Below are 256361 nucleotides of genomic sequence, written 5' to 3' on the forward strand. Positions count from 1 at the left end.
CAATGAAAACATACTGGACATTTCAGAACTCAATATTGTAATTATAAAGAAAATGATACATTTAGTACTTAGCGTTCACACTGGCATTTAAGGTTAGGATGGCAGCGTTCACACTTGTTCAAATGAACTGTACTAATAGAGCAATTGCACCAGAATTCGTTTTAATCGAACCAAACCTGCCAAGTGTGAACACACCCTAGTGGAAATGGACATAAAAGAATAAATTAGGACCTTTTTTTTACACAACACACTTTTAATAATAATAATTAAAAGTGATAATACAAAAATTTAAGATATATCCCCTTTAAGATACCTCACTATTATACATGGCCACATTTGACTTATCTTGTAGTATTATATATATATGTTTATTATAAACATTATTGTGAAGTATCTATGAGTCCTTCTTGATAAATAACATTATCTGTGTGTGAGAAGAAGTTTAACTTTCATTTAAACCCTGTCTTGTCCTGTTCTTCTCTGCACAGTCTATTACATAAAGAACGATTTGCCTGTCAGATGTATGTGCCATTTTGATAGACCTCAATACTGGGCATGGTGCCCATCTACCATCTGTGGCAGGCAAAGATAAGAGGGCAGGGAGGGGAAGGGCATTGGATTGTGGGAAGGTGACAGTGCCACTGGAAAGAATGTCATGGCTGAGTTTTTCATGACTATTTCTCCCAGCAGACTAGAGTGGCATTCATTCAGCAGCACAAGTCAATGACCCTCCGACACCAGTGGATTACTGCGCACTGGATGAAAATACATTTCCCTTTTTTATCACCATCATCGTCTTCCACTATCTCTTTTCTGCTCTGATGTATCGGTGATCTTTTCTTCAAATGCTTTGTCATTTCATTGCTTCTGTTCTATCTTGCTCTCCCTCATTTTGTTGGTTCTCCTATTTAGAATGTATTAATGGAAAACATGAAATATATAAATAAATAGCATGCAAATAATATGCAGTTGTACAGATGCAAATTAGATACAAAAAGCCCAATTATCATTAACAGCAACTTGGTAGTTAAATAAAGTGCACACACTCACACGCACACACACAAATGTTTAACTTGTTTTAAAGGATGTGTCTCACATGCCTGAAATATACAAATCATAGAGAAGTTGGACACATTTTAATACTTAAAAAGTCTAATTTAATGTAAAAAAAAAGACATTTATGAATTTAATAATAATATTGCATAATAAAACAAATGATGCTAGTGGTTTTCTCAGATTAACTACATTTTTGAGTTTCACAATGGTGCATTTGCATGCTTATGCTGGATGTCTCAACTCAGAGAAAAACATGAGATTATGTCCATATCATGGCAACGTGAATACTTCACACGAAAAACCACATGAAGTGAACCACACATCAGTGCTCTCGTGAATGCGTATACTGCTACTGACCAGAAGCGATGGTTTATGGTTAAGAAGTACTTAAATATTGATATTTTTTCTAGCCAAAGTGATCATATTGCTTAAGAAGACATTAATTATAAGTCATAAGGATGTCGTTTATGCTGACTGTATGTGATTTTTGGAGCTTCAAAAGTCTGATCACCATCCACTTGTATTTTAAGGATCTACAGAGCTAAGATAGTTGTATATTTTTCTTCAAATGTGTTCTGCAGAAGAAAGAAAGTTATGCACCCCTGGGATGGCATGAGGGTGAGTAAATGATGAAAGAATTTGTATTTTTGGGTGAACAATCCATTTAAAAAAAAGTGTCACTCATTTGTCTTCAAATTGTACAATATATTTCTTTAAGCATAATTTAAACTTGTGAAATATTTTGCATGAAAACTGTCTTTGAGCTATGGCTGGATCTAAAGGGGGACTGGGGGATGAAAGATTTTCCTTGTTCCCCCCTTTAGAAACTCCTCCAATGATATTGCAATAATGTTAATTCATTTTTACTTGTGACTTAAGTGTACAAATACATTTGGGGCCACTGTATATTAAAACATTTGTGAGCTAAACCATGCTTTAAAAAAAAATTCTCCAATGCTATATTTCTAATATATGGTACACTGTTAAAAAACATATGCAAAAATGGTTCCTTAAGGGGTACAACAGTTTGTCACTGTGACAGTACTCTCAAAGGTTTATTTACACCTTTAGGTACTGATATGCACCCTTTGGGGACAAATAAGACACTTAGGCAATGCAAGGCACGTTTTAAAAAATAAAATTCTGACAAAAAAAAGCTTTGCTTTACATATGTGTGTAATTTATCTGTACATCTTCTTTTGGGTTGTTTCAGAGGTAATAGTCCTCTTCTTCTATGTCTCCATTTCCCTCCTCGAAGCCCAAGGCCTCGATGTCATGTGTGATGTCATCAATTCTGCGGTTGAAGTCCTGGGAGCCAGAGGGTACTGACCAGCCATCATAGCCGCGCACTGCTGTGGCAGATGTGTTGCTCATGCTCCGCTTGATCCGCCCAAAACTGTCTGTCAAAATCCCGCCCTCTCGGATTCCAATGTCCTCCAAAAATGCCTCGAAGACTCCTACATCCTTATCTGGAATAAAGGGTCTCATGCCTGGTTACATAGGAGAGCAAATACGTGAGAATTCACCATGGTTTTTTTACACAATGCATTTATTAGGTTGGAATTGTAATTAAGGGTTAGTTCACCCCTAAATTATTATTCTGTCATTATTTACTTGCTCCTATGACATTCCAAACATGTATACATTTCTTTCTTCAGTGGAACAGTAATGAAGATGCAAGGCACATTTTGACTGTTATAGTAAGGAAAAAATATGGAATAAAATAATTGTATGGTGACTGAGGCTAATATTCTGCCTAACATCTCCTTTTTTGTTCCTTGGAAAAAGAAAGTCATGTCAGTTTGGAAAGACATGAGGGTGAGTAAATGACAGCAGAACTTTCATGAACTGTCCATTTAAGTCACACAAAGGTAATGTTAACAGAATTAACAAATGCTTTTTCTTTTTTATTATGAATTAATTACTACATTAAATACATTTCAATCCTTTATTAGAATAATTCAATAGATCATTTACCACATAATGCGATTGCCTGCTTAATTTAACAAAACAAGATATACAAATGCAAACAAGCCAGAGCAAATCACACATGCAATCCCCTTTACTATTAATATGGCTTCCAATCTGTTAATGAGATCTCATGAACAGACAAACATGTTGAACTGCTTTTTCCTGTGAGAACACGGCAGCATGTAAATGATGCAGTGACCCTATTCTGCACTGCCACTCTACTCTTTAAATGGACACAAACAACACTGAATTTTGATTGCACTCAAAATCTTGTCCAGCATTGAGCTGACTCAGTCTTTTGCATGTGTGTCAGGTTAGATGATTGAACAGCCAGCAGAGGTATAAGTAGCTCTGTGAGAGTGTTATGTAATTGTCTGTGTTATGCACAATTCCTGCGTATTAAGTGCATAGTCATCCCTGTGAATCTCATGTCAGAAGAGTTACATTGACAGTGTGTAACTAATAAACTGGGCCAAATTTGTTTCACACTAGACAATACATTCTACTATTTTAAGGTAATGTGTGTAATATTTTTTTGGATTTTGAAATATGTTCTCCTATCCCAGCTTAATATGCAATGACAGCTGTAAGTAAGCTATTTCCCTGAAGATTTCCCTGAAAAGTGAAAACACAGTGATTCTGTGGCTCTATTAAAACATTGATCTGTTTGTTAAAGCATCCTGTCTTGCTTGTTCAGGGAAACCTTTTTGAAAGCAAATTTATTCTTGCAATTCTGTTTTGGCACAGAAATAACACTTTATCTGTAATGACTAATTTTCTAAATATGTATTTGTGACAAATAAGTAAAGCTTATTTATAGTCTAGAATCATAGTTACATGGTTATTTAAAGGTTTGAATAATGGACATAGTTCCCCGTCTGTTGCTCACTTCAACGTTGTGTCGAAGAAGCGACACTAGGGGTCTCTCTTGAAAGCCTTGTGCATTTCTGAACTTGAGAAAAGGCCAATGAGAAATTGGCAGACAGAATTTGCATGTCCCGCCCCCGGACATACTGGTATAAAGGGAGGGAAATACGTCTGTTCGTTCAGAAATTTTCTTCGGAGCTGACCGGTTGTGTGAGCAGCGAGCTGCGATTCACAAGACTGTTCATCTTATCTCTCAGAGCGTATGCTGTTGGATCTACGGCGCATATCAGAGGCTTTCTCCTTCTCTGCACGGCAGTTTTTTTGTTAATTTTTGTTTAATTCTCTAAAGGAGCAATACACAGCTGCGTTGAACGTCCTTTTTAGGATGCGTCTTTATAAAGATGCCCTTCCGTCCCTGTGAAGTTCCTGGATGCAATCGAGTGCTCTCCACTTCTGACGGTCACAGGTGCTGCCTCGTGTGTCTGGGCCGTGATCACACCGAGGCAGCATTTGTGGATGGTTCGTGTTCTCACTGCGAGAACCTTACCATGGCAACGTTGAGGTTGTGGCTTTCCTTCCTAAAAAGGAAGCCCATGGGATTGAGGACGACCCGGCTGGCAATGGAGGCGATTTGGGGATGGCAGCCGGCTTGGTTTTGCCGGGTACATCCCCACGAACCACCCGCCCCCCGACACGCTCGTTGACTTCCGTCCGGTGCTTCCTTCCAGGGCCTGTAGGATGACGTCGTTACTGACCTCCAGCGCCACCGGACAGGCCGCTTCTGCCTTGCATGCCATGGCCCTCCTGCAAGTCCACCAGGCCATGGCACTTAAAGATCTGCACTTGGGTAGTCCTGACCCCGACGTGTTGCAGGAACTGCGCTCAGCGATCGACCTCGCCCTCAGGGCCACGAAGGTCACAGCGCGGGCAGACGATGGCCACCCTCGTGGTTCAAGAACGACATCTGTGGCTGAACCTGGTCGAGATGCGGGACGTGGACAAAGCACGCTTCCTCGACATACCTGTCTCCTAGTTCGGTCTCTTCGGCGACACCGTTGAGGACTTTGCCCAGCAGTTCTCAGCAGTGAAGAAGCAGACGGAGGCCATCTCTCATATCATGCCCCGCCGTGCCACCAGCACGGGCTGTGCTCTGTCTGCCCGCCGAGGGCATCCTCCTGCGGCTTCCAGAAAATGTGCAGCCCGTCTCACGAACACCCTCCAGGACCCAGAAGGCTCCCAAGCGTTCCTGAGACGGATGACCCAGAGATTGAGATGTTTGCTCCAGAGCTGGTAAGCAGACCACTCCGTCCCCCAGTGGAGGGCTGGGAGAAGAATCCTCAGTTCAGTATGTTTTCTTTGCCGCACACCCTTCGGGTTGCGGTAATCACATTCTCAATAAAGGAGCAATTTCCTCTTTCTCTGGGTCACCTGGCCCGCAAATGCCGTTCTCACGACACCCCGATGCCACACCTCAACAGTCCCGGCACATCGGATGTGGACCTCCCACCTCCAAACCCACGACTGTTTCCCCCCGGCCGGCCGGTTCTGATGAGTCTAGAGGACCCCTACCTGGTGTGCGGAGCAAAGTAAGTGCTTCGAGTCTTCCCTCAGCACCAGAGCTTTGGGACACGCTTTTGCCCCTGACACGGTATTACCTGCTCCACCCCGCTGCGAAGCCCCGCTGGGTACATCAAAAACAATTGTCCCCTTAGTGCCCCTTAGCACGGAGCTTGGATGCGTGGCTTTCACTTCCCAATCTGTCACGCTGGCTGGCCAGGACCATCTGACTCGGTTATGCAATTCAGTTTACCAGGCCTCCGCCCCCCCTTCGGTGGCATTCGCTTTACCGTGGTGCACAACGAAGACGCCAAGTCCGCCTCTCTTACTCAAAGACGCGATAGAGCCGTGAAGGGTTTCTACAGCACTTACTTCATCATACCCAAGAAAGGCGGCGGCTTACGACCGATCTTGGACTTGCGAGTTTTCAACAGGGCCTTGCACAAACTCCCGTTCAAAATGCTCACACAAAGACACATCTTAACTTGCATCCGGCATCTAGATTGGTTCACAGCAGTGGACCTGAAGGACGCGTACTTCCATGTCTCAATCTTGCCTTGACATCGACTCTTTCTACGGTTCGCGTTCGACGGCCAGGCGTATCAGTACAAGGTCCTTCCCTTCAGCATGTCCCTTTTCCCTCGCGTCTTTACAAAGGTCGCAGAGGCAGCCCTTGCCCCGTTTCGGGAAGCAGGCGTTCGCGTACTCTACTACCTCGATGACTGGCTCATCCTGGTCCACTCCCGAGAGTTACTGTGCGTCCACAGGAACCAGGTGCTCAGGCACCTCAGAAGCTCCTGGGGTATATGGCGTCCTCCGTGGCGGTCGTGCCACTGGAGTTGATGCATATGAGACCACTTCAGCACTGGCTGCAGACTCGAGTCCCGAGACGAGCATGATGACTCAAGTCGCTGCGTGCCACTCACATCCGCGCCCAGACCTCTGGAACCTCCACGTCTGGCCCCTGGACGGGATGCGGAAGATCTAACTGGCCTGCCACCTTCTACCGTAGACACGATCAACCAAGCCAGAGCTCCCTCTACCAGGCAACTTTACACCGTGAAGTGGCACTTGTTCGCGAATTGGTGTTCTTCCCGGTCTGAAGACCCACAGAGGTGTGCAGTTGGGTCAGTGCTTTCATTTCTGCAGGAGAGGTTGGAGGGGAGGCTGTCCCCTCCACCTTGAAGGTGTATATTTGTGCTATTGTGGCCCACTACGACGCAGTAGATAGCAAGTCTTTGGGTAAGCATGACTTGGTTATCAGGTTCCTTAGAGGCGCCCGGAGGTTGAGCCCTTCTCGGCCAAGCCTGTTCCCCTCCTGTGATCTCTCAGTGGTCCTCTCGGGCCTTCAGAGACCCACCTTCAAGCCGCTAGAATCAGTTGAACTCAAGGCCCTCTCCCTGAAGATGGCCCTCCTTATCGCGCTCGCCTCCATCAAGAGGGTCGGGGACCTGCAAGCGTTCTCTGTCAGCGACACCTGCCTGGAGTTCGGTCCGGCAGACACTCATGTCATCCTAAGGTCGGGCTACGTGCCGAAGGTCTGGTACGTGCTTTGCGTATCTATTTGGACTGCACACAGAGCTTTTGACGTTCTGAGCAGCTCTTTGTCTGCTTTGGCGGACAGTGGAAAGGGAGCGCTGTCTCCAAACAGAGGCTTTCCCACTGTGTGGTTGATGCCATAGCATTGGCCTCTCACGCACAGGCTGTGCCCGCCCCCTTGCGGGTTCGAGCACACTCGACGAGAAGTGTGGCATCCTTGTGGGCACTGGCCAAAGGTACCTCCTTAGCAGACATATGCAGAGCAGCGGGGTGGGAAACACCCAATGCCTTTACGAGATTTTACAATCTCAGTATTGAGTCGGTTTCATTCCGTGTTTTCTCAGGTCCGAGCCAGTAGAACTCGGTAACGTGGTAACAACTGACCGGGTGTACCGCTTGCACCAAGCGCCCTTTCCCTCCGCTGAGGTAATATCGTGCGATCTTATCCCAGGAGATTCCACTAACTCGGCTCCCTGGATGACTCCTCTCTAGCCCTCTGGTCCGTGAATTCAGCGGAGGAATTCCCCGACCAAAACCAATGCGAGTACTCAAATTACTCTGTACTGGAATAGGTGATCCACAGGTTGGGCTCCCATGTGGACTTGTCCCCCTGTGTGTATTTTCCGCGGTATGGTCCCCATGCGAGCGGATCCGCATCTCCCTTGGGCAGTCCTCACTGCCCTCCGTTTGCCATGTTTTTAGCAACTCCTCCCTCCCAATGAGGTAGGATCTACCACCATGCCATTCTCCACATACGACTTAGAATCCCATGTGATGTATTCCACCACACTTTACATCCCCCAGCCAGGGCAGGTGTGGTCTCCGCAGGGTCTTTCCCCCCTGAAAGAATAGGAATTGGGAAAAAAGTGTGATAGCGAGAAACATAGAGAGAGAAAAGGCACGGCTGGCACGGCTTGCTCCCATGCTTGGCACGTCGCCTTGTTCCCCCCATATCGGGGCGCAGAGAACCAGAAGGCTATGACGATCTTATGGGGGTTGGGGAAGGGTACGTGCAGTCTGACAAGGCCTGTCGATTTCCCGCACCTGTGTCAGCAGCGCACGTACACAGTTCAGCGCATGGCGTGATTAAAATTGGACCCCTAGTGTCGCTTCTTCGACACAACGTCAAAGTGAGCTACAGAAGGGGAACATCTAGGTTACTGTTGTAACCTCTGTTCCCTGATGGAGGGAACGAGACGTTGTGTCCTCCCAACCACGTCGCTGAACCGAGCCACTGTTATGGCCGAACATCATTGCCGGCTCCTCAGGCAAAATCCTGAATGAACATTTGAATGAAATTTATACCTGTATGTCTGGGGGCGGGACATGCAAATTCTGTCTGCCAATTTCTCATTGGCCTTTTCTCAAGTTCAGAGATGCGCGAGGCTCTCAAGAAAGACCCCTAGTGTCGCTTCTTCGACACAACGTCTCGTTCCCTCCATCAGGGAACGGAGGTTACAACAGTAACCTAGATGTAATTTATAGTCTAGAATTGAGTTTCAATTTCTGTGGTGACTGGTGTTAGTAGTGAGATTTGTACTTGCTCTGTCATGCTATGAAAGTGTGATGTTGGAAGAGCTGTTACATCACAATTTCACACCATGACTTACTCTAGAGCAAACCAGGTGCTCATGAATATTAATTAGGCTGCTTGTTACTCTAATCCCACTAATGAGCTAATGATAGACACCAATTACACAAACCCTGAATACATTGCCAGGTCTGATAAATCATGACAATGAAACTGTACCTTTTTGGCATAATTTGCTGTAGAAAGCAAAAGTAACAGAGAGAGAGAGAGAGAGAGAGAGAGAGAGAGAGAGAGAGAGAGAGAGAGAGAGAGAGAGAGAGAGGGGCTATATGGTGACTCAATATCACACCTGTTCTTTATTGTTAAGAATATGATACAGTATTTCAAAAAGAAAACTTTACATTATTGATTTGTTTTTTTAATAAGAAAATATTATATTCATCAGACAAAGAGGTGTGATTTAAAACCTATTTTAGAACCTAAGTTGTATTAATATAGTTTGTGTTGAATGTAAAATAAAATAGCAAAGAAAAAAGTATTCAGAGTAGTGTGTTCTCACCGAGCAACAGGAACTTGCGTGATTCTCCATATAGCTCAAGCAGGTCAGTACAGAATTGCTCTATTAGAGCACCTAGTCTGTATTCTCTCAGGAACAGAGCAAACTGTTGAATTTCCTGAGGTGTCAGCTTGCTCCTCAACTAACCAATGAGAACAGGGCAATAAAACACACAACAGAATTAAAAGACTATAAAAGACTCTGTGGATTAGGATACATCATGGCTAAAGGCACACCTTAAGGAAAATTTGTTTTTTTCTGGTCACAACATGATTTAAGATATATGAAAAACATAATTTATGTGAAAATAATAATAATAATAATAACAGGTTGTTTTTCTGAAACAAAAGGGTCCCAGTGGGGTTTTAGTGACATTGTTAATTTCAAACACATTTGGCATTTTATTACAAGTGTTCTATGAACAAACTAATCTCTATAATGATGAGTTAATGTGAGCATTTTTCATAACAAATCTATTCACCCCACTTAAGAAAAACGATGTGATTGATAGGATCCTTTAGCCCCTGCAACAGGGGGGCTTCTTTTTTTACCCCAAATGCTGTCCATGGACAGTTACTGAAAAAAATAAACAAAACTAAAAAATTATCAATAAGTATTTTGTAAAAAAAATAAATAAATAAAATAAAAAGGGTAAATTTCAGGGATTTTCATTAGCTACATACATTTGCACAAACGTACATAAAAAAAAATCAATCAATCAAATTGCTGCAAAATCAACCTATAGATATTACACGCAAAGATATGATGAAACAGGAAAATGTTTCCAGTGTATAGTGACAATTTAAGTGCTATTTAGTGTTTTGGGAGAATATAAAATCACAGGAGCCTTTTACCCCAGGGGCCCTTTTGCCCTGTTGTACCCTGCTATTCCTTTACTTACTGGACAGTTCACCTTGAACAAAACTGAAAATAACAAATAATTTTTTTTGTCTTGAAATAAATGTGATAATGTCAGGAAATTTTAGTAGCTACATACATTTGCAACATTTAAAACATTAGATCAATTTGTCTCTAAATCAACCTATAGACACCACACACAATGAACTCATGGATCAGGAAAATTTTGCAGTGCATACTGACAAACAGGAGCTTAGGAAAATGCTGTGGTGGTTTTGGATGTGATTTAGTGTTTTGGGAAAAATAGCAACTCAAATGTGCCTTTTACCCCAGGGAGCCTTGCACCCCGTTGTAGCGTATTGCAGTGAAGGGTTTTTTTTGTGTTCACACAAAAATGAAAATGCTACAATTTATTCGTCTTCATGTTGTTTCAAATCTGTATGACTTCCTTCCCTACATGGAACACAAAATGAGACGTTAGACAGAATATTCATGCTGCTCTTTTCTATACAGTGAAAGTAAATGGGTGCTGGCGAGCTTCAAACGTTACAAAAAACTTAAAAGCAATGACTCTCAAATCTGATTCTTGTCCATGTAATGTATATATAAATATAGCATTCAAACTATAAAAAATGCTTGACGCAAGTCATGCCAAATGGTTTATGATGTGCCAAGTTTGAATATGTGTGTAGGGCAAGATTAACAGTGAACATGAACTTACATATCTGTCTGTTCCTCACACAAAGCTATTGTATAGATTCAAAGTTGTATGTATTACTTTTATGTGGTATTTTATTTTATTTTTTTCATGTTAGGAGCTTGACAGTGTCTATCCCCATTATCTCTAATTGTATGGAAAAGATCAGCTTTACCATTCTACCAAACATTTCTGATTATGTTCCACATAGGGGGGAAACTTATACTGGTTTGGAACAAAGGCCAGGAAGTGACAGAATTATAATTTTTAGACAAACTATCTCTTAACGTACACAATTCCATGAAAAATTAAGTAGGACAATGTGTATAAATGTCTTACTATGATCATATATTCCTGCAAACTGGCATTACAGGGTTCAGAGTCGCTGTGTGTGGAGACCAGGCTTCGATGAGAGTCATGACAGGAGAGAGACGAGTCCTCACTATAGTTCTCACTGTAGTATGGATCAAATGCTTCCTGAGAGCCATCACTGCAAAGAGAGAACATGCATAAACTTGTCATTCATTGAGTCACACACAGTATATACAAAACCTACACAGATGGCTTAAAGCAGCAGTAAGCAACTGATTTTTAATACCGCAACAAACAAACAAATTCCCTACTATCTGACAGATAGCAGAACAGATGTTCTGATACGAAAAACAGAAATAAATGTCAGTCCTATACTATTTAAACATCAAAAAATTAAAAATAAAATAATAATAATATGACCACAGCCTAAATTCGCCAATCAGAAAACTTGAAGGCAGCTCTCTGCCAATGGAGTGAGTTTTGAGCAGTACTACCAGTTGGCCGATCATCCTGAAAGATAATAGACTTAAGAAACTTTAAAAAAATCTGTTTGGTGCTGCTTGTTGTCCAAAATAATTTATAATAGCTGTAATGTGACTGAGATCGGATTTACAAAACAATATCGACAACCTACAACAAACCAAATAAGAATAAAATTATGTTTCATGAACACAGATTTCATGAATCATAGCTTTTATGAAACCACAAACATAGACACTCACTATGAACTGCAGCAGCTGAAGTCTGTATCATAGCCATATGTCATATCAGTGAGGCAGCTGTCACCTTGGACATGTATTGATGGCAAGAGAGAGAAACAGACATGTTATGCTGTACTGTGCAAACGTCTTAGGTCCATTATATTTTTCATAAAAATATAATATAATTTTATATATTCTGCTTTTAGTGTATCAGTAGGAAAAATCAATTCTTTGATTTCAACATTCCTTTTGCAAATAGAATAGAATAGAAGAACAAGGATAGAGCACAAATCTCAGCATTATCGAGTCAGTCTGAGATTACATGAAGAGACAGAAGCTGTTAAAACAGACTAAATAGATAGAAGAACTGTGGAACGTCTCCACGAAGCTTGGAACATCCCATCTGCCAACAACCAAGAAAAAACATGTTGAGGTGTACCTAGGAGAATTGGTGCCATTTTGAAGGCAAAGGTTGTCTTCCAAATGCACTAAATATTGATTTAGCTTTTTTTTATGTTTACTGGACTTTGTATGACACAAACTGATAAATGAAAACTATTTATTGCATTAAGTTTGAAGACATCCTCACTGTGCAACACAAGTGCCTAAACCTATTGCACAGTACTGCATATTTGTGCTTTTCAAAAGGCAACTGAAACATCAGAGTAAAACATGCTTTTGATGAATGCAGCATAGTTATGCGTTGAAAGTATATACAACCTAAAATATATATATATATATATATATATACTGTCACTGCATGCATAGTACAACACTGATAGTTGATGAACACAATATGAAATCTATGTTTTATTACAATGGTTCTCAACTGGTTTTGCTTCAGGGTTAAAATGTAACATTGGAGACCAAAATACCATGAAGTTAGATTGGAAATACAGACTTTGACAGCAACAGCAATATATGTTGTACTCAATGTCTCCTTTTCTTTTTAAAGTTGATAAGCCAATACCTATCATAACCATGGAGGATTATACTGTCAGTTGCATTTAATTATTTTCATGCTGCCTTATTTTTTATGCTATCTGCAACTCTTGGTTTGAAACCACTGGTTTGGAGTGTTTTAAGGACATACAGCTCTGTAGAAGTTAGTAAGTGGTAACTGGCTTGTAAAGGTCAACGGGGATGTCACTCACTCCTCTGCAGCCAATAGCGGTCAGGCATGGTGTAGTGATATCCTGCCCTGTCGACACACTCGATGGTCTGATGTCCATAGATGATCTGAAACATCTGACAGATGAGGGCGCAGTACTCTTCTGCAGCGTCCTGCATGAGTGTGTGTGGTTTTGATTAGCATTTGAATAATAAAAAAAATGAATAGGGACCAAGCCACATGCTTTAACCTTTCTCTCGCTCTCTTTAACACACATACACATACACGGACACAGACACACACACACACACACACACGCATGCACACAAAAACGCACACACACACGCACGCGCACACACACACACACACACGTTGGTGCGTCTCTCCACAGACATAATTAATTTTATACTGTATGAACTATAGATTCTATCCCCTAAACCTACCCCTAACAAAAAAACGTTCTGCATTATTACATTTTATGGTTTTCACTTAAAAGTAATTACAAGGGTGTAAAAGAACACCCTTGTAATTACCAGTTTGTAACTTAACAAAAATGTCCTCGTAAAAAACTAAAACCTGTGTTGACCCAATTACAATCCCAAATATATTACACACACAGACACACACACACACACACACACACACACACACACACACACACACACACACACACACACACACACACACGTACAGATCCCTGACACAGCATGGTATTACATAAGCCTGAGCATTAGATCACAAGAGAGTCTACTCTGAGCACTGTTTACATCACTGCTGACACAACTCATCTTGTCAGCAGCTGGTAGTGGAGCTAAAGCTCTCTATGAACCTTTAATATCATTCTTTACACTCTTTCTTAAATCTATGCAATAATTATAATACATTTCTCCAAATGGCACATTAAGATTTAGAACTTTCATTTTTTCTCCATCCATCCATCCATCCATCCATCCATCCATCCATCCATCCATCCATCCATCCATCCATTAATCCATCCACCCATCCATCCACATTAATCTCTGATTAACATATTCTCTCTCACCCTGTTCTCAACAGCCAGTATAATCAGGTTACAGTAGGCATCAGGGCATGGCATGGGCTCCAGAGGGTTATGGTCCCTCCTCTCCCAGTTTCCATAGGACTTCCCCCTCTCCCAGCTCCCTGTGCAACCATGTCTGCGCTCCCAGCTCCCACCTGGTGTGTGTTTCCTCTCCCAGCTCCCACCCGGTTTAGCTCCAGGCACATGCCTTTTCTCCCAGCTACCGCCTACCACCCCTCCACCTCCCCGACGCTCCCAGCTGCCCCCTACAAGCCGGCGGTCCCAGCTCCCACTCATTGGTCGCTTCTCCCAGCTTCCTCCGCACGGCTTCCGGGTCTGCCTACGCTCCCAACTCCCACCTACACGTTTCCGCTCAAGGCTGCCACCATTGCTACTACCTCCTCCGCCACCAGTCCCAACTCCTCCTCCCCCCACACTGCCTTGTTTGGGCTCCTGGCGAGAGGAGAGCTTCCAGTCCACGCCGCAGATGGTGTGGCGTCGCTCCATGGTGCCCCCTGCAGGTCTCGGGTCAGTGTTGCTTAAAGTTTGTCTTCGGCTTTCCAAACCAGTCGGTCTATTCTCCAGACTGTCCCCAGCTAACACAGTGTCCACATTCAGACCTGAAAATCACATGAAACAGACACATTTAAATCATTTGGAAATACAGCATGCACACTAAATAATCTGTCAGTGTTCAAACAGAAGCTTTTAGAAGAAGCACTTCCTGGTCTTCCAGCAGACATACACACAGACAACCAATGACAACAGTGCTGTTATTTATGACCCCTGATGATCTCCTACTGCTAGGATCATAATATTAATACTGTATATTATTAATATTATCAAATGAATTCATATTATTGCTGATTATATTGCAAATAATCTGAATTTAGTGATAACCAGGTGGGCTATGACTAAACAAAGGAGTCTCGTACAGTCAGATCGAGCTTAACCATAAAAATATATACTTGTGATATATATATATATATATTACAAGTATATAATTGTTATAAGGGTTTTTAATAATGATCACATTGTAGGTAAGTACCACACACCAGTTTTGAGCACTAGAAGATGCAGTGCATCGTCTCGCAGATAGGAGGCAGCAGCGATTTCATGTGTGGGGATTCTCAGCAGCAATTTCTCATTGTCTCTCCAGGTGAGCAGCAGACAGCGAGCAGACAGACTAAGAATGCAGTCCTGCTCCACGCTGGTCTTCAGAGGCAAAACCCTCAGCTTCTACAGACAGACAGAGAGAGAGAGAGAGAGAGAGAGAGAGAGAGAGAGAGAGAGAGAGAGCGAGCGACAAACAGATAGTATGCATCATTGCCTGAATAATGTGTGTCTTTTAAGCCATCTTCTGAATCTAAAAATAGCATTGCAACATCTCTGTTTAGACAGATTCAGCTAGTCTTAAAGAATATGGTGCCCGTTCTCACTCTAGCTGTGTCCAGAAGCTGCAACAGCTCGTCTCTACTTGATGGATTCAGGGAACATGACACCCATGTCAGGTGTCCCAAGAACTGTTAGAGACATTCACAAAAGACACACTTTCAAATATACAGAATCTGCTGATCTTGAATCAGTTTCTCCTTTCCAATCATTAATCACAAATTCTACTGCAAGCCACGGTCATGTTATAAAAGGATTTTTCTGAGTGAATGTAATCATATTGGTATGTTTGTGTAGTCAAACTAACTTTGACCTCCTTCTCCACATAGTCATAAATCAGTCTTTCAGGATGGATGAGGTAGTCAGGCGGGTAGAGGGGGACAGTGTGAAGGGGTCTGCGGTACACACTGCCTTTGTCTGCCTGTCGCCGACAGGATTTAGGGAACACCAGACGCTTTATCGGTGAAACAAAACCCTGAGAGAAGAGTTAGCATAGGAGAAACATGTTGCATAAAATTGTTCTGAGGATTTTGGCTAAATGTTTGGTGTGCTAATTACATTTTATGGTTAACATAGATCAAGGTGGACTTGTGAAGTATCATGTTTGCCAAAGTTGGCCCTACAAATCATTTTCCATCTGTAAACATTTTTGGATGATTATAGATGGCTTAAAAACAATGTGTCACATGTTTAAGCTATGTTGCCATTTCTGGGTGTTTATTCACAACCCAACCTTAGTAACTGCTGGGCAAAACCCATTATCTACAGTATTTGCTGAGGTTTCTATAGGAGTTTCTAAAGATATGTAAAAATTACCCATAATAACACACTTTATTAAATTGTGCTTTAATAAAGACATCTCTGGGAACAGTCTGGGGTAATGTGTCTTTTGAATTTGTCTTTTCAGGTCTTTCTTGAATTCTTGTTCAGACTAAAGATAATTTTCAATATTTTTTTTTTGTGAATGACTGTGAAAGTACTTGCTTGACCAAAGACTTCTGAAAGTCTGAATTAATATACTCTTATGATGAAACGCACACTCATAAAACAGCCTGCAACTTAAACTGTCACATCATCAGACAGCGAGACAGCTGTTAGAAATTGCAGACGAATTACAGACAGCATGTCCCACTGACAACCTAATGAATGGTGTGTGTGTGTGTGTGTGTGTGTCTGTGCGTGCATGTGTGTGTGTGTGTGTGTGTGAGAGAGAGAGAGAGAGAGAGAGAGAGAGAGGAATAGGTAGAGCTGATGGGAATGTGTGTAAAGCTGTGAATAAATCACACATTCAGGCATGTCAGTGACTGAGTGTGTGTGCTCATTACAAATTTGAGCTAATGGGGGATGTCAGTCATGCTGACTGCTTTCAATGTGTTAGTCAAACTGCATTAAATTGAAGAGAAGACATATCCAAAATTGTTAATCAACCATCATTAAAACTAAACAATAACTCCATTAACACATTCAAATGCAATGCTTAAAAAAGTTTGAAGTTAATACTATGCTAAAACTGGCCCCATATACTTACTTTCCAAATGATATCTGACTCAATGTGATAAACCAAACTGTTTTGTGAGTATTACGTTGTATGTTTAATCACAGGAGCCAAAAGTCGGAGACCACTGGTGAAAATACTCCCCTTTTGTTTTAATGACAGCATGTACTTGAACTTGACAGTATCACCTTGAGCGCCACAGGTTTATGCAATACATCATGGTTCTTGTTATCCCAGAATTATTTGAGAATTTTCCAAAGAGCATGTGCTTGTGTGCTTCAATGGAAGCAAGTATATCTGACCTTTTGTATTAAATTGATCAAAATCATATATATATATATATATATATATATATATATATATATATATATATATATATATATATATATATATATATATATATATATATAAATATATTTCCAGGTTGAAATAAAAATCTGTGTGGTCTCAAACTTTTTGACCCCACTGTAAGTAATGAACAAGATATACTGTAATTATTTTCCTTACAGATATTGTATTTGTTCTGATGTGATCAGTGCTGATTTGCCTTGCCCTTAAACAAATTGAGAGTTCTGGCAAAATTGCTGCAAATTCCCACTCGTTATTTTCACATGCAATTGAGCTATGCGGCAAACTCTTCATTGTCGCCAAAGGCTTACAGCAGAACTGGTTCACCACTACCGGTGATGAGCTGCAAATTTCTGGCAAACATTAGCGGTAAATCTCAAGCTCACTTGCATGTGACAATAATGAGTGACAAATTTGCGGCAAGTTTGCAATACATTTGCGGCAAGTATGTCAGAACTTTGTAACTTTTCACCTTCAGCAAATAACACAGCTGAAATAAAATGCGTGAGCATGAGTAAATGAATAGTACAAGTTATCACTGGCACAGTGATTTTGAAATCATGTGGTGTTGTATAAGCACACACAAGCATATTCATGAACAGAAGAGGTCACATGATCAGGAACACAGAGAATACAGGACATACTCTACAACAAACAAAAAAATTATGTTACCAAAACTTTTGATTTCGCTAATATATTCCAAAATGTTTGTCCAACTAGTTTCAATATGTATGTCTATGATGGCAAATAATAAGAACGTACCTTCTTTGCTCTCTTGGGCTCATAATCCATACTGACCTGCCCGATGGCTAGCTGTGTGCAAATGTTTGTGTTTGTTTGTGTCTCTGTGTAGGATTGGCCCTGATTCTCCTCTCAGCCTCCTGGAGCCAGGCTGGACTGTGCAGGAAATTCACTTCCTGCTGGACAGGAAACTCCACCAGAGAGTCAGATCTAAATTCCCCAGCACCTCCACTCTTAAAGTACTGATAACACACGCATAAACACACATACACACACACAGTAAGCAAGATACAGTTAGGTCACAACCAAGCATGCGCAAACATTCATTCTTAACATGTCAAGACATCAAAATTCACATTCACAAAGTCATAATTCGTTTAATTGCTCTATTAGATTAAATGGAGAGTAATTTTTCACTCAATGGCATAGTTCACACAAAAATGACAAATTTCACATTATTTTCTCACCCTCATGATATCGTAGAAGTGTATGACTTTCTTTCTTCACCAGAACACATTTGAAGAGTAATAGAAAAATATCTCAACTCAGTAGGCCCTTAAAATGCAAGTGAATGGATATTTCTCTTTTGAAGATCCAAAAATCACAGACCGTCAGCATAAACATCATCGATACGACTCCAGCGGTTAAAGTAATGTCTTCTAAAGCAACATGATTGCTTTTGGTGTGAAAAAGATCAATATTTTTTAACTCTAAATCATGCTTCCGGTGAGCAGCAGTACTTACGTGTGACGTGATAACATTTGATACAAGTGAAGAGCCGGAAGAGCAGCGCTGTTTACAAGTGAGGAGGAGGAACTCTGTACAGTAGCTTAGTTGGTTTTTGTTTAGATCTGTATTTATCTGTTTCTTTACTCACAATGGTGAATTTTTGTGCTTATCCTGGATGTCTCACCCGAGTGGAGAACATGAGATTACCTCGGTATCCATGGAAACGCGAATACCTCACACGAGAGACCGCTTGGACTCCACCCTCTCCTGAAGCGTAGCGGAAGCATGATTTAGAGTTAAAAAGTACTTAAATTGATCTTTTTGCACCTAAAGCTAACGTGGCATTTTAGAAGGCATTAATTTAACTGCTGGTGTCATATCATTAACGCTTGTGTTAACTGTCTGTGATTTTTTTTATAGCTTCAAAAGAGAAATCGCCATTAACTTGTATTTTAAGGACCTACTGATCTAAGATATTTTTCTATTTTTCTTTAAATGTGTTCTGGTGAAGAAAAAAGTCATACACATTGGATATCATGAGTGGGAGTAATATTAGAGAATTCATTTTTACATTTTCATATTGAAAATGTATTCTAATGATGGTCTCATTTGCATCTGTTTTTGTTTCTCTTAAGGAATTTTAAGAGAAGCATCTGAGACAGATAAATTGAAACTTAAAGTGAAACATTATTGCGAACTCAATTAAATCTTCTAATTTAGGAAAGATCATCCTCTGGGGAATATCATTTTCCTCTGGGACTAATGTGTATTCATCAGAAAGTGCAGTGTCTGAAAACTTAAGCTAGTCAGGGTATAGCCAGTCAGGGTAACTTAGCAGGTTGAGTTACACTTTACCCACAGTCTATCGTTTGACATATCATACCTCTTCTGCACAATATATTAAATCACCTTGCACATAACTGTATATCTGTATATAACATATTTGAACAACATTATTGCCCTACTGTAGGTTCCTCTAAATATGTATCTGTTATATCTCATTTTTTATTATTTCACTGTTTATGTATTTATGTTTTATTTATGTTTATATGCATATTTCAATGTTTGTATGCACTGTATATGTATATTTTTTGTATTCTCTTTGCAGTGAAGCTTCTGTTAATTCTGTTCGCCAATCAAGTTGCAGTAACTCAAAGCTTCCACAGGGAGTCAATGTGAGACAGGACATTTGGTTGAATAGGGAGTGGCACAATCATGAGAGGCTACACCGAAAGCTAATCACCTGCAGAGAAACCCTTGTTGTATTCTTTAAATCCTCTCGTAGAGGAGTGTCATACTGTTGGTTCATAGCTGAATATGTTAAGAGTTGCCTATTTGCAGTGCTGGGTAGATTACTTCATAATTGCAATCCAGTAATGATTACAAATGACATGACTAAAATCGCAATCAGTAGCAATCTCTTTTTACGTAATCTAATCGGATTATTTTTTTTTTATTATTAATTTTGGATTACCTCTCACCTAACTCTTGTTTATTTGATGTAACATGAGGATCATTATTAAAATATGATGACAAACACGATCCTTGTCTTTTCAGTCATAAAAGAATTTCAAAAAGCCAAGAAACCCTTTTAAAATGCATCTTTCTATAACATAACCTTTTATTAAATAATATGAAACAGGTTGACTATTTATTGTTTTACAATTTTTGTAATTTTATTTTAGAAAATATCTTTATCCATTGTTGTATCAGACCACTCATCCGGGTTATGTGAGCCATCTCTCCTGCTTCACGGATCACTGTGCATAGTTAGAATAGTTATTAGATCCTGTGGCACAATTGAGTCTTTGAAAACTCATCATTGTAACAATAATAATAATGTAGCACCCCCATTTTCACCTAGACTAACGTTCAAAAGTTATGGGTCACATGCCTGAAATTTTTCTCATGATCTTAAAAACATTTTGATCCAAAGGCATATACTTAAATATTTGAAATGAGTTTTGTAGACAAATACATAATAGTGCCAACATTTAAATGTATTTATGTACAAAACAAAAAAAATGTTTTTTTTTTTTTTTTAAATGGATGACTTGGACCGAATAATTAAGAAAAGAAGCCACTAAGTGCTCAGCATATAGATGGGAACTCCTTCAGTACTGTTTAAAAAGCATCCCAGGGTGATACCTCAAGAAGTTGGTAGCGAAAATGCCAAGAGTACATTTCTGCTAAATGTAGGCAGTGCTGCCACTTTGAAGATGCTAAAATAGTCTATAACATAGTTTTGATTTATTTAGGACATAATTCCATAGTTGTGATGACTTTACTAACTAAAATGTGAAAAATATAAAAGAAAGAATGAGTAAGTGACTTTAAACCTTTGAACGGTAATGTACAGTCATCAAAATTGGTATATATATATAGTTCTCATAAAGCCTAACAACTTTCATACTCACAGTCATTAGCTCCACCAAACAGGAAGTCGGCCATTTTGGGTTTTCTGAAAATTGGTAGATGCTAAATGGTGAACAGATTTTTGATATTTTGAATGGTGTCGACATGGCGAAGCAATACATTTATGGCAAAAAATGGGAAATAGAAATTGCCTTATAACTTCTGTGTGCGATTGGTGAATTTGATGAAAATTCAGCTGTATGTTTGGTAATGTGGGCTGATCACATGGATGAAGCTATTATGGTTTACGATCATAGTGCTGCCAACTGGCAGCAGGAAGTATGGCACTTTTAACAAACTTTGAAATAGTCATCTTATGTTTACATGAATTGCTTCAAAATTCTTTAGAATATCAAGACACTGCTGATGTAAACTTGTCAAGGTATATTAGTGGTGGTGGCATAGTGGTCTAAAGCACTAAACTGTTAAGCAGAAGGTTGTCAGTTTGATCCGCACAGTCACCACCATTGTGTCCTTGAGCAAGGCACTTAACTCCAGGTTGCTCCGGGAGGATTGTCCCTGTAAGTCGCTTTGGATAAAATCATCTACCAAATGCATAAATGTAAATGTAAATAAAATGTCAATATTAGATATCTTAAATAGTGTTACCATGGCAACACATAATTTGTTATTATTCCTTTCTTCCTATATTTGGGTGTTTTTGAGACACTTGGCATGCTTAAAATGTCATGAAAGTTTGCACACACATCAGAGTCTTTAACCATTAGGGCTGGGCAACATTAATGCATGGGTGTGTAGGGGGCTGTGTAGCACCCCCTTTACAGTCGGAGTGTAAGACAGCCTCTGTAGCACCCCATTTTCACCTACAGTCGCCAAATTGGTACATTTATAATTCTCATCAAACCGGACAACTTTCATAATTATAGTTATTAGCTCCACCCAATAAGAAATCAGCCCTTTTGGATTTTTTGAATATTGTAGTCTCTGAACTTTTAAATACTCCCACCTGTCACCACATTTAGACAACATTATGCCAAGACATTGAAGATGCTAAATTGTGAACAGAATTTTGATATATCAAACTGTGTTGCTGGCGAGGCGAGGCATTAAATTAATGGTGAAAAATGGGAAAAAGGTAGTGTCTCATATAGTCTGTGTGCAATGTGTGATTTAATTCAAAATTGAGGAGTATGTTTATTATTGGGGGCTAATCACATGGATGTGGCTATTTTGGGTCACAGTTATAGTGCCACCAACTGGCAGCAGGAAGTGTGGCTCTTAAAACAGGCTTTAAATAAGTCCTCTTATATTAACCCAAATTGCTACAAAATTGTTGAGAATAATGTCAAATGCCAAATGCATGTGTCCACCTTGCATTGTTTTCCAAAAACCATTGGGTGGAAATGGACAACGTGCTTGGGCCCATAATCGCTGCTTGCTGCTATATTTTAATTTAAAATCTATTGACTCAAAATTGAGTCTTTTAATACTCAGTTAAAGACTCATCATTACTCTATTGCCTTTGACTGTATTTATATTTTGGTTTGGTTATTAAATGTGGCTGTATTTTAATTCTATTGTAAATTACTTTGGTCAACATTTTTTGTTTTAAATGTGCAACAGAAATAAATGGGATTGATTGATTTCTACAAGTAGGCTAATAAAATAATTTCAACTCAATCAATGTTTATGTGCATACATTTGTTTATTTGTTTAGAAGGCTCTGGGTTACTGACCAGAAGGTTGGGGGTTCAAGCCCCATCACCGCCAATATGCCACTGTTGGGCACTTGAGCAAGGCCAACAGTATAGAGTGAATACATTTCACTCTATATATGCAAAATAAAGCAATCATCTATCTATTTTACGAGTATTTTAATTTAATTTTAATTTAATCTATTTACAAATTGTCCTTTTATCTGATCATCTAATCCAGATTACATGTAATCCACCACTGCCCGGCACTGCAAATTTGTTTGATTGTGTTAAGCGCAACAGTGTAGTTTTCAGCATGGCCAATGACATTTACAAGAAGAATGTAATTAAAACTTTATCATGTGATCATGAAAGCTGAAAAGGTATGTAGAAATGTGCAGTTTGCCAAAAAAAAAAAGTGTAGCTTCACAGTTAAATTGTACATCAGCCCCAAGGAAAACCTGAATGTAATACTGGAAAAGTGCCCAAACAAACCCTGGAGATACATGGCAGATAACTCTGGACCATATAGGAGAGTCTGATAAGAAAGCATACTGGATTGCTTCTACATGTAACCGAGTTTAAAGAGTTTTCTCCTGTTGAGCATACTGTTGACAAGGAGAAACCCTGTTGTGTGTGTTCTCTATGTGTGTGTGTGTGTGTATGCTCATTACAGAGGATGCTGTTGACCCCACTGAGGACATGAGTGGAGGTGGAGAGGAGACGAGCTAATGGTGGGTCGGCTTGCAGGAGAAGGGCCACGTTTGAAAGCTCTCTGACAACACACACATACACACATTGACACCCCAGTTACCACAGCAACATGTCAAAGGATAGGACATTCATCTCAAAGTGGATGTCCCTCTATCACTCTTTCTGTAACCAGATTTTTTATGTTTGTCGTCAAACAGGTATTTAATGGTCTCGTAGGCGGTTTTTGAATACCGCAAATATAATGCCCACTTAATGATGGATATCACTGAAAAAGATGTCTTGAGAAATGACACCTGTCTCTGTGACATCACCAGGAAGGGTTTAAGAATATAGAGTGTGGTTGAAATTAGCAAAAGTTAGTAAAACGACTGAAATTGCTGACAGTTTTCTGCATTCATGTCATATGAGATCCTTTGTAGTTTAGTTAAAAAATACAACACGAGTTATCATGTGAACAGGTGTGCATCTGTGAACGAGCTTCTCTCATAGAATTTATGAAAAGATTTTCACAAAAAAATAACTTGCATTTCAGGTTGATTATAACCAAAAACCTATTGTATGCTTTTAAAAGATTTGGAATATGACACACAAGCCACATGGAGTTTTATAACACTTTTGGGTGCATTTTTAATCTTTAAAAGTAATCACTATCAGCTGCAGTTGCATTGGAAGGATAGACCTGGATATTCCTTCCATTTTTTCCTTTTTTGTTCAGCCTAGAGAGAAAATCATATGAGTTTGGAACAACATGATGGTGCATAACTTATGTCAGAATATGCATTTTGGGTGAACTGTTTCAGAAATTCACTGCCAAAAAAAATACAAAATACACAATGGTCAAAGACGCCCATCTATATTCATGTAGCCCAATAGAATAGATGGATGTAAGATGAATCAATAGAATAGATGGACGTTGAATCGTGTGTGTGAAACAATAGCATTTATGGACATACGACGAATCATGTGTGAGGCCCCCCCCTTGGGAGCCTGTAGGTCAGTTGTTTTGCATGTTAATCTTGAAATATGGTAGAGTTGAAGATAGGTGCCAGTGGGAGTGTGGAGGCTGACTTCAGTGGTGCAGTGGTCCAGTGATCAGGCATCGGCCAGAGGTGGCAAGGTGACGAGACTGCTGGACGAGAGAGAGAGAGCACCTGATTTCCACTGACTCCATGGGGCTACTGTTTGATGAGACACATTTCCAATGTCTACAAGAGAAAATAGAAGTATTATAGAGACATTCTGCAACATATCCAGTGGTTTCAACATTACGGACTGATTAAGAGATTTTTTACCCACAAGTGAACTGACACCATTTTTTACTGAGTTGAACTTGGATAATTTAAACATTTAAAAATGTCTCAGTCTGATGTTGATAGTCTAGTAATACAAAGCACTAGTGGTGAACATGGTGCAGGTAGTAGTATGCATTATGCACAGGGACAGATTCAAGAACTCATCAGAAAGCATTACAAGACCATGGCAGCTATCGCCAATTTGAGTAAAGAGCCAACCAGGTCTTATGTTTATGTGCCAAGGAAACGTCACATTCAACAATTTAGTGGTGATTTCAGCAAAGATGGGAGACGTGTTGATAAGTTTATTGAAGATGTAGAGAGGGTGTTACATGCTAGAAATCAGACCACCGAGGATCAGTTAGACCTCGTACTCTCCCTCTTAAGGGATGCAGCCTTAGGAGAGGTCAGATTACTGCTGGGGAATGAACCAAAGCAAACATTTGACCAATTTGTGTACCTGATAGAAGCTTTTCGAGAAAAGTGCAGAATATCTCAGTTATTAAAAACATTCTATAGCCGTAAACAAATGGAAGGCGAGGATATTTGTACTCACTCTCATGCTTTGTCCCAAATTCTGAGTTCTATTCTGGAGCAGTCATCAAATGCAAAATCAAATGTGGATTTGGCAATCCGAGATCAATTCATTAAGGGGATTAGGGATGCATGCCTTAGAAGGGAGATTTGTAAGCTTGTGAGGGACAAGCCTCAGTCATTGAAGTGTGAGATGAAGCCTCTAGAAGATCCTAAATCTCATGCTACAATATTAGTCAGCAACAGCAGTGTTGTATCTGAGACAGTAGAAGCTCAGTGCGCTGCTGTTGGTATAGACTAATTGTGTAAAACCTTGCTACTAATGAAGAAGTTTTAAAAATGGTAGTAGAACAAGGAAAAGCCATAGGAGAGCTAACACAAGCTGTTGAGAATCTCACTTTTTAGTGCACTAAGTCAGAACCTATGGATCATTGAAAACCCAAGATTCAGTCAAGGTTTACAGATGATGGCCAGCCAATATGTTTCCAGTGTTATGATATAGGACGCTGTAAAAGGTTCCAGGAATAAGGAAGGGAGTGGGAAGTGGGTGGCAGTCCAGGTAAGTCAAGTTTTAATGGATTTTCAGCTTCACAATAGTATATGCACTTCAGCTTGACAACAGTATGTGCACTTCAGCTTCACAACTTAATAGGCTTCAGCTTCACACTTCGGGTTTCTTTGTTCCCAATTCTTTCTGACTCTCCGACGTTTTTGGCAGACTTTTCAAGCCCATCTCCGTCGTCACTGTAATGAGACACATGTGTTTAGTGTTAACAATCACCAGGTGATGGTCCGCTTCCTCTCTCCCCAGTGAAAGACACATGACCATGTCCCGCTCCATAGACACATAGCTTAGAGGTGTTTGAAGAAAAAAAGTGTGTTACAGAGAATAATACATCATCAGTGCAGCAGGAAAAATTGCACCCTTGCTTGCTGTGAGCCAGGTGGTGCAAGGGATGTCCATAGGCTCAGCCAATATCGCTATTTGTCGTGACAGACTACTCCAGTGTGCTGTGGGAAAATGTCCTGTTGCTAATCTAAAGATTATGGGAGTAATGGCCTCTCGTTTACTTTATATAGGATGCCATGTCAGTACTATTTCTGAGAATTTATTCAGAGATCACCTGTCTTGGGAGGATGAAGATACGCTCTCCACAGCATTTTGGCATTTTGGCTAAATATTACAGCTCACAATGGTTTAGACATAACTTAGGTTATCTTGAGTTGGAGGTTGAAACCATGTGTATTACCCTACCAGAATGTGGTTTTCTAGTAGTCAGAGACTCACAAAACTCTTCTGCTCTACTAGCCCTCATTGGCATGAACATCATTACATCACAAGATGTAGACAACTGGTTCATGCAGAGTTTGATTCTACCCTAGGAGGAGAGTTGCAGTCTGAATGGAGGGAGGTATTTCAGATGATGCAGAGTGCCAGCAATCTAAAGAAGCAAAGTGTAGTACAAGTATCTGGAAAAGACATGGTACACATACCTGCTTCTTCAGTTACAATGGTAATGGTCAAGGGAGTAAAGAGTATGTTCAATTATGGTTCATGGGACTTCCTGTTAGAACCCACGAACACACCCTTACCTAGCAGTCACATTCTTGTTGCCTCTCAGGTTGTGAATCAGGTTGTGAATCTCTCCCCAGAAGATATCTGATTACAGGCCAGAACCAGACTTGGTACTCTGTCTCATATTGAGAGTGTGAAGTCCAATGAGACGTGTGAGGTGAGATTCCAGATAATTTTTGCTGATATTAAAGAGATCAGTGTAAAAACAAAAGACAGTCAGTTATTGGAGGACAGCTCCAAAGAGTTTCTCAACAAGCTACACATTGGTGATACTCCTGAACAGCAGGCAGAGCTGAGCGATTTTTTGATGAAGAACTCTGATGTTTTTGCTCTTGAGTATGAAGACCTGGGTTTACAGACAAAGTGCAACATGAGATTCACATGGTGGATGAAGTACCGGTGGCCCAGCATTATAGGCATATCCCACCTACACAGTATAGGGAAATCTGAGAACATAAAAAAGATAGTACTAATGCTTATGCTTCACCTGTCTTGCTAGTAAACATTTTTTTTTTTGGCAGACTCAGGCTTTGTGTCGATTACAGACAACTGAACTCAAAGATAAAGAGACACGTTTTCTCTGCCTGCCTACAGATCCATCCATGAGCGGGTTAAGCATAAGACTGCATTTAAGACTCCATTTGGGATATTTGTGTATTCTCTGATGCCCTTTGGTGTTTGCAATGGGCCTTCGATGTTTCAACATCTAATGCAGGCTTCCATGGGTGATCTAATTTATAAGCTCATGTTAGTGTACCTTGATGACATACTAGTGTACTCACCCACATTCCCTGAGCCCTTGCAGTGACCTGAAGTAGTCTAAATATCGAGGCATAGGCACTGATCCAGGCAAAGCTGAAGTGGTCAAGCAATGGAAAATTCCCAGTACATTTAAGTAATTAGGCTAATTCTTAGTGTATTAAAGGCTTCTTCAATAGGGACTTTTATTTTGAAACCGGAGTCATAGTAATATTCAGGTAGTGAGCAGCATAGTTAATTGAGCTGCTGCTATCTGCAGTGTCTGTGTGATCTGTGCGAACTGTCAGCTGAAAAGATGTTCAATCCTGATAGTTCGTAGTGATTTCTGCAGATGTAACATCAAGATGTTAGTCACCTCTTTGATTATATTTGTGTTAACAGTGATCTGAACAGCTTTATATGCATCCATGTCATACGTGCATGCCCGGGCATGTCCTATAGCGATCGTTCTGTGTTATTCAGATTGGTAATATTATTTAACGTGTGATTATTCTTTCTTTATTATTAATGATGTCTTGATGATGGCATGGTGATCGCTTAAGCTGTTAGATCACCAAACGTGTGATTAGCGTCATGTTTGTTTGAACACTTCTCATGTGAACCACGATGTTATCCATATATGGGCACTGAATGTTATTAATGACCAATAATCACTTATGGCTTGTTTTTTTTTCTGTTAAATCTCATTTCAGTTTATTTAACTATGTTTAGTAGAGAAATGTCACTGATGTGAATTAGGAATACTTCGGTTTCATTATGTAACAGTGAATGCTTATTATTGTTTCTATATATTTCATTTATGCATTACCTTTATTGTACTTATTATTTCAGACTATGTACATCATTGAATATCATCTGTGGTCCATCCCTCTACCTCCAATACACAGTGTAAAGTTTATCACCTGTCTTCTTACTATTTGTGCTCCTTATTACCAGCACCCAGAGTGGTTTACTCATCCATTATCTAATCAGAATCTAAAATGTCTAAAATAACACTTGAAAGTTGCTAAACCTGTTGAGGCAACGATGCTTCTGGGTTGGCATGTATAATGTTGTGGAGCAATGAATCAAAAAGTGTCAAAGGCGCATCTTAACCAAGATGCCACAATCAAGGATACATCCTCCTATGAAGCCTTTTCTGGCTTCAAAGCCCCTTGAAGTATTGAGAGTAGATTTTACTGTGCTTGAACCTGCCTCTGAAAACGTCAGTCACAATTAACACCTTGTTGAGGCCATCAAAGTTCACACAGGGATAAGAGGGCTGATACCACTGCCAAGATCCTTCTGAAAGAGTGGTTTATGAAATATGGTGTGCTTGAATGATTGGATACTGATCAGGGCTGAAATTTTGAATTGAGGTCATTGTTGAGCTATGTAAGATGTATGGTTTAAAGGAAACCCACACCACACACTATCAGCCTCAGGGTAACACTCAGTGTGAGCACTTTAACAGAATGCTCCATTATCTATTATGTACACTTCACCCTGAAAATAAAAGGTGTTAAGCAGAACAATTTTCTGAGTTGTATTATGCTTATAATGTAACACCACATGCAACCACTGGATGCACACCACATTACTTGCTGTTTGGAGTCAAACTGCATCTTCCAGTAGATGCACTGCTTGGTAAAAAGCAAACTATTGACAGAAAACATGATTGGTTAGTGATTCACCAAGGCAGATTGAAAGAAGCTCACGAAAAAGCCAGGAAATATGCTGCTGAGAGATCTTCCCCTTTGAATGAAAATATATATTGCCCTGTGATTGATGTGGGTCAACAGGTAAACTTGTTACAGACCTTTGTGTAGGAACAAAATATAGGATTCATGGTGTCCAACTGTATACAGGGTAATAGATGTACAGGACACCACACATACAATTGAGTCTCTTGAGGGTGGTCCTATAAAGGGAGTCCATAGAGTTGACTTGTGCCCTTGTGTTAACTGTTCCTGAGCCAGAGGTTACTGAAACCCATTCTCCAGCAACACCACAACCGAGGGAAAAAGAGACAGAGAAATTGAACCATGAAAACCCTGTGTCAACCATTGAAGCCCTTTTAGGTGAGCCTGTACTGATTTCAGCGAACACTGAACAACAAGGTGCCGTACCAGAGAGAGTTGAGTCAAGCAATGACACAGCTCCTAGAGTGTCTGGTCCAGAGAGGGTTGAGCCTGACACTGGCACGGCTACTAGAGTGTCTGAAACAGAGATGAAAAAGCACCAAGAAGAACACTCAGTCCAGAAGTCTTCTCACAGGTGTTAGCAAGCCTGGGTACTGTGTTTTTTAGAGAAGTTGTTAAAAAAGTGAAAAACATGTATTATGTTATTGGGGACAATGAATTTTAGCTGGGGAGAATGTAGCCAAGTGGAGAAATGTAATGTAATTTAACTGGTCATAAATTGAACATGGCCACTTTAAGAGTTTTGCGACACCCACTGTGTTACACACATGTGCTGGTTAGAACGTGAGAGCAGACTTAGTGCAAGAGAGCTCCCGGTTTTGTTCAACGGTTGATAATTCTTTGGGTAAATATCAAATTGTACACAAAATGCTCATAAATTGCACTGAATATATGTTCAGAAGAGATGTATGATAAAATTGAGTGTTTGTTATGGATAATTATTGAAGGATGCATATGGATTGCATGTGTGAAGTTTGACCAATTTTTTGCATATATGCAAGGAACTGGGTATGTCAATTTCTTATTTAATGACTTATAGCCAAGAGTGTTTTCCAAATAAGTTCAATACATGTTATATGTGAAAACATGTGTAATGAGAACACGTGCAACGTGAATTCAATTTTTTGAAACAGCAGTACATGTCCTTAAGGCCTGGTTAAAAATAAATAAAATACGAAGAGTGATTTAAGCATGTTAAAGCACAAGATGTTTTGAGTGGTTTTAGCAAGTGCTTGAGTGCATAGGTTACTGTGAATTATATAAACATGTGATGTGTGCTAAAGCATGTGGGTAGGCTAATGCCCTGTTTGTATTATGCCTCTACCATATTTCATTGTACCTAATTTAATTTCTGTATTCGTTTATTTTTTATAATGTATTTTATTTATTTCATTACCGTGATCCATTTTTATATTTAATTTTATTTATTTTTTAGATAATACAGCCCCATCGACCGCTGTTTTTTTTCTTTCTTTATAAACAGCCATCAGAATAAAACCCCAAAATATATTTTTGTATCATGTGGTGCTACATTTAGAAGAATATCTCAGCTCTGTAGTTCCTCGCATGTGAATGGTGGCCATTCTTCCTATAGCACCATCTAGTGCTCTGCACATACGTCAAGCATGAGGAAGTGTAAGTGCCAAGGGACTGCAATGGCAAGATGAACAGTGTAAAAGTAGTTACATTTTAGTCTGTTCTCACCCAAAACCAACTGGATCACAGTCATTGACAATGATTAAACCTCTGGAGTCATATGTATTACTTTTATGCTGACTTTATTTTCTTTTTGGAGCTTCAAATTTCTGGCCACCATTCACTTGTATTGTATGGCCCTACAGGGCTGAAATATTCTTCTAAAAATCTTTGTTTGTGGTCTGGAGAAGAAACAAAGTCATACACATCTGGGATGGCATGAGGGCATGAGAGAAATTAAATTTTTGGGTGAACTATCCCTTTAGGTAAATTCTACATTAAACCATGTAAAAATGAATGCTCTAGCTTAAAAGTAAATATTATTATGATTGTTTGTTAACTTTACAATGTGTCATCATGTATAAATCCTAAAGTAGAAAACCTTGTCATATATATTTGATAATTTGAGTAAATGTCACTGGTAATTTAAATATTTGCTAAATACATACTAAATGGTGTTCTCAGCATGCTTTTCAAGCACCGGGCATGAAAAATGAATGAACTTGAATGGTTTCACTGTTGCAATCGATATACACCATTTTTATTGTTAATTTTGCTGTGACGTTTGGTTACTTTGCTTGGTTTAATGCAGTGTGAAACTATCAGTTCATCATAAAAAAAATCTGTTGATTATCACCGTTATTGTGTTTTGTGCACCAAGTGTTTAGGTCTATTTGTGCAATATAGTATTCTGTTACTATTGCCACAGTAATGTAAGAGTCTTCCATACAAAACACATGGCTGAATATGTTTGTAATTAAAGTTTAAATTATTTAGGCCCCTTTATATCATGTTTGTGAGTAAATGTTACTATATATACTAACATGTTTAAGTAAAATGTACTAACTCACAAAATAAGATTTTACTTAATTTTATGTGCAAAAACTTGTGAAATAAAATTTAAATCATACTAGTCATTTTATTCAGTGAATGCATAGCATAGCCAAACATGTCAAGTCTTAAGTACTGTATGCAGACCAGCAATTTAATAATATCCCCGATGGAATGCAAGAATGCATCCTTTGTGAACACCCCCTCGGAGTGCAGCGTTATTACAGCTGTAGGGCATCAATTGATACTCCATCAGAGTCTTCGCACTGGACAGCAGGATTCCTGTCACTGACAATTACCCACCACATTTCTGGGTATTTGTGTATTTCATTGCTTGCTTTTTAACCAGGCACTGGATTTTCAAAGCAGCAAGACTTCAAAAGACCTCACAGAGAGAAAGAAAGAGAGAGAGAGAGAGAGAGAGAGAGAGAGAGAAGGGGGGTGGGGGGGGGGACTCAGGCAGTGTGTTGTGATAGTTTTGTAAGTGGTATGATTTCTTTACAATTGCTGTAACTCAAAAAAGCACTAGAAAAGAGCAGAGGATTAGCAGTACAAATAAAAAGTGGTCTTAAGATTTTATGAGATGACAAAAACAAAATCTCTCTCTTTTCACTAATTCAAGCACACTCACAAACGCATCTGTTGTCATACACAACAGCGTTTCTCAAGTACATCTTTACACGGCTTAAAAAGAATGCTCACAATTGACAAACCACAAAGCCCCAAAAACTTTAGAATCCAAACTTCTCATAACCACAGCAATCATCTCCTTCCAAATAACAAAATAATGAGCGAAATGAACACATACAGATGTAAAAGGTTTTGAGGCTTGCGAATGGAGCAACCCAAGACTCACTGTACTCTAAATGCAGAGACATCAGTTCGCCATTCACTCTGTCAATCATTTCAGTCTTCTCTGTGTCAAAAATCTCAGTTTCGAGTTAAATAATTGCTTGGTCATTTCCCTTGTACACATTGCCAAGTTCTAAAAAAATTACTGTTTTCATTAAACACAGCACACACACAAATTCAATTGTTTTACTTTCCGAGGCTGGATTGATTTTTTTTGTTTTTTTTTACAACAACTATTTGTTTTCTAACTACATTTTGATCACAGCTTTTTGTCTTATTATATGACTTTTTTCTTCCATTTATCTTTACAGACAAACAATGCAGCATGATCCAAGACCAGTCAAACTTACAGACAACCCATAAACATTCATACTGATATACTGGCACCATTCTATTGTATACATATAACAAAAGATAATATCTATATATGAATGTTTAATTAGAAATATCAAAGACATGGCCACAGAGTCATAAAAATAAATCTAATAAATAAATATGTCAATAATTACAGAAAAACTCTTTTGAGGAAAGGATGATTAATTGAACTCTCTAACCTCACCATTCACAGAAGCAAATAATACACAATTTGTACTTTTTTCAGGTCACTGAACATTGAACTTGGAGACTTAGACCAATACATCAGCCAGGCTGGTCATGAGGAATACTGATTGGTTAGTTCATCTATATTTTACATTTTTCCACTTCCTCTTGTTGCTCATCACTGTCATTAGAATTCCCTATTTATGTTCAGAGCATAGGTAGACTGGTATGTCTCTTTCCTAGTGTCACTTCCCATACAGGTCAATTCATTTGACATTTAAACACCACATTCATATTATTCCTGCCTGCTTAAGCTGCACTCTCAGACCAGAAAAGCATTCCCAGGCAACAGATGTATGCTGATGCCAAACGTGCAGAGGTCCCACTGTGTAGCACCATGCTGACCAACAAGGATCAGAATGTCACCTTTTGACATCTTCTCTGCATAGAGATGCCACTTGGATGGTGGAGCCCCCTGGTGGTGGGAGGTATGAGCAACACTACACCGTAGTCTCGTACTCTGTCACTTCTTTGGGGTTGCTGAAGCTTTGGTACTGGATGCGAGGAGTCACAGGAGACGTATTTTCCAGCACCAGGATGGTCTTCCTCAGCCTACGGTCAATAAAGTGAGCATCCCAGGCTGGGTACGTTTTTCTTGGCAGGTCGATACGGATAACGGGTCCCTCAGTCCTTGGGGGACGAGGGGAGGAAGCTGGGGGCACTCTAGGAGGCCTCACTTGAAATACAGGAAGGCAGCTGTCTCTATCCCCCGCCCCAATCTCCCGATCCCCACCTGTAGTCCTCTGGAGGGTTCTGGGTGGACTAGTGACCACATCCGGTTGGGGCAGGGGTGTACCCAAATCCCCAGTGCCACCTAACCCGATTACCCCCATTCCCTCCTCTACACAGCTCCACTGATTGCCCAGAATAGGACCATCTGGGTGGAGCAGACAATAATACACAAACATAAAGAATGTTCCCAATGCGTAGCTACACACCACCACGCACACGATAATCAGGGCATAGAAGTCAGAGGTATGTGGTCCTCTGTGGATGTACCATGCGGCAGTGAGTGCAACATTCTCAACTAAGGTCACGCAGTAGTAGACACCCAGTCGAAAGCGGGCACGGCCTTCCTTGACGTTGAACCAGCAAAAGATGTAGATAATGCCCACCACCATATTGTAGATAATCTCCTCCCACTTTGACATGCAGAAGTCAGTCTCACCCTGGATGATCCAGAAGGTCATGGCGCACCAATGGGCCACGATGAAGATCCCAAAGTAGAGCTGGAAGACTGAAGCAAAGAGGGCAAAGGCGATGGTTCGAGCACCGATGGTGAAGAGGTGCCAGAGCATCTGGACAATCACAGCCTTGTAGGACATGGGGAGCTTATCATCACGAGAGTCGCGTAGAACTTTCTGGTAGGAGGCAATCATCCAGGCAAGAGAAACCAATGATGCAGATGCAGAGAGACCTACAAAGACAAAGGAAAAAGAACATATGGAGCTTAAGAAATGTAATGTAAGAAACAAACTCTACAAAAGTAAGCAAACCCATATGTGATATTGTACATGTACATATTTAGAAAGTACCTTGTGTTACTGTGTCGTAACAAACCTCAGTAGTCAAGGGGAGACATAGTAACCTTCAAATATCTGTGGCATTAAACCGGATGTGTTATCAGAAAGGCACCTTGCAATAAATGCATTACATGTCTCTCTGTAATGCTCAATTCTGACTGGTCCATCGCAGCATCTAGCGAACTAATATTTCTGAGAGAAGACTGCACGTCCTTGGATAAAGTGATTTTTCAGACATCCAGGTATTGCAAGTCATCTCTTCCTACTTCTCTGCAATCTTTACAAGTTCCATGTCCATTTTTATTTATTTGATTTGGCAAGAAGCCTTGTAATAAGTGGGATAGTAAAAAGTCACATGGTCATTTTTACAAAACAAACACCAACAGCACTCTAACGAAAACCGAGGTGGAATTCGAGGCTATTTACACCAATTTCCAATAGCAATAGATGCTATTGGCACCTGTCACGTACCGGCTTAGACACAATGATGATAGAGAGATGCATCATATAATACAGGTAAGTTGATTAATGAATCGGCAGGAACACAGTATTTAAGCCGGTAAGATGATCAATGGAGAAGTTCTTGAAATGCAGGATGGTCTGATAGTAACTGTGTGTTTGTCTTACAGATTTCCAGAGCACACACACACAAACACAAGGGAGAAGATGAGGAGACAAAGGAAGACTGGATGATGGCGTGGATGGCTCGATGACTGGATGATGACAGGGATGACTGGATGATGACTTGGAATGACTGGATTGAGGTAACAACACTAAAGCATGCAGTGGATAGGTATCAAGGTAAGAAGTTGGTAGCATCAGACGAGGCCAGACAATGACTGAGGGTGTGTGCTCTTCTTGTTCTTATAGAGGGTTGATGAGTGTCAGATGTGAATGATTAGTATTCCAGTGAATAAGGCTGAATGAATGAGGGAGAGCCTGGCGTGATCATGACATTAACCCCCCCTCCACAGGACACTCAAGAGGACCGTATACACTGGTGCCGTGGTCGGCCCTGTTCGCGTGGAGCAGGACAATCAGGATGATTCAGGTGGAAGGCTTGAGTGAGGGCCGGATCCAGGCCTACGTCTCGAGGTACCCAGGAGGGGGGTTCTTTTGTTGGACCAGGCTCTGTGGAGGATGCAGACAAAGGTGGGTGGAAGGCTTTGAGGAGTGATACATGAAATGTTGGGAGAATTCTGTAGTGTGGGGGTAATTGTAGCTTATATGTCACCGGGTTGACCGGTTCCAGGATGGTGCAGGGACCAATGTATCTGGGACTTCATTTCTTGCAGGGCAGGTGCAACCTGATGTCCTTGGTGGAGAACCACACCTTCTGTCCAGGCTGGAAGATGGGAGTCGAGGATCTCCGGACATCGGTGTGACTCTTATGACGGCGCACTGCTCACTGCAGATGATGATAGGCAGCGTACCAGATGCTCTCACTCTCACGGAACCAATGGTTGACTTCTGGAACTTCAGAGGGTTCCCCATCCCAGGGGAACAGTGGTGGCTGGTAGCCAAGTACGCACTGTAATGGTGCTAACCCAGTCTCAGGTTGGCAGAGTGAGTTCTGGGCATACACGGCCCATGCCAGGAACCGGTACCAGGAGTTCTGGTGACTATGGAAGAAGGTTTGAAGGAAACATCTTACTTCCTGGATTTTCCACTCCATTTGCCCGTGTGTCTGGGGGTGATATCCTGACGAGAGGCTGATGGTCACACCCAAGGGCGAGAAGAAGGCTTTCCATACTCTGGAGATGAATTGCAGTCTTCTATCAGAAACAATATCCTCAGGAAGACCGAAATACCTGAAAGCATGGTTGAAGAGAAATTCTGTGGTTTCTATGCCTGTGGGCGGACCTTTCAGAGGGATCAGGCGGCAGGCTTTGGAAAACCAATCTACAATGACAAGGATACAGGTAAACTCATTAGATGCAGGTAAATTTGTCATAAAAACCACTTCTAGGTGTGACCACAGTCATCTTGGGACAGGCAACAGGAGGAGATTTCTAGCCGGAAGGTGACGAGGCGCATTCTTCACAACCCTGGACGAAGCTTCTGATGTCCATGGCCATTCTGGGCCACCAGAACCATTCCTGGACAAGCGAGAGGGTACGATTGATCCCAGGATCCCAGCTGGCTCAGTGGCGGCAGCCTCGGCGATCCTATCATCCAGGGTCCACTGGATGGGGCTGACCACCAGACTGTGTGGCAGAATGGATTCAGAATGGTCAGAACTTTCCTCAGGAGCATAGAGTCTTGAAAGAGCATCAGCTTTGCAGTTCTTTTGCCAGATAGGTGATAGAGAAGTTAAACCGGTTGAAGAAGAGGGCCCATCAAGCTGGCTGGGGATTCAGTCTCTTAGCATCTCTCAGATATTCCAGAATCTGATGATCAGTTAAGACCAGGAAGGATGAAGGGCCCCCTCCAACCAGTGCCGCCATCAGATGGCTAGGAGTTCTCTGTTGCCAATGTCATAATTTTGCTCCGCCGGGTTGTGTTTTTTTGAGAAGTATGTACAAGGATGGAGACGGGCTGGATTCCCCTGCTTCTGAGAGAGAACGGCACCCAAGCCCGAGGTGGAGGCATCAACCTCTACAATGAAGGGTCTATCTGGGTCAGGATGACAGAGCAGTAGAGCAGATGTGAAGGCTATCTTTAGCTGGTTGAAGGCGTGGGTGGCCTCAGGTGACCAGGCTAGGGATTTGGGCTTGTTCGTGAGGAGGGAGGTCAGAGGAGCTGTGAATTGGCTGTAATTTAGTATGAATCGTCGATAGAAGTTAGCAAACCCAAGGAAGCGCTGAAGTTCTTTGATGGTGGGTTCTGGCCTGGCTTTGATAACTTCCACATTCCCCTCATCTATCTTGATGCTCTCTGCACTGATGATGCAACCAAGGTACTGGGTGGAGCTCTGGTGGAATGGACATTTCTCAGCCTTATGGTAAAGATGGTATTCCAACAGCTTGGCGAGCACTAGTTGAATATTGTGGCAATATTCTGCCTTGTTCATATATGGAGTATACCAGGATGTCATTCATTTAGACCAGGACAAAGCAATGGAGGTACTCCCAGCACACCTCGTTCATGAATCTCTGGAACACGGAGGGGGCGTTGACCAAGCTGTGGTCATGGTGGCCAGAAGGGGTCACAAAGGCGGTCTTCAACTCGACCGCACTCCGGATCCGGATCAGATTGTTGGTGCTGTGCAGGTACAGATTGCTGAAAAATGTAGCTCCAAGCAACTGTTCCAGTGCAGCACGGATAAGGGGAAGAGACCGGAACTTGACTGTGATTTAATTTAGAGATCTGTAGTTGATGCAGGGCCGCAAACCTCTATCCTTCATGGCTACAAAGAAGAAGCTGGAAGCAGCATGGGATGAGGAATGTCTGATGAAGCCCTGCTTGAGAGCCTCAGACATGTACTCCTCCATGGCGAGATAAGGAGAGATAATGTATAGTTAATGTATAGATAATGTATAGTATAGTGGTGTCATTAGGGGGTTGATCGAAAACTTCACGAAAGTGAGCGATCAATGAATCCAGCTACTGCATGATGGGAATAGCTTGATTCCATCAGGAGTCTGCCAATTGTTGAGCTTTGCCAGTAAGTAATGACAAGATGAAGGCTATTTTGGAACCGCTGCAGCTGCATTTCCAGGGCGAGCAAACACTGTAGCAGAAAGACATTGCAGTCCACCGCCGTGCCAGAGAAGGGTGCTGGATTGATCATGGGACTGGTGGTGAACACCAGTGACAAAGTGGTTCCAGGAAGTGTGACGGTTGTGCTCGGTGACTGTGAAGAAACAGAAGAGGTGAGAGTTTGGAGTAGAATATCAACAAGCTATAGCGTCTGGAGGAATCAATGAAGGATAATCATTAACTCAGCAGATTCATGAATATAAAGAACTCCCTGTAAGACCACCGAAATAGCACCAGCTAGCCTGTGATAGTACAATGAACTATTGACAGAGAGACACTCCAGCTATTGACAGAGGATCCTCGTGGTGCTTTCTAAAAACCCCCGCACATGTGACACCCTGTGCTTCACCACGTGAGAAAAGGGCACGTGAAAAGTTGGCAACAGAGAATGTGTGTGTCTTTCAGTTAAAACCTAGAAATGTTTATTCTTAAGAAAATACGTTTAATATGTTGTGTATTTCTGATGTTAGATCAAAACTAGTTGAAACTTGTTTTGTTGTAGAGTTTAAACTCTGAGGCCAGTATATTTAATAGCCTGAGAGCGTATATCCACTTTTTAGTGTACTAAATACACATTTCTTGGTATCAAATTAAACCTTACGACTTGTCCTAGCTGAATATAAAAATAAGATTACCTTAGAATTGTATTCTGCTATGTTTTACCATCTTTTGAGTTATTCAAGCCAAAGCCGGACCCGGTCATGCAAATGAGCCTTGACGGGACAAAGGGACATCTCATGCCCAAAATAAGGGAGAATTTTACGACCTCCAAAGGAATGTGCAGAGATTGCTGACTCTCACTTAATTCTTACTGAGTAGAAGAAATGAATCCTTTTAATCCTATATATTCTATATATATATCCATGTGATAAATGTATTGACATGTATCTAATGTTCCATCTCATGATTTCCCTTTTCTGTTGTTTGGTTTATGTTTTCTTGAAAACTCTAATGGGTTAATGTTTCAGACTTTGCATACTATGGTTAACTGAAATCATATGTGTGGCACATTTGGTCTCTATAACTTGGTATTTTGAAGATCGAAATGACTGTGTACATGATATGTCGATAACAACAACATATTAGTATTACAAGAATATCTCCTAGTTTCTTCATTGGCTACCACCCCTCCAGGGTGCACACCCTTAGAACAAAGAGCAATAAACCAAATTCCCGCCTGGAACTTCCACCCTTCTTATTGGTCGAGCCAATGAGAGGTGGGACACGTTTTCTAAGGTTATAAATTGCATCCACTCTTACTCTTCGTGCTCTTACTCTTATCTCTCTTTTGCTGCCCCCACTTCATCTCACCTATTCCCCTGGGATGCTCCCGGATCTCTTCAAGCTTTCTTACATCTCTTTTTACTTCCCTACTTCACTTCTTCTGGATCTCGTCAAGCCATATTACCCTCTCTCTCGTCTTCCCCCGATCTTCTGCAACCCTCCGGAACACTCGTCAACTATTCAACAGTCACCCTCTAAGATGCCTCGAGTTTCAAGCAAGCAAACCACGCTCTGGAAACACCGAACCGAAATCCTCCGTCTCAAGAACACCACGAGGACACGATACCCACGCAGCCTTGCTCAGCCATGCAAAAGGTCCTTTTGTGCAAGTATTATTCCATTGAAATTCAAATGCATCACAGTGTGTAATTTCCTTGCTGGCTTCAAAGGGTTAATTGTTGTAATAAGTTTGCCATACCTCTAATAATTCTTTACTTTCCCTTACTGTGTTTATTTTGCTTATTTTATGTTTATTTTATGTTACATGTATGTCTGTCAAGGGTAGTGATATATCATAGTGCCTTATATTAAAATCAATTATACGCTGGATTGTCTGTGTTTGTTGGTCATAAAGCAAAGCCGCTACGACCTGATATTATCAAAGTAAGTTAATGTGCTTTTGATGAATAAGCTTATAACTAAGAATAACCCTTCTGGAGAATTGATCAGGAGTATCGAATAAAGTGGTTCAGTGGATCGAACTGACTGGTTCATGGTAGCCTACGGGTCAATTCCATTAAGGTGTTATTAAAATTAATATAGCCTGTCTGCATATGATGTATATCGATAATTAATTATAATTCGTTGTGTTTAATTATCTATATATATTTGAAGCAGACTCTTGGACTATATAAGCCCTTTTTGGGGCGTTTTATATGTATTGGTATCTGGGTCACACCGTATGATTAATCATTGATTACGATCATTGGAATTAATTGTACATTCCCCTGACCTGCATACCCTACAAAGCTATTGAAAATCATTAGGATTAGTTCCTTCCAGATTCGTCATCATGGTCTGTCCTTCTGTCACGTACCGGCTTAGACACAATGGTGATAGAGAGATGGATCATATAATACAGGTACGTTTATTAATGAATCGACTGGAACACAGTATTTAAATAGGTAGGATGATTAATGGTGAGGTTCTTGAAATACAGAATGGTCTGATAGTAACTGTGGGCTTGTCTTACAGAATTCCAGAGCACACACACAAACACAAGGGAGAAGATGAGGAGATAAAGTCTTTAGCATCAGACGAGGCCAGACAGTGATTGAGAGTGTGTGTGCTCTTCTTATAGTGCTGGTGATGAGGGTTGATGAGTGTCAGATGTGAATGATTAGTATTCCGGTGAGTGTGAAGGCTGAGTGAGTGAGGGAGAGCCTGGCATGATCGTGATAGCACCAGGGTAGTATTTGCACCCCTAATTAAATACTAACATAACGTATAGTGGCATCACTGCGGTCTATTTATTGTGTTTCTTTAGAGTCCCACAGACACCCTACACCAATCCCTACCTCTAAACCTAACTGTTACCTTCCCTTACAAATATTAACCATGGTTTTACTACACTGCGTGCAGAATTATTACGCATTTAATGTTTCTCATTGCCAATTTTACTGTTAAACAGATACAATACTGTCAGTGATTCCTAAAACCTTATTTTGTACCAAAACTGAACATTTAACAAAAAAAAAAGTGAAAGTTGGGTTTCTCAGGGGAGTTACAGCAAGGGTGTCAAGTGCAGCTTGCATCCATGCAATAGAAAGGTAGCTAAGGCATTGCATTTAAATGGAGGACTTAAATAAAACTGCTTTGATGAATTGTATTGGTAGATGTCATAATTTTGCTTCTCCAAAAAACATGGTTAATGAAATATTATTATAGTAAAACCATAGTTAATTTTACCAAGATCAAACCTTTCACTCCACATCCAATCAAATCTCTGCAGGGAAATCAACCTTTATATTAATTTTCCTTTATTATTATTAAATTAAATTATTATTAAGTAGTATTAAAAGAAATATTAATAGCAGAGACAGGAAACAGGATAGAAATAAAGCGAGACGAAAGGTGGATTCGAACCTGTATCGTCCGCATGACAAAAATCACATCCACACTGTCAGTACACCCCACGCCATTAAATGTGCATTAAATTAAATACTAGGGGTGCAGTTTGTCTTCAATTTTCAGTTTCCACCATACTACTGGATTATAAATAGCTGTGCTGTGATGCAGGTGTAAATAGTAGTGTATATGGTCTAAATACTCTAGGTAATAAGTGGGTTAATTTAAAGTCAATCACTCATTCAAGTCATGTTGCCACAGGGTCTTCTATAGTCAGTTTTGTGTTTTAGCTCAACTACAGTCATGGCAGAGTGACAGTTTGAAGATAATCTTGCTTAGTATGTTAGTGAAGGTTGGTTAAACAGTTGATATGTACAGTCAGCCGGTTATAATTGCACAATAAACCCTGTAGGGAAGTGGCCTTGCATCACCCTGAAGGGGTATATTGTGCGATAATAACTGGCTGACTGTACATTATCCTGGTTATTACATGGCTACAAACATAAAATATTGATTTACATTGAAATTGTATAATTATGTGAGAAGAAATAAATCGTTGAACAGCTGAAATCCACCTGACTCCTGACTCCTCAATGTTCAGCCTATTACAAGACTACCTGCCGAATAAATAATTAAATGCACATGAAAAATAAATTTTAGGTTGAAATAAGTTTTTTAGGTTACACATAGCGATCGGGGAAGCAGGAGTGATGGCTCACAGAACCCGGATTAGCAGTCTGATACATCTTAATCCCCGGATATGCGGTTGTTACAGAGCAATATCTGACCACTGGATGGCACCATATTTGTTAGCTTTAGAGTGTGTGTTTCTCAACCACATAACATTTTTCAAAGCTATCTGAAAGAATATTCTCACTAAAACCCACACAAAATTCTATTTATGATAAACAAACAACTGCATTGGTTACTGGGTTGTTGACATGAAATACTTTTGGGAAGTTGACATGTCCTGCGGTGTGACATGCTAAAATTCTTTAACAGCATTTTGCTAATTCTAATTCTTCTCAAATGTTTTATGCATGGCTTTTATGACCATACTTGAGAGATTTGGAATATGTGTACTTTTGAAGGTCTTTCAACACATTTGTCACACTGTAGGACCATTTCAAACTAACTAATGAAGGCAAAAAGGAGATTAAAATGTTAAAAACTTCAGAAAAATGGTGACCAGTCACAATGCCTAAAATCTACACTTTTCCTTATACATTCATGTACATTTTAACCTAAAAGGTTTCATGGACATGTTATACGTAAAATGCCCTATTATGAAGTTTGATCTCATGACATTTTAAAATGGTCTGAGTCAAGAGTTTTCAAATATATCAGTCTGCAGCCCTATAAATAGCCTGAAAAGAACAAGTGCTAAATTTAAAACCTAATCAAAATCATTATGAATAACTACCTTTTCCACATTCTCAGCCATCGGCCTTCAATATTTAATTAGATTGGATGTGATTCATTGCTAATTAAGCATGATTGAATAATTAACCTAAGAAAAATGTATAATTCAGGCAATAAATGATGTCTCTTGCCTCTCTTGATGCATAATATAGAAATGTGTGAATATTCCTTGCTTCATGACACATTTTGAGAGAATTAATTCTGACTAGACAAAGATGCATAGCTATGTTAATTGCAGACATCACTGTGGCCCTTATGAAACATGAACTGACAGACCAGTTCCAAAAATCACAAAAGAAACAGAGTAATCCATACAACTCCAGTGATTAAATCCAAATCTTCAGAAAGTATTTAATAGGTGTCGGTGAGAAACAGAAATGTTTTTATTTTTGTTTTGTTTAATTTAAGTCTTAACTTTCATTTTAAATATCAGACACAAAAGTGAAACTAATCAGGCACTGCATGTGTCTTTTAGATGTAAAATTGAAAGTGGAGATTTAGGGTAAAAAAGGACTTTGTTTTGATCTGTTTCTCACTAACATTTATTATATTGGTTCTGAAGACATTGATTTAACCACTGGAGTCTTATGGAGTACTTCTATGTTTCTTATATGTGATTTTTGGAGGTACAAAAGCTAATCACCATTCACTTGCCTTGTTTGAACCTACAGAGCTAAGATATTCTTCCAAAAATATTTGTTTGTGTTCTGTTGAAGAAAGTCATACACATCTGGAATGGCATGAGGGTGAGTAAATGATGAGAGCATTTAAATATTTAGGTGAAATATCCCTTTAATGACCTCTAGGGTAACACATTTCCCTAGATGGAAATCAGAGCCCTAGAGTGTTAGGTTGAGCGCACGGTGAAAAGGAGGTGTGCGTGAGTGAATGTGTATATTGTAGGGTATTATATATATCATTTAGAGATGTGGACGGGGTCAGTTAAAATGGGTATTTTAGGAGGGAATTTAGGGTCTTGAAATATGTGAGCTATGAACTAAATTAAACAGTCCTTATTAGGTAATGAAATGTATAACGTAATTAGTCGTGTTCGACAACCATTATAAATTTGATAAATAACAAATAACTAGATTATTTGTCTTAATAGATTCTCCACCATTGAAATTGTAATACAACGTCTAGTTGTATCAGCTCACAAATTCTACTGTCAGAAATAAGCTTTAAAAGGTGAATTATGATTAAGAGGCATTCCAAACTGAAAGGCGTGATTTTTTTCTCATTTCAAATCATGTTGGTGGAATTCTTCTGTATATATAATCTTACAATATGTTCTTGTGTGATTGAGATATATGGTGTTTATTTGAGGAGGCTTCCACAAATAGCTGATGCAATCGTGAGGATCAGCTCTTTAAGTCATCCCACCCCATGTTTGTTTATCTTTGATTAGGACTCTCCATAGACATAATCATTTTTTATACAGTACGAACTATAGATTCTATCCCCTAACCCTACCCCTAAACCTAACCCTAACAAAAAACTTTCTGGATTATTACATTTTTAATAAAACTTTGTTTAGTATGTTTTTTTAAGCGATTTAAATTATGGGGACACTAGACATGTCCTCATAAACCACATTTACATCATAATACTCTTGTAATTACCAGTTTCAAACCTAAAAAAAGTCCTTGTATACCACTTAAACCTGACCACACACACACACACACACTTTTTTAAAACACTTCAGGCCCCACAGGCAGGCTTATAGGAGGTCAGCTGAAGATATTTGAAACACCACATGAAAAGGTTGCAGTCCACCGCTTTTGGTCAGATCTGGATTTGTGAAATTTTCAATGATGAAGGTCGATCCTAGCATAAATAATTCAAAACATACTCAAATTTTTTACTTCAAGCCCACACAGTACAAATCATTTTCTGGATTTTCCTTTGCTCAGACTTGACCCTTGCTGGCTATTGAGTGTTTACTTTTACTTTGAGTCTCATTTAGACATTCTGCATTGTGCTTACTGTCTGTTTCTCAGACTCATTCACATTCTCTCTCTCTCTCTCTCTCTCTCTCTGTCTCTCTCTCTCCTGTCATCCCAAGGAACTCTGGTACAGATCCAGATTAAGTGTCTCAGGGGCCTTTCACACTGATCATGTTTTTGCATTCATCTGCACTGTTTTTCATCCACATTTTTTAGATGTAAAAAGAATATCAGCTTTTAAAAAAGCTGCATTCTGCTCTATACGTTGTGCAACATTTAGGAGTTTTTGTGCAAGTACATGTTGAAACCACTGAAACGTTTCACTACATGTGACAAACAACAGTCCATAGACTGTGACAAATGGATAGTCAAAATATTTTAACTCATAGGACTAGACCGTATGTGACCGCCCGACCAGATGTGATGTATTTATTCAAAACTATGAGCGCAAAGTGAGAAATATCAAAGGTTTTTGTTCTAAATTTGAATCTAAACACTAGCTACTCCAGTAGACTGGGCGGATATAAATAATGAAGCCAGAAATTACAATTTACTTCGCAAATACAACACAAAAGGCATTTATGAGCGATTAAATGCACTTGTGTAATTTATCTCTGCCATCAGAGACGAGCTTGCATTATTTTCATCTCGTGCATCCATGGCAGATGAACACAAGTTGCTCTGTGCATGCAAATCCCAGTGGGACAAAACCATGAATAAAACAAAGGGACAAAACATGAAAATAAAACCGAAGCTGGCATCTCCTCGTCCTGAGTCATTACTTACATTGATGTTGCAAACGTACTGTAGTTTGGACTCAAAAGTACTCTGTGAAAAGAGACCAGCAGGGGTAGAGATGTGTAATTGAACTCGGTTTGGACCAAGCAATTGAATCAAGTATGAAAACAGCCTCATTTGCACTCAATTGCATTTTACTTTCTCTGTCTTTCTCTCTATCACAATGACTTTTTCTCTCTCTCTCCTCATTTGGTGCAGATATAGATTAAGTGAGGTCTTAATTAGCAGAGATCGAAAGCTTTAGTCACTGTTTTCCTGCTCTTCTCCTAGCCTGCCCATGTAATGTGCACTTTCTCTACCGGCCTCTGAGTCTCTCGTGGAGCAATGCGCTTGCAATCTTAATTAAATAACACATCAGACACAGTGCAAGCCAACTACCACAAAGACTACTCAGATTAGAATGCTGTTTAAAGAGAATGGGGTAAGACAAGTTAAAACGAGAGAGAGAGAGAGAAATAGATAGATAGAGATTTTAGTTCCAGCTAATGCACCTGCATAAACATCTAAATGGTGTGGTGGGGGATAATAGACAGTAGGTGTTTGCACAATGTGTTTGCATTAAGTGCAGTGCTATGTGACACTTCATACTAGCAAAGTCAGTGGGCATGGCCATGAAGTTTTGATATTTTCACACAAGCATGTGCTAAATCTTTATTCCATTCCCTCTCAAGCAACGTCGATATACTGTAAATGAAGACAGCCTCTACATAAGAAATTGGTAGAGTAAATGGACTGTATGTAATGCATTAGAAGAATTTTAATATGAACTATTTGTAATAAACACGCAATAAAAACATGCTTGCTGTGAACTCTCTCCCATTTTGTCTGTCATCGTTCCACAGGATAATTTTGTATCCTCCTGCCTCCAGACCACAATATATGTGTTCTCTATCAGCCTGTATCACCTGCAGTCTTCTTGATGGTGTAATGGATTGCTTTATGCTTTTCTGCTCTCCCATTGTTCGTTGTTTTGTAATGTAAATTTGTTATATGTTTTTCTGTTTAATGTTTGATGTTTAATTCCTCAAGCTTTGTTTTATGTTTAATTTCTCAAGCTTTGGAAAGGTGCTATACAAAATGAACATATTATATAATAAACTTATTATAATAAAATTATTATTATTATTGATCTACTGACACACAAATCATGATTTTCAATTTGTTTGATATCTCTGATTTTATCTGCTAGTGAAAGCCACAGACTGCAAATGCAGGAACTGATTTTGGACTTTGTGGCGAGAATAGACATGCTTCCCAGATGTCTAAGCTCATTGATTTATTTCTCAGGAAAATAGCAGATTGTGCTTTGTGCTACTTCATTAACATTCAGTACACCCACAGTTTGCACACATACACCAACAGATACACAAACACTCCCACTCATGCCCACTTGAGTGTTGAACTGGCAAAATTGCTCTTAGAATTAGCGCTGTCACTAAAATTTGATTAAACATTAACAAAAAATGTTGATAAATGGCTGCACAAAAGTTACTTTTAATAGAATACTAATGGTTAAAGTAGCAACTATAGCACCTTACAAATGTGAGTTGAATGATTTACCATCACCCCACGCTCTGTGAATATTATTTGGATAATAAGTGTTGGACTGAAGTTGACTAACATGCTAAATCTATCAGCAACAAATCACATGTGTTTTAATGGCATGATTGACCAATCAGAGTCAAGTATTCCAAATAGCAGTGTAATAAGTAAGGGATTATGTACAGTCATCCGGTTGCTATTTCAAAATATACCCTGACTGGGTGATTAAGATCCCAACGCAAAGCGGATGGGTCTTATATCACCCTAAAGGAGTTTAAGAACTTGGTAGATTTAAATTAGTGGCATGAACCACCACATCCTCACACGGTTCTACACCAGCACTGTAGAGAGCATCCTGACTGGCTGCATCACGGCCTGGTACAGCAATAGCACCGCCCACAACCGCAAAGCCCTGCAAAGGGTGGTGTGAACTGCCAGACACATCATCGGAGGTGAGCTTCCCTCCCTTCGGGACATATATACCAGGCGGTGTGTGAAAAAAGCTTGGAGGATCATCAGAGACTCCAGCCACCCGAGCCATGGGCTGCTCTCAATGCTACCATCAGGCAGGCTGTATCACAGCATCAGGACCCGCACCAGCCGACTACATGACAGCTTCTTCCCCCAAGCAATCAGAATTCTGAATACGTGATCTCTCACGATCAATATATCAGCACTGCACTTGATTAATCTTATATCTCACACTGGACTGTCATAATTAGTCTCCTCAATACAACTACTGTATATATATTTTTTTATATACTCTTTATTTTTTATTGTACGTGTATTCTATATTGTGTGTATTGTTTACTGTACATTGTATATTATTATTATTGTATTGTAAATTGGTGTATGTCTCCTCACTGTCATGACTGCTATGTTGCTCGGAACTGCACCTACTGTTGCACTTGTGTATATGGTAATGTGACAATAAAGTGATTTGATTTGATATTATACGATAACAACTGACCGACTGTATATAATCCCACTTATTACATGCTACTAACAAATATATAAATAAATGGACATAATATATTGATTTACGTTGAAATTATGTAATTATGTGACAAGAAAGATATAGCTGAACAGTTGAAATCCACTTCTGGAGTTCTGTTGGTGTTTATTTAGAGCAAATTATCATCTGACTAATCTTTATGCAGCCTATAACAAGAATACTTGCCAAATAAACAAACAAATGGATATAAAACATTAATTTGCTTTGAAATGTTATAATTATTTGAGAGGAAATAAATCGCAGCTGAAATCGCAGAGTTCTGTCTGTGTTTATTATGTAATTAATAAACATCTGACCTACCATTGTGTATCTTATTACAAGACTTCTTGCCAAATAAATAAATAAAAACACATTAAACATTCATTTGAGTTATCGCACAGTGATCCGTGATACAGGAAAGATGGCTCGGGGTTTTGATACGTAGATGTGCGGTTGTTTCTGAGAAATATCAGACTGCTAGATTATACCATTGACCAATCAGAATCTAATATTTCAGAGAGCCATGTAATAAGAGACAGTAATGCCATGTACCCTTCAGAGTACTCACTTCAAGTGCCCTGCCTTCCATAGTGAGTAAGGCATATTGATGCTCACTTTCAAAAGGAATTCGCTGACATTATATAAAGGTCAAAAAAGTTTGGAGTTGAACTGACATTCTGAGACTTGAGATCAGAAAGAGATGCAGGGAGAAAAAGCTAGAGCCTTTCTGTGCTGTGGTTGTTAACCCAAACCCATAACCCAGAATTAATTGGAAGATCTCTGTCTGTTTCGACTGAGTCTTACCCTGTGTCCCCTTTGAGCACTCCAGTACTGCTTCTCCCTATAAGCATATTATGTAGGTGCATATTCAATCATAATCAATCATTCAATCATAATCTAGTTATTGTGGTTTTACTACAAGTACTAACATACTTTAGTGCAACTGTTGTTACTGTAGTAAAATAATACATTTTTATAAGAAGTGGACTAAGTTATTGTGAGGGAACACAAAATATTTGCGAGGGAAAACATTAAATATTGTGTGGGAATATAAAGCTATTTCAGAAAGAAAAAATTCTCTCCTTGTCCTCTAAGAGGCTACAGTGTATTTTTTCACACTGCTTTCACTCTCTCTCTCTCTCTCTGAAGTAGTTATAATGTAGCAAGCTACTATTTACATGTAGCTTGTTCTAGTTACTTTCTCTAAAGTGTTGCTTTCAGTTGTTGTTAGCTTAGCCAGCTAAATTTGTTTGACTAGCTTGGCCAACACATACCTATTGCTGTCTATTGTTCTCTCTCTCTTTCACCAACCTGATCTCATGAAAAGTCGTATTTTTACGAGGTGGATAAATCATATGATCTCATTAGTTTTTGTTCATTTGAATACAAATTGATCATGGGCAAATGCCTGCTTGTGCAATGCGGAAGTAAGCGAAGGTGTTGAGCACATGCTTATTAATGTTATGCCCAACCCAAACCCCTCATCTAAACCTTACTATAGAGTAGAATGTAAGCATGATAGGAAGCATAAAGAGTATGATGTATGTGACAGTAGTGGAACATTTTTGTGGGAGTTTTAGAAGGAAACGATGGAGAGTGATGTGATTGGCTGTTGTAATAGTCTGAATGTTGTATGAATTTGTACGAAATCCTTAAGATTTCGCCATGGAAATGTGTTTCTGTCACCCATCCTTGTAGCAGAGGTCCCAGAGTAGTGTCATTTGACATTGCATAGAGTAGAGTGTGTTAATTCATAACAAGCAAACCTCTTCTGATGAGCGACTAAATGAATCTTTCATGGTGAACAGGACACAACCACTGCCACCTCTCACTCGCTTTTTTTTAACGATACTCAATAAAAATGCTCTACTAAAAGCATCTCATTTACCAACCTGTGAAACATCACAGACACTGTGTGTGTGTGTGTGTGTGTGTGTGTGTGTGTGTGTGTGTGTGTGTGTGTGTGTTTGTGCATGCGTGTGTGTGTGTTGTAGCCACGGCCCATGCAATTTATTGTCTAGGCCTTCAGTGCGATTAAGAAAACACAGTTTCACAATGAATTATACACCGTATGCCACTCATACATTACGTGGCATTGCCTCCCATTCAAGGTGTGAAAACTTTTTCCTGTAATAAATCCTTTAGAGGATTCAATCTGCTTCCTATCACTCCACCACTCATACTTTCTATCTATTACTCATCACTCTTTTTATTCTTTCTTTCTTTCTTTCTTTCTTCTTTCTTTCTTTCACTCTATCACTTTAACACCGTAGCAACTGCATAAAACCTAGCAACCAAAACCCATTGACTGCCATTCTAAAGGTCTTAGATGGATATCTCCTGATCCGAATGTCCTACAGACATGAGAGTTGGCTTGTTTTAATTTGGCGAGCAATCATGATACTTCGCAAACCCTAGCAAACATTTAGAGCACCCTAGCAACCAAACCCCTTTGACTTCCATTCAAAAAGGCTGAATGTGATATCTTCAGATCAGAATGTCCTACAGACATGAGAGTTGGCTTGTTTACCAATTGACCAAATTGAAAAATGTACCAATAATACCAACTGACATTTTAAAAACGCATCCAAGAACGAAAGCCAGAACCAAGGAGGTCTAATACCAAGAAAAAGGTCTAATAATATTTTTGCTTGCAAAAAATGTTGTTTTGTCAGGGTACAAGGTTATTTTTCAAAACTTCCGACACTGAATGATCAAGCAGCCTAATTTACACTTATAAAACTCCTGATGTTGCTATAACAATGCAATAAGCACTTACCAATTTACTTGAAGTGAATATCAGTCCTCCTTTCCTGTTTAATTAATCAATCGCACGATCATGCAGAACATCTTAGGTTTTTAAATCCATAAGAATCTCTTTCTCAACGGCAATACCAGCAGTGACAGTAGACTCGTCAGCAAGATCCCGCGCTCTTCACTTTATAATTACATACATCACTTACATCAGCATGACTGCATCACTCAAGGCCTGCTAGAAGGCCTGGACTGGGACATATCCTAAAGATCACTCCCACAAGAACAAATAAATCAATCTGATTGGCTGATGAATCTGACTTTAGATGCCTAATCACTGCAGTGTTGAGGGATTCTGTGGGAATTTTGAAGGCCTGACAGGGTGGAGCTCAGACTCACAAGCTGCTTTGGCTAACAAGCTCGGCTTCGGGCATGCGATGTGTGAAACAGTTGTCACACTTTGCTTGTAAGCATCGAGGAATAAATTCTGATTGGATAAATTGTTTCGGTTTTTGCTATTAGTTTGTAGATTAATTAGGAGTTGAAAGCGATTGAAAATACATAGGCAAAAAGGTCAATGAGAATGAAAGGATGAAAAAAATATTTATTTATTAGGCATGTTTGGCAGCAGAGAAGGCTTTGCTGGCCCTGAGTAATCACCACTGGTGTGCTGTCTTACCCTGCAGAGGCAATATGTGGTTGCTGTGGATCATGATGCTGAGCTGCAGCACAAGTTGGGGTGCACTCTTCAGAAATGCCTCCAGCAGCCGCAGCATGTTGATGTCAGCGCTCTCGAACATCAGACGCCAGTAGAAATGACGCTGACCCAGTTTGCCATGCACTCCCAGGTACAAGGTGTGGATATACCTGAAAACACACAGAGGGAGATGGTCATTTCAGATTAATTGAATTTTAAAGCAATAGTTCTCCCATAAACATCTGGGATAGCATGAGGGTGAGTAAATGATGACAGAATGAACATTTTTAGGTGAACTGTTATTGTAAGGGGTAATGTTACATTTACATTTTGCATTACTTCTCATTTCTTAAATTATGCATCCTCGTTATTGTTCATCCTCGTTCCTCACTCCTCCATCCTCAAGACCATGACCCGGAAATTGATCAAAGTCCACCATCATTGAGGACGTATCAATTCTCTAAATGCACCATGAGGCGGTGTGGATCGAGGACAGAGAAAGCTTACTGTGGACGCTTGAATGGGAAAGCACATGAGCTTCCTATAAGGAAGACTTTTTGGTTAGTCTTGGCTACTGCACCTGACATGCATAAATAAATTGTTTTTACAAGCATTTGCTGAGCTGACTGTCACAGTTTCCATCACAATATGACACCAGAAGAGTGGCACTGAGGACTTTTCACCTGTCAGCAGCTTTTAACAGGAGAAGAACAGGACACAACCTGATATCACACAAACACACGTGTGTGCTCACCCTATCAATGCGTTGAACACAAGCTCAATATTTGTTTTATTCTAGCTTAAAAATGTCAAATTCAATCGGATCAACTGAAGCATTCTCAAATTCAGCTGAATCTCCAATTTATTTGATTCAAACAGATCTTGGAATCATATTTGAAAAATAAATAAATAAATAAAATAAAAAAATTAAAAAAAGGACATCTCTTTTTTTACCATTTTTGAACATGTGCCATAACAGCTTAAAATAACAATATTTACAGTACCATATTTTTCCACTTTTATCCCACCCAACCCTTCAGTCAAAACACCCTCAAAAGCGAACAACTTATAAGAGATAAAATACAGCATGTGTAACATGGTTCCTATTGCCTTAATACACCACCAGCACATTGCATAATCTCTTATTCTAACCAGTCTGCTTGGGGTCCAATAGCATCTGTTAAGAATCTTGAAGTTAATTAATATAAATTAGACCTCATGGGCAGTGGAGTGCCAGTTTGACACTACCTGATTCCACAACTCTTCCTTGATCACCCTTATCTCTTTCCCATGTCACTTTCAGTCCATTTAGTTTAGATACATAAGTGTCCCTAATGTAAGCATAGAAAACTGATGCCCCCAATTTTCTATGGCTGACAGGGCTGTTGATTTAATGCGTTAATTTAGTGCGATTAATTTGATAAAATATAACGCGTTAAAAAAATTAACACAATTAATCGCCCCAGACTATAATAAGGAAGATTCCTTCCTGAGAAACGCAAGCTTGTAGTACCACCTGTTTACTCCAGAGGGCAGTAAGTGAAATTTCAGCTGTATGAGCAACACACAGTTTATACAGTGAAGAAATCAACCCCACAATCAACCCCACAGAACAACACAAACATGCGTTACATTCTTGTATTCAAAACACTTGATGGACGCAAATTCAAACTAAGGGATCTCAAGATGTGTTCTAAGTATTAAACTATATTTAACTTGACACAGTGACATAAAAATTTTATGTTTATGATGCAACGCACCCAAAACGCTACACAAGCATGTCTGATGCAGGTGTAAATTGACGGGTCCTTAAACAAGACCTCATAATAAATCTCCAACTGATTGACAAATTCACTTGTGAAATGGATATTTGTGAACTGTATGTCAATGATTTGCTTATGTTCAATAATATGGTAGTAAACAATACATTGTATTCTAAAGCTGCTTATTGATTGTCTTATCAAAGATTAACTCTTCTGCCACAAGAATGTAATGCATTTTATCTGAATATTTTTTTATTATATACAGGTGAAACTCGAAAAATTAGAATATCGTGCAAAAGTTCATTAATTTCAGTAATTCAACTTAAAAGGTGAAACTAATATATTATATAGACTCATTACAAGCAAAGTAAGATATTTCAAGCCTTTATTTGATATAATTTTGATGATTATGGCTTACAGCTTATGAAAACCCCAAATTCAGAATCTCAGAAAATTAGAATATTGTGAAAAGGTTCAGTATTGTAGGCTCAAAGTGTCACACTCTAATCAGCTAAACACCTGCAAAGGGTTCCTGAGCCTTTAAATATTCTCTCAGTCTGGTTCAGTTGAATTCACAATCATGGGGAAGACTGCTGACCTGACAGTTGTGCAGAAAACCATCATTGACACCCTCCACAAGGAGGGAAAGCCTCAAAAGGTAATTGCAAAAGAAGTTGGATGTTCTCAAAGTGCTGTATCAAAGCACATTAATAGAAAGTTAAGTGGAAGGAAAAGTGTGGAAGAAAAAGGTGCACAAGCTGCAGGGATGACCGTAGCCTGGAGAGGATTGTCAGGAAAAGGCCATTCAAATGTGTGGGGAGCTTCACAAGGAGTGGACTGAGGCTGGAGTTACTGCATCAAGAGCCACCACACACAGACGGGTCCTGGACATGGGCTTCAAATGTCAAATGTCTTACCTGGGCTAAAGAAAAAAAGAACTGGTCTGTTGCTCAGTGGTCCAAAGTCCTCTTTTCTGATGAGAGCAAATTTTGCATCTCATTTGGAAACCAAGGTCCCAGAGTCTGGAGGAAGAATGGAGAGGCACACAATCCAAGATGCTTGAACTCCAGTGTGAAGTTTCCACAGTCTGTGTTGGTTTGGGGAGCCATGTCATCGGCTGGTGTTGGTCCACTGTGCTTTATTAAGTCCAGAGTCAACGCAGCCGTCTACCGGGACATTTTAGAGCACTTCATGCTTCCTTCAGCAGACAAGCTTTATGGAGATGCTGACTTCATTTTCCAGCAGGACTTGGCACCTGCCCACACTGCCAAAAGTACCAAAACCTGGTTCAATGACCATGGTATTACTGTGCTTGATTGGCCTGCAAACTCGCCTGACCTGAACCCCATAGAGAATCTATGGGGCATTGCCAAGAGAAAGATGAGACGAACAATGCAGAAGGCTGAAGGCCTATTGAAGCATCTTGGTCTTCCATAACACCTCAGCAGTGCCACAGGCTGATAGCATCCATGCCACGCCGCATTGAGGCAGTAATTAATGCAAAAGGGGCCCAAACCAAGTACTGAGTACATATGCATGATTATACTTTTCAGAGGGCCGACATTTCTGTATTTAAAATCCTTTTTTTTATTGATTTCATGTAATATTCTAATTTTCTGACATTCTGAATTTGGGGTTTTCATAAGCTGTAAGCCATAATCATAAAAATTATATCAAATAAAGGCTTGAAATATCTTACTTTGCTTGTAATGAGTCTATATAATATATTAGTTTCACCTTTTAAGTTGAATTACTGAAATTAATGAACTTTTGCACGATATTCTAATTTTTCGAGTTTCACCTGTATATATCAATCGTGATTAATTGGGACACCATGTAATTCATTTGATTACAATTTTTAATCGATTGACAGCCCTATATATATATATATATATATATATCTGTTGGTGGGTCAGGACCAGCCTTAAGGATTAAAAGGAGACAGTGTCTGATTTGTAGATATTTCCAGACAAGTTAAAAGTTTGTCTTAAGTGACTAAATTAAACCATATGTTCTCCTACATAGAGGTCATCAAGGAACCAGGGCTGTATTCACAAAGATTTTTATCTTACCACTCAGAGTTCTCCGTAGATTTCCTAGCTAAGAGTTTTTGCTTAAAAGCTATTCACAAAACTGCTTAGAGCAAGTTTTACTAAGGAAATCTTAAAGTAAGGGTAAGGCCGAGTTGACCTCGTTGCTATGGATGACATCACATTCTATGAGCGCACTCTTTAAAATTGCCTAAAGTGATTGGTATACAGGAAAGTGCTATTTGTCAGCAAATTCCTCATATACAGATAGCAGGATATTTATAACAAATAACAAATATAATATTAATAGATAGATAGATGTTCCTCAGTCAAAACATTAATCTCCGGTGTAGTTAGGTTGTTTTGATTTGTGGGAGAGGTAACTACATCTAACTAACTTTGAAATAATTTTTTTTCAATTATTTTTCAAGGTTAATGTCAATATTATAATGTTTATAATATTCTAATGTTATATTATTAAAATACATCGACTCAGTTGCCTATATCGGAAAGGGGGCAACCAGCTCTTTTTCAATGTTTACCCAAGCAGGGGCTTCATTAGGTGGCATGCTACTTTTAGTCAACTGTAAAAGCAAAAAAGACTAATAGTACCAATCAGTTCTAGGGAGGGAGAGCCAGCCAGAGTCTTTAGCTGAATATGACTTTGTATGATTAAAAAGGGGGTTCTTTCCCTGCCAGATAAAAGATTCCACATATTTACTGTATTCTTTCAAAAATGACAATGGCATGGTAAGGGACGGCATATATGAAAAATTATTAATCTTAGGTGCATTTATCATTTTAACTAGGTTGATTATGTTATAAATAATCATTTGGAAGTTGATAAGCATTATATTTCAATACAAAAAAAAAGTGTAATACCCAAATAGATCATGCCTGATGAAACCCACCTAATTTGCCATTGGGCCTCCATTGTCACAGGACATTTCAAAGATAAGGGTATCACTTCAGATTTGGTCCAATTTTATAACCTGAAATCTGAGAGAAGTAGTCAATTAGAGAGAACATTGTGGGCATTGTTGATTTTGGATTGCTTGAAATAACTAATATATTATCAGCATGCAAATGTAATTTATGCTCTTGTCCATCAGCTATAATACCTTTAATATTTGGATTATTATAGAGTTTTTAGACAATGGCAAAGATAAGAGGGGAGAGGAGGCTGTTTTGTGCCACTATGGAGCCCAAATTGTGACATTACACCATTACATACTACTGATGCCATTGGTTCGGTATTAAGGTGTAAATGTCTTCTCAAATTATCTGTGGTAGACCATCCCCTAACAAAACCAACTTGATCTGGATGTATAATGTATAAAATATAAAGGTTGTGTCGATTTAGTGACACTAGGGGTCACTCTTGAGAGCCCAAGTCACCTCTGATCTTTGATAAAAGGCCAATGGGAATTGGTGAGTGGCATTTGCATGTCCCTCCCCCGAACATATGGGTATAAAAGGAGGGGACGTGCATACCGCTCATTAGATTTTCTCTTCTGAGTCGAACGGTCGATGGTTCAAGATGAGTCAAGCAATTGCCATACCTCTCCTTTACTGGATCCTTATGGTGCACTGCTGTCGAGGATAGTGAGGGTAGAGAGATCGGGACCAGGCAGAGAAAGGTGTCTCCCATGAACTCTTCAGCTCCTAGTGCACTTACGGGAAGAAAGGCACTGGTGTTGGGCATGGCTGTGAGTGGCGCCTCGAGCCCAGATACCAATCATCCAGCCATGAGGTTTCAAGGGAGAATGGAGGGTTCCACTCTAGCCTGATGCTTGCGGCGGCCTGGGAAATCATGTCCGTCATTTCAGCGTCCGCCGGTGACCACACCCATGGGGGGAAGCCCAGCACAGGTTTCCGCGTCAGACAGGACGAGCCCGTCCTCCGATGCTGCGCTCGAGAGCTCATCGCTTTCTACCCGGAAGTGCACTAGGAGCTGAAGAGTTCGTGGGAGGCACCTTTCTCTGCCTGGTCCCGATCTCTCTACCCTCACTATCCTAGGGGACATGCATACCGCTCTTGAACCCTTGGAACGACCTCACATTTCTTTGGGCAGGGGTTCCCCTAGAATAGGTCTCCAGATGCGACGTGGTCACAAACGATGCCTCCAAGACATGATGGGGCACTACATGCAATGGGCCTGCGGCTATGTTGGCACATCAACTGCCTCGAGGTGTTGAAAATACTGCTCATCCTAAGGAGGTTCTGGCCATTGATCCAGGGCAAGCACGTTTTGGTTCGAACAGACAACACAGCGGTGGCATATATCAACTGCCAAGGCAGATTGCGCTCCACTCGTATGTCACAACTCGCCCACCATCTCCTCCACTGAAGTCAGCAGCACCTCAAATCGCTGCAAGGTACTCACATCCTGGGTGACCTCAACACCATGGCGGACATGCTGTCACAACAGGTCACCCGCAAAGGAGAGTGGAGACTCCACCCTCAGGTGGTTCAGCTAATTTGGAGTCGATACAGGCAGGCACAGGTGGACCTGTTCACCTCTCCGGAATCCTCCCAAGGCCCGGTCTGGTACAACCTGACCAAGGCTCCCCTCGGCATAGACGCCTTGGCAGACAGCTGGCCACCTGGACTATGCAAGTATGCGTTCCCCCCAGTGAGCCTACTCGCATAGACCCTGTGCAAGGTCAGGGAGGATGAGGAGCAGGTCACCCTAGTGGCACCCTACTGGCCCACACAGTCTCTGTTTTCGGACCTCATGTTTCTCGCGTCAGCCCCTCCTTGGCAAAAAGAAGAACCTTCTATCTCAGGGAAGGGGCACCATCTGGCACCAGTGATCAGACCTCTGGAACCTCCATGTCTGGCCCCTGAATGGGACATGGAAGACCTCAGTAGCCTACCACCTGCCGTGGTAGACACCATCACTCAGACTAGGGCCCCCTCTACGAGGCGCCTCTATGCCTTGAAGTGCTGTCTGTTCGCTAAGTAGTGTTCTTCCCGACACGAAGACCCCCAGAGATGTGCAGTTGGCTCAGTGCTTTCCTTTCTGCAGGAGAGGTTGGAGGGATGGCTGTCCCCCTCCACCTTGTGGGTGTATGTAGCTGCATAGCTGCACACCACGACGCAGTGGATGACCTGATTTTCAGGTTCCTGAGAGGCGCTAGGAGGTTGAATTTCTCCAGACCACATCTCGTTCCCTCATGGGACCTCTCCGTAGTCCTGCAAGGCCTGCGTGGGGCTCCCTTCGAGCCTTTAGAGTCAGTAGAGCTTAAGGCACTCTCCTTGAAGACTGCCCAAGGTTCCCATGACCCTTTCAGGGACCAAGTGGTGAACCTGCAAGTGCTGTCCCAGGAGGAGGCAGACCCAGCCTTGGCATTGCTCTATTTGGATCACATGCAGAGTTTAGGATCTCTGAGCAGCTCTTTGTCTGCTTTGGTGGACAGCGAAAAGGAAGCGCTGTCTCCAAACAGAGGATTGCCCACTGAATCATGGATGCCATAGCTGTTGCCTACCAGGCTCAGCATGTGCCACCCCTGCAGGGCTATAAGTCCATTCCACCAGGAGTGTGCCTCCTGGGCTCTGACCAGTGGTGCCTCTCTAGCTGACATTTGCAGAGCGGCGGGCTGGGCTACACCCAACACCTTTGCGAGATTCTACAATCTCCGGGTTGAGCCGGTCTCGTCCCTTGTTTTAGCAGGAATGAACGCTCCACATGTGCTGGCTTCCTGTAGGCAACCCCTTGCAATGTATATATTCCGCAACGTATAAATGGCCGGGACCTTATTCTCCGCTCCTCAGCATAAAACCCTTTATACCCGTTTGACCAGGGGAGGGGCATGAAAATACCATTCGCCAATTCCCATTGGGCTTTTATCAAAGATCAGAAGTGTCTTGGGCTCTCAAGAGTAACCCCTAGTGTCACTACATAGATAAAATGTCTCGTTCCCTCCACCAGGGAACAGAGGTTACGGAAGTAACAGGACAGTAGCAGCCTCTCTAATCTTTTTGCCAGTACCTTAGCAAGTACTTTCCTATCCACATTACCAAGTGAAATAGGTGTAGAGATGCCATAGTGCTTAGGGTATTTCCCTTTTTTATGAATCAGGGTGATTATGCTAAATCTACTACTGTTGGGATGTCGGCATTCTGAAAACCCTTACAAAAATCAAGAGTTCATGGCAAATTTGACAGAAAACTTCTTATAGAAAACATCATATCCCCAGGGGCACAGCATGTTCTGAGATGTTTGATGACATACTTAATCTCTTCTAGAGTGATATCACCTTCCACTGAATCTCCGTCTTGTATGGTTAAGCATGGGATCTGTATAGAAGAGAAGAATTATTCAAATTGTTCTACCTTTACCTCCCATTACGATGTATATTAAACCTGGTCAAATTCTTTTAAAACCGTATTAATTACTCTTCCGTCTGCGATCAATTCATTTTCATCATTCAAAAATCTCCTTGTGTGCTGTGTCTTGTGCCAGTTTGTTGTGGAAGTTTTTTCTGTAATGATGTCAAATTGCTGATCTTCCTGTTAGTGTCTCTAGTCTGATTAATCTGTCAGTTCCTGCTCTGAGGCCTGACCTACCTGGTTGCCTGACTGTTGGCCTCAATCACCTGACAAGACCTCCTCCCCACTCTAGTATCCTGCCAGTCAGCTCCTGTCTCCACAAGCTCACTGGAATATTTTTACCTTTCAGAAACTTGTGTTTTTTGCCTATTAAATAAATTATTTTCATTGACCTCTGCTATTGAATACTCACTCTTTTCCCCAACCCTGACAGAACAGACTGGTCAGTATAAGGACTCAGAGTATGGGCATCTTCCTCTTTCCATCTCCCAACCCCCAGAGCTCCATAAGAAAGCACATCGTTCAGCTTGATCAGCTTCACTCCCTCTGTTAAGGAAAGGCAGACATAAGGGAGCTGGGAGATGGGAAGGCTAGGGATTATTACCGTCTGGGAATTTGTGGGCTGTGTGTACACAGTGGGGAGTGGGTAACGGCCCTCTACAGGTAGCACATTCATGCTGACTGTTTCACTCTCCCTCCCTTAACTAGCCAAATCCCTAGTCCTCTGATGACCCATAAGTTGAGAAAGAGGAGGAAGAATGTCCCTGCTTCATTCTGCACTGCAGCTCCCCTAGAGCCCTCAGCTTCGTTTAGCCCTTGTAGAAGAAGGAAGAGGGGTAGGAGGGTTCTTGCCTCGTCCAATTGTGGCTGTTCCCAGCTGCCAGTGATCCCTACCATGGAGTCTGTTCCCCTGCCACCAGCGCTTCCTACCATGGAGGCTGTTCCCCTGCCTCCAGCACTCCCTACCATGGAGACCGTTCCCATGCAGCCAGTGCTCCCTGCCAATGAGGACATTCTCCTGCTGCCCCCGGTGGCAGCCGCCAACCCTGTCCTCTCCCCAGCAGCCAACACCAGCCATGTCCTGTGGCTTCCTGAACTCACCCCTGCTCCGAGACAGCCTGATCTCATCCCCTTTCTGGACTCGGACCTCGCCCCCTTCCTGGAGACATCTCCCTGGTCAACAGACCTGGCCCCTTTTCTGGAGCTGCCTCCCCTGCCGCCGGACCTCATCTCAGCTTTGGAGCCTCCCTCATGATTTCCCCCACCCACCCAAGCACACTCTAAAAAACACAATAAACACACTGCATTGATGCCCATATACTGTATTTAAATATGGGTGCAAGTAGTATCTGAAACTATTTGCAATAGGGTGTAAAGCATATTCAATTATTAGCATATACCAGCATTTTTTTTAAATATATTTGTATAGTCTAAGCTGAATCTAACGGTTGATACCAGTTGAGTAAAACAGGATAACATAGTAATGTATGCATGAAAAAATTACAAATTAAATAAATATATAAATAGAAAACATTACATAAACAACCCATACCTAGTCCTTCCCAATATAAGAAAGTAGCAAACCTTTACTGTATTGCTCCAGATAGACTGACTTTTTCTTATCCAACACTTTATTATAATATGGAGGCTCCTGATCCTTGAACACTTATCAGTGAATGTTAAGAACCATTTTGATCAGGACTGAACAAGTCTTCAGAGGAAGTGTACCCTGCCCAAACCATCGAACAGCTGGTATTTAAACATGTTAAAAGATTCATGTAACATTTACCTTGTCTCGTTTTGCCCCTTACCTCTTCTTTGCCCATTTTCTCCCTTTTGGTCTTCCGTAAGTTTTACTTTCGTCCCTTATTTAACTCCACAGTCCCCTTGTTAGCGTTCATGTTCTCTGTTATTAGTTTCACCTGCACCCGCCCCCTCTGGCTCTCGCGCTCGCTCACAATCATCAGAGTATTAGTTTCACCCGCACTCGTTCTAATCACTAGATTATTAGTCTCACCTGCACTGTTCATTTTCCCCTATATATACGCTGCCCTTTCGCTTCACTCTTGTTGGTTATTGTTTAGTTTACCCCTTCGCTTTGCCAGCTCTAGTGTTCCCCTAGCTTCCCCTGTCTTTTCCTCTCGCTTGTTTCGTTTTATGATATTCTGATTCCCTGGCTTCGACCTTACGCTTCCCATTATTACGCTCCTTTGGATTTGCCCCTTTGTTATATTCTGATCTCCCGGCTTCGACCACACGCTCCCCAGAACTACTCTTCTCTGGATTTGCCCCTTTGTACAGTTGCCTGCTTTTGGAATAAAGCCTGTATTACCCCGACATTGTGACTGTCTCATCTTGTGTGTGCATTACAGAATAACCAACCCTATACAGAACAGTCACAATGGATCCCCCGGTGGATTTTCGCAGCTCACTAGAGCGGATTTTCACGGCACGTTCTGCACGAGGATCTATGGTTGGGAGACTTGACCAAGCGCTCACGGCCCAGGGGCAGCAGGTACGTACTATTTCCGATTCATTTCACCCAGTTCTACCTGTGTCTGTCCCTGAGCCCGTTGATGCTCTCAACGCATCCGCGAGCGCCGTAAGCTTTCCACCCCCGGAGAGGTTTGATGGCTCTTCGGACGCTTGCCAAGGGTTTTTTATGCAGGGCAGCGGTTGTAGAACTATAAACCTTGCCCGTAACATTACGGACCCAGCGGCCCAACTCTTGGTTTTGCGTCAGGGGAGTCAACCCTTGGAGGCTTATGTGGTAGACTTTTGTGCCCTGGCTAACCAGGTGAATTTTGATGAGGTGGCTCTGAAAGACATTTTTCAATGTGGACTGAATGAGCCAACCTCGTCGTTCATGCCTGGTGGTCGCTGCTCCCTCGACCTGGCTCAATTTATTGACCTCGCCCTACTGTTCGCTGGTTCCTCATTTACTGTGGGGGAGGCAGACACTGAACCAGAGTTCCACGCCACGGCCCCAGTCTCGAAGCCTGCCACGGCCCCAGTCTCGAAGCCTGGCACGGCCGCAGTCTCGAAGCCTGCCACGGCCCCAGTCTCGAAGCCTGCCACGGCCCCAGTCTCGAAGCAGGCCACGGCCAGCGAGCCGACGCCCATGCCTACCAAGGCCAGTGAGCCAGCGCCCACGCCTGCCACGGTCAGCGAGCCAGCGCCTGTAACCTCGACCGTCCCCATGGCCACGCTCCCTGTTGGCCGAAGGAGACAGAGAAGGAAGTGGGCACCTTCTCCCCAGTCTCATCTTGTGCTCAAGACCACAGAGGTTCCCTCAGAGTCTTCCACAGCTCTGCCAAGCTCTGTTCCACCCTCAGGGTCTTCCACGGCTCTGCCGGCCTCTGCTCCGCCCTCAGAGTCTTCCACGGCTCTGCCGGACTCTGCTCCACCCTCAGAGTCCTCCACGGCTCTGCCGGCCTCTGCTCCGCCCTCAGAGTCTTCCACGGCTCTGCCGGCCCCTGTTTCGCCCTCAGAGTCTTCCACGGCTCTGTTGGGCTCTGCTCCGCACTCAGAGTCTTCCACGGCTCTGCCAGCCTCTGCTCGGCCCTCAGAGTCTTCCATGGCTTTGCCAGCCTCTGCTCGCCCCTCAGAGTTCTCCAGGGCTCCGCCTCTCGGGCCTCCCAGGGCCCCGCCTCTCGAGCCTCCCAGGGCCCCTCCTCTCGAGCCTCCCAGGGCTCTGCCTCTCAAGTCTCTCAAGCCTCCCAGGGCTCTACCCCTCGAGCCTCCCAGGGCCCCACCTCTCGAGCCTCCCAGGGCTCCTCCTCTCGAGCCTCCCAGGGCTCTGCCTCTCAAGTCTCTCGAGCCTCCCAGGGCCCCGCCTCTCAAGCCTCTCGAGCCTCCCAGGGCTCCGCCTCTCGAGCCTCCTAGGGCTCCTCCTCCTCTCGAGCCTCCCAGGGCTCCGCCTCTCAAGCCTCTCGAGCCTCTCAGGGCTCCGTCTCTCGAGTCTTTCAGGGCTCCTCCCCCTCTCAAGCCTCTCAGGGCTTAGTCTCTCGAGCCTCCTAGGGCTCCTCCTCCTCTCGAGCCTCCCAGGGCTCCGCCTCTCAAGCCTCTCAGGGCTCCGTCTCTCGAGTCTTTCAGGACTCCTCCCCCTCTCAAGCCTCTCAGGGCTTCGTCTCTCGAGTCTTTCAGGGCTCCTCCTCCTCTCAAGCCTCTCAGGGCTTCGTCTCTCGAGTCTTCCAGGGCTCCTCCTCCTCTCGAGCCTCTCAGGGCTCCGTCTCTCGAGTCTTCCAGGGCTCCTCCTCCTCTCGAGCCTCTCAGGGCTCAGTCTCTCGAGTCTTCCAGGGCTCCTCCTCCTCCCGAGCCTCTCAGGGCTCCGTCTCTCGAGTCTCTCATGGCTCTGCCCCTCAAGCCTCTCGAGCCTTCCAGGGCTCCGCCTCTAGAGCCTCTCGAGTCTTCCACAGCCTTTTTCCTCGAGCCTCCTACGGCTCCGCCTCCCAAGCCTCCTACGGCTCCCCCTCCAGAGCCTCCTACGGCTCCACCTCCCGAGCCTCCCACGGCTCTGCTCCCAGAGACTCCAGAGCTTTCTAGGGCTCCGCCTCTCGAGCCTCCTACGGCTCCGCCTCCCGAGCCTCCTACGGCTCCCCCTCCAGAGCCTCCTACGGCTCTGCTCCCAGAGACTCCAGAGCTTTCTAGGGCTCCACCTCTCGAGCCTCCTACGGCTCTGCTCCCCGTGACTCCAGAGCCTTCTAGAGCTCCGGCTCCCGAGCCTCCTACGGCTCTACCCCCCGAGACTACAGAGCCTGCCTGGTCTTCGCCTCAGAAACCTCCCACGGCACCACCTCCCTTGGCTGTGCCTCCAGAGCCTTCCAGGTCTTCGCCCCTAAAGCCTCCTTCGGCTCCACCTCCAGAGCCTTCCAGGCCTCCGCCTCTAGAGCCTCCCACGGCGCCACCGTCATTGGCTCCACCTCCTGAGCCTTCCAGGCCCCCGCCTCTAGAGCCTCCTACGGTGCCGCCTCCTTCAGCTTAGCCGCCAGAGCCTTCCAGGTCTCCGCCTCTAGAGCCTCCTGCAGCACCACCTCCCTCTGCCCTGTCTCTTGGGCCCCCTATGGCACCGCCTCCTGAGCCCCCCGAGCCTTCCTCGGCACCGCCTCCTCAGTCTCTCTGTGCCCCGCCTGCCGAGTCTCCCACGGCTCTGCCTTCCAGGACTCCATCTCCCAAGTCCTCCACGGCCCCGCCTTTCACAACTCCGCCCCCGGAAACCCTTCCTCACTTGGTTCTGCCAGCTCCCCCAGTAACCGTTCCTCTTCCCGGACTTCCTGACCCTCTTCCTGTCCTGTGGCCTTTTCCCTGGCCTCCTGACCCTCTTCCTGTCCTGTGGCCTCTTCCCTGGCCTCCTGACCCTGTCCGGTTGCTTCCTGACCCTGTCCCGGCCCTGTTGCCTCATCCCTGGCCTCCTGACCCTATTCCTGTCCCGTGGCCACCTCCCAGGTATCCTAGTCTAGTCCCTGTCCTGTGGTCACCTTCCAGGCCCCCGGACCCAGTCCCTGTCCTACAGTCGCCTTCCAGGCCCCCTGACCCAGTCTCTGCCCTATGGCTGCCCCCCAGATCTCCCGGCCACCCACCTTTCTGCTATGTTCCCCCAGACCTTGCCTTCATTTCCCTTTGTGCCCTCTTGGACTTCCTGCCTACCCTCTGTGCCCCTTGGACTGCCCTCATTTTGTTTTTGGGTTTTTGTGGGTTTTCTGTTCTGGGGTTTTGTTCGTTGGGATCGTCTGGTATCCGATCCCTTGAGGGGGGGCTACGTAACATTTACCTTGTCTCGTTTTGCCCCTTACCTCTTCTTTGCCCATTTTGGTCTTCCGTAAGTTTTACTTTCGTCCCTTATTTAACTCCACAGTCCCCTTGTTAGCGTTCATGTTCTCTGTTATTAGTTTCACCTGCACCCACCCCCTCTGGCTCTCGCGCTCACTCACAATCATCAGAGTATTAGTTTCACCCGCACTCGTTCTAATCACTAGATTATTAGTCTCACCTGCACTGTTCGTTTTCCCCTATATATATACGCTGCCCTTTCGCTTCACTCTTGTTGGTTATTGTTTAGTTTACCCCTTCGCTTTGCCAGCTCTAGTGTTCCCCTAGCTTCCCCTGTCTTTTCCTCTCGCTTGTTTCGTTTTATGATATTCTGATTCCCCGGCTTCGACCTTACGCTTCCCTTTATTACGCTCCTTTGGATTTGCCCCTTTGTTATATTCTGATCTCCTGGCTTCGACCACACGCTCCTCAGAACTACTCTTCTCTGGATTTGCCCCTTTGTACTGTTGCCTGCTTTTGGAATAAAGCCTGTTTTACCCCGACATTGTGACTGTCTCGTCTTGTGTGTGCGTTACAATTCAAATGATTTTAGACATGTTATACTCTAATCTAAGAGCGGTTATACTCTAATCTAAAATGATGATGATGACTCCCAAGTATTGATATTGCTGTCCTCTTCACAGAAAAGTTTTGAGCAGGCACCTGTTTCTCATAAAAGTAATTTGCTTCACCTGGTATCTCAAAAACTAGGTTTTCTCCTTTAAACTTGACCTTGAGGTGTGCCAGGTACAGCAGACGAAACTGTACACCTTCCTGATACAGAGTTTATTTCACCGTGTTGAAAATCTCACATTATTTGGTGAGGGCTCATCGTAGATTACGCTTCAATGACAAAAATTGCCTGTGCAGCTATTACCGCCAAATTAAACCAGGTGACAAAGTAATTTTTGTTTAAAAGAGATGTTTGCGTACATTTAGCTATTGATCATATCAGTAGTATTTCTCGAATAAAGATAAAATGATGGAGAAGAGCATAATCCTGGCATATCTCCATATCTCTAGGCATTTTGTTTTTACAGCTATTGTTTTTGCTGACGTCAGTAGACTCTGAAAAGTGTTGACCGTGTCATGCAGAGTATCCACGGATACTTGCAATGGTTTGACAAAGTTACAATCAGGGTGGTCATGTCTTCCTTGAGAATTTCTCTCAGCTTTGCTAACTCAGAGATAAGCTGTGTCATATAGAGAATCGTACTTATATCCTAGCCACGGTAGGTTTTTTAGTCTGAGCCAAAGAAAATTTCAATTTAGTGATACTCATTGTTGACTAGTCATGCTAAAACATATTACGGATTCTCTTCCCCTTGCCCAAGTGTTCAATCTATCTTTTTAAAAGGAATTTACTACATATAACAATATAAATATGTGACTAACCGGGACACAGTGCGCTCTGCTGCCTTCCCTTACATTGCCACACCGGAAGTAAAAAACAAACATTCCAAAACCATACACCTAAACATAAACATGTCATAAAATTACATGTGAGATGAAACGCCATTCTTACCCTAAACCCTACATCTAAACATAACTCATATTGTCAAAGCAAATGTGAGGTGAAAACGCAATTGCTGAAGCAACCACTTCATTTCATGGTACTTCTATGACACTTTTGGCTTGCCTGTCGAGGGTCTTGCTTTGTCGTACCCCACATATAAGACTCTATCATTTGAGCTACCACACAACCTAATCACACTTGAATTAGCTTGTAAATGAAGTTCGTTATGAAATGCAAACAATAAAGCAGTATTGCTTTTCAAATCATGCACTATAGTTAAGTGTTTTGATGTCATAAGATAGCATTGTGTGAGGAACAGGGTGATGTTTTTTTAACTGTTAATCAGCCATTTTACTCGTGATGTGTAAATGTAAATAATAGTCTATGTTTCTGTTGGAACTCTAATGTTTATTTCCCTAAGAAGTGCCAGGATACGTGCAATGAGGCACGTAAAAATAATTTAGCAAAAATGTTGTTATAATAACATGATTTGAGGAATGAAGGCTATACAATGCTTGGAATTGCCAAAAAACAGAAGATTTCATACAAAGGTGTACACTACAGTCTTCAAAGACAAAGGACAACTGTCTCTAACAAGGACAGAAAGAGATGTGGAAGGCCAGATGTACAACTAAACAAGAGGATAAGTACATCAGAGTCTCTAGTTTGAGAAATAGACGCCTCACAGATCCTCAGCTGACAGCTTCATTGATTTCTACCCGCTCAAAAACAGTTTCATGTACAACAGTAAAGAGAAGACTCAGTGGTGCAGGCCTTATGGGAAGAATTGCAAAGAATAAGCCACTTTCGAAACAAAAAAACAAAAAGAATAGGTTAGAGTGGGCAAAGAAACACAGATATTGGACAACAGATAATTGGAAAAGAGTGTTATGGATCTTAACCCCATTGAGCTTTTGTGGGATCAGCTAGACTGTAAGATGCCTGAGAAGTGCCCGGCAAGACAACCACATCTATGGCAAGTACTACTGGAATCGTGGGGTGAAATGTCACCTGAGTATCTGGACATACTGACAGTTTGACAAAGTTCTGAATTTTAATTTTTAATTTTTTTATTTTAATAGTAATTTTTCACATTATTAATGTCCTGACTATACATTGTGATCAGCTGAATGCCACATTGGTGAATAAAAGTACCAATTTCTTTTCCATAAGAGCAAAATCTGTACATTATTCCAAACCTTTTCTGCCAGTGTGTGTATATATATATATATATATATATATATATATATATATATATATATATATATATATATATATATATATATATATATACCCCTGCTAGTTTTTGAAGCTCTTATTTCTTATTTTGCCTTTTACTGCAGTCGATGGTACCTTTTTCTTGTGATATCAAATCATTTCAATTTATATTTCTAATTAGGAAAACAATTTCACTATACACAGAAAAGAACATTAGTACACAAACAACCATTAATTTATGTAGGCTATATATGGCAATACAATATAATGTTTTAACGTGAACATTACTACACTTATATTAGCTACAATGCTTAATAAACAGTTTATTGCGTATTATGAATTGGTTAATTAGCTAGAGTAATAATAAAGTATTACAATTTTCAGTATGTAATTTAAATACATATTTATCATCAAGTTATCATACCATGGTTCTTAGCAGTGTACTCTACACCATGCCAGCAAGAAAGTTACCGTGATATACATTTTGTGAGACATAAAGTGGAGTCTTAAAAAGTAGTCTTTTTTTTTTTTTATTAAAAAAACTATTCTTACAGATTTTATATCCATCCATCCATCCATCGTCAACCGCTTATCCTGTGTACAGGGTCGCGGGGGGCTGGAGCCTATCCCAGCTAACATTGGGCGAAAGGCAGGGGACACCCTGGACAGGTCGCCAGTCCATTGCAGGGCCAGATTTTATATATGTATATAAATGTAAATGAATCTTAGAGACCGGTTGCATGTGTTTTTTTATTTTATTTCATAAATTCACATTATGCCCACCTCTTCAGACACTACTACACCAATACCAAGGAGCCTACCCCCAGGACAGGGAAAAAGCTAGTGGCGATGGCGCGAGCAGCGTATCACGATGGTAAATTAGGGATGACGTGTATATATATATATATATATATATGATCCGAAAATAAAATTAACAAAGCTATTGGATGAAATAAATTAATGATGTGGCCGATTTGCAGCTGTGAGTCTTCCTGGTAGAATTATCGCATATGCTTCCATTTCTATGAGACCAGGTTTAATTAAATTTAAGAATTATCAAATTAAATAGACCCTGCGATGGACTGGCGACCTGTCCAGGGTGTCCCCCGCCTTTCGCCCAATGTTAGCTGGGATAGGCTCCAGCCCCCCGCGACCCTGTACACAGGATAAGCGGTTGACGATGGATGGATGGAAATTAAATAGAAAAATCTCAAATTTAATTAATTCAGTTGAATAGTTCTAAAATTCAACTGAAGAATCTCAAATTGAATTAAATAAAGTCAATTGACTTATACATTCTCAAATTCAATTGACTTTTCTCTGTTTCTTTCTCTCACATTTTCTCCTGTCTTGGCTCTAAGCAGCTTCAGGCCAGCTTCATTATCTAAAGACTGCAGAAGAGTATTTTATCCAAAGCTTTACACTTTCACCCTAAAATGGGAGGGATACTCTGATAGGCGGTCAGGGGTGAAGATTGTATTTCATGCTCCTCTCTGATAGGCTAAAGGTTTTAAAAGAACTGAGCATGCATGGCAGTGTGGGAGATTGGGAGATGATCCATTGCCAAATGCTTCATGTGAAACAAATGTGAATGTGGATTTTTGTATGTGTAAGAGAGAGAAAGAGAGGGATAAACAGAGAAAGCCAAAAAAACAAACACATCAGTAACAATGAGCAACAAGGTAAGTGTTTCTGTGTGTTGTGTGTGGTACCAAGACCCACACTCTCAGACAGGGATTTAGCCAGTTTGTGCTCTGTAAGACATCCATTATCAAAAGGACAAATTAATGTAGAGGTCTCCAATGCTCTTGAGTGGTTTGCAGTGATGAAACCTGAGAAACATGAAAGAACAACCACATTGTTGCACACTGAAAAGCCAAGAGCATAGATTGATACAGCCAAGCCTCATGAAGGACTTTTATTAAATTTTGTATTGATTCTGGTATATCAACCCTAATTACTATATACACAGGACCTGAAGGAAAGCTCAGAATTGCGTCTAAGGAACTACAGTAAAGAGAGAGAGACAGTGAGAGTGTCTGAAAAGTGAACTGGGAGTTTTTATGTATGTGGCTAATTTATCTTCTGCAGTAAAAACCCCTGTCCCCATTAAGACCGTCAAGGAGAATTCTTGTCTCACACACTTACAGTCAAGAAACAATTTAACACAATCAGCATTTCATCATTAAACTGCACTATTATTGTCACAAATGAGCAGAAGTGCCAAAAAACTGTGTAGAAAACATTTACTACATAAAACTACAATCAATTGTCAAAGGCAATTTTTGTTTCATTTTATTTACATTTTTATAGATATTACCTAATTGTTGTGCATGTAAACATACTTGATTTACAGTCTACATTATACTCAAGAAAAAAAACCACATATCAGCTGAATTATTGGTCTAAAGTGATATGTTTTAGTTTTTGGGGGACATTTTCCATTTTATATATATATATGTATATATATATATATATATATATATGTGTATATATATATATATATATATATATATATATATATATATATATATATATATCAGTGATTTGGACCATGGTATAATTGTTGGTGCCAGATGAGCTGAGAATAGGTTTGGCTATTATATATATATATATATTGAAAATGTTCCCTTCATTTTCTTTGAACTGTACAAAATATTTGTGATTTCATTCATTTCCAATAAAAGCTTTTACTGTAATGCCATTTGAGATTGGCATTAACTCAAGATGCCAATTTCAGCAGGGCATACGGTGCCACTCAATTTTAGCCCTGCTGGAAATTCCAGCTAAAACCAGCTTAAAGGGATAGTTCACCAAAACATTTAAATTCTCTCATCATTTACTCACCCTCATGCCATCTCAGATGTGTAGGACTTTCTTTATTCTGTTGAACACAAATTAAGATTTTAGAAGTATATCTTAGCTCTGCAGGCCCGTACAATGCAAGTGAATAGTGACCAAAGCTTTGAAGCTCCAAAAATCACACAAAGTCAGTATAAAAGTAATCCATAAGACTCCAGTGGTTCCTGAATCCATGTCTTTAGAGGCGATATGAGAGGTGTGGCTGAGAAATAGATGCTGTTTTACTATAAATCGCCACATTCTTCTTCTTTTGTTTTTGTTGATTCACATTCTTCATGTATATCGCCACCCTCTGGACAGGACTGGTCAAAATGGAGATTTATAGTAAAAAAGGACATCAATACTGACCTGTTTCTTCCCCACATTTATCATATCGCATCAGAAGACACGGATTTAACCACAATAGTCATATCAATTACTTTTATTTTGCCTATATGTGCTTTCTGGAGTTTCAAAGTTCTGGACACCAATCACTTGCATTGTGTGGACATACAGATCTGAGATATTCTTCTAAAGATCAGCATGGACTGGTAGCTGTCTAAACTGCTGTGCATTATTGCCTGCCACACCTCCGCTAATGCCTTCATCCAACTATGGGTTCATCAGTTGTAGCTGCAAAATAAAGAAAGTCATACATCTGGGATGGCATGATGGTGAGTAAATGATGAGAGAATTTTCATTTTTGGATGAACTATATCCCTTTATGTTGGTAGCTGGTTTTACATTTTCATGCCTTTGTTTTGTTGGACAAGAAAAGCTAAGTTCATACCATGTGGCTCACATTTTGTTTTCTTCCAACTTTTTGTACAATTTAACAATTTGAACATACAGGTGAAACTCGAAAAATTAGAATATCGTGCAAAAGTTCATTAATTTCAGTAATTCAACTTAAAAGGTGAAACTAATATATTATATAGACTCATTACAAGCAAAGTAAGATATTTCAAGCCTTTATTTGATATAATTTTTATGATTATGGCTTACAGCTTATGAAAACCCCAAATTCAGAATCTCAGAAAATTAGAATATTACATGAAATCAATAAAAAAAAGGATTTTAAATACAGAAATGTCGGCCCTCTGAAAAGTATAATCATGCATATGTACTCAGTACTTGGTTTGGGCCCCTTTTGCATTAATTACTGCCTCAATGCGGCGTGGCATGGATGCTATCAGCCTGTGGCACTGCTGAGGTGTTATGGAAGACCAAGATGCTTCAATAGCGGCCTTCAGCTCTTCTGCATTGTTTGGTCTCATGTCTCTCATCTTTCTCTTGGCAATGCCCCATAGATTCTCTATGGGGTTCAGGTCAAGCGAGTTTGCTGGCCAATCAAGCACAGTAATACCATGGTCATTGAACCAGGTTTTGGTACTTTTGGCAGTGTGGGCAGGTGCCAAGTCCTGCTGGAAAATGAAGTCAGCATCTCCATAAAGCTTGTCTGCTGAAGGAAGCATGAAGTGCTCTAAAATGTCCCGGTAGGCGGCTGCGTTGACTCTGGACTTAATAAAGCACAGTGGACCAACACCAGCCGATGACATGGCTCCCCAAACCAACACAGACTGTGGAAACTTCACACTGGACTTCAAGCATCTTGGATTGTGTGCCTCTCCATTCTTCCTCCAGACTCTGGGACCTTGGTTTCCAAATGAGATGCAAAATTTGCTCTCATCAGAAAAGAGGACTTTGGACCACTGAGCAACAGACCAGTTCTTTTTTTCTTTAGCCCAGGTAAGACGTTTGACATTTGAAGCCCATGTCCAGGACCCGTCTGTGTGTGGTGGCTCTTGATGCAGTAACTCCAGCCTCAGTCCACTCCTTGTGAAGCTCCCCCACACGTTTGAATGGCCTTTTCCTGACAATCCTCTCCAGGCTACGGTCATCCCTGCAGCTTGTGCACCTTTTTCTTCCACACTTTTCCCTTTCTATTAATGTGCTTTGATACAGCACTTTGAGAACATCCAACTTCTTTTGCAATTACCTTTTGAGGCTTTCCCTCCTTGTGGAGGGTGTCAATGATGGTTTTCTGCACAACTGTCAGGTCAGCAGTCTTCCCCATGATTGTGAATTCAACTGAACCAGACTGAGAGACCATTTAAAGGCTCAGGAACCCTTTGCAGGTGTTTTGGATTAATTAGCTGATTAAAGTGTGACACTTTGAGCCTACAATACTGAACCTTTTCACAATATTCTAATTTTCTGAGATTCTGAATTTGGGGTTTTCATAAGCTGTAAGCCATAATCATCAAAATTATATCAAATAAAGGCTTGAAATATCTTACTTTGCTTGTAATGAGTCTATATAATATATTAGTTTCACCTTTTAAGTTGAATTACTGAAATTAATTAACTTTTGCACGATATTCGAATTTTTCGAGTTTCACCTGTATAGCCACACTGAGAGCACCGTGCTTAATCTTTGGGTTTTAACCAAATAGGGCATTAAGTGTGAAGATACCAAAAGGAAAGTTTGTTCTGAATGAGAATATAAAAGGATATTATTCTTCTGGAGTTATAGGCACTTTAACTTTAGAAAAACAAACCAATGTTTTTTTTAAATTATTTATTTATTACATTTTTGGGAATTACTTGCATTTAATGCAACAAGGGATCTGAAGTCAACTTATTATAGTAATATACCTATTTATATCCTATTGAATATAAAATAATGATGCTGCCACCTTATAAGGTTTTTTTGCTTAAATACTTTGCTCTACAAACATAGAGAGAGAAAAGGCACAGCTGGCCATCTGGCTCCCATACAAGTCATGCCGCCTGTTCCCGTACGGGTACTGGGAACCTAAGAGTGGTATATGACCCCTTTTATTGGGGAGGGTTACGTGCAGCCGACCCAGCTGCTTCTAGCACGCTGCAGCTTACTTGCACCTGGCTCGGTAGTCACGTAACACGGGTAGAGCATGGCGTTTTGAAGTGGGACCCCTTGTGCCACTATAATCGAAACAATGTCAAATGAGTGACAGAAGGGGAACGTCTCAGGTTACGACTGTAACCCTAGTTCCCTGAGAAGGGAACGAGACGATGCGTCGATGATGCTTTGGGAACGCCTTTGCGTGAACACCCCTGAAGCACGTATGTCAACTAGTCCAATGGAATGAATGAACGCCACGGGCGGGTGACGTCATGACCAGGAAAGGATATAAGCACATCTGTTGCGTTACTCGCATTAGCTTTTAGAGCCGAAGCAAAGTCGATCGCAGGGATGCAGGAAGTATGGCAGGGCGACGCATCGTCTCGTTCCCTTCTCAGGGAACTAGGGTTACAGTCATAACCGGAGACGTTCCCTTACGAGGGAACTCACGATGCGTCGATGACGCTTTGGGAACGATAATACCCAATACGCCATAATTACAAAATGCCAGATGATAAAAACTGTCGGCAAATCAGTAAAAAGCACCTGGGATCCTGGGGCAACTTCCAGGTCCAGGCTATAAAACCCCACAAAAGTTAGCGCGAGGACCAACCTGCGCATCAGAAACCTCCTGAAGGGAAACTCCTGATCACGAGGGCTTTAGAGGCCGCCATACTCGAGTAGAGTGAGCTCTGACCACCGAAGGGCACGGCTGGCCAGAGGACTCATATGCAAGAGAAATAGCCTCAGCTATCCACTTACTGATTAGATCTTCTCCACGGGGCAGCCCTGTGGACATAAGTGTCCAGTGCTCGCACTGGACACAAGAGATTCAGTTTTTCCTGGTCCGAAGATGTAAACGGAGGAGGACAGAATGCCTGCAGTACAATAGGCCTTGGAATATTGGTTGGCACCCTAGTTCGAACCACAGGCCTCAGCCTCAAGGTGCCACGAAGGAAACGAATAATCAGGGGGTCTCAACCCAAAGATGTCCTACCCACAGGGGCGTGGAAGGCCGCAATGGCCGCCACGTAAACCTTTAAGGTAGAAGGACATGAACCTGATGTAAAACGATACTGGAGAAACTCAAGTACTGTGTTGACTGAACAGTTAACTGGATCTCGCTGATGCTGGTGACACCAAGACGTGAAAAACTTTCCACTTAAGTGTATATAATTTCCTCGTGGCTGGAACTCTGGAGCTAAGAATGGTCTCACCGACCTCAGTCGAGAGACCACGCTCTAAAAGTTGGGCCCCCTCAGAGGCCAAACCCATAGGTTCCAAATCTCCGGTCGGGGGTGAAATATTGTGCCCCCTGCCTGAGACAGAAGGTCTCTCCTGACGGGTACCTCGAAAATAGGGCCGTCGAGGAGATGAATTAGGTCCGCAAACCAAATTCGACTCGGCCAGCGTGGAGCTACTAATAATAGACTTACTCCGTCCTGGCGGACTCTCTCCAGAACTCCTGGGAGCAGAGCAACAGGGGGAAATGCGTACAGACGTAGCCTCGGCCACGTCTGTACCATAGCGTCCAACCACAAGGGGGCTGGTTGCGTGAGGGAGAACCAAAGTGGACAGTGCGTCATAAGCTGAGACGCAAACAGATCCACTTCTGCTTGGCCGTAAAATTCCCAAATGAGCTCCACCGCCTAGGGGTGGAGTCTCCATTCCCCTATCAGCACCTGCCTCGACAGGGTGTCTGCTCCTATTTTCTGGTACCCTGGGATATACACTGCCCTCAGAGAGAGTATTTTACCCGGGGACCACAAGAGGATCTGGTGCGCCAGTTTTCAGAGTGGACGCCTTCCATTACCGCTCCCCAGCCGGTGAGAGAAGCGTCTGTCGAGATAGCAACTCGATGGCAAAGAGCTCCCAGCACCGGACCCTGGGACAGGAACCAATGTTTCCTCCATATAATCAAGGCCGCGTGATCTTGAACATACGAAGTGGGTTCCCCCTCAGGGAGAACCCTCTGGTCCTGAGCCACCACTGCAAAGGTCTCATGTACAGCAGGCCAAAGGGGATCACATTGGACGCTGCTGCCGTGAGGCCTAACAGTCTCTCGAACTGTTTCACAGTGCGTGACTGGCCTAGCTTCAACTCTTTTGTGGCTGTGATGATAGCAGCTACACGAACGGGCGATAGTGTGGCCCGCATCGTGACTGAATCCCATACCACACCAAGGAAAGTGGTTCTCTGTAATGGAGAAAGCACACTCTTCTTGGCATTGAGTCTCAACCCCAATTTCTTCGTATGAGCGAGAACGACATCTTGATGCCGAACCGCTGACTGCTCTGATTCCGCCAGAATCAGCCAGTCGTCGATGTAGTTCAGAATGCGTACGCCCTGCAGCCTGAGCGGGGCCAGAGCTGCATCTACGCGCCGTGAGCGTCGCGGGGTGACAGAGCTAGACCGTACTAAGGGTACCAGTCTCTCGAGACTGGCCTCTGGTGTTAAAGGAACGGCCACTTCGGCGACCTGAAGCATATTGGCAGGAAACAACCAAACTGACTGTTTTTGAACCCCCCTTAGAGGGCTCACGTCCGACGCAACGTCGAGTCGACATTGCGCCGAACTTTCGCTGGATACCACTGCGCCCCGAAGCACCAAGGGTGGCGGGGTTGGCAGACTGGTCCCATGAGGACCCCGAAGTGGAGCGGGCACCGTATTCTGAGGTGTACACCGCTCCACCCTGTTAAAGGAACAGCCACTTCGGCGACCTGAAGCATATTGGCAGGAAACAACCAAACTGACTGTTTTTGAACCCCCCTCAGAGGGCTCACATCTGACGCAACGTCGAGTCGACATTGTGCCGAACTCTCGCTGGATACCACTGCGCCCCGAAGCACCAAGGGTGGCGGGGTTGGCAGACTGGTCCCATGAGGACCCCGAAGTGGAGCGGGCACCGTATTCTGAGGTGTACACCGCTCCGCCCTGTTAAAGGAACAGCCACTTCGGCGACCTCAAGCATATTGGCAGGAAACAACCAAACTGACTGTTCTTGAACCCCCTCAGAGGGCTCACATCCGACACAACGTTGAGTCGACATTGCGCTGAACTTTTGCTGGATACCACTGCGCCCCGAAGCACCAAGGGTGGCGGGGTTGGCAGACTGGTCCCATGAGGACCCCGAAGTGGACACCGCTCCACCTCAGTTGGGGCTGTCCTCGATGGTCTGACGTGCATAGCATCAGGACCTTTTTTTTCTGAGCCGAAGCCTTCTTAGCCGTAAGTACAGTCCTCAGATCCGGCTTAGACTTAGCCGACTTCGGCTGAGAGTGTTGGCTCGGTCCCCAAGATTTCGGGGGAGCACGAGATGCTAACACTTATTTTCTGTTGCACACGGTCGCGAGGAGCTTGGCTGGGGATGCTCACGCCCAGCATCCCCAGGGGGATGGACTCGGCGAGGAAGGAATTTTTTAAAAGCCTCAGATTGTTTTCTGTTTTCTAGAAATCTTTCAACAACCGTATTCACCGAGTCACCGAAGAGACCAGAGGGAGACACAGGGGCATCTAAAAGAAAAGCCCGCTCTTTATCTTTAATCTCTGCAAGATTTAACCAAAGATGTCTCTCAGTAGCTACGAGGGCTGCCATAGACCGCCCAATAGCACGGGCAGTCTCCTTTGTAGCTCTGAGAGAAAGATCTGTAGCCCGACGAAGTTCTCGAATTTTGTCGGGACTAACTCCCTCACTCCTATCGATATCCCCCAGCAGATCTGCTTGATAGGCTTGGAGCACTGCCATTGTGTGCAGACAGGCTCCAGCTTGACCTGCTGCCGTATAAGCCTTACCCACTAAATTGGATGTTTTTTAGTGGTTTATTTGGCAACACGGGATCCTTCAGGGACGATGCTGACCCAGGAGACAGATAGCTCGCGAGCGTCTGTTCCACTGGGGGCATTGACCCATAACCAAAATCTTTCAGCCCCTTAATATTTGAATATGTGTGAACAAGGGGACTAAAAAGATGTGACGAATATGGTTTATTCCATGATCTACATAGCTCACTATGTAGATCAGGAAAAAATGGAAGGGCCCGTGATTGAGATGAAAGATTAGATGCTTCTAGAAAACGCTTGTCTAATTTTCTTTTAGGACGAGTATCTCTTTTTTCTGCTGGCCAGTCAATATTTAATTTACCAACAGCACGAGTTATCACCTCAATAAGCTCCTCATATGCTGGGGAGAGGGATGGCGAATCCTCTCCCCTTATTGTGTTAGTGTTTGTGTCACTCTCATGAATGCTCATTAACTCTACCTCCTCAGAGCTAGAGCACCGAAGCATCGGGCTCTCTTCCCGGGCGGAAGAAGCCGCAGTGCGGGCTTCCGACACCGGCAAGAGAGCAATGGATCCCTCGGGTAAAGGAGGAGATAAGGCAGAGCCCGTCTCCAACCCCGCAGAGAGATCCATTTGCGAACCCCAAGAGAGCCTTCTCCGAGCTGCATCGGCAGCCGCGGGTCCAGAACCCTGAGGCTCGCGAGCCTGTCCATCATCCTCAAATGCGGACAGACGGGAGCGGAGCATGCGGAGCGGCAGATGCTCACAATGGTGACAGTCAGCCCCCTCGAAAGCTGACATCGCATGCTCCACTCCCAAACAAACTACACAAAGCTCATGTGTATCTCCACCCGTGATATAACGAGGGCAAGGAGAAGCACAGGCTTTAAATAGTTGTTTCGCCATAATATTGGTCAATATAAAGAGAGACAGACAACAATAAATAAGATAGACAGTTTTGACACAGAGCGCTTTGCTGAGGCACAAAAGCTAACGTGAGTAACGCAACGGATGTGCTTATATCCTTTCCTGGTCATGACGTCACCCGCCCGTGGCGTTCATTCATTCCATTGGACTAGTTGACATACGTGCTTCAGGGGTGTTCACGCAAAGGCGTTCCCAAAGCGTCATCGACGCATCGCGAGTTCCCTCGTAAGGGAACGTCATGGTTACTGTTGTAACTTCCATTCCCCGTTGGAAGGAACGAGACGTTGTGTTCCCTTTGTAACGTCATCCCTACCACTGTAATGCGCCGTAACCTTATTCGACACAACATCGAGTGAGTGAGTGACAGAAGGGGAACAAAAGTTTGAGCCGGGGACACTGGTTGAATTGAGTGTTGAATAACCTGACACCAGCATTTGTGCATTCATGAGGAAATGGATGAAGCTCCAAATGATTGAAGGTTTGAAAAATGTAATGCAATTCCACTCGTCTCAATATGAGCCACATGCTAATTCTAAGCCAGGAATGAAGTTCGACTCCATTTGCATAGCAAAGTGACAAGCGGCGTAACTAACATTTCCTGTCTATCAGCCGGTCCCCACCTTAGTCCTCCACCATCCCAGCAGTCCCTGAGGTGAAGCTGCTGTAATTAGCATGATTAATGCTCATATTGAGTGTGAATGACTGTGAGGCTATCCCAACTAAAACACAAACACACACATATGCACACTAATACCCAGAGTTAGCCATAACAAGGTAGAACCTTTCTCTATATGACTGATGGAGCGTCTCTGAAAACAAGTCTACAGGATAGAGGAGAACTCATTAAGTCAGCCAAATACAGATAATTACTCTAAACGAGGCTTAAAGTGCACAAAATATGCAAGGAGGGAAGCTGAAGCTGGTGCGCTGGCTTCTGAATGAAGAGACTTGTGCAGTCTCATTGGCATTCAGACACCCGTCCACACATACAGGTGAAACTCGAAAAATTAGAATATCGTGCAAAAGTTCATTAATTTCAGTAATTCAACTTAAAAGGTGAAACTAAAATATTATATAGACTTATTACAAGCAAAGTAAGATATTTCAAGCCTTTATCTGATATAATTTTTATGATTATGGCTTACAGCTTATGAAAACCCCAAATTCAGAATCTCATAAAATTAGAATATTGTGAAAAGGTTCAGTATTGTAGGCTCAAAGTGTCACACTCTAATCAGCTAAACACCTGCAAAGGGTTCCTGAGCCTTGTCTGGTTCAGTTGAATTCACAATCATGGGGAAGACTGCTGACCTGACAGTTGTGCAGAAAGCGTCTCGGGTTATGACTATAACCCTTGTTCCCTGAGAGGAGCGAGACACTCGTCGTTAAGCGACTCTTTGAGAAGCAGCTCCTTGGCGTGCGCCTCTGAAGTATGAATGAAACTATTCCAATCTTGATTGGTGTTGCGTCATGGCGTAACATGTGGCGGCATAACGGATGCATAAAAGTGGCGCCGGCACACATACACATTAGCCTAGCGATGAAGCAAGCCGCTCTCAGGCCTTGAGAGCGTGGCAGGGCGGCGCAGTGTCTCGTTCCCTTCTCAGGGAACAAGGGTTATAGTCATAACCGAGGCGTTCCCTTCGAGGGAACTTCGCACTGCGTCGTTAAGCGACTCTTTGAGAGCGAATGCCCACTAGGCCACGCGCGAAAAAGGCCTGCCCTAGGGTGAAACTGAACTCAGGCACTCAGCTGGGGCGAGAGCACGCGTCGCCAGGCGTACTAGGGAGGTGCAGACTGTAAAAACCTGATGAAAGTGTGCGGGGTAGCCCAACCGGCTGCCTCACAGATCTCCTGGAGGGTACTCCCGATAAGAGAGCCCTAGAGGGCGCCATGCCTCTAGTTGAATGAGCCCTCACGGCCAAAGGTGAAGGCAAATTAGCACCTTGTAGGCCGAGATAATAGCCTGAACAATCCAATTACTAATGGTTTGTTTTGAGGCAGGAGCCCCTTCTTAGGTGACCCAAAACACACTAACAGTTGGTCCGACCTCCTCCAAGAAGAGGACCTCTCGAGAATAGCAGCTCAAAGCTCTGACAGGGCAGAGCAAATGGAGCCTCTCTTCTTCTGCCGACACATAAGGTGGAGGATGAAAAGCCTGCAGGACCGTGGGCCGTGCCGTGTTAGGCGGCACCTTAGGCCCATAGCCAGGTCTCGGGTGTAAAATGGCTTTAACTCCGCCAGGGGCAAACTCCAAGCAAGCTGGCGTCACTGCCAGGGCTTGAAGATCACCCACCCTCTTTAGAGGTAATAGCTAAGAGAAAAGCCATCTTGAGCGTCAGGTCCTTGGTGAAGCCGACTGGAAGGGGTTGAAGGGGCCAGGGATAACCCGCCGAGAACCACCGCCAGGTCCCAGGCAGGAACCCTGGACCTGGTTGTCGAGTCTCATCCTCCATGTACCCACGGAGAAAGCGAATGACCAGCTGGTGCCTCCCAGAGGCCCATCACTCAGTGGTGCATGGAGCACGCGAAATGGCAGCCACGTACACCTTGAGTGTGGAAGGGAGAGACCACAGAAAGCGATCTTGAAGAAACTCCAGAACTGAAGCCACCGGGCAGTTAACTGGATCTACTTCATGTTCTCTACACCAAGTGGAGAACACATTCCACTTGAGGCCATATAATCTCCTAGTAGGCCGGGCCCTAGAGCTAAGTATGGTTTCAACCACCCCCACTGATAGACCAGCATTTAGGTACTGAACCCCCTCAGGGGCCAGACCCACAGTTTCCACAGCTCTGGGCGAGGGTGGAAGACTGTGCCCCCGCCTGAGACAACAGATCCCTCCTCAGAGGAATCTGCCATGGCGGAGCTATCAGGAGTGAAATTATGTCTGAGAACCATACTCGGGCCGGCCACATGGGGGCAACCAGAAGTAGACTGATGCCCTCTTGGCGGACCCTTTCCAGGACTCCGGGAGCAGAGCGTCGGGAAATGCGTACAAGCTGAAGCCTCGGCCAAGCCTGTACCATGGCGTCCAACCCCAGTGGGGCTGGATGTGAGAGGAGAACCAAAGTGGACAGTGGGGCGTCTCTCGAGGCGCGAACAGATCCACTTCTGATGGTCCAAATTTGTCCCATATCAACTTCACCACCTCTGGATGAAGTCTCCATTCCCAGACCTCAGCCCCTGCCTCGACAGGATGTCTGCTCCCTGATTCTGAACCCCGGAATATACATTGCTCTGATAGACAGTATTTTCCCTTGGGACCAAAGAATTATCTGATCGCCAGTCTGCACAGAGGCGCGATCTGAGTCCTCCTTGTCGGTTCAGATAAGCTACCACTGATGTATTGTCGAGCGTGCTAGGACATGGTAACCCTTGATGTCTGGAAGGAAGCTCCTCAGAGCCCTGAACACAGCCAACATCTCTAGACAGTTTATGTGCCAAGAATGATGATGGTCCTGCCACAGACCCCTGGCAAGCGGCCGTCCATGACCGCGCCCCAGCCAGTGAGGGGCGTCTGTCGAAGCGGTTTTCGGCGACATGGCGCTCCCAACACTAGCCCTTGGGACAGGAACCAAGGTTTCTTCCATATTAGCAGAGAGCGAAGGCACCTGCGGCGTTACTCTGATTATCTGAAATGGATTCCGCTGGGGAAAACCCCTTGGCTTTCGGCCACCACTGGAGGGGCCTCATGTGTAGAAGGCCCAGCGGTACAATGTTGGATGCAGCTGCCATGAGGCCCAGCAGTCTTTGAAATTGCTTTACAGTGATGGCCTGGCCTAGCTCTAACCGGACACCATCAGCCATAAGGGACTCGATGCGTGCAGGAGACATGCGTGCCTGCATCGTAACCGAGTCCCACACAACTACCAGAAATGTTGTGCACTGGGATGGTTGTAACACACTCTTTTTGTGTTGAGTCTCAACCCCAAACTTGAATATGGCCAGGGCGACATCTCGATGCCGAACCGCCATTTCTCGAGACTGGGCCAGAATGAGCCAGTCATCGATATAATTCAGTATCGCGGATGCCCTGAAGTCTCAGAGGAGCAGGAGCTGCATCCATACATTTGGTGAATGTCGCGGGAGAGAGTGCTAGGCGAGCGGAAGAACCCGATATTGGTAAGCTTAGCCCCGGCGAACCTCAGGAACCTCCTGTGACATGGAAGGATGGGTACATGAAAATAGGCGTATTTTAGATCTATACGTGACAAATCAGTCCTCGGATCTGATCTGACTCACGATGACAGGAATGGTAAGCATTTTGAACCTGAACCTCCTCAAAGGCGGTTCAAAACTCTGAGATCTAAAATCGGCCTCAACCCCCATCCTTTTTGGAACTATAAAGTACCGGCTGTAAAGGCCGGACTCCTTGTCTGAATGAGGAACACGTTCTATGGCCTCCTTCAGCAGCAGAGATTGCACTTCTTGTTCCATCACCTGAGCCTGCTCGGAACCACTGTAGTCTGCACCACCCCAGAGAATTTGGGGGGTGGTGCCGAACTGCAGTCTGTACCCTGATTTTATTATATGCAGGACCCATGCAGATATGTTGGGAAGATGATTCCATGCCTCAACAAAATCTACTAAGGGAACCAGCCTCTCGAGGCTGATCTCGGTGTTTTTGAGCACTGTTCTCGACTTCCTGAGGCGAGATACCGGCAGGGTTTAGTCGATACAGTTCTTGTCGATATGGTTCTTGTGACCACCATTAATGCTGTGTTTTTTTTTTTTGACCACGAGCGGCGCGGTGTGCGTTAAGCTGGAAATGATGTGGCCCGGCGTCAAAGGCGGCGGGAACCGACACCGATTTCCTGAGGACTCCGCTCGAGAGCAACCTCGGTTGCTCTGCAGTGGAGGCAGCCCTCCGAGGTTCTACCACCTCGGTAGGACCTCTTTCGAAGCTTCAACTAAGGGAACCAGCCTCCGGGTGTTTTTCAAGCACTGTTCTCGACTTCCTGAAGCGAGGACCGGCAGGATTTAGTCGATATGGTTCTTGTGACCACAATTGATGCTTGTTGTTTTTTTTTTATATATTTTTTTTTTGACCACGAACATACAGTGTGCGTTAGGTGGAAATTGATGTGGCCAGGCGTCAGAGGCGGCGGAAACCTACACGCTTGTGTGCGCCATGTAAGCCCTACTTATTAAAGCAGATGTATCTCTGCAGGGCTTACTAGGCAGCGCCGAGGTTTTAGCCCATATCCGTGCCCCAAAACATCGTTCTGTAATCAAACACTGGGGCTGGAGATCACGGGACGAATCGCGGTTTACCCACGATCTCGTTCTGTGGAGATCGGGGAAAAGCAGCAAACCCGGCTGAGGTTGTGATCTGTGCGCAGGAAGCGCGCGTCTAATTTGCTTTCAACTTGCGTTCCCTGCTCATTTTGTGGCCAGCTGATATTCAGTCTGGCCGCGACGCAGCGTCATAACCTCAATCAGCTCCTCATAAGCTTGGCCAAAAACCGCGTGCTTGGCTCGCGATTAGATCGCGTCGATGCTGAGCATATCCACTTCCTCGGAAGCAGTGAGCTCAAGCATCGGGACCTGATCATGGGCAGAAGAAGCGCGGCGAGCTTCTGCACCACACACAGTAGGCTCGGGATCCTCAAGCGAAGAATGAGAAAGTGCGCAGCAGTCTCATTCTCATCTGCAAAATCCGCTCGCGAACCCAGCGATCTCAATCGCGCGCTGCCTCAACAGGCCGGGACCAAAACCGTGGGGAGCGAGCCTGACCGTGCTCATCAAAGCACGCCAACGGGGCGCAGCACTCTCATGGGTAGTGCTTCACAACTTTCACAGGCAGATCCCTCGAGAGCTGCCTGCAATGCGTGCTAAGCTCCCAAACAGTTCACACATAAAGCGTGCGTGTCCCTACCCGTAATGAAGCGAGGGCAGGGGTGCCGCACTTCTTGAACTGTTAGGTGGCCATAATATTTTTAAATCAGACAAACAACACCAAATAAGACAAACAATTTCAACATAGAGCTTGCTGAAGGCGAAAGCTAATGTGTATGTGTGCGGCGTCACTTTTATGCATCGGTTATGCCGTCACATGTTACGTCATGGCGCTAACACCAATCAAGATTGGAATAGTTTCATTCATACTTCAGAGGCGACGCTAAGGAGCGTTCCCCAAAGAGTCGTTTTCAACGGCGCGGTCGCAGTTCCCTCAGGAAGGGAACCATAATTGACACCCTCCACAAGGAGGAAAGCCTCAAAAGGTAATTGCAAAAGAAGTTGGATGTTCTTAAAGTGCTGTATCAAAGCACATTAATAGAAAGTTAAGTGGAAGGGAAAAGTGTGGAAGAAAAAGGTGCACAAGCAGCAGGGATGACCGTAGCCTGGAGAGGATTGTCAGGAAAAGGCCATTCAAATGTGTGGGGAGCTTCACAAGGAGTGGACTGAGGCTTCAAATGTCGTATTCCTCTTGTCAAGCCGCTCCTGAACAACAAACAACGTCAGAAGCGTCTTACCTGGGCTAAAGAAAAAAAGAACTTGTCTGTTGCTCAGTGGTCCAAAGTCCTCTTTTCTGATGAGAGCAAATTTTGCATCTCATTTGGAAACCAAGGTCCCAGAGTCTGGAGGAACAATGGAGAGGCACACAATCCAAGATGCTTGAAGTCTAGTGTGAAGTTTCCACAGTCTGTGTTGGTTTGGGGAGCCATGTCATCGGCTGGTGTTGGTCCACTGTGCTTTATTAAGTCCAGAGTCAACGCAGCCATCTACCTTGACATTTTAGAGCACTTCATGCTTCCTTCAGCAGACAAGCTTTATGGAGATGCTGACTTCATTTTCCAGCAGGACTTGGCACCTGCCCACACTGCCAAAAGTACCAAAACCTGGTTCAATGACCATGGTGTTACTGTGCTTGATTGGCCAGCAAACTCGCCTGACCTGAACCCCATAGAGAATCTATGGGGCATTGCCAAGAGAAAGATGAGAGACATGAGACCAAACAATGCAGAAGAGCTGAAGGCCGCTATTGAAGCATCTTGGTCTTCCATAACACCTCAGCAGTGCCACAGGCTGATAGCATCCATGCCACACCGCATTGAGGCAGTAATTAATGCAAAAGGGGCCCAAACCAAGTACTGAGTACATATGCATGATTATACTTTTCAGAGGGCCGACATTTCTGTATTTAAAATCCTTTTTTATTGATTTCATGTAATATTCTAATTTTCTGAGATTCTGAATTTGGGGTTTTCATAAGCTGTAAGCCATAATCATAAAAATTATATCAAATAAAGGCTTGAAATATCTTACTTTGCTTGTAATGAGTCTATATAATATATTAGTTTCACCTTTTAAGTTGAATTACTGAAATTAATGAACTTTTGCACGATATTCTAATTTTTCGAGTTTCACCTGTACATACATAAAAAATCTGCCCCACATTAAAGCTTGACTGAAAGGACTTGACAAGATATTCAATGATATTATGATTGCTTTGAAATAAGGTATCAGCCCAATTCTACTACAAATGCAGCTTTTAACTTCAATGAGTGATGATTTGAATCTGGAAATGTTTAACTCAGTGTGTTTATCCGTAGCAAAATCCAGGAGCAGAGCTGATTCTCTAAGATGCATCTGAAATTGAATCTAAGCACAAGCTCAACATAATTTGCAGAATTATCCATTATTTTAGTGGATTGCCTTTTTAAAGGAGCTTCAGATTTGTGCGCTTCTCATCTGTGTCCTTGCATCTCAGACACACTGGGGTTCCAAGGAGCGGGTCCAGCGACACATCTAACTCCGTTGAACCCTCCCCACTCTGCTCCTTGGCCTGCAAGGATACCAGTGTGTGCCCACATTAAGACTAGAAGCTTCCCGAGAAGAGGCACTCTGCATTTATTGACTCATTTCCCAGCTGCCCAAATGAGGGAGGGGCGGGTTGTTCCACCACATAAGACATAAAGTCATTAGAGATAGAGATGGAGAAAGAAATAAAACTAGCTGTTAAAAAGCATGTTGTTTAACTAAATAAGGGTAATGATCCAATTTGAATGGAGAGGGCCCAGTTTAAGTCATGGATTATACACTAAACCCAGGTGAATGACTGTCTGAATGGCCCTACTTAAACTGTACATTAGAGCCTTCATCAATATTTAGTGTGTGTTTTTCTCACAATGCATTGTAAAAGTATGCTGTTGCTGAATCTCTACTCTTGAGTCCACAGAAAAACCACTAACTATCAAATACTGTATGTATGTATGCATTTTTGTATACATATATACAGTACACTGTGTGTGGCTCCATGCATCAAAAGTGCTTTCAGCACTCTGGGTTCAAAGATACTTTGAGCGCTGTATCATTTTGAAATGATTCGAGTAAGAAGCAGGTGATGTGTTGATATCCTGAGTGGAAATTCCTTGCTGCACTGAATATATTAATATATAAACTGGAGCGCTGTAAATCCCTCTCTGTCATGTAGGCAGCAGGTGGCAAAGAGGAAAAACTGTCCAGCCCTCCTGCGGTAAGTCTATATAAGCACACACCTGCACAGCACTATGAATAACACCATTACTCCATTACTTTCTCACTTAAAATCCCTCATAGTCTCTTAGATTACTCTTTCACTACCTTGTTGAAATGTTCATGGCATGACTGTGCTGATCCACCAGCTATATCAGCATCAAACCAGCACTAACCAGCATAAACCAGCATGGAAATTCATTCTTGTCAGAGCCAATCTTTTCAGCAGGGTAGTACCCTCTCCTTCCTTCTCTCTCTCTCTCTCTCTCTCTCTTTTCTCCACAATGATTCTGTCATTTTTTTCTGACAAAGTAACGACTGTCATGCAACTCTAATAAGAATTTATGTGCAGCTAACAGCACATTGGCATTTCTCTATTAGAGCCAATTAGAGAGAAAAAGAAGAGACAGAGAGAGAGGTAATACTGAGAACTATATTCCTGTGTTAAAAGGAATAAAATCAAGATAATTACAATTTAAATAATATATTTTTAAAAAACTCTAAACCAGTGAAGAGTTGACATAATCAGAGAAATCCTATGGGTCACATGACACAGCCAATCAAACACAATTGAATTAATTGGACACACATAATAGAGCCAATTACACCCCATCAAAATCTGCAGGTACTCTTTAAAGACCATTCTGAAATGAAACAAATATATATTTTTCACACTTTCAGAAGAAAATGTGAGAACCCTCTATAATGTAAGACTCTAAGGAATTGGTATGCATTTACTAGTATGTTCCAGGTGGTTGCTTACTGGCCCAAGTCAAAAGAGTCCACACCAGGTTTTTATGAAGTTCTGGCCCTTAGATGTGGCTTGGATCCCTCCTTCAAGCATGTGTGATTTGAAATCGTCCACTAGGTGAAAATCACAAGCTTGTTAACTTATTATAGTAATGCTGGGTTCCATTTGGAATTTCAGAACATACTATTTGTAAAAGTGCAATGAAATGCCACGTGAAGTCGGACTTCCAACTTGGAAACTCAAGCATAAATCTGAAATAGTGATGTCCGATCCTTGAATGAATCGTTCTTTTGTGCAGATTCTCAGCAAGTAACTGGTCATGCCTGTTCACAATATAGAACTGAATCAAACTTTAGTTCCATTTTCATGACACAAGACGCACAGCTGTAGTACTTTTACCGGCTATGCAGCACATCGAACTGTCCAGCTCAAATAGAACCGAATGAGCCAGTCCCATGAACTGTCAAAGTTTGGAGAGGATTACTGAGGACTTGCTATGTGTTGAGACTTTAATGGCAGTACCCGAATAAAACATTTATAAAACATACAGATGTTTGTTTCTGTTATTTCTGTTATTTATTATGATCCTATGCACCCGGTCCCGTATTAGGCTAATTATGCATACGTGACGGTTAAAGGCTGACTGCAGGGGATCATGCGGGAGAGAGAGATAGTTTACGGACATGTCCGTCATGTGTGTGTTTATGTTGTCTTTTAAGTTTCTCATTAAAATATTATTTATATCGTCAAGCCGGTTCTCGCCTTTACAGCATTTTTACTCAATGATGTTGCTAAATCAAATAATTAATAACATATTAGTTTTCTAGTTGTGTTTGTATGTGAAGGACATTTTCAAGAAATCTGAATTTCATTAACTTATGTATCAGCAGCAACATACTTAAATTAAACTAAATGCAGATGACTAGAAGCCTGAGTCCTGAGACCGAGTTCAAAATAAATGATTTGGACTCACACAGGCTAGGCAGCTCTTACGAATTACTAGACCGGTTGCCAAAGAACCCGTTCAAAATGTATGAATCAAACCTACAGGCAGAATAGAAAGTCAACTTTTCAGTAGTGTACGACTCAAAAAGAACCAAATGATCCGGCCCAACTAAATATAGAAGTTTGACGAGGATTACCTAGAAGTCTGATAAGTGAGCTGCTGATACTATACTATATACAGTACAGTATATATATAAAAGTTTAATTTATTTATTTAAATCTGACACTGCACAAAAAATTATATTGAATCAAAATCAATATTATTAATCACTGACATATCCCAAACTGTGATAATCCCAAAAACTAATTTCCCTTTAGCATTTAGTATATGTTATGTTAATAGTCCCCTTAGCATATTGAAAATAATATTTTGTGTGTGTGTTTTGAGTAACTTTTAAATTTTAAATTGACGCACAAGGGTTAATAACACCAGAGAGATCAGCTTGTGAAAGTTTTTTTTTTTGAGTAGATTTTCTATTTTCTCCAACAAAGGAAAATCAATATCAGCAAATAAGGGTTAGTTACTTTATGTGAGAGCTAACAAATATAAAAAAATAATAATAAAATTTAAAAAAGCCAGTAAAGTGGGAAAAATTGTTTGTTTGGTTTCCGATGCCTTACAATTTTTCAGTGCAATTATAAACACTATATAGTATATAACTATATAGTACCTAATGTTCTTTCATACTTTATTTCTAGTGTTGTATAAATGGTGGAACTGATGTGAACAGACAGGATGAGATGGAATAAAAACATGAGTGTATAAGCACTATGCAGCTCAATGTTTGGATTGTTTTTTTTTTTTTGTCCTTTTCATGCCCAGTATTCTGCCAAGATAGAAAAGACACAGAACTCTGAACAACAAAGAATGAGAGACAGAGAAAAAAGACAGCAGCCTGCAGAGAAAAAGCATTTCAGTCTGTGTAAAGATGAAATGACTCAATCATTAAAACAATCAAAAAGAACAAATCTTAATTTTCTTTTGTCTTCATTTGTCACTTTCTTGTCTGTTTGAGAGAACAGAACAAAGACAAACTTCATAAAACAATCCCACTCAAGCCCATAATCTGTCCATCTCTGCCTTCTCGCACACGTCGGACCTGCCAATCAGAAACACTGATCATTATCGTCATAGAGACAGAAGGCTTTGTGAGGTAATCAGTAAGTCTCCAAGCAGACTTTAAGAACGGCAGGTTATCAGAAAGTGACTCACTCGCTGAAGTTTACTTCAGTCCTAAAGTTATGTTTGCACTGTAGATTCAAGGTCAGGGGAATGTATTGTTTTAAACATTTTATAATTCTTTCTTCTTATTAGTTTATCTAGTACTCTCGCAGACAGAGCAAATCTTTCCAATTAGTGAGGCCAGTGGTGTGGAACAAAGACATGCACTAAACGTCTTTACGGGATTAGCCACACTGTTTTTCTCCCACCTCGGATCTTTCCTCATTAAAATGCTCTGGGGATACAGAATGGTGCACATCAGTGTTGCACACACACACATGCATACACACCAAGATATGCTGAAATACTTAGATTTTCTCTATATTTGCTACCATGCAGCCTAGAATGCAAAATATAAATTGTATAGCTCTGACTCTAATTACTGTTGGATGAGTCGCATTCAAAACCCATTGTAAAATGGCAATAAATACACACCTGTCACTGCACATTGTACATTAATGCAGCTAGTTGCTTGTTATGTACATACATTACATCATTTGGTAGAACAATTTATTATTAGTAGTATTATAAATATTATTATTTAAAAAAAACAATATTTTTAACTTTTCTTCCAATTTGGAATGTCCAATTCCCACTACTCAGTATGTCGCAGTTACTCACCTCAATCCGGGTGGCGAAGGACAAGCCTCAGTTGCCTCCAATTCTGAGACCTTCAATCCACACATCTTACCACGTGGCTCGTCGTGGATGACACCATAGAGACTCTGCATGTGGAGGCTTGCGCTACTCTCCGCGATCCACGCACAGCTCATTGAGAGCGAGAATCACTAATCGTGACCACAAGGAGGTTACCCCATGTGACTTTACCCTCCCTAGCATCTGGGCGAATTTGGTTGCTTAGGAGACCTGGCTGGAGTCACTCAGCACACCCTGGGTTCGAACTCGCGACTCCAGGGGTGGTAGTCAGCGTCAATACTCTACCCAGGCCCCTCAAGTATTATTATTATTATTAATACAAATGTAATTATTTATTGAACATTTGCACCTGTATTGGTGTCTTTATCATATTGCTATTGGCTCCATTTAAAATGGGTAAATGGTAAATGATGACATAACTTTCATTTTGGGGTGAACGATTCCTTTAAAAAATAAAGAAAAAGAGTAAGCTATTATGTGACAATGTTCATTCTCTAGATAAGACTAAACTGGTTTAGCTTTCATTTGTGGAATAGGACAAACTTTTTTAGCACACCACAGACACATGAACTGCCAAAGTTCTCCTCTCTCTCTCTCTCTCTCTCTCTCTCTCTCTCTCTCTCTCTCTCTCTCTCCTCTTCTCCCTCCTGTCTGCCACTTGATGTTATCCACCATCATGACCTCTGCTGTTTCCATGGAGATGTGAGAGTGGTGCCATACTCAGTCTTTTAATAATTAACATGTCTGGAGAGTGGAGATGTTCCAGAAGAGCTGTTCAGGTACATTGCAGTTTCTCGAACATACAGCAGGTTCTTCACTTCTTATCTCAAACACCCACCATCTAGCCAGAAGAGACCTCAAGTATAATGACCCTAATTAAAAATAATGTGGTGGAACCTCAGTACAATGATTGTATCAGATGGTGATAGCATGGAACGTATATGAATACAGTTATGTATGATAAAAGTATGATAAAATAATCATGGTATCTATATTGCACTAGTAATTTTTACATGATTTATATGGTACATCAAGGTACTTCAAGGAAAACCATGATATTACCATAGTACATTCACCAATCTATGGTATTACTGTATAATGGTGCATGCCCAAAATGTGGTATTACCATGGTACATATCCAGACATGTTGTGAACATGGTACCATGTACAAAAACACAGTAATATCATGAAACTTGATATATATCTATATATATATATATATATACCATTGTACTGATTGACACTGCTCATTTTTTAATGAAAGCGTTTAAACGGGCTCCTCCCGCTGGGCCCCATGGGAGTTGTAGGCCCCTTCTAACAAAATCTTAATTTGTGTTCTGCAGGAGAAAGAGAGTCATACACATCTGGGATAACATGAGGGTGAGTAAATAATAAGAGAATTACATTTTGAATGAGAAATAATCAGGGGAGTACCAATCATAAAATTAAACTACAAAAAAGGACTACAAAAACCAAACAGGAAACAGGAACTAAACTAAACTTCAACATAAAAGCACAAAAAAGTAAAGACAACAGTGAACATGACAGAGCCCCTGCTTTAAGGAGCAGATTCCAGACACTCCAAAAAGCAGAAAAAAGAAAAACAAAAAAACAAATTGTCCAGGGGGGCTCAAGGGGCAAACAGGCAGTCCAAGGGGGCACAAGGGGCAGACAGGCAGTCCAACGGACAGGGACTGGGTCAGGGGGCCTGGGAGGCAGCCACAAGACGGGGACTGGGTCAGGGGGCCTGGGAGGAGGCCACAAGATGGGGACTGGGTCAGGGGGCCCGGGAGGAGGCCACAGGACAGGGGCCGGGTCAGGGGGCCTGGGAGGAGGCCACAGGACAGGGACCGGGTCAGGAGGCCTGGGAGGTGGCCACAGGACGGGAACTGGGTCAGGGGGCCTGGGAGGAGGCCACACGACAGGAATGTGGTCAGGGGGCCTGGGAGGAGGCCACAGGACAGGGACCGGGTCAGGAGGCCTGGGAGGAGGCCACAGGACGGGAACCGGGTCAGGAGGCCTGGGAGGAGGCCACAGGACGGGAACGGGGTCAGGGGGCCTGGGAGGAGGCCATAGGACAGGGACCGGGTCAGGAGGCCTGGGAGGAGGCCACAGGATGGGAACGGGGTCAGGAGGCCTGGGAGGAGGCCACAGGATGGGAACAGGGTCAGGAGGCCTGGGAGGAGGCCACAGGATGGGAACAGGGTCAGGAGGCCTGGGAGGAGGCCACAGGACGGGAACAGGGTCAGGAGGCCTGGGAGGAGGCCACAGGACGGCAACAGGGTTGGGAGGCCTGGGAGGCTCGGGAGGCAGAGCCATGGAAGGCAGTGCTGTGGAAGGCGGAGCGCTGGGAGGCCCGGAAGACGGAGCCATGTAAGGCGGAGCTGTGGAAGGCTCTGGGGGCAGAGCCATGGAAAGCTCTGGGGGCGGAGTCATGGAAGGCAGAGCTGTGGAAAGCTCAGGGGGCAGAGCCGTGGAAGGCAGATTCATGGAAGGCTGTGTGGGCGGAGTGGTGGAAGGCCCGGGAGACGGAGCCATGAAAGGCGGAGCTGTGGAAGGCTCAGGGGGCGGAGCCGTGTAAGGCAGTGTGGGCAGAGTGTTGGAAGGTGGAGCCCTGGGAAGCTCGGGAGGCAGAGCCCTGGGAGGCAGAGCCCTGGGAGCATCGGGAGGCGGAGCTGTGGAAAGCTCAGGGGGCGGAGCCGTGGAAGGCAGATTCATGGAAGGCTGTGTGGGCGGAGTGGTGGAAGGCCCTGGAGACGGTGCCATGGAAGACGGAGCTGTGGAAGGCTCAGGGGCGGAGCCGTGTAAGGCCCTGTAGACAGAGCCATGGAAGGTAGTGCCCTGAGAGGATCGGGAGGCGGAGCCCTGGGAGGATCGGGAGGCGGAGCCCTGGGAGGCAGAGCCGTGGAAGGTGGAGCAGTGGAATACTCGGGAGGCGTAGCCCTGGGAGTCTCGGGAGGTGGAGACATGGAAGGCAGAGCTGTGGAAAGCTCAGGGGGCAGAGCCGTGGAAGACAGAGCCGTGGAAGGCAGATTCATGGAAGGCTGTGTGGGCGGAGTGGTGGAAGGCCCGGGAGACGGAGACATGGAAGGCAGAGCTGTGGAAAGCTCAGGGGGCAGAGCCGTAGAAGACAGAGCCGTGGAAGGCAGATTCATGGAAGGCTGTGTGGGCAGAGTGGTGGAAGGCCCGGGAGACGGAGCCATGGAAGGCGGAGCTGTGGAAGGCGGAGCCCTGGAAGGCTTGGGAGGCGGAGCCCTGAGAGGTTCGGGAGGCGGAAGCCTGGAAGGCGGAACCCTGGGAGGCTCGGGAGGCGGAGCCGTGGAAGACAGAGCCCTGGGAGGCTCGGGAGGCGGAGCCCTGGCAGGCTCGGGAGGCGGAGCCCTGGCTCTGGGACGGTTGAGGCTACAGGCGCTGGCTCTGGGACGGTCAAGGCTGGCTCACTGACCGTGGCAGGCGTGGGCTCTGGCTCGTTGACTGTGGCAGGCGGAGACTGGGGAGCAGAAGCCTTTCCTCTTCTCCTCCTCCTCCGGGCGGACGAAGCTGGCAACGCTGCAAACCTCTCCAAAATCATATCCATGTACTCCATCCAAGTGTACTCACCACTCTCCGGCAACTCCTCCCATCCATGGGCAAGGAGGCAGATCTGGTAGATGGACTTTAGGTGTCGATCCACATATCCAGTGCATCTGGCAATGGTGCAAAACATACGTGAGTATTCAATTAAAGGGAGGTTCGCTCGGCTCAACTGGAGGAAGATTGCTGCTATTTCCATCTGAGGTTAGTTCTTCTGTGACGAAGGCAGGCAGAGAATGCGGATCTAAATGCAGCTTTTATTAATAAAACCAGGAAAACTCAGGACAAAGAAAAACAAAGGAAACCTAGCACAGAGCATAACACATGCAAGAACTAACAAAGCAAACAAGAAAACTAAGGGCTTAAATACACAAAAGGAACAAACAAGGGAATGAGGAACACTTGGGGAAACAATTAGTGAAAGAGAAATAATCAGGGTAGTACCAATCATAAAATTAAACTACAAAAAGGACTACAAAAACCCAACAGGAAACAGGAACTAAACTAAACTTCAACATAAAAGCACAAAAACAAAAGACAACAGTGAACATGACAACTTCAAAGAAAACCCTGTTATTGAAATGGTATTTCAAGGTACTTTAAAGGAATACGATGTTTTTATTATCGTACATGTCTCAAAATATTAGTGGAGAAGATGAGGTTGCTTAGACATCACCCAAAATGAAAGACAAAAAGAAGTGAGGCAGGGAGGAAGGGATGGAGGGAAAACAAGAACCGTAGAGCTTGAAATTCAGAGCATTTTAAGCACTGATGAAACCGAACAGTGTTTGTGTCAAAGTCATCTATTCCTTCATTAGAAAACCCAAAAATCTATAAATCAAGACGACAGCAGAGGGAGTGACAGATAGAGAAGGGGTGAGCAAGAAAGAGAAAGACAGGCACTTAAAGAGAGATAGACAAGGAGGGTTGAGGGCAAGTGATCAATGTGTGCTACCAGCCTCTTCAGCTCTGATAAGATCTGTCTGTGAGCTGTACACTTTCATCTGTAAGAGCAATCAGACATGAAACAAGAGCTGCACACAAAATTGTGTGTGATAAAGGGAGTGTATAATGTGGAAATGCGTTTTTGTTAACCGTGCCTGAAATGGCCTCTTCTTTTTACATTTGTAACATAGTGCAGCATGTGCATGGGTGTACGCACACAAGTGTACAGTATGTTTGTCTTTGTCCAAAGTGTATAAAAGTCAGACTGCCACTTTCAGTGCGTGTAGCTGTCATAGTGTTGAATGGGCATATTGTGTAAAGGAGTGAAGAGCAGGTCAGTCACTGACAAGACTAAAATCAATTCTCATTTAGGACTATGGACACATGTGCGCGCACAAGCGCACACACACACACACACACACACACACACACACACACACACACACACACACACACACACACACACACACACACACACACCAGAATGTCCTTGAGTACAGATTGCCTAAATTAGCCTCTCACTGTAAACAAACAGACAAATGTGTGTGGACATGTGTACTGTTTGAGTACTGTATACAGTTTTACAGTATCGCTCCACCTCTTTGATCCAGACACCTGAATTGGCTCTTTAAAATGCTGAAAGTGCCCTCAACTGCACAGTATGATTGGATGTATGCCCAGATATAATGCTCTTCTCTATCATTTGATGAATTACTGCAGCTTTGATCACTAGAAAATGTACACAAACATCTATAAACTTGTTTAATGAAAACATGATGGGGGCAGCCACTTTACTTGCGACAGGCAGCTATAACACTGAATTAATTTACATAGAAAAGAGGCATATTTGCGCTGAAAATAATGACAATAATTTAATCTTAAAACTCACAGCATGATGCCATTTTAGTGTCTAGACAAACTGGGCTGAATTGATGAGCTTTTTGAAATCGTGGGCTTATGAATATTGTATGGCGTAAAGCATGGAAACAGTGTACATGTCTATGTACATATGTAAAGGGATAGTCTACCCAAAAATGACAATTCTCTCATCAATACCTTCTACCGTTACAAAATAACATGACATTCTTCTGCAGAACACAAAGTTTATTTGTGTCAAGCGTGAGGAAGTGTGAATGAGCTTCTCTCAGTCTACAGTCTTTCTCAAAAGCGTTAAAAGTGCACTTATTTGAACACTCTGTTATAGCCACTTTATCACCCGTTTCACAAAAGGAATTATGCAGATCAGGCCATGGTGAAAACATGCCCACAAAATCTGTGTTGAACATAATTTGCACATGCCATTAAGAACTTGTGACCCGGTTTTAAGCGCTATATAGCACAGGATGCAGCAGACCACCATGATCTGACATACTCTGGAGGGAATGAACAGCATCACTAACTGCTGTGATCCAGACCACTGAATCATCTCTTTAACATGCTGAAAGTACGCTTGATTACGTCGCGCATCTGGATGTATGCCAGGTTATAATGCTCTTCAACATCATTCGATCATTATTTGTTGAATTACTGCTGTTAGATCGATAGAAAATTAGACAAACATCTCTTTCCAATATTTTCCGAAAATGTTACCGCCTGCTTTCATCATGTAAATTGCATCGGGCAATGTTTGTGAATAAAGTACAATCTATACCAAGCATAATTTACATAGAACGGAGTCATGCTTGCATGGAAAGGAATGACAATTGCTTAATTTAAATACTGAAGATGCAAAGCAATTTCAAGGCTGACTGAGCCTTCTTAAACTTGGTAGCAATTGATTAGTGAATAAAATACAGGATTTGATGCTGAAATACTATGCGCAAAAGTGGCACAGCTGTTTAGTGAATTTGACCTAAAGTGTTTCGATTTCCAAAAAGTCACAAAACACAAATGGACACCTCAGTTGAGCAGTGAAGTGAGACTATGTATGGATATGTACTAACAATATAACTGAATATTTAGCACACATTTGATCTCTGGTAAGATAAAAAAGGTTTTGCTAACTAACTGTAAGTTTCACAGGAAGAGTCTAACTGGCTAGTTTCGATAGATTATTTCTTTACAGGCATTAAAAGTGACCTTATAGATTGATCCCATTATAATGAATGAAGCTGCATAAGTCACGCTGTTGCAGTTTTAACAGCTTCATTGGTTTTAACAGGAGTGATCAAATATTCCTGACTTTTCTGCTAAAGAAATAATTCTAAGCATCTAAAATATGATACACTTTCATCACCTCTCAGTGTTGTCAAGAGAGTGGTACACGTCTGGATAAGTCATTTCAGATAAACGTTTCATGTCCTTTGAGAAAAGTTGTTCCCACAAAGTCTTTTACAGTATAAAGGATCCGGTAATGACACCTCATTATTTATTTTCATTTTTTGTATATATATTATTTATTCTGTTTTAGCAAGACCTAAAAAGTAAACATCAGTCATTATATTTTGATTAGTTCTGTGTTATAAAAATTATGCTACCGGAACTGCTTCAGAACCAGAAATGCACAGTAGCATAGCATTTCCTTTGTTGTAGTTTATGTCATCGAAATGGTCTATAACACTCATGAAATGTTCCTACTATCTGACAGATATCACTGAAATAGGTGTCCTGAGAAATCACTTGTCTCTGTGACAGTTCAAGGCTCCGTTAACAGCAAAAATGAGTCAACTAGCCAAACAGAAACACACTCTATCAAGTGTATTGAATTGATACCATTTGTGCAGTAAACTCTGGCCATTCTGGAAAAAACTAAAATCCATATTTTCCTGTGATAATGCATATACATGATGACTTCATTGACCATGAATAAAATGTAGTTACAAGCCAAGAAATAGTGCTATATTTGCTATTTTTGTCACTTAGCCCGACTTTTTCGGCACATGGACATCGGAGCAACCGTTGCCAGACACTGTTAAAATATAAGATCAACAACCAAGCTGCATGATGATCTGCAGGAGTTGCTACGCAAACTCGGTTTGCTGCAGAGACCAGGCCTCCCGTCCTCGGCGTCGTCTGATGCCGGAGCCCAGGGGAGGGGACGTCGTAAGCAGTGTGCGAGGAAGCGGAAGTGCGGCAAGAGGGCGGGGGTCCATGCTAGGCTAAAAACAAACCCTAGATGGCCGGCTCTCCCGTCTATCCTGCTCTCAAATGTTTGCTCCCTGGACAATAAACTGGACACATCCGACTTCAGCAGACTACGCAGCGTGAGCGTAGAGACTGCTGCGTCTTTGTTTTCAAGGAGATGTGGCTCAGCGACAGAGTTCCGCAAGCCGCCATTCAGTTATATGGGCTCCCCATCATTTCGTGCCGACAGAAATGCAGCTCTGTGCGGTAAGACTCGCAGTGGTGGCTTGTGTGTTTACATCAACACGGAATGGTGCAAGAACTCTATGATAGTCTCTAGTTACTGCTCATCGCTGGTAGAGCTTGTCACTGTTAGATGCAGACCTTTTTCTCTACCACGGGAATTCACCACTTTTATTATAACCGGAGTTTACATTCCCCCCAGCACTAACGCTAAGGAAGCACTCTGTGAACTGTATGGGGCTATGAGCAAACTGCAGAACGCTCACCCTGACGGACTGTTTATTGTCGCTGGAGATTTCAACCATGAAAATCTCAAGATAGTGCTCCCTAAATTCCATCAGTATGTGAACTTTGCAACGAGAGGGACGAACACGCTTGATCTTGTTTACACAAACATCCCAGCCCCCACCTTGGCTTCTCAGACCACATCTCTGTTATGTTAATTCCAGCATACAGACCAATCGTCAGACGCACAAAACCGCTCCAGAAGCAGGTGAAAACCTGGCCAGCAGGAGCCATCTCTGCTCTTCAGGACTGTTTTGAGTGTACTGACCGGCACATGTTCAGGGAGGCTGCAACATATGGCGACTCTACTAACTTGGAGGAATACACAGCATCAGCGACCAGCTACATCAGCAAGTGCATTGATGATGTCACCTTCTCCAAGACCATCACCACATGCTCCAACCAGAAGCCGTGGATGACTGCGGAGGTGCATGCGCTGCTGAGGACCCGAGACTCCGCCTTCAGAGCAGGCGACAAGGCTGTCCTAAGAACAGCGAGGGCCAAACTGTCCCGGGCCATCAGAGAGGCAAAGCGCGCACACGCCCAGAGAATCCACAGTCACTTCCAGGACAGCGGTGACACGCGGCGCATGTGGCAGGGCATCCAGGCCATCACCAACTACAGGACAACATCAGTTGCCTGTGACAAAGTACTCCGGTACCAAGTCGGTACTCAAACAAATTTTTTTTTATGATACCAGAATTTCTGAAGGTACCGGAGTACCGAGTACCAGGTCTACCCGGTTCCCAATCAGAGTCAGGAACTTTCGAACGCTCACAACAAGCAAAAGATGATGACAAGCAAAGTAGCTGCTGTGGAGTCTCAACTGAATCTTGTCGAAAAGAAAAGTGGAAAAAGCCAGGTTTGGAAATTCTTTGGATTTAAGGCTGATGAAAAGGGAAACATCATATATCAGCAAAAACCTATTTGTAAATGCTGCTTTCACAATTTTCTGACAAAAGGAGGAAACACATCAAACTTAAAAAAGCACCTGAAAGACAGACACCCGGATTTATTCAAGCAAATAAAGCAGGTGAGTTTAAAAGCATATTATAATTTGCATTAGGGCTGAAACGTTTAGTCAACATTATCGACAACGTCGAAAATAAAAAAATTTCGACACATTAAACTGTAATGATGAAGCGTGAGAGCAGCACTGCAGTTCACACCTGACGGAGGAGAAGAATTACCCAGATCACAGTCCAGATGCACTCTAAACTTTCACAGTTTCATCTTATGTAGATCCCAAAGTATTAGGGAATTATACAAAAAAATTATAATAATAAATTCAGAAGCACTCTCGCTGTGGAATAAGCGGAATGAGCTCTTTAAAGGAAACATCCCGGCGTTACAAATGCAGTTATATTTAATGTGTTATAGCTTTATTAAAGTTCAAATAATACAGAAGCAGCTCATGTTAATAACTATAAACATAAATTGGCATTTCTCTCTGTGGTCGGTGCCTCTTTTATGAGTTGCGCGAATGTCCCGATCTAAGGGGGAGAGATTGAAACTGCACCCGGCTGAGAGAGACTCTGCCTCGGGATGCTCATCCCTCGATGGCTCGCAACTTATTTAATCATAATATTTGTCACTGTGCATTTATTATCGTGAAGAAAATTGGCAATATGCAGCTTTATTAATATGAGAGCACTTTGCGCATTAGTTTGTAAATAGTTTTTTATTAATTCTATTGTATGCTTGTTTATTTTTTTAGTACTTGGTAAAAACTTAAAGTAATAGTTGAAGCAAATCTTATATAAGTGTTACATATAAATACTTAAAGTATATAAATACTTTAAGCATACATTGTACAGTTTTGTTATAATTCAAAAATAATATATTTAACTTGAATTGTTGCTCAATGGTATATTTTTGTTCTTAGTTCTGCTGTTAATTTGTTAACTTTGCTAATAAAAGAGTGTTGTTCAGTAACCTGTTTTTGTGTTTTGCTTTGGTACCGAAAATGGTATCGAGTACCGTGAAATTTTACTAGTATTGGTAACGACTACTGAAATTTTGGTACCGTGACAACACTATACCAAAGCATTCAGGCCCTCACGGCCAGACTGTGTAACAGATTCTTCCCACAAGCCATCAGACTCCTCAATACTCAGAGACTGGACTGACACACACACACACACACACACACACACACACACACACACACACACACACATGTGTCCTGAGTTGCTCTTTAATTATTGTCACTTTATAACTGGCTGCTACCTCAATAACTGCTACGTGCATAGAACACTATCTCGTAGTATGTTATGTTTACATTTGCCATTTATAGAAACTGTCATCTTTTTGCACAACTGTGTACTGGTCGGCGCTGCACTGTCTCTCACTGTGCCTATTGTCCTGTTAATTTGTAGTAATTTATTGTACTGTCCTGTACTTTTTGCACATGTTTGCACGTGCACTTTATATAGGTATGTTATTTAGTCTGTGTAGTCTCATGTGGTCCTGTGTTGGTCCTTTGTTGTTTTTATGTAGCACCATGGTCCTGGAGGACCGTTGTCTCATTTCACTGTTTACTGTACTAATTGTATATGGTTGAACGACAATAAAAACCACTTGACTTGACTTGAAAGACAGCCATTGGATTTTATACAAAGGCAACCACCTTCTTGTATTACAGATAAACCCCAAAAGCAGAAGACTGTGGGTGTTTTGGCCAATTTTGAGCATATTGTTTCTGTGCCAGTGGATATGCAGTTACAGATCCTTGTACCGTCAACAGAGAGGACAACTGGGAACGTTATCTCTGGCCCTATTATGGTGGGGTCTCGTAAGTAAAAATGTCCCGGGCCTCATGAATTGAAGTGACAGGCCTGCTCACGCTCCAAAGCACACACAGAGAGAATGAGATGATAAGGCAAACATGCTGACAAAAGGCCAAGTAAACACAAGTAACAATGGACAGGATGACAAGTAAATAAGCAAGACAGAGGGCAAACGTACTGTATAGAGAATGAGACAAACAGGCAATCAGAGAGACAGGTGGCCAACACAAAAAATGACTCCAACTGTAGTGTACTACACACACAAGCATCCTTTGGACTTGCAGGAATATCATAATCACTCAGTGCAACCATGCCAGACCTAAACCTGATCAGCTCTACTAGTCTTAATCTAATAAACCTTGCTAGACCAAAATATACCATATAGGACTGAACATAATCCAAGCCAACTCTACTAGACATAAATCTAATCAGCACTGCTACAGTAGTCATCAACATGATCCATCCTAGAGCTAAACTTAATCGGCCCCACAAGACCAAGTCTTCTAGCATTTCACACTATTCCTCTTAATTATCACTTTCAGCTCTCTTGATCTTCGAGTGCATGCCATTTTCATTGGCAGATTGCTTTAATAGACTCTCTTCCACAATGCCATGTGCCTCATAGCCTCAAGAGGCCAGTGACAAACTGCTGATTTTCTATAAGTCCATCATGTTGCCAAAATGACTCCAACACTATTAATTACCCTTTACCAAAAATTTTATAGAAGTCATAATTTTCTTTCATCTTTTACTTATCAAAGAAATAAAATTAAGACTTATATGTAGGTTGTAATGAAAACGAATGAAAATGATTCTGGAAACTTTCAGTGCATTCTGAGACTACACATAATTATTCCTATTACAGTTTCTGTTTAATTTTCATGAATTTACATTGCATGTAGTAAATGGACCTACAGAGCTGAGATATTCTTTTAAAAATATTTGTTTGTGTTCTGCTGAAGAAAGCCATTCACATCTGGGATGGCATGAGGGTGAGTAAATGATGAGAGAATTATAGCAAGCCTTCTGGACTGATTGGATAAATCCATGGAAAAATTAACACCCCTGAATGTGGTGTGTGCTATGGATGTGCATGTATGTGCTGTAGATATGATAAAGGAATTACATGGAGAGTGCCATGGATACTGAAATCTCTGGCTGGCCGTATGGCAGCTCTGATCCCAGGTTGAAAAAATGCATGCCACACACTAGCCTATATATATCAGTTTACCATGTACCTTGCTTGTGTGTGTGTGTGTGGTTTAGGTTGTTTACTAAGACTTTTTTTTTAGGTTACAAACTGGTAATTACAAGGGTATTATGCTATTAATGTGGTTTAGGATGACATTTCTAGTGTCCCCATAATTCAAATAGCTTAAAAAAACAAACTAAATTATATTTTTTGGAAAATGTTAGGGTTAGGGTATAGAATCTATAGTTCATAAAGTATAAAAATCATTATGTCTATGGAGTGTCCTCATAATAATAGCTGCACCAACATGTGCGCCATTGTGTGTGCGTGTGTGCTGTTCTAAACTATCGTTTGTAGAAAAAATTAAAGTACAAAGGGCTCTATAGGTTGGAGATAAAATTGTCCCCAATAGTGAGTTAATTCAAACAAAACCTCCCTTTAGAGGTATTCAGGGACGCCCTCTTTTGGAAAATTCATTATGCAAACACTGTAATTCTAAATCTCATTTGTAATTTTATTGATATGGGTTATAGGTGTGGGTTATGGTTAGTATCTAGTAATTATTATTAGCTTTGCATAAAAACAATATAAGTCTTTGGTATGTATATAGTCATGTAAATGTGTGTGTGTGTGTGTGTGTGTGTGTGTGTGTGCGTGTGTGTGTGCGTGTGTGTGTGTGTAGAGACTGCATGTTATACAATAAAATCTTTCTTGGATAATATTTAAAATGCATACTCATTCAACCTTTTTCATTTTGATCCGATACCAAATATTATCAATACCAAAATTTTTAATATATTGTAATATACTGTATATTGATATTGTAATGTATTAATAACAATGTTTTTTCTTTTTTCTTCTTGCTGTAATAAGAACACAGGAGTGTAAGTCATGTTCTCAGTTTTCCAGAAACAATGGCTGTCTTATTTAAACTTGTTCTATTGTTGGATAGTGTGTATGTGACCGTGTAGCTTTAAAACATTTTGAGATAATCTGAGCAAATCTTTGCCTCTTTCTTTCTTTTCTGGAATTTTTTTTTTTCTCAGTTAATTAACTAGAAGGCAAATCCAATGTCAATATGTAGCACACCAAACAGAATTGCAAAAATAATGGCTCACAGGTCCAAACAGGTTACTTAAACACTCCTGTCTGCCATTGTTCAAACCAAGGAGGTTCATCATAAATGGAGCGAGTGATCAGTAAGTATTCCCGTTAATCTCAATGGCAGTTTATCGACTGGCATGTAATCCCTTGGAAGTGCGCAATTTGAAATCTGCTATCTGATTACCTGAGCTTTAAATGCCTATTGACCTACCACTCTGAAGCCACAGGAACATTACATCCTAACAATGCTGATTGTCTGATGGTCCCACAAGAACACATACAGTCGTAAGCCCTTCCCTAGTGACTTCAAAGGCAGCTGACAGTGAAAAATAGTCCATTAGTCCATTAAAAGTCCATTTCATTCTTCTAAGAGCTCTCCAATATAAAAATTGCTCAATGGCAAAATATCTACTTATAATATTTTAATATAAAATATAAAATATAATAAAATATTTGTGATTTATATTTTACTTGCAAAAATGTCTTTTGTCAGAATACATGGTCATCAATGGAGAATTTTTTTTTTTGCCTCCATAAAGTGTACCACAAGGAGCTAACTTGAACATGCTAATCGGACAAATGTTGACCCGTTGATAGGCATGGGAATCTAAAGGATTTTAATCCAAGTTAGGCTACTTTAATGTCTCCTATGTTTTTTGCTCATCATAGATAAGAGTATCAAATTATTTCTCAGATTATTGATCATTATTACAACATTAGCCATTTTATCCCCCAAAGCTGATGCCAACACACACAAAAAGAAAATTGAAAAAATTGTGAAATGACTCAATTAAAATAAATACCAAAAATGCAGAACCTTATATTTATACACATACAGTACATGTGCCATTGGCAAAAGTGAAGATTTCTAATCACTTAATAAATTGTGTTAAATAAACTGCAACCAACTTCTGCACTGCCGATCATTCTGCACCTACTGAATGACAGCTATTGTGTTTTAATAAAATAGCAACTTGTTTACTTACACAAATTACATGGGCTGGCACATACAATATTCAACAGAGCACAAAGCAATTTTAAGCAAAAATACTGTATACTGTACGTCTGCATCAATCACCTTTGAAATTAAATGTGATTCACAGCATCTGTTTCATTGGAACTATACTTTATGTTACAGTCATTACTGCAAACCTGTCAAAAAGAAAGAGACACATTTCTATACCCTTTTTTCTTAATCAAGATTCAGAGCAGGTTTAACACGTTTTTGTGCCTGTCTGCACTCTTTCTCCATTGATTTTCTATGTGAACATGATGGCCACCTTTGGCTGTCGCACCATGTCTCTGTTTTTTGAGCATCATGGGCAGGATCATGCCATGCTTTTTAGACGCAGTGTCAAAACATTTTATCATTTATGTTGACAAGCCGGTTCTCGCCTCCTCCTTGCCCATCCTTAACTCTGTTACATTGGTGCCGAAAGCCCGGGAAGGAGGAGGGATGCCTGTTGCAGAGTCCTCGACACTGCCGTCCACCCAGGGGAGTGCCGCTGCCATCTGCCAGGTGACGGAGTGAGTCCGCCTGAGTGTGGAGGTGTGTTCGAGGACCACGCGACGGTACATCAGAGAACCGGTGAGTGAGCTTTTTCTCTCTCTCCTCTCTCTCTCTCTTTCCCACCGTGTTGGCCTTTTCCCTCGCCTATTTTATTTTTTTGTTGTTGTCTTCCCCTCCTGTCTCCTCCCAGGGCGAGGAAGGCGGGGATGACCACACGGGACGCAAGATACACCCGGTCGGAATATCGCATGCCCGGTCCCCAATCGGCCTGATGAGGCGCGTGAGGGATAAAGGCTGCCGGTGATGATGGTTCGAGAGAGAGAGAATTTACGGGCATGTCCATCGTGTGTGTGTTTGTTTATGTTTGTGCTTTTGGTTTGAGTTTAATTAAATTATAATTTATGTTAACAAGCCAGTTCTCACCTCCTCCTTGCCCATCCTTAACTGTGTTACATTGGTGCCGAAAGCCCGGGAAGGAGGAGGGATGCCCGTTGCAGAGTCCTCGACACTGCCGTCCACCCAGGGGAGCACCGCTGCCATCTGCCAGGTGACGGAGTCGCCTGACCGCCTGGATGCGGGGAACGGCTGCCGTCCGCGGGGCAAGTGGGGACTGGATACCCCGACTGCCTGGAGCGAGGGAGCCGGGGGCGGAGGAGTGCCCTACCATCCCCAGAGACGCGGAGGGGTCGAGGGAGACTGCTGTCCACGAGGGGAGGAGGGAAGAAACTCCCCGACTGCCCGGAGCAGTAGGGCCGCTGCCAGGGGCGGAGGAGTGTCCCCATTTGCTGCCAGAAAAGCGGAGGGGCATTCTGCCCACTGGGGGTCGAATGTTTGACTCCGGTTCGCCCGGGGTTGGAGCGGCTGTCGTCCGCCTGAGTGTGGAGGAGTGTTCGAGCACCACGCGACGGTACATCAGAGAACAGGTGAGTGAGCTTTTTCTCTCTCTCCTCTCTCTCTCTCTCTGTCGCACCGTGTTGGCCTTTTCCCTCGCCTATTTTATGTTGTTGTTTTCCCCTCCTGTCTCCTCCCAGGTCGAGTAAGGCGGGGATGACCTGACAGGGCACAAAGCACGCCCCTCCCCAGGGAAAGAGGGGGGGGATGTAGGTCATGCCGGTGGCACCCCGGCCTGAGGTAACACCGGGAGGAGTGTGGAGCGGAGGGGGGGCGGGGCCGGTTCGGAATATCGCGTGCCCGGTCCCCAATCGGCCTGATGAGGCGCGCGAGGGATAAAGGAGGCCGGTGACGATGGTTCGAGAGAGAGAGAATTACGGGCATGTCCGTCGTGTGTGTTTATGTTTGAGCAATACAAAGCAGGCAGGCGTTGAACGTCCTTTTCTTTTTCAAGATGTCCTTCCGCCTCTGTGTATTTCCTGGATCCGGTCGATATCTCTCCAAGACCGATGGCCTCAGACGGTGCCTCGTGTGCCTGGGCAGCGATCACACTGATGCGGCATTTGTGGATGGTTCCTGCACTCACTGCGAGAACATGACCATGGCAGTGTTGTGGTCGCGGCTCTCCTTCCTGAGGGTGAATGCCACTTCAGCCGCCCCCCGCATTGCTCCTTCTTCCCACGGGATTGAGGACGACCCATCTGGCGATGAAGGCGATTTGGGGATGACGATGGACTCGGTTTTGCCGGGTAAATCCCCATGAACCACCTTTCCCCCGATACGCTCGCTCGCTTCCATCCGAGCTCAGCATGAGTGCGGCTCGCCTCAAGGCCACCCGACATTCTCCCTTGAGCCCCTGGAATTGGATGATGACATCACCACTGCATCAGAGAGCGTCCAGGCGTCTGACACAGAGGACTTGACTTGACACATCAGTCTGAGGCTGATTTGCAGATTGCCGATATGCTTGCCCGGGCTGCCATGAGCGTGGGCTTAGACTGGAACCCTCCGTCCTCCCCACAGCCTTTGAGGCTCGAAGACTAGTACCTCGACTCAGAGCGCCGCCTCCAGCCACGCCACGCCCACCCCACCCATACCATTCTTCCCGGAAGTGCATGACGAGCTGACGCGGTCGTGGAGGGCACCTTTTACAGCCCGGAACAGAACCCTCCGCTCGTCCGCTCTTACTACATTGGATGGCGGGGTGGCCCACGGGTACAAGGAGGTCCCCCTGGTGGACAGGGCGTTTTCAATCCACCTGTGTCCCGGGAACACTGCCACCTGGTGTTCCCCCCTCAGGGGTTCTGGGAACCTAAGGTCTGTATATGACATCTCGTTTGGGGGCATTGGGGAGGGCTACGTGCAGCCGATACAGCACACAGCAGCCTGCTTGCACCTGTGTCACCAGTTCACGTAACACGGGCTAGTGCATGGCATATTTGAATGGGACCCCTTGTGTCACTTCATTCGACACATCGTCGAGTGAGTGACAGTTGGGGAACATCACGTTTACTGTTGTAACCGCCGTTCCCTGAGGTAGGGAACGATACATTGTATCCCTTCTGCCATGGCACTAGACCTACCACTGTAAACAGCCGTACCTTATTCTTGGCAAAAACCTGACTGACAGACGCACGCCCGCTTCTCTTTATACCCGTATGTCCGAGGGCGGGACATGCAAATTCTGTCTGCCAATTTCTCATTGGCCTTTTCTCAAGGAAGAGCCATTGTGTCACTTCATTCAACACAACGTCTCGTTCCCTCCCTCAGGAGGGACGTTACATGACGTTACATTACCAGATCGAATGGTTACATTTAATGAGAATCTGATTGTGCTGCAATACATTTTAAATACTGCATTTAGGCTATCCAATCAATGAAATGTGTTTAGTGTATCAAATAGAAATGGCTTGAAAAATGGAGACTGGTGAAAATAATTAAAAAAAATTGTTTTCTTGTTTTTTTTTCCCATACTGAAATAGAGCCAAATCTCCTCATTTTTTCTCTGTAGGGCCGAGGCTGGAGTATATCACCATCGATCAGCACAATTATTCACCTGAGTGCTATTAGAGCTCAGGAAATGAGGATATCTGTGGCTGTGTCTGGCTTCAAATGTCCATTCATTTCAGTTAGGAGCCGAGAGACAGCAGGCACCTCTCCTTACCACTGAGATTACTAAAGATTAATTTCTGGGGCTCGATTTGAGACTCTGAGAGAGCCAAGTTATAAGCCCAATATAAAGAAAGAATGTGTTGAAAACACAGATGCATAATTCTGTACATCTATAAACTTTTATGTACACTATATGGCCAAAAGAATAAGGGTATCTGAACAACACATCCATATGTGCTTGTTGAAGACTCTATTACTCACCCCCCAATATGTTATGATATCAAAACAATTTTACTTTAACACATGATTTGAAAAATGTAACATTTTAACACTTGTATCACACACCCACCCACAGTATATATACACGCTTATTCCTATATCTTTATATTACTTGGTAGCTCACCTGATAGAGTGTTGGTCTTTGAGCAAAGACACACAAAAGTGAAAGTAGCATAGAAGCGACACAAAATTACATACTGTAGATGCTTCAGTTAATGTGTGTTTTCTTTTTGGCATTTCGAATTAGCATTTTAAAACACTATCGGTTAGGGTTAGGTGATGGTTAAGGGTAAGGCTGTCTGTTTTCTTAAACGCAAATTTTTTTCAGACACTATTGGTTGGGGTTAGGTTTTGGGTAATGATATCTGTTGTGTTAAACTCTCATTTATTTTTCCAGACACTACTGGATAGGTTTAGGGTACAGTTTTTGATTAGGGAGGTCAGGGACGTCGTTAGGGTGGTGCAACTGGTGCTGTCGCACCAGGCCCCATGCTTCTGGGGTGGGGGTGGGGTCTGCAGTGGTTCTACCGCCCCCACCCCCCAGTGCAACCAGTGTGGTTCCCCCCAGAGGTCGCTACTGATATATATATATATATATATATATATATATATATATATATATATATATATATAGTATACATTCAGTACAACAGCAGTCTTGCTTGTCTTATATTGCTTAAATATACAACAGTTAGTTCCGGTCCTCGAATCTGATTGGACGAGAGACGTTCCGTGAGCACTGATGGTCTGACACTAGGGATGTACCGATACCACTTTTTCAACTTCCAATCCGATTCCGATATCGGAAATCTCAGTATTGGCCGATACCGATACCGATCCCGATCCGATACCAGTGTTGTTTTTTTGCATAATCAGTTTATAATATCTTTACATTATTGTTTGGAAATAACTGGGTGTACTCTTTAATATGTAAAGAAACACAAACCTTTAACTACACATTATTTCAATATAAATGTATAGCTTATTAAGAAACACTTTATTATTAACTAGTATACTGGATAATGTAGCAGCAAAATTAACAGTAATTCCAGTATAAGTTATCCGTAGAAATTTTGGCAAAAACCTTTTTTTAATTTGTATCTGGACTTTTTTTTTTGTTCAATTTAGTTGTAAGATATCAGCTCACTTTTAATTCACTCAGTCACTTTTTGGAACTCATTCAACTTAAATATTATTATAATTTGTAAACAAATGAGTGAGTTTAACTTTCAAACCCTCATGCTTTTTATTCACAGATTGAGCATAGTTGTTCGTTTGTAGTGCTCAAATACTGTGCACGCGTGAAGGCTAAAAATAGTGGCGTGTGTGTGTGTGTGTGTGTGTGTGTGTGTGTAAACGGAGAAACACCATTCACTAACGCGCTGGAGCTGCGCATGCATTTTATATGTTTAACACAGCCTATTGCGATTCACAGAGCTATCGTACGTCTTCAAGTGGCTTTGAATAAAATGCACGAGTCATATGAGCTGCTTTAATGGTGTTTTAACAGTTGTTTTATGTAATTTTTGAATGTCCAGTGTGATGCAATATTCTTGGATACTAGTTACATCTCCAAAATGATTTGATATTGTAAAATGGCATAATATGCATATTATTTAATGTCCATTTCAATTGTGCTACTGTTAGGGAGAGTGGGGTGTTGTTCTGAAGTAACTGGCTCATCATGAAGAGCTATATGTGCTTTCAAACACATCTTTGGAGCTGGGTGAAATAATTAATAGGGGAAACAAAACACTGCGATCACGTCTCTGATTTATGATATATCATTATTGAGTTAATAGAGCAGAACAATATTAACAAACTCATACAGGGCCTACCGAGCAGACATAAGCATGTGTGGGTGTGTGTACTAAAGGGGGACTTCAAATTAGTCAATGTGTGAAACACATGGCTGAATGCCATTAGCTCACCTATGTTGGTGCAGTAACATTATGAAACTGTATGTTTGCATTTTCTTCCTGTTCATCTGGAAGAAAGAACTATCCCTTTAATGGGCTCTGATGCCATTAAAGTGATAGTTCACCCAAAAAAATGGCAATTTTGCCATTTACTCACACTCATGTTGTTTCAAATCTGTTTGACTCTTTCTTTCATGAAACACCAAAGGAAAATTTTTGCAGAATGTCTAAGCTGCTTTCCATACAATAACATTTTATGAGGACCAGGGGCTGTCAAACACAGAACAGGACAAAATTGTCTCTTTAAAAAAAATCATAGAAGTTGTCTGAACGACTTTACTCCAAGTTTTCAAAAACCCTAAAATAATTTGTGTGAGGTACAGAAAGTAATCATTCACTGAAAATCTTGCCTAGACAGCCGTGATCACCATTCACTTTCATTGTATGGAAAAGACCAGCTTGGACACTGCTAGACTCATTTAGACTCATTTCATAACTCATTTAGAGTTCTACAGAAGAAAGAGAGCCATACAGGTTATGAATGTCTTGACGGAGAGTAAATTATTACAACATTTTTATTTCTGGGGTGAACTATCCCTTCAACAGCAACAACAATACCAGCATTTCTACAGTAAATCTGTCTTCCACAATACTTGTCACTTCCTTGACAACTCTGTTTTAGAATTAATTATCCAGTGCGAAAAAATGCATTTATGCAAAACCCGCCAACACACACAGGCTTGTCTGTTGGAATCTTGTTTATCTCGATGTATACAACTGTAATATAAATGTGGCAAACTCATAAAATCGGCCCTCTGTGATGCTTTCTGCAAATCTTGTAATGTGGTGGGCAATGCGGCAGTTGACACTGGGTTCAACCTCCAGAACCAATTTAAAACTGCCAAGAGAAGTTGTCTGTCCGAGGCAAAGACGCAAAATCTCCCTTGATGCGTTTGATTACGCACAGGTGAGCACCCAGTTTAAGTCGATGTGGAGCAGGAGGAAGGTTTGAGTTTTCGATTTAGTTTTGTTCACTTCATTTTTTACATGTTTTGTTTGTAATATTACGTTGTTCATGTGTTCTGTTTTAGTGGCCTCCGCTGTCACTGTGGGGGGAAAAAACATTAATATGCTTCGTGTGATGTCTCTGTTGCTCGTCCTTTAATTCATGATTAAAAATGAAAATGTGAACAAAAATTAAATCTATTAATTGTCTTATCATTAAAATATGAAAATTAAAATGAAGAGTAATAATAGATTATGACAAAATTTTTACAACCCTGTCCATCAAAATGACGGACAATGAGAAAGTCTAACGCAAGCACTGTATGTGACGTTGTTTTTTTTGCATAGCTTTTTTCAAACTTTACAAGGTTACACAAGTCTACATGTGTAACCCTTGTTCCCTGAAAAAAGCGGAACGAGATGCTGCGCTTTTGCTAAGCACTTTTGGGAACACGTCTCAGTGTGACCAACTGTGAATATGTATGCAACACGTCAATGAACATTGAATGGAATTTATAGCCTCTGCCGATGTAATCATTGGACGCACCTGGCGCAGTGGCTATAAATAGATAATGCATCATCAGATATTTCGTCTGAAGAGCAGTCCTGGGACGTCCCAGTGCGGCAAAGAAGCGCAGCGTCTTGTTCCGCTTTTTTCAGGGAACAAGGTTTACACATGTAACCCGAGACGTTCCCTTTACAAAAAGCTTCACTATGATGCTGCGCTTTTGCTAAGCGCTTTTGGGAACGCAATACCCACGCCGCCGCACTGGGGCTGTCCGGACCCCTACGGTTGTGAAGTGTGCTCACAAGAATGCGAGAGGTCTCAGACATGAGCTTGAGATGTGGACTCAAGGGCGTAAGTGGCAAGAACATCCAAACTATAAAAGTCTAATGAATGTGTGCGGAGAGGACCATCCTGCCATTATCTAAACCATAAAAATGTGATGAATGTGTACGGAGAGGACCAGCCTGCCGCATAACAAACTTGTTCAGACATGAGCTTGAGATGTCGACTCAAGGGCATAAGTGGCAAGAACATCCAAACTATAAAAGTCTAATGAATGTGTGCGAAGAGGACCAACCTGCCGCTCCACAAACTTGCTGCAGAGGGAGACCTCTAGCCAAGGCATTAGAGGAGGAGAGCCATCTGGTAGAGTGAGCCCTCACACCTACTGGTGAAGCTTGAACGCATGCCTCGTAGGCCCGGGCAGTAATGTCCCTCACCCAAAGTGACATAGTCTGTCAGGATTTGACCGCCACACGGTCACGGCTTCCAAGTGAAGAATTGCTGCCCTAACTTTACGCCACTAGCAAATGCGGTGGACATAAGTCTGAAGGGTACAGACTGGACAAAGTCTGAGAAGTCTTAGCTGCTCCGGCATTACAAACGGCAGGGAGCAGAAGGCTTAGAGAATAACCGGCCAAGGGTCGTGAAAGGCACCTTGGGCAGGTAGTCAGGGTGAGGGTGCAAAGAATGCTTTTGGTCCTACCTGGGGCAACTCAAAACAGGCCGGCAAAAGAGACAGAGCCTGTAGGTACCCAAGTCTCCTTAGAGACGTAATTGCCATAAGAAAAACCATCTTGAGAGTCAGAAGTCTACCAAACGCTGACTCTAGAGGTTTAAAAGGGGGGTCTTACCCTATAAAGATGTCCTAGCAAGGATGCCTCTTAGAGGGCACCCCGCCCACCAAGGCGTGGCAAACCGAAGTGGAGGCCACATAGAACCTGGCAGTGGTGAGGCAAATGCCCGCTGACAGTTCTTTCTACAGGAAAATCCAGAACTGAAGCAAACTGGCAGTTAGCTGGTTCTGTAATGTGAACTTATTAGAAGGAAACGCACATTGCCTCTGGAAAGAATGTTTGACAGTTTGTGATAGCACACAGCACAGAATGGCTCTGAAGACGAAATGTGTGATGATGCACCGGTGAATCTATTTATAGCTACTGCGCCAGGTGCGTCCAATGATTACCGTAATTTCCGGACTATAAGCCGCAACTTTTTTCCCACGCTTTGAACCTCGCGGCTTATACAATGACGCGGCTAATATATGGATTTTTCCCGCTTTCAAATTTTATATATATATATAAAAAAAAAAACATTCTGTGACGTGCTCAGTTTTTTGGCGGCGTGAAGCTTTCATTAGACCAATTGAAATTGCCGAACGGGTTAAGGTCAAACAACTTTTTTTGTTTACTGTTTAGATTAAATCGAGCGCGCTCAAACTTCCCATCATTCTGATTACGGTAGTAATTTTGTCACCCTCACCATGGCAAAGACATGGAGAAACGCATATGATGCTGCTTTCAAGTTGAAGGCGATTGATCTGGCTGTTGGAATAGGAAATAGAGCTGCTGCACGGGAGCTTGGTCTTAATGAGTCGATGATAAGACGTTGGAAACAGCAGCATGAGGAATTGACTCAGTGCAAAAAGACAACTAAATCTGAGGCTATACTCCAACACCGAAGGAGATGACTTCAGTGGTTTCAGTGCACAGGACGAGGAAGATAGTGACCAATGACTTTCTTGGTAGGCTACTGTTTACTGCAAATGTTTTATTAGAAGCCGTGTGTGGCAGCGGGGGCGTGGTCAAGCGCCCGTCCGGGAGAGAAAAGCGGTAAGGGCGCTTACACCTGCGCTAAATTATGTCTAACACCGGTGTCTAATTTCAAGTGCCCTGCTTCACGTGTCCTTCTTGGGAAAACTGTCACACGGGCACCAGTGTGACAGTTTTCAGCAGGGCACTTGACGTTCCAGGTAAGGCTTAAGGCCACAGCAATGTTTACAATCAATTTTATAAGGTTTCTCAATTCTTCTAAGCGCCAACACTAGACTGACGTGTGTCACTCTCTCAGCTCTGTGGCTGCTGCCTTTTTATGCCGCTCTCCCCATGCTTACTGAAATTAGACACCTGTGTTAGACATAATTTAGCGCAGGTGTAAGCGCCCTTACCGCTTTTCTCTCCCGGACGGGCACTTGACCACGCCCCCGCTGCCACACCGTGTTTCGTTAAAGCCTATTTATTTTTGTTACAAGCCGTGTTTCGTTAAAGCCTGAGTAAAGTTCATATGTTTAAATGTACCGGTAGGCACCTGCGGCTTATAGACAGGTGCGGCTTATTTATGTTCAAAATAATATTTTATTTAAAAATCAGTGGGTGCGGCTTATATTCAGGTGCGCTCAATAGTCCGGAAATTACGGTACATTGGCAGAGGCTATAAATTCCAGTCAATGTTCATTGACGTGTTGCATACATATTCACAGTTGGTCACACTGAGACGTGTTCCCAAAAGCGCTTAGCAAAAGCGCAGCATCATAGTGAAGCATTTTGTAAAGGGAACATGCTACTAAGATGGACAGAAAACATGGACAAGTTCTTGAAAAGGAAAAATACTGACGATGGTTAGCCTATGCGGTATAGTGGTGTGCCGTAGGTTTAATAAGCAAGCGCTATTCTATAAATTACCCAAAGGACCTTAACAACCACCTAGTAATGCCCTGCCAACTAACCAGAACCCCTTAGCAGCTGTGTAGCTACAATAGTAGAAAAAAACAACATTCAGATAACTTTAGCAACCACAAAGCAATGCCCGGGCAACCACACACAACACCCTAGAATCGTGTTCTTTACGTTAACTCTTTACAGTAACTCCTTTGTGGTGTAAACATGTTGTTGTAAAGACAGCTGCTTTAAGTTGGCACTTGAGGGTCATTGGTGGCTCAGCAGTTAAGGCTCTGGGTTACTGACTGAAAGGTCGGCGGTTCAAGCCCCAGCACTGCCAAGATACCACTGTTGGGCCCATGAGCAAGGCCCTTGACCCTATCTGCTCCAGGGGCACTGTTTCATGGCTGACCCTGCATTCTGACCCCAGCTTAGTTGGGATATGTGAAAACAACTGCATTTCATTGGCTCTGTACCTGTACTCTGCACAATGACAATAAAGTTGAATCTTGATGCAGAGTTCTTTTTTCATTCCAGCAAGGAACACATACGCACACACACATATTCCTTGCATCATTGGCAGCCTGTAATTCATACTCGTCTTTTATTAATACTCCACTCACAGTGTAAAATGGCCTCTACGGCACACACACACACACACACACACACACACACACACACACACACACACACACACACACACACACACACTTATGTGGATCATGAATCAGCAACTGCGTACATGAATAATTGTAAAGTAATCCAATGATTCCTGTATAGTGGTGCACAAACTTTAATCATAGGTGCAGCTTACATACATTCTAGCATACAGCTAGAAATAGCGAAAAATAGAAAGTCACCGTTCCAGTTAGAAAAAAAAAATAGAGAGACTCTGGTAAGTTCTATGCAATGTTATTGTTTCTGTTCTATCTTTTAGCAGCTTGCTGTTGTCCAGAAAAGCTTTGTGGGTCACATTGCTGCATTATTACCACATTGCTGTGGAGTTGGTGTCTTGAGTGTGAAAAGCAACATCTTTTGTATGGTTTCAATACAGAAAATGAGTCGTCTCTGAACATGCATAAAGATGTGTAATCATCATTACATAACAGAATTGTAAAACTGGCTATACATTACAAAATGTCCACCACCAGATGCTAAAGCACTTAAGCACATTTTAAGCATAAAATAAGGCCTATTATGATATCCAGTGCTGGGCAAGCTACTCAGAAACTACTCTAAAACAACAACAACAGCAACCACAACAAAATAGCTAAACTAAGCTGATAGCCACTGTAGAGTAAGTTACACTAGACGAGGAGTCGGGAACCTATGCCTCACGAGCCACATGTGGCTCTTCATTAAAAATCAAGTGGCTCGCCGGGTCTCTCACCATTCACCAACACATGAACGTTTAAAACTTTCAAGAGAGACCTTTCCAACAGAAAATGTGGGTGCGATTGCAAAGCTTGAAGTCAATGACACTGCTTTAGTTTCCTTTCTCCCGAATTTTACAGCCTACTTCTAGTGAACATGGTTTGAAATGAACACCTGCCAAATACAGAGTTTTCATGCAGAGTATTTTGTGGATGTACCGGCCACTGTGGAAGGCGACCTGAAAGACTTCTCGGAGTGTTATATTACAATAAATTAGACACAAAGACGCACATTTGACAAAACGTGATTATATTTTGAAGACCAGACGAAAGAAAAGCTGCCGATCATTTTTCATTCAACTGAAAACTGATTGCATGAATAATGTCATCTATGAGAATGCTGCAAATGATCTCCGATCATCTTGTGAGGTACTGAGAGTTTAGTTCACTCTTACACATTGTGAATGCAACTCTGCAGGTTCAGTAATATATACTGGTATCTTTGTATTAAATAAACAAAGACAAAAGTGATTAAATCATAAGGTAATACAAGACACCTTCACCTTGAACCTAAAATGTATCCTAAAATGTTCTATTTTTTTTCTTTAAGAAGCATTAACTGCATTACCAAAACACAATACAAACACATTCGATAAGAACACACATTTTTTGGGAACACAAGATGTTTTTAGGCTTATTTATTATGATGATTATTTTAATTATCTTTACCTTTATAATTGTTTTTAGTTCTTAAGTTGTATGCTAGTTATTTACATCTGTTGCTGCATACTGATACTTGCGTGATGGCAAATGGAGTCGTTGTAAATGTTTGGATTTAGGGAGGTGGATATATATCAGATTTTTTTTATCACTTCGTTATTTGTATTGCTTTTTCCTTTAGTTTAAAGTGCAATTTGAATTTAGAAATATCTTTTGTTTTTGTGTTTCAATAAATTAATACAATTTTTAAAGCAAAATCAATAAATCGAATATTGATATTTGAAATGCAATTATCATTGAAAAGTTTTTTACATATCGTCAAGCCCAAAAGAGAAGTCAAATTTTTCATGAAGTAAAATTAAGTAATTTTATGGAGACCCGCACAAACACGTGTACTCAATTCCATACTGGAACATGTTACCTATTAATATTTGCATATTTGTTTGTTTTTGAGTAGTCTATGGAAAATATACTGTAAACATTGCATTTTATTGAAACAAAATGGTAAATATTAGGGCTGTCGATTTAACGCATTAATTCAGTGCGATTAATTTGTTTTAATTTCTATTTATTGTTTTTAGTTGTTTTGTTCGCAAAGTCTGAGCATTTTTTATGTAGTTTTAGTCAATGCAAACTGCTGACATTTTAATTATATTTAATAACATTTCGTCATATTGATATTTTAGTCACTGAACACTGTAAAGATTTTAGCCATTAGATTATTATTGATAAGCATTTGTCAATCTGGTCTACCCAAAATCAATATATATATATACACTCACCTAAAGGATTATTAGGAACACCTGTTCAATTTCTCATTAATGCAATTATCTAATCAACCAATCACATGGCAGTTGCTTCAATGCATTTAGGGGTGTGGTCCTGGTCAGACAATCTCCTGAACTCCAAACTGAATGTCAGAATGGGAAAGAAATGTGATTTAAGCAATTTTGAGCGTGGCATGGTTGTTGGTGCCAGACGGGCCGGTCTGAGTATTTCACAATCTGCTCAGTTACTGGGATTTTCACGCACAACCATTTCTAGGGTTTACAAAGAATGGTGTGAAAAGGGAAAAACATCCAGTATGTGGCAGTCCTGTGGGTGAAAATGCCTTGTTGATGCTAGAGGTCAGAGGAGAATGGGCCGACTGATTCAAGCTGATAGAAGAGCAACTTTGACTGAAATAACCACTCGTTACAACCGAGGTATGCAGCAAAGCATTTGTGAAGCCACAACACGCACAACCTTGAGGTGGATGGGCTACAACAGCAGAAGACCCCACCGGGTACCACTCATCTCCACTACAAATAGGAAAAAGAGGCTACAATTTGCAAGAGCTCACCAAAATTGGACAGTTGAAGACTGGAAAAATGTTACCTGGTCTGATGAGTCTCGATTTCTGTTGAGACATTCAGATGGTAGAGTCAGAATTTGGCGTAAACAGAATGAGAACATGGATCCATCATGCCTTGTTACCACTGTGCAGGCTGGTGGTGGTGGTGGTGTAATGGTGTGGGGGATATTTTCTTGGCACACTTTAGGCCCCTTAGTGCCAATTGGGCATCGTTTAAATGCCACGGCCTACCTGAGCATTGTTTCTGACCATGTCCATCCCTTTATGGCCACCATGTACCCATCCTCTGATGGCTACTTCCAGCAGGATAATGCACCATGTCACAAAGCTCAAATCATTTCAAATTGGTTTCTTGAACATGACAATGAGTTCACTGTACTAAAATGGCCCCCACAGTCACCAGATCTCAACCCAATAGAGCATCTTTGGGATGTGGTGGAACAGGAGCTTCGTGCCCTGGATGTGCATCCCACAAATCTCCATCAACTGCAAGATGCTATCCTATCAATATGGGCCAACATTTCTAAAGAATGCTTTCAGCACCTTGTTGAATCAATGCCACGTAGAATTAAGGCAGTTCTGAAGGCGAAAGGGGGTCAAACACATTATTAGTATGGTGTTCCTAATAATCCTTTAGGTGAGTGTATATATATATGTATATATATAATTATTATATGTTTTTTTGTTGTTGTAATATTAGTGTTATTTTTCACACAAGATTGATCTTATCATGATGATCTTATGATGATGACGTTGCGAGCTGCAGACAGTGGAGGTGAGAGACGAGCGTCTCCGTGTTAGAGTGCGCATCAGCCGGCGGCTGATCTCTCTAACCGGTCTCGACTCCCGTTCAGATTGGGTCTCTTCAGCGACTGGTTGAAGTGGCTCTGACCGCACAGAGAATGATAGTTTTGGAGTTTGTGCTTATTTACATGTCATGCTCCCGTATTATTTGAAGCTTAATTAAGGATGAAATAAAGCTTTATTGCCATGCTGTGATCTGTGTTTCTATCAGACACTCGAGCTGCAGTGCTCCTCTCGTCTCACATGTCATCATTATAGACTGGTCATCTTTTTATTAGTGGTGTAGAAAATGGCCAAACAGCTCTCAGAGAGAAGGGGCTATCACGTCCACACAAGTACTTATTTATTTAATATAATCGCACAGGCTGACATCGCGATTGCAATTGCGATATGATTAATCGTGCAGAACTAATTTAAAGCCTTAGCTTTCGGATGCAGCAAATACTTTTTGGTGATTGGGGCAGGACTATCTGTTTTGACTGACCAATGGCAGATGAGGGAGTGTTAGGAAACCTGTTTGAAAATAATATTATAAAACTTCAGCTTAAAGGAAATCACTCTGTTTATAAACCTTTGTTCTCAGTCCCTTTCATAACCAAAATATGGATCAACAGAACCACATTTTGCACTCAAAACAGTACAGACTACTGTATTTTGCTACTGTGTCAAAGTTGATGTCTAGTTTAGGGTTGGGGAGGACAGGGGACAGATCAAAGCTGAATTATCTTGCATGATTTTAAGTGTGTACACACTGTTTATCTTTTAATCATTCTCGTAACAAAGTCTGTAGCACCTCAGATGGTCTTGCACACAAAATGGTTGTTGCCCCAAGACATCACTTTGCATGTGTCAATAAGAATGTGATTGGCTGGATATCTTAGCAAAACTGACGCCAGATAAAGAGCAAATGAAGGGCAGCAGTTTCCACATAAACTTTATCTGATTTGGATATACAATATGAACAGTTTTAGCTGTACTTTACTGGCACTACAGTTAAAGGGATATAGTTCACCCAAAAATGAAAATTTTCTCATCAATTACTCACCCTCATGCCATCCCAGATGTGTATAACTTTCTTTTTCTTTTCTTTTTTAGAAGATTATTTCAGCTCTGTAGGTCGTCAAAATGCAAGTAAATAGGTATCAACATTTCCAAAATGCAAATAAAGCAGCATAAAAGTAATCCATAAGATTCCAGTGGTTAAATCCATGTCTTCAGAAGCAACATAATAGGTGCAAATGAGAAACATATATATTGAAGTAATTTTTTACTATATTCTTCTCCCTGCACAGTAGGTGGTGATATACACGAAGAATGCGAACAGCCTAAAACAAAAGAAGAATGTGAAAGTGGAGATTTACAGCAACAAATGACTTAAATATAGATCTGTTTCTCACCTACACCTATCGGATCGCTATTGAAGATATGGATTTAACCACTGGGGTGTCATGTCTAGATGTTTTTTTGTTCATGTTTTGTTTTCTCACCTTTAATTTTGAAAAAAAAAAAATTCCCATTTCCTGGTCATGTGATATCCTATTATGTGTCTTGTTTTCTTTGGTTTTTAGCCGTGTTATTGGTTCTTTCATGTAATTGGTTTATGCTTATTTGCTTGTTATCTTGTTTAGAGTTCTGTTTGTTCATTGGCTTATGTTTCCCCATGTCAATGTATCTAAGCCCTCATGTTGCCATTGTCCAGTGGTGATTAATGTTTATTGTAACTGAATTCAAGTCATGTCATGTTAGGAGTCAAGTCAAGTTTCAAGTTTATGTCTAGTTTAGTTTATTTATCAAGTTCATGTTCACACGTATAGTTAGGGTTTTTGGTTTTGTACGTCTTCAAATAAAACTGCACTTGGGATCATCACACTTTGTCTACGTCTGCTCCTGTGTCCTGCCAGCTACAATATGTTACATGGGGTCATATGGATTACTTTTATGCAGCCTGTATGTCCTTTTTGGAGCTTCAATGTTTTGGTCACCATTCACTTGCATTGTATGGACTTACAAAGCTGAATTTTTCTTATAACAATCTTCATTTATGTTTTGCAGAAAAGAAAAAAAAAGTCATACACATTTGGGATGGCATAAGGGAGAGTAAATTATGAGAGAATAGTTTTTTTTTTTGGTGATCTATTCCTTTAATTACACTACCTGCCAATGAATTAATGGAATTAATACCAATTCATCACATATATCAATATTTGCTGAGAAAGGTCTGTTATGGGCTGTTCCATTTGGACTTTACTTGTGCTAAAGTTAAGCTGTTTTATTTTGTATATTTATGTACAATTACTACAGATTGATTCTCTCTTAGAACATTGGTTTCCCTCCATGGATCAGCCACAAAACAGGGCATATTCAAGTGTTTACCTAATATATTTTAAGCCTTATGTATTCACTGATGCATTCAAAAGTATGTGTATTCTAATTAAATACAATGTTTTGCATGCAACATATAAAACACAGATATCCATTTTTGGATGGCTCTTAAACGCATGAAACAGATTTTACCTGTCTTTCCTATCTTTAACGTCACAGTTTAGAGAGACGCTAATGAAGGTATTGAGACTATACACATTCAATTTGTTGCAATATCAGCCAATCAACAATGTCATAATAATAACTGGTTCCAGAGTGATTAGTCACATGACATTTACGGCTTGGTATTTAGGCCCTGTCCCAAATGGCACACTCCGGACTTGTGGACTTCCTCAGAGTCCACACTTCGGTGACGTCATGTAGTGCAGACTTATAGGGCCCCTCGCGCAAGTCCACAAGGGCGCATTGAGAAGTATTTTTGGGACAGACTCGATCGTGAAGCGTGGTTACTGTTGGACAGGAGCTGCAGGTTCGGTTCGGGGAAATATGTTGCCTATTGTTGTTGTTTTTACTATTGTGTTTGCGAGATGGCTTGCCATGCAGAGAAATCACATTTATACGCTCCGACGTCGTAGAAGACAAGATTATTTTTCATGCATACAAATGCTGATGTTATGCACGGAGGAAAGGGTAAGCAAGTAAATGTTATTGACTTTGTAGATAAACATATAACTTGTCAAAAGTCGTTAATGCATTAAGTCATTATTATTTGATTTACTGTTTAATTTTCTTTTTTCTTTATATATATATATATATATATATATATATATATATATATATATATATATACAGTATATATATTATATTTTTATGTGTACCTTGTTTTTTTATGTCGTTTTTTCTCTTTTTCTTTTCTTTTCTCTTGTCTTGTATTAATCAATACCAGTGAAAGGTGACACTCATTCCATTTGATTGCTAATTATGTAGCTATAAAGGGTAGGCTTAATAAGCAGTGGCTTAAGCCTAGGCTACACCTTTTTCGGTTATTATGTAAAACTTTATTTTTTTATGACAGATTGTCTGCGAGGACTGAAATAAAATCTTATGTTATGTTATTTACAGGTCAGTCCGGTTCGATACGCAGGATTAAACCGAGCTATGCCGGTGCTTCACATTTATTTTGATGCAGAAAGAGACACGCGTCCTGACTACCGTCTCAACAGAGAATCAATTAATGGTCTTATTCAGATTCTTATGGAAATGACACCGCATGACCATGGATGGGGACAGCAGTTGGAAGTGCTTGTTTTTGTGTACTGGCTTGCGCACGCATTGTCCTACAGAGTTGCATCACGGACATTTTCTATTCCAAAATCAACTGTGTGCAGAGTTGTGCATAAAATTGCCCGTCAAATAAAGAGTGTAGTGGCAGCAGGCAGGGTCATTTGCTATCCTCACCCAGGACAACTTAACGCAGTTGGGCCTGGATTTGCAGAACTGGCACGGCATCCTGCGTTCCAAAAGGCTGTTGGAGCAATTGATGGCTGCCACATCAGGATCAAGCCACCAGGACGCAATAAAGAGGATTATTTTAATTACAAACAGTTTTATAGCATACAACTGCAGGCTGTTTGTGATTCAACGGGTCGTTTTCTGAATATTTTTGTTGGCTACCCAGGATCTGTTCATGACACACGTGTTTTTAAAAACAGTCCACTTTACTACAATGCTGAGTATCCTCCATCTGGTTATTTTCTTCTAGGTGACGGTGGGTATCCATGTATTGATGCGCCCATTTGCGTTGTCACACCATTTAAGATGCCCTTACAAGGACCAGTGCAGGAGAGGTTCAACCGGTGCCATTCACGAGGCTGCACAATTATTGAGCGAGCTTTTGGAATGATGAAAGCAAGATGGAGGAGAACATTGTTCTCAGCTTTGGAGGTGAAAGTGGGCTTCTGCACTGAAGTAGTGATTGCATGTGCATTCCTGCATAATGTATGTTTAACGCATGGTGATGTGCTTGAGCCTGAGGGTGCAGAGGATGCAGAGGATCCTGACGCCCCATCCCCACCTTCTCCTGATGCAGCATTTTTTGTGGAAAGGTCTGGAGTCCAGTTCAGGGACAGGCTGGCTGCACGGGTTTCTGCTCCTGTTGGTGTCCAACTTCCACTGATGGAGCATGATTACACTCTTTGATTGAGCAGAACAGATGTTATTCTTTGATGTCCTTGATGGAGAGTTTATTTAATTTTAGTAGTAATTTTTATATGGGGTTTAATCCTTTGAATAGTTCTGTTGAGAACGAAAATATTTTGTATACATCTAACTCTTTTTTGTTATTGTTCATGTATTGTATTTAATTATTTGTATTGCACTTACAAAACTGAACAACTTTATTTTCATTGGTGACACTCTGTGACTGCAAAAAGATTGTATTTGTTTTACAATCAGTAATTACTGTGTTATATATTTTTATATTATCAAAAGGAACTTGAAGTTCCTTTTGATTATTGCCTTTGAATAGTTGAAAAATACAACATTTTGTGTACATCTACCTCAGTTTGTATTGTACATGTTGAAGAACATTTAATATTGTGCACTTAATAAAATTGTATAACTTTATTTTCCATTACTTGGTGTCAGTTACATTTGTTTCACTTTATTATTTCTAAGGTTTCTTATTTAAAAAAAAAAAAAAGTAATGTGGAGACAATAAAAGCAAATTAGAATTCTCAAGAACGTTTGTTTAATATACAAACCCAAAACAGTATAACAGTAACATGAACAATAACTTAAAAAAATATATAACACTCATTGTACTATAACCTAACAATAAACAACAACAACAGAACTGTTGCTAAACTTATTTACTTTTTTGCTACATGATCCACTAATTTGGTTAAGATGGTCAGCATCTGGTCCATCTGCTTCTCTGCCCTCACAACCCGCTCTTCCTCTCTTGCGTCTGACTCCATCTGACGGCGGTCCTGTTTCTCAGCGATTTCCTTTATAACTTCAAGTGAAGTAAGCTCGCTTCGCCTCTTTCTTTTGGTGGGGCTTTTACCCTTTCCTCCACTTGGCCTGGAAGATGGTCCGGGAATCTCTTCTGCTACTGGACCTACACTTTCTTCAGCCCCTGATGACCCTGGTCTTACTGCATCCTTCACTGCTGGTTCTGAATCAGAAGGGGTAGAGAGAGGCTGCAGGCAGTCTGCAACTACAGCACATGAGGGACGTGCCATATATAATGGTGAAATTTGTGCACTGGGACCAGAAGAAAAGGTGGCCACAGGCAGCATGCTTGGTCTTTGGCCAATGGCTTCATGCATGGCCTCGAAAAAAGGCCATGATGCTGCTGTCACCTCCCCTTCATCTGTTCCAGATCCTGTCTTGGGCAGGCACAAATCCTACAGCAGTATTAATAGTAATATTAACAAATATTTTTATAGAAAATTGTTCTCTGTAAATATTACAGCTTAAACTGGTTTATTTTGGCTCAAATCTGTAACAATTACCTAGTTGTGTTTGTAGAGTGTGTATTGAGAATACCTTATATTTTCTTTTAAGGTTTTCCCATTTTTTTTTGGCTTGTTGTGGATTGAGTTTGTCTTGCAGTCCCATATCCTTACTAATCTCCCTAACAGATATAAAATAATTATGTGTAAACCATGTTCAATACCTTGCAGTTCCAAAAGTGCCGAACACACTTCACACTTACTCAAACCCTTGGGCAGATGCATTCTTCATGCCTGTGAAAGACTTATCCCTCTCCATACGGAGACGAATAAACTTAAAAGTCATCTCATCAGTCCCTTTAATAGATAAATATCACAAATATCATATTCACATACAAATATTATGCAGTACTGCAATACTATTTAGATGCAAAAAACAGATTTATTTTCTTTTCCCAAATCTTATCTCCATGGCAACTACACGGCTTGCTTTTACAGTTCTATATTTTGATATTGTGTATGCCACCTGGGCATTAGACAATAGATACATGCTTATTTAAATGATGTATACAGGTGTACATAATAATACTGTTCCATTTGAACTAAGATTACAATTTTAACACATAATGCAAATGTGCGTGAGTTTCACATGAATTTACAGGTTTAAATATCCATACTTCACTTACATATGACTCAGTAAAGCCCTGCCATTCGGTTCTATATAATGAATCGTTATGCGATCAGCCTATTATTCAGCGCGCTATTACTATGTTTGAGACATCAACCACTGGTCGATGACCATAATGTTTGTATAAACTGTAGGTAACAACTGGTAAAATGTACACAGTCATAAAAACCATAATGATACTTACACTTAAATATTTTCTTCTCAGCCATGTTATCAATTGTCTGTGTCCGTGAGCGAAAGCGCTCTTCACACCAGTTGTCTGATTGGCCTTTCGCAAGGACTCCTGGGTACTTGAAGTGCGTGAAGCCTGGATCTATGCGGGCTTCGCGGAAGACCGCTTCAAGGGTACAAAGGGGGCGCTGCTGAGCACACTTCAGAGCGTTAAAATGCTAAATGGGACGGCCTACGGACTCGTAGACTCAGCGAGCACGCGCAATTTAAGTCCACGAGACCGAAAGTCCGCATGAAGTGCGCCATTTGGGACAGGGCCTTAGCTCCCATGAGCAAAGATGGAAGCATGCAGGTTGTATACTTCCAAGCGGACATGCGTCAGCTGAACAACTGACATTCTGAGCTTTCTACTTTCTGAAGTGGGAGTCAGGACAGCCTTGTATACATCGAGAGAGGGATGGGTTGAGCCTTCACACACACACACACACACACACACACACACACACAGAGGTATTAGCATATTTTTTTATTGAGACACATTGATTGACACCTCAGCACCTGCTGGAAAAACAGAGCGTTGACTGATGTCAGCACAGCTAAGCTCATCACACATCCATTTCATAGACTACAAACTTGAATAACTGTGATATCAAGCCTGAGGTAACCACTAGGAAGGCACAAGAGATGAATGATAGACATACCTCTCTTTCTCATTATGTGTCCACCTGTCCTTGCCCTCTGGCTATTAGTCTGTCTCTCTACACTGATTTTGAATGGTACACTTGGCCTGGTCAGTGTCTGGGGCATATGGCCACAGGGACAGAGGATAATTTGAAAGCTTTTACCATTTTTGGTTTGTTCGTGAGGTCTAAATATCACATCCTGGTTACCCTGTCAGCTTGCTGTCACCTGCCACTCTTACATACCCCCAGGTTTCTCACTGTCTAACTAGCCTGCTGACATTAATTCAGCTACGTTGATAGGATAGAAAAATGAAAGCATGATTTTTTTTTGGTATTTTAAATTCTTTCTATTTCTAAGTCTCCTGCTTCTCTGGTTTTTCTCTTGAGAAAATGACCCAGGTAGTCCCTATGTGTCTCCTTAAGAGTTTCTGAAGAGATCTTAAAGGTGCACTCAGTAATTTTTTGGAGTACATCAAAGCTGTTTATATTGGCTTACACTAACACCTAGTTGCCTGGATGCTACATCATTCAAACACAGTAGCTTTCAGATACCAATGCCACTGTAGAAATTCCCGATGCACAGTAAACCAGGATTCATCAGAGTGTCTAATAACAGGGCAGTTACTGAGATTAAGCAAGTATTATTCAGCTGGTCATGAGATGCTAACATGGCTACCTCCATGAGGGTGCCCCCGCCCCATGTAGAAATAAAAAAGAGCTTTTATGAGGTTACTGATGTGACTGAACTCTACATCTCATATGAGTGGTCATGATTTTATACATATATTTCAAAATTACTATTACTTTCTTTAGAAGTTAAACTTTTTAAATAATAATAAAAAAAATACTGAGTAAACCTTTTTTTGTTTTTACAATTTTTAGACAATTTTACAAACTTTGAAAGTTTAATTCTGAAATTCAGACTACTGCCCCCAGTGGCCAAAGCTGGAAGTGTTGTTGACCAATTTCCAGGTGAAATGTCCACAGGGCGGCACCAAAAGAGAATTGTAATTTGAGTTTTAAATAATGTAATAGTCAACAGGAATACATAATTTAATAACTCTATCTATAATCCGTACCCAACACTAAACCTAACTATCAGTGGAGTAAAAATTTTATTTTAGAAAGAAAATGCAACATTTAAATCACGCTCATTATTGTTTATGTGAATGTAAAAGGTTGCTCACGCAACACACAATTAGTAGCACCACAGGTAAAGGTCAACACATTTTAACTGATGCAAAAATGTGTGATTGAGGCATGGCGCTTGTCATTAATTTGGCAGAATGGGGTCATTTTCAGGTATATGTCATGTTATCACCTTGCAACTCTCGCCTTGTTACCCACTGAAGCCAAGCAGCGTTGAGCCTGGCTAAGGCCTGTATAGGAGACCTCCTGTGCAAAAATAATGTTGCTACTGGAAATGGTATTAGTGAAACCAGCAGGGGTGCTCACCCTTTGGTCTGTGTGGGTTCCAATGCCCCAGTAAAGTGATGGGACGCTATACTGTAAAAAGGCACAGTCTTTCGGATGAGTCGTTAAACCAATGTTCTGAGTCTCTGTGGTCATTTAAAATCCCTGGGCATTTCTCAAAAAAAGTAGTGGTGAATGGCCGTGAATGCCAGATTTGTGGCCACTCTGCAAGACGCTCTATATGATGTAGATTGGGACATGTACCGGCACAGTTCTGATGACATCAACGTGTTTACGGAAGCAGTCATGAGACTGATCGGGAAACTGGTAGATGATACAGTCTGCAAAACCACCATCAGGGTGTTTCCCAAACAGAAGCCTTGGGTGGATAAATCCATCCGCGATGCTCTGTCGTCGTGCACCGCTGCCTATAAAGCAGGGCTCGCTACCAGGAACATGGACAATTACAAAATTGTGTCTTACAACACAGACAGAGCAGTGAGGGAGGCAAAGTGGCACTATGGGAAGAAATTAGAGTTTCAATAGGTTGGCTCTAGAAGCCTGTGGCAGGGACTGAGAATGATAACGGACTATAAAACACCATCCCCCAAAATCGTGAACACTGATGCTTCTCTCGTAGACGAGCTGAACACTTTTTATGCTCTCTTCGAGGCTGAATTTTAATGCGCTAACGGTGCTTACAGCGCCAATAGTGAAAATGGCTGCTTGTTTGCGGAGAGCATTAATGCTGGAAACACGTTCACCATCACAGAGTGCGACGTAAGGAAGGCTTTCCGAAGAGTGAACATCAGGAAGGCAGCAGGACAAGATGGAATCTCAGGTCGGGTCCTCAGAGCCAGCTAGCACCAGTGTTCACCCTCTCAGTAATTCCAACCTGCTTTAAGCAGTCCATCATTGTTCCTGTCCCGAAGAAAACCCAACCTTTCTGCCTTAATGACTATCATCCTGTAGCACAGACCTCAATTGTGATAAAGTGCTTTGAAAGACTGGTCAGAGACTTCATCACCTCCTCACTACCTGACACACAGGATCCCTTACAGTTCACATACCGTCCAAATCGCTCAATGGACGATGCCATCACACATCTCCTCCACACAGTCCTAGATCATCTGGACAAGAGGAAGGGAAATTATGTTAAAATGCTCTTTGTTGATTACAGTTCAGTTTTTAATACTATAATTCCTTCTTAACTCACCACCAAGTTAGCTGACCAAGGATTTAGCCCATCTCTGTGTCCGTGGATCTCCATCTTCCTTAGTGATATGTCACAAGCAGTAAGGGAGGGCAGACGTGTCTCACCCCCCCTCTCTCACTCTCAACACTGGAGCTCCCCAGGGTTGTGTTCTAAGCCCCCTGCTGTACTTATTGCACACATATGACAGCGTGGCCACTTCAAACTCCACCACCATTGTCAAGTTTGCTGACAACACAGTTGTTGTGGGCTTGGTCTCTGATAATGACGAGAGGGCCTATCTGCAGAACATCAAAGACCTGGAGGACTGGTGCCAGAAGAACAACCTCCTTTTGAATGTTAGCAAGACAAAGCAGGCAAGGAACTACCACCTCATTATGATCAACAGGGCCATAGTGGAGAGAGTGGACAGTTTCTGATATCTTGGCATACTCATCTCACACATCCGTAATGGACCTGCCACATTAACAACCTGGTGAAGAAGGACCGTAAGCACCTTTACCACCTTAGGCACTTAAAGGACTTTAAACTGCCCTCTATGGTGCTAAAAAACTTTTACACCTGCACCATTGAGAGCATCCTGACAGGAAACATCACAGCCTGGTTTGGAATCTGCACAAAACATTTACATTTACATTTATGCATTTGGTAGACGCTTTTATCCAAAGCGACTTACAGTGCAATTATTACAGGGACAATCCCCTCCAGAGCAACATGAAGTTAAGTGCCTTGCTCAAGGACACAATGATAGACTGGCACAAGATAGACTGGCTCTACAAAGAGTGGTGCGATCAGCTGAGCACATCACCCACATCAAACTCCCTGACCTGCAGTACATCTACAGTAAACGATGCTGAACCAAAGCCAGTGAAATTCTTGGTATGACCTTTCTCCCCAAATAAATAATATATATATATATTAGGGCTGTCAATCGATTAAAATTTGTAATCGAATTAATTACATGGTGTCCCGATTAATTAATCGTGATTAATCGCATATACAAATATTTGCTGAGAAAGCCCCTCATATAACAATAACTCAATATATAATGATTATACATATTTATATCAATATATAATTATACATATTTATCTTTAAATATATATATATATATATATCAGGTGTGTTGCATCATATACATAAAATGTTTAGGTCACTGTTTAAAGTTAAATATAGTTTAATACTCAATCTTTAACCACATCTTGAGATCTCTTAGTTCACATTTGCGCTCCTTCAAGTGTTTTGAATGCAAGAACGTAACGCATGTTTGTGTTGTTCTACTGAAGTGTTTTCTTCACTGTATATACAGTGCATTGCTCATACAGCTGAAATTTCAGTTACTGCCCTACAGTACTACAGGTGGTACTACAAACTTGCATTTCTCAGGAATCTTATGGTACGATCAATTGCGCAAATTATTTTAACGCGTTATTTTTTGTCAAATTAATCGCACTGAATTAACGCGTTAAATCGACAGCCCTAATATATATATATATACATATATATTTTTTTTTATGATTTATTTGGGGAGAAAGCTCATACCAAGAATTTCACTGCATGTCGTACTGTGTATGGTTATGTATGTGAGCAATAAAACTTGAAATTTGGCCATTGGCCTCTATCATCATGACTTATTCATGACCTATTAATCAATAATCCCCTATTCATGAGTTGGCTACATCTATCTATTCTGTTCTCACCACCAGTAACTGGTGTGTGGTGAGCATACTGTCACACTGTCTTCCATCGCATCATCCAGGTGGATGCTGCACACTGGTGGTTGTTGAGGAGATTCCCCCAATAGTATGTCAAAGGCTTTGAGTGTCTAGAAAAACACTATAAAATGTAAATAATTATTTATCCACATTCATTTCACAGCTCTGTACTCTAACTGTATATAAATAATTGTCTTGTGTTTATCCCATTTTTATTTTAGGAGAAACATCTGAGTTGATACTTAAATTAAACAAATGAGAACTTCATCATATCTCATGAGCTACTGTATGAAAGAGCAGCCTCTGAGCAAATCACTGAGCCTTTCTTTGTAACAAATTGAAAGTGCAGACTGTTCAATTTAATTTTGTTTACTTTTGTTCGGTCTTTACTCACAACCTTCATTTTAATTTCTTCTGTTTGCTTTAGTTCCTTCTCTCTCTCTCTGTGTTTGATTAACCTTCTATCTTAGACTCAATTAGAGCTTCATTAATTGCTTTGAAAATCGACGCCCAAGAGAATGCTACTATTCTTGCAAGCATTTTTAAAAAAAAGTATATTATTTAAGATTCAATTACTGCTCTTTGTTCTCTCTGACTCTTTGTCTCAGGGTACAACGTTTACTAGTAAATGTGTATTGAGTTGTCAGTTATTCTTTATGCTCTGCAATGGATTGGTCAGATGGGCAGTGCTAGAGCACACTCTTGTTTGATTGGTTGAGGAGTGGTTTAGTAAACAGGTCTTCATACCTTTTCAGGTCAAGGACCCCTTGGTGGATAAAGAGACCAAGCAGTGACCTTCCGTTACAAACTGTTTCAAATCTGAGTATACTTCATTTTTAGAATTGCTTATAATATTATGTTAATAGTGCCATATTCATATATTTGCATACTTCGCTTACATTGCAAAGCCGTTAAAACAATCTTTTTTGAGTCATATATATTACTTAATACATTTTGACAATACAACTTTTAGCTAAACTTTAGCTTCTTGACTTTAGTTTTGTTTGAAGCTACCTTGTACTTTTGTTTAAAGTACATGTTCATTTTCCACAAACATTACATTGAGATCAAACAATAATTTAATATTAAAATAAAATACCTCCTGCAGTACTGCCACAGACCCCTTAGGGGTCACAGGTGCTTTGTGTCACTAATTTAATGTGATTTAGAAATAAGACCATAAGAAAACTTTCCTGAGCCTTTTCAACACACACAAACAAGGCCAATCCCAGCTGACAGCTCTCCGTGCTCTATATTTCCCCAAAAATGTTTGGCAGAGAAAAGGGGGTGGTGTAGTAACAGATTTGGAAGCATTGGATTGAGCCTGAGCATTTTTTACATCTTTTATCTTTGATCTAATGCTGTTTTAGTATGTCTAATGCTGTGGAATGTTATTTTCTGTATAACATCCATCTTTTTTTTTACACACTAAATTATAGTACGATTACCTATGCCAAGGTCATAGATTTAAATTTCACCACAAGAATATTTACTGAAATCAGTCAACGGCCCCACAAGGTAAATGGCTCAATTAACATATTGAATAGAGTCCTAACTTAAAAAAAAAACACTTGTGTAAGGGTTAGGTTTAGAAGTAGGGGATATAAATGTCAAAATATCATTCTAGATAGCCTTTGATTGGATAAAAATCTGTGTTGTCCAAAATACATCAGTATTTTTGGTCTGACTTCCCCCAGAAATATACTAATTAGGGCTATCAATCGATATTTGTTTTTATCAAATTAATAGCATAACCTGCTGATTAATTAATGGAATTAATCATAATGAATCGCATATATCAATATTTGATGAGAATGGTATAAATTCTACATTGTAATTTGAATAATTATATATTAATAATGCAATTAATGGGGGGGGGGGGGGTAACAGTGTAAAGAATTCACATGTTACCATTGACAATGGTATAAATGTTATTTTTAATTTTGATTAACAGGGAGAGCTCACATCGATAAACATTTCTGTAAATGTGCCAGTTTAGCTATTACAGCTTATTTTCTACAGTCTTTTGGACGGTTTTACAATAAATAATAATAAATAAAAAAGAAACATGAATAAAAATATGCTACTGAAAAGTGGAGTAAAAAAAACAGTACATTATAAAAAAGTATAATGCTGTGCAAGCATACACATTAATGGCAATACACGAAGCATGCTTGTTCACAATTTATGACTTGTGAATTTATTTATTTTTAACCGTGATTTTAAGGTAACGATGAATGAACAATGAGTGCTAAGTTATACAATCTCATATGTGCATATGCAGCATACTACAGGTCTGACATTCTCTCAAAGACAAAATGGACTGTGCAAAAACTCATCTTCTCATCGGAACTTCAAAATCCCCTCTAACAATGTATCTGGTGGATCAACATGTTATTCACAGTTTGATGAAAGACGAGAATCAGTATATTTAATTTATTTAATTTATCCCAGCTCAATAGATTTTGATTTTAAATAGAGTGGCAATCATGATATTAGGCTTCATGTCAAGCACCTTGAGAGCCTGATGGTATACTGACTGAACAGGTTTAAGTGTTACACTCATGTGGCTTGAGCCCAGATGATCAAACAATCTGTCAAGTATGGAATGATCATTGCATTAATACAATGTTGCTGCCTTTGTAATGAAACAGTTTGCATTATAAGTTTGATAGATTACATTTGGTTTAGAACTTTCTTAACATGCACTCTGAATGTAAGGTTAGAAAAGGTACTTGAAATGAGAGACCACTTTCAACTTTTCATAAGACATAAACATTTTGTTCAGAATCATAAGTTTGTCTCTATGTAAAAAAAAAAAAAAAAAAAAAGCTGTCTTCTGTACATTGGGATGAAGACTGGAATCATTGAGCCACCTAGAAATATGTGCCATCACAGCAGTGAATTTACAGGTGGCTTGTAGTTTAGTCATTGCATACACATCAACCACAGTATCATCTGCATACATCTGCACCTCAGATTCACTGTAAACAATGGGGAAGTCATTGATATATAGATTGAACAAGCGAGGCCGTAAAAGCACATTTCTATGGTACAACATTGAAGGGCTGGTGATAACTCTCAATTTACTTTTACTCTCTGGTCTCTACCATGCAGGTGTGACTCTGCCCACTTAATTGCCTTAGGTGAAAAGTTGAACATTGACAGCTGCATTCTGTTGTGCTTTGTCCAGCTGTAAAGAACACATCCTGTATTTACAGCTCTCATTTTGTGGCTGCGCTGGCTATAAGGTTTGTTGGGGGGCGCTGCCTGACCCTTTAGATGTGGCTCATAAACACAAAGTTACATGTATTTCAAGCTTGAAATAATTACTTTTCTTACAGAATGTACACACAGGTCAGAAGGCATGATTAATTTGTTTTTTACACACGTTTTAATGTTTAAAAAGATGTAATGTTTTTTTTTTTTTTTTTTATAATTAGTTACACAAATTAAAAATGGTTAAATCAACAGCCCTAATACTAATATAGATACAGTATATCTGATGTTTATATCTGCTAAATGTTAATTTTGCAAACTCCTCAGAGTACAGATGCATAAAGATGGCTTCAAAGCTAATAGACATGAACTAAAATCCACAAAACTCCCATTTGATTTCATGCAGTCTGTAAGGTTGGATAAATCCCCTTGCATCTGTTTTAGTTATTTGTTTTTTTACTGTTAACGGCTATCACCCCACCCCATACACACACTTCAAGAAAGTGAATGCGGGAGACAGGAGAACAAACTGTGGCTGTCTGAAAGATGTCAGCCAAATCTTCTGTAATACAATTTGGCTACCTAAACCAGTGTTTCCCAACCACTGTGCCCACTAGTGTGCCATGAAAGATTTTCAGGTGTGCTATGGAAAATTTTCGAATTCCTCAAAATAAATAAATACTGTTTTTTTTCTGGTATTTTAGTGAAGGCTTAGAGACAGTAGAAGAGTTTTAAAGTTGCCAATTCAGTATATTTTCCATTACAAAGTATTTTATGCAACAAGTTTAAATATTTTGTCCATCATAACATTATAGTCTGCTGTCGAATGCAACTCCTCACATGCCCACAAAATAAGGCTTCATCATCATACTTTTAGTAAAATCTTTCAGTTAGTGAAACGACTGAATGAATAGAATACAACAGGTGCATTGTTTTACTCACTGACTAAAAGCTGTTTATTTGTGCACAGCATAGAGTTACAGATGTTATGAACAGATGTGGCTTACTTGTCACGTTTCTCTCATGAAACATAAAAAGAATATGATAAACTGTTACATACGATTAATTATGTGTGGGTTTTTACTCTCTATAAACAATGCAATTTTGACTCAGTGGGACATATAGTCAGGTGCAACTTTATTTGCGAAAAATGTAGTAAATAAATAAATAAAAAACTAAAATGTATTGCTGTGCAATTGCAAGAATTAATTTGCAAGAACAAATTGGAAAAGACAAAAATGTGTTGGTTTTTCATTATCCAAATAGCGCTCTTGGCATCTGTGACCTCATTACACAGCATACCTATGTTACTTGAGTTTTAACATTATGAGTTCATGCTACTATGACATGGGCAAACATGGGCAAGTTCTTGAAAAGGAAAACTGAAACCAAAGACACAAACACACATGACGGTCAGCTGACCGTAAACAATCTCTCTCTCGTCGCACCACCTTCCACAGTCGGCCTTTATCCCTCTCGGAGGCTTAATTAGCCTGATAAGGGACCGGGTGTGTATGATCACAACCCGGCCCCGCCCTCCACCCTGTCACATTATTAAATAATATCGATAAATGAGTCAAAGTACCTACATTACATGATATTAAAGCTTGTTTAAAAAAACTTTTGCAGAGTAGTAGGTGTTCAAAATATGGTACATTATACTCTCTTTTGATAATCGTACACCTGTAACACAAGGGCTAGTGTTGCAGATTGTTTATGGATTGGGTATCTAGGAGACATCTCTGGTGACAGTCAAACACCTACTTAGCTAACGGGAGCATTGCAGTTTTGTTTCCTTTAATGGCATCTTCCGAGCATCTGGCATTGTAATGCTTTTAGTCAGAGATCGGAGATATCAAGTGGAATATCCCACATTTGAATGGAACACAGCATCTGTACCTAAACTCATCTTCACCCCTCACCCAAGGAGATTTAGAGAGTATTAGCTATTCATATTAGCTACCTATGCATGTACTGTTTAGGGTGCAAGTTTCAGTTGCTTGCCAGCTATTTGCCACCTAGCAAGGTGCTCACGCTACCTCATTTATTTAACATATATTGGAAGTAGCTAATGCAGTGTTAACTTTGTGAGAGATTGAGGGGACAGGACAAATTGTTGTTCCCAAGTTACGTTTTTGCTTGTGATAAACAATGACGAGACACATAAAGCTATGTAGCTAATGTATATAAAATCACATTACATCAACGTTCGCTAATGTCAGCTCTGACTTAGGTCTTATATTTGATACCAATCTGTCCTTTGAAAATCAAATTACCAATGTTTGTAGAACAGCATTCTTCCACCTAAGAAATATTGCTAAATTAAGGCACATGCTCTCTGTTGCTGATGCTGAAAAACGAATTAATGCGTTCATGACCTCAAAATTATATTATTGTAATGCATTACTGGGAGGATGTCCAGCAAGATCAATAAATAAACTTCAATTGGTTCAAAATGCAGCAGCCAAAGTGCTGACTAGAACCAAGAAATATGATCATATTAGCCCCATTTTATCATCGTTACATTGGCTACCTGTTAAATTTGGTATTATTTTAAAATTCTGTTAACTACACACAAAGCTTTGAATGGTCTAACTCTGCAGTACTTAAGTGATCTTCTACCACACTATATTCCATCACGTTCATTACGATCACACAATTCTGGCCTATTAATATTTCCTAGAATATCAAAATCCACTAAAGGAGGAAGATCCTTTTCATATTTGGCTCCTAAACTATGGAATAGTCTCCCTAACATTGTTCGAGATGCAGACACACTCCCTCAGTTTAAGTCTAGACTGAAGTCTCATCTATTGACCCAGGCATACACCTAATTTATCCTCCAACTTACAATTAGGCTGCTTTAGTTGGGTCTGCCGGAACCAGAAACAAGAAACATTGATCATGATCAATAACTCTACAATAAATTGAATGGCATCTATGCTAATATCTGTTTCCCTGTCTCAACCTCGGGACTCCTATCCTGAGGTGACCAGAACCGGCTGGATCCAGCACCATTCCTGCTTCGTGTTGGACTCCACTGCTACGTGTCACTGTGTGATGATGAATAATAGCAGCCGGTGCCAGCCATACATCACTTCAGTCTATTATGATAGACTTCAGAGGATGAACTGTTGCCAACGCCAACCATAAGACATGAGATACTTCATTTGCCATTGTCTGAACCTTGGATTTAAGATGGACCACACCGAACCTCACCGTAATTACCTGCCGGTTGAACTGCGATGCACCTAACTGATCTCTGCCTGCATCACCTCGGTCTAATAATGGACTACGTTCTTGAAATGGAATAAATAGACTATCAATTAATTGCCAATAAAACACTTCATTAGCCAATTAACAAGGACAATTGCATCTATGTGAACTTCTGCAGTTAATCCAGGATGGACTTCAAAGACATTAGTCATTAATCTTACAGTTCATACAAAATCTTTGTTTGAACACTGACCCTTAACACTTACTTAGTTTAATAATTTTAAACCATGACTTTAACTATACATAAGTAATATTTCCATTATATTCATGATGTTAGCCAGAGGGGAACTGGCCCCAAAAGTGAGCCTGGTTCTCCCAAGGTTATTTTCTCCATTAATCAACATCTTATGGAGTTTTGAGTTCCTTGCCAATGGGGTTATAAATAAAATTATAATTTAATTACTTATTTTTAAACACAATTCACAATCGTATTTTATCAAACTACACAATGATGACCCTAAGACATTATAGATATTACAGTTTCAATTTCTATTAATGCATGCATTTCTGTAAAGCTGCTTTGAAACGATGTGTGTTGTGAAAGATGCTATAAATAAAAATTACTTGACTCTGACATAAACGCTACATGCCGCTACAGTGGCTTTCACTCACTGTTTCACTTGTGTATATTGTTTTGTGACAATAAAGGGATTTGATTTGATTTGACTTTAAATGCACATCAAATCCCCTTATTGTCACAAAACAATATACACAAGTGCAACAGTGAGTGAAATTCTTGGATGCAGTTCCTAGCAACATAGCAGTCATGACATTGATTAGACATCAATTTACAATAAACATCAGATTTACCCAACACAACTCTGGGCCATAAGTGTGATTCATGCCATTAAGAAAACACAGTTTCCAAATGAATAAGACACTCTATGCCTTTGGGGATCATGCATTATGTTGCAGCTAACTAGTACCAATTGACTTTTTAAAAACACATCCATGCACGAAAGCCAGAACTTAAAACGACACTTAATGCTCAAGCAAGACTGTTTTGTGAAATGAATGAACAGACATTCAAAAATCATAATTTTTCATATGAATCTACCAAGGAGGTCTACCTGGAAAAATCTATCTAATAATATTTGCAATTTAAATGTTGCTTTCAATACATTTTGTTTCATCAGGGTACACGTTTATTCTGCATTCCATTCAAGTTGGATGAGGGATATTCCTACTTGATATCTCCGACCATAAATACATTCCATTCCCAATATTTGGAACTGCAACGCTCCCGTTAGCTTAGTAGGGGTTTGACTTTAGAGATGTCTCCTAGCAACTCGTGTATGATTATTAAAAAAGTTTATAATGTTTTATACATCTGTTTCTGCAGTCGTTTGTTTAAAAAAAAGCTTTAATATCACGTGAAAACAAACTAATTTATCGATATTACTTAATAAAGTGAATGTTTGTCATTTACTCTGTATATGTCCCTGAGTGTTGACATGTTTGTGTGACATCATTCCCCCTGCATCTCGCCGAAATCAGAGTTGAGAGGCAGGAGCCTACAGGTTGTAATTCTGACTTAAAGATGCATTCCTTTTCATTTTCCTAATAGGAAGTTGTAAAATACGACTTTACATGTTGAATGGAACGCAGCACTACTTTTCAAAACTTGATCCGACACTGAACGCTCAAGCAGACTAATTTACACTTAGAAACTCCTAATGTTGCTATAACAATGCAATAAGCACTTACCAATTTACTTGAAGTGAAAATCAGTCCTCCTTTCCTTTAATAAATTAAGCAATCACAGTCATGCAGAACATCTCTTGCTTTTAAATCCATTAGAATCTCTTTCTCAACGGCAATACCAGCAGTGATGACAGGCGACTCATCAGACAGCTTGATTTTCCACTTTTCGCTACTGAAATGCGTACATCACTTAAAGCATGACTGCATCACTCAAGGCCAACTATTATAAAGATCACACCCACCAAGAACAAATAAATAAATCTGATTGGCTGATGAATCTGACAATCTGACTTTAGTTGCTCATTCATTTGCACTGTTGAAGGATTCTATAGAAATTCTGAAGGCCTGACAGGGTGGAGCTCAAACTCACGTGATTTGTGAAACAGTTGTCACACTTTGTTTGTAAGCATCAAGGAATACATTCTGAGTTTGTTTTTCTCTATTTGTTTGTAGATTAATTAAGAGTGGAAAATGATTAAAAATACATTGGCACAAAGGTGATTGAGTATGAGTATGAAAATATGTATTTATTTGGCATGGTAGGCCAGCAGAGAAGGCTTTGCTGGCCCTGAGAATTCGCCACTGACACCGCGGTAACGCTCCAATGTGACAGCAGAGAGTGGAGACTTATATGAAAAAATTACATTTTAAATAGGCTGCTTTGCTTATGTTTGGCATTCTTTGTTCTATTTTCTAGATGTAGCTATGTTGTAAGCAAATTGCACACATTTATACAAGGCTTGTTGTTGGTTCAAAAACAAACAAAAAAAAACATACTAGTTTAAGAAGCAGAGAAAAGTGAAAACTTAAGAATTGAATAATTGTTTGATATATTCTGTACTTAACGATGGTTTTCTAGGGATAGAGTCATTCAGAAAACCTGATGCGAAGTTTGCACAAAAATTGTATTGTTTTAGGTGGATGGTAAAACTTGATTTCAGCTCCTTAGTGTTTGTTTATTTGTTTGCTCATAGAAAGATTCACACACATAAAATTCACCATTTTATCAAGACATTTCTCATGGTGCAGTTATACACACACACACACACACACACACACACACACACACACACACACACACACACACACACACACACAGGGCTGGGGGTGTAACGAAATACATGCAACAGGATTACATATTTAAGATACAAAATATAAATAAGTATTCCTCTACAGATCCAATTTAAATAATTGGTAATTAGAATACAGTTACATTCCAAAATTATTTGGATTACTGAAGAGATTCATTTGAAAAGCGGTGAAACACTTTTATATGATGTGTTACATTCATACTGTCATGTTTAGGTGTGTTGTTGTTCATGTTTTGATTCCATGTCTTTTATTTTGAAAAGTTGAGTTCCTGATTCCCTTGTCATGTGATGTCCTGTGTTCCCTTCATGTTCATGTGTCTTGTTTTCATTGGTTTATTGTTTCATTAAGTTATTATCAGTTCTAGTTTGTCATTGGTTTAGTTTAATTGTCTTGTTTTCTTGTTTAGTGTTCTGTTTGATCATTGGTTTATGTTCCTCATGTCATGTATTTAAGCCCTCATGTTTACCATTGTCCTTTGTCTAGTATTGTATGTGAAAGTGTTTATGTAACTTTGTTTAATGAAGCCAAGCTCATGTTTATGGTTTGTTTTATAGTTAAGTTAAGTCAAGTCAAGTCAAGTCTAGTTTAGTTTATGTTTCGTTTTTGATTTCACACTTGGATTTATCACTATTCGACATAAACTGCACTTGGGTTCATCTTCACATCTTCGTCATCATTGTCCTTGCAAGCTTCTTTACACACGAGCAGACAGAAGTAAGTTGAGCAGAAGAAATAGAAATAAACCTTGTGTAAATTGTCAGCTTTATGCTAAGCTAAAATGCTATTACATGCACATGTTACCAGATGCTATCATTCTATTTTATTTTTTATCAAGAAAATTAAGAATGGCTCATTTTCTTTTTTCTAGTAAGACCTTTTGATGTTGGGGCAAAAATCATATTCTTAATAAATCACATTTGATAAATCTTGTTTTAGAAACAACACTATTTACTAAGATATTTAGGTTTTTCAGAGAATGTATTTTTAACCTTTTTTTTTTTTAACATCAAAACAAGTGAAGAAATCTATCAGTGCTGAAGTAATGAAAAGTATTTAGAATGCTTTACTGACCTTGAGTAATTTAACAGAATATGTTAAATGACATTTTGCAGCATATAATCTATAGTGGAATACATTTCAAAAGTAACCCTCCCAACACATGTTGGTGCAGCTATTATTATGTGGACTCTCCATTGACATAATAATTTTTATACTGTATGAACTATATAGATTCTATCCACTACCCCTAACCCTCACAAAAATTATTTCTGCATTTTTACACTTTCAATAAAACATAATTTAGTATTTATTTATTTTTTTAATTATGGGGACACTAAACATGTCCTCAACCACATTTATAGCATAATATCCTTGTAATTACCAGTTTGTAACCTAAACAAAGTCCTCGTAAACCCACCCACGCACACACTGCAATAAAAGAGGTGAATGAAGAGGAATCTTCATTTGTTTTCTGTGGGTGTTTTTATGGGAATGTGGATCTTTCAGATCAATTTGAGGAGTGCGTATGTTCCACGTTTTATCGTAAGTTTGGGACTCACACTGGTCTGGTCTTGACTTGGTCTCAACGCTTCAAATCTTGGTCTTCTCTCGGTCTCGATACACTCTGATCTTGAATTGTTCTCAGTTTAGGTGGACTCAGAGAAAAGACACAGGCTCAGTCACACTCTCTATTTGATTTAAACACTGTTTGGGGTGTTGGCAAACAGTTTATTCCCTAAATAGTGCATTATAACAGGAAGTGATTCCAGATGAAAGCTCCTATTTCCACACAAGAACCAAGTGCCTACAGGCTTGTGTGACATCTTTAGTAGGTCTGAAAACATCAGAGTTAGTGTGTTAATTAGCTCAGCTGAACAATTTCCTAATGCAGTTTCCCCCTCGAGTATCTCTCATGCCTGCAACATGAGCAGTCAGACACATGTGGAAGTGTGCCATGTGACTGCCTGTATCTAACTAGCCCTCCATCTTTTCCGTTCTGTCACAGTTCTGGTGCTTTGATTATAGAGCTTTCATCTCAGTGTTACGAGACCGGTGGTAATGAAGCAGAATTTCCCTGATCCATTTCACACACTGGGTTGGAAGAACAAAGTATAGGCCAGTGTTTCTGTGGGTTCTTCAGGTTAAAAGATCAAAAACAAATTAGAAATGGCATTATTTGCATTTTTAAAGATTTCATTTATGGTTTAAAGCCAGGATAAGCTCACCCAAAAATGACATGTTACTTTCCCCATTAGAACACAAAAGAAGTTGATGCGCACAATTTTAGTCACAGTCACCATTCACTTTCATTGCATCTGGTTTCCATACAATAAAAGTAAATGATAAATTAGGTTAATTTTGTTCGGTTAATTTTGAGTCATACATGACTAAAAGTAATGCTTGTGGTTCAGTATTCACTCTGACCGATTTAATTTAATTAAAAGAACCAGCTTATAATGTCACGGAATCAGAGTACAATTGTCATGCTGTCCTGTTCTTACAACACGATCACACAGAAAATCAACATATTGCTTCAGATTGTACTTGTACCCTAAAATCAACCCCATTCTATCAAATTACAAGTAATATCCTCCTTTGCACATTTTTGCATAAATTCAAATAGAGTATGTTCACTTTTTTCCTTCTCTGCAGCAGTACTGATAGCATGTTGCGTAAACAATCTCCGAGACACAGGTTCTGTTCCATTCAAAACCAGGAACTAATTAATTTCACTTAAACAATGGCAAGCACAATTCTGAGGTTGCAATTTTGTTCTGAAATAAAAAATTACTTCATAAGGTTTGGGTTGGGATTTAGTTAGGGGATAATTAAAAAATAACCATTCTTTTTGACTATTACATAATTTAAAACAAAAAATTCAACACATTTTTGTTGCCACGCCGTGGATTTTCATCTGTAAACTAAAACACAAACATTTAGCAGCAGAACTTTTGACATACTGTTGCCAAATTCACAGAGCAATGTTGTCTATGGATTATTTTGCATCTTTTACCAGTCTTTTTATCACATTCAATTCAGACTGCAAGCTTACAACTCCGGTAAAATATAATTACTATTGCCGTGGTGCTGTGGTTTGGGCCATATTAGCTGCATAGGCTCCCAGAGTAAAACAATAGTCTCATGGACTAATGGAATAGGAATGTGTATTAGCAAGGCCTTCGTTGAGTAATTGACTCGTTTTGGGCTTTCAAACAATGTACGTCACTTATAGAATCAGATAACGAAATATGGCAGGTTCCCTCTTGTTCTCCTCTGACTTTTCTCTGTATTGGCAGAGTTTGTATTAGAGCCCGACCAGTATTGGATTTGAGACCGATACCGATTTTTAGAGGGGAAAATTAACTGATTACCGATATGGTGGTCGATATAGTTCATTTGAGCTGGAATGAAAACAGACCTTTTCTATGTGGATTTTGATATGACTATGCAAAGGTACTCCGAAGGCTGCTTTCTTAAATATTTTATCAAAGAATATTTGACATTATTATTATTATACATTGTCAAAAAATTCTAGAATTGAACACCTGAGAAAATAAATAAAAATACATTAAATAGCTAAATAAACATAAGTACTGCATATTCATTTTCAGTCAGTTGCTGTCCATTTAAATAAATTGCAAATTAAAATTCAGCACTGTATGTTTAGGATCAGTCTATGGCTGACCATTTAAATGAACAATAAATAAAAATAAAAAAATAACTAAATAAACATCAGTAGTACTGTTTAGTATCAGTCACAGGTTGTAAAACAAGAAGTATTTACACCTGCAGAGTCAAGAGATAAACAGCGGCAGCAGTGTTATACCGTATTCAGCTTTACAAGTTCAGGGGAAACTATCAACTGTGGAAAATCAGACTTTTAAATATAACATTTTGTAAATCCAACTATTGGACTTGTTTGGTTGGGGGGGGGGGGGGGTAAACTGCGAATCCTGAATAAAACAGTTTGGTGCATACATGTTTACACATTAGCTTCCACTCAGCTGACAATGTATGAAAGAAGCTACGTGGTTGGTTAGGTTAGCTGTAAGCTCGTTGTCATGGAGAGTAAAAGATGGACATGGTTTATATACTTTTCAGCATTGTGTCTCACCAGCTAGGTAACAACGTAGTGTGAAATCAACACTCAACAGACATAATCCACCACTGCACAGTTGTCTGCTGAGCTGCAAAAAGCTGCTCTGCTTGCTTTTCTGCTACATGACTGACTGCACTGACAAACTACAGCTGACTAACAGACTAACAGATATGATAAACATGAGTGACATGGTTTTCAGGGACAGGGTTAACTTTATATTCATTTTATTGAAAATGAAAAATTATGGGGCCATTGTTTATTAACTTTTCAGTATGTATTTCACAAACTAGTTAGCAACTTACCATGAAGCCACCGCTTGACTCCACACTGTCTGCAGAACCACCGTCAGCTCAGCTATGTAAACAATGGAGTCGGAGCGCACTCTGCTGGACGGTATGACACCAATTCTATATCACCCCAAGTATTGTTTTCTGTGTTATATGTTCTGAAAAAAATTTTCATATCTTCGCACATCGGAAAACATATATGACGAAACGATATATCTGTGAAAGGCTAATAAATCGGTCGGGCACTAGTTTGCATTTCTGGGAGACCAATGAGAGCTCTCTCTTTAACCAGTGAAGCTGCTCACTTCTATTCTAGTCCAAATTACTCTCTCAGGGGATTTTCATCCACAATAACCATTTAACTATAGCAAGACTTTATTTTCAAGGATAAATCAGAAAATGTCTATTTGTGTGTGTTTTTTTTCTTAAGTTATACTATCAGTCTATGTTATTATATTCTCCCTGTGCAACCTGATGTGACTCATCTCATACCTTGACTTGATAATGCAATATACTGTACTTATAACACCACAGCACTATGGAAGATTTGGCACTGCTATAGCAGCAGTCCATTAATTGATAAATTATTTACTTCCTCTGCTGTGAGAACTATAAGAAATAACTGTGCTGGTACATTTTTGCATTTATCCTAATCCTGAGTCTACAGACACCTGTTCAGACACCTGAATCATATGAATGGTGATCTGAATCTCTATAGTGTGGAAGAGGAAGGCCAGAGAATCAGGAATTAGTCATTTGACTCCTGAAGAACAGTGGAGAGAAATCAGTGTCACACTACAGGTTGTCATAATAGCAAAGAATGAGATCATACAAGAGTTAAGATGATCTTGCTCTTTCTGGCTTTATTTTCTATCTCACATGAGAACAGGATCAGTCAGATTCATAAATGAATCGTTCACAACATTTTGAGCATCTCAATAAACTAATTGTTTACCAGTCAGACATCTCTATTTTCTCATGAAATTGCCAAGAAGAGCTAGAGCAGATGTTAGACCACATTCTTCATCTCTCTTTCAGTTTAAATCTGTTTGTCTCATATTGTTATTGTATGGATTCAGAAGATTTGGAATATATAAGAACACAAAAGAAAGGAAGTCCTACAGGTTTGGGACAAAATGATTATAGACTGACAGGATTTTAATTTACACTGCGCTTGGCAGGAAAATAATTTCATGACATGGCAAGTAAACTGCTGTGAAAAACTCAACACTCATTTACAGATCACATGAATACGCATTTCAGCATGCAAGATTCCCAGATCATTCTCAGCGCAATGATATACAGTACATGTAGCTTTTACATTTTTTCAAAGCTAAAGCATATAAGATGCTAATTAAATTCAGTGTGCAGGATTACATATTAAAGAAAAGCAATACCTGATGGCTGAAGACAGAAATGTGTTGAAATGCAAAATGTATGTAAATAGCCTATATATGGCCCTATATGCTTTCTTTTTTTTTACTTCATGCCTAGGGCAAACCAAATGCCATGTTCTTTTTTATTCTTTTACTAATTTTGTTATTTTTACTTTAGTTTGTCAATATACATGCAAAAATGTATTTCCACGCATGTGTGTTTGTTTTAGCATGTGCTTGTGTATTCGTGTGTGTGTGGGAGTGTGGTGCCATTGTGTGAAATGCAGACTCTTCACTTTGTATTGTTTGGCCTGTGAAAATGCTTCCACTGCAAACTCCGCACCAAAGGAAATAACGCTATTGCCTCGGATTGCCACCCACTCTTAAAATATATGTGTATCCTACTTTATTTATATATACATCAGTGCATATGGAGGGGACTGGCCTATGTTCGCATAACCTGGAATAAAGCCTTCTGTTAAATCAAAACATTACATTTGTGTTAAGTACCAGTCCAAACCTGAACAAATTCCATATCAATATAAAAATGTCAGAAAAGAGGCTTTCTGACACTAAATAATTGAACAGTAAGTTTTTCTCACTGTCATAAAACTCTTCCCAAAAGTAGTGATCTACCTACATAGGCAGCAATTTAAATGGATTCTTTGGTGCCCAAAGTTACTGCTATTTACAGTGCTCTAAATTGCTCAATTACGAGGCAGCTCCCTATGTCATGACCTCGGTCTGACAGCCCCCTCCTTTCTGTTGTCTATTAAAATTGTATTACATATATAATTTAGAGATGTGGATGGGATCAGTTATGTAGGGTATTTTGCACGCATTCTACCACCATTATATGTAAGGATATTTGGTATGCTAAATTTAGAAGGGAATTTAGGGTCTTGAAGTATGTGAGCTATGAACTAAATTAAACTGTCCTTATTGTACCTTATTAGGTAATGAAATGTATAACAAAATTAGTCGCGTTCGACAAACATTATAAAGTAGATAAAAGACAAAAAAACTACATTTGCCTTAATAGATTTTCCAACATTAAAATTGTAATACAACGTTTCGTTGTATCCGCTCACAATTTCTACAGTAAGGAATTAGCTTTAAGTGAATTATGATTAATTCACTTATTGGAGTGATATTATTCTCATGGCTTATTGAAAATAATATCAATAATACAAATATGTATTTAGGTACAGTTTTGAAGCAATATCTTTTAGAAACAGGGATGAGATTATTTATCAGAATATACCACAGTCACGTCGTCTTTGAACACAGACAAACTTTATTACTATTCTAAACATAAATCTAATCTAACACATATACAAAAGACAGGTTGGTGAAGAGTGATCAGTGTACAGTGAAAACTAACTTTACGGAGTCGGTTGACAATACATTAAGAACCATTTCATCCTTCTTTGAGTCAACATCAATTTGCTATCGGATTACCCAAATTATTTAATTAATAAACCAGCACTTTGAGTACAATATTGGAGATGTACTTGTGTTCTTTGTGTTGCTTGATTCTTGGCGCTTGGTCAAAAGTGCATTCCGTCAATGTTTTGATCTCCGTATGATCGAAGGGTTATTGTCTGTATGAATTATGGGGTTAGCTGTGAAACGAGGCCTTCTCACTCCTTCTCGGGACGTCAAGTCCCGAGCTTCCGTGGATCTCACATGGGCATGTGCAGGCAGGAGAGCCGAAGAGCCTCAAGAGGATGAAGAGATGAGACGCAAGAGAAGAAGAGCAAAGAGAGCAGAAGAGAGGGTGTTCTTCCTGTTTGGAAATATTTGAACTGAAATTGGCGGCATCCCCAAAGGTGTCCTGCGCGAATCAGAAGTGACTTTTCAGAGTCACATGGTCGACTGGGCTGAACTAGTTGATTTTATGAACTTTTGTTCCAGTCTTACACATTTCCCGCTCAAATAGTGCATATTTAATCATGAGCTTTTACATCTTGAGAATGGTACAAGAGACATGATATTCGTTGTCATCAGCTTTCTCTGCATACGCCAGCAAACGCTTGCCTAGTAAACATGACATTTTTTTTATGGCTGTTATACGTATAGGTAACAAAATCATACTGGTTTTACACATCATTGCATTTTATCAAGTTAAGCCTTATAGTTACCATTCTTAGTAGAATGAGATGAATCATACAGAATTAAAAATTATAATTATCAATTATAGGTGATTGCACATCGCTACACACATTTTAAAGGGGTCCATCAGTTTATCATTCATTTGTCCGGTACAAATATTACCACCGTTCAAAGTGATTTTCAGCATTATCTAGTAAAGCTAGATTAAGATGAAATGCCTTAGTTGTGCAAATCTGATGGTCCTTGTAACCTTACACAGAACAGCCTGGTTTCACTGTGTGGGGGTTCCGGCTGACGGCCGGTAATTTATGACGTTGCAACATTCCAAACTGAAAGGCTGCGTGTAGTGTTTCAAATCATGTTGCTGGAATTCTTCTGCATGTATAATCTTACATATGTTTGTTTCTGTTCTATGTTTGAGGAAACAAGCAGGCAGGGAAAGCGACAGATGCACTTATGTTAATTGTCTGCACCTGTCCCTCATGTAACTTGCTCTATTGTACACTTTTCCCATTCCCACTGCCTACCTTGTGGAGGTGGTGGCCATTCCCATGGCTGACCGCCAGAAGGCGACGGCCGTTCCCGCTGCCGAGCTTCTGACCTTCCGGTAGAGGAGAAGGAAGCCGATCCCCAGTCGCTGCCAGTTCCCTCTACTCATCGAGTAAGGTGCCCGAGCCCCAGTCGCTGCCAGTGTTTCCGGCCACGGAAGCCGTTCCCCAGTCGCTGTAAACGCACATGGCCATGGAGGCCGTTCCCCAGTCGCTGTCAGTGCACATGGCCATGGAGGCCGTTCCCCAGTTACTGTCAGAGTACATGACCATGGAGGCCGTTCCCCAGTCGCTGCCAGGAGAAGCCTGTCCAGTTCCCCGTGGCTGTCGAAAAGTCTGTCCAGTCCCCTGTGACCGTTGTGACCATTGACTATCCTGTCCAGTCAACCAGCCCTTTGCTCAGTCCAGTGGCCAACACCCTTCAGACACAAGCTACCAGTCTGTTACGCAACCCAGTAACCAGCACCCATCAGACACCAGTGACCAGCCTTTTACTCAGTCCAGTGGCCAGCATCTGTCAGACACCAGCTACCATTATTTTGCTTAACCCAGTAGCCAACACTCATCAGACACCAGCCATCAATCTGTTGCTCAGCTCAGTAGCCAGTACCCATCAGACACTGGTCACCACTCTGACCCAGTCCTGTCACCAACAACTACTGACCAGTCTGTCCAGTCCTATGTGGCTGCCACTGACCTCACCAGCTGCTCAGCACCTCGGACTTCGACTTGGTCTCCGGGTTCCCCTCCGTTTTGTCCATGGCGTCCCGGTCCATCTAGGCCTCTAGTTTTCTCCTCCGGGTCCACCATAGCCCGCCGGTCCACCTATAAACAGGTCCAGACCATCCCCCTGGTCTCCCCACCCATCCTCACGTGTCTGTCATCTGTCACGACCTCGGTCTGACAGCCCTCTCCTTTCTGTTGTCTATTAATGTGTTTTGTTTCTGTTCTGTGTTGGAGTCCTCATCATGTTGATTGTCTGCAACTGTCCCTTGTGTATCTTGCTCTATATATTGTGCCCTTTTTCCTTGTGTTTGTCGAATCATTTTGTTAGCAAGTTTGTCTGTTCCTGTTCAAGTATTGCTCCTGTTGGTCGGTTCTAGTCTTTGTCTTTGTTCTGGTTTATGTTAGTTTTTTCTCCCTAATGAGAGTTTTGTGTTACCTGTTGTTTTTTTTTTTTTTAGTTTAATAAAATCTCAATTTTTCACTCATTCCTGCACTTTGGTCTTTCTCACTACTTATGGACCGTGACAGCCTATGCAGGTAGTAAGGTAGCTTACTAGGTTTTGGAACCGACCTGTTCAGTTTCCTTTGAGAGTGAGTTTTTGTTTGCAGTTGAAATCATTTTCTTTCAGTACACAAAAGAAACATTGTTGTGCATACAGCTCTAAACACAGTGACACACTGAGCTAAAAAGTGCTCTTAAAAAGTGCTGATTATGGCTTGCGGAAATAGTGGCATTATTTCTGGATGTCACACCTCTAATGAGTTATTGTGTTCTCTGGCTCAAAGGGGCCTTTTAGTGCCTGCTCAGGAAAATAACTGGAACGGACTATTCTTCTGTTTTCCATTTTTTTTTTTTTTATCCTTGACCATCTGAAGTGCTATAGAAAAATGAGGCGAGCAAAAGAAGAGGAAAAAAGGAATTCAATGCATTCATCAGGGGGCAAGAGAGAGCATGTAGCTGAATTGTAAAATCGGAGGCTCTTGAGAAGAATCAGACTATGAGAGCAGAGGAATATGTGAATGAGGGACAGTGGCCATTTTAAACATAATCTCCTATAAATAGATTGACAAATGGGCTATGTGTTATAGGGTTACTGTTGGAAATATTTAGGGATGCTAAGGAATGCATGACTATACATTTTGCTCATACAGTATATACTATACAGTTAGGTATTTGAAGAAACCCGTAACCCATAGGGTTAAACATTGATGCATAATTTGTCCCCCACCATTTGTTGTACTGACATAAATGTCAAAATGTATGGCTTATTGAGGCAATATGTGCTAATATTTCTCAAAGCGATCGGACGATTTTTGCCTGGCAGATGATGAAACGTCCAACGAATCCCATAGACTACTGAAGGAGTCATAACTAAGGACTAGAATCATAAAGACTTTGGGGGGTCTCTTTTGACTTGGGCCAGTATGTCATCACCTAGCAACTAAACAGAACTCCCTAGCAGCCACATACCAACACAAAATTCAAAACTGGCAAGCACCTATCCAAACATCGTCTGCACACATCAGCTTACCGCAAATTTCCCACTCATTATTTTCACATGCAAATGAGCTTGCGATTGATGATTGGCAGAAATGTACAGCTCTTCACTGGTAGTGGTGAGTCTGCAGCAAATCTTTGGTGACAAAAACAAATTCAGCAAAACTAATTTGCATGTGAAAATGAGCGCCAAGTTTGCAGCAAGTGTGACAGAACTCTCGATTTTTGTAAGGTCCTTCTTGGGCCATGTGCTTGACACTGCTGATGTGGTGTGTGGATTGAACAGTAGGTAGGGATATTTGACAGCTGAGATTAGTGGTGAGCATAGAACAATGCTCTTCATTAATGTGCTAATAACCTAGAGAGCGATTGTTTCATTACTTCTGGGGATGAGGACATTTATGTGGAACTAGGAAACGCAAATACTTACGAAATTTGCAAACACATTTGAATTTTTACCGCAGTATGCTTCCATAAACTGCAGTACATTTTTGTACTGTTGCACCCATTCATTTCCCCACAGAGGCTCACCATATATGCACAGAGGTGCCCATTTTTCAAGTGCAATCGCAACCTTGATACCATATACATCATCAGCCAACATTTTCTATACATTAAATTCAATTAAACCAAGATAATTTTCCATTCTGCTATTGGATTTTAAAGTAAGAGTTACTGTTAAAATATTTGGCCAACATTTTTCAAGTTTTTTCTCTTTTGGCTAAAAAATGAAAATGAAATTTTATAGCATTTTTGGATGAGAAAGTTATGACATCTCCAGTTATTTCACTTCTGTGAAAATGTAGTATCTCACTAACCAGAGAACAAAAGGGATGTGATGTCAAAGGAACAGCGTGGGCATAAACAGTTGCCACATGGTAGCACTTGGAATTCGGCCCGAAATTTAAGAACGGCATTGTTACAGACAGAGCCCCAAAAAAGATCGGGAGCTTCAAATCTCAAAGATATAGGGAGCCCCTTACCTAACCCTTTCCCTCAACCTAAATGTCTGTGGAGTTGTCGCCCCCTTTTGGAGTTGGCACAACCCTCTTTTGTATAACCCGCCCCCTAATTTTTACAAACCATTCCCTAACTTGGAGATTCCGTCCCCATTTGAAGATCTCTGTCATGCAGCTATACCTATTATGAAATTTGGAAAAACATTCAGAACTAACATTCTGATGTCCTGTATGATCATGCAGGATAGTCAAAATACGATAGAGCTCACACCACACACATACAAAAAAAATTAAAACAGTCTTATGTCTATTCTTAGCTCAAGTTATTCTGCTCAGTCTAACAAATAAATCTAGAACAATCAGATGCAGACTCTATTAGAAAACCTCTGCCCAGATCAGCATGAATTTACATGTCATAAATGAATATGCAAGCTACTGAGTCAAAGAGAGGTTATGCACCCAGAGAGTTCTCTTCCCTTCCTCTCCTGATGTGACATTATTACAGTCATCCTGTAATCAGGAAGTCTTTAAATCAGAACAGAAAAGTAAATGGCCTTACAATCCACAGCTGTACCTCTCACTACTTTGTAATTTCTCCCTGGAGAGGAGAGTCTCTCTTACACTCTCTTGTTTTCTGTTTCTTCCTTAGTTTGATGACAATACAGATAAGATATGCCATGTAACACCACAGGAGAGACACGACAGCTGAAAGGTGATATAAAATAGAGAAATTGTGAATCAAAAACAAGGATTAGAAATTTGGAGAGACAAAAATAGAGGTTTTATACTGATTTATTACACGGCTCTCTGAAATACTCCATTCTGATTGGTTTATGGCACCATCTAGCGGTAACAATCAGTGTATCAGATCGCTCATACGAGTTCTGTTAGCCATTGTTCCAGCTTCTCGGATCACTGTGCGCTCTCTACAAGAAAATTCATAAAATAATATATATATATATTTTTTTTTATAATTTAACATTTATTTAGTTATTTGACAAGTAGTCTTGTAATAAGATACACAATGAACAGTAAGACATTCATTAATACAGTTAACACCAACACCAACACAATGCAAACCGGAAGTGGATTTCAGCTTTCAGTGATTTATTTCTTCTCACATAATTACATAATTTCAACGTAAACCAATATTTCGTGTCCATTTATTTGTTTAATTGGCAAGTAGTCTTGTAATAGCCTGAACAATGGGCAGTCAGACAGTCATTTTCACAAAATAAACACCAACAGAACTCAGATCCAAACCAGAGGTAGATTCCAGCTGTTCAGCGATTTCTTTCTTGTCACATAATTCATATACAAATCAATATAAAATGTCCATTTATTTATTTGGTTAGTAGCCATGTAATAAGCAGGATAAGGTAGAGTCACCCGGTTGTTATTGCAAAATAAATCCATTCAAGCTAATACAAAACCTCTCAGCTTTGCGTCTGGGTCCTGATCACCCTGTCAGGTTTATTCTGCAATAACCGACTGACTGTACATTTATCCCTTACTTATAAAACATTTGTCCAACACCATGTCTCTAAGTTACTTGTTTCTGTAGGCCTCTGTAACATAAGCTGATGGAGCAAAAGGGAATTCAATTGTCTTTAATTTCTTTTTCTTTGATATTATTTTTATGATAACTGATTTTTGAGTTGAGTAGGTTTTGAATGCAACTTCAGTTATTTGTATATTTGATAATTACTGTAAGTTAACTAATATTGGAGGTGAACTAGCTTATCTAAAACACTGTGAACGAATTCACCTATTTATGTCTAAATTTGGTCAGTCCAATTGAGTTATAGCTCACGCATTGCTTTTTAACAGAAAATTCTTAAATTATTATTATTATTTTTTTTAATATACAAATTTCTATACAAATCAATATAAAGAGTTATCAAAATGCCAAAGCTGCTCTCTTTATACAATTAAAATGCATGGTAATGCATATCACAATAACTGTTTTTTTAAGTTCAATTAAAATTATATCGTGTGTGTGTGTGTGTGTGTGTGTGTGTGTGTGTGTGTGTGTGTGTGTGTGTGTGTGTGTGTGCAAACAAAAACATTTTACTTTTCTTTTTCAAAGTCATATACCATTTACAACCTAAAGCAAATGCTAAAGGAATATTAATGCTTTCGCATTAATATTACTGCATGTGTTGCATAATGTTGATTATCACAAAAAAAAAATCTTTAAAAAATAAAAGCAAAAATTAAGATTACAATAAGGAACTTACAATGGGAGTGAATGGGCTCATTTTTGTAGTGTTTAAAGACAGAAAAGTTAATTTTATAAATTTGATAAAAGCACTTACATAAATTGTTCTGTTAAAACTACTATTTTAGCTTTAAGGTTGTTTAAATCAATGTTTTTATGATCATTTTAAGGTTTACGGCAGTGTAACGAATTCCTGCTGCTGGCATAGGCAATGACGATGTCGATGAAGTGAGAACCCAAGTGCAATTTATTAAATTAACGTGAACTCCAAAACCCTTCCTATAAATGTGAACTAAACTAGGCATAAACATAAACGGCTGCACTCCCATACACTACTTGACCATAGACAATGGCAAACATGAGGATTAAATACATGACATGGGAGAATAAGACAAACAAGTTAACCAATGAAAATACAGAATTGATCACAAGATAATTAAACAATAAACCACTGAACACAAGACACATAAAATGGAGGAAAGGTCAGTAATTGATTTTATCATACTGAAACCATGTTAACACACATAATGTTTATGTCTTGTGTAAATATGTACTTTTGAAATAACAAGTATTTTAAAATGTACAGATTGGCCCCATTCACTCCACTGTAGATGACGCGCTGTAAACCAGATTTTTGCTTTTTTATGTTTATAGGTTAGATTAACATAATTAAACCCAGTCAATGCTAATCCAGATGTTCAGAACTGTGCTGCTGCCCAGAATTGTCAGAGCCAATCAGATCACATTAATAAGAATGGCAAGTGTAATAGCACATGGGAAATAGACACAGTCATGGCAAATAGGTAGATCAATATGCGTCCTCCGTGTGATAATAAACTCTAAAATATAAACTATTTATCAGTCAAGGACAATACAAAAATAAATATATATATATATATATATATATATATATATATATATATATATATATATATATATATATATATATATATGAATAAAAATACTTTTTTATTTAATTTTCTGCCAGGATTAGATCGTTTTTGATTGATGGGTTGTGACGCTAAATAACTCACCGCATTGCAAACACACAAACCTTAAAATGAAATGCATCATAAATTTCACTGCAACTGAGCTGACCCAATATCCTATGTGTGCTCATAAAACAAAGCACATCCTGTAGGCTGTGATGAGTTGTCAGAATACCACTGAATGGACCCATAAAAGAGCTGGGTCAATGACAAATAAATATACCCAAGATGATGAGAAGTAAAAACTCTTTCAAAAATTGCATTTGCTCTCTGTCCAAGCTCTTAGAAATTCAGTCTTGATATTCAAACGTATATAATTTCAAATGTTTCTGATAAACGTTTCAACCATTTATAACAATAATTTTGATTAAGATTGTCAATTTGATGCATTAATTCCGTGTCACTAATTATATAAAAACTTTTGAATTAAAAATATACACAATTAATCATGCCACCATAACAAGGAATGTGTCTACCAACTGAGCAATTTATGCTTGTAGTGCCACCACTATTTTTTAGCCAGTCTAAGCTTGCATGGGGCAGTAAGCTCAGTTCCAGCTGTTGTAATTAGGGGTGTTGATCTGGGAGGCACAAGTAGGACATGTTTTTTCTAACTTTAGGAAACTATATTGTAAAGAGAACTTATTGTTTTTGTCCTATCCCATGCTGGAATGAAATATACATCTCTGAACATGCGTAAAGTCTCAATCCTCTCACACATATTCTGGAAATAATCTCTAGTACACTTACTCTGACAAGCAGATGGGTACACAGAGGCATTCATATACAGTACAAACAGCACTCATGGTAATCTATATTCAGCTGGTGTCTTTAGGAAACCTGTGAACATGCTTTCTCTCTTTTATAGACACACACACACACACACAGTCAAGCTGTCACTCTATTGTGCATACTGTGTTTCCAGCATCTGCTGTGAAGAACTGGGTCAGCTCTGACAAGACAGACAGCATTGGGATCTTGAGAAGAAGAGTGAGACAAGAGACTGACAAGGGGATGGAGGGATGGCAGGGGAGAAGAGAATTTGAGAATGTAAGTGAAAAGAAAAGCCAACACCTTGTTCTCTTAACCTATTCTTAAAGGCATAGTTCACCTAAACAAGATGCTTCTGTAAAAGTGTAAACACTGGTTCTGTGACACTGTCAATACATTGCTCTGTTTGTTTGAGCATCACGACCTGCCCGACACAGCAACACTGGCTCAACCAATGGCATGAGTTTGGGGTGGGACTATTTGTTTGCTGATTAATAACAGATGAGTGATGTTTTCAGGGAGAAAAAAAAACAATTAGTATTTTTGCAACTTCGTTTTGTGATGCTAGTGGTGCAGAAATACACACTACTTTAATGATAGAAGTATTTAATAAGCCAGAAAAAGCAATGGGGAAAAACTGCATCTTTTTACAAATCCTCAGAAAATGTCACTTTGAGGCATAGTTTAGATGGGTGAGGTGTATTCTGTTTTACAATGCTCTGCACGCATCCTAGCTACTGTGTAACGCCTTCAGCTCTTAACTGTGTGTTTTAAAGATTACTCTTGGTGAATGTATTCATTGTTAAAAAAAATTAACCTTAAGTAAATAAAAATACTTTTAAATAATTTGTTTAAAATCACAAACTCACACCAGATGAAGACTCATAATAGTATTTATAAAAGTATTTTTTAAAATACTTTTAAAATAGTATTTTAAAAGTATTTTATCATAGTATCAGTCGCATAATAAAATCTGCTTCATTTCAGTCTGATCTCATAGTTAAATTGGAAATAGTAGGATGACTTTTCTTTAGCTAAACTAGTTCTGTGTTAACCTAAATGCTAAACACTGCCTCCAGTGGCCAAAGCGGTAACTGTTGTTTGGCGCATGGTCATGTGTGAGCTCCAGTTTCCAAGTAATATGTCAACGGATGGCCACCAAAAGCAAGTTGCGTAGCGAGTTGTTTTCAACTGTCAAACGGTTCTCGAAAAATATTTAAACCAAACTTGGTTTGTGTTTTGACAACCATGACCTGAGGGTACCAACCACTGATCTATATATATATATATATATATATAGATCAGTGGTACCAACACAGTTTCGGCAAAGTGCCACCTAGTGGTCACGATATATGAAAATTAATATTTTTGCTTATAACTTCTGAACGGTTTCACCTAAAATCACAAATCTGGTTTTATAATTTTCTGTGCGAGATGCTGAGTCGAATGATAACACATTTTCCTATGTCGGCCATTTTGGGCATCGCCCATAATTTTTTTCTTGTAAAATGCTATTTTTCAAAGTATTGACATATCGTTATGAAACTCGTTATGTGTCATTGACACACTGCCCTAAAGGTACTCAAAGAGTTTTGGGACAGCTCCACCTTCTGGTCAAAAGTTATACGAAATGTTCATAAAATGCTAATAACTTTTTATTACTTTGTGCTATTGTCATGAGATCAGACTTGGTAGATTCTGTGAGTCATGCCGAGAATGTGGATACAATTATGCCATGATCGATCGTACTTATCCGTCATTTTGAAATCCTTTAAAAACCTACTTTTTCGAACTCTTCCTAGAGCGTTTATCAGATATTAACCAAAATCTAATCAGCCCACCTTCAGACCATGCCAAGAAATATTTATGGATTTCGTGTTGATAGACCAAACCGTTTTCATTTAACACAACAATGAATTTGATGGTATGGTGCAAGAATGGTTTTTAGGTTCTATCTCAGCAACGCTTTGGCGTATTGACATGAAATTTTATGTGTCATCATGACCAAACCTTGACCACACCAAATCAATTTGGCAACAGCACCATCTGTTGGTCAAAATTAATAAGCTTTTACGCCCCAATGCAATTGATGGTATTCATGGTTTTTCCAACTAAAATCATGACCAGATTGCTTTAATTACTTGTTTTTTCCCCATTGTTATGCCTAATCATGGTTGATGTGCTTGGCCCCTTAATTGTTGCTTGCAGCTATATTTATTGTTATTGTTGTTGTTGTTTCAATAAACAATACAGGCGGCAATGCTAAACAGTCTCAAGCCTTTTACGTTAATGTGGGAAAAAGCTGAAGGAAGTGTGTGTGCTGTTTCTGTTGACAACATCATTGACAGCTTCTGGTGCTCCTTCCAAACATGGTATAATGCTCCCATCTCCTCCTCGGCCCACAAAACCTCACTGCCATGGGTTTACTTAAGATTTTTTAAGCACTTTTAATGGCCAAACATACTGTTTGTGCAAAAATAACATACAAATGTGCAATTGACGTAAATCAGAAAAAATGACATCACTCAATTTTAGGGTTCCCCCACCTCAAATTCCTAATTTATCCCCTAACGATGCTCCAACTACTGCGACTCTGTATTTCACCCCGTGCTCAAAATTTAAACTGATTGGTCAGTGGTGAACTTCTGAAGAGAGCATGATAGGTCAGTTGATTTTAAATAGACTTCAATAGAGCTTGTGATTTTGACATCCGTAGACACTGCCAATAATAATAAATAAGTAACAATTTGCAACTTTGCCTGGCTGATTGTTTCTGTTTGCTATCTAACTAATATCACAGATAGCTATGCTTAATTAACCGTGAGAGGCAGAAACCTTGACTGCAGTTAAAATACGATTAATTGTACAGTCCTATATAATGTACTTTTTTCCCCCCACTTTTATTTCTGAAAGTTTCTGCGACGCTTGTGAACACAGTATTTCATAGATTTCTGGTTGAAACAGGCTGATCATTCAAGCATTCCTGTCTCTGCTTAGGACCTACTTTATGAGATACTCCCCTGTAATATGAATTCAACATGTCCACACTGAGATAAATCATACCTTCTAAACATCTGATCTCAGCCATTGTTAGCAACAGAACAAAACTTATTAAGAATCAATTATACATCTGTAAGGTCTGATCTCAGAGACCACAAGCAATGGATGACAACTGAAATAGGAACAACTGTGTTGATATGGTGTGCTTTGTAAATCTAGTTCCAGCTTTCTGCCAAGTTCTGGTTTATGTGAGCGCAGCGCATTGATCTCTACTTGAGTCAGAATTTCCAATAACTGAGTGTTCTCAGTTGCTTGCATGCCCCTTTAATCTGTTCTTTAAAACTGCTAGAGTACAGCTAGAGGCTGCACATGTGACTGCTTATACTTAAACATATTTTAGACCTGCCATGTCAACCAAGATGCTCCTGTGGATGCTTCAGTATGAGCTCAGGTCACATGTGTCTTTTATGTGGGACAACAGAAGCAGCCACCCACACACAACAAACAGACAGATAAAGCAATGCACACATGTCTTTACATGACATGATACCGACACACAACAGGCCTTTGAATTTCTTCAGGCACATAAAGCCAAGGATCAGGGGTGCATTAACACACCGGCTTACATGGGCTGAAGCCCAGAGGTCCACAACTCCAAAGGGGGCCCCTTTCATGGTTTCCGCCACCCCACTCTTCCCAGTCGAAGTTCGCGGTAGGAATTCATCTAAATGCATTCAGTGGAAAATGCTGTTGTAAACACGGAGACTGTGTGCAACAGTGAAAGTCGTCCATTTAGCACATGGTTATAGGATAACAGTTCCCCAAATACCATGGCTGGCCCCCAGAATGACTTATATTTCCAGCCATATATTTCCATGTATAAAAACCAATTAACACCAATTAGTGTTAGAAAAACTAAAATCATGATGTTACAAAGACAACGTTACAAATGAATGTTACAATCATTCATTTCATGATTTTAATAGTATTCCTTTTACGGAGGGTTGGGTTTGGTAATTTGTCATAAAATTAAGGCGTTAAACACATTTAAGCTGAAATGCGTAACTTCTGTGCCAGTAGCGCCACCAAATAGAATTGCTTTCAAAACAGCTTTCTGAATATGTTCCTCTGTCTGCCATTGGTCAAACATAGAGATAGTCTCGCCCCCAATGTTATTGTATTTGTACAAATAGGTCGCTCAAAAGTCCGGCCTGCAGGCCATCTGCGGCCCTCGACTGCTCTGATGTGTCCCGCAAAAGATTTTAGAAATGGAACAGAATTAGAAATTACATGAAATTCATATGCTGGACACTGGATGTCGCTATCACGTACAGCCACTATTCACAGCGCATCGTCTCCAGTAGTGGGTTCTGTGTGGTCACCATCAGCTTCGTCCACTGGCCGAGTTCAACGGGAGTTTCGAATACTCCTTATTTCCAAGGATGAAGCACCACGCAGAAAGAATTATGCATTTATTAAATGATTGGCATCAAGTTACAGTAGATAATTTACTCATGTACTTGTTTTTGTTAAAATGTCCCGATACCTTGTATCATACAACTGAATAGAGCTGCTGTTGTGCGGGCAGCTATAGAGTTCATTGAGGGCGCACAGAGATGCACGAACCAAGCATGTTCTTCCAGAACGTCGTCTGTAGCACTGGAAAGTATAATCAATTGGTTCTTTCCAGAGGGGTTACCAGGATAATATCATGTTTGGGGGGGCAAGATAAACAATTGAAAAAATCAGCGCAAAATTAAGCTATACTACACACAATCTGTTTTAGTGCATATCTTTTTCTAAGCCAGGAACCCAGAGATAGGCACTGGCCCTTATTAGACTATAGGGCTATCACATAAAAGTTAGTTAAACCAGGTCAACATTAATAATATGATGATGATATTATTATTATTTATTATTATTATTGACAGATTCATATATCAGATCACGGTGATTGCCTGGTGATGAGTGACAGGTGTTTGCTTGTAAGAAGACGTGCTACACGAGTAGGCAACCGAGACGAGAGAGTTTTTTAAATGAATCTGAAGTCACGTTTGTATAGACAAGAGGTAAATTAATTTGTTTCTTCTTCTAAGCTGTTCCAGACTTAGGTGCTACTTTTAGGGCTAAAATGCTTCGTGAATTACTCTTAGTAAAACACATTAGGAGTCTAAAGTTATGAAGCTACTTGTAGCCTCTTATAAGATTCTTTGTGAATGCGGCTCCAGGTAAAAAAAAATTGATATGCTCATTTGAACGGTATGAGAACAGTATTTTAATGTTATTCTCTGGTTGTAAGTGCTGTCTGACTGTGACTACTGCGCACTCTGGTTGTTAATGTGATCCGGCAGCAGACTGACACACACCCAATAACGGCCAATAGAAAAGCAATAGGCTACATTTTTTTTAATGAACGTTCTAGTTAGGACTGTTCGTTTTTTATTTAAGGGGCTACTGGAGGAGTTTTGAGATCTATAGTCAAAATAGACTTAGATAAATGTATTTAATTAAATACTACTATTTTTCACAGTCTCATTTTTACTTTAAGACCGGAGTAAAGCAAGGAAACTAAAATTTACCTCAACAAGGCGGGATAATGAACGACTCTAGTCTCATTCGTGGAGGTGGAATAACAAGTTCTTTGTGAAATGCAAGATTTATTGTATTAAAATTTAAATGCAAAAGAAAAGGTATGAGTCTGCTGTTTTTGTCAGTTTTAAGTTTTAATTTAAAATGTTTGCGATTTTAATATAAATACATGGTTAAATATTTTTCCACTTAATTGCTCGAGCAAATTAATATATACAGATGTATAGAAGTAATGCATTGAATACGTTGATTAAATTGGGTTTTAACGTGAATACGTCTATTAAAGAGTGTATATGTGTACAAAGAGAATCGCAATGCAGACAAAACTTTTTTTTTTTTTTAAATAAAAGTTGCTGATAACTTCTGGATTTGAAATAAAAAAAAATAGTGAGTATGCCTATGTGTTTCTGGTGCAGTACAGCCGCGGATCAGTTAGCCTACAAAGTAACGCAGCATATGTGAAAGCATCTCGCGCTGCTCTTGCACCGCATACAGTGCACTGCACACTGCTTTCTCATCGCCGCACATTCTATCAGCTGCAGTTCTGGCGCCTCGATCAGTCCCCGAAAACTCGACGTACATTCACATCATATGTTAATGCAGCGGTAGAGTTACACTCACAGGACACTGCACTTATTCGCAATCACAAAAGTTCATTGTTTGCTCGTGCTTTAAAGCTCTGCCAGGTAAACATTTCATTGGCGTTCTGTTCTGACATAATGCACTTTTTCTGAGCGCGTACGCCGAGCTCGCGCGAGCGCACTGTGAAACAGCGTCAAAACTGGATTTTTGTTGTGTCAGTCCTCACTCATCTGCTAGCGATGGAAAAATATGCACAAAACAATCCACTTTTAAATTGTAATTTATCATCAGATGGACAGATTATTTCTCAAATTCTCAGGGGAGGCAGAGCTTATCCTAGGGGAGGCACTGCCTCCCCCAGCCTCCCCCTAGACACGCCCCTGGTTCTTTCTGATATTTCATTGAAACAAGAACAATTATTCACAGGCTGTAGGAGAGAACACTTAAAACACTGTATATCTGTGCCTGATGTGTGTGCTCAGCTTGCACATGAGCGTTTATAAAATAAAATGAAGCGCAATAATTTTGATCAAATTAAAATTGTATTTGTAACACAAGTATCAACAGAACAGAAGCTATAATTGAATAGCAATAAAGAGCAATTCCTTGAAAGAGTAATTCCTTACATCACGTCATAACTGGAAAATGTAATCTGATTCTGATCATTGTTATGGGTCACACCCAACACTTACAGCAGCCCTATATGTGCTTTGCAGAGCCACTGAATGGATGTCAAAAATGATCATGTGAATAAGTGAGTGTAATATTTAGTCTAAGATGAATGATTGTTCCATAATAAGTGTTCTTTGTGAGTGAAATACCCTATCCTTTATTTAAATGTAGGGCCTATACAAGCATACCATAGAGATCAAACTATGATTAAAACTTGCTTATTATTAGGCGTACAATATTACGATTATGCATAGTGGCAATCTAGTAGCTTTTAGCCATTTTTTCAATTATTACAGGGATTTGGACCACGGCACGGCACCTTCTTTATTTCTGCATTTGGCCCCCAACCGAAAAAGTTTGAGCACCTCTGCACAAAACAAACAATTTGGAATTTACAGAGCACTACAGAGAGCAAACAGCTTTCAAGAAAATCAACCTATGAATGTTTATAGCTGTCTCTGCATATTAAGCTTGGATTGGAGAAAGTATTTTACACAGAAGAAAGTTACATACCTCAGCTTTAACTAATCACATCAAAAGTAAATAATGACATCAACAGGCCAAAAATATTTTTTGTACATTATGTAAATTTTACTTTTTTACAATTGTAATTGAAATTTTAGATTTTTTTTTTTCTCAGATATTTCACAGGCCACCTCATGCTCCCTCACAGGCACCCTGGGGTTCCGTGGACCCAAGTTTGAAATTTCCTGCCTTAAAATGTACATGTGGGTCACAGCTGACACAAATTTTTTTTAAGATTTCCTTTCTTTTCTCCATCTCTCTCTCTCTCTCTCTCTCTCTCTCTCTCTCTCTCTCTCTCTCTCTCTCTCTCTCTCTCATGCTTTCTTACTTCCTCCTTTACCTACCGCAAACCTTCACTAAGTATGATTTATTATTGTGAGTTGTAAACCGAATGCTCAGCTTGTGAATGTTTGCAGGGATTGAGGTATACGTATGTGTGCATTAGAGAGAGAGAGAGAGAGAGAGAGAGAGAGAGAGAGAGAGAGAGAGAGAGAGAGAGAGAGAGAGAGAGAGAGAGAGAGAGAGAGAGAGAGAGAGAGAGAGAGAGATAACAGGAATTTGTTGTGGAGATGATGGCAGGAAATGGTATATCCTCTCCCACATAATCGCTGAGACACACAGTCCTCCCTGTGTTAATAATTCAGCTCTTAACTACCAGTAAAACACTCATGTGGGAGTGAATTGTTTCCTCTGTCCCTGCTCTAGAATACAGAAAAGCAGGATTTTATGAGGGACAAGCATTACTGGGATGATTCCATTCCTCAGGGTGCATTCAGCAGTGCCTAAAGACCTCAGTAGTCATTAGCTAAATAAACCTACTAAGTCCCTCAAGTGCCTGTCTGGTGTCTCTTTGTGTCTCTCCCTCATGCAGGGGCATGCTCATTTCAGGTCACAAGAAGTACAGCCAGGAATCAAAAAGAAAACAACATCTCTCCATTATCTTTCTCTATCATAGTTGATCGTGTTTTCCCAAAGAGCTTATGATGCTCTCTGACATCTCCAAATTGGTCTTGGCAATTTTGATACCTTCTACAAGAAAATACCAATTTCAAAAACAGAAAACAGTTTCTTCTGCAGAAAAGCAGATTAAGGTATACAGGAAAACATGCTGGGCGACAGTGGGTAATGATTCTCCCAGGAGAAAACTGGCCTAGAAGTTGTCTGACCTCTATGTACTTCTTAAAGTAACAATAACCTGAGAGGGTGGGGGTGTGCAATGTTAATTTTCTCCAAAGGGATTTCTCAAAAAAGAGCTCTAATGTTTCAGGTATTTCTAAATCTGTGGACTAATTCATAAAATGAATTGTCAATTTGACCATGCCACTTTCAGAAAGCACACTCATGAGACCATCTTTTCAAATGGACACCATCATACACAACCGTTTGTTAGTGCACAGCGCAGACATCTTCAGAATCATAGTTTACATTTATTGGCCAATTATATTGCACTTACAAGTGATTTGCTCCAAAGGACACAGTAAACATGCCATATTAACTATAACACATTTACAACATTGCCTAATATATTGAGGGTGATACGATCATAGGGCCACCAGGAACGGCACACCATCTATGTTGGCAAATATCAAAGACATGCAACCACAAGGAGAGAGATGGGACATAGACAGTCAGTGATGCAGCTCATTTCATCTGTCCCTAAAGCATCACCAAAGTGTGAGACCCATAATAAGACACCAATTTCATTGTGAATAATGTACCAAAATAAATGACACAATAATGTCTATTAACAAGACTTTGTCTTTGAGAGAAGTTCACGCACAGGTACATCTAAGTTGCGACACCGCTCCGGATAGGCAACATTTTCTGCATAGTAGATGTAACTGAGCTTACCTCCAGACTTGGCCGAGCTGCAAGATGTGAATGATGGATTGGAAGAACCACATGCACCCTCTGCAGCATTTCTGCGTGCCATTCGCAGGCACCGTTCGCGCTCCTGCCGCGCCGCTGCTGCTCCGCTGGTCGCTGCCCTTGGTGCTGAAACTGCATCCATCCCCGCCGGGGGACGCGCTCAGCTCCGAGTAATCATAGACGAACCACCTGAAACTCAACACCTGAACCACCGCGGAGGGAACCACCACGAAGACTAACGTGAGCCCGAACCACCAATAGTCCCGCCTCAAGTAGTAGTCCGCTGCCAGCCACAGGTCGGTGGCTCCGTCGGAGAAGAAGACCAGGAGGGCGCACAGCACCCAGCAGCAGTCCAGCAGCGTGAAGCGCTTGTCGGCGTGAGGGTGCAGCGGAGACGCGCTCTGCTCCTGGCCAACCAGACATCGCGAAGCGCTCTCGTTCTCGCTCACACACAAGGCTGTTCCATCCGATTTAGCGGCCATGTTTGTTGTAGAATGAGAGTGGGCAAAGGAAAGCGAAGTATAATAAGAGGGGAGGGGGTGTGTGTGTGTGTGTGTGTGTGTGTGTGTGTGTGTGTGTGTGTGCGCGCGCGTGTGTGCGCGTGTGTGTGTGTGTGTGTGTGTGAGCTCATGGGAGAGTTGGAAGAGAGAGCGCGAGAGGGAAGGGGGAGGGATAACAGACAAACCTCGGGGATATCATTGGGACACAATCAGACTTCTTCAAGGAACATTTAGTTGGAATAGCAACAAACAAATTCTGCATCTTTTGAGACGTTTTATTTCGTTTTGTAAAGACGAAAGACTGAGGAAATGCACACATCAGGATATTGAAAAGTGTGACAGCTTGATCTAAACATACATAACCGAAAACCCCAGTGCAATTGGTAAAATGTGAGTGTGTGTGTGTGTGTGTGTGTGTGTGTGCAGGTTTAAGTGGTTGTACAGTATAAAAATAATTATGTCTATGGAAAGTCTTCATAATTATGGCTGCACCAACATGTGTGTGTGTGTGTGTGTGTGTGTGTGTGTGTGTTATTATTTGATAACGTTTAACACACGTGCTATATTTTGACAATATTTTGCACATAAGTGGTCCTTTCATATCACTTCAGGAATGCCTCAACATGCCCCAATATTCTAACTAATTATTTTCACATATGTAGCATATTTAGTTATTTTTCATATTAAAATTTTCTTTCCATTTGTAATTTATGTTAGATATCACGTGCATGTTCATATTTAGTATGAAAGTAGGCTAAATAGCAAGCTGTAATTTAGGTAATGCATTTATTCATAGTGATTCATATATGGTATATTTAAATGTTCAGTGAGGTTAGTGTAGCCTATATTATGTGAAAGTAATATTTTACTGAACAAATAAAGTGTAAATTGATAAGTCGCTGTCACACGTTCCATTTACACTCACGTGATCAATGAACAACAGCTCATAACTCACATCTATCGAGGCAGCTTTTTATAATTGGATAATTTCCATGTGCTTTTGTGCAGTTTAATGGATAATGAAAGCGTACATGTTTTTGCAGTGAAAGGTTGGAAATGGGTTATTGATTGGTGTGCGCTCTCTCTTTCTCTGTGATATTTAACATTGCCAGCACGCTGAAAGTGTCATTATGTCAGCAGAACTACATGTTGCTCCATCTGAAGTTAATGCAATGTATCATTCACTTCTGATGCTCATGCTCAACACGTTTGTGTGGATGTTGACTCAAACATTGTTAACATGTGATCAGGGCAATATATACGCACCGAGAAGCTTAACAGAAGAGAAAGGATGGTATAAAAGGATAATGTGAAAATATTGGCCTATAACTCCAAAACTATTTCATTTAATTTAATTCCAGAATTTCTAATCCATGTATAGAAAGCAATTCAGAAAAAAAGGATCTTTATTTCCATGCTTATGGAAATGCTCCAACATACAACTATTATAGGGAACAAACTATGATTCATTTATTTAAAAAATTCTGAAATCATGCAATAAGAGCAACTATGGTTAAGGGAAAACCTGCACATTTGAATATTTTTATAATTTTTAATAATTATAAACTTGAATCTGGAATTTGTAATAAATTATGGAACCTCTGAATTTTGTGAAAGAATGTGAACCAAATAGATGAAATATTCTAGTGACTGTGAAACTGACTTACACCATTCACAACGTATAGTAATTATATGCAATAGAAAAATATGTGTACAAGTGAATGTGATTTAACAAGTAGTGAAGTACTGTGCCAGCTGTTCAGGTGGAAAAATTGCTGTTCACTTAAAGTATTTTATACTATTTTTAAGATTTACACATTTCAATTACAAAATAACAAAATTCCATCAAATTGAATGGTGTAATTTTTATCTAAATTAAATGAATACAACTTAAATATAAATGACACCAACTCTGCTTTGTTTTTGTCAGTTTTATTTTGATTGACATTGTTTGGTTTATTAGTGTTGTCATTTTTAAAACCAATGCAGAAAAAAGGCAAGGATATGCCAACAGATTTCTGAATTGATGTAAAATCCATTCAAGGATGCTTTTGAATCTAAACCCTTACTTGACAGAATGTATGTCTAAAATCATTGCTCGTAGGCCCATAAGAAAAGGGCTGCAGACCTAATTACACTTATTCCATTAAGTCAATTAGGGTTCTAGCTTACTTTGAGATTCCTACTGGTAGAGTTGCAAGGTAGGCTTTTTAACTTCCAACAGAGATAAATAACGTTAAGCATTACTGTGCGAATTAGATCTGTGTCTGCTTTGACACAGAACAGGCTCTAAACCTAGTCTTGTATTGTACGTCCGGCCTAACCACTAAAGCACAGTTATGAGGTTACAAGAAAGCAGTGTAAAATTGTCTTTTGGTTTAGAAGACAGCATGGTCCTTTTCTCTGTTAGTTAAAGCTGTAGATGAGTGACTTACTGTTCCTCTTGTTGTAGACATGCACCTCCATCTTTGGAAACATCTGTCAGAATAATGGGCTGTTTGGTGGGGTCAGAGTACCTGAGTACATGAGCATTAATCAAAGCTTTTGTCAGGTATGTCAGTGCTTTGTTATGCTGGTTTTGCCTGTGCCAGCAACTGTGTGATTAGTGCTGTAATGCTATAACTCTGAAGAACAGAGCTACGTATCTCGTATTCTATTGTGAAGCTGGTAAAGCAAGGTCATGGTTAGATTCCAGACTGTTCCCTATCTGTCACTCACTCAACTTGTCACCCATCTGAGACCCAAACACCTCTGATCTTTGAGAAAAGACCAATGGGAATTGGCCAGTGGAATTTGCATGCCACTCCCCCGGACATACGGGTATAAAAGGAGCTGGCTCGCAACCACTCATTCAGATTTCTTTCTTTGGAGCCGAGTGGTTGTGTTTCAGTGAGCTGAATTCTTCTGCCGGTCCATTCACCTCTGCATGCTGTTAGATTTACGGCACATTACAGCGGCTTCTCCTCCTCGTGCACCAGTTGAGTGCAGTGAATGCCTCTTGTTCTTCGAGTATATATTCTTGCAAATAAGAGTATATTTCATCTAAAAGAGTGGCACTGATAGAGAGCATCTTTTTAAAGATGCCTTTCCGTCGGTGTTTATTTCCTGGTTGCAGTCCTTACCTCTCCGCTTCTGATGGCCATGATTGTGGTCTCATGTGCTGGGGGCGCTGCCCACACAGAGACAGCGTTTGTGGACAGGCCATGTTCTCACTGCAAAAACATGACCATGACAACGTTGTGGTCGCAGCTTTCCTTCGTCAGTGGGAAAGCTACCCTTGCGGCTCCCCACCTCGGTCCTTCTACCAATGGGTTTGAGGCCGTGCCGGTCAGCACTTTGGACCCCAATGGGAGCCATCCACCGGGTAACCCCCAAGGACCTCCCATACCCCAGGATGCTCGTTTGCCCCGGTCGAGATCAGGGCAAGTTCACAAACTCATTCAAGGCTCGCGAAGCTGATAAGCTCTCGATTGTAGCATCGCAGAGTGGGCTGATCCAGACTGATGCCGAGGACTCATTTGGGCTCCCACCTTCGGGTTTGGTTGCCTAGTCGCAGGCCAACATGCAGCTGGCAGCCATGTTTGCTCGGGCAGCTGGGAGCCATGAACACTTGCAGCTTGATGATTGGTTCTTGGGCTCAGAGGACCGCTCATGGCCGTACCCGCCCCGGCTACTTTCTTCCCGGAGGTGCATGAGGAGCACACAAGGTCATGGTAGGCACGTTTTACTTGACAGACCCGATCTCTGAGCTCCTCTGCTCTCACTACCCTTGATGGTGGGCTGCCGGGGGTACGGAAAACGCCGGGTGACGAAGGTCATGGCGTGGTCTCTCGGGCAGGCGATGTTGATCCACCTATGGCTCAACCTGGTCGACATGAGGGAGGCTGACAAGGTACGGTTCCTTGACGCCCCTGTGTCCCAGGTTGGCCTATTCGTGACACCGTCGAGGACTTTGCCCGGCAGTTATCGGTAATTAAGCAGACGGAGGCTATCCAACACATCCTGCCCCAGCACGGATCAAGATACCGCACCCCGTCCCCCTGCAGCGATGACACAGGCTCCACCACAGCCCAGGCCAGAGACCCGGCCACAGAGTAGAGCCGGCCACAGGAAGTGGACGTTTTTTATGGTCGTCATTATCACGATCACCGGGCACCACACATTTATGGCAGGCATGACTCTGCAGAGGCGGGCCCCCTGCCCTGCGTGCCCAGCTCTGGCACAAACATACCCACACCCAGGCGGTTGTGATGGACTATGAGGACGGTTCCCCTTCTCCTATGATGGGTACCCGGAGCCAGGTAAGTGCTTCGAGGTACCTAAGACTCAGCACGGCCACGAGTTCTAGGTTCAAGCCCCCTCCGGCTCCGCTTTGCTGCGAGGCCCCACCTGTTGGTACGTCGGACGCGATTGTCCCTTGGTCCCCCTCATCCGGAGCATGGAGGCGTGGCTTGCGCCCAACCTGTCACGATGGCTGACCAGGACTGTCCGACTCGTCTATGTTATTCAGTTCTCCAGGCGTCACCGCCCTGCGTGCAGAGATTTCGACCCTTCTTTGGAAGAACTGAGCTGGTACATACAGAAATAGAGGAAATCATTTGAGTTACTTTGACATGTAGTATTGTGTTTAGCCAACAGAATTAGATTATCTCTACACAAAGTATTTAAGTTAAGATTACATATTCATTTTATGTTAAGAAAACAAATTTCAAACATGTAGAACCACTGTCTAAGATCGAAGTTATCAAGTTATGCTAAATAGTACTTTTTTTGAGTGACTTATTTTGTCAATGCCTGTGAGTGTTAGCATAATACTTACATTACCACACATATTTCTCATGTTTTGACAGTGCAGGCACAAATGTTACATACAGTTGATGTCAGAAGTTTACATTAACCTTAGCCAAATACTTTTAAAATCAGTTTTTCAAAATTAATGACATATAATCATAGAAAAAAATCCCTGTCTATAGTCAGTTAGGCTCAATACTTTATTTTAAGAATGTAAAATGTCAGAATAATAGTACAGAGAATTATTTATTTCAGCTTTTATTTCTTTCATCGCATTCCCAGTGGGTCAGATGTTTACATACACTTTGTTAGTATTTGGTAGCATTGCCTTGAAAGCTTCTCATAATAAGTTGCTGGAATTTTGGCCAATTCCTCCTGACAGTACTGGTGTAACTGAGTCAGGTTTGTAGGTATTTTCAGTTCTGCCAACAAATTTTCAATCAGATTGAGGTTAGGGCTTTGTGATGGCCACTCCAATACCTTGACTTTGTAAGCCCTTTTGCCACAAATTTGAAGGTATGATTGATTATGATTTGGAAGACCCATTTGTGACAGAGCTTGAACTTCATGGCTGATGTCTTGAGATGTTGCTCCAATAAATCCACATAATTTTCCTTCCTCATAATGCCATCTATTTTGAAAAGTGGACCAGTCTCTCCTGCAGCAAAGTATTGCCACAACATGATGCTGCCACGCTCATGCTTCACATTTAGGATAGTGTTAGTTAGACTGTGGATATAGATACTTGTCTACATGTTTCCTCCAGCATCTTTACAAGGTCCTTTACTGTTGTTCTGGGATTGATTTGCACTTTTCGTACCAAACATTGACAGGGAAATTATTATTTTACTTAGAATTGGAGAGTTGGTTGGCATATATGGTAGTTAATATATGATGACATTAAGCTTTAAACACTGACACATTGATGTCATAAGGTACACTGAAGAGTCAGCATATGTCATGTCCTATCTCCACTTCTGTCACAACCATTACTACAGTCTGGAAATCCACATTACACTTTGAATGAATTATATTGTGTCATGTTTTTAAAGTACTGTATATTGAATGTATTTCAGTGTGCTTGACAGTCCAGGCTCACTAAGCGACACTTTGTAGTGGTATATGCAAGGCCGTATTACTTTACTGCTGGAAGGCATGTGGTGTTATGCAAGTCTCGTGTTTGAAATGCTTTAAAATGCATTGTGTTGTGTGTCAGTGGCAGGAATCTTGCACATGCTGTCAGCTGCCATGTCCACTCTCCGTTGTTTGTCTGGTCCTCTCACCCTGGAAATACAACTGCCGTGCCACTGCTGCAGCTACAATCTAGTGATTTGCCAGGACAGCCTAACTTCGGGGAAGACAGTTCAAAGAAAAGGCTAGAGGAGACTGAAATCACTCAGAAAATGAAAACATACAAAGAAAACAGAAGGGGATGTAAATCTCTCTCTCTCTCTCTCTCTCTCTCTCTCTCTCTCTCTCTCTCTCTCTCTATCTCCCCCCTTTTCAAAAGGGGATTTGTTGAAGCTTTATCAGTCTCATCTTAACCTTAACTATTAACATAAATTGTAGGCTATTTCAACTCTCAAGACAAGGTCTATGATGCCACATTTAAAGGGATAGTTCACCCAAAATGTAAAATTCTCTCATTATTTACTCACCCTCATGATATCTTAGGTGTGAATGCATTTCTTTCTTAACCAGAACACATTTGTTTCTTTTCTCACAATGTTGCATTTGTGTGCTTATCTTGGATGTCTCAATTGAGTGGAGAATGTGAGATTACATAACACAAGAGACCGCTTGGACTCCACCCTCTCGTGAAGTTACATCTCACATTAGAATATACATGTAGTTAAAAAGTACATAATATTGATATTTTTTGCACCAAAAGTGATTGTGTCAATTAAGAAAACATTAATTTTACTGCTGGAGTCGTATCGATGATGTTTATACTGACTGCCTGTAATTTTTGGAGCTTCAAAAGAGAAATATCCATTCACTTGCATTTTAAGGACCTACTGATCTAAGATATTTTTATTCAAATGTGTTCTGGTGAAGAAAGAAAGTCATACACACCTGGGATATCATGAGGGTGAGTAAATAATGAGATTATTTACATTTATGGGTGAACTATCCCTTTAAAGGTGCATGTGACCAAAAACTAGGTTACCTAAAGAGTTGGAATGGAACATACAAAAAGGCCTATTGTACAGTGCATTACATTTAAGTGTTACGGGAGCCAGCTGGTATGCGATAGCTATGCGGTATGTTTAAACCTCAATCCTCTGGCCTCAAGAGGCACACTAGCAATTGACACTTGGAGCTGTAGCCTTTAGACACCTCGTTAGCATGCTTGCCTTCCATGCTGGAGATGTTGGTTCGAATCATGTTGGTTCGGACCGGTTACATAATCACTGTTTCTTTAATATTGTACATATCTACCCATTACTTTGTATAAGAATGCTTGAAATGAGAAGCAGTTTAAGGGGCTTGTCAAGCTGCGTTCACACTGCCAGTGACACGCAGTGACAAAAGACCTCATCTCATAAATTTTCATGAGCAACATGAGCCATGGCGACCATTGGCGATTGGATGTTCTCCAGCGACGTGACAAAGTTGAGAGATGTTTAACTTTATGCAAATGAAGAGTGAATTTCGGGAGCGACAGTCAATACAAGAGAAGATGTTAGAGCTCACATGATCCTAATATTTTAATAATAATATTAATTGTAAAGAAACTGTTTAGACTCTCCATATACACCACTAGCGACCTAACCGCCAGCCACTGTCGAGCCACACCCTTAAACTTCTGTGATATTCTGGTCCCTAGATATGGCATAGCAAGCAGCCTTAAGTATGAGCAATCGTAATAGTGAAGCAAGCACCACTAATAACAACGTGTAATTACAATAATTACAGCTCTGCTAATGATTACATATTAAGCTAAAGGTTTTTCATTTGTTGTACTTGGTACTTATGTTTTTACATTATAACATGAACACTAATGTAATGCGTGACCCTCCCTCTGTAGCAATAACAGGGAGATGCGTGTCATTTGTAAGTATTGATTGTAGGTGCAGAATGGTATGCTGCTGTATCAAACACTCTAAACAGTATATTAACAGCAAACAAGGCACATTTGTTTAGCAGCATTAAATATACCAGCTTTTGGTGCAGCATACATTTCCTCAGTCAAATGTGATCTTAACAGGTCAATCATAATGAAATGGTTTTGAATTATTCTGTAAAGCAGTTCAATGGAAAGGAGGAGGCAAGAACCAGCTTGACAATATAAAAAAAATAGTTTTAATAATAAACTGAATGAAAAACACACAAACATAAACACACAGAGCAGCTGCCTGTCATTCTCTCTCTCTCGAACTGTCATCACCGGCTGCCTTTATCCCTCGCGTGCCCCCATCAAGCTGATTGGGGACCGGGGTGTGCGTTGATCCAGCCTGGCCCCACCCTCTTCTGCTCTACATATACATATTTTTTTTAGCTTTGGAGCTTAAAGGGATATTTCACCTTTATATATACTTTTATAAGTTAATTCCAACTTTACAACTTCGTTGCCATGACATCGTAATGTCATAAACCCTAAAATGAGGAATGCAAAAGTGATCTTGCATTCAGTAAGGTCAACTTGATTGTAAGAGACTCCATATTCTTGGTTGTAATTGGAGATGAGTGCCTCAGAAAACTATCATTTTCAAAATTGTTTTTCCATTCCTTGGCACCTGCACGGGCCAGGAGATGGCGAGATGAGGACCAGATTGCTGTATGTAACAACACACACTTTCCTATACAGTTTACGACAAGATCCTCAGAGGACATACCTGGCCCGACGTGTAATTCCTAGGGCAACACAATGATTAAAAATTCCAGCAAGGAGGTGAAATGAAGAGTTCAAATGCTGTAAATCACCATATCGGGAAAGCAAAAATGTGGATAGCTGGCTGCAAAATAAAATTCCATAAGGGCAGAGCGAACAGCAGAAAACAGTTAATCTTTTTAGGCACATCAGCATGATCAGATAGAGGCTTTGCCAGCTGGAGAAAGCACTCAGTCAAAAAAAATGTAAATCCCAAATGGATAAAAAGTCTGTAGTAGATAAAATGGCATATAGTTATTTTCAGGAGAGGCAGTTCCAGGAGACTAATTTAAAATCCACACCAAACAGACCGGAGAGCAGCGGCAGTCAAACACGCCAGCATTCACTTAACCGGAAGTGATACAAAACTAAACTTAATACACAAGTTTAACAGACAACTTAATGCTAGTGCGTTTATAAAAATATAAGCTTCACTTTACTGCCTTTAAACCCTCCAAAAATTGGCCCCATTCACCTTCATTGTAAGTGCCTCACTGTAACCTACATTTTTACTTTTGTTAAGGAAAAGGATGGAACGGTCAAAATTATGTTCCTGGTACTATATATTATGCCACAAATTCATTTGAGCCTAATTTGTATTCAACCCGGAATATTCCTTTAAAACTGTCCAATTTTGTGTTTCATGAGGAAAAAAAAACAAGAAAATAAAAGAATAAAAAGAAATGGGTTTTGAAATGCATAATATTTGGGTACCTTTAACATTCCTTTAACAATTTCAGCTATTCATATTTTAAGTTGCTGGATACACCGTTACTCATTTCTCAAATCACTTAAAAATAACTTTAACATCAGAGATAGGTTTATAGGCATATAGCAAATAGCTGAATATATAGAGAAAGAAAGAGAAATTGACAAGGTCCATGATTCCTAGAAAATAGAAGGAGGTGAATGAGAGCGATAGAGTGGAGGAAGAAAACAGAACGATACATTTTAATGGACAGGACAGTTTTGTAGAGGGAGGATATGGTGGAGAAGCAGTATGAGTGTTAAATAGCGAGACAGCAAGACAGAAGCGAGGGAGGAGGAGAGGAGAAGTGCTGAACGCTCTGCAATGAATTAATGTGCCGTTACCAGAGCGCAGGGAGAAGTTTTTATCAAGTGAAGAAGATTAGCTTTAGGAAGCTGTAGATTCCCCTGTCAGCATTTTTGCAGCATTCAGGCCTATATCCTAATGAAAATAGTCTTTCAGCTCCCCTTGCCAAAAACACGCACACGCATACACATGCTCCCTTTGGACTTTCACACTCAGCATTCTCAACTTATTGAGTGACGGCTAGTGCTCTCTTATTTATTTAATTTGTGTTTTCATTTGCCTTTTTAATTCCTTTAATTACTCAAGTGAACTGTAGGGGGTTCTGCCCAGAACTGTTGCTGCTGTTTCATCAAATGTGTTTTCCAGTTAAACCATCTCCGCGTGTGAGACTACAGGAGGAACATACACACACACCCACACACTTAAAGAAATAAAGCATTTTAACTGTATCAAAGAGAGGCCTGCGACCTGCATGTATTGCCTGCCCACAATAGTTTGGTCTATTGGCACTTTTTTTAAATATTATAATATTCTATATTAAAGTACAGGAAAAGATGGGAGGGAGGGGATTGGGAAATGACGCAAATGAGATTCAAGCTTGCATTGCTCACATGAACACCACTTAGCTGTCAACGTTGTTGTATGTATGACAGTGGGCACTTGATTTAATTTAAGTTAAGTTGTTTATCCCTTTATTTAACTACAGAGACAGTAGAGAGGGCAAATGTGAATGGGATGGAGGCACAACATTGAACTGTCCCAGCCAAGGCTAGAATTTAGGCTGTGTTTCCTATATGAGTAGCACAGCTTAATGTGTCTGGAGCTTGCGTTTATCTTTACTGCAAGAGATCAAGAATGTTTTGGGAATTTGGGAATCAAAATGGTAGCGGTTGCAGCTTTGAGGTTACTGTTCAACTGAAACTCTGTTGATTCCACAATAAATTGGATGGACAGTGGTGGTTGGTGCTTTTCAAGAGTGGGGAAATCTTTTTATTTTTTTTTTTTGGTGTCAGCAATGTTGCTCTTAACCTAAATAATTGACAAAGCTCAGGACTGTTTTTGCATAAATTCCAAACACCAATAGGCAAAAGATAAGGTTATGGGAGCTAAAATAATTGTTTTAAGACAGACTGGAAAGAACTGTGTCTGTATTTCCAACCTGCCACCGCTTCATCAGACAGCGTTACATTATCATTTAATTCACTGTAAATCATGTAAATCACCTTAACAACTATGTTCTGTTGTGAAGTACCACCTATTTGAGTGATCGTCCAATCATCCAACCAATCATAATGCTTCTAGGCAGAACAAAAATACAATGATTGAAAGCCCAGTGTCCAATTAGCAGTCAGATGCATTTTCCAATGCAAATAGCACTCAGAAAGCTCCCATAGACTCTTATTGACCTCTTTAGTAGGGAGCTATGGGCTGTCCGTCCACTGACTTAGGATACAAGAGTGTAGAAAAAAGGGGATTGTGTTATTTAACAAACAGCACAATAGTAATGTTTAATACTATTGTTTAACAGAACAAAAATACACTTTTGTTCTCTAAAATACTGATATGCACCAAGTTTGATCTATAACTTCATGCAACCCTGCATCATCCAGTGCGGACATTGTGTTTTGTCTCCGCTTGTTAGGTATACCTTGTCTTGTCTCACTGTTGCCCTTTGTTTGTCTTTTTTGTCACTTTTGTAGTTCCTTAGTTTGCACTTTTGTCACCCTTGTAGCTCCATAGTTCCCTTGTTAACTTTCGTGTTCTCTGTTCATTGTGTTCACCTGCCCTCGTTAGTTTGCCATTGGTTTCTGTTTATTGCCCTGTTATCTTGTTTGAGTTCTGTTTGTTCATTGGCCCCCGTTTTCCCATGTCCGTGTATTTTAACCCGGTTGTTTTCACTCCCCTGTCAATCGTTGAATGTTGTTAAGCCTGGTATGTGTTCCCTGCCCAAGTTCTCAGTTTTGTTTCATCGTGTTTAAGTTTCCTGTTTTCCCATTGTGGGTTTTTCCTTTGTGTTTATTTGTTTGTTTGTTGAATAAAGTTAAGCTGCATTTAGATCCACTCTCCTCGTCTGCCTTCGCTGCCACCATTCATAACAGAACGATTGACCAACACACATGGATCTAGCAGCCCAGTCGGCGAATTACTGGCTCCTTTGCCTCAAGCAGGGGGACCGCCCTTTGGAGGACCACGGCTGGGATTTTCTGGAGCTGGCACACATCTCTGACTTCCCCGACCACGCCCTGGTGGTATTCTTCCGGGGTAACTTGAACAAGTCTCTGAGGGAGCGGTTGCCGCCGGCGAGTCGTTGCGGGACGCTCCTCGGTTTCGTGGAAGAGACCCTGCGGGTCAGCGGATCGCCGCTCACTGTGGGCGTTCTGAAGGATGACGCTCCTCCCACGAAGATACTCCCCCTGTCCGCCACGATTCATCTCTCCACGCCCGTTCTGTCATACACGCTGCCAACTTCGTCCGCTTCAGAGCCGGTGTGCCCCGCATCTGCGATCCTCGAGCCAGCGTGCTCAACTTCGTCTGCCCGGAGGAGGAAGAGAAGACGGGCTGCCGCCTCCCGGGCCACACCTGCCCCGGTCTGCGAGCCAGAGCCCACGCCTGCCCCGGTCTGCGAGCCAGAGCCCACGCCTGTCACTGTGAGCGAGCCAGCGCCCGCGCCTGTAACGGTGAGCGAGCCTGCGCCCACGTCAGCCATGGTCAGCGAGCTTGAGCCCTCGTCAGCCACGGTCAATGAGCCTGAGCCCTCGTCAGCCCCGGTCAACCAGCCAGAGCCATTAGCCCCAGATGTCAGTGAGCCAGCGCCTGTCGCCACTGCCAGCAGTGAGCCAGCGCCTGTAGCCTCGACCGTCGCCGAGCCAGCACCAGTGGTCTCGACCGTCCAAGAGCCAGTGCCCGTAGCCATGACCGTCCAAGAGCCGGCGCCTGTAGCCTCGACCGTCCCTGGGCCAGCACCAGTGGTCTTGACCGTCCCAGTGCCAGTAGCCATGACCGTCCAAGAGCCAGTGCCCATAGCCATGACCGTCCAAGAGCCAGCACCAGTGGTCTCGACCGTCCAAGTGCCAGTAGCCATGACCGTCCAAGAGCCAGTGCCCGTAGCCATGACCGCCCAAGAGCCAGTGCCCGTAGCATGACCGCCCAAGAGCCAGTGCCCGTAGCCATGACTGCCCAAGAGCCAGTGCCAGTAGCCATGACCGTCCAAAAGCCAGTGCCAGTGGTCGTGCCTGTCCAAGAGCCAGTGCCAGCAGCCATGACCGTCCAAGAGTCAGCACCTCTCGAGCCTCCCCGGGCTCCTCCTCCCGAGACTCCCAGGGCTCCGTCTCTCAAGTCCCTCGAGTCTTCCAGGGCTCTGCCTTCCAAGCCTTCCAGGGCTCTGCCTTCCGAGCCTTCCAGGGCTCCGCCTTCCGAGCCTTCCAGGGCTCCGCCTTCCGAGCCTTCCAGAGCTCCGCCTTCCGAGCCTTCCAGAGCTCCACCTTCCGAGCTTTCCAGAGCTCCGCCTTCCGAGCTTTCCAGAGCTCCGCCTTCCGAGCTTTCCAGAGCTCCACCTTCCAAGCTTTCCAGAGCTCCGCCTTCCGAGCTTCCTAGAACTCTGACTTCTGAGCTTCCTGAGCTTTCCAGAGCTCCGCCTCCCGAGCCTTCCAGAGCTCCACCTCTCAAGGCTCTCGAGCCTCCCAGGGCTCTGCCCCTCCAGCCTCCCAGGGCTCTGCCCCTCCAGCCTCCCAGGGCTCTGCCTCTCGAGCCTCTCGAGTCTCCCACGGCTCCACCTCCCGAACCTCCTACGGCTCTGCTCCCAGAGACTCCAGAACCTCCTACGGCTCCACCTCCTGAGCCTCCTACGGCTCTGCCCCCGAGACTCCCGAACCTTCCTCGGCTCCCCCTCCTGAGCCTTCCTCAGTTCCGTCTCATGAGCCTCCCTCTGCTCCACCTCCAGAGCCTTCCAGGTCTCCACCTCTAGAGCCTCCTACGGCGCTACCTCCCTGGGCTCCGCCTCCCAAGCCTCCTACGGCTCTTCTCCCCGAGCCTCCTACGACTCCGCCTCCAGAGCCTCCCTCGGCTCCGCCTCCTGAGACTTTCTCGGCTCCCCCGCCTGAGCCTTCCTCAGTTCCATCTCCTGAGCCTCCCTCGGCTCCATCTCCAGAGCCTTCCAGGCCTCCGCCTCTAGAGCCTCCTGCGGCACCACCTCCCTCGGCTCCGTCGCCAGAGCCTTCCAGGTCTCCGCCTCTAGAGCCTCCTACGGCGCTACCTCCCATGGCTCCGCCTCTTGAGCCTCCAGAGCCCCCCGGACCGGTCCCTATCCTGTGGCCACCTCCCAAGTCCCCCAAGCCAATCCACATCCCATGGTCAACTTCCTGGCCCCCAGGACCAGCCCCTGTCCTTCGACTGCCTCCCAGGCCTCCAAACCTGTCCTTGCCCTGTGGCCAGCTCCCAGGCCTCCTGAACCAGTCCCTGTCCTGTGGCCACCTCCCAGGCCCCCTGACCCAGTCCCCTCTGTACCCCCCTTGGACTGCCGGTCTGCCCTTTGTGCCCCCTTGGACTTCCTGGCCCCCAGGACTGGTCCCTGTCCTTTGACTGCCTCCCAGGCCCCCCAAACCAGTCTTCGCCCAGTGGCCTTCTCCCAGACCTCCTGAACTGGTCCCTTTCCCTTGTCTGCCCCTCGTTGCTCCCTGGACTGCCTGTCTGCCCCTCGTTGCTCCCTGGACTGCCTGTCTGCCCCTCGTTGCCCCCTGGACTGCCTGTCTGCCCCTCGTTGCCCCTCTTGGTCTGTCTGCCCACCACAAGCTTCCCCCCAGTCAATGGACATTTGTTCTTCTTGTTTTATGTGATGTTACTTTTGAGCGTCTGGAATCCGCTCCTTAAAGGGGGGGCTCTGTTAGGTATACCTTGTCTTGTCTCACTGTTGCCCTTTGTTTGTCTTTTTTGTCACTTTTGTAGTTCCTTAGTTTGCACTTTTGTCACCCTTGTAGCTCCATAGTTCCCTTGTTAACTTTCGTGTTCTCTGTTCATTGTGTTAACCTGCCCTCGTTAGTTTGCCATTGGTTTCTGTTTATTGCCCTGTTATCTTGTTTGAGTTCTGTTTGTTCATTGGCCCCCGTTTTCCAATGTCCGTGTATTTTAACCCGGTTGTTTTCACTCCCCTCTGTCAATCGTTGAATGTTGTTAAGCCTGGTATGTGTTCCCTGCCCGAGTTCTCAGTTTTGTTTCATCGTGTTTAAGTTTCCTGTTTTCCCATTGTGGGTTTTTCCTTTTGTGTTTATTTGTTTGTTTGTTGAATAAAGTTAAGCTGCATTTAGATCCACTCTCCTCATCTGCCTTCGCTGCCACCATTCATAACACCGCTATATGCATTACGTAATTTAGTTTCATTTAAACTGACTGATCTCAGTTCAGGACATTCTGGGCTGTCAGTAAAGGGTTAAACTTTTGAGGCACGAGTCATATGACAAAACTATATAGTGCCGATCACAGCGTAGTTTGTCTTTGGAATAAACACCAACATAACCACATCTGGTAAAAACCTAATTATGTTTTTACATTGAAACCTGTTTGAGTCAAAAGCCTAGAGTCTCCAGTTTCATACGATATTTATTTTGAAACGGCACACTGCTAAACAAAATAATCCCTGACGTGGACAACAGGTCTTTTTTCACCTAAGAAATCCTATATTAACTCTGCATTATAACACTGAGAATTAATGAGTTCTTCCAAAAGCTAAAATGTTGATTTCAGAGGCTTTATATGGATTCAGGATAACAAACTGTTCTGAGAAAAGTGCAGACAGACATCACACTTATGTTATTCACTAAATAGGGAGCAAGGGAGCATCCTATAGCTTTCCTATGCATTGACTCCCAATATCCGATCAAAACTTTCAGGCTGCAGATGATGTTTGGACTACTCAACATGTTTGGCAGATGATTATAATCAGTATATAGATTCCAAATTTAGATAGATTCCAAATGTATAATGTATACATTTATTTTAAAATGGTTGGCATTGATTGGATGATACTGGCCATTACTTGTATCAGTATGAATTATGCTGATTTCTGATTGATAAAATGATTAAGCACTTGCTGTTTGTTTGACATTGCAAAGAGAGAACATTGAGATTTTGTTGCCAAAGTAGAAAAAACATTATAACATAAAAGTCGTATTAAGTCAAATATATATATATATATATATATATATATATATATATATATACATATACACAAAACAGTTCGTTCCGGTCCTCAAATCTGATTGAATGCGAGACGTTCTATGAGCACCATCAGCAGTCGGACGCTTCACCGTGTTTGTATCACTCTGCTTGTGTTCATGCCATTCTAAACTAAAGTGTAAGAGCAGTGCATATGTGTTAAGAGCATGTTCTCCTGTATTTCATATCGATCTCCCACCCACCTCCTGTTTTGTTATTTCTCCCTGGAACTCTAGTAATTTATATGGCCCAAACCTCGTTACATGAATAATCAAATCAATATATTATTCCAAGGTTGTCCAGTTACCATATCTTGTATGAAATGCATCCTACTCACATAATCAACACATCATACAAATTTCAACCCATTTGTGACCTCAACCTGGTAACCTACAACCCAGTTGCGCTGTTGATATCTGCACAGGTAGTGGATGCAGGAAATTGAATGAAGCATCACTGGTAGATGGGAGGCGAAGTCTCAGCTGGTGCTCTGACGAAAAAAACAAAATATACATGTAATTTTAACAACAGCTGGATGGAAGAATTTAATTTCAAATCTCGAAGCCATATCGACAATACCCACGACCTTTTTACCCCCCACCCCTAATAAAAGGTCTCCCGGATTTTGGTACCCAAATGTTGGCGGGTATGGTAAAGAGCCACTGTTTGTCTTTTTTTTTTATTACATATGTTAGCCAGCAGGTGGTGGCAAAATATCATTTTTGTGAGTAATTTGAGCCTGTTAGGTGACGTGAAGTGAATCCGTGTCAGCCAGTGTCTACATAAAACTGCTCTTCTTGATTGCTTGTATTGCTACTACTAAAAGCTAGGAAATACCATTTAAATAGCTTTAAACAGCTTTAAACGAACGACTTCAGCATTACGGCTCATCACAGCTGAGAGACACAATGGTAATTAATTACAAAATGGTGCTGTTTAAAATGGTGGAGGACATTGCGGTTTCTATAGTAATCGACTCTTGCGCACCACCTACTAAGCTAGGATGCTATTTTTCCACTGAGAAAGCTGATCTTCAGAAAGCTGACAGCATCTCTGCTTGGGAGTGGCAGCAGGTGATCGCACATGCTCCATCTCTCACTCTCGCTCTCTCACATCCATCCTGGTTTATCCAATAACTTGTTTGAAACAGCACATGCCATGATACTATTTCTGAAGTAACATTTTTTAATTACTATTTCAGGCTTTGATGCATTTGTTTTGAACCAGCAATGGCAGATTCTGAGCCATCGCGTAATAGTTCCATGCACAAATAATTTTTTATTTTTTATTTACTTGTTCATTGAACTGTTGTATATAAGCAATATCACACTCGCAATCGTGCTATATGACCCTAAATCAGCACTTTTTACTTATTTTTGCATGTTTATTAGGGGTAGTTTGTTTTCAAATCAAAAAGAGAAATGAAAAATGCACACTGCAGTCGTGCTCGGGTCTCAGGTGGATAATATAGGCTATATAGGTTATTTATACATATATTAAACACATGATTCTTGATTTTGCTATGAAAAGCAGTCCTTCTGGTGCATTCTTATAGAAATCTCCACTGTAGGTAAATGAGTACTGTCAAAGACAGTTCTATGAATTGGATATGGCTGCAACAACTAATCAATAAAATAGTTAAAAATCAATGAATTAGTTGACAATGAATGACATGGATTGGTTGTATGTGATCTTTTACTGTAGCATATTTGAAAACATATGTATGTACAATGCATAGCATACATTTACTTTATTGTTTTAAGACTGGTTCTGTTTTTCTCAACATGATCGGTCATGAGTCATGTGAGAACTAGTGACGTTTGACATCACGACAGCATCAATGACGCTGTGTTGCACCACGTTTTCATGTGTGCAAGTGCAAATTCAGCTTTTGATTTTGCACACTGCTTGAAGCTGCAGCATCACTAGAATTGGGGTTTTGGCTAAAGAATGTCACTTCCCCCATCTTACATTAGTTGGACAAACAGATAGTCCAACTCCAAACTCACTCAACAGGTTGAACCAATACTGCAATGTTAAGCCCTGTTCGCACATGCAGCTACTTTGTCGCTTTATGTCGCTTGTCTCTGTACTGTGGGGAATCAAGTTTGACAAGGTTTCTTGTCACAAAAAATGAACATTCTGCAGGGGTGAGTGTTTTTATCAAAAACTGCTGCAGTTCTTGTTGCATCATATCATTAATAGGATGAACGATCTATCAATGTACGAATCGAACTCATCAGACTGCTGATAATTTATTTTCTATGCAACACTTTTTAATGTATTTGCAGACAAAATCATATAGAATAGTGAACAGATACAGAAACCTTTACTACTCTGAACACTGAAAAATTACTTTTCACCTTTAACAACACTAAAGATGAAACTGCATTATGTGAAAGATAAATATGAGAATTTACAGTGAATGCTCTTGCAGAAGTCTTTTGAAAACTTAAGCTATTTCCTGAACTGCATAATGATTTAAATGGTGATTATATTATGAATGTTTTCTTTGTCAAGGTTTTTGTCTTAGAAAGATTTTGAATATATACGCCAAAGAAATGAAAATTTTTGTTCACAGCGAACACAAATTTTGATCAAAGTCATCAATGTTACAACCTTTGCAGTTGAAGCTGCATTTTAATGCTTCATATTGATCCAACATCTGGCAAATGGAATAACATTACTAAGAGAAATGAATAAAGCCAAACACATATATACACACACACACAGAGGAGTGTGTGAGAGCATCAATGACACCAGCACCACAAAATCTCATCTAAGCATTGGAGCAGAAGACTATTGTCTTTCTCAGGCTACCCCAGGAGGAGAGAACGAGAGAGAGAGAGAGAGAGAGGCTGAAACCTGGAGGAAAGGAGGTGACATTAAAAAGTGAGACGAGAAAGAGATGAGACATTACCTCAGGGATGAACATTCATTATTATTGTCATTGTAAAACATGCACATCAGTACTTGGTAAATACATACACACAGCATAGAGTGGCTTGCAGAAACTCACATAGACATCACACCATCAATTATACAGTGATTTCCTGATGTTTTATAGGTGAATAGCAAAAACATGTCCAGGTCGCACTGCAGCTCCAAGTCAAAGGAAAAACAAAAAGAGGACTTTATATTTTGCATAAGGAAAATTAAGCTTATTTAGGACTAGTATTATTTCTTGTATTATGACATTATTTGCATGAATTTACCCCCAAATGTACAGTTACCCCAGAAATTGTTACTAGAAAAAAAACCCTGAAAGAATACAAAAATACATGTTTTTTATTATTTAAATCACAATAATTAAAGGCAATAAAACACTACTGTAATATACTGTATAAATACTTTAGAATGCAGGTACTTAATTTCGCACATTGCAGAAAATATTAATGGTCCTAAAACTGGCTTTATATTTTTTAAACAAAGTATAATTTAATTTGTACATTTTGCTTTTATTTGAACATGTAACTGTTTACAATAAGGATGATGACATGTTCTAGTTTTATCTCCCTTTTTTCCAACCCCAACAAAAATTATAAATAAAAATTAATGATAATAACAATAAAAAAAAAAAAAATATATATATATATATATATATATATATATATATAAAATAATGATGATAAAAATTGTTAACTTAACCTTAATTATATTTGTCCTAGACCGTTCTTACATAATAAAGAGTTATTGGTCCAGGGAATTGCAGTATTGACAAGAGTGCCTTGCTTCTTATTTTACATTCTTTATAAAGTCCATAAAGTGATCCCATGTTTTCACATAAAGATCATCATAACGTCCTGAATATCACTTTTTCAATACTGGCAATATAAGACATACGTTCTAACCATTATGTCAAACACTATGGTGGCGTTAAACTATGCTTTCAGGATGCAGAATCATTCTAAGGCATTAAAAGTCATATTCCTTTAGTTAGATTTTGTGATGAAATATGACCTGGACTTGTTCTTGACATGTTTCCTGAGATTTCACTCTATATAGACACACTGACAAACACACACAACACATGTTGGTGCAGCCATCATTATGAGGACTCTCCATAGACATAATAATTTTTATACAGTACGAACTATAGATTCTATCCACTAACCCGACCCCTAAACCTAACCCTAACAAAACACTTTCTACATTCTTACATTTCAATAAAACATTGTTTAGTATATTTTTTAAGTGATTTGAATTATGGGGACACTAGAAATGTCCTCATAAACTACATTTACAGCATAATACCCTTGTAATTACCAGTTTGTAACCTTAAAAAAAGACCTCGTAAACCACTTAAACCTGACCACACACACACACACACTCACACCTCTTCTAATTGCTGAGGTTGTTCACTTACGACTGTTCTACAAACACTGAGATGCTGCCACACTGTGGTTCATATAAGAATGTACATCTCTCCCTCTCTCAGGAGGAAGTTCTATGATTAGCTCTCTCTAGGAGTCACTCCATCTGCCATGGTCAGGAGCTCTTATCAGCTCCACTGCAGCTGCCTATCCAGTGCAACACAACATAACTCGACAACAGAGAGAGAGAGGGCAATGAGAGGTTGAAAGAAGAAGAAAAAGACAAAGATTAAGTCGAGAAGGAGGAGAGTGAGAATGTGTGTGATACGGAAAACCATAATGAGTCTGGAGTCTTAATCACAGAGCATTCATGGGCAGTCCACTCCGTCCATATGCCACACTCACTGTTGCCAGAAAAGGCTTCAGAAAAGGCATGTGGTGATAAAGGGATACTTCACCCTAAAGTAGAAAATTCTGTCATCATTTAGGCCAGTGCTTCTCATCCACACTGGAACAGCGTTTTCCTCTACCGAAAACAAAGTCTTTCGAAACCACTTTCCATAGCTGCATGTATACTTTGGAAAAATATGATGTTAGAAAACTGAAAATGGAGATTTCTCACTGAAATTGATTAAGAGTGTAGCCTTTCTCACCCTCATTGCATTCCAAACCCATGTGACTTTCTTTCTTTAGTGGTACACTACAGGAGAAATGTTGAAGAATGTACTGCTCACGGTGGTCCTTATAATGAAAGTGAATGGGGATCTGGGCTCAGTGGACTATGAAACTACAAAATTATACAAGAAGCACTATAAGGTTTAATAGAAGTTGTTTGTATGACTTGTCTAATATATTTCCAGTGTTCTGAAGCCAAGTATAGCTGTCTGTGCTGGTAAGACCAAATTTATATTGCTATTCTCTTATAATCTTCCCCTCTGCTGTAGCTCACATCATGCACACTTTTGCATGTTCGAACTTGCTGCACTGCAATCGATCATGTGATGTGCAGTCATCATTATCATCAATAACGATTCAGATTGATGTCAAATCTTAATCGATACAAGTGCAGACAGCAAAGGGCAATATCTTCAGTGAATAAAGACTTAAATTTAGTCTCTTCATCCCAAAGCTAGTGTATGGCTCTGGAGAACTTGAAATATTGCAAATGATTCATATGGACAACTTTTGACACTTTTATATTGCTTTTTTTAGTCGTTTTGCCACTTGACAGTCTGGATCCCTATTCACGTTTATTATAAGGAAAAGAATGGTCAAAATCTCTTCTTTTGTGATACACATAAGGAAGAAAGCCATGCAGGTTTGGAATGACATGAGGGTGACTAAATGATAACTCTGCAGTGTAGCTACAATTCAGGGATGATAAACTAGGTTGCAAAGAAAAACAAATGTATTTGTTGCATTATAAGCTCTATTAATTTTCCCTCATAAACACATGCACAAAGTTAATGAGTATAGTCTCTTCAGACCCTTTCCTTTCTGCTGAGATGAGGAGCTCTGATAAGACTGTCTAGACATCAAATATAGATGGGCTCCATTGTGAGACAGCGCACACAAACGCATGGTGAGATCAAACGCGTCAGGTGTAACAATGTAGCTGGAACAATATGAATCAATGCATATCAATAATTCTACAATACAAAATAACCCATGAAGCAGATGATGTAAACAAAGTGTTCATGCCATACAGGCCATCCTGTTTGCTAATGGTCCATTTATTATTGTGTGTGTGTGTGTGTGTGTGTGTGTGTGTGTGTGTGTGTGTGTGTGTGTGTGTGTGTGTGTGTGTGTGTGTGTGTGTTGTTTTTCCGCAAAGTTTGTTGCTGGGTCTAGGGACCGCATCCTGTCAGCAGACCCTCAGGAAAGGCTTGTGTTTGTCTGTTTAGACAAAGGTTTGTGTGTGTAAAGTAGATAAAAAGACTAAAACACCTGCTGTTGGGACGAATTTCCTTTCAATGCAGGAAGCAACAAGTTTCAAGTTAAAATCATTAAGTCAATACCTTTTCTCTGTTATCCAACCCACATGACCCACATGTTGCCAAGTACACATCTTAGATAGTAACAAACTATCTAAGCTTTGTACAGTGCTGCTGGTACAATGAAACATTATTCATATAAACCTATAACTGATGTTATTATTATTTTTAAGCTTTGCAATTTAGTGGTAATGTGCACACAAAAACAAGTATCTGTCCGAGTGGTCAGTCATCCGGCAGCTGTTCTAATGGCAGTGTGAGGTATAATCATTGTGAATGAGATAACACAGAGCACCGGGCCAGACCTATTCATGGTTAGCAGGTCAGCACGGCCGCTCTTATGGGCTTCCACTTGCAACACGCCACACCACAGAGTTTCCTTCACGGGGAGGAAGAGAGAAAGGTAGGGTCAGATATACAGACATAAAGTGGTTCTGGTGTACCACTGAAGGACATTCCACTGGCCTGGTGTGGCTGTCCTTGCTTGCTAGTCTTCTATCAGAAGCAAGCTCAACACCACAGAGACCAAACCTGTCTAACCCCACTGTCCACAATATTCGTCATCCTCAGTTTGTCCACACTAGTCCTGCATGCTCACAGCCACAGAAATCAGAATCTACCAGCCAGGAATATGAGACCTGGAAGACTTTGCTCTTAGAATTTTATCTTCATACACTGTATATATACAGTACAGTAATATTTTTTTAAATAATTATTAAATAACATTGGTATAAATAAAAATAAAAATACAATATTTTTTGAATTTCATGAATACAGATGGAGTGGAGGAAGAAAAGGAAATGATAAAGAGAAGGGGGAACAGGATTGGGAAATGTTGCGAGCAAAATTTGAGAACCACCTGCTCAATGTTTTGCAATGTGCATGCTAACCGCTAGCCAACCACTCCAACCCAAAAGTTATATCTAAACAACAACTACCATAAAAATAATTGAGGGGGTAATGTAATGGCTCAAGATTGGCTGTGGTATTCCAAAGGTCTGTTGTGCAAGGTAGGGAGGATTTACTCCAGAAGACAAGTGGGTGCTAATGGGGAAAGAATAAGTAAAAAGTTTACATTTACTAAATTTGACATTACTGTTTCAAGGCTACACATATATTTCTACTGAAATTAAAATGTTTTTTTCTTCAGGTTTATACATTAAACATAACATATTGAGTAGAAAAAAATGATTATAGAAACTAATATTTTCAATTACAATATTAGCCATTTCTTGGCTTTTGTACAATGACAATACAAAAGCAAATGTAAAATATTTATAAACAACATATTGTCTTCATATTAATCTGATAAAAGCACAATTTTGTGACTGAGGAAGCATTATATTTTCTGGCATACTGCCACTACAGCTGGTTTGTTTAGAATTTTTGGAATATAAAGTGGAACCTATGTTTTGTATGCATGTAAATTAAATTAAAAAAAATAATATGATTTTGATACTTGATATGGTCAACGACATGTTCATGCACATAAACACAGAAGCAACAAATAAATGGCATATTGGATAAGCCAGTAAGAACACCGGTTCAACCAAAAACTTAAATTCTCTTATCATTTAATCATCCTCATGCCATCTAAGATGTGAATGCCTTTCTTTCTTCTGCAGAAACACTTGGACTTCTTGGATCAAAGAAGACATTGATTAAAGCACTGGAGTCACATGGATTACTTTTATGCTGATTTTATCTCCTTTTTGGAGCTTAAAGGCCTTGTCAACATTCACTTGCATTATATGGACCTATTGAGCTGAGATATTCTTCTAAAAATCTTCGTTTGTGTTCAGCAGAATAAAAAAAGTCAAACACTTCTGGGACAGCATGAGGGTGAGTAATGATGAGTGAATTAAAATTTTTGGGTGAACCTTTAATGCGAAATCGGCATAATGGGCAAAAACATCTGTGACGATCCATTTACTCTTACGTCGTTTATGACCTTACACAGATAAAGGAACGCTGTTTAATGTGTTTACATGTAAACACGCGCTGTCAGCTTATTAAGCATAATCACTGTGAGAACATGCATGTAGACATGCTCGCTGTCTTTTTGTCACTGTCTTTCACTTAGTCTCTCTCTCTGTCTTCCCAGGCTTCTGTTTCTTTGCATCACCACCAGCACTGTTTCCTGTTTTTCCTACAAAGTTGTAGTTGTCTCTGAGGACCAACAGAGGAACCTCAGTAACCTCACACACACGCACACACAGTGAGGCAAACTCCTCTGGGAGGTATGTGAGAATAATAGAGATGGGACTAGAGGGTTTTATTGACGTCCGAATCATTCATAGATGTCAAGGCTTCGGGTCAGTAAACACAGTCCCAGCACAGCTACTGTACCCAGTAAACTATATACTACAACATTCCCCAATGTTCTTTGATAAGCCAACACCCACATCACCACCTTATTTCACAGCTACGACCAAATAGAAAAACAGTGTATAAACAAGTATGACACCTACCAAAGGTATATGCAGTTCCTTGCAGGGTGTGTGCTGTATTGGATAAGCCAGTAACAAGCCACACTTGGATCTGCGGTCAGCAGAAAGCTCTACAGATTCACACAGAATTGGAATGTTCATCATACAAAACAACTTTATTAATCCCCAATGGGTAATAAGGTCATTTCCAAAGTTCTACACATCTCCCATGACTTGTATGTTTGTCTATTAAAGATGTTGGCTATTTTGGTCCAGTTAACACATTTTACCATGTTTACATAAACAAACAAAAATAGTACAAAAAAATTTGCGATTTCCTATGCCTGGTCAATATCCTTGCTTTGGCCAAAGGTTCAACAGTGCAGTGATTTGCATAAATGCTAATGATAAAACTTTTGTTTACAAAGTAATGGGAAATAACACCTTGAGGTATACGTGACCAGAAAAAAAAAAAAAAAAACATCCTCCACCGCAAAAATGGGACCGGGATAGACTGGGAAATAGGAAATGTTGTGTACAAGTCTAACAGTAAGGCAGCAGCTAAGCTAACATTGCACGTCTGCCATATGTTTTTAGCGGCACCGTTGGCATTCAATATGTTGTTTACGGAAAGAGAAAAGATCACGCCTTACAGGTTTTCCTATTGGGTGGTTTACAAGGACTTTTTTTTAGGTTACAAACTGGTATTTACAAGGGTATTATGGTTTATGAGGACATTCCTAGTGTACCCCATAATTCAAATCGCTTAAAAATGCAGAAAGTTTTTTGTTAGGGTTAGGTTTAGGAGATATAATCTATAGTTTGTAAAGTATAAATATCATTATGTCTATGGAGAGTCCTCATAAGGATAGCCCCACCAACGCACGTGTGTGTGCGTGCGTCTGTGCGCGTGTGTGTGTGCGTGTGTGTTTCAGGCTTAAATTAATGTGTGTGTGAAACAGGAAGTAACTGGAATAACAAGGAAGAGGAAACAGAGCTGCTGTACGAATGAACACACTCATTTTTACAGGTGACAACATGCGGATGTAGTCCTTATAGTATAGTCAAGAGCTCAAATACTACAACACAAACACTCCTGCAAATATATTTTAGTATACAGCATGTTTTTACAGATATTTTTAATATTGGTCCTATTAGTGGTACTATTATGATTGCTTACACTTAGTTCCTCTTACTAAGTTAATCCCTAACCTTAATGCTTTGTTCCATTCAAAGTTGGATGTGGGATATTCCTACTGGATACCTCCGATCTCAGACCATAAAGGAATTCCATTGCCAGATGCTCAGATGATAACATGTAAGGAAACAAAACTGTAACACTCCCGTTAACTTAGCAGGGTTCGCCAAAGAGGTCTCCTTGTGAACCAATTGATAAACAATGCTGAAACGCAAGCATTTGTGCTACATGTGTACATTTATAAAAAGATTAAAGCTGCTGTAGGTACGATTTTTGGGTTAAAAATGAACACATTGCCATTATTGATTGAGTATATAAACAATCAGTGTTCAAAACAATTTCCTTACCATACCCCGGTTCACTACAGTAAGCCTATAAAAATTATTTGTATTTTAAACTGTCGGGTTCGATTTGGCACGAAATCGCTGGCTTATGACTTTCATCCTTGCGTCATTACGTCATATCTACACACACACACAGGAAAGAAGTACCGGCTGCCTCATTTTCTGGCTGGAGAAACTAACAACACTGTTCTGCTCATTTCAGTAACATTCGCACAGATCAGGACAGCATTGCTGCAGTCTGGATGGATGTATATCTGTTATCCGTTTGGCGAAGATGTTTACCTGCTATAATGCTTGGATATGTTTTATGGTAGGGTTGTTGAAGCATAGATTGCTTGTCATACTTTTATAAATCGAGCATTAACAGTGTTAACCAATTGTGATGTATCTATGTTGTCGGGTGAAGTTACTGTGACATGTATACTAATATATAGTAAACATGTTAATGCTCGCAAGGCGAGCAGTATTGCCAGCAACTCAAGGCAGATGATGTGCCAACGTACCCGCATCCAGGGCCACGTGCCCCAGACTGTCTTGAAGGCGTCGGTTGTCACGATACGCCTGGAGACCTGTTCTAGGTCAAACCCTGCCCGTGGAAATGCAAGGTCGTTCCAAGGGCTGAAGAGGCGGCGACAGATTTTCGTGATGGCCATGCGATATGTGCCATGGCGCTATGCCCATCTCGGGACTCTAGTCCAGAGCCAGTGCTGAAGTAGTCTCATATGCATCAACCTGAGGGCTGTGGCCACCGCTGAGGATGCCATATGCCCCAGAAGACTCTGAAATAGTTTCAGTGGAACCGGGGTCTTTTGTCTGAACGCAGACAGGTCAGCACCGACTGGGCACGCTTGTTCGTGAGGCATGCCGTCATCGAGACTGAGTCCAACTCAAACCAAGAAAAGAGATGCTCTGAACTGGGAGGGGCTTGCTCTTTTCCCAGTTGACCCAAAGCCCTAGCTGGCTGAAGTGCACGAGCACCAGGTTCCTGTGTGCACACAACACATCTCGAGAGTGAGCTAGGATTAGCCAGTCATCGAGGTACAGTAGTTGAGAATGCGAATGCCTACTTCCCTTAACGGGGCAAGGGCAGCCTCTGCAACCTTCTTGAAAATGCGAGGGGGACAAGGACAGTTTATTGTGTGCCTGCTAAGACATTGTTATTTCCTGAACAAGAACAATAAATTAAATCTATCAACAGGACCAGTTGTTCAGTCAACACTAAAATATTTCATGTTGGTTATAGCATTTAGATACAGAGATTATGTATGTAAACTAACAATTATAAAGCTAGAATAAAATATTTGTACTTTATCTGAAAAATGACAGCATGACGGTATCATCGCCTGAGTCCTGTAATACACGAGCATCCTGCTGTCTGGACCTCCCCTGTATCTGCAATAAGTACATCATTTCAGTACAACAAACACTTCAGGTTCTGACTTGACTCAATAGATAGGCTGTGAAGGTGATTGTGGCAGGGCGGAGGGCGGGGCCGTGTCGTGATCATACACACCCGGTCCCGTATTAGGCTAATCAAGCCTCCGAGGTTTAAAGGTCGACTGCAGAGTATCGTGCGGGAGAGAGATCGTTTACGGACATGTCCGTCATGTGTGGGTTTATGTTGTCTTTTAAGTTTCTCCTTAAAATATGATTTATATCGTCAAGCCGGTTCTCGCCTCCTCCTTTCCATTGATCCCTTTACACTGGTGCCGAAACCCGGGAGAAGTGTGCAATTGGACGGGTGGAATTTAGGTATCTGGGGTTCCACTTGGGTCACGGGCAGGTGCGTCCACAGGTTGACAAGACCGCAGCGATTGCAGCCTGCCCGGCACCCAAGACCAAAAAGGGGGTAAGGCAGTTTTTGGGGCTGGCTGGCTGGCTACTACCGAAGGTTTGTGCCTAGTTATTCTGATGTCACCAGCCCGCTGACTGACCTTACTAAAATGGGGCTCCCGATCCGGTCCAGTGGACAGAGTCGTGCCAACAGGCCTTCCTTAAGGAAAATCTGCACTGTGTGGGGGGCTGCTTTTACATGCACCTGATTTCTCTCTCCCCTTTAATTTGCAGACTGATGCATCTGACAGGGGACTGGGCGCAGTGCTCTCGCAGGTGGTCGGAGGGGCGGAACGGCCAGTGCTGTTTATTAGTCGCAAGCTCTCCTTCAGGGAGACAAAATATAGCACCATCGAAAAGGAGTGTCTTGCGATTAAGTGGCCGGTTCTGACGCTCCGCTACTACCTGCTGGGGCGGGCCTTCACCCTCTGTTCCGATCATGCCCCTCTGCAGTGGCTCCACCGCATGAAGAATACTAACGTGCGGATCACCCGTTGGTATCTGGCTCTCCAGCCCTTTAAATTCAAGGTGGTCCACAGGCTGGGGGCGCAGATGGTTGTGGCTGACTTTCTCTCCAGAAATGGGGGGAAGTAGGCAGGCCGGATGTTTCCCCGGCCTGAGTCAGCGGTGGGGGCATGTGGCATGGGGGGCGTGGTTGTGTGTCGGTCTGCGGGAGAGAGAGAGCAGTAAGGCTTGTCACCTGGTTTGTAATTATCTCTAACACCTGTGTCTTGTTGTAGTGATACGGAGAGAGACATTTAGAACCGGCTTGAACCGGCTTGACGATATAAATCATGTTTTAATGAGAAACTTAAAAGACAACATAAACCCACACATGACGGACATGTCCGTAAACGATCTCTCTCCTGCACGATACTCTGCAGTCGACCTTTAAACTTTGGAGGCTTGATTAGCCTAATACGGGACGGGGTGTGTATGATCACGACCCGGCCCCACCCTCCGCCCTGCCACAGTGATAATAGGCTACATCGCTTTTTTCAGGTCAGTCTGCTCACCTTCTTCCATCGATGGATAAAGACTCTACAAAATAACTAAAATGCTTCTATTTGCGATACTTTGCCATCATCCTGAAACCCATAATCATTAACAGATAGGTGAGGAAGAACAATATCGCCTCACTCTAATTCTTTCATAATTTGTTCTCAAGTTATTGCCATTTTTAATGCTGTGTTAGTGCATAACATATTGAGTGTTTATGCTTAACCAGAAGTTCCACCCAGCATCATGGGACTCAAGAACATTGTGGACAGGAACTGAAAACATTTCCTAACCACTTTCATCAACATAGCAAATGTAATGGAATTCAGCTTGTTTTGCAAGGAGGGTGAGAGATTAAAATCAGGACCTATAAAATGGGTCTTTAACTGTCCGGCAAGGCGATGCAAGACTATTTAAACTGTAATGTGTTGTGAATGTTATGTGCTGAACTGCCGCCTATAGCCACTAGATGCCCCCCCTGTGCTCACACATCTCTGACTGAAATGCTGAAGGAGTGGCACTGTTTGTTTTCAAAATGCATGCAACATTTTGTGGTGAAGTGCTACCGTTCAAGCACAAATTGTGATTTCATTCTTAATTCAATCAATTGTGCAGCCTTGATGGATACCATACCAATGTCTCAGAGGTCAAAATCTGCAGGTTCCAGAGTGTTTTGAATGGTTCCCCCTTATCATACAGTAAGTGCTACTTTTGCTGTCAATGCCATGTTTATAACATCCATATTTAGGTGAAAAGGACAATGAATAAAAATGAAATAAGACATTTTCTCTGGAGTGCCAACACCTCTACGTTCTGTGGATATTATTATTTCTGGATTGTGCATTTCAATTAATAGTTTTGACCAAGTGTGTGGTCGCACTACATTTTCTCCGTGTCTGATTTAGAGCAGGTGTAGCTGTAGATCTAACGACCATCAGATAAAATTAACTATTATTTTTTGTTCTTCCAGTTAAAATTTACACTGCAAAAAAGTATGACAGCTGTAACTAATCAAATCTTGGTATAATCGGGATAATACACTGTTAGGTGTGCGTTAAACGATTTTAAAAGCACTTTACAAAGGCTACCAACCACTGCTTTGTGTCGGGTGTTTCTTGGTGTCCACGTTGTACATTTAAAATTGTTTAATGCAATTTTTATGATTATTTTGAGGATTTGTTTTGTACTGTACATTAGTAATGTATTTCTGTCACATTTACATTCATCTGGAGCTTTTATTTTCTCAGATCACTGGAAATGCTCTGCATTGTTTATTTGACAGTTTCCCATGTTCCTCATTAATAAAAACTGGTAAAATTATGTCACCTATTCCTGTGATACCATGTTGTGCTTTTAGATTTGTATAATGACATTAATTAGAATCAGAATCAGCTTTATTGCCTAGTATGCTTACACATTCAAGGAATTTGTCTTGGTGAAAGGAGCTTCCAGTGCACAATACAAAACAGCAACAAGACATAGATAAAAAAATAAATAATATTTAGTATAATATAAATATATAATTTTATAATATAAATATATATATATATATATATATATATATATATATATAGCTCTGCTGTGATTCGGCCATATAGCAAGATTGCAAGTGTGATCTTGATTATATACAACAGCTCAATGAACAAGTAAATGTAAAAAAATTAGGAAAAACTGAGTACGGTCATAAAAACGCATTTGTGCATGGAACTACTTTCTTACGTGATGGATCAGAATCTGTCGTTGCTGGTTCAATCCAAATGATGCGTCCAAGCCTCCGTTATTAATTAAAAATTTCACTTCAGAATAGTAGCACAGCTTGTGCTGTTTCGAACAAGTTATTGAATAAACAAGGATGCGTGTGTGTGTGTGTGTGTGAGTGTGAGTTTGTGTGCATGTGTGTGTGTGTGTGTGTGTGTGTGTGAGAGAGAGAGAGAGAGAGAGAGAGACATTGCATGTGTGATCACCTGTTGCCACACCCAAGCAGAGATGCTGTCAGCTTTCTCAGTGGAAAAATAGCATCCAAGCGGGGTTATTTCTCCTTATTTCATGATAGCCGGTGCGCAAGAGTCAATCACTAAAGAAACCGCAATGTCCTCCACCATTTTAAACAGCACCCATTGTGTAATTAATGAGTCTGTTGTGTCTCTAAGCTGTGATGAGCTGTAATGCTGAAGTTGTTTGTTTAAAGTTGTTTAAAGCTAGTAAGTGTAGTAAGCGATCACAAAGAGCTATTTTATGTAAACGACAGACGCAGATTAACTTCACATCACCTAACTGGCTCATATTACACACAAAAATTATTTTTTGCCACCACCTGCTGGCTAACATATGTAATGTAAAAAAAATACAAACTATTGCTCTTAACAGATCTGCACTGCTCTTACACTTTAGTTTAGAACGGCACAAACACAAAATGAGTGATACAAACACTGTGAAGTGTCAGAGTGCTGATGGTGTCAGTTCATCAGTGCTCATGGAACGTCTCTCGTCCAGTCAGATTTGAGGACCGGAACTAACTGTTATATACACACATATACATACATGCATACATACATATATACATACATACACAGACATACACATACATACATATATACATACACATACATAGTGCAAATCTAAATACAAATCTATTATATACAGTGCAAGGGAATGTAATGACAGAAGAGGTTGGATGTGCTGGATAAATATAAAAAGACTAGACTGTGAATTGCACATAATTATTGCAAAATGGGGCAGTTTTATTTCATGATATGGATAGCCAGAGGGAAAAAACAGTTCCTATGCCTGATGGTTCTGGTGCTCAGAGCTCTGAAGCATTGTCCAGAAAGCAACAGTTCAAAAAAGTAGTGGGCAGGGTGAGTGGGGTCCAGAGTGTTTTTTCCAAACTGATTTCCTTATTCAGTGTGTTCCTGGCCTGATTGTACAAGACTTTATCCCCACCTCTTTAAGCATCCTCTTTGGCCTGACGAAATGCTGGAGTTCTGAGGTAAACCATGGTTTGTCGTTGTTGAACATTAAATAAGTCCAAGTAGGAATGCATATATCCTCACAGAAACGGATATATGATGTCACAGTATCTTTGAGCTCATCCAGGTCAGTGGCTGCAGCCTCAAAAACACGCCAATCAGTGCAGTCAAGCAGGCTTGCAGTTCCAGCTCTGCTTCATTGGTCAACTCTTTACAGTCTTTACTACAGGCTTAGCAGATTTTTGTTTCTGTCTGTAGGTTGAAAGAAGTTGAACTAGACAGTGATCAGAGAGTCCCAAAGCTGTTCTAGGGACAGAGCTATATGCATCCTTTATTGTTGTGTAGCAGTGATCCAGTATATTTCTCTCTCTGGTGCAGCATGAAATGTGCTGTTTGTATTTGGGCAGTTCACGTGTGAGGTTTGCTTTGATACAATCCCCAAGAATAATAATAACTGAGTCTGGGTATTGTTGTTCCGTCTCTGTGATCTGATCAGCCATCTTTTGCAGCATGGCACTCACGTACGCGTTGGTGCGATATAAACACTCACCAGAATAAAAGAAGAAAACTCCTGCAGTGCGTAGAAAGGCTTACAGTTAATAAAGAGCGCTTCCAAATTAGGACAGCATATCTTCTTTAACATTTGTGGCAGGGTGGAGGGAGGGGCTATTGAAGTTTCACATGCTTTTTATTATGGAAGAAAAACAACGAGAGGTAAAAGCAATGAAGAAGAAGAACAGAACTGTAGCAGCACACTAGAAGGCACAATACAACAGTGACACCTATTGGCAAATTACTATATTACAACACTCCCACTTAATTTTACAATGGGTAAATTCTAAGCCATTTCTTAGTAAATTATATTAACAAAAACAAACAAAAATAAAATATATTTTTTCCTGTAGTCCTTTTTCCATGTTAATAGTTTTACACTGTATCATAGTTAACAGTCTAGTCTATTTAAGATCAGACTAAAAACAGGATTAAATGAAACAAAGTCCAATCTCACTCCTGAAACACTCAAACTTCTGTCTCACCAATGGCTTGGTAAAGATATCTGCCTTCATGTCATCTGTGGGACAGTATTGCAGTTGTATTTGTCCACTCTGCACACATTCACGAATGTAATGGTAGCGAATGTCAATGTGCTTGGTTCTTGAATGATCAACTGGATTCTTTGCGATTGCAATGGATCCTTGGTTGTCCTCCAGGATCACCACAGGAGTAGCATCCATTCCAAGATCACTCAGAAGTCGTCTAAGCCAGACACATTCCTGAGCTGCTTGACTAAGTGCAACATACTCAGCCTCCGCTGTTGAAAGAGCAACAGTTGACTGTTTCTTGCTGAGCCAACTCACCGCTCCTCCACCCAGTAAGAACACATTACCGGTTGTACCAGTCAGCATCTGAGAAACCGACCAAAGCTCCAGAATCTGACCGCTCATACTTGAGTGCGAGATTCATTGTTCCCTTCAAGTACCGTAGAATTCTCTTCACCGCAGTCAGATGTGAAACACTTGGATTTGCATTGAACTTTGATACAACGCTCACTGCTTGTGCTATGTCAGGTCGTTTGGCCATCGCAGCATACAGTAGACTACCTACTATAGACTGGTAAGCACTTGGGTTCACAGGCTTGCTGACACCATCATTCCTCTTTAGCTTTACATTCGCATCTGCTGGAGTTGCAACGGGATTTGCATCATGCATACCATACTTTTGAAGAATGGCTTCAATGTAATGCCTCTGATGAAGGAACACACAATTTTTTTCTTTGTCTTGGATGACAGAGATTCCCAAGATATAGGACAGTTCTCTCATGTCCTTCATCTTGTAGCGCTTGTTAAGTGCGAGTTTCAGCTCTTTCATGCTTTCCATCGACTCTGTGATCAGAATTAGATCATCAACATACATAGCTAATATCTCCAGCTCCTGTCGAGATCTCACAAACACACACGGATCTGATGTACTCTGTTTGAAACCAATGTTTTTCATGAACTCTGTGAAAGTTTTGCTCCAGCAGCAAGGGGACTGCTTCAGTCCATATATTGACTTCTTCAGCTTGCACACCAAATTTTCCTCCCCTGGTCTGATGTATCCCTCTGGTTGCTCCATATAGATCTCCTCATCCAGGTGTCCATTTAGAAATGCGGTTACCACATCCATCTGATGCACATGCATGTTATTCTGGACAGCGAAGGACAACAATGTACGAATTGAGCTAAAACGTACCACGGGTGAAAAAGTTTCATCGTAGTCGGCACCATACTTCTGTGAGTAACCCTTAGCGACAAGTCTGCACTTGTATCTCTCCACTTGTCCGTCACTATGATGCTTAACTTTAAACACCCATCTTGATCCTATGGCCTTCCGATCCTTTGGTAATTTCACTAAATCCCACGTCTTATTTTCCAGCAGTGATTCATATTCCAAGTCAGCCGCCTTCTGCCATTCCTTTGCATTAGGACTCAGCATTGCCTCTTTCAGTGTGCTTGATTTTGCAACACAACAAACACTAGCATAATGATCAACCGTTACCAGGTCGGCAAACTCATCATAACAATATCTCTTAGGTGGTTTTCTGATTCTGCCACCTTCTCTAGCAGTTTCATCGACAGTAGCATCGATTGGTGTTCTCTCGTCAGTTTTCATGACAACTTCGTTCTCCGAACAAGAAATGTCCACTTCTTGCTTCAAATCAAAGTCTGACTCATTGAAGATCACATCCCGATGAATAAGAATCCTTCTTTTTTCTTCGTCGTACAAGCGATAGCCTTTGGCATTGTTGGCATATCCCACGAAGCGAAGCTTCACAGCCTTCTTATCCAGTTTACTTCTTTCTGTGTCTGGGACATGTGCATAAGCTACGCAACCAAACACTTTCATGTGACTCACATTTGGCTGTTTGTCGCACCATCTCTGGTAGGGCGTTACTTGTTTCAGAACAGATGTGGGGAGTCTGTTCTGTATGTAAGCTGCAGTTGCTACAGCCTCTGCCCAGTACTGACTTTGTTAATTTAGCGTGAGAGAGCATGGTTCTCGCTGCTTCAATTAATGTCCTATTTTTTCTTTCTGCAACACCATTTTGCTGAGGTGTGTGAGGTACAGTTGTCTCATGGTGGATACCTTGAGCCTTCAAGTATTCTTGAAATTCTTTGGATGTGCATTCCCCACCATTATCCGTTCTTAGTCTTGCTATTTTCTGTCCGCACTCATTGGATAATATTTTCTCAAATTCCTTGAATTTGGAAAGAACTTCACTCTTCTGTTTCATGAAGTATACCTTGCAACATCTAGAATAATCATCAATAAAAGTCACAAAGTACTTTGATCCACTTATAGATTCAGTCTGCATGGGACCACAGACATCACTATGAACCAACTGTAGTTTACTTTTGGAACGGATTTCTCCTACTGGCTTATGTGGCTTCCTAGACAGCTTGCCTTCCACACATGCTTCACAGAAAGGAACTTCTTTCTCTTCAGGAAAGTCCACTCCATTCACCAGTTTTTTTAGTTCCTTCAACTTAGTGGTGTGACCCAGTCGCTGATGCCACAAGCTGGTTGCTATCAATGCACTTGATGCACAGTGACAGGCGGGCAAACTTCCCTCTACATCCAGCTGATACAATCCATCAGATCTTTGTTGTCCCATTCCTCTGAGATTTCCATTTTTATTATGGATGTAACAGCGAGACTTCTTAGACTGCACCGTATTTCCTTTTTTGACAGCAGCTCCCACTGAGAAGAGATTCCCGGATAACTTGGGAACATAGAGCACATCAAACATTGTGACATTTTTTACATCACTGATTTTTAATGTCATTCTCAGTTTAACATTATTAATGCTGGTAGTCTTGGAGAATTTCTTCACGACACGTCATGTGCTTTGAGGCTCCAGAGTCGATCAACCACTCGACCTGTTGTGTCATCTTATCCTGATTTGCCTCTCTGGCGATGAAGGCACTTTCAGACAAATCTTCATCATGGTCACATGTTACATTTTTAGCTTTGTGAGTTTTAGTCTGTTTTTTCTTACTTGGACAGTCACACTTGATATGTCCTTCTTTCCCACACTTGTAACATCTCCATGAGCCAGGTCTGTCTGCTCTCACTGCCTTGGAGTTAGCCTGCATATCACTACGAACTTGTGTTGACATTGCTGACGCGCCACCGGACAAAGCACCACTGGACATAGCACCGCTATAGTTACCATCAGCAGACATTCGTTTTTGTTCTTCATTTATTAATGCTTGCTGAACAAACTGCAGCGTTAAACTGTCCAACTTAATTTCCAGTGCAGTGACAATTGTAGCATAGCTTGGAGGCAAGCTGCCCAGGAGTGTTACAATCTGGTCCTCCTCTTCAATCAATGCACCTATTGCCCCTAGCTGGTCAGTTTACTCCTTCATTCGTTTCAAATGTTCAGTTATGTTTTCTCCTTCCTTCATTTCACATCTGAAGTATTTATTTTTTTCAGAAACAGCTTGTTAGCAAGAGTGTCTCTCTCAAAATGTCCTTTTAGCGTGTTCCACACTTCCTTAGGGGTCTTACAGCTTGTTATCAGGTACAACTGAGGCGTACTCACATTCAGCACCAACACAGAAAACGTTTTTTCCTTCCGTTTTTCAAAATCTGCTCTTGCCTGTGCATTTGCTCCTACTGCCACGTTGTCAGTCTCCATCACCATGCCCCATAGTCCTTTAGCTTTCATCAAATGTTCCATTTGAAATTTCCACGTTGCCCAGTTCTCTGGCCCACTCAGCTTTTCAATAAACAGTTTATCCTCCATTGTGATTTCCAGAACACTGTCTATTTCACACAGAAAAAAAAAACAGTGTAAAAGTACCTCTTCTTTGCTTTAGCGAAGATCTGGGCCCATAACCTATTGAAGTTTCACATGCTTTTTATTACGGAAGAAAAACAACGAGAGGTAAAAGCAACGAAGAAGAAGAACAGAACTGTAGCAGCACACTAGATGGCACAATACAACAGTGACACCTATTGGCAAATTACTATATTACAACAGGGGCCTGGTCATGATCATACACATCCGGTCCCGTATTAGGCTAATCAATCCTCCAAGGTATAAAGGTCGACTGCAGGGGGTCGTGCGGGAGAGAGAGATCGTTAGCAGACATGTCCGTCATGTGTGTGTTTATGTTGACTTTTAAGTTTCTCATTAAAAATATTATTTATATTGAAAAGCCGGTTCTCGCCTCCTCCTTTCCATTGAATAGCTTTACAACGTTGTTACATATTTACACCAACTTTCACTGATGTAAATGCATGTTCCACCACCTCTCGTTTTCCCCATTAAATCCACGATGCGATCCTCTCTGAACAGCTGAAAGCCCGGCAGATGTAATGCGCTGTCCGGAATGGCTTCACTCAGCCAGGTTTCTGTGAAGCACAAGGCAGCAGAGGTTGAAAAGTCCTTGTTTGTACAGGTGAGGAGATGTAGTCCGTCCATTTTGTTAGGAAGAGAGTGGAGATTCACTAGATGAATGCTCGGCAGTGCTGTTCGACAGCCGCGCTGATGTAGCTTGACCAGCACGCCTGCTCGTCTCCCTCGCCTGCGTCTCTTGAACAGCAAAGCTGCGCCTCTGAATAAAATGTCCATCAAAGCGTCTGAATATTCAAAAACATGGAAAAGATTGTCTGGTGTTTGCTGCTGAATGTTCAGCATTTCATTCCTGGTAAAACTGATTGGAAAAAGATTACTAAACATAGGACAAACAAACAAAAACAACAAAAGTATATGAGCACTCCACAACGTGATACCGACGCCATTGTGATAGATAAGCAGCTTCGTATGTTTGGAATTATGCTAATAGGGGGACCTGCGGCACTTTGCCTTCACAATGCATGTGAACCACTGAGAGAAAGCTGAAAACAGCGTATCATGAGCCTCGTGTGAACACTGTACAACATGGCACCAGTTCATTCTTGGGCACAGCCACTGTGGTTTAGTATTTGCGTCCTGTATAACCAAATTGCGATTTTGATGTTACTTTGATTAATTGTGTGGCATTGAAGGATATTGAAATTAGTCTAATTATGTGCTGTTTAGGCAACATTGGTCTTTTCTTTCTTGCAGCTACAGTTTCTGACCATATTTCTGCTTTTGCACTGTAAAAACTGTTGCATTTGTGTTGATTTTCATTCAGTCAACAGAAAATGACACGCAAATGGCAAAACTGAGTCAAAGTGGCTCCAATGCAGCATTTCATTTCAGACTGAGCTCACAGTGATATCGAAAACAGTAAGTTGAATCTTTATATAACTAAAATCAGTCTATGCATACTGAAATGCGAAACTCTGCCCCTTGTGGCTAATGCAGTAAATATTGTTGGCCGTATGGGCACATTTGAGCTCCAATTTCCAGGTGAAAAGTCCATGGAGGGCTGCCAAAAGTGAGTTGATTTTAGCTCTAAAGGCTGTTTTATATACAGTGAACAGGAATGCATATTTTATAAACTGTACCCACCAAACAAAACCCCAAAAGTAAACCTTACAATCAGTGGAGTAGGAATTTAATGTTAGAAAGAAAAATGCAACCTCCGATATGTGCTTGTCACTAATTACGCAAATGCAAATACTTTCTGGTTTCAACACAGATCTGAACCCGTGTCTCCCACTCTGCTAACCCAACGCTCTCCGGTCGCGCCACAGGGGAAGGTAAGCATACTGCACTTGATGGAGAGCCTCTCGGAAACAACATGCTGACTTCCAGTGTGATCTTGTTGTTCATTTACACAGAACCAAAGAAATGTTTGGCTTTCCATCAGAAACGTAAGCCCTTTTTGATGTGCCGAACAGGGCTGGAGTGGGTGGTTAAATTCAGAGACTCACAAGTGACACATAAGAGACATCTTGCCTCTGTCACTATTTTCCTGTTGTATTCAATTTTGGGCTGAACTTTCCAGAATTTTTTTTGTTGCTGTAATGAAGAGTAAGCAGGTAGAATATGCTGACAAACATTTAATGGGAAAAAATTATTAAAATAATATAAGTGGAAGGCGACACAAGGCAAGCTTTGTATAGATGCATAGCTGCATAATGTGTGTGTGTGTGCGTGTGTGTATTTGAGTGTTGTTTACAGATATTAGAAAGAGAGAGAGGTGAAAGCTGAAACACCATTTATTTTATAATTCTCCTCTTCTTTTTTTGCCCCTCCCATTTTTAACCATTTCTGATTTATAATTTTTTTTTGTTTTTTTTTTTCTTTCTTGTTGTTTGTTCATCTGATTGTTTGGTTGTTTGTTTAGTAGTCTGTCTTTTTGTTTGTTTGGTTTTGTCTTTCTTCTTTATATATTGTTGTTGGTTTGTATTTATATTTGTTTGTTTCATTCTTTTTTGTATTCCTTTTTTTCACTTTCTTTCATTTTTTTTCTTTCTCTATCTCTCTGTATCTCTATTTATTTTCTTTCTTTCTTTCATTTTCTTTCTTTCTGTCTGTCTGTCTGTCTTTCTTTCTTTCTTTCTTTCTTTTCTTTCTCTGTCACCTCTGATTTGATTCCCTCCCCATCTTGGCTCATGGCCACTCTCCACACACTTGCGGTCTCGCTGTCATTTTTTTTCTCCCAAAGAAAACCACTTAATGCAAACAAAAAAGAGTTTTGTCCTCAGTGTGCAGAGCCCTGTCACATCTCTTTAGAAACAGCCATTTAACACAGTGAATATAAATCAATGAATGAGTGGTAGTGTCTTTACATCTCAGAGACTTTTTAAGAAAAAAACTCACTCATCAAGGTCATAGAGCTGTTTTTTATAATTATACGGATGGCAAATAACAGGCAGGATGAGAAAGAAATAAAATAACACAGAGTCTGGGTGGATGCTACACAACAGCCGCATGGCACCAGCGGGTTAAGAGACTGTGGGTCCTGGGAAAGTGTGTGTGTGTGTGTGTGTGTGCGTGTGTGTGTGTGTGTGTGTGATCAACTGTCTCTGTGAGAGTCAACAATTGAAACTTCTCTGTCAAAGACTGAGTGGAGACACTGCCCTGGAAACCTCCGGGCTAGGGCAATGACTGGTCCTTTTAACAGTGTATTTAAGTGTGTGATTGGCTGTTTGTGTGGGTGAGCACACACACACTCTCTCAGGGCCAAGTCCTGGTTGACTCTGCAGAGACAGGGACTCGCAATGATATGTTTGTAAAAGAGAAAATAGAAACCTGAGAAGGGGAATTGTGTGGAGGGAAAAAATAACCTCGAACATCAAAAACACCAAAACAACCCCCAAAAAAGAACAGAGCATTTATGAGGGCTGTTTTTGTCTCCTGGCTCACTCCCCGATCTTTAGCGAGGCGTCACTCCGGGTCAGCAGCCCGTCTCACAGACGCTGCACTGTCAATTATGGCACTGTCATGGAAACTGCTGAAACCCTTGGAGAAAATGACCCCTCATAACACTGAACTTGGTGCTGTTTACACAAGAACATGGCTGATTTCAATTTTAGCAGTTAGAGCAATGATTTCAAATGCTACTGATGGAGAACTGAAATATCCAAATATAAAACCTGATGTTTAGTGTCCTATAACTCAACTGGTAGAGCATATCGCTGGCAATGCCACGGTTATGGGTTTGATTCCCAGGAAGCCCACATACTGATAAAAATGTATAGATTGAATGCTCATTAAAACACTTCTGGTTAAATAGAACCTGGACATGTTTCTATGGAGATTTACCCACAATTAATCAATGCATAGAAGTCTTAGCAGTTTATTTTAAACCTAAACTAAAGTTAAAACCTGTGCTTGAATCCCAGAGTGGAATGGCACAGTTCCTTTTGGTTGGGTCACAGTGACTGTCCTGTTCGGGGTTTGAACCCACAACCCACGGGTCACACAAACCCAAAGCCACCAAACCACCAGGCCTGCACACAGCCTTGCTCATAAATTATGCTGACAGCTCAGGAAGGGGAAAGTCAGAGGAGACTTACTTTCCAGTGCAACTATTAAGATCACACACAAAAACTCAGGAACTAGCAACCAGCAGCTCTGTTTTTTCCAGTGCTTTCTCAGGAATAATATATCCATTTAAAAAGCCACTTACTCACAGGGATTAAGTTGCACAAAGTCACTGCGATCTTTAAATATTGCCAAGAGCTAAAAAAAAATTGTTTGCTACAAGGGATGGAAACTATTCGACGACTAGTCGAATAGTCATCCACAATTAATGAGATTGATTCATTTATGTAAAATTTGCTTCAGCTTTCATACAGTATTTCTAGAGGAGGTGCTCTCTCTGCAAAGTTGTGTCTCTAAATTCTTCCTCAAATATCTGCTACTATAGCCATTAAAGTTTTGCTTTTGTAACAAATTTCAACAAGATTTGAACAATACAAGTTAGTTTATGTACATATCAAGGGCGTCATTTACGGGTGGGACAGGTGGGACATGTCCCACACACTTTTTTCCATTTTATTTTTTGCAATTTTGTCCCCACCACTTTTGGAAATACCTTTCATCAGGAAAGTGTCTAATGTGGAAGAAATATCTCCAGTTCTTGAGCAGGAGTTTCCATTTCATTTGTGTGTACTATAAAAAGTGACAATTCAGCACTGGAGTTGTTAAAATTAGTACTAGTTGCAGCTGTTATCAATGATGTTGATTGACAGCTAGCAATGTTCATGTGTACCAGTTTGCGCGCCTAACTACCCACTCCGCTGTAGAACAGCTTGCGCTCCTTTCCATTTAAATTGCAAAACAAAATGCAAAACAGAAGTGTCCCCACCAAGGGCAAAGTGTATATAAGTCTCCCCTGGGCACAGGCATAGGGTTGGGGCATGGGCATAGGGCTGCTAGGATCACCGTGACAACAACACAACAGCGTTTGTGGAGCGCTACCAGCAGTGATGTGAATGTAACATCTTATTAAACCCATGAAAACCTGAAATAAATTCTTGAAATAATAGCATACTATCAGTACAGTGAAGTATTAGATCCTTTGAGACTGTTTTGTCATTTTTCATGCTAGAGATATTGATTATTTCCCTTTTTTGTCCCAGCTCAGACTTTTCATTGTTATTGCACCAGCCTATTCACAAGGTTTTATGCACCTTGTTCATGTTCAGCCGTAAATTTACTTCATTCTGTGCAGATGTAAGTGGCAATATTATATTTATGTTGTTACTATAGCTCATTAATGTCATTTATACAGGATGCATTTGAAAAAAGGTGATTAACCCACAAAGTGCTTTAGTTTATCGTGTCCAGCTCTTTATTTCTCGTCATATTTTCGTCAGCAGTAGCCTATGTTTTAAGTAGAAATGTCAACATTTCTGAAATAATCTTCAACTTTTTGGGTTCAAATTAGTTGATCAGACACATTCTTTGAAGAGTGAAGAAGACTCTGAGCTATATTTTTGGGAATGCGCAAGGCGCAGCCTGACAATCTCTTTTAGAGATATTTTATGAAACAAAAAAGTATAACATTTGTGTTAAACTTTATAAAGGGCATGGTTTATTTTTCTGTTATAATTATGCTTTTATTTATAATTGCTAGTGACAGAAGTTAAAGAGTTTAAAATGTTTGGATTTGGGTAGTTATTTTCCATTACTGTGATTATATTTTCATTTGAAGTGTTATTATAATTTGTTCATGTTTCAATTAATTTATGTTATTTTGAAAGCAAAATCGACCGGTAGAAGTGAAATGTGTGCAAGCAACAACTGATGAGGGTTGAGTTTCCCGAAAACATTGCAACTTAAGTTTATACGGTCATCTTAACTAACGTTGGCTGGTGCCTGGGTAGCTCAGCGAGTATTGACGCTGACTACCACTGCTGGAATCAGGTCTCCAGCCAGGTCTTATAAGCAACCAAATTGGCCCGGTTGCTAGGGAGGGTAGAGTCACATGAGGTACATGTGGTCGCTATAATGTGTTTCTCGCTCTCGGTGGACTGCGTGGTGAGTTGTGCATTGATGCTGTGGAGAATAGTGTGACGCCTCCATGCACGCTATGTCTCCGCGGTAAAACGCTCAACAAGCCACGTGATAAGATGCGCGGATTGCCGGTCTCAGATGCAGAGGCTACTGAGATTTGTCCTCCACCACCTAGATTGAGGCGAGTCACTATGCCACCACGAGGACCTAGAGTGCATTGGAAATTGGGCATTCCAAATTTGGGGAGAAAAAGGGGAGAAAGTCCCCCCAAAAACTGCCCATGAATGTTGGCTGGGTTTCCTGAAGTTCCAAGTTGAAGGTCATTAGCCCTTAAGTAGTACTTAATCTCTAAGTCGTGTTTCCCAAAAGCATCATTATCTAAGTGGTTCATAAAAATGTTCATAAATGAACAAACCTTTGAACCATTAAGTGCAACTTAAACTTATCTTTCTGCCATCTTTCACAGTTTATCAAAGACACTGGGAAATTAAATAAATTGTATTAATATTTTTGATAATTGGAAAGCAATTGTAAACTATTTCAGAGGAAAATAAGTGTTGAAAAAATGGCTATGAAATCAATAGGCAGTCTCTGCAGTCTGAGCTTTACAAAAACAGATTATTTTTAAAAGACATGTGAGTCATGTGACCATGCAGTTTAAAACTTAAATAATTATGCTTGAATAAATAAATAAAATATGGTTAAAAAGGAGATTAGGTTGAGAGTGTGCAAAGAGATATTCCCTCTCTCTTTTCCTTCCTCCAATGGCTGGTTCAAATCGTTTCATCTATAGTCTTTTACAAGGCAGTAACAAATTGCATGATGAATAATGGCAGTAAGGCTACAAGTACACAAGTTTGACAAGTTCAATGCCATTTGATTTTAAACCATTTAAAAATCAAATCACCCCAAAGAGGCTGTTAAACCGCAGTAGTGTTAACTTCACACGCATGACAATACTTGCATTCGCTGCCTCGCAGAAATATCAGAAATGTCTCGGGCAAAGCGCATGCGTACTATATGTGACTAGTCATTCAGACAACACACCCACTAATTTATTATGAAAAATATATGTTTTTTCCAACATGATCATACAGGAAATGAACGTGCTGCTTTTAAGAGTTCACATTTCCTGAAATCAACACAATTCTTCCAATGACAAGCGCATCCCCCTTCAGACATTTCTGCATCAATTTAAATGTGTTCACCTTTCCATGTAGTACAACTGATAGCATGTTGACCAAGCAACCAATGAGGCATGAGTTCTGGTCCTAGGGGAACCAGAAAGCAATCATGTTCATATAAACAATGGTTAGGCTGCATTTTCCCCTCATAGATTACATTTTTAATACACTGATGGTTATGTTTAGGGTTAAGGTTTGGGTTAGGGGTAGAGTTCTTAAAATATGCAATCCTGTTTACTGTATTACATAATTTGCAGTGAAAAATACAACTCACTTTTGGTACCACCTTGTGGAAATTTCACCTCAACAAAACTTCCACTTCCACTGGGGGCAGTGATTTGAATTTCAGTAAGCAAAAAATGATTTCAACAGCAGATCTTTCCACCTCTTGAAACCTCTGGTTTCTATACATCCATATTTGTAAGGTCAACGTGGTTCTTAAAAAAGATCCCAATATATTTGGTTTTCATACTTTGTTTAGAGTCATCTGAAAGTAGCAGAAGCCAGTGTATGAGGTTAGTTGTGACTAGGTTTTCCAAACATCCCGTATAATACAGAATTGCTCCGTATTTAAGGGGGACAAAATTGCATTCCGTGTGGAATCCATACACCGTTTGCCCCATATTTTGACAGAAAACACTTGATAGTCTTTCTCCATTATTCACAGCATAATTCTTTTGGCAAAATGTAGTGTTTATTAAAAGTTGACGGAAAACATTGATGGAAATTTGGTTCTACCTGGTCGTTGTATTAAATCACTTTTTAATTTTATTTTTAACTTTTTATGCATATTAGGGACAGTTCACATCAAATGCATTTTTGCATCTGTCTGTGTTGTTTTCAGTTGTTTTCTGTTTTAACAAGCTCCAGGAGAACTTAAACTTTGCACAGCATCTTGTGCTGGAAATATTTTTCTCGTATTTGGTCCTAAAGTGTCCCATATTTGGCTGCTGGAAAGCAACCCTATTTGTGACACCAGCTTCTTCTTTTCACCTTTGAACTCCTGCTGTGGGAAGGCTGGCCTACCATTGTTTACCATAATAGACATGTGGTTCCTTAAAACATTCATGGGCACATTCATGCTTGTTCTGCACACACACACACGTGCTCCCTTGTTCTGCTGCCTACACAGGAAGGGGAAGCAGAGCTACTTCCTGTCCGAGAGGGGAAGAGTAGGGTTATAGAAGGGGGCCACGTTTCCTGATTAGAAGAAGAAGGGAGGAAAGAAACAGCAAATTAAACGATGACATCATGCGGTAGGTTTTCCAGACAAGGTTTTGGGGAGAGTTCAAAGTTTGATGGAAAAGCTGAAGCATGTGTGCAAAGAAAAACATGCATAAGCACACACGCATACACTTCTCAACTTCAATATTAACAACACTTACACAGGTAATGACAGATTATAAAAACACTAACGTACATACAATCAAAACACTCGTCTAAAATCAGTTGGCCTAGTCAAAACGTTTGCTGCTGAAACTGGTCTGCTCTTACCAACTGTCACGTTCCTGTGTTGTCTACCCTAGGTTCTCTGTTTCACCCATCACGTTTATGTCATGTTTCCATGTGGTCTGCTCCGTGTTTTCCGTTTCACCCGTCACCGATCCGTTCCATGTCACGTTTTCCCTGTTGTCCGCCCTGAGTCTCACTGTCCGTGTAAAAAACTACATTTCCCACTATCCCCGGCACTCATCTCTGCCAGCACTTATCATTGTTCTCACCTGTGTCTCGTTTAGTCTTTATTGTGTCTTTGTGTATTTAAACCCTGTTGTTTTCCTTTTCCCTTGTCGTTCACTGTATGGTTATATGTCGTGTATGGTTTCTTGTCGTGCCTTAGCCCTTGTTACCTGCCCTTCGTGTTTGTTCTCCCAGCCGTGTGTCATTTCGTGTTTTAGTTTGATTTTCCCATTGTGGTCTTTTCTTTGCTCCTGTGTTTCATTTTGTGTTTGAGTTTAGTTTGCCCATCGTGGTCTCTTCCTTTGTTCCTGTGTTTTCCTGATTATTGTTTACAAATAAACCGCGCTTGGATCCAACCCATGGTCTGCTTCCTCAAGTCATTACACCAACATTTAAACTACTCCCTCCGGTGTTGTTGAAAGGATGGTCATATGTGGGCTTAGTTTTCAAGTGCAATGTCCAATGAGTGGCACCAAAAGTGAGTTGTAATTTTTGTTTTAAAAGATGTAAAACAGTCAACAGGAATGCATTTTTATTAACGTTACCCTTTCCCCAAACCCCAGTTCTAAACCTAACTGTCACTGAAGTACAAACCAATAACTTAGGGTTAGGGTTTTGTTCAAATCTTATGAGCAATAGTAATTGTTCTACTCCTTCATATTCCTTTTTATCAGGAAATCTGTACTGTGCCAAAGAGATGCAAAAAATTGTCCCAAACCAATACTGGTATAGAAACAAAAACGCTGTTACAATCAGGATGTAGATTGCTGTCACGAACCCCGCTCCCTCGCTCCGCCCCCTCGAGCTCCCACGCTCGTCCCGCCCCCTCGAGCTCGCACGCTCTTTTTGCTCGCTCGAGCCCTCACACCCACTTTGCTCCTACTCGCTCACATGCTCGTAGGCAATCTCCCTTCCTTGAGTTTCTCACGCGTTTCCAATCCCCCAGAACATTATGACCACCTGCACTCGCGTCATCTGCACTCCTGCACATTAGTTTCACCTGCACTCGTCTCATCACCTGTCATGGTTTACACCTGCACTCGCCCCTATATATATCACTACCCTTTCGTCTCACGGTTGTTGGTTATTGTATTTAGTTTCACGTGTCTTTGCCCCCGCTAGTCTCGTCTAGTTTTGACCTCCTCTCGTTCACCTCTTAGCTTGCCAGCTCCCCTTGTTCCCCTGTCTTTTGCTCCCACTTGTTATTCTTATTCTGATTACCCCGGCTTTGACCCCCTACGCTCTCGTTGACCACTCTCTCCTGGATTTGCCCCTTTACCCTATCTTGATTCCCCGGCTTCGATTTAACGCTCACCCTGACCACTCTTCACTGGATTTGCCCTGTTTTTGTACTGTTGCCAGCTTTTATTTAATAAAGCAGTTTTTCCCCGACATTGTGACTGTCTCAACTTGTGTTCGCTACAGAATGACCAACCTCACCGAAGACAGTCACAATGCATCACGCGAAGAATTCGCGCAGCTCACTAGAGCGGAGGTTTTCAGCGCACTCTGCCCCAGGATCTACCGGTGGGAGTCATGATCGCGCGCTCACAGCCCAGGGCCAGCAGGTACGTGCGATTTTTGATTTTTGTCACCCTGCGTCACCTGTGTCTGCCCCTGAGCCCGTTTATGCTTCCCATGCATATTTGAGCGGCGTGAACCCTCCACCCCCGGAGAGGTTTTTTGGCTCTTCGGACACTGACCAAGGGGTTTTTATGCGAGGCAGCGGTTGTGTAACTCATAACCCCGCCCTCGACATTAAGGAGCCAGCGGCCCGACTCTTGGGGTTGCGTCAGGGGAGTCAAACCGTGGAGGTTTTTGTTATGGATTTTTGTGCCCTGGCGTACCAGGTGAATTTTGATGAGGTGGCTCTGAAAGACATTTTTCAATGTGGACTGAATGAGCCAACCTCATCATTCATGCCAGGTGGTCGCTGCTCTCTCAACCTGGCTCAGTTTATTGACCTCGCCCTACTGTACGCTGGTTCCTCGTTTACTGTGGGGGAGGCAGAAACTGAACCAGCGTTCCATACCACGGCCCCCGTCTTGATGCCTACCACGGCCCCCGTCTTGAAGCCTACCACGGCCCCCGTCTTGAAGCCTCCCACGGCCCCCGTCTTGAAGCCTGTCACAGCCCTGGTCCCGAAGCCTGTCACGGCCCTTGTCCCGAAGCCTGTTGCGGCCCTAGTCCTGAAGCCTGTCGCGGCCCTAGTCCCGAAGCCTGTCGCGGCCCTAGCCCCGAAGCCTTACATGGCCCTAGCCCCGAAGCCTTACACGGCCCTAGCCCCGAAGCCTTACACGGCCCTAGCCCCGAGGCCTGTCACGGCCCCAGTCTCGAAGCCTGGCACGGCCAGCGAGTCAATGCCCATGCCCGCCACGGCCAACAAGCCAGCGCCCATGCCCGCCACAGTCGGCAAGCCAGCGCCTGTAGCCTCGACCGTCCCCATGGCCACGTCCCCTGTTGGCCGAGGACACAAGAGAAGGAAGAGGGCCCCTTCTCCCCAGTCTCGTCTTGTGCTCAAGACTGCAGAGGTTCCCCCAGAGTCTTCCACGGCTCTGCCGGGTTCTGCTCCGCCCCAGAGTCTTCCACGGCTCTGCCGGGTTCTGCTCCGCCCCCAGAGTCTTCCACGGCTCTGCCGGGTTCTGCTCCGCCCCCAGAGTCTTCCACGGCTCTGCCGGGTTCTGCTCCGCCCCAAGAGTCTTCCACGGCTCTGCCGGGTTCTGCTCCGCCCCTCAGAGCCCTCGCGGCCTCCGCCTCTCGAGTCTCCCAAGGCTCCTCCTCCCAAGCCTTCCAGGGCTCCTCTCAAGCCTCCCAGGGCTCTTCCTCTCGAGCCTCCTAAGGCTCCTCCTCTTGAGCCTCCCAGAGCTCTACCTCCCAAGCCTCCCAGGGCTCCTCTTCTCGAGCCTTCCAAGGCTGCTCCTCCCAAGCCTCCCAGGGCTCCTCCTCTCGAGCCTCTCAGGGCTTCTCCTCTCGAGTCTTTCAGGGCTCCCCCTCCCAAGCCTCTCAGGGCTTCTCCTCTCGAGTCTCTCAGGGCTCCTCCCCCCCTCAAGCCTCTCAGGGCTTCCCCTCTCGAGTCTTTCAGGGCTCCCCCTCCCAAGCCTCTCAGGGCTTCTCCTCTCGAGTCTTTCAGGGCTCCCCCTCCCAAGCCTCTCAGGGCTTCTCCTCTCGAGTCTCTCAGGGCTCCTCCCCCCCTCAAGCCTCTCAGGGCTTCCCCTCTCGAGTCTTTCAGGGCTCCTCCTCCCCTCGAGCCTCTCAGGGCTCCATCCCTCGAGTCTTTCATGGCTCCACCCCTCGAGCCTCTCAGGGCTCCATCCCTCGAGTCTTTCATGGCTCCACCCCTTAAGCCTCTCACGGCTTCGCCTCTCGAGTCTCTCAGGGCTCCTCCTCCCCTCGAGCCTCTCAGGGCTCCGTCTCTCGAGTCTTTCATGGCTCCACCCCTCAAGCCTCTCGCGGCTTCGCCTCTCGAGTCTCTCAGGGCTCCTCCCCCTCTCAAGCCTCTCAGGGATTCCACTCTCGAGTCTCTCAGGGCTCCTCCTCCCCTCAAGCCTCTCAGGGCTTCTCCTCTCGAGTCTTTCAGGGCTCCACCCCCTTCCAAGCCTCTCAGGGCTTCGTCTCTCGAGTCTTCCTGGGCCCCACCTCTAGAGCCTGTCGAGTCTTCCACAACCTTTTTCCCCGAGCCTCTCACGGCTCTACTCCCAGAGACTCCAGAGCCTCCTACGGCTCCGCCTCCCGAGCCTCCCATGGCTCCACCTCCCGAGCCCCTCACGGCTCTGCTCCCAAAGTCTCCAGAGCTTTCTATGGCTCCACCTCTCGGGCCTCCTACGGCTCTACCCCCCGAGACTACAGACCTTGCCAGGCCGTCGCCTCGGGGACCTCCCACGGTGCCACCTCCATTGGCTCCACCTCCTGAGCCTTCCAGGCCTTCCCCCCTAAAGCCTCCTTCGGCTCCACCTCCAGAGCCTTCCAGAACCCCACCTCCAGAGCCGCCTACAGTGCCGCCTCTGACGGCACCGCCTTTCACGGCTCAGCCCGGACTTCCTGACCCTCTCCCTGTCCTGTGGCCTCTTCCCTGGCCTCCGGACCCTATTCCTGTCCGGTGGTCACCTTCCAGACCCCCGGACCCAGTCCCTGTCCTCCAGTCGCCTTCCAGACCCCCTGACCCTGTCTCTGCCCTATGGCTGCCCCCTAGATCTCCCGACCACCTGCCTGTCCGCTATGTTCCCCCAGACCTTGCCTTGATACTGTCTCATTTCCCTCTGTGCCCCTTGGACTGCCCTCGATTTTGTTTGTGTGTTTTGTGGGTTGTCTGTTCAGGGTTTTTTGTTTGTTGGGTTCGTCCAGCAGCACTTCCTCGCAACCGAGCGCGGCCGTCAGGAGCCGTCCGTTTTAGAGGGGGGAGTACTGTCACGAACCCCGCTCCCTCGCTCCGCCCCCTCGAGCTTCCACGCTCGTTCCGCCCCCTCGAGCTCCCACGCTCGTTCCGCCCCCTCGAGCTCGCATGCTCTTTTTGCTCGCTCGAGCCCTCACGCCCACTTTGCTCCTACTCGCTCACATGCTCGTAGGCAATCTCCCTTCCTCGAGTTTCTCATGCGTTTCCAATCCCCCAGAACATTATGACCACCTGCACTCGCGTCATCTGCACTCCTGCACATTAGTTTCACCTGCACTCGTCTCATCACCTGTCATGGTTTACACCTGCACTCGCCCCTATATATATCACTACCCTTTCTTCTCACGGTTGTTGGTTATTGTATTTAGTTTCCCGTGTCTTTGCCCCCGCTAGTCTCGTCTAGTTTTGACCTCCTCTCGTTCACCTCTTAGCTTGCCAGCTCCCCTTGTTCCCCTGTCTTTTGCTCCCACTTGTTATTCTTATTCTGATTACCCCGGCTTTGACCCCCTACGCTCTCGTTGACCACTCTCTCCTGGATTTGCCCCTTTACCCTATCTTGAGTCCTCGGCTTCGATTTAACGCTCACCCTGACCATTCTTCACTGGATTTGCCCTGTTTTTGTACTGTTGCCAGCTTTTATTTAATAAAGCAGTTTTTCCCCGACATTGTGACTGTCTCAACTTGTGTTCGCTACAATTGCAACAAAATGTATTTTAGGCTTTCAGAAAAGAATGCTTTGAAACACAAAAGTTAGGCCCAAATTGTTTTTACACAAAACCTAGATTTGACAGACTGATGACAAAAAACTTGAATAAGCTGAATAAGAAGTGGGACAACTAGTAAACTGGGACGCTTAAGTTTGTATTTAATATTTTCTTTTTTAATCTGTATTGTGTAATGGAGAGCTTTAGATATTTAAAACAACTCCAATGACAAATGATCAGAAAGTGTTCCACTTTACCTGTATTCAACGTGAACATCCTTAATACAAGATAAAACAAGGAAAAAACATTTGCAAATGATGTAGAAAAATGTAGCCTACTTGTTGTAGATTATTTTTATCTTCCCCATTGGCCATTTTTTTTCTTGTTTTAAACACAAACCTCACAAGATTTTTAATACATTTCTCAATTTTAATATTTTATATCAATCTGTTTCTGAAGTAAATGTATATTTTTGAAGGGATATTTGTTTATATATTTGATATTTTTTTACTGGAAAACAAGTCAAAAATCTCAAGACAAAGAAAAAAAGATTTGCGATGTGAAACCTTTGCTTATGTATTCATGAATCCACAGATATGCAATATATTTTGAACTATGGAAAGAACTTAAAAATGAAAGACAACACTCACAACCACAAACTTTAGCTCTTTTACTCTTACTGCATACACAGTAGTGTGCAGTTGGAAAGTTGGTGTCTTATGAAACACCTGCGGAAAACTGCATAAAACATGCAAATCATGATTGATCAGTATTGTTTTTTTAGGTTTTTTTATTTAGATCATGCATGATTGGTCAGGGGTTAGGCACTTGGAAACAAAAAGCTCCTCTTCCCTTTAACATCCTTCCCCCTACAGCAAAACATACACAGAGATATTCCATAAAGACAAATTCCAGCTATCTCAACATCCCCAGTTTCCACAGGATTTTCCTCTGTTTTGACATTCCTGCTAATTTTGGTTAATTAATCGACAGGATGAAATTCTACCACACAGGAGCTGACCTGTACCTAAGCAAGCACGCTTAATGCCTTGGCAACATAATGTGTGGTGTGTCATTCAACAGGCATCCAAATATAGTCAGCATGACATGGGTGGATCATGAGGAAAAGAACTGTGTATCATTTGATTTAAAGAATAACACACACACACACACACACACACACACACACACACACACACACATGGTTCCGCTATCCTTATGAGGACTCTCCATAGATATAATGATATTTACACTGTACAAACTATAGATTCTACCCCCTATCCCTAAACCTAACCCTCACAAAAAACTTTCTGCATTTTTACATTTTCAAAAAAATATTGTGTAGTAACTTTTTAAGGGGGGGGGGCACTATAAATGTCATCATAAACCACATTTATACCATAATACTTTTGTAATTACCAGTTTGTAACCTAAAAAATGTCCTCGTAAACCACCTAAACCCGCCCACACACACACACTCAAGGCATTTTGCCCAAAATGTAAATTAATTGGAAATTCTTTTTTCACTTTTTAAACAAAGGCTTATCTATTTTTGGTGTCCAATATTGAATGACTCAACATAAGGGAACATTTCTTTAATCTCAGAGCTGCCTGCCTTTGGATGAAGACATAAGAGAAGACAGTTTCTCCTCTGTTGAAAGTGTTTTCTTTTGTCAGTGGTTTTAGGGGAAAAAATTGCTTAAAGAGCCAAACTCATTTTGTGGCTGATCAAAAATCTTGGAGGAGGGATTTGGAGAGAGAGGACTGGATTACAATTTAAACATTGTGGCACTCTCTCTTTCTGTCTCGCTCTCTGTGTTTCTCTCAAATGGCTACAACAATTGCAGCCACATCAGCATTTACATAAATCATTTTCTGACAAAGTTATAATAATATTATTTCAAATATGAAACATACTATATGCAAATATAATAATTTTGACAAGTAACCCATATTTTGTGACAATTTTATTTAGCAAAATAATCTGATACATTTTGATATGTGGTACAATTTTTTTTTTATTTAATTATAAAATGTTCTTAAACTAAAAACAATCTAGACATACACATGCACTCTGTAGTGTGGGAAAGTGTTTTAGTGAAATGCTATGTACAATTGTGTGTTTTCAATTTAATTGCTTTGATTTAATAGCGCTCAGACCATTTTTATTGCAAACTCTTTTTATTTGAAGATAATTATTACCAAAAGGGAGAGAGTTATATTTGACTCAACTTGTTCCTCAAGTGCTAAGAGGATTACAAAATGAATTTTGGACATGTACACTTGAACACATTATAATGCCCTATTCAAATAAATTCAGTCATGCACAAGAGAAGAATGCAATATAAATTAGTCACAAATACATAAAAATTATTTCAATTGGATCTTACCACCAAGAAAAAGTATATTTGAAAGATATTAAGTGCAGAATAAAACGTTCTTGAGTGGTTTTCACATACCCAGTGCAAAATTTTTTACATTTTAATCTTTTTTCAATTCAACCTTTTATAAAATGTCTATAAAAATAGAAATAAACAAATGTAAAAAGCAAATGAAAGAGACAAACACATATAGCAAAAATATTCCCTTTCTTGACTTCCATGTCCCAGTACCCTCATTTGAGACCATAAGCATACAGTAGCTGGATGGGTGTCAGCAAAATGATTGGTTAAAATTTACCACAGCCTCAGAAAGTACAGGTTATCAAGGCCAGAAATGACTAGGCATACTGTGAAATGCAAGTCTATATTGTGAGAACCATCCTTTACATGTATATAGAGTTCAGTGACCTCCTTTTATATTTAAGAAGAAAACCAGTCAAGATGACTCCCTGATGAATTAATCATAGAAGGTAACTCAAATAAATAAAAAAAGATCTGAAACTCAGAAATGACATATGTGCACCAGACTTCAGGACTCCAGGCTGAGTCATGAGAACGGAGGGAGTTTTATCCAGTAATACATGTGCTGTAGTAGACGGCACTGCTCGCATCGGACAGGGCTGATATCAAAGCACTGCTCTCCTCACAGGGAGCGTTCCTGCTCAATCGAGTCCTGTTTGCACTCAGGTACTGGTCAAACTCAATCCTGTCCACTTCGCCCCAGAACTCAGCTGAGGGTCCGAGCTGGTCCACTGTGTCAAGTGAAGGCGGAGGGGCCGGAGCCACTGCAGTGCCAGAAGTCTCAGGTGGAGGAGATAGCTGGCCCAGATGGGAGGTGAATGCAGGCTGACTGCTCCCGTATATCTGACCGTAATAGCCCGCAGGTGTAGAAGTGCTAGGGGCGTGAGGAACCTTGGATGTTTCGGGGAAGTTCAAGCTAGGTTGGGAAGAGTAGAGACCGTTACGGTTCATGGATTCAACGACCAGACATTTCTCCTGCAGCGGGAGACAAGCGAGTGGAGACTTCTGCGTTAGGTGTGGGTGGGAATGTTGGAGGTTATGGGAGTTGTGGTGAGTTATGCTGGGATGGTGGTGGGCACTCTGATGGCCTCCAAGGTGGCTCGGGTTTGGATGTTGGGGGTGGTGGAAGTTTATCCACGAAGTGAGACCCATGTCTTCTTGCATGTGAGGGGGGAAGAAGACAGAATCTCCACCTTCCTCCTCCAACACATCCAACGGGGACATTTCTGGTGTGGGCAAGCCAAAACTCTCCAGCTCTGGAGCTCCAGAGGGTTGGAGGTCTCGGAAGTGTCCAAGGGGAGGCAGCAGGTGATGGGCATGACGGTGAGGAGAGTAGGCATCTCCAGGACCTCCAGCGACCCTGTGAGCCAAACCTTGGAGGAGCAGACCTGGTTCCACTCGCTTCATTTTCTTGGACTGTTTCTTGCGGCGAGGGCGGTATTTGTAGTTTGGATGATCCTGAAGGTGCTGCAACCGAAGTCTTTCAGCTTCCTCCACAAACGAACGCTTGTCGAGTGTGCTCAGGGCCTTCCATGACTGACCTAAAATTAACATTTAGTCTGAGTTACAACTTAAGGTCAAGTATTAGTATCATTAAATTTACAAATTTTTTATGTCCATTGTTTTTAGTATTTTTCTACTGAAAAAATGTAAATAACCTAAAGGTAACTTCTAAATTATTTGATTTAAAAGTCAAAAATAATGTATAACATATCTGAATCATCCTGAATGCAATACACCAAGAAAACGTATTTTTAGGTTTAGGTCTAGAAATAGCACATACATTTAGTTTTTTGTTAATTCAATAAATAAACTATAAGGTAGAACGTTATTGACATTCCATAAAATCTTTATAAAAAAACATTTTAAAATATGCTTCATGTGACAACATATGAATTAACTGGTTTGATTCAGGTTAAACAATTGTATTTAATATCTCGAAATCAACCTGACAATGTTTACACCAAAACTAATTTTTAGGGAAATCCTTAAGGTACAAATAGCTCCGTTAAGGTATCAGTTGGAGGTTACCACTTTTTAAAGTGCATGAATGCAAAGAAAACATATTTATAAAACATATATAATTTAATTCTGTGAAATACAGAAATATTTAGAAAATATACAAATAATACACATTGTACTGAACACTCACAGTACTCTCAATTAATTTATAATAAAGTAAGTTGTTACAGCGATGTATTTTGTAGCAGTGTTCGTTTTGGTAAAAACTGATGTAATAGAAGAACTAACACAAATGCGTGTGACACAAGCAAATCATTGCATGTAACTGGTGCTGGGCACACAGGGGTTGTAGTTTTTTAATTATTAATGGGTCACTGCTTACAGACAATCGGCAGCTTATGTCTGCTAAAGTCCTACTAGTGACAGGACAACATTTATATATATATAAATCTCATCTATAATTTGGAACTGCATGAAAATAATTTAAATTATGCCATTTTCAAGATGATAATAATACACTGGAATGTGTACATTTGTGTTTTATGCATGACTCTTAAAATGAAACCTGCCTGATTATACAGAAAACAGCAGGATGTGGATTTGGCCAAGATTTTGTGTAACACCTAATTTTAACGCATCATTTTATTCACCACTTCATTTTTAAGACCCCTTCTACAGTGTAAAAATGTATAATCTGCAATTATTACCCTAATGAGCCATTTCAACCTGATCTAACCCTTAAAAGGAGTTTTGTTGGTGTTACCTAATGTTTTCATATTGATTCGAGAATGCTAAATACAATTTTTTACTTGAATAAAACAAGTAATTTTAGATGTTACCACGCAAAGCGCATTTTTTTGTGTGTGTAATGCTTTTAACAGTCTTGTAGTTGGGTTATGTTTGGCCCAGTGCAATAGAATGTATTGGTAACATGGTATTTATTGATCTTTGAAACCTGAGAGGCAATCCTTTAAACTTAATAAGAGTTCTGAAAATCACATTTGCAATTTTTTTTTAATACATTATGCAGCTCAATAAATAAAAAAAAAGAAATCAATAAAATCAGTGTTGAGCTTTTAGAAGCACTTGGTATCAAATAATAGAGAACACCAAACATTTCAGAGTATCTCTAATTTTTAAGCATGCCACATACATGACCCCATCTTAACCATACTAGAGATCTATAGTCAGTGGTCTTACCCAGCATCTTACTGAGCACTGCATTATGCAGGTCCGGGTTCTGGAGGGCTAGGCGTTTGCGCTCATCTTTTGCCCACACCATGAAAGCATTCATCGGCCTCCTAATCCTCGACTCCCCCCCTGATTTTCCCTCGCCAGAGCCTAGGGTCAAAACTCCAGGTCGGGTTGAGTCCGGGCTTCCCTTCCTGGCCTCTGTCGCACCTTCGTTGCCTCCCGTTCGTGACCCTGTCCTTGTTCCAGTTCCAGGCACTGGCACAAGCTCTGTGGTCCGGATGTGGCCGAAACCATGTCCTCTGTCAGGGCCCGGAGTACTGGCGCCCCATATCCCACGCTCCACAACCTGGCTGGGCTGAGAACTGGTCTCTTGACAACAACTAGACTCAGATATATTCATTCCAGCAAGACCAGCACAGTTAAAGCTAGCTGTTTTCTTTGGATAGAGGGAATACCAGGGCTAGCCTTCTTTCTGTTGTATTTACTTTAAATACAGGCTGACCGAGAAGACAAATGACAGGAATCACAAAAAGCGGTTGCTAAAAAAAAAACTATAACAGAAAGCTGCACTCTTTGTTCTGATGTTTCAAGTATAAAATCCCACAGATGTTAGTGTTTTGTAACTCAAGCTCTCCAGAACGAGAGTATGGTTCTTGTTCTGAGTTTGAAAGTTGTAGTGAGTTTTGATGAACCCATGCTGTAAATATATACATGATCTGAGCCAATCAGAGCTTTGGCTTGGACAGAAGAGGCGGGAGGGGAAGCCAGTGGGACTTCAGCCTCTCCCCTCCAGCCCCCCTTTGTAGCCTCTACAGACAGAGAGATGTAATCTGAGAAGACCATTGTTTCAGGTCTGAACACACACACACTCATATAGGGCACATACACTGAACCATAACACACTTATGTACACACAACAAAAAAACTTTTTTGTTGGGGGGCCTGTGCATTTGATTGTTAACAACTTGTAAAAAAGGAGCACAAATGTAAGACATGCCAGTCAAGGTGAACACAAACACAAGATAATTTTACACACCAAAGTCACATATGCACTAATGTAATATCACCATTTTAGATCCATGCAATCTGAATGAAAGGGAAATATGGCTCTGTGCTTTCCTGATGGTGTAAATTAACATTCTCTTAGATCAGTGTTTCCCAAACTGTTTTGTCTTATGTACTGCAACAGTGCCATCAGTTAGGTCTGAGTATCCCCTTATCAATACCAAAGCAAAATATTTGTTCATTTTAATTCAAATTATACTACATATAATTTATGTAAGGGATAATGTTCAGTCAGTGAAACAGATGGGTCTTGTATCATCATGAAGGACTTAATTTTGTGATTGCAAACAACCTGACTGTACATTATACCACTGATTACACATTAAATTAATTTAAATGAAGTTATTATGTTAGAAGAAATGAATGGCTAAACAACTGAAATCCATCTCCAATTTACATCTGCGTTCTGTTTGTGTTTAATTAATGTTCACATTTAATTAATGTACGTCTTAATGCTCATTGTGTACCTTATTACAAGACTACTTGCCAATAAATAAATAAATGCTCATGAAACATTAAATCAAGTTGAAATAATTTTATTTGATTACTTGTAGAGGTCACACAGTGATCGAAAAAGTAGGAAAGATGGCACGCAATACCCAAATGATCAGTCTGAAACGTGGATGTGCAGTTGTTACTCAGAGAAACAGACCACTAGATGGCACCACTGACCATTCAGAATAGCATATTTCAGAGCGCTGTATAATAAATATAATTATCAATAACATAATTGAAGTCACTTTTAAACAAAAAATAACTGACACTGTAGGTAAAAAACAACCTAAACAACAGTGTTGGGGAAGTTTCTGTGAAACTAGCTTTCCAAGTTACAAATAGGGATGTGACGGTATCAGATTGTCATATCACAGAAATTGCTGAAACATTTTTTATCACAGTATATGGTATTATCACTGCATTGTATTGAATTACAAAATGTGTTGAAAGATTAATAAACTTTATTGTTGTTGTTAATTAGAAGCCGGGATTGAAATTAACACTTGTTAATAATTAACACTAATTGATTAACACTTCACTGTGTTAACAACACTGCAGCGCACATCAGCACGCATAGAAGATAAGATCGCCAGAGCTCTGTGACAGCACAGCGCAAACTTGCGTGATTCAGTCTGACTTTATTCAATATCGCGGATACCGGTGGAGACCATAAAACATATGTGACCCATTTGAATGGTACTGAGAACATTTTAGTATACTGTAAATCTTTATAGAGAAAGTCAAACCTATCAAACTGATGGGCAGCCTCTACATTATCAACAGCACTGACGAAGTAAAGAGGAGACAAATGCACATCATTCATTTTTAAAATACACATCATCATCCTTACTAAAAAAAAACTTTAGTTGGTGACTTGTACAGATTCAAAAATCTATTAGGGTGACACAATTAGACTTTATTGTTATTACAACTGTGAAAGTTGTAGTTAAAGGTTTCTAATAGAAAATATAGTTTGTTTGTTTTTATTTTAGAAAAGACTTTCAGCATTAACATAACCACAGTAATGTGGAGCCATCCATGGTATTACCTTTGTTGGCCATATCATTACAAATTCCACTGTTAAACAATACTAGAAGAATGGTAAATTTAATGAAAGGGTTAAAACTTCCATGAATTATGGACAAATTATTGACCTGTTCTATCATACTCCTGTTCTAACTGGTTGTGTTTGCCTTCAGATATCCCAAAGGTGACTTAAATCATTAGGCCTGTGTCCCGCTAAACTAAACTTTTTCTTGTTAAAATGAAATAAAGTCATGCAGTTACAGTCTCCAGTTAAATCCCTCTTTGTGAGATGGGGGGATTTTGGCTAGTGAAAATGCTGAGTGGCTTGTGACATTGGAAACTACTAGCCACAGTGAATTTCAAATCTTGATTACAAGATTTAGTTAATTGATTTCTACTTTTTAAATGAGAAGATCACAAACAAAGAAAGTAACTTTGCAAAGATCAAACCATATAAGAATCTAAGAGATATGATGGCTTTCAAAAGTCTCTGTTTTGCATTTATCTCATTTATTAAAGTTTGTTTTCATGCAAATAAACAAGTAACAACTATGGTAACATTTTGTGGGAAAACTTTAATTAAAAAAGATACATGAATATTAGAGAATATTCCTAGTAATTTGGTATGTCTTCCTATTAATGTAATAGTGTTGGGAATGTTGATTTATTGATGGAAATTCTACAGTGATTTCATAAAAATGTAAACAATTTGGTTAATGTTATCTAGAAATGTTTATTGTAGTTTTAAGTGCTCACGATAACAATATTGTGCATGTTAATTATCACGTTACACCTTGTTATTGAATATTGGCAAATGTTGTTACAATCGACTCAAAACTTAGAAGTAGTTAAACTACAGTCAAGTTATTATTTAAAAAAATGTGTTAGCTACAATAAATGTTACTAAACAAAAAGCAGCTTTCAAACTAAATTGACACTATTTAAAAAAAGTTTTTTTAAGTATACAATTAACTTAAAATACATTTAAATCTAACAATTCTGTAATTCTGCAATCAGAAGTTTTGAGGAACTGATAGTTATGTGATTAGGGTGACAAAATTAAACATATTACTTGCTACTAAATATAAACCAAAAAAAAAAAAAAGTCAGTTGCAGCATCCAGCACCCTATTCTCCCTCATCTGATGGCTTCTTAATGCGCCATATGAACCATCAGAACCAAACTGACTCACTAAATTAACCTGGAGATCCCAATGCTAAATATAAGTGAATCATTTATTTAAACAGTTAATCTACATGAACTGTCTGAAAGAATGAATTCACTTGTTTTTACTTTCCTGGTGATAACTTAGAGAGAGAGGAAGACAAAGTTCGAGCACTTGTCCCCTCTGGCAACAATTTAGGTTTTAATTAACATTTTGCAACATTTTTACATATTTTCGATATTGCATTATTTATAATAGACATAGTTTATTCATTTTTGTATATAGAACATATACATATGTATAGTTTTTTTGCAGCTAGATATCTGTGGTCCACCATAATTTTTTATAAATAGCCTTATTATAATACAAATTGTATTGTTCATACAGAGGTGTGAGCAAGCTCTCTCTTCTGTCTGGGTTGTACGCAAACGTTAAGTGTTTTTATTGCTCACCTAAACAATGTTGTGATAGTCTAATGAGCTGAAATCATGTCCATGTGCTGGGTGACAGCAGCATTTATTACACAGCTTTAAGTGAAACATTCAGCATGGGTGGAAGCGATTAAAATTATAAAGCTGTGATTACAGTGAACTTTACACTTCTCAATGAGCGTCATTAACTTCAAGCTAGTTAAAAAGCTAATATAAAAATAGATGTAGTTGCCAATGAAGTAAAAGAAAGAGAACATACAAATCTCCAGCTCTTTTTAAGCAACACTATTATGCAAGAAACATTGAGTGGGTCAGAGGGCGACCTCTTAATGAGATGGGATGTTGGTCTGTCTCTCTTTGTTTTGAAAAGGGTCACGGTCAACAACAGTTCGACACAATCGTTTAACCTCATACAACTCAAGAGGATGTGAAAGTTAAAGACCATCACTCTTAACATCACAAGTACAACTAAGTGCGCACTGTACACACTCGCAGATATGCACAGCTTCACACACATGTGAAAAGCCTGGTATATACATGTATGGATAAAATTATACATGAAAACATTTTGGGAAAACTTATAATTGCATGTATGAACTAGGGAACAAAAAAAGGGATTAAAATAGTGAAGACATAAAATAAATAATCAGTCACAGCACCTAAATATACACTTTCCCTAATACATACAGTATAATTTTAACCTTAAATCTTGATTTGATAAAAAAAAAAAGGCCACTACCCAGTACTATATATATATGGGTCCAAATGTTCCCAGAAGGATAATACAACTATGGTGGGGAACCCACCTGGACTAAATATCTTAATAAACATACACAATAATGACAATATTAAAATAAAAAAGGTAGGGTAAAGGGATAGAATATATTGTATCTTTCACTTAGTATAGAGACAATAGAATTCAATGGAAAGTCCATAACATAAAAGAAAAACTAACATGAGTGTAATTGTGCGTAAACACACACATAAGTTGCCTTTTGATGTACCTTGTCAGAGCCGAGAATGTGAAGCCTTTGCAAAGGAACTATTCTGAGGTTTGCAACGTCTATGCGAAAGCCACAAATTAGTGCGGCAGTTGCTAGCCTCCACACCTATGCAATTCATTCAGTCTTAGTCGGCTGCATTGAGCCAATTTTTCCCCCCATTGAGCACTACATCAATATTTCTCAACTCTATGAATAAATCCATGGCGAGGCATCAGAGTTCAGGCTGCACAGTCACATCAAGAGGGAAAATTGAATTTTTGGTGAATATGAAGTGGATTTTGTTCCATTAGCTCAGTAAGCAGCTCAGAAACAGGCCACGAGAGGCTTTTTATTGTTTAATCTACGAGTACTTGTCATCATTTTATGAAATATAATGGTACTGGCATTTGTCCTGCAGTTGGGAGTTGCTGGGAGTGAGGATGATGGTTATTTACACATATTATTACACGGCTCTCTGGGGTATTTAATTCTGACTGGTCAATTGCAGAATTCTGCAGTCAAATACTTCTGGACGATGAACACTAAATGTATTATTATTAATAGAACATTAGTGTGATTTATCACTATCACATGGTAAAATCAATGCAATACACCACCTCTCATGGTTTTTATTGTATTGAAAAGGCAAGAGGACAGGTGGGAAACCTGCACAAAGTCAAATAGTTGAGGCTAATTCTTGTATTCACAATAACTGACCTGAAATACTTAGCATGAGGAGGTTGTTTTATGATTTCAATGAAATAAATCCTTGAACAATGTCTTTGTGTACACACAGTCATACACACACTTCTGTGTCAACGATTTACTGGAAGATGTTGTGTGGGCTATATGGACAGGAAGGTCTCTCCCTTGTGCTGTAGATGGTGAAAGTTGGACGTGTGACAGTGGACTTCGCCTGGCTGTCTGCTTTGCGTTCCCCCCTAGACATTCTCACAGTTAATGTGTGTGCATTACCTGTCTCACCCAACAATTCTCCCCCCATTACCACATCTCCAGAAAAAGGAAGTTAGGGATGTTCCTGCTGATTGCCATGATGATGTTACTATCATTATGAACTTTTAATTTAGTTTTTGTTCAAATTTATCTTACATTTGTCCAATTCAATTTAGTTTCATTTAGTTTTTTGTTTACTAAATGTTTGTTTGTTTTAGTTTTTTTAAGTTTAGTTTTTGGTTTGCATTTTAGTATTTTGAGGCTGTCAAAATGAATGTTACCTGATTAACTCATTTAAATGTGATAAATGCCATCATTCTTTTATGGCCATGCTTTCCAGTGGCATTTTCATGTTTAATGATGGCACATTGTACAGGTTTTGAATTATATATAATATTGTGAATTAAAAGATGTAAAAAAATGTTGTTATAATAATTTGTAGTGGGGCTGTCGATTTAATGCATTAATTCAGTGTTATTAATTCTATAAAAAAAACAATTAAATCAATTAATCATGCCCCCGGACCGTAACATGGAATATTTCGTTAATTGCTTCTAAATAATATGAAACTCTAGCTGTGTAGGAAACGCGCATCTGTACAGACAACAAACAAAATTTTACACTAGCAACAGCACAAGATGAGGATGCGTTCAAACACAGCTGAATGGAGCGCAATTCTGAGTGCAGAGGTTTCGAGACCTGTTTTTCAAAGTTTCAAACTACATTTAACGCAACAGAGACCTGGGAACTAAAAATAAATAAATAAATGCAACTAAAGTGAGGCGCTAAAAGCATCCGCCTGATGCATATGTACATTACCGCGTCCTTAGGCAAACCCTTATAATAAACTGACATTGAACAGATTGATGATTTTAATTGCAAAATGGATTGCTGTGGACTGCTGGTCAATGATAGGCATAGGTTCAATTATACAGAAATAAACAATATATTGCCTTCTAAAGCCACTTTTTAAATTGTCTAATCAATGCTTTTTAGTTGCCTGCCACAATATATGTGGTTGATTGCGGATATTTCTATGAATTAATCATCATATCATGTAATACATTTCCTCAAACAATCTTCATTGATTGACAGCACTAATTTGCAGACATTTTTATCTAATTTATTGAATTTTGGAGTAATGAAAGTTCTGTAGTACTTAGTTCAATCTATTTTTGGGGTGAATTCACAAAACAGTTCCAAAGACATTTGTGCATGTTATTTGAGCTCAAACAAATTGCCTTATTCAATAACGACCAGCAATCTAGTTTAAGCAAGTGCTATTAGTGCTAAAATAGCACTGCATCTTTAAATATTGTGTGATTGTCTTTTTTATTTCGTACAAGCATGCCTACTTTCTGTGTAAACATTCACAAACCTCTTTGCTCTTTGCAGTTAACATTGAACTATTACTGCACAAGGACAGTAGGCATTGAACAGATATATATATCATTTTTTTTAAAGAAGTGTGTGTCTACATTTTCTAGGGATCAAGGTAGAAATATTTAATCAAATAATGATCAAATGTGATTATTATAATTTTTGTAATTATTAGTTTATTGTTATTTTTATTTCAGTTAATGTAAATGTTTTACTTTTTTTATTGGTAGCGATAAAACCAATGCGCTGAAGAACAAAGGATAGGGCTCAGGAAGAGAAAGAAAGGACAATTGGACTTTGACCTGCCCAGCCCTTCTGGTCCTCTGGAGGTGGCAAGTCTGGCATCGAAGTGCACTGACCTCCTTCCCGCCGCAAGCGACAGCACTCCCACTTCAGCGCAGTCTCTATGTCAGTGTGTGTGTGTGTCTATGTGAAAGAACAGAAGACGGGCACCACACCTACACCACAGCGGAAATTTGGCCAAGACTCCAGACTCAGCGGCTAGAGGAGGAGAACTTCACAACACTCTCTCATCTTTTATTTCTCTGTTTACTGTATGGGGGAGGACACACACAGGCACAACACTAACACACACACACACACACACACACACACACATACATATATATATATATATATACGTAAAGCTGTTTGACTGCTGAAGACTGTGTTAATGAGGTCAGTGTGTTTTGGTTATTGATTAAGGAACAAATCTGTATGTGTTTATGGGTGTTTGAGGTGAAGGTTCATATGAAATATTCATGCACTGTTCTATTTTCTACCACTTGAAAAAGGGAAGTTTGTGTTGATGGATGGAACAAACTGTGTTTGGGAATCCCCCACTTTAACAATATTCAATAACTCACACACATATCCATACACAGCGAGAAAACAATTGACACATACAATTACATCCACACATATGCAGACTTTCATCAACATTTAGATATACAGTATCCTATTGGTCAAAACATTTGGATACACTTGACTAAATGTTGTTTTATGATCTTAAAGTAATAGTTTCAAAAATTACAATTCTGTCAGTATTTACTCACCCTAATGTTGCTTCAAACCTGTAAAAAAAAATTAAATTGTAAAAAGTCTTCATATGGTCTGCACAGCTGGAAAAGTGACAAAAACACCATAAAACCACTGTGAAAGTAATCGACACGACTCTGCACTATATTGCTTCTGAAGTGATACAATCACTTTGTACAATGAACAGACTGAAATTAAGCCGTTATTCACTCTCAAATTAAATTGTATTTATTAAGTAGATCAATTATCATAAAATTTTTCGGATAAAGGCTGATTTATACTTCTACGTCGAACCTATGCCGTAGGCTCCACGAATTGGCCAACGTGAGTTGGTGTGTCTGTGTGGTTCTGCGGGTACACAGGATTTATTTCAAAAGTATTTATTAAATTATTTTAGCATCAAAAACAAGTTAAAACTATGTGAACATATAGAAATGTAGGTACATTATTATACATGTTACCTGAATTGCAGACAGAAAATAAATGAGAAAATTACTGTACGCTTGCTATTGATTCACTTAAATAATAGGCTAATACATACATATTTTGGAACATTTCTGACATTCATTGATGAAAAAGAAATTGTCAAATTAATTCATAATAACTGGACTGAAGAACACAAAATGGGTGAAGTTTTCAAGACTTTACAATGCATATAGGCAAAATAACCAACTCTTACCAGGAGCTTTTTAATTTGCTGACAAATTAGAAGAATTCAGTTTGTAGAAATTATGAAATATGATTATTTACTGTACACATACTGTCAAACATCATGCTAATTGGGAAGTTCAAGTAGAATACAACAAATATTATTTCACTCATATATCAAATTAATATCAAGTAAAGGCCCAGAGAAAAAAGCTTTTAGAGTTTATAAGCTGTAAACAGATGTCTTTTGTCGCCTTTAGCTTGTAACTTACAAAAACAGCAGATGCTCCCGATTGAGCCAATTGCTTTAATGGCCATGAGTCCAAATACAATACAATATAATTCATATTAAAATAATCTTAGATAAAATGGATTATACCTCAGATAACCTTGTTATCAACCTGGCGGTCTCTGGTTAAAGAGGACCAATCACAGCTGTCATAGTCTGCATCGATGCAATGTGCAGTTAAATTTTTTAAGATGTGCCATAACAGATGAAGCTATGCGTAGCCTATGCTTAGGTTCAATGCAGTAGTATAAATTGGCCTTTAATCAATAACATCAAACATCATTGGTTCTAATTGCAAGTCTTACCAAACAGCATGATGTCAAGTTGCACGCTTTGGTCACGAGATGCAATGAGAACCAATGAGGTTTGATGTTATTGATAAAGCTGCCATATTTTATTCAAGCACTTTACTTCATAGAGCGCAACATTAAACAAATGTCCAGTTTTTCTGCCATTTTCCATAGGGATTTAAAAAAATCCTACCAAACCAAACCAACCAGCTTTGAGGTGAATCACAATATTATAAACTTTCATTTGAAGCAAAAAATATAAAAAAAATCTGACAAAAAGTCAAAGGTTGTATACTTAATGTCTTTAATCAGGGATTGAACTACTATCCCAAGAAAGCATTGCAAATGATAAAATTGAATCAAAAACAATGGAAAAATATCAAACTATTAATTTAAAGAATATAATTAATATTTGAAAGTATATTGGAAAATATTCAGATAAATACAAGTATTTAAGTAGTTTGAGAGTTTAGGAAGAATGACTCGATTGCATCATTCACAGTGCATAATGGAAGTGGGCGGTCGTTGCTGTGCTCCTTTGGCGCACTTTGTTGGCAGCAATTTTCTGATTGGTGGAACTTTCTCTGCTAGATCATGGGTAGTGTAGTTTTTCAAAAATAATTCTGCTATTACACATCTTTCTTTTTAAGTTGAAAAGATGCGGACTGATGGCTTCAATGGAGGCATTCAGAATGCCATTTATCAACCGATTAACAACCTCTGAGGTCATGATGGTCTGTATTAAAAGGTTTATAAATTATCATTAAAAAATGTATTGACCTGGGAAAAATGTATAGTATTTTTACTTCCGGAACACAACTGTTGCACTCTATTAATATTATACTCCTTTAAAAACCTTTTGATCTAAAAGCAGATGCTAACAGTAAATACTCAAAATAAAATTTTCTATGTATAATTGTTTTTTATTTTTTTATGGATGATATGGATAGTGAAGAGAAAGCACCCAACAAGTGCCCAGCATACATGGGAACTCCTTCATTACTATTCAAAAGCATCCCAGGTGGATATTACATGAAGTTGTATGAGGAAATGCCAAGAGAGTGTGGAACTGCAATCTGTGGGTCTCTCCAAAATCCTAATACTTTCATTTGTCATTTCATAGATTTGATGATTAGTCTACAATGTGAAAAATAGTAGTAATATAGAATGAACTAGTCCAAACTTTTGACTTTTATTACATTTCAATAAAAAAAAAAGAAATTTTTGAATTGCTTCACTTAAAATATGCAGATGGGCAATAGACATTTCATATTATATTCCCCTCTCTCTCTGGCTGTTTAGCATATCACATTCCTCACTGATGATCCCATCTGAGTAATGTGAGGACAAATCTGCTGGAGCCCAATTAGGAAGTGACTAAATTAAGCCTGGCCAGTCAGTCTCTCTCTTTCCTTTATGTTTAATAATCACATATGAGTGTCTTACTAAGTTTTGAGGTGTGGCGGAGCGTAGGTCACTTTCCCAGGGTACACTTCTTCTATCTGCAGCCTGCAGCCGCGCTCCATCTCCCTGCTACCTTCCTCTGGCCCTCTGACCGGTCATGTTATGATAGTGACTTGGCTTGAGACAAAGGAAGCCACAGCTATTTATTTAAATAAATCTATTTTTTTCTGACGGAGCAGAATGAGGAATCAAAGTCATGTCATACAGATAAACAGCGCTTGGCTAACGAGGCTGATTAGCACCCGGGTTTGGGTCTAAGAATATCCACTCGCTGACAGTGCAGTTGTGGTGCGGGAACAGGCAGACGGAAGTACCATGATTTCAGCCCTGTTTCAGTTAGACAGAGAGGATGGAAAGGGCTTTGAGAGGCAAAATCATGGAAGCTGTGTTTGTGTGTGTGGGTGGTTTACGAGGACATTTTTTTAAGGTTACAAACTGGTAATTACAAGGGTATTATGCTATAAATGTGGTTTATGAGGAGATTTCTAGTGTCCCTATATTTAAATTGCTTTAAAAAAAAACATACTAAATTATGTTTTTTTTTTTATGTAATTGTTTTTGAAAGTTTTTTGAAGGGATAAAAATCATTATGTCTATGGAGTGTCCTCATAAGTATAGCCACACCAACAACGTGTGTGTGTGTGTGTGTGGGTATGTGTGTGTGTGTGTTTGATCAGAGCATTAAATTGTGGGTTCAAACAGCACTAAATGACAAACTACTGTTTACCAGTTGTTCTAAGGGTGAATAATTTAAATATATATTATATTATATTTTCCAAACTACTGTATGTGCAATATCAGGCAGATATGACATCTGGTGGAAGAATTTGCTGATCAGTTTACCATGACTCAAGAGTACTGCTTCTGGCTGGAAATTTCATGGAATTATCATTCAAATGACTCATATTACACTAGTTATTGCTGGTAGTAATATTTATTATTGGAATTTTCTGTGTTCCTTCATGTTAGAATTTGAAATACTGGAGAAGTGGGATGTCAGCCTGTCATTTATATGTGTTTTTTAATTAATATATTATATATATAAAATAAAAATTTTAAGTTTATTTAACTGGGTATTAATGCATTTACTTTCAGCTGTTTTATTTACAGTTTTCTTACTTATGTGTATATCAGTTTTTTTATATATTAAAAATCTGATTTTTAGAAAGATTAGAATCTGAATACTATTTCATATGACAGGCTTTAATCACAATATATTTACTTGTTCATAAAACAATAATTGTTTAAATCATGACTGAATGGAGATTTATAAAGCTTATTATTATTATTGTTGTTGTTCTTCTTGGTGTTGTTTCAGGATTAGCATTATTTTTAATAGCTACATAATTGGTTATATTTGTGTCTATGCTTAAAATATGGTAAGAAAGTATGTAATGGAGCTCTGCTGGTTTCAGTCGTATCTCACAGTTAGGTCTTCAGGGTGTCTTGGAATGGAGCGGTGTCCAAATCGCACTAAATAGCTACCGAGGTACCTCAGGGTTCTGTGATTGGGTCCCTTCTTTCTCCATATATAAAATATCACGGAGATCTTTCATTCAGGCACATTCCTATCATTTCAATGCCAATGATACACAACTCTACCTTCCATTCCAGCCTGGCAATCCTACAGTTGCTACACTAATCACAGCCTGCCTGGCAGACATTTTGTGCTGTATAAAAGAAAACCACCTCCAGCTCAACCCAACAAAGACAGAGCTTCTCATTATTCCCACGAGCCCAGAAGTCTGTTACAACTTTAAATTCAATTAGATTCATCATGATAACACCATCCAGGACAGCCAGAAATCTTGGGTTTTTATCATCAGTTGATCTTTACTGTCCATATTGCAATAACAGCCTGATTGAGCAGATTTGCTCTGTATAAGATTAGGAAGATCACACCCTTTACATCTTAGCATGCTACACAACTCTTTTCAATGCTATTTTTATATCTAGACTGAACTACTGCAATGCTCTTCTGGCAGGACTTCCTACATGTACAGTCAAACTGATCCAGAATGTAGCAACATGATTGGTCTTCAATGAGCCCAAGAGAGTGCACGTTACACCTCTCTTCATTGAACTGTACTAGTTACCAATGGTTTCTTGCATCAAGTTCAAGGCGTTGATGCTCACTTACAGAACAACCACTGCCACGTGGTGCCATCTCCCAGAGTCACAAAATCACTCTCCCAGACCTTCACTTTAACTGTACCTCGATGGTGGAATGACCTGACAAACTCAACCTGAGCAGCTAATTCTTTAGCCAGCTTTAAGAGACATCTAAAGGCACATCTCTTTTAGGAGTATTTGACCTAATCTTCTTTATTCCTCTTAAAAAAATCTCAATCCATTCTTTCACCACTCCTCTATAACTCTTCTTCTATAAGCAATTTTCAACCTTGTATTAGCACTTCTCTTAGAACTGTCTCTTTAGGTTGAATAGCTTCTTTTGTATTCCTCATTTGTAAGTCACTTTGGATAAAAGTGTCTGCTAAATGAATAAATGTAAGTGGATTGTGTGGATAGATGGAAAATAAAGGTATAGAAATCATGTATATGTTATGGTAAGAATTATGTTAACCGCATTTTGTTAACCACAAACTTGCAATTAGATAATAATACAGTTAAATATAAACTAAGAATGTGAACCACATCTTAAAACACTTTGCAGTTATCCAAAAGAGATATGTTCACCTCGTATGACACTTTGATGGTGCCTAAACCTCCATCAATCATTATTTAAAAGTGATTGCAATTAAAACAATTTTAGCAAACATTAGGGCACAGTAAATCTGAGTTCAAGTGGGTTTAACAAACTGGCTTTCTCATCAGGTCAACCTTTCAACAAAAGCTGAAAGAAAATTGTTAGTATCACTGTTAATGCCTACTGTGGAATTTTTGTGTTTTATCTCGAAAAGTTAGTTAGGTAATGGCTGAAGTCTGAACAATGCATTGATTTTTAGATATATGCAGAGGGTGGCACTATTTACGATGCAGTCCCTTGATAAGACATTGCATTGGGAGGAATCTTGCAAAATTTCACGTATTCTTGCGCTACACAACAAATAGATCTTACAATGTTTTGTCTGGTGTGTTTTTGTCTTTCATTCCCCATTTCAAGTTGTAAACTCTAAAACACAGACTGCTGTATATTTCCGAAACCAATCTCTCTCTGCCATCTATGTGCTCAAAAGTGAGTGAGGCTTGTTTAATTCAATGAGAAGAGCTGGTGTGCAGATAACCAGGCTTCTTTTGTAGTACCACTGTGGGAGCGTAAATCAGATGTGATGATTTCGTAGGTCAATGCTATCAGCGTTAGACACACAGGGACTTGGCCCAAAGTCATGAGCACAGCGATTGCAGATTGCAACAAAACGGAGTACCACAGGACATCAGCTGACCTTTATCAGCAAAGGAGTTTGCATGGTCAGGCATGACCCTAAGGTCAAAGCACAGCTCACCTAAACAAGGAAGGGGGTAGAGATTTCTTGTTTTTGTCACTGATTTTGACTTCTGTAACAAGTCTGGGGACAATTTTGGTAACACTTTACAGTTTTCATGTTAGACATACTGTATTGTATGTAAAAGCGAACACCATAAGCACATCTAAGGGGCCGTTTGGACCAAACACGTTCTTGCTTTTAAAAACTAGACACAGCGCAACGAATGGAACAGAATACAGGTGTCTCACATTTTAAAAAGCTAAATTTATTTTAAGATGCACAACCTTTTAAAAACTTGCCAAACTTGTTAAAAAGAGTATGCTGAAATATATTTGGAATAATGTTTTTTAAATAAGCCTATTTGAGCCCCACTGAGAGTGAGAACCACATTATAGTATCCACGAGGAGTTTAACCCAATGTGACCCACCATATCAACCAGGCCAATGGGTTGCTTCGAAAGCCTGACTGGAGTCACTCAGCATGCCCTGGATTCGTACTTGTGACTCCAGGTGTGGTAGTCAGCATCTTTACTTGATGAGCTTCCCAGGCCCACAGTAGGCTTGCTATTTTAGAGAGAGGAAGAAAACGCTTTTTGATGTTAATGTAATGCAAAAGTAACACTACTTTTCATAAACATTTTACATAATGCATTAATGAAAATTTTTAAACATACCCCAACACTAAAAAATTGCATATTACAGTATCTAACATTAAATTATGTAAGCCTTTTCTGTCGCAATTGTGAAAATCACAGCTGCCTTGCTGACAGAGATATAGGATTTTGCATTGCAGGAGTTTTATGTTGGTTTTACTGTATGCTCAGTGCTGTTTATCTCTGGGAAGAGTGAGCTTTAGATAATGCTTCGTTACAGTGTGGTGTCATGCCATAATTGTCAGTCCCCCAAAATGAGAAAGCAGAGGTGCAGTCAGCTGCTAGAAACTCTTCAGATGATGTGACAGCCATATTCAAGGGTAGATAGTCTCCAATGTTTCTGTTTGCCACAAAACAAGCAGAACGTTTCAGTGGTTTGCACAGCTATTTGGAAAATGTTAAATACGTGAGGGAGGGGATTTCTCAACTTGACTGTGGAGTGTGTGTACATGAGTGTTGAATAACGTGAGGATTGCTTGAGATTTTTATTGCTTCTTTCATTAAAACCATAAAAAATGGATAGTTCAGACTTAGAAATTTAATTGGATGTGCCGTTTACGAAGCTATTGTCAAATTAATATAAAGGCACACCCGTGACTGTAAGTTGACGCAGCATGTTGCTTGGCAACGTCAAACATCCTACAGTTAGGCTAAGACTCTGTCTACACCAGAGTTGAGCGATGTTGCGACCCACGTTGCAATGCCTTGAGGCTGTCTACTTGATGCATGAAAGCAAATGTTCAAAACCATTTATTTTTCTTGTTTGCAGGAGTAGTGCCAGCCCGTGCAGTGCAAAACAGAACGGGGCATCTGTTTACTGTAACTGCAATAAGGTGCGACGGGACGGACGCATCCAGTGTAGATAGCATCGTTGACTATAATGGGAGCAACTTGCTTTTGTCACATCATGTCTGTGACCAGGTAGGTGAGGAATGAGGATATAAATGCAGCTTTTATAAAAAATTAAAAAAAAGAATAAACAAACTAACTAATTTAATGAAAACAAAACACAGGGAACCAGGCACAGATCATCCAAAAATACATTCAAAGACTGACAATCTAACCAGGGAAAACAAGGGCTAAAATACACAAGGGAAAACAAGAAACACCTGGGGAAACAATCAGGGAATGAGGAAAACCTGGGGAAACAATCAAGGGAAAACCAATCATAAAATGAAACTACAAAAGAACAACAAAAATTAACAGGAAATAGGAACTACACAAGAATTACAGACCAAAAACAACAGGAGCTGATTCCAGATGCTCCACAATGAATAGCAAATTGTCCATGGGGTGTAGGGGAAAACAGGTGGTTCAGGGGGGCACAAGGGGCAAACAGGCAGTTCAAGGGGACACAGAGAGCAGAGGAACATAGCAAAGACAGGAAGGTTTGAGACCAAGGCAGGGCCGGAGAGAGTGAAGACCAAATAGACCAGAGCAGATCAGGTGGAGGGCCAGGAGACCAAGGGGACCAGAGCAGATCAGGTGGAGGGCCAGGAGACCAAGGGGACCAGAGCAGATCAGGTGAACGGCCAGGAGACCAAGGAGACCAGAACAGATCAGTTGGACGACCAGGAGACCAGAGCAGATCCGGGGGATGGCCAGGAGACCAAGGGGGCCAGAGCAGATCAGGCAGGTGGCTCAGAGACCAAGGGGATGACCGCAAGGTGGGGACCTGGTCAGGAGGTCTGGGAGGCAGTTGCAGGGCCGAGACAGGGTCAGTAGGCCTGGGTGGTGGCCACAGAGCAGGGACAGGGTCAGAAGGCTATTGAGGCAGCTGCAGGGCCTAGACAGGGGCAGCAGGTCTGAGAGACTGCCACAGAGCAGGGACAGGGGCAGGAGGCCTGGGAGGCGGCCGTAGGACAGGGACAGGGTCAGGTGATCTAGGAGATGGCTGCAGGGCTGAGAAAGGGTTAGGAGGCCTGGTGGTGGCCGTAGGGCCGAGACAGGGTCAGGAGGCACTGGTAAGACAGACAGAACAGCAGAAGGAGAAACAGCAGGAGGAACTGTCTCAGGGGGAGCGGGCAGAGCCACGGGAAAAGTCTCTGGGGGAGCGGGTGGAGCCGTGGAAGGAATAGTCTTTGGGGGAGCGGGCAGAGCCACGGGAGGAATAGTCTCTGGGGGAGCAGGCGGAGCCCTGGAAGGCAGAGCCGTGGAAGATACCGGGCGTGGAACCATGGAAAGCTCTGGGGGTGGAGCTGTGGAAGGCTCTGTGGGCGGAGCCGTGGAAAACTCTGGGGGTAGAGCCTTGGAAGGCGGAGCCGTGGAAGAGAGTACAGGCAGAAACGGGGGAACAGAAGCCTCTCTTCTCTTCCTAATTGATTTTTGATTTTTCACAGTAAAATATCTTACATTTGTCAGCTATTTTAAAATACTTTGATTCTCACCAAAACCTATGGCTCTCTAGTTGACTTGGAATAGCAGAGTAGCGTGTTGCTTTACTATAAGATCTGTGTGAGTAACTGTAATTGTGAAATGATTTTAGAATATACAGAATGAATGAACGTATTTCAGTAGTTTGCAAGTTAATGTAATCCTGCATTAAGGATAGTGTAAACATGTTTGGCTCACTGTCCTGGGTGAAGGGCTTGAGGCTCGAGACCTGATCTGAGCTTGAATACCCCACGGACATAGATTAGTTATTGATGAACAAATAGGAGGAGATGGGAAGGTGCATGGATGCTGGAAGACTCGATGCCATATAGAGGTAAGCAGATGTTAATATACATGCTTGCTAAGCGCTGTATGAGATGGGCAGAGGTGTCAAAAGATGAGAGAACAAGTGGAGCCACTAGCGGAGGCAGCCTCAAGCTTGGGTCCGCTGGGGGGGATAGGAAACTTGGAGGTGCAGGATAGGTTAGAAAATGAAAAAAAGAATGAAATAATAAGCTGAAGCACTGAAGAGACAGTGGCTGTTAAGGCCGTATGGAAATTAGCTCTTGCTGGAGCTGTTTTGTTCTGGAGGGATCGTTACGCCCAAACATGGGGGCCATCCCCATTGTCATGGTGTGAAGACAAGCCGTCGCGACCCGACAAGCCTCCCTCCAGATGTGGTTGGTTCGACGTGATGGGCCCGTGCAGTAAACGAGCAAACCCCTGCTGCAATCCAAACGGGAGAGCCCTAGAGTACTTAAGGCAGGCCCGTCCAGCAATTTGAGATGGGGTCTCATGGACTGGGGGGGGGGGTTGTTTGTCCCCGCATCATCCAAATGGTGGGGCCAGCCTAGTGATCTGGCGAGGATGAAGCAAGCATTCCCTTGACCCAGAACGTGAATGTTTCATGGTTACCTGATGAGGGCTTGTTGTGCCTTTCTTATGTGGAGACGTTTGGGACAGATATAGCTGAGATATGTGTTGGATGTCCAACGACCCTGTAAGTGTATTTGATGCTTGGACAGGCCTTTGTGGGATGCTGTGATTTCAGGTGTTTTTTGAACCAGAATCTGAAAACTGCTTCATTTTTGTCGTCGATGAAGAGTGGATTTGGAGGGGTTTTGAATTGGGACCCTCTGTAATGGAGATAATGTGCTAGCGATTGGAAGGGCTGAATGGGAGTTGGCAGATTGAAAATGAAAACTGAATGCCCTCTTATGATTTTGTCTGATTTCCTTTCTTTGATGCGGTATCTGATTGTATCGTTGTGTAGTATATAGATGTCCAAAATGGTGGGATGGATTCTTGGGTTGAATTTTGCCATGTTGGTGAGTTCTGCACAGCAGAGGAAGCCAAAGAATTTGAGGATGAACATAGCGTCTAGGGTTTTGAGGTGATTGGAGAAATGTGCCCTGGTAGAGAGAGTTTAGGCATCGAGTTAGCAGATCGATGGTGAGGGGTAGCCTGTTACCGGTTGTGGTGGGTTGGGATTTATGGATACCCTTAACAAGAAATTAGATCTTCCTGCGGATGCCGAAGAGGTGCCTGAAATCGGGGGGCAGGGTCATGATTTTGAATGCTGAAGTTATGTCAACTTTAGTGAGCCATGCCTCCCTGCCTACTTTTTTATTCATTCGGATTGCTTGATCGATGTGGTGGTAGTGAAAAGAGTATTCGTCAGTTGAGATTAGATGATTGTAAGAACTCCACATTCAGTGGTTGATGGGAGGAGACAGAGAGCAATGATGCAGTCAAATAAGACTCTTTATTTCTCTGCCTTCAACACTCTGCATGCACTCTTCTCAGAGCTTTTTTTTTCTCAGAGCTCAGTTCAATCAGATCAGTGTCACACAAACTTCATCATCATAAACTTCTCTAAGACTTCAGCTTCACAGTACACATTTAATAAGACACGCCAGTCACTGGTCACTCGTGTCGTTCTCTCTCCTTTCTGGTGGTGGCGTGGCTGTTTATATTCCACTCTCTCCAGGCTCACTGGAATTAGAGACAGGAGTTATACATAATTTAGCTCAGGTGTAAGCGCCCTCACTGCTTTCTCTCACTCCGGACGGACGCTTGACCCCACCCCTGCTGCCACAACAATTAATACTCAGGTGTGGTCCTTTGTGGGGGGCTGAGAGGTCTATTATGAGACATTTTCCGATCGAATTAATGTGAAAATTGTCAAAGGGGGTTTTACGAAGGGGCCTATCATGAAACCTGATTTGACTGCATAGGAGGTCATCAACTACTTGGTGTTCAGCAAGGGCTGAATGCAAATTGTGACAGATTAGATTAGAAGTCGGCAGTCTCTCTAACCTGGGGCTGAAACCATGTTTTAGCCCAAACTCAAAGAATTGAGACTTGTCTGAATAGTTGGCCAATTCTTTGGCTAATGCAGGAATGATGACAGGAGTGCTGAAGTGCTGAGTGCTTTTTTAAATTTAATTTTACTAATTTTATTTTTTAGCAGGGCATACGGAGCAAGTGTGAGCTCCACCACAGAAGTTGCAGATGTGCAGGAAATGGCTGAGAATTCCTCTTGGAAGTGAAAAGCTCAAGTTCGAGAGACATCTTTGGGTAGGGGTGGGACGTAATGGCAGAAGACTTGATGCCACGTAGAGGTGAGCAGCTATTTATTTATGTGTGGAGGGTGTGATTGGTTGGATTAAATTAACTTGCTCCTTCTGAACCTTATTAATGAGATGTGTGTGTGTGTGTGTGTGTGTGTGTGTGTGTGTGTGTGTGTGTGTGTACTTGGTGTGAATACCTTTGGTTTAGTAATGGACAAGCCACATGGCTCCAGAGGGGGGTAAACAAAGTGTCTCCCCAACAATTAGCTTTAAATATAGACCTTAACTGGCACAAAATAAAATTTTGTATAGAGAGCGTACCATCACACACAAACACAACTGGGCGCACTTTAAAATCCTGGTCACGCACTGTTTGGGAACTTTGCTGTGCTGGCCAGTGGCTGGTTTGTTTGGTTGTGGGGACCTTAGGGCAGATAGAGTGCAGAGGGGCCACACACACACACACACACACACACACACACACACACAGGGGGCCTTTGCAACCATGAAAGCACAGAGACACCATAAACTGCAGAGTCAGCAGTACAGCACGGCAGGGAAAACACACTTGCATAGTAAAACTACATTCACAAACAAAAAAGCACATGGCCACCACAGAGAAGATGAAGCCACTGAGGATGAGTGTGTGCAGTGTTAAAAGAGCCCATTAGACAATGGGCATGGCCTCTGGCATCTATGTGTGTGTGTGTGTGTGTTTATATGCGACCACAGACCTGGCGCCTGGCATGCCTTCTTTCAGGAGAGAGAGAGGCCGCTCTAGGCCCTGAGAGGTTGTTGGAGGAATGAGGGTGTTTCTGGGAATTGTGCTGACACTGGTATGGGTGTTTATGTGTGTGTGTGTGTGTGTGTGTGTGTGTGTGTGTGTGTGTGTGTGTGTGTGTGTGTGTGTGTGTGTGTGTGTGTGTGTGTGTGTGTGTGTGTGTGCGTGTGTGGGTGTGTGTGTGGAATAACATTTGTTTTCTTGGACAATAACTGCAGACTTTTAGTTTTCACTTAACCAAGACTGGATTATTTTACTGGTATGTGTCATGCATATTTAAATTACATCATTGTCATTTTTCTTTTTTCTGGCAGAATCATGCATCCTGTCTATATAATATTTTGTTCCCTGTAAAATTCCCTGTAATTTTTCCATTTTATTATAGTGTGCGACTTATTCACTAAAATCACTATTTGCCTGCAGCAATTAACATAGTGCAAATACAGCCTGTGGAAAACAGGCCCTAAACAAAATATTATTTGTTCAGTCATCCAATGATGATCAAATGATGGAGAAGAGTGTTACAACCAGGCTGGAGATTCTCAAAAATCTGTTTAAAAATGTCCTGGTCAGGGACGGGGCTTACGATTTGCCAGGCCCCAAGCAACCATTTAACAAGGAGCCCCCTTTCACTTCCAAGTGGGGAAGGGGGGTTCCCCCCTAAACATTTCTCTGTCCGACAACGGTAGGGCAATATGGCTCCAAAAATAATATCTTAATATCAAATAACAAGAGTTAGGTAAGAGGTAATCCAAAAGTAACCACATTGGATTACACCAAAATACAATCCAATAAATTACGTTACTGATTGCAATTTTAGTAATGCAATTTGTAATCATTACCGGATTACAATTCAGAAGTACTGCAGCACTGAAAGTACATACTATATACTGCAGAAATAGTAGGAGTAGTATGTTAGTATGCTATTTAAAACACCTAAAAAAGTGGTAACATAAAGATGTTTCCTCAAGGATCTATGTCTACATAATCTAGAAATGTATTTCATTGGTGTAACCTAATTTGTCAGGTAAATTTTGTCAGATTAAATATAATTTTTTAATTGAATTAAACCAGTTATTTTAGATGTTACCACATAAAGCATATACTTTAGGTTCACTGATGAAATTTTATTTTTTTTTACAGTGCTAACCAAACTACACAAACAGGCACTAAAAGGAATATTCCGGGTTTAATACAAATTAGGCTCAATCAACGTAATTTGATTACCACAATAATTAATTTGGACTTATTCCTCCTGTTCTTTAAAAAAAGAACAATCTTGGTTACAGTGAGGATTGGGAGTTGCGGTATTGTCTGTGGCATAGTTTCGCTTGACCGGGGAGGGGGGAGGATGTGTCTGAATTTAGACTTGGGGTGGCAAGCGGGGTGGCAAAGCTCATTTTTAGGGTGAAATCTGCCAACCCATGCCACCCTTCTGGCCCCGCCCCTGGTCAAATGCTGCCGATTGATCTAAACTTGTATTGAACCGGGAATATTTCTTTAAGTATATACGAAGATCCAATTAAGACCATGGCATTTTTCCAACCAGCGCACCCACCCACACATACAAACACACACATTCCCAGGAGGCCTTTAAAAAACAATACCATAGTGGCATGCCACAGGACCTCAAACAATGTGTGCAGGCATGCTGATAACAGCCACACGTCTCTGGGCCCCGCTCACTGCAGCATCTGTCCATACTCTTAACAACCCTCCCAGAGTCTGACTGATTCAAAGTGCAGTGAGATCACCAGATACATCATTCTAAATATTTCACACAACGATGAGAGTTCCCATACTTTGAGATTCCTGTGAGCAGATCTGCTCGTTGGTGAATCCAGAAAGGCTGATGGATGAATCTCTATGGTGCTGATCAGATAGGTGGAGATGAATGTAAAGAATTAGTGCCTTCACTTAAGTAAAAATAAAACAGCATGGGGCTGGATGTGGATCATAAACAATATGAAAACAATTCTTAAAGAGATGGATTACAGCTTTATCTTCCCCGTGACCTTTTGAAGAAAAGAATGTGCCATGGCACAAACATTTGAATTAATCAAGAAAATGAATTGGGTTTAGGTGGGTTTTTAAAAGGTAAACAGGACAATTTGGTAATACATTTTGTAAAATGTGTATATATATATATATATATATATATATATATATATATATATATATATATATATATATATATTGCATTATAAAGGTATTCATAATGAATTCAAAATCAAAACCAGTGTTAGGTAAGTTACTCAAAAAACGATTCAACTACAAATAACTAATGAAATCTCTAATCTGAAAATGTAATCACATTGATAATTATGCTAATTTTATCTCCCAATTCTAATTTCCGCTGTACTGAAAAGATAGCCATTTTAACTGACATGTTTATTTTGTTGATTCATGTTTTTCATGTCTTTTATTTAGAAAAGTTTAGTTCTTGTTCATTTGTCATGTGATTTCATGTTTCATTCCATGTTCATGTGTCTTGTTTTCATTGGTTGATTGTCTTGTTATCTTGTTTAGAGTTCTTTGTGTTTATTGGTTATCATTGTCATGTGTTCTCCCATGTCATGTATTTAACCCTTATGTTTTCAATGGTCCATTGTCAGGTATTGTTGAATGCAACTTTGGTTGTGTTTGGTAATGTGTCATAGTCAAGTCAAGTCAAGTCAAGTCAATTCAAATGTTTACATTTATAGTTAGGGTTTTGGATATCACTTATGTAAAAAAATTGCACTTGGGTTCTTCATTTCATTGTCAGTGCCATCAACAAACTTTACATTAATATTCTCATTACCACAATGTGAACAAAATGTATATATTATTTAAACTGTAAAATATTATTATAAAATGTATGTTGTAATGTATAAAATTACAAATAATATAAAGAATTTTAATAAAACTACACAAATATAAAGAACTTTTAAGTGTTTTTGAATGCATTGCTATTTCGATTTTAAGGTGTTCAGGGTAGTTGCTTACTGGCCCAAGTCAGAAGAGCTTGTTTCCCCAGGTTATTTCAATTTTATTTTTAACTATTCTGCTTTTGACAAAAAGTATTAGCACACCATAAGAGGCACCGCTAATTAAGATGATGTCAAATTACATCACTGTTTTCTCTTTTGGACTCATGCCAGTGATTTTGCCTTTCTCAATAGGAAGTTCAATAATGCAGTAACACAATAAGCCCTTAAAAATACCACACACAAACACAATTGCCCCTGTCACACTAATCTCCAGTTATCCTCCAGCCATAAGACTATCCTTGCTGATATCTCATCTCATCATATTTTACTTATTCATAACCCCTCCCCTCAAGTCTCATAAATCCCCCATAATCATATTGCCAAAATGCCTTCTGTTCCTTTAACCTTAACCAACCCCATTGCCCTCAATCCTCATCCTCTCAGTTTAATCTTTCACTTTTGCCTACTGACACGACACCCCCTTATACGCCCCCAATATCTTCTCCTCCCACAAGCTCCCTTTCTCTCTGCCAAACACACTTATAATTACTCCATGCAGACACCTCCAAACTCTTTTCCCCCAGTATCTCAAGCCCTTCTTATACATAGACACCACCTTCAGTTTACCAACCCATTTCAACACCAGACCTCCTATCAAGACCTCCAACAGCCTCCATCAAATCAGCCCCTCCCCTCTCTCTCATTTGCTCAGCCTTGAACCCCTCTGTCAGGGGAATTGAGTGCTTCCCCCGGCCTGTCTCAGCAGGGTTACCATGTTGCTGTGATGCAGGGCGCTGTGTGGGAAGCCGTCAGCCCTCTGACTCTCACACGCACCTCAGCGCTCTTCCTATTCAGCATTTCCTCCTGCTGCCTGCCTGCCATCGCACTCACACATGCCTTATTTTCTTTTGCTTGTTTTGTTCTGTTCTCTTTTTTCATGTCTCTCGCTCTCTCTTCTCTCCTGTGGGATTGGCAGAAGAATAGGGGGACAGTAAACCTGAGATGTGCGCATTTCCTCTGCTAGAGTACTGGCAAAATTAGGACTCTGGTTGTATCAGCATCCCTGTCTGCTGCCAGTCACTCTCGCTGTTGGCCTGCTGTCACAGACTTTATCTAATTTCATACAACCCTTTCACAGAGCTAGGACAATGTACAATGGAACTGCTGGGCATTGAACATGCACTACACGGACACCTTTAATAGTTGCGCAGTCTGTGTCAGTCTGTGTCAACTACTGTGTCTCCCACTGAAAGCGTTTTGGCACAATCCTCCTGCTAACATGGATATGGGAAAATGGGGTGGCGTACACCAAGCGCTGGGCCCCATGTAATTGTAGGCCCCTAGGCTTCAGCCTGTGTAAGCCCACAGCAATAGCAACATAGTAAAAACCTCTCAGAACACATTAGCCAACACATAACAACACACTAAATACAAACACGAATCCTCTAGCAAAACAAAAAAAAAAACCAATCAAAAAAACACTCAGCACATTTTAGCATGCATTAAGCAACACACCAAAAACCTCTCTGTACACCTTAGCAACCACATAGCAACATATAAAAAAACACTCAGAATACGGTGGCAAGACGTCCTGTTTTTCCCAGGACAGTACTGTATTTAAGCACTTTTTCCTAGTGTCCCGACATATTCTGATTCTGTTTTGTACCGTATTTCTTCTCTCCTAAAATGTCTCTATAGCCAATGTGGCTTTCTCGGTCACGTGAGTATTCTAATCAAAGGTAGCCAAGGAAACAGCTTATAAAACCAATAAAAACACACTGTGTTAGTTGAAGTACATGATTGGATTAAACTATCCAATCACAATATCCTATCAATAGATGTCCAGTTAGTGAACTGACTGAAGAGCACACAGATGAAATTGTGGCTGAAAAATGTCAAGGAAGCGTTTATGTACATTTAATGAGGATCTTCATAAAGAGTTTACATTTCTAAAAAAGGAGTCACAGACAGAGCCTAGTAAAGTGAGGTGTGATATTTGTGGAGCTCACATTTCCATCCCACGTGTAGGACGCATCGACATCGCGCAGCATGTTCATTCAAAAAAGCATGTAGATGCTGCTAAAAGTAAGTGTGCCACACCAAGTGTTAGCAAAGTTCAGAATCTGACAAGGTGCACGCAAGTGAAGGACTTTTTGCTTATCATTCTGTTGTGCACAGCAATTTTTTTGGTCGGCTGACTGCACTGCGAAATTGATCAATAAATTGTATGATCTGAAATTTTCTGCTACTCGCACCAAATCTGAAGCTGTCATATGCAACATACTTGCTCCTTTGTTAGAGGAAGGTGTTCAGAGTTATTTGGACAGGTGCTTCTTTGTCACATTGACTGAGGATGGATCCAATCACAAATACATAAAATTGTTACTTTAATCCTCTAGACGGTATAAAAGTCAAGAGAATTGAGTTTTCATCTCTGCCAGGTGAGACATCGGATTTGCAAACTGACTACATTTCCAACATCATTGAAAAACATGGCCTTGATCAAAAAGAATTGCCCTCAGTGTCGACAACACCAACACAAACTTTGGTGGTGTTAAGAGAGCTGGTAAAGACAATATCTGGAGAAAGCTGCAGTCAAAGCTAGGATTGGAAATGTTAGGGATTGGCTGTAATGCAAACATCATTCATAACCCATATCACAGAGTCCAGACGGACAAGTGATTAACAACTTCCCATTGAGAGACGCTAATATGCGTTTCCTCTCCCTCCTCATGACAGGATAATGATGCACACACCTGGCCATCACTGGAAAAATCGACTAGTGTGGTGCCAGCTTTAGAACACTGGCAGATAGTTATTCTCAGGTAAGTGTAACAGGAGCCAGCTGGTATGTGATAGCTGTGCAGTATATGTAAACCTCACTCCCCTGGCTTCAAGAGGCGCAATAGAGACTGACGCTAGAGGCTATAGCCTTTAGCCTCCTCATTATCGCGTCCGCCTCCCATGCCGCAGACACCGTTAGGAACCTTGCTCAGAGCGGGTCGAGTAGGACCGGTTACATAAGCACCACTCTGATGTACCAGAGATGTGCATCAGAGTGGTAATTCATGAGATACATAAACAAATAAAATTTTAATCATTAACAATATTCCCAGAAGGAAATACCAGTGCTTGCAAGGCAGCAAAAGAATAGGCTTGTGTTAAAGTTTGACGTAAGCTTAGGTGTAAGGCTTTGGATCTATGTCAATAAAACAGTGATTCTTTTGTGTGTGCATGTGCCTTAGTTTGTTTTAGAGGCTCTCTGCCCTGAAGAACTTCACTCTTCATTGCTTTGATAGTATTTCAGGATGAAAACGATCGAAGTAGACCAGCAGATACTGATTGCTAATGTTGTATGTGTGTTCTGCAGACCGCTGGCCTTGAATCTCTTTCCCAGCATATACTGTATAGATCATGCAGTCCTACAGACACTGTTTAATGTGTTCAGATACATGTGTTAAAAATCAAGAACATGCATTTTCCTTGCAGACAGAGAGGACCCTTGATAGGGAAAAGGAGAATGCTTCTTTGTCTCTAATAAGATCTTGGATGATATTCAGTCCCCCTCTCCCTAAGTTTTTATGCAACTCATCGTTCACTTTGACCAGGCTCAGTATCTCACTGAATGAGGGACTGCCTAAGTGTGAAAAACACAGTGGAAAATTACTCCAGACCTTAAATATGGCATAGACTAGTGTATTATCTTATTGAGGATGACCAGAGAAAGATACATTTTCTACAAAAGTAATACTAGAGCACAGTTCAGCAACAACGCAGAAATGATTCAGGGTGAAAAGAAAACAAAGGGGAAACTAAATAAACACAGTTAGCTCTCATTTAGGTCAAGCAGATTGCCATTCAATTTGTACTTTTGACAGAGCTGGTGGCCAAGATTGCATTGGACAGGTCACACACTGTCTTGTGTTGTTAAATATCCTATGTGACTGTACAATAGGATGTAGGTTTAGGACTAGAAGTGGTCAGCATCTGATTCCAATTTGAAAGAGCTTATTGACAGAGTGATCTGTTTAAACTCCACACACATGATATTGCATGCATGAGATGTCACCCTCTCTCTCTCTCTGTCTCTCACACACTCTGTTGCTCACTCTCTCGTACAAAGAAACAGACCCCTGTATGCAGGCAAAGTGAAACATTTATACACTGTATGAAAATATGCAAATGAGCAAGGATTTAAGGAAGAAGCTTTTACAAACAATGCATTACTTGCATGGCATTGTCCTAGGAAGTACATAAACACATATTTGCTATTTAATCTACATCAGTGTTTCTCAACTGGTGAGTTGCAACCCAAAAAGGGGTCACTGGTGTGTTCGGATTGGGTCGCAGACAGCAGGGAAAGAACTATGTCATGGTTCTCCTTCCATTGAAAAGTTATCTGCGACGATCCAAGCAAAAATTCGGCCTCTCGTATTTTGTGCTTTATACGCACTAAATATGGTATCTCATCTGCTACAAGATATTTTCAAGATAAAATAAAATGCGACCCAAGCTATATTTAATACATTTAAAAACCAGTTGAGAAACACTGATCTAAATGGTGAATGCTACATAAATTAGGCATATTTTTGGTATATAACAAAACCACATTAATGAGATAAGATATTCTGATCTTTGTATGTTTGCCCATAATTAAAACTGTGAATTGCTTAACTATGGTACTGCCATCTATTGTCATAATCATCCAACATTACTGCTTTATCTCTTAAAGTTCTTACAGGGATAGTTTATTCAAAAATGAAAATATTGTCTTCATTTACTAACCCTCATGTTGTTCTAAGCCGTAATGCCTTTTTTTCCACATAAAACACAAAGTGAAATATAAGGCAGTATGTTATCTTCAGTCACCATATGTTTTCTGAATGATCACTTAATAGAATTACGTCATCACCTAATTGGCTCTATAACTCCACCACTCTCTCCTCTCTGTGTGGTGAGTGTACTGGCACACTATGGCTGCCGTCGCATCATCCAGGTGGATGCTGCACACAAGAGATTCCCCTGTTCACTGTGAAGAGCTTTGAGTGTAGTGTCAGAAAAAGTGCAATATAAATGTAATGTTCATTCATTCATTCATTCATAGAAAAAGTAATTTCATTAATATTTTTTTTATTTTTTACTTTAAACTATTAAAAGAAACGTTAAAAAAACTATTTTCTGCTAACCAATTCTGGTAACACTTTACAATAAGGTTCCATTTGTTAACATTAACAACATTAGTTAACATAAACTAACAATGAACAATATATATTTTACCACATTTATTAATCTTAGTTGACTTTATTTCATTGTTGTTTCATGTTACTTCTAGGGATGTGCTGAGCAACTAATTCCACTGATGTTTAAACAGAAATTTTGAAGACGACTAGTCTAAAAAGAAACCAACCTTCAGAAAACAGTAAAAAAAATTATATTATAAAATACGAGCCATTTAAATGACTTAATCTATTTCAAATCCGAAGCTAAATTCCACTGAAAAAGGAATTTATTTGCAACGTGACTGCCTTGCATTATGATCATTGTACATTAAATATAGAACATGATGGTCATTCACTGAATCAACGTTAGCGAATATGTTACAGGCATATTTATTAAAAACAATTGAATGAATAGTGTAGGACCAATAGAGCAACCCAGCCTGTTCTAAAAGGAATTTACCACGTAAAAGTTACGTTTGGAAATCCACTTCCGGCACCACCACCGAAGTGATTTATATAGCTACTTGCTGAATTTGCTTTTCTCGCAATAGTACATTTTCTTGCACACCACGAGTGAGAGAGGAAAGATGCATGCGAAGCCTGCAGTGAAATTAAACTTTGTATCTGCTCCAGATTTGGTAAAAAATATATTTATATTAAAACTATTTAAAATATTTAATATTAATATGACAGTATATATATAAATGATGATCAGTTTAATCGAGTGAGAAATATTAACCGACTAGTAATTCTAGGGTTGACTAACAGCATTAGAACCGTTTAGTCGACAAGTCGACTCAACTCGCACATCCCTATTTAGTTCATAGTTCATTAACTAATGTTAACTAATACATCTTTTGTTTTTAAAAATGTATTAGTATATGTTGATATTAACATTAACCAAGGTTAATAAATGTTAACAAATGGAACCATATTGTAAAGTGTTACCCAAATCCTTAACAAGTGCTTGTTTTATGCTTGTTCATTGTCACACACTTGTTTCTCCCAAACAATGACTAGTAAAATGCAATGTTTCACATTAATATTTTTTTTCAGAAAACGAATAACCCAATTAATGTACTAATTCATTAAATTAATTAATTTGAAAGTCTGAGTAACTGTAATCTGATTACAATAATTTAAAATGTAATGTGTAATACACTACTTTTGACTAAAAAAGTTAAGAAAAATAAAACTTGGATAGTTCACCCAAAAATATGAATCCTCTCATAATTTACTCACCCTCATGCCATCCGAGATGTGCATGCTTTCTTTCTTCTGTAGAACACAAATTATGCTTTTTAGAATAATATTTCAGGTCCATACAATGAAAGTGAATTGGAGCCAAAATGCCGATGCTTCAAATAACACATAAACGCATCATAAATGTAATCTGCACAACTCCTGTGTTTTAATCCATTTCTTTAGAAGTGATTTGATAGGTGTAGGTGAGAAACAGAATAATATTTAAGTCATTTTTGCTTGAAATCCTTCTCCTTGCCCAGTAGGGGGGCGATATGCATGAAGAATGTAAATTCCCAAAAACACAAGAAGAATGTGAAAGTGATCTGTTTCTCACCCATGCCATCATATTACTTCTGAAGATTTTGATTTAACCACTCGAGTCATATGGATTATTTTTATGCAGACTTGTGTGATTTCTGGAGCATCAAAAGTTTGACACCCATTCACTTGCATTGTATGGACCAAAAGACCTGAGAAATTCCCCTTAAAATCTTCATTTGTGTTCAGCAGAAGTAATAAATAAGTTTTGAGATAATTTTCCTTTTTGGGTGAACTATCCCTTTTACAACAATTGTTAAGGAAATATATATATTTATAAGAAATTAGAATAAATGTAGTCTGTATTTTCCCATTTTAAAAGCACTTTGACACAATATCTTGTAATGACAGATTAATGTAGGACAACAGCCTCTCACTGATAAACTGAGTGAAATCACATCATGTCAATCAGCACATTTTTCTGAAACACAACAAAAATCTAAAGTAAGAATGGCAAAATCTCTATAAAGGGAATGTATGGCAGGAACAAGGCATGTTCTGGCCAGCCGTCCGGGCTGACCTTACCCGGTCCAGTTACAGTATAATCAGAGATGACCTCTGCAGGCTGATGAAGACCGGGTTTCCTGCCTGAGTGAGTGACACCTGAGCTGGCCATTCCCAAAATAATCTGTACAGGATTCTGATAATTTGAAAATAATCCTAATGGAATTGAATAAGAACCTTTAATTAGTTATTTCAATTTGAAATAAAATTTGGAAATTTCAACCGAATTAAAATACACATTCCTTTTAGATTTTATTAATAGGGGCACTTCTTATGTTTACTAGTCTACTTTATTGTCAGTTAAAGGGATAGTTCACCCAAAAAAACAAAATTATCTCATCATTTATTCACCCTCATGCCAAGCCAGATGTGTATGACTTCTTTCTTCTGCTGAACACAAATGACAATTTTTGGAGGAATATTTCAGCTCTTTTGGAGCTCTGTTGGTCCTCCCAAGTCAATGGTGGCCAGAAATTTGAATCTCCAAAAATCACACAAAGACAGCATAAAAGTAATCTTTAAGACTCCAGTGGTTAAATGAATACCTTAATTAGCAATTTAATATAAGTGTGGTTGAGAAACAGATCAATATTTCTGTCATTTTAAGTCAATTCACCTTCACATTCTTTCTGAAAAAAAATCTTTGTGTTCTGCAGAATAAAAAAGTCATACACATCTGAGATGGAATGAGGGTGAGTAAATGATGAGAGCAATAGCCTTTACCATGAGACAGATGTGTTGAACATAATGTGGTAACACTTTTTCAGTTGTGTTACAATGACTCCCTCTACTGATAAATAATCTGTTTAACTGAAACCAGATCACCTCACACCAAAATAACATCTTTCAAATCCATGTCAGTATCTATCAGTATCTGCTAAAATACTGTCTGTCCCCATTAAGCAGTTTCATACAGTGAAAGCATTGATGTTTGACTAGTTATATCAACGTGTCTGCCTTTAAAATTTTCAAGTCACTACTAAGTGAAATGGAATTCAAATCATTAGCTAAACTTTGCTAAAAACATTATTGTTTGCTGTTATTTACTTATTTTTTCATTACAGTGAAGAAATTGAGCCATAAAAGTTTTATATATATATATTTTGGATGTTGACATTTGTCTCTGGATGACTGTAAAATTTGCATTTGTTAGTACAGTAGTACAGTTCGAACAGTTGTGTGACTTTGGCATCTAGGGAGATTAAAATTGTCAATATTTCCCTGCCAAAATAGTTAATATGATACATTAAATATGTCTAGATGCTGCTGTCATTTTTTAACCAATATATAGTAAATAAAAAAAAATATTATTATTGCAATAAATAATTGTCACAATTTTGGTATTGTTTTTCTGAGGGTTAAAGGAAAAGTCCACACAAGAATGAAAATATTGTCACTACTCAACCTCATGCCATTCAAACCTCAGCTTTCTTTCCATTGTGTAACTAAAATTATTTTGATGAATCTTCACGCAGGTCAGAAAGTTCTCTCATCCTTTACTCACCCTCATGACATCCCAGATGTGTATGAATTTCGTTCTACAGCAGAACATAAAACTATTTTTTTCAGAAGAATATCTCTGCTCTGTTGGTCCATACAATGCATGGTGGTCAGTGAATGGTGGCCAGACATTTGAAGCTCCATAAAGCAAATAAAGGAAGCATAAAAGTAATCCATTAGACTCCAGTAGTTAATCAATGTCTTCTGAAGAAACGCAATCAGTTTTGGGTGAGAACAGACCAAAACATAACTCCTTTTCACTTTAAATCTTGACATCAGCAGTTTTCATGCTCAATTACACTTCCTAGCACCATCTAATGGTGCGTTCCATTTGTACACGGAAGTCCGAGTTCCCATTAGATTCTTTTAACTGGAACGCCCCCTCAAGTCGGAGTTCCGACTCAGAAACTCAGAGGATCCGCAACAACCACGACTTTAGAATCCAAAATGGCTGTTTATATCGACTGGTATTGCGAACAATGGCTACTTCTCCCACCCTGTCCATCTTGGATTTCCGACTTGTGTACTGGATCGCGGTCAACTCGGGTGTGATGTCATTCCCATCTCCGACATCCGAGGTAGCACCATATGTTCTAAGTACCACTCTGGGCATGTGTCAAGCACTAGGAAGTGTAATCGTGTTTGAAATTATGATCGTGCATCGACTGCATTTGTGACATCCTGGCTACTCCTTCAAGCTTCAAAATGACAGAAACGCACACACACACACACACACACACACACACACACACACACACACACACACACACACACATGTTGTGTTTCCATGTTTTATGGGGACTTTCCATAGACATAATGGTTTTTATACTGTATAAACTTTATATTCTATCCCCTAAACCTAACCCTACCCCTAAACCTAACCCTCACAGAAAACTTTCTGCATTTTTACATTTTCAAAAAACATAATTTAGTATGATTTATAAGCTGTTTTCCTCATGGGGACCGACAAAATGTCCCCACAAGGTCAAAAATTTCGGGTTTTACTATCCTTATGGGGACATTTGGTCCCCACAAAGTGATAAATACACGCTCACACACACACACACACACACACACACACACACACACACACACACACACACACACACACACACACACACACACACACACACACCAAAAAAAGCACTATTAAAATCTTCCAAGTCTTCTTGGGCTTTATAACGAGGAACAGACTAAAAA

At 40.9% G+C, this 256361-nt stretch overlaps 3 protein-coding genes across 4 annotated transcripts; all 3 read right to left on the reverse strand.

The window, feature by feature from the left end:
* Positions 1-305: 305 nt before the first annotated feature.
* Positions 306-17888, reverse strand: LOC127629134 (cerebral cavernous malformations 2 protein-like). Of its 2 annotated transcripts, XM_052106213.1 has the most exons (10): positions 17793-17888; positions 15495-15662; positions 15235-15318; positions 14851-15034; positions 13799-14415; positions 12800-12929; positions 11667-11730; positions 10972-11122; positions 9081-9219; positions 306-2546 (listed from the first exon to the last, which is right to left on the reverse strand). In XM_052106213.1, exons 1-10 carry the CDS (start codon positions 17820-17822, stop codon positions 2266-2268), a joined length of 1848 nt encoding a protein of 615 aa, XP_051962173.1. In that variant the 5' UTR covers positions 17823-17888; the 3' UTR covers positions 306-2265. The 2 variants fall into 2 exon arrangements, with proteins under 2 accessions (XP_051962173.1, XP_051962175.1); XM_052106215.1 differs by lacking the exons at positions 15235-15318; positions 15495-15662 and having other exon boundaries at positions 17793-17872.
* Positions 17889-32150: 14262 nt separating this feature from the next.
* LOC127628938 (XK-related protein 7-like) lies at positions 32151-165922 on the reverse strand. The gene is made up of 3 exons (XM_052105922.1): positions 165423-165922; positions 51817-52004; positions 32151-34522 (listed from the first exon to the last, which is right to left on the reverse strand). The coding sequence occupies exons 1-3, from the start codon at positions 165920-165922 to the stop codon at positions 33546-33548; spliced, it is 1665 nt and encodes a 554-aa protein (XP_051961882.1). The 3' UTR covers positions 32151-33545.
* Positions 165923-218754: 52832 nt separating this feature from the next.
* Positions 218755-223006, reverse strand: LOC127628849 (transcription factor Sox-18-like). The gene is made up of 2 exons (XM_052105787.1): positions 222356-223006; positions 218755-220734 (listed from the first exon to the last, which is right to left on the reverse strand). The coding sequence occupies exons 1-2, from the start codon at positions 222747-222749 to the stop codon at positions 219740-219742; spliced, it is 1389 nt and encodes a 462-aa protein (XP_051961747.1). The 5' UTR covers positions 222750-223006; the 3' UTR covers positions 218755-219739.
* Between the last annotated feature and the right edge of the window lie 33355 nt (positions 223007-256361).

Source organism: Xyrauchen texanus, chromosome 35 (genome assembly GCF_025860055.1).
Source record: "Xyrauchen texanus isolate HMW12.3.18 chromosome 35, RBS_HiC_50CHRs, whole genome shotgun sequence".
Lineage (NCBI taxonomy): Eukaryota > Metazoa > Chordata > Actinopteri > Cypriniformes > Catostomidae > Xyrauchen > Xyrauchen texanus.

Bases quoted from the DNA above. Each gene is read 5' to 3' on its own strand.
- LOC127629134 (XM_052106213.1), bottom strand. From the start codon at position 17,822: ATGGATTATGAGCCCAAGAGAGCAAAGAAG. The intron at 15,663-17,792 runs GTACGTTCTTAT...CTCTTCTCTCAG, and splicing joins AGCCCAAGAGAGCAAAGAAG to GGTTTTGTTTCACCGATAAA. The intron at 11,731-12,799 runs GTGAGTGACATC...TACATGTCCAAG, and splicing joins CCGCTATTGGCTGCAGAGGA to GTGACAGCTGCCTCACTGAT.
- LOC127628938 (XM_052105922.1), bottom strand. From the start codon at position 165,922: ATGGCCGCTAAATCGGATGGAACAGCCTTGTGTGTGAGCGAGAACGAG. The intron at 52,005-165,422 runs GTAAGCTCAGTT...GTGTGTTTTCAG, and splicing joins CAGCTCGGCCAAGTCTGGAG to GTATATCCACACCTTGTACC. The intron at 34,523-51,816 runs GTAAGACAGCAC...TTGTCTTTGTAG, and splicing joins CCACATATTGCCTCTGCAGG to GTCTCTCTGCATCTGCATCA.
- LOC127628849 (XM_052105787.1), bottom strand. From the start codon at position 222,749: ATGAATATATCTGAGTCTAGTTGTTGTCAAGAGACCAGTTCTCAGCCC. The intron at 220,735-222,355 runs GTAAGACCACTG...TGTTAATTTTAG, and splicing joins AGTGCTCAGTAAGATGCTGG to GTCAGTCATGGAAGGCCCTG.